The following is a 288,358-nucleotide window of genomic DNA, read 5'->3' on the forward strand; positions in this document are numbered from 1 at the left end:
GTAAGACCGGGGTTGCCTGTAGCTGCTACAAGAAGCAAGTGAAGGAAAGCATTGGTGTGTTCAGTGATCTAGATACAAGAAAGCACGCTACATTACACTGCCCTCCTTCAAAATCTTCTGCTTTTTCCTGCCGTCTGAGGCCTTCTGTCACATTAACCAAACTGAGCTGAAAAACTCTGGCATGAATGTAAAACTTTGACATTTCCTGACAGGAAATGATTGTTGGTTTGATCGGATTTAGGAGAGAAACTGGCGTCATTTAGTTTATCTATACATAACATTTCGTAGACCCACATTGTAAAATTGCAGCTTTCTGAAAAAATACAAGTCAATATGTTAATGGTTTGTTGTAGCTGTACTTTTGTAGCATTCTTGCAGGGCAGGGTCTCCTTTTGCAACATTCATTTGCAAATATTTTGATGGCACCCTCAGCACAAGGTATTTATTCAACACGACACATGTATTATTCCTTTTGTATAAGTGGCGAGCAATTGTGCAAAAAAGCTTGACGACTGAAGCGTTCATGTCCAAATAGATCAGTAGGTATTAGAAGGAAAACATTTAAACCTAATAGGATTTCTTCACATGCACAACAGCCGACTTGATGCATTTTTCTGTGTAAAAATAAAGGTCAACTGCGCTCATGCGGGGGTTTGAGAGCTTTATTTAAAAGAGAAAAGTCACATGGGTGTCGTCCAAGTAGATGACAGAGTTCCATGAACACAAACCCACTTGAATGGCGACACAGAAGAGCAATGTGGGTTTTTTGGTAGCTTGGCAGACCGCCACTTTGATAGAAAATGTGTGTCCTACAACATTATTAGAGCCCTCCAGACAGGAAATAACACCCCTATAGTCACCTGTATATGCCCACATTTCTCATTTCTCATTTAATCTAGTTTTCTGCAGGTAAATCTATAATTAGTCTCTATAAAATGTATTTTTTGATTGTCTGGGATGGACTAATTTGATTTACAAATGTCCCCATTGGCTACACATACGACTACTGTACTCATCCAGGAGTCATTTTATTATCCGAAACTTTTGCACACCATATATATTGTATTGTGTGGTGAAGTCACACAGAGTAATATCAGCTTACACCTCATCTTAGAGCCCGTCATCCCAGAAACTGGAAGCCTGGCAGTAGTCTCTTAATCTGCCAACAAAGCTTCACTCAGACTCAACAGCTTGGTGTAGAGTTCCCCTAATGTGTATGATGAAGAGTATGGAAAATGAAAAACACAAGGAGAGATTAATGCAGGACTAGTTTGATAATCTTGATAATGGGATCTGTCGATGCGTTGTTGTACAGTACATTAAAATGTATTGCTGAAAGTGTCTAATAGAGGATCTTTACATAGTTAATAAGGATTTAGAGCAGTGGATTACCTCGGCTCATTCAGAAGAATATGTGTGTGAGGTCAAATGAACTTGACAGTCTTTACCACTTATGCAGATGAATGCTTTTCATGCATCATGTGACCTTTTTTGAATCGATTTTCTCCCATCTGAGCAGGTTTCTCAGGTGAGCTCTCCTCACACTGCACTGTATTTGCGTAGGATGTTGAACATGTGTTTGAAGATGAGCTGCTATCCAAGTACTGATAGAGCTGGATGAACGACCACGAGCACGTCTGGGCTCGGTGGGGACCACAGGCTCATTATTTGAGAAGAGTATTGATCAGACGGTGTTTGGTTTCTCAGTGGCTCTTGAGCTTTGAGTGCCACGTTTCCATGGCGACGGAACAGACTGACCGTGAAAAGCCGGCCTTGGCTGTGATGAGCGTTGCTGAAGAGACTTGCAGATGCTTGCTCACACACACACACACACACACACACACACACACACAAATGTCATCATGGACTCTATCTGCAAGCTATTTGCATGACAGAGATGAATTTAATGCAATCAGCAAGAGATTATGCATGAATATTGGTCATCATTTAGTCCAGTGATGATCTCTGGGTCACTGTCTGACTTTGACTGTCTGTCCCTTACATGCTGGAAGTGTCCCAAGTTAGCCTCGGGCTCAGCAGGTGTAAGGTAAAACACTGGACACTATTTATAGGGTGTGGGACAAAACACCCATTTCACAATATATTCACTCTAGTCACTGTACAATAAGTACACAAAAATAAAGTAGTTACTGAGGAACTAATAAAAACTAATGACTTAGGCGCATATACTTAGAGTAGTTACTGAGGAATCAATGAAGAACTAATGAGGAACTACTGAGTAAGGCGCATACATTTAGAGTAGTTACTGAGGAAATCAGGCACAACGTTACTGAGTTACTGAGGAACTAATGAAGAACTGATGACTAAGGCACATGCATTTAGATTAGTTGCTGAGAAACTGAGTAGAGTAGTTACTGAGGAAATAAGTCACACATTTAGAGTAGTTACTGAGGAACTAATGAAGAATTGATGAGTAAGGCACATAAATTAAGAGTAGTTACTGAGAAACTGAGTAGAGTGGTTACTTAGGAAATAATACACAGCGTTAAAGTAGTTACTGAGGAGCTAATGAAGAACTAATTACTAAATTTAGAGTAGTTACAGAGGAACTGAGTGTAGTAGTTAGAGAGGAACTAAGGCACAAAGTTAGAGTAGTTACTGTGTAACTAATGAATAATTTATGACTAAGGCACATACATTTAGAGTAGTTACCAGGGAACTGAGTGGAGTAGTTACTGAGGAACTAAGGCACAGAGCTAGAGTAGTTACTGGGGAACTAATGAAGAATTGATGACTAAGGCACATGCATTTAGAGTACTTACTGAAGAACTGATGACTAAGACAAGTGCATTTAGAGTAGTTACTAAGGTACTAAGTAGACTTGTTACTGAGGAACTAGGGCACATACATTTAGAATAGTTACCAGGGAACTGAGTGGAGTAGTTACTGAGGAACTAAGGCACAGAGCTAGAGTAGTTACTGGGGAACTAATGAACAATTGATGACTAAGGCACATGCATTTAGAGTACTTACTGAAGAACTGATGACTAAGACAAGTGCATTTAGAGTAGTTACTAAGGTACTAAGTAGACTTGTTACTGAGGAACTAGGGCACATACATTTAGAATAGTTACAGAGGAACTAACGAGTAGAGTAGTTCCTCATTAGTTCCTTAGTCACTAAGGAACTAACGAGGAACTTATGAGTAGTGGTTAAGGTCTCATTACTGTAATTTTGTGTACCTTTATTGTGAAGTGTTAGCATATATTTTATCATTATTTATTCATCATTCATCATTTATTCATTATTTTATTGTTATCGTTCACAGTAAGGTATTATATTATATTTTAATGTCTGAATCATCCTAACCGCCTCCACGTGCGGTCAGACACCCCAAGAATCCTTCTACTTACTATTTGTAAGGATAACCAGCGTCAACACAGCCCTGTCCAGAGCAGCCTGTCCTATCTCATCCAAATGAGCCACTGCTCACCACACTCCCCTTCTACTGCTGCAGCAGTCAGACATATTGTGCAGGGCCTTAATGGTGTGCAGTTGAGTAAATTGTGTGGCATCACCCGTCAGGCCAAAATGTGAACTGCTTGCTGGAAGAGACATTTTTGACCATAAAAATTGTGTGGTTGTGTAATTTCACGCTGTTCAGGTAGGAGCCTATCCCAGCTCACTGTCTGAAATGCAGACTAAGCGCTGGATTGGTCGCTAGCCAATCACAGGGTAAACATTATAGCATTATTCTTATTTTATCTCAAATCGAATTATTTTAGTCTTAATCATGTCCCAACTGTGTTCTTCTGATCTAAGCTCACAAACTAAAAAGTACTTCATCCATGCACAGTCTTTGTTTTGTAGGTACGTAGTCGTGCCGATATGCTGCTATAAATAACTTGGCTGCAAGGTTGCCTTAGCAACCAACAAACTGATGCCAGGGGTGGGAACGCTCAGATCCTTTAGAAAAGCAGATTCAGAGAAGGGATGATGAAAAGAAGAAAAAATGTAAGGATATAAGAGGAAAAAAAGGTGGGGGGGATGGGACTAGTCAGAAACAGCAATCCTTAAATACCAAATTGCGATCACATGATGTAGTGTTGTCACCTCATTTGTTATTGTTGCTAGGAGCACTGACTTAGTCAAGTCCTCCTCGGCCTTTACTCTGAATTTAGAATAATTACATCTATAAGGCTCACATGTTTTCACATCTTTGTAGCCGTCTCCCTTGAGTCTTGAAATACGAGCGTTAGAAGGCCGTCTTCCATGAACAACATCCTTTCAGAGGCAAGAGGCAAAAATATCAATACATTTTTTCATTCATTTGCGTACCACCTCTCAATAGACTGACGCAGAAAGACGCAGGGTTCTGACCTCTAGCCTCCATCTGTCTTCCACTATCAGCCTCACACAACTGCCATCCTCCTTGACACGTAGCATAGCCTACCCCGTGTGCACAGACACTCAGGCTGACATAAAGCTTAACACAATCACAGGGGAGGAAGGGGATTAGGTCACTGTCGGGATGCAAAGGCTGCAGGAGGGCAGGAGTGATGTGGTGGATTGATGTTTAAATGATTGGGAGACATCAGAGAGGACGGGTTAAAGGCAGGGTTGGATTACGGAGCGGCTGAAGGGGGGGCAAATGTATAGAGGGATGATGGGAACTTGAAGACTTGGTGTGTTGAGGGAGGAGGTGGGCTTAAGGGAGCACTGCGATGGGGGTGCAGGAGAGGATTAGTTAGACCAGACAAAAGCCTGCTACCATATATTTCTTCTGCTCCAACCTTTGTTTCTCAGAGCACTTTTGTTTTTCTAATGTAGGAATCTCCACCCAAACAATCATAGGGACATATAAATACCAACACTGACAATTATCCTAACATTGGTGTTGATGTTTTGGTTAGAGTCAGACCTTCTGGAACAGCCTAATGACACTGACCAAAGACACTAACTAGTTCCACTCCGGGTACTGCACAGTATATGGATAATCTATCAGGCTGTAATACCCCAAATGAGTTCACATTTCAGATGATATCAGAAGTAAATTACTGTATTTTCTGGACTATAAGTCACTCCTGAGTGACACAAGGCCAAAAATGCATCATTAGGTAGAAAAAAACATACATAAGTCGCACTGGACTATAAGTCGCATTTTTTGTGTTCATTTATTTTACTGCTACTTGGCCGAAACAGACATTACGTCATCTTGGAAGGCAAGATGACGGGTGCATTTGTGTTCGTCGTTCTCAGTTGTCTTTGTAAGCTAACGTCTACTGTTTAAATATTGAATTGTTAAGGAGTAGGAGATATTGGTGTGAAAGTACAGAGGGCCCTCTTGTGGCTGTCTGTGAAATTATATATATTTTCATTTATAAGTCGCTTTTGAGTATAAGTCGCAGGAACAGCCAACCTATGAAAAAAAGTGCGACTTATAGTCCGGAAAATACGGTATGCTTCTTCACTAGGAGAAAAGATGTTGTTTGAGGATGCATTCAGGTTTCAGCTCAAGCAGGGTTGAATTGCTTACTCGGTATGATTGACCCGAGGCAAATTGGTTTTAATCCGCAGCAAAACCACTTCTCATGAGCAGCTGATTTGGTTTGGAATCCGAGTTCAGTTTCTGTGTTCATTTTCCTGCATTAAGGGCGAAGGGTTGATGAAATATTGATTAAACTGTAGCAAAGGGTGCTAGCGTCTCGTTGTCCATAATGGCGGATACACATTAAATGTCTTTTAGGACTACAAAAATGTGCATCATGCTCCAAAATACTGATTTCTAGCATGTTGTTTAACCTTGTGAGGACGTATATGCATATCGGAAACTATTTCATAAAAAGTCAAATTCATATGCATGCCTGCCAGTGCCGTCCCGGGATATTGTATGCATGGGACATACACAAAAAGGTGAGTGTGTCAGCCTATTTGTGTGATTAAATCAGCAATGTGAGGTGGAGGAGGCGACATTCATCTCCATTAGGGCTAAATGCTTATGGAGGCAACGTGACTCAACACACACACACACACACACACACAGCAGAGTTGCTCAAGGCAGTCCGGCGTCAAACGGAGAATGATGCAAACAGAAGTTTTGTGAGCTTATTTTTGCATGTGGAAACTACTGCAATTTAGACGAGTATTGCAGTATGAAAAAAGATGCTGCCCTCTGTGATAAATCATGTATATTCACATGTGTAGGAATTAATAATACAAAATGACAAGCCTGTGTTCGCTTCTCTTCCGCTTCTCCCTCTACAAGCTTCCTCTCTCACTCTCTGATTTTGTCTTCTCCCCGCCCCTTGCAGTCTTTTTACAGGTCAGTGAACACAGCACGGGGAATTGTAAATTCAAATCTAATGCACTCTCATCCTGAAATTTCTTGTAAGATCCTCAATGCCAGCACAGTAGAATAAAATTGTAATAAATCATTGATTGTATTCACAAAAGGCCAATATTTTTATGAGTTGATGACCGCAGCAAAGGTCAAAATGTCTCATCAGCCCAACGTTTACATCATTTATATCGGGAAATGGTGTGAACGTGACACGTACTGTATGTCTTTGTGTTCACTCATGCAACTTCATGCTGCTAATGAGAGCCCTGTTGCAATTAAACGAGACAAATGCCAGGGTGGCATCACGTATCATAAATACAAGAAAAAGACATTGTGCTCTACAAATGTTTGTTTTTTGTCTTATTCGTCTTTTATGACCCTGTTAGGTCTGGGAGCAGCACACCCAGGATGAGTTTTATTATTTGGGAGAAAGGGAACGGTCATTTGCCCCACCCCCAACCCGATTCTGATTTTTTCCCGCAAGTGTCGCCAGTCACATATTATTTGACTTTAACCCATTACCTCTATGTGTAGTATTATTAGTAGTAATAAGGAAAAAGAAGTGGTTTTCTGGCAAAATACTGAATAACATTTTCATTGTGGGCTGCGCAAGTGGTTAGTGCGCAGGCCTCACAGCTAGGAGACCCGAGTTCAATTCCACCCTCGGTCATCTCTGTGTGGAGTTTGCATGTTCTCCCCGTGCATGCGTGGGTTTTCTCCGGGGACAAAAACATTCATTCATTCATTTTCTACCGCTTATCCTCATGAGGGTTGCAAGGGGTGCTGGAGCCTATCCCAGTTGTCTTCGTGCAAGAGGCGGGGTACACCCTGGACTGGTCACCAGCCAATCATAGGGCACATATAGACAAACAACCATTCACACTCACATTCATACCTATGGACAATTTGGAGTGGCCAATTAACCTAGCATGTTTTTGGAATGTGGGAGGAAACCGGAGTACCCGGAGAAAACCCACGCACGGGGAGAACATGCAAACGCCACACAGAGATGGCCAAGGGTGGGATTGAACTCGGGTCTTCTAGCTGTGAGGTCTGCGCGCTAACCACTCCATCGCTGTGCAGCCTGCGACAAAAACATGCTAGGTTAATTGGCGACTCCAAATTGTCCATAGGTATGAATGTGAGTGTGAATGGTTGTTTGTCTATGTATATGTGCCCTGTGATTGGCTGGCTACCAGTTCAGGGTGTTCCGCGCTTCTTGCCCCAAGACAGCTGGGATAGGCTCCAGCACCCCCTGTTACCCTCGTGAGGATAAGCGGTAGAAAATGAATGAATGAACATTGTCATTGTTTCCATTGCATGGCCTTATGGTTATTGTACATGCACACAGTATTCAAACACAGTAAGCAATAATCTGGAGGTATTAATTGGAGGTATGGAGCTTTTGTGTGATCGACGATGACTGTGAGCTTACCACACCTCCAGATAAATATGACATCAAACCATCTACTCAGTGCGCCATCTTTTCATGCAGTCTTAGTCATGCATGAAGATGACCTCACCGACTACTGGCAGCCTCTCTGTGTTGGCATTGCCACCTCACTTTCCCTTTTGTGTCCTGATGGCGACTGTCACGCAAAGTGTGTGATGTGTTGATAAAAATCAACCTGAAGCATAACTTGTGTTTGTTGGTCTAACGGAGTCTCTTGAAGTGGAGACGAACAACAAAACAAAATAATACACTAATTAATCTCTCAGCCAAGGCTTTGCTGTTTTCCACTTTTTCCCTGGTGAAAAGCTTCTTTTTAGCCTTAATTGAACAGAAAAACCGCTTAATGAACTGTACTTCAAATTCTGGTCAGCCCTGGAACACAAGATGGTGCTTAGATTATATACCACCAGTCAAGCGACTTGGACCTGAGTCAGACTCGAGTCACAATCTGATTACTTTGGACTCCACTTGACAATATCATCAAAGACTTGCAACCGGACTTGGACTTTGACATCAGTGACCTGAGACTGACTTTGACTTTAGTCTGATGACCTCTAGATTTTCTGTAAAATGTGTTTCTATTCATTCATTCATTTTCTACAGCTTATCCTCACGAGGGTCGCGGGGGTGCTGGAGCCTATCCCAGCTGTCTTCGGGCGAGAGGCAGGGTACACCCCAGACTAGTTGACAGCCAATCACAGGGCACATATAGACAAACAACCATTCACACTCACATTCATACCTATGGACAATTTGGAGTGGCCAATTAACCTAGCGTGTTTTTGGAATGTGGGAGGAAACCGGAGTACCCGGAGAAAACCCACGCATGCAAACTCCACACAAAGATGGCCGAGGGTGGGATTGAACTCAGGTCTGCTAGCTGTGAGGTCTGCACGCTAACCACTCGTCGGCCATGCAGCCCCTGTTTCCATTCAAACTTACATAATCATTATTATCCATTCCCCTTCAATTTGCACCATTGAATGGATCTATTAACGTCCAATCACGTTTAAGGACAAATAAATGCGTGGATTTACCTATTACTAGATAGCTAGAGCTACGTAACTCACTGTGAATACTTGTTTGTCTATATGTGCCCTGTGATTGGCTAGTGACCAGTCCAGGGTGTTCCCCGCCTCTCGCCCCAAGACAGCTGGGATAGGCTCCAGCACTCGCGCGACCCTCATGAGGATAAGTGGCAGAAAATGAATGAATGTTGTTGACCTTTTCATTATGCTTTTTATTTACTGCTGGGCCTTATAGTCTGGGAAATAATAAACTCAGCACTTGTGGAGTCTCAAGCACAACCGTTACTTTCACAGATGATACCAGCAGATAAACACTGACAACCAAAAGGGACTTTATACTTGACTTGTGGTTCACACAAACATGCACACAAAACATCCCAAGGGAATGGTGTATTTAAGTGTGGATCAGACCACTCACAATGCTATTTTATTAAAAAATAAATAAATAAAAAAACATAACAATGACCCGTATGTGCTTAAAGCTCACACAACCCCAACTCATGTGTGTGCTTGTTTGCTTTGTCTTCACGTCAATGTGTGTGTGTGTGTGTGTGTGTGTGTAGGCATGCAGTGGTGTGCTGCTCTCCATTTTAATGGCAATTCCGACAGAGCCTTTCCCGTCTCCTCGTCACCATGGCAACCAAGCGGGTAAGCGGCCACGTTTGTCCCGGGGGCCCTGGCCTTCTTTTGCGTGCTACAGCTGCACACACACACACACACACACTTAAACACATTCCAGGACACACATATTTACCCCACCAGACATGCAGAAACCCCAATAATGAATTTATTAAAGACGACATTGGCATTTATACACACACACAGCTTCATACTGTATGCACTCACGGCCCCTCCAACCTTCGTGCACAGAGCTTTGCCCAATCCTCCCCCCTCCTCCTCCAAAGCAGGGATTTCTGAGTCAGTCGATTTAAGGGTCTTCCCAGCGAATAGGAATCCCCCTACTCAGATTTATTCACCCATCCATGTCTGCTTAATTAAGCTCGTCTTTGTTTCTAACCCAGCTTGTAGGTCAATGAGTAAGGATTAAATATTAAAATGTGTCTTTTTGATATGGCATTGTACCTGGACAGTCCGCAGGACCAATCAGCATCTACTATGATTCCATCATCACCTCATCTCACCTCAAACACCAAAAACAGGAGCGTTATCCTAGCCCGGCAGGGGTGCCAAGTTGTTTCATGTTTTATTTGTTTTAATGACCTGCACTGACAAGACGGATGTCATCATTATATTTCTTGGATGTGGGTGAATTTTTTATCACCACGTATTTGCTGAGCTGAAATGGCTTGCTCAGCTGCACTGCTTCTCGGATGTTTGAATCCGTTGGGATAAAGGAAGTCACGGGAAAGCATGTGTTTAATAATTGAATGTGCCACCCTCTGTGTCAGAAAACATATACAGTACATAATAATGATACCAAAAAGCAATTATTATGTAAAGTTCCACACGCAGCTTTGCTTTACTACATTATCACAATGTATGATGAATAGAAATAATGGAAATATTGCCCTCATTAGGTGGTTATTCAAATTATTTCCCATGTGCAATGCTGAAATGATAGCGACATATTACTATCATTTTGTTTACAAATGCATGGGAGCCCGGACTGCACCTTTATAACCTAGAGCGATCAAACATTATAATATTTGTTCACATTGACAAGCTACAGTAGAATGCGCGCTATATCATGTTTTGCTGTTTCATGGATTGACTATGGCATATTATTAGTGAAAAATATTGAAATACACGTTATACTGTATGTAGTATTGTGGTCAGTAGGCATCAGTAATGTTATGAGACATTACTTTTCACACTGCATCGACCAACATGCCATGGCTGAGAGAGTGAAAAAAAGACTCTCCTCTTATTCTGTGTGGAAGTGGTCAATTTTTGGCTTCACTGTATTTTGTCCCCACTCTGTTTCCAACACTTTCTTAAGTTTTGAATAAGTAAGTTGAGGAAGCTAACTGGGTAGGTCAGTACCTTACTATATGCTAGCAGAGGCCGTCTGGGATGTCCCTGCAGGCATCCCGTAGCCTGTGCAATATAATGTAAACAAAGAATAATGGAAGTGTAAAAGTGACAATGTTATGTCTGCAAGGCACTAATAATGTTAAAATTCGTATTTAAAAATATTCAATTTATTAATATTGAATCCGACTTCACAGTGGGGTCAGGAAACAATCCACCATGACAACGAGGGACGCCTGTACAGCATAGACATAGCATTTTCAATGTCTAGTCTTTTTATGACAATAAACAATTTCATGAATCTATTAAAATTTACTACTTTACATGAATACATATTCCAAATTGAATTTCACTTCATTTAAATATCCGTAGCTAGGTTTTGGTAAGGATGCTGCTCGGTGGTGTCTGCAACTCAGACAGACAGCACACTCTAGTGGTTACACTCTGAAAGTACACCAGCATGCTGATTTTTAATGGAAAAGGTTCAGTATTGGTTATGTATGTAGGTAATATATCATTTAGATAATATAATATGTGAGCCTGAATCATGCATCACGAATGCAGTTGTTGTTTTTGTGTGTGTGTGTGTATTGGATCGCATTACATTGTGCAGTTTTACCATACCTGAAGTTGGGACTATACAAGCCAAGGTATTTTCCGCTATGTTATAAAAGTCCACAAGAGAGCAGTGTGCTGCATTTTTCAACAGTGTCATCAGCTACATTGTTCTTATTGTTCAACTGTCCAGATTGTATGAAACTATAACAATATGACCTTGATGAGCCTTGATCTAAGGCTCTAAGATCACAATGATTTGAATATGTCTTCAAATTAATGCATTCATGTGAGCAGTGGCATCCTTAGGCCAATTAGGGGGACTTCACCCCCCCCCTAAAATGTTCTTTAGCCCCCCCTTAAATAATTTGATATTTTTTATTAATTAAATTATTTTTTTTATTATATTTATTTTTTAACAAATAAAATCTCTGACAAATTTCATATAATAGAGCAAAAGCAGGTGAATAAGCAAGCCAATAAGCAGGCTAATACTAGCCTGCTACTACTACTACTAGTAGTAGTAATAATAAGAAGAATCAGAAGAAGAATAATGATGATGATAATAATAATAATAGGCTAATAAATAATAAGAAGAATCAGAAGAAGAATAATGATGATAATAATAATAGGCTAATTAATAATATAATAATGATTATTATATCATTGATCACTGTCCACTGGACAGAATGGTTGCAGAGCTTGAGCAGCGGTTTTGCAGTGTAGATTGTGTGTACTTGTGTACATTTAATGGTGGCCTAAAACAATTGAGTGTCTCTACTAAATCTGTCCAAAAGTGGGAAAGTTATATCCCGGTTCTTGTTCGTTATTTGATATATCCTGTGCATCTCCAGGGGCTAAGCCCCCCTGTCCTCAGAACCTAGTGACGCTCCTGCACGTGAGAGCAGAAAGTGTTCATGGGTCCATGTAAAGCCACTAATTGAAGTCTTCTATGCCGGAGACCTATTATGCTCATTTTTCGACCCTTTGTATTCACTTGTGGACTCCTATAGAGCAGCTACACACAATAACCCATACAGAAAACATTTTAGATTTTGCAGAATCTGCACTTATTCCAGCTGTATATCCTTATATTTGTCCTTCCCGCCCAAACGGTCCATTTTAATTTATTCCACCCGCCCCAGTCCGCTGTGATTGGTCACACGCCCAAAGTGCTATGAACCCCACTGTCTAATATAGTGTAGGAGTTGATAATAAATGAATAAAGTCTTCGGCGAGCTAACTGAAAAGTGTTTAGGAGCTACTGGCTGGAGACCCCTGACTTACCGTGGTAATGTAGCACACTCCATGTGTTGCAGATACGTACATTATGATTTATGTAGACAAACGGGATGAATAAATGCAAACAGGAATTGGGAGGGATTGTAGTCGTATATCCTCCACCTTGGTATGGACTCTTGCTGTGAAAATGTTTTACACTAAGATGGAAGCTCCAAGTGTGGTGCAGGATCCATGCAGAGGCTGTAAATCCTCAGCAGATAATGTGTGCCTATTCTTTTAAGTGGCTACATCTGGAAGAGCTTGCCACATTCTTGCGGCTTTAAATGTTTCCTGTTCTTCATGCAGCTGGTATCCCTTTTGGATTGGATGTATGTATTATTTGTCAATAAACACTCCATATGTCATGTGTATGTTTAGGTTGTGGTACAGAGGGTGCAGGATTTGCAGCAATGGAGGAGTGTTTTGTGCACATGCAAATACAAGTGACCCTGCTACCTCTCTTATGCACACACACACACACACATCCAGTGTGCTCCCTCCATCCCTTCCAAGGCAGGGTGATGCAGGAGCTGCGGCAGCATCTCTGACACAGAGCGTGACGAACACACACACACCGAAAAGGCAGGAGGAAGGAAGGAGGAGGGGGCAGGAGGAGGAAAGGACGAAGAGAGACAACTCTGTCAAAAAAAGGAAGGCGGCGGACGGGAGGAGAAGGAGAGGAGGGTGAGAGGGTGGAAATGGAGACGAGAAGAAGAGCAGAGGGTGTTGCAGCCATGATGTCGGACACACCTTTGCAGAGGAACGGCACGGCAACAGTACGGTGAGTAGACTTTTCATCCCGTATTTCTATGCCTCCTTTTCCCGCCATGTCTCCTCTCCTTGCATGTACCACTCCATCCCTCTCCCTTCCATCTGACAGGGGTTGTCATGGGAACAGGAGCCCCGTCATGGTGGGGCTGCTGCTCAGTCATGACTGGAGAGGAGAGGAGACACGCGGGACACAGAGTACACTCCTCCCTCGCCTTGCCTCATGCACAATCCCTCTGCAGAGCACTGTGCATCTAGCAAAAGGGCGAGAACATTAATGTCATCATCTGAATTAACATGATATGTCATTCGCTCCTGTGTTCTTATCTCCACCCACAACTTCATAGAACATACAGTGGAGAGTGTGTGCATGTGAGTGAGCATGTGTCATGTTACACGTTCAGCATTCAGGCTGCAGGCCCGGTCCAGCCATATTGTATCAGCAAAGTCAATTCTGCTGCAGACCTCGTCATGTAATGTGTATTTGCATGTTTTGTGCATATTTACATTTTCCTCTGCTGTACTATTACTATTAGTTGGCGAGTTTATACAAAAATACTCCCACAAAACTTTGGCAAAGGCGGTTGAGCTGAGGTTTTGGAAGGGGTAATCTAGTCCCTAGTGAGAGGGGGTCCCTAGTGAGATAATTCATTTCCCAGTAAATTATATATGATATACTTTTGGTGCTGATCCAATATGGGATTGTGCAGCCTTGATGGAGCTGAGCGATTTTCTAATACAACCTGACAGCGGAGGTGTGTTGTCTATAACAGGGGTTCCAAAACTTTACCAACTCAGGGGCCACTTGAAAATCAAAAAAATGTCCGCCGCCCACCTTTGTCCTATAAACACTACATAGACGAAATGTTGCGTTCTCAGAGCACTTAAATTATTATTATCATGATTATTATTATAAAGATTCAGGATTGAAATGAAAGTAGGGGGATAAAGGAAGCCCAAACTTTTAATCGAATTAATTCTCATACTTTTCATAACTGCATTCAAGACTGGCATGATGACCAGAGAGCTACGTTCCAATCATAAACTGTATAAGGTTCCTAAAGTATTGTGACAGGTCAATAACACTCAATAGGTTATTACTTAGTTATTACTTACTTATATAAATATTTTTTTAAAATCATGCACTAAACATTATACAATAAAATAATGAAAAAAATATTTGCAAAAATGAATCATATTTTGAATGACCTCTAATGGCCCACCTGCAGTACTATCACGGCCCACCAGGGGGCCGCGACCCACACTTTGGGAATCACTGATCTATAATATCAAAAGACAAAAGAGAAGGAGTGAACACAATAGTTGGACTTCAGAATCAAATAAATAAAAATATCTGGTGATGCCTGTCAAGTCTGATGTCTAACCCCTCAAGACACCAAAACCATGTCAGCAGTTCTCGCAAATCCACGCAGCCCTTTAGCTGCTACGTCAGTGTTCATCTAGCCAGCTTTGCAACCTAAATGTATGCTAAAATATGAGCATTTTATCTGAATTTTTCAGTTTCAAAAAGCAGGATTACCTTGTTGAAATGTCACGACGATCTGATTTCAAAAGGTGACACTGGTGCATTGTGGGTTGTTTGTAGCATCCACGCTTTTAAACTAACCCGGCTAGCAGTTTAAGTTAATGCAGTTTCAGAAAGTTACGCCCCAGATATGTTTTTACGACAACCCAAGCAACCAGGTGTAAAATATGTTCAAGTTGGCAAGTGGTTCAAAATATTTGAACCAGTATTTTCCTAAAACATACACTTTCTTCAGCTGAGGCCAAAATGAGATATCCCGAAGGGGAGCAGCCGCAGTGATGCTGTAGTAAGATAAGGAGAGTGGGAGATGCTGTGGAGTGTTCACAGCTTTGTGGGTGGATTCTAGCATGCTATTACTGGGTGCATCCATCCACATGACTGCAAGAACCAGAGTCCAGCACCACAGCAACCTTCTAATGACGTGCTTTGATTGTACTGTGCAGGTTTCTAGTTCATTATGCGTCAATGTGCTGAGTATGCCGGGATATCAAACAATATCGGAAAACCCCCAGCAGACGTGCAGATTAGTGGCATGCTGCATGATTAGGTGGTTTGACTGACTAAATCTGTTGTTGAAAAGCAGCTTGAGGGAAATTTGGAGAGATTTTCTGTCTGCATGTCAACCATGCTTACCAGTCAGGGAAGATGTTACAATACGTAGTGTGTGAAGCGGAAAAATCTGTTATTATAGAACAGAATTCAACAATCCCTCGTTTATTGCGGTTAATTGGCTCCAACCCCAACTGTGATTTAAGTGAATTTCCACAGAGTATCAAGCATTTTCATAATTAGAGCATAGAAAAGTTGTTTTTAAACATTATAGGAGCCTTCTAGACATGACGTAACATTCCTATAGTCACCTTTACACCCATATCACGCCATATAGTCGACATTAGAGATGTAATCAGACTTGTGTTCCTGCTGCTGTAGATATGTTCCGGTGCTGAATGGGGGGCGAACAGGAAGTGACATCATGGTTTTAGAGTTGAGTTTTGAGCTTGTGCTTAAGTGTAGGTTATGACCGCAACATGTATTTGGGGTTATTATCCCTGTTGTGACATAATTCAAACCTGCAATAAAAGCTGTTGTTTTTACTGTCATGGGGGGGTTTATATGTACAGATGACATTTTGTTTTACTTTTTTTTCCAGTTAACAGTGTCAGAATGAAGACACTGAATCTGTAATTGCGCCAAATGGGCTACTTGGCACCTCACAGATGGCAGCCTCAGCTGACAGTGGCAGAAATCCCAAGATGTTTTACACCGACTGGTCTCTTCATTAGGTACCCAAGCACCACCAAATGAGATTTATTGCAAGGGACCGGATATAATATCCTTACAAAGATGATTCTACTCACTTTTGGTTGTCAGGTATTAGTTATTATTCATTATTCCTGAAACTAATGTTTTTGGTCAACAAAAATTAGTGGAAAACTACCGTAATTTTTTTGTGTATAAGCTGCTACTTTTTTCTGAGACTTTGAACCCTGCAGTTTAGACAACGGTGTGGCTAATTTATGGTAATATTCTAATGTTGTGACATCTCCTTTACTCCATGACGACCGCTAATGGTCACAAGTACTAATCACAAGCAGTACACTTTGATGAGACAGTAGTGCGTCTGTTGTGTCTTATTTATGTCTACAATATCTTATTTTCTATTACTATGTCTGCTATATTGTGTAATACGAGTTTAAAAGTGACTCTAGGGTTATTTCATGTATAGAGAGCTCTAAAAATGCAAAAACTTGATATGGAAGATCATACCTTTTTTTTTTTTGCTTTAACAGCGAAAATATTCAATTTATTTTTTATCTTATTTACTCTCGCTGATTAATATTATTATCGTGACAAGTCAACCAGCATAAGTATACATGAATTCAATGACACCTGATAATTACCTCTTACAAGATGGTTCCATTTTACAGGCCTGTGTGTGGGGGGGGCACGGAGATCACAAACAGATTCTTTTAGCCCTGACCTACACAATTGCTAGCAGTTAGCTTGCATGCATTGTCAGCCGAAAATGACACAAAAAAAACAAACTAAACGCTTCCAGATTTGTTTCAACGTTCTGATTGTCATCCATTATAGTGTTCAAGCAGAGAAGAAGACATGCAGGCGGTGTCACATGTAAACAAGCAGACCTCCCTGATGAATGAAATATGCATGTGAGTCAAGCTTAGGCAGTCCCATTAGCAGAAAGAGTAGCTTCTTGAAGTTAAGCAATTCTCTCACGCACATGCAAACTTTTCTAATTTACTTTCTTGGTTGATATTTACTATTTCCTCTCGTCTCTGCACACTCTGTGTATGTTGTTATTTTCTTCTGTGTGTGTGTTATCCTGTTTCTGGTTCCACATCTGGAGGCCATTACTTCTGGGTCGGGATTTAGGGTGGGCGGAGCTGGGCTGACTCTGCAGTGAGGTCATTGTGTCGTCGTGGCGATGCAGAGGAACAATGATGCTGTTGTCTCCGGAGGTGGGCAACTAATGTAACTGACGCCAGAACGGAGGGCGTGCGAGGGGGAAGGGATGGTAGCAGCATTTTAGGAGGTGAAGACGAAGTGGGATTGACCGTATCGCAACATGTGCTGTGAGGAATTAACACTGAAAATGGCTGCGATAAGTAGACGAAGCATGTGGATAATGACAGCATGCGCTGTCCAACTTGGAGTTATGGTGTGATTGGTGTTAATCCAGGTCTCTGAGACAAGCCAGACCCAAGTATTTCACTGGTGCTGGCTCTAAAGGCCGACAGCTGCACAACTCAGTCTGGTATTGAGGCGCTATGAGTCTGAAGTGCATGTCTCAGTGCAGACACATCATCACATTGTCATAATTGGAATGCTGAACATGTTCTAGAGACTTTCTCTCTCAAATAGCATGTAGCAGAATCATTGAAATAGAGGCTTTCTTATCTTTTAAGCACAAAAAAGGCCAGGTTGTGTGGTCGGGGTGCACCAATCTGATAACGGCAACAACGAAAAAAAAACATTAAAAATCTTCAATACAAGCAGTCCATTCGTATGGAGTCCACATGTGCTAGCAAAGTACCAAGGAGAGCGATGTCGGCCTTGTGGCAGCATTTTTTGTTACAGTTGGAGAAAAACTTGTAATGCACAAGTTTCCTGTGGTGGCACAGAACTGGAGAAGTATAATATAAACAACATCAAACATCATGAAGACCACGTAGGCAAAGAAACAAACCTCTGCCTCCCTCAAACCCCTCAAACAACCAATGCTCTTCAAAACCTATTCAAATTGCAAACAGTTCCCATGATGCTTACTTAGAATGCAGATTCAGGAAGTAGTGAATTGGAGTAGAAAAGTGGACAATAATATCATGTTTTGACGTCTGATGCAGGGATTTTGTTTGAATCTGACAAACCTTAAGGACGTTTGATCAAGTTTATCTAATTACTAGTTGGACTGCTTGGACCGTGGCAGCTGTTTTAAAAAAGCATATCATGTTTCACACATCGGAGGTAGCGCAGTGTAGCTGGAATTGCAAGGTTTATAGTATGCCATAGTAGCCATCAGTATAAATAGCACATGTTACAATGTGGACATCTGTGACTTATAGACAATTGCGGTCTATTTTTTTCCTCTTTAAATTGTGTGGGTGCGTCTTAAATTCAGGTATGCGCAATAGTCCGGAATTTATGGTAAATAGTGTGGGATTTGCGATCATCGAGTATGCAACTTTTTCCGGTCAATTAATCCAATCCTTAAAAAGCGGAACACAAATTAATTGAGGTGTACCAAATTCCATGCTAATATGCATAAAGGTTCATAATAAGCTAATGCTAATTCCATGCTCCATAATTGACGTTTTTGTGTAAACATAGTGACTGATACAACCGTGTATCACGGTGGACCACTTTACCACAACATCCAGTGCCTGCACAATACACATGGAATTGGAAAATTGGAAAAAAAAGTTGGAAATTTAGGCGCTGGTTGTCTTTACAGTTGAATAAATATAAATATAAGTTACTGGCTACTGTGAGGCAGTACAGTTTTCGATGCCCAAGCGTTTCAAATTCAAATGATCTCATATGGTTAATGCAGTCCATTCTAGTGTATCATTTTTGCTTTATTAGAGCCCAACAGCAGCCCGGTCGCAAACTCTCCAGCCGCAGTTTTACTTTGGTTCCCTCACAGAGTTACTCAGCGGTTGTTATGTCTGAGTGTGTTTGCATGAAGGTGCGTGTGTATGTGTGTGTTTGACATGCTTCTGTATTCCCCAGAGAGTTTACCGGCGCTGCTGTTATTTCTCCTTATAAGGACGTTTTCCTGTGGAAAGAGGGAGGGAAAATAGGACCAGTGAGTATGTTGGGGGTACGAACAAGGGTAGGAAAAGAAAGTGAGGGGTGGAAAGGGTTGGGAGGAGACGCAGGTAGGCATCAAGGAGGAAAGGACTGTATCGTTTTGGGGAGAGGTGAGACATAAAGTATTTTGATCTACTGTTTAAGCAGATCTGTGATCTTTCCACCAACCTCATCAGGCTAGATGTCAGAAGATTTAAGAATGAGGTTTTGTTTCTCAGCCTCCATGACATCACTTTCACGCTAATATGAGCCTTTCTGGCACATTTATTGACTGAGCTACATAAAATAGAAATTGGCGGCCCAGCTTTGGATGGGGCACATAAAAATGATGTCACCCATATGACTACTACTGATGAGGGTGTGGGATAAGGAAATGGTTGTGCTTGTTGTTACGAGTACAAGGGCACTGTTGAAATTGAGATGATTCATGCTAGTACCAGCATTGATTTAGTTGGCTGCTCATTAACTGATGGCCTTGATCTATCATTGAATTACGGTAGAACATCAAAAGTTGAAAGGAGCTGGTCATTGCTCAACCTCTGATTTTTTTTTTTTATAATTACACATGTTTGGAAATGTTAATTTATACCGACTGACTTGAACCAGGCTGCACGGTGTTTAGCGCGGTGGTTAGCGCGCAGGCCTCATAGCTAGGAGACCCGAGTTCAATTCCACCCTCGGCCATCTCTGTGTGGAGTTTGCATGTTCTCCCCATGCATTCCACAGGTCCATAGGTATGAATGTGAGTGTGAATGGTTGTTTGTCTATATGTGCCCTGTTATTGGGTGTACCCCGCCTCTCACCTAAAGACAGCTGGGATAGGCTCCAGCACCCCCGCAACCCTCGTGAGGATAAGCGGTAGAAAATGAATGAGCGAATGAATGACTTGAACCAAGGAGTGACCTTTTCCACTGACAGTTGCATGAAGGCAACCGGTTGATCAATGGATTCAGTCATGTGGAATGAGATCGGGATCTTGGTGAACTTACCAGTTACTTGACTGTTTTTATGTTAATTTAGCATATTCATCCTCCCAGGTATGGTCTTTATGCTGTTGTGTAGCTGAATGATTGTTAATGTGTTACGTTAACATACCGGACATGTCTTCAGCCTGTTGTTCTGATTTTTTCTGGTTCTGGGTCTTGAATTTAGTGAAATTAATTTCTAAATAAATGTGACTTTTAGTCCACTGCAACTTGCATTTTTTTCCTGTGGGACTTTTTGAATGGGTTGCCCAAAAAAGCCAAAGAAAAAGAAAAAAAAAACATAAAGCCAGAATGAGTCATTCGATGCATTTTCACACGCCAAATTATAGGACGTGGATGTTCCACTCTAATCACTTAGAGTCATTCCAATGGGGATTTGGGAAGCCATTTTCACTTCAGTCTCTCTCTGTGTTGAATGCAACTTGTATTCGTACCACATACGGAAAGTTTAGCGTTGACTTTTTCCAGTCGTGGGAGCCAAGAGCGATGCCAGGAGATGGCAACCAGATTAATGAGGTTGTATTTGGTTTCCTCTCCGACAAGAACCACATGTCTAAACCACTCAGCTTTAAAGATACTATGGACTCTCAAAATCGGATCTACTGATGCGACAATATAGGTTCAGAGACATCCAGTGGAACTTTTTCCCACTTTGTGTTTACCCTCCCTCCCGTCTCAATCCCTGCTTGACGCTGTCACTTCCCTCCCTCTCTCAGCTGCTCCTCCCAGCTGTTTAATCACACATGGCGCTTGCCTAAAAAAGAGAGAGGGAGGGAAGCAAGGGGCGAATGGGAGGAGAGAGGGCAATCCAAAAGAGAGAGTGTCTGATAGAGACGGAGAGTGGGAGACACATGGCCAGTGAATGAGAGATCTTTGCTAGCTGCGTGGATTACTCCTGAGGAAGGACCTCACTGGGATACCTTCCCCACTCTCCTCAGCTCCCCAAACTCCACATCCAGACCTCTGGCATTCAGAACCCCAGCTCTCCCGAAGTCTCACCTCTCGTTCTCCTTTCACCCTCCCCATCTCCCCTCTCCCCTGCTTTCCCCTCTCAGGATGTCGTGTGAGGAGGCTCAGCTCCACAAAGAGAGGCTGCAGGCCTTGGCGGTAAGTCAAAGTGTCTTCAAATGGTCTCCTCTTTTTTTTTTTTTTTTTTTGTGTCGCTTCGGACGTCTGTCCATTTGGCCTTGAGTGATTCAGAGCTAATGGACAAGACAGACTGATGAGGGCTTTCATCGTGTCTCACCCTTCATCTACCTGTGCGTTTATTCATGACACCATTGATGGAGCACCTTTGAGGTCCTACAGTCTTCATCTCATTAGACCTTTATGGCATTCATGTTTCTTTTGCTTCATTTTGATGCAATTATCCATTCTAAAAAGCAGCAGGGGGAAAAGTATGTGCTTGACGGTTAGGTTTCTGTCAAAAGTTAGACTTACAGGTTCGGGGTATTGAGGTTAGGATTACGTTTGGGGTTAAGGTGAAGCTGTTTTTTTCACTCTGTGAAAAAACGTCATCATAAAACACTCGCTGGCATTAAAAACATGTAAACACACTCATACAACCTGAGTTGCACACACACAGCTACACTAGTATGCTCTGCTAAACTAAGCTAGTAGGGCTAGCTTAGTTGGGTCTTTCAGGTCACCGTCTCATCATTACTTAAGAAGGGGGTGGGTGGTGTGGTCCGCTGAGAAAATACCCAACACAAACGTTCCTTCTCCTCACAATGACAGCGTTTCATTCACTTCATGGCAATTTCTGTTTTTATTGGCTAATTCCGTCTGTGATTCTGTTCATTGGGCCCTCCATGTTTTCACAAATGCTTCTGACTTTCTCACACAGCATTGCATTGATGTTTTACATGGAAGGGAAGCATCATTTCATTTCAATTTGCCTTGCGTCCATCAGTCAGACTTGCTTCAGAAAATGTATACCTTTTTAGTGTCAACATAGATTGTAGGCACCTGGTTTATTACATCATCTTGGCCATGCAGACAGTCTTTGCTTATTTTTAAAATAAAGTGATTGATGGGGGTGTGGTCTGAATGTTCAGTCCCTAGCTTTATAAAGCTTGTTTTCATTGCTTGTTGTGAGGCAGACTTTTAATAGTATACAATAGAACACGGAGACTGTAGGATTTTTTAAATGAAAGTGAATGAAAGGGATTTTGGGGTTCAATGAAATAGTGAACCTGAGCTGGATTCTTACATCTTTTCTTACTCGACCAATTGGGTGTGGGGGGGGCTGCTTTTTTACTTTTAAGTGTGTGTTTTCCACGTTATGTTTGAGTCATCTGGGGATGGCTGATAGGACGTCGGACCAACAGTCAGTCTCGGGGTTCCGTGCCTGTGACTAAATTTGGCGCCAGCAATAACCACAGCATACCACACACACTCAAGAGTCACAGGAACACACACACACACACACATCCCCATAGCTCCCAAGTAAAGGGGAACAGCAGCGGCAGCGGCGGTGGCGGCAGCAGATGGAGAAACTATTTTGGCCACAGCCGTACCAGGCCTCGTTTATGTACACCAGCAAGGCACTTTACGAAACCAAGTGGAAAGTTCCCACTGGTGAAAAAGACGTGGACAAACCCTTTATAGTTTAGGGTGATGTGCGGGGCCAAGAAAAACGTACAATTTCTGCAACGTGCGCAGTTGTTGTAAACTTTCCCCTACAAAGATTATGCCGTGTAGTCATCATCGAAATATCCTATATGAGGTTCAACTCCAGGAGACAAAACCTTCATTCTGATGTAGGATCCTGGTAAATCATTTGAGCTTCTCAGCCTCGTCTCTCAAAGACAAAAACAGCACTAATGGCTCTCGAGCAAACCCACCAGAGGGTTACGATTACTCCGCTGACAACTCTCTGAGGTAGCTAAGTACTCTGTAAGCCTTAAAGTGTGCTAAGCATCGCACGTCCAATATAAATACAGGAGAGGCCAGATAAGAATGACTGAAAGATAATACTAACAAACTACAAGCGTGCACACCGACTGATAATAATAGAATAAATGGTTCAATATTGTGTGCATTGAAATCTCATTATTGTCCTTTCTAATAAAAATAATATGCTTAACTTCGGCCTGCGTGGGTTTTCTCCGGGTACTCTGGTTTCCTCCCACATTCCAAAAACATGCTAGGTTAATTGGCCACTCCAAATTGTCCATAGGTATGAATGTGAGTGTGAATGGTTGTTTGTCTATATGTGCCCTGTGACCAGTCCAGGGTGTTTCGCCCGAAGACAGCTGGGATAGGCTCCAGCACCCCCGCGACCCTTGTGAGGATAATCGGTAAAAATGAATGAATGACTGAATGAACTTCTGCCTGACTAAGCATCAGTCCAACCTCCCAGGGAGCTATACAATGTCTACGCTCAGCAGCTGACAAGCAAGTGATTACATCAATAATTCATACTCACAGATTTCATTTTCATTCATATGAGTGTCCGTTTTCACTGCCTCTTCAGCCAACAGGAAGTCTTGAGACCAATCACCTCTGTAGCTGACATTCTTGATTGGTCCTTGGTATAAAACGTTTGTATTCCATGTCGTATTCCTATCATTTTAATTGAAAGCCTATTTGTCAGCTAGCAAGAATAATAAAGAATAAAGCACCAAACTAATGGCCCCAAGAGATTTTACTATTTCACATTGATGACATAATACCCATCACTACGATATCATTGCTGTGACTTGAAAGTACCATAAGTAGGCCATCACAACAAATGCTTGTTCACACTCTAGGATATTACTAGAACACTAAATAGAGTTGTTAATACAGAGAACTGGCTTCCTCAGCTGTAGGCTGAACCTCACAGTTTGAATTTGAGAATTTCCAGAAGGACTGTAAATGACTCAAACATTGTCAGGGCTACGTTGAGGGCATTAATCATTCATTGCAACAGAGGATGCACTGTGTTATGTTTGTTCATCTGTCTGATAGTGATTACAGCCTATCAGATGCCAGCGATGCTGGTTTCTGTGGTTACTAATTGGTCAGATTAAGTTGATGTCATGCTTTTAGATTCAGGCCTGTAATCGGCATGTTCCGAACATGTTATTATAGTAGTTGGGGGAGTATAGTCAGGGTTTCCTAAAAGACTGATTACATGTGTGGATGAGTGTGTGTTTGTATGTGCATGCGTATATGTGTGGTTGAAGATCGGCCAATGAATGGCGAGCGCTACGGCTTTCTAAATAGCCACGGGACAAGGAGCAGCATGGAGGACTAAACTGCAAAAACACACTCCGACCCTGGTCACTGCAGTGACACATTGAGGACACATTTACACAGATGACCTCAGCACTTTGGACTTTTAGCTTCCCTAAAACACACGTCACAATCATCTTTCCAGTTCACAGTGTACATGGTTTTGGGGGGGGGCGGAAGAGAGGGGTTGACATCCGGAGGCATCAACCACCAGACAGGAACCTTGACGGATCAAAGTTTTAGATAAAGTAGCGAACTTCTGTAGGACTCATATTTGCAGACCTGTAAAAATAATGAAGCCTTAACTACTAAAGCACCCGGCTTCAACCACAGATTGCTCCCAGTCTGACTAAGTTGTGATTGTAACGGATGGTGGACGTTTTCTGGATCCACTTAGTGGGGTCTTACAGCGGGAAGTGAGTGGGACAGGGTGAGAGGAGTGGGGGAGGGGGGCGCAATAGCTAGACATTGGCATGTGTTGAGATTTGTGGCTGCTGTGGCGTAATGGACTGCTTCAAAAGCAGTAAATAGAGTTGGGGGGGCTGGGCTGTCGATGGTCTACCTACTAATGGACAGTAGTTCCTGATCATAAATGTTCTTCCCATATATCATATTTTACTATACTGTGTATTAGAAAAGGACAGGAAAGGGACACAATTGCGGGATCTAACACATTTTGTTTACATTTTGTAGTGGCGTAGAACTGCGCTATGGATACGTCGTTTGGCTATATGTGCTCTGTGATTGATTGGTAACCAGTCCAGGGTGTACCCCGCCTCTTGGCCGTAGTCATCTGGGATAGACTCCAGCTGAGTGTGCCCAAACATAGCAGTCAAACCTTGGTTTTCTACGTCCCAGTTTGTACTGTACTGTATTGTTCTGTGAAATAGAGAGCCAAAACAACGCAAAAAAATGCAGCAGCAGATGCTTGCCAACGACTAAGCATGGATTTGGGCTCATTTGGTCAATGTCTGTCGGAGGACTTTGCCGAAATACGGGCCCAGGTCAGTAGGTTTGCGTTTGGTGTGTTTTGGTCACAGCAGAACAAGCATGGTAATGAGATGTTTGGTTTATGGGCAGTTTATGAATGTGTCTATGGGGGAGTGCATGCTTGGGGCAAATCACTGGATAGGCGTGGCCGTTTTTTAGGCAGTGGGGGGTCTGGGGGCACGACAGGCATTACGTGCCATCTAAAATTAGCAGCAGCTGCTTTGGGCCTAGTGAATGGTCATGTCTGTGAATGTGATTGGGTAGCACCGACATGACACGTGCAGGAGAGGATGGAATGTTGATCAAAATGAGCCTGATTGCTTTGAAGGTGTTTTGATGGTATTTGAGTATACGGACAGAAAGAAGGGATCCTGCCTTGTTTTTTTTTTACAATATGCCATGTGTTGTTCGAAGGTCTGACATCAGGAAATCAAATCTTGTTGATAAGTGATACATTGTGAACATGCATATGAAAGTGTTGCAAATTTCCACCTGAAACCAAAGTTAAGGTCCATTCTGTTAAAGCACTTATCATTACAATACACCATTGATCTTACTGTTGTGTTATCTAGTGTTTGGTAGCGGTGTCAGATTGTGACCTATACAGCATTTTCCAGGAAAAGAAAGAAGTATGTATGTGTGTGTTTACAGAGATATACAGGGTCAGGCAAAATGATCGGACACATTTGTAAGTTAAATAAAAGGCAAATAGAGTAAAGAAAATTCATTATGTTTTAAAAATTAAATCAGTTTTGGCGAGGTGGGAGGCCGGTCGGTTGATTTTCGTTTCAATGCAGATCCAGTAGAAGCCGGTAAGCCATAACAAGATGGTGATTCCAACTGGTACAGGATCATGTCTACCAACATTGAAGTGCAAACAGAACGCTGGTTGTGTTGCAGTTACAGATTGGTTTGTTTTGATCAACGTTTCCACAATGAAAGCGCGATGCTCACCAATCCAATTCATGGCAGAAATGTTATTTAACCTACAAATGTGTCAGATCATTCTGCCTGACCCTATACATGCTCCTGTCCTCCCCACCATAGACTTGATGAGTGTAGACGACACCTGCTGCTATCGGATGACCATGGAATGCAAGGCATTTCAGTCGTGTGCTAGGTTTGCATTTACTGACGCCGCTTGCAAAAAAGTTACCAGGTTCATCTTTGTACAGGTTAGGTTACTCAACAAAGTTGCATGTAAATTTCCCCACTGAGGGACGAATAAATGTATATTTCATCTACTCTAATCATAAGAGGTTATTATACTGCGCAGGTATTTGCTATGTAGGTCCATCCTGGGCTATGCACTTTCGGAGTACAATTCGCTGAATGGGAAGATGATCTTCATCAGGGAGATGTTTCTTTTGGGTGGTTTGGAATGTGCAGAATGTGAAGCATCTGGCTTGTACCTCTCATCTCTTCACAAGGGAAGCATCAGCAGAACTTTATATCACATTTCCCAAGCTCATCGTGACCATGAGGGAATGTTACATGGACACGTTTCACTGACAGTCCAATTCATATGTATGTTCAACTTTGGTTTACTTGCGATTTGTTCACATTTGGAACCACAATTTCCCAAAAGGAAAATTGTAATAATCAACTCCGTGGTCAAAATGTCCAATCTTAAAGACATTAGGTAACATTTAGGCAACACGTTAATAGGGATATTTTAAAAATACGTACTTTTCTATGCATTTAGGCCTCTTGTCCACATACTAGTTGTACATTATACATGCAGCAAAAATATAAATACCATCAGATTTTCAGTGGTGCGATCCACCTCTGAGGTGTTAGAGCTTCCTCTGTATAACAAATCATTAGATCAAGTAAATCATGATTTAGTCTAAGCACCTTACTTTGCTCCTCTTAAAGGTTTATTGATTGTTGTCTGTTGCTGTCTCATTAATGTATGAATGAGACAGTGAATATACTTCCATGCCAGCATGCACTATTGTAATTATATGAATTATATGAATGAGTGTGTGAATGAAACGTTGTAATAGCTCTTAGGGGGTAGCCGATTGACTACTTTGCATTAGCATCCTCTGAAAGATGGAAATTAAGTTATGTTAATATACAGTAGAAAAAAAATCATTTGATTCATGAAGTGTGTCAACAGTAGCAGAGTAAAAAAAAAAGAAAAAGTGATGATCTGTGTATGAGAGCCATATAGCTGCGAGCCAGCCAAGTTTGGCCCGTGAGTCAGAGTGTGGGAAGCCATTAATGTGTCTTCAAGAATGTCAACATATTTTCCTGAGGAGGAGGAGGAGGATGATGTGCTCTCTGGAGGAAACTACTGTGAATTTTATTTGAATCTGATATCCTCAGCATGAGGGGTCATGATTGCATTTGTTAGAGCATCCACCGTGTAAAAAAATGAAGTGTAATCCAGATGTTCCGATGAACAGAGTAGCTGACGGCAAGGCTGAACATCTGTACATTAAGAAATGTTTGACTCCAGAGATCTCCATAAAAGCATGAGAAGCCACCTGAGCAAACAGTTTGGTCTGATGTTAAGTCTGGATGAGTCTCCCAACTGAATGTTTTGACATACAGTAGAAATGCTGCTGCTATTTCTGCTACTGCTCTAACCACTAAACAGATTTTCCCCCCTTTGAGGTGTGTGTGTGTGTGTGTGTGTGTGTTTTATTTGGTGCGAGGTGAAGATTATATTGCATTGTACAGCAGCCAATGAAGAAGCAGTGTCAACTTTTCCGACAAGACAACTTTCCTGTGCTCCCCAAATCGCTCTGTTGCACACACTTCCATTCCATTACATCAGTGGTGTCCAAAGTGTGGCCCGGGGGCCATTTTCGGCCCCACATCTGTTTTTTTTTTAATGACCCAAGAAAAAAAGGAAAAGTTACATTATGCGAATAAAGTCAAAACGTCATGGGAAGGAAGTCATAAAAGAAATGGGGGGGGGGGGGGGGGGCAAAGTTCGGAATGATTCCACTCTCGGCCAACTCTGTGTGGAGTTGCATGTTCTCCCCGTACATGGGTGGGTTTTCTCCGGGTACTCCGGTTTCCTCCCACATTCCAAAAAATCCTTGGTTAATTGGCGACTCCAAATTGTCCATAGGTATGAATGTGAGTGTGAATGGTTGTTTGTCTATATGTGCCCTGTGATTGGTTGGCCACCAGTCCAGGGTGTACGGCGCCTCTTGCCCGAAGACAGCTGGGATAGGCTCCAGCACCCCCGCGACCCTCATGAGGAAAAAGCGGTAGAAAATGAATGAATGAATGAATGAGTTTTGCAACAGTCCTTGTCACGGCTGATACTGTTGGTAAAAGGGTGAAAGGGGACAAACATATATGTCAGTGGAATAACAAAACGTTCAATTTAAGGAGAAAATGAAAGGTTGGGAATAGCAGACTCAGCAGTGAATGTTTTTTTTGTGTGTGTCTTTTCTGGTCTCATCGCCAGGACTCTCGGTTGGGTTTTTATACTTGTACAGTGATCTTACTGCCTCACTGCATCAGTTGTCTGTTTATTGTCATTATGATACTTTCTCCCATTCGGTTCCAGTTATTTGGAAGACGAGTCAACATTTATGCACATTTTAAGGGTTTCCCCCGCTTCCAGTGTTATTTAAAGTAAGCCGGAAGTGTGCGAGTGTGAGAGAGACATCCACAGTATCCCATGCCCTTCTGCCCCACGCGGGGCAATGCTGTGTTGTTTACATTCCCATGCACGTCAAAGTAAAACCAAGGACATGGAACTTCACGTTGCCTTTGTTGAGTCCGTTACCCAACAAATCCCTCACCCTCATCCACGTCCCGGTTCAAGGTCGACCCCTATTGAGAGAGCTAAAGTGGCTCATTCCTCTTAAGATACTCATGAATCCTCATCCCCTGCCCTCCTTGGCAAGTGCTCACCTAATACTTCACTTCCGTCTTCACTTCATAGTTCTGTGTTGTTATTGTTGGGATACAAAGTGGGAAGTCGGAAATGTACCGATGGCAGTGGTTCTCAATTATTCAGGGGACAGTATTTTTAGTATTATTTGGGGGTATTTGCATCGTCAGAAAATGTTTTTTTATGTGTCGTCTGTTGGAAGTGCAATGTACAGTGGAACCTTGGTTAGCATCATTAGTCTGTTCCAGAAGGTCTGACTGAAACCGAAACTGACAAACTTTCTTTGTCTCCGTGGTGGGTTATTTTGTAGCCATGATCAAAAGTAAAGACTTGTGGCGTTGGGATAGAGCACAGTCAACCACGGGAGCTCGCTTCCGGCTCCTGTTTCCAACGTTGTTAGCAAGCTAATTGGCTGCTAACTGATGAATTCGACTCATGCGGTATGTTAATAACACAAAACCCGTGCCATATTGTAAGCTAACCAGAAAATGTACATAAACCGAGGCAAAATTTTGGCACACCGTTTTTAAACCAAAAAACATGCCTTATTTCACGTCAGAGAGCATCGTAACAATTGTAAGATGAAGTGTAACATGTTACGGCGCTGCATCATTTATTCTGCTGTATTTGCCAGCCGTGTTTTTCTTTTACACTTGACTCGTACATATTTATTATCACTCATGTTCCTCTTTTGTTTCATGCAGGAGAAGCGAAAACGTCAAACTGAAATCGAAGACAAGAGAGGCCAGCTGGATGAGTTGGTTTTACAGCTGCAGCATGTCAAGGTTAGTTTTTGTACACGCGTTACGTGATGCTTTCAAGGCCATTAAATCATCCATAAACACATACAAATAAGGGAGCAGAGAACAGACAACAGTATGATAGTGGAACATAAACACGTGACAGGTTATTAGTGTTAAAAGTAAAGTGAAGAGGAGTTATTTATATTGAGTTCTTGAACCCTTTAAGAGGTCACTTGATCTTAGGGACACCAAATGGGAATACCCCCTTAACACGTTTAATACTTAATAATGCTGTGTTGGGACACCATCGTATCAATATTATGCAGATATGTGCCAAACTCTATTATGATTTTGGAGAAACATGCTGCTGAGATGTAGAATGTGTGGGAAAGTGGCACTGGGTCTTGTTTGGGCTATAAATACCCAGCCGGCTTTACTATCCCAAATAAAAATACATTCCTTTCTCTAATGAAAGACCTTTAAACATTTGGCATGAAGAAGTATTGTATTAAATGGGTTTGATTCGTGACTACTGTTGTTTTCCAGCATTAAACACCCACTTAATGGAAACACTGACACAGAATTGGTAATTAAAGCCATGCGTACCTTATGTTGGAGGCCATTAAAGTGTCATGCTCGGTGCAATAGAGCCCTTCAGGCTGAAACACATGTACTTGGTAATTTGGTCGGGCATTGGACGAAAAGTTAAGCACTATATTAAGTTCATAACTGGACTATTTTCCAGCAACATGAGCTCTGTGCAAAAGGGGCACGTTCCAAAACATTGCCACACACATGACTGCGATCCGTCATGATTGACTACAACTCATGTAAAGGTTCTATTCGACCATTTGGATGGCGATGACTGCCGTATATGCATGATTGAACACTCTCTTGAACACAACACCCCCCCTAGAGTCAGAACACTGCTCTGTTTAGTTTTCACACGTACGGCACCAGCAGACCTGATGTAATCAGCATCTGCTCACATAGCCCTATTAAATGGCCATTACCTCTGAAGGCCACGCAGCCAAGCAGCATGAAGCAGGCTTTGTAGTCTGCTCTCTAGGGGGCCTGGTGCCCTGACAGAGGAAATGGGACACTAGAACCCAGTGATGTGATAAGGACAGCTGGCCTGTATGGTCATGGACTCTGACCATTGACTCACTGGTCTGCAAGCAAGTAAACATCATAGCGAATTTCTTAGTCAAATATACCCTGCAGATGCAGATGTATATTAGTGCGATAACTTGAAGCTTAAGGAAAGGCGATTGGGGCCTTAAACTGTCTGGCTGCTTGGAATGGCTGGAGGTCAGGGCTCAACAGGAAGTGGGAAGTTTGTCAAACAGCACGAGAGAGTGTAAAGGGCAAAGTCAATCACAGAGGAAACAATTTGTTGCTTAAAAACACTACTTGGGCTGCACGGTGGACGAGTGGTTAGCGCGCAGACCTCACAGCTAGGAGACCCGAGTTCAATCCCACCCTCGGCCATATCTGTGTGGAGTTTGCATGTTCTCCCCGTGCATGCGTGGGTTTTCTCCAGGTACTCCAGTTTCCTCCCACACACTCCCACTGGAATAGGCTCCAGCACCCTCATGAGGATAAGTGGTAGAAAATGAATGAGTGAATGAAAAACATTACTTTACAACCTTCATTCTAGGGCTCAATTAGACTTGAGATTGCGAATGTCACAGGCACACATGCCAAGGGCCGCAGAGTGAGAGTCGAGAGCCTTAACCATCGAGCTAAAAGCTCAAACTCAACATCCAGTACAACAGTCAGTTTTTACCAAAGTATATACGCAGAGTCTTACTGGCTTGTACAGACACAAACCCGTAAAACTACTTGGCATTTGTTGTGTAATTCAAACATCAAAAGCGACTATCACACACAGCAGATGTGGTGTATGTGCGGTCTGCGTGGTTATCTGGAAGGAAAGCAACCACACACAAACAAACAAATAGCCCAGCTGTCACATTCTGACTGCAGGTGGTGAAATATCTTGGAATCATTTATACAGAGCTCCTTGTGTGGTGTGTTCTGCCCGCATGTGTACCGTTTGTACTGTATGTGTTCTGTGAGCGTGGACATTCACAGACAAGCAACTGACTGTGTGACAATAAACAGCCAGAGTTGAAGCAAAGTGATAACAACACAGAGACCTGGACACTCCAGTTAAAACTGGCAGCTTTTGTTGTCCTGCTTTAAAGTAGTACAGTGTTGTTCAGTAGTTTTAAATAAGTCTTAGAGGTCCTGGAGTAGGCATAAACCTGCCTCTGATTCGGGAATTTAAAGACCTTTAATGATAATAAGCCATTGTTCACATTGCGATAAATGTATTTGCCCCATGCTATTATGACTTACCTCTGTAATGTCAAAAAGCCACCTTGGTTTTTATGGATTGCAGCTCCTGTGTCTGCTTGAAGAGAATCTCCACATTTAGCAACATCATCACCTGAGATATCTGTGTTTGCAGTCCAAAGCCATGCGGGAGCGATGGCTCCTCCAGGGAATGGGAGCGCAAGAAGAGGAGGCACGGAGGAAGCAGTTGGAGCTGGATGAAGAGCACGGGAAGAAGATGGAAGACATGATTCAGAGGTATTGCTGTCTCTTCTTGTGGGTTGTAGCACATTTCTTGGTTCACTTGGATTAAGCAGAGATTGATAATAATAACATATCTTGGGCGGCAGTGGCTCACAAAGTAGAGCGGGTCGTCCGGAAACCAGAAGATTGGCGGTTCGATCCTTGCTCTTGACACCCACTCACTGTCGTTGTGTACTTGGGCAAGACACTTCACCAACCTTGCCTCCAGTGCTGGCCACACTGGTGTATGAATGCGAATTAATGTTTGGTGGTGGTTGGAGAGGCTGTCGGTGCGAATTGGCAGCCATGTTTCCGTCAGACTACCACAAGGCACCTGTGACTACAGATGTAGAATACCACCAGTGTACACGTGGTGAGCGAATAATGGGTTCACTCACTTGAATCCATTATTATTATATATTATTACCATATTTTTGGTAAGCCAAGTCTTAGTTAGGTGTGTGTCACAGAGCCTCTCCCTCTAGTCTTACGTCCTGTCTTTAAGTTCTGCGAGCCAAGGTCACATGTGCCCACCCTATGACTCACAAAAAATATGAGAACATTGTGATTGGTCTTCCTATTACAGCTATGCAAACTGTTCAACAATGGGTCTGCGTGTACACTTTCATGACATCCATCTTACATCAGTCTGTTATTTGAAGTATCACACCACGCTCTTAAAATAGAAAGCTAATTTTGTATTACCACGTGTGGCACAGTACAAACGCAGTTGTTAAAAACCCAAGTACAAACGCACACATATACTGTAAAGAAAATAGCCTCTGGGTATTTGGGTTCTTAAAACCCAAGCCACACAAGCTGAAGGAAAGAGACCACTGGAGGGAGAGTTGCCAAAACAGATGATGCAAGACAGGCAAGTGAAAGTGGGAGGTCGTTGGCAATGCAGCCAGAGACGATGTGATTCCGTGTGCACTTCCTGCTTTTGTGTCTTCGGGAGGAGCTTCCTGATTCCTGTCAAGCATCCCCAGATGAAGTTGGTGCATGAGATCACTGGTGAACTCACCGCTGACAGAGTGAAAATGGAAACTGATGGGATTAGCTTCGTATAGCAAGCTCATTCAAAATCAAATACAAAATTCCAAACACCAATTCTTACCAATAAACCCTGCAATGAGACAAAGCATTGCATTGCGATATTTAATCGTTCAGGTGCTTGAGGGATGGATGTCATAACAAACTCAGCGCTCATTTCCACACCAGTCAATGTCTTCATGAAGGAGCTTCTGTTAGCCAACAGCTACCAAGCTTATCATCGGTGCTGAAATAACAGAAAGGTCACTCGTGGACACAGACGCCAGGATAGCGTCGGCGCTAAAAGGTAAACAGAGCAGCTGTGAATGGTCAAAGCACTGTGGAGGTACTGTAGATTGTCGCTTCATCCACCTGAATAGACTTGTTGTTACGCTTTCTTCAAGAGGAGATGTTGACGTTTGTGGTTTGTTTGACTTTCATTAGGAAAAATCACAAGGATAACAGTAATTGTGCTACGCCCACGTGTGTTTTAGAATGCCTTCAACGCTGATTTATGAGGCGTCACAGGACGACTGGAGACAGAGTAGTCAAAACATACAGCACATGAAAATGCACAGGTTTATGACCCCCGCGTGATACGCTGTTACAGTACGGAAAACCAGACGGCAACTAATCCTAGCAAATGCAAAAGTTCAATTGATAGAATAATAGAACTTATCAAACAATACATATTGAGAGAAACATTGAACTTAATCTTGAACTTAATATTTGATTGCATTAAATTTACTGTAATTTTAGTTGAATAAACTATTTTTGCATTTTAACTGTCCTTCTTGTGCTGCACAGCGAGCGAGTGGATAGCGCGCAGGCCTCACAGCTAGGAAACCCGAGTTCAATTCCACCCTCAGCCATCTCTGTGTGGAGTTTGCATGTTCTCCCCGTGCATGCGTGGGTTTTCTCCGGGTACTCCGGTTTCCTCCCACATTCCAAAAACATGCTAGGTTAATTGGCGACTCCAAATTGGTATGAATGTGAGTGTGAATGGTTGTTTGTCTATATGTGCCCTGTGATTGGCTGGTGACCAGTCCAGGGTGTACGCCCCCTCTCGCCCGAAGACAGCTGGGATAGGTTCTAGCACCCCCGCGACCCTTGTGAGGATAAGCAGTAGAAAATGAATGAATGAACTTTGCTTCCAGATCCACTGTTAATAGATCCCTTATTTATCACAGTAGAAAATTGCCAGATTCTGCTGGAGCAGCGTTTTTCAAAGTCTGACACAGTGAGCCTCCTCTGATAGAATATAATACAACCCATGCCTCTTGAGTGTATTGCTAACCCCAGCTTTTGATTTTTCTCAAGCTGCATCGCATCCCTTGAGAAGACTCTTGTTTCTCACGGGACGCCCGCCGCAAACTTTGAAAACTCCTGTGGTAGAGATTTTCTGACGCTAATGAAGCTTTTTGTGTTGGCATCTACACTTTCCCAAAATACCCAATGGCGTCAGCAAGCAGAGTCTTTCCACTACAGATAGCGGTGTGGTGAAGTGAGCTTGCAAGAGCAGGGATAAGGTATGACCATGTGCGCCTCCTTCCCCCTCATAAACATCTCCAAATTAGGCTTCGCTGCTCTTCTGACGACTGCACAGAAGCCCAAGCCTTCTCTCCCATCTGCCTTTTACAAGTTTTAAAGTCACAGCGCGTGCCCCGCTGGACACTTTAATGACAGAAATTGAGTGAGAAGAAGCTCTTTTATGGCCGTTTGTGTCTTTTCACAGCCTGGTGAGCACATAGGCAAGCGGTAAGAAGGGGGTATAAAGCATGTCTGTGCCGCTGTGCCGTTGAGCTTTCCACCAATGTAGACAAGAAAGATGAAATGAAGCCAGAAAATAACAAAAAAAACATTCAGATTTTCCATAGAATTCTGCAAAGCGATTGGAAACTGCATTATGACAAATAAAACACCATGGAGGCACGACGACATCTCTCAACGAACGAAGTCCTTCATCAAAAAATGACATAAAAAACAGCAACACCGTGTTCTTTGTCGTATTCCACTAAAAGCTCCATTCATTTTAAAAGCGAACAGATTGAAAAATATCCAAAAAGTAATTTTGCAAGACGTTCTGGTCATAAACCAACTTTAAGACACGCACACCAGCCTTCAAGACGGGGGAAAGAAAGAGGGGGCATTGTGTAAGGATACAGAGGACATCGCCTGCGAGGACAAACATTGAGTGAGAGAGTGTGGCAGTGGGAGTTTTACAAATATCCCTATCATTACACGAACAAGCTAAGTAAACAAGAAAGAGCAATACAGCGGTAAAAGGCCCTTTCACAATGTGGCGCTGACCTGCATGTACCCGTACTACTTTTGGACCGCTGCTTTTTCACCTTGCATTGGCACATTTAGCCATCATTATAGAGCAGCGTGAGTAGTTTCTATTTTTATCAGATACTGTATTGTACAGTATACTTGGCATAGTGTATTGCGGCTATAATTGCTTGACATTTTCATCCTACGGTTTGTTTTTTTGTCACGTGGGATCTTTGAGGGAATTGCATTTTGTGATTGGGTGGTAATATGAACAAGTTTACTTTTTTTTTTTTTTTGTTTATGTTGTCATGCATTCCTACTCTTTAACCGACATGGACATCCTGTCAGTTATTTAGCAGAATAAAGCATCGCACCTTTAAGCTCTATCCAAAGTATGCTAAAGAAGACAAATGGAGCCTCTGGGACAGTCTGCCAGAAGCAAACTATACTTTGAAATAGCCTTTTCCAAGTTGCATATACGCTTTGAAAATCATCTTTTGCCTCACAGCGTGACGCACTGGAGTTTAGATGGTTTCTCTGTATGGTTACCTCTTCTAAGAACTTAACATTTGGGGAACCGAGGTCGTTAAAACTTTGCTCCGTGGACAGTTGAGAACTCTAGGTTTATGATGTGGTAGGGGCCCACTGCTTCAAAGTTTAAATGTTGGAAAAAAACAGCATTTTGTGTTCTCCGGTTGCATTTGGCCAATTATACTGCGACGGCTTTATTTTTTTTAATGCAGACTTTGAACGAAACGCAATAGCAGTGAAAGCAAATGGCAGCTGCTAACTTTGGCCCGAGAAGTGCTCGAGGGTCCAATCGCTGAAATGTGACCTCCACTCACGGGCAGCACTCATTGCCATTACAATGACTGTAATGGGCAGATTAATTCGTTGCTGGGTTGCAACCATGTGACCCACAGGCAGACTGCATCACTTCGGGCAAACATACAGCATAATATGGCCACATACAAACACGGTACCTTTTCCCTAATGGGTTTTGAGTTTTTCCTTGCCCTGATGGGGTTCAGATCAGGGATGTTGTCTATTGTCTATCATCTACTGTGTCTACTGTTGCCTGCTTGTTAAGCCCTTTGAGGCTCTTTTGTGATTAAGGGCTATACAAATAAACTTGACTTGACTACCTTTGCACAATACTTGGCATATTAATGGGAATAATGGTGCATGCTGTTGAAATTATTTTCTGAAATTGTGTGTGTGTGTGCATGGTGTGTTGCATAATGAATGCAGCAGATGAAAACAGTACTTCTAACATCTGTCTATCTGCGTTCATACACCAAGTCATTCTTGTATGTGTCCTTCATTGTTGCGCTAAGCAGTTTTTCCGTCTGGGTGGAACATATACAGTAATTGATTTGTAAAAACAAAAACAAACAAAAAAATGATGGGTTCAAGTACTGCCAGTGTGGCACATCCTACAAATATAATTTAACAAGAAAACAACAACCACATAACAACAAACATGGAGAAGTCAGAAGTAATTTCACAAGAAAAAGTCAAAATATGAAGAGACAAAAGTCACATTTTTACTGACACACAGTATTGCTTTACCTCAAGCCTCTGTATCTCCAACACATGTGGGTATGCGCACACAGGCTGTCAAACCCGCAGGCACACACTCACACCGGCCTCCACCGCACATAAAATCAGATATGCACTCTTCCTCGTCCTGTATGATGCGGAAAGACGGGCGTATCCATGGCAACTGGCCTGCGGTTGACTAACAGGGCGGGGTGGCAACGTCACATTTCTCTTTTTGGATTATATTCTAAGGAGGTGGCCATGAGAAATGAGGATGGCAAAAGCTATTTCTTTGCTTTCACTCCAGTGCTTAATATGGTCACTAGGGGGCGCCAGGCACAAATACTATGTTGACTATGGCTGACTAGTCTTACACCTTTTAATTCTGCCAGTATTGATGTTAAAACACATCAACAGTAATAATACCTTGTATGATGACTGCTATAATTAGATTCATGATAAGTACAGTATTATAACTGTATTAGTATACCCCTTTATTTTGGATAATTAGCCTGTTTCATTGAATAGATTGCCTGATAACATTGAAACCAGCTTGTTTGGAGTCATTTTATGCGTGTGGTAATTTGGTCCATTAGATTTTTCATGTGACCCTCAATGGAAAAAGTTCAGCCCCCCCGATCTATTCCACCAAATCTGTGTTTATCCTGCCTCATCACAAACAACAATATGCGATGGACTCTAAAAATGCTTCATAAAAAAATGTCCCCTGGATAGACAGTCAGCCAAATACAACAATGAATTCTGCTTATGGTGCTGAAACCAAGAGTGACCTTTGTTTATTCTGGAAAAGTGTGGGAAGAGCAACTGTTTATGGCCGTGTAATGAAGCTCAAAGCCGTCTTTTCTTCACACATAATTACGGCACGCGCATTCCTCGCATCCCTGAGGAGTAGACTGAAGTGTTGCAAGTGCTGGCAGGCTGTGAGGAAGCCGCCATGGTCCTCCTCCCTGACAGCTTCCTCGTATTGTTGTTGCATCCACCTCGTAATGTGTGTGCGTGTCCTTGTGCATCTCAGAATGAAGTGTGTGGGATCACATCTTAAGCCAAATATGTATTTTTTTTTAAGTTTACGGAGTTTAGCGTAACACTCATATTCCAAAAAATGATTTATTGATATGTTGAATTTTGTGGTGGCAGTCGAAAAATAACCACCAAAAGCACAACACATTATGCAATTAATGTTTGCTTATTCATTCATTTTCTACCACACAGAGATGGCCGAGGGTGGAATTGAACTCAGGTCTCCTTTTTTTTTTTTTTTGAACTCGGGTCTCCTAGCTGTGAGGCCTGCGTGTTAACCACTCGTCGACCGTGCAGGTGGTGGCAGCTAATGCTTGCTTATTCATTCATATTCTACCGCTTTTTCCACACGAGGGTTGCAGCGGGTGCTGGAGCCTATGCTAGCTGCGAGGTACACCCTGGACTGGTGGCCAGCCAATCACAGAGCACATATAGACAAACAACCATTCACACTCACATTCATACCTATGGACAATTTGTAGTGGCCAATTAACCTAGCATGTTTTTGGAATGTGGGAGGAAACCGGAGTACCCGGAGAAAACCCACGCATGCATGGGGAGAACATGCAAACTCCACACAGAGATGGCCGAGGGTGGAATCGAACTTGGGTCTCCTAGCTGTGTGGCTTGCGCGCTAACCACTCGACCACCGTGCAGCCCTAATGCTTGCTTAGGTTTTGTTAAATCGTATGAGTTCCTGGTTGTTGAACTGCATGTGAAATTGCTCCCGCACATCCAGACAAGCGCTTAAGTGATTACTTATACTTTGAAATGCGGCAAATAGGATTAAGACTCCAGAATGTTTGGGATGGATGGTGTAATTCTTCTGCCATCATCTGGGATTAATGAACTCATTCAGAATTAAACTGCTTTAAACCTTCACAACATGATTCTGCTGTGTTGCAGATATTGTGCAGTGTTGTAACTGCAGCCGACATCTGTATCCACATCAGTCAGTGCAGCATATTCCTGAATGAGGGCAACAACTGGATTGTTGGGGTTGTCATTTCAGCTCTCATCAGACTAGGATTCATCAGTTCATGACTAGACTAGGTGGGACTGAATATAGTACAACTCTAGTCTGAGAACTCGATGCAAGATCCAGTGTATTTATCTTCTAAAGGAGGAGGCATGTACAGACGGGAATGGTTTCGCTCTTTTGTGTTGTCAAATGAAGGTCATTGGTACGTTTTGGGTGGTATCACTTACATTATGATTCCATTCCGATGTAATGACGGACCCACCTGAAATGATAATGCCTTGTTAATTTGTTAGATGCTAAATGAATCCTTTAGTAAGGCATTCTAGAGACAAAGATGGCTTCTCCAAATTAACATAGATGGCTTACCTCACTCCTTTTTCAAAAAATTTGTCAAAAGAGATTGTTGGGTATGGGGCGTCCTGTCTAGGGTGTACTATGTCTCAAAGTGTGGGCATCAATCAGTGCGTTTAAATGTAGATAACTGGGTTGACATCCTTTTGTGTCATGTTCATCTGCCACATTGCTGTTATTTCATAAGAATTCAGTCCGGTTTGTTGTCCAGATGTCCATACTGTCCATTATAACGGCCTGTGTCGTTGAACGCCACATCCCAAAATGGAAGCTTCCTTATAAAAGATGGCAATGAGCTCAGATCCAAGCCACCACTGCTGACAAGACTGTAATTGACTTGACTTCACTGTCACACAAACCATATGTTTCCAATGCCGACTTCTCAACAACTGCAGGATTTGGGTCAACAATCAATCAAAAAAATTTTTTTTTTGTGTGTGTTTATGTTTGCAGGCTGGAATCAGAAATCGGCACACTTGAGAGTGAAGAGTCTCTGATTTCTGCTAAAGAACAAATTCTACGAGAACGCTTGAAGGAGACGGAGCGCTCGATAGAAGACCTCCAGAAGGTACGATTCATTCATTGGACTGAAACTGGGGAACTTTGTCCTGTAATAAGATTATTCTTGTCTCTGTTTTCCCCTAGAGTTTGATGTCCCGTGATGGAGGTACGGTCAATGTCACACTTGCATTATATCACATATAGGGATGTCCCATAATTATCGGCCTGATATCAGCATAGGGGCAGCACGGCGGACGAGTGGTTAGCGCACAGACCTCACAGCTAGGAGACCCGAGTTCAATCCCACCCTCGGCCATCTCTGTGTGGAGTTTGCATGTTCTCCCCGTGCATGCGTGGGTTTTCCCCGGGTACTCCGGTTTCCTCCCACATTCCAAAAACATGCTAGGTTAATTGGCCACTCCAAATTGTCCATAGGTATGAATGTGAGTGTGAATGGTTGTTTGTCTATATGTGTCCTGTGATTGGCTGGCCACCAGTCCAGGGTGTACCCCTCCTCATGGCTGAAGACAGCTGGGATAGGCTCCAGCACACCCCGCGACCCTTGTGAGGATAAGTGGTAGAAAATTAATGAATGAATATCAGCATAAAAATATGGTTGATGAACATGTGTGTTCATTCCACCATAGGAGATATGTTATGTTGCACATATCGATATCGGAAATTGAGAGTTAGACAATATTGCCTTATCGATTTTCAGCAAAAAAAGCCAATATCGGACATCCCTAATTATATTCATCCTTTGTTGTCTTTATTGTTTTCAAATGTGTGTGCATGCGTCGCCTGTACATGTCTACTTGTGTGTGTTTGTTTGGATAATAATCTCGCTGAGACAGGGCCGATTCGGGCCAGAGAGCGCCCATGAACCCTCAAACACACACACTGATTGCCACGGACAGAGCACACAGACACTAAAACACACACACACACACACACACACACTGACACACCATGCTCAGCAAGACTATTGATGCTCGCACTCGCACAAGGCCATGACTCTGCAGCCTGCAGTCGCTGGCTTTATCCCCCCGCTATTCTCTAAAAAGCCCTGTAAGCCCCTGCCGCTTTGTTCTTCACACCAAACACACACACCAGTAAAAACACACACACACACACACAAAGCAGCGACTCACACACACACACACACACACACATGCTTCTGCTGCATAAGCACTTGAACCTCTGGTGCTACAGTTGCCGTGGACACAGAAGTGAGACAAGGACAGTGAGACAGTGAGGTGTGTGTCTGTGTGTGTGGAAGGGATACGCATCACTGATGTGTGTTTATTTGTGTACCCAGCGTGCATGCGTGCGTGCGTGCATGTGGATCACTCTCGGCCTCTTAACATCACACTAACTATCTCTCCGACCACCCCGCCCCTTTGTGCTCTTAGAGGCCACCGCCTGCACGTCCGCTCCTCTCTCGGACTGCGCGGACCTCCATCCCGACCACCTCACCCCGGCCTCGTTGCCCCGGACCAGTCCACCTGCGCCTGGAGAGAAGGCCGCTCCGAGACCCGGTAAGGTTGGAGAGGACGGCAAGGAAGGCGAAGGGGGAAGAGGGGGTGGAGTGAGGGAGGAGGAGAGGGCACAAAGGGTTTTGGGACACGGCCAAGTTGGATTTACACACACGCGCGCACACACACACACACACACACACACAGCACAAAGACATACGTAGATACGACTTGGGCATCCATGCTTATTAAAATCAATTAAAGCGTGATGATGAAACATGCTTGATTTTTTGTTAGTAACATTCAACTATTTATTTTACTAGGACTAAAAAAGGATGAGTTTTTGGTGCATGTCTTTCTAAATGAGTAGCATTTATTTTGAATAATTTATATTGTATCATTTAGTGCTGATTCTATTTTTTTAGATGTAATTATATAATTTTATTCTATTGTTTATATTATATATATGAATTGTATTAGATTTTCATTATATTTGTATTTACTGCTGTCTATTATTTACCGTTAAATTGTGGTAAAATGTTATTTTTATATTATTTTTTATTTTATTTTTTTAACATACCACTCTTACTTTTTGGGAACTATACTAATACATATATATTTTTTAATAATTGTTAAATAAAAGTGCAATGGACAACAATCTGGGTACAAATAACGTATTTTAATCAATATATTAACCGGTGAGTGGTAGTGGTAGTGGTAGTGGAAGGATTAAGGAAGGGGCTTTTCTGTTCCCGGTGCATGTATAAAGTCATGCTTGGATGAGTTTGGTGTGGAAGAACTTGATAGACGTCAACTTCATTCGTATAGTACTTTTTCCCCCCACTTTTTGTTCTAGCATGTTTTTCAAAAACTACTGACTATTGCGTGCTGAACAGGACTAAAATAAGTAAGTAGTACAAGATAAAATATGGAAAACGTGCATAAAAATAACAATGAAAATGCCCAGGGATTGAAATAATACTAAAAGTAATACTTTTTATTTGCATATGCTGTGGCCTGCAGGCTACCAGCATGAAACCCTGGTGATTTTTATCAGTGTACTATGCCCCCATCTTCACGCTTCACACCCTCCACCTTCTCCACTCCCCCTCACTCTTCCTTCACACCCCCACCCCCTTCTGCCTCCACCCCTCCTTCCCCCTTCTAACAGCAATGTTTGCCATGGAGATCAACGTGCAGCATGACCCTCAGACTGGCGAGCAGCGCATCCTGTCGGCGAACCGCGTCAGCCCCTCGGAGGCGGGGACGCGCGGCATCAAAGTCTACGACGACGGCAGGAAAGTCGTCTACGAAGTCACCTCCTCCGGGGGCGTGTCCACCACTTCCATGGAGAATGGCTGGAGCTCCTCGCAGGTCGACCAGCTCATCCAAAGAGCAGCCAGACCAGTTCGAGGGGGTGATGACAGGAAGGGTCAGGTGTTGGTGACCCCCGCCGCCCCGCAGGCCTACGTGTCGCCGGCCGATGTGAACGATCTGTCCCCGCCATCCTGCGCCCCGCCTTCCATCCCGTCAAGCCCGCCTGCACAGGTCACACTCCAGAGGGAGACTCGGCTCGGCATGATGCCCCCATCCTCCGCCCCCATCATGACACAGCCCGGCCCGTCTGCTCATCCGGAACCAGAGCTCGGGTCCTTTCCCCAATCCGGCGCCGAGCACCCAGTCACCATGGTGTTCCTCGGCTATCAGGACCTGGAAGACACAAGCGAGAGCAGGCGGCTGCTGGGCTTCGACGGCACCGTGAAGGCTGAGGTGGTCCTCATCGATGAAGACGACGAGAAGTCCCTGAGGGAGAAGACGGTCACCGACCTGTCCGTTATCGACGGCACGGCGGCCGACCTGGTGTCGGGCCGGCCGGTCACGTCCGAGGCCGCCAGCACGGAACTCTCATCCGACGGCCGCGAGCCTGACAGCGCCGCCTCACCCCCTCCCAACCCCGACGCCAACAAAGCCCCGCCTCCTGGCCTCACCCCTGCTACAGGTACAGACAAGAGGAAACGCTGCAAGTGCTGCATAGTCATGTGACTGAACCTTCTGCTTCCTTTTTTATTATTATTATTATTACCCACGACACCCCTCTTTCCCCTCTGTCTCTGGATGGTTACTAACCGAAGCCCCGCCTTCCTTCTCCTCCTGGGGACTCTGAGCGGCTGCCGCACTCACGCACATGCACGGGGTCGTCTTTTGACTTTTTACGCCTTCACTCAGCCATGTTTTTATGCCAACATGGCATCGCTCTGTCCTCTTGACACACACCTTCGGTAACTCACCTGTTGCTATATCATTTATTATTATCATCAGTACACTTTACTACACACATCACACTGAATTAGCAAATCTGTTTTTTATATTTCTAGTCACATATTTCTTCCTTGCCTGTCAATTCTTAGCCCACTAGCTTATGTCACACACACACACACACACACACACATGCACGCAACCTCCAAATAAAAGGCATGTGTCTTAGCAGGATGGAGGGCGGGTGGAGGGTCCTTGTTGCCTTGATTTCTTCATGTGCCTCTGTATTCTTCCACAATCACAGTCCTCACAAAACAATGGAACAATTAGTCTTCTATTCCACTTTTCATTTCATTTAGCTCGCTGTTATCACAGCATTCCTTTCATAGAATCTCCCGAGATGCCTCTCTCCATGGGAAAGAAAGCAAGGTTGTTGTTTTGTCCCTTCATTGAGTGAGTCCACTGGTGAAGTCATTTCCTCCCATTCAATCACTTCCTTACTCAGCAGCCAATGAGAAGCTGTGAAACACTTGCAGGAACGATGCAGCCATTTGCTTTCTTAGCGTGTCCAAGAACTAATGAGCACATTTGCAGCGAGGAAACACCGCCAGTGAAAACACGGGATACTGCCGATAGCATGCACTAGTGATGGGCAATGCCCCATTTTTTACTAAACACATGAGAAATACTGTGCATTTAAAAATGTATACACATATTAGTCATAAAAAATTAAAATATTTATGTCTACACAATGTAATCTAAATATGAAATTGACAAAGATTTCCTCTTCAAAAAATCAGGGTAATATTTTTGACAAATATTGTTATAGTACTATTCGACTCTTGTATTAAATGTATAATTTTTTTGGTCATTTTTTCTAATTATTTGACAAATAATAAATTATGTATAATAAAACAATCTAATATTAGAAATATTAAATGTATATATTTTAACATGACAAATAATAAATAGTAAATAATAATAAATAAATAAATACATCTTTAATAATAAATATTAACTACAAATATACAACAAAAATGTTGGTTATTTTTTATAATTATTTAACAAAAAATAAATTCTGTATAATTAAAAAAATATAATATTAAAAATAATAAATACATATATTTAAAAATAACATGACAAATAATAAATGAATAATAATACACAATTACATCTTTATTAATAAATATCAACTATAAATATACAACAAAATTGATTCGCCCATCACTAGCATGCATACAAAATATTAATATTGATATTTCTAATGTTCATTCGTGTCCGTCAGTGCAGCAGAGGAGCACCACAACACTGCCACCTCGTTTATAATGGTGCTACCGTAATAATCAAGGCCTGGGTGACGTCTTTTCTATAAATATATTGTAATATCATATACAGTCCACTGTACAGGTCATTTCCTTGGCTGGAGGTCAGTCCCTCACTGCTTAGTGCTCATGAATGCCTCAGAGGCAACAGATAATTGATATTTATGAGCGTCAGAGCAATAATATTACATTCTTGGTGTCTGTATGCCGTATTCCCTCAAATAGTGGACCACATGAAATATCTGAAATCATGGTCAAAAGTGATCGTTTCTGTTTCGGGGCATTTTATCTTGGACCAATCAGCTTATTTAAAGTATGCTGTTATTATTATTATTAATTAGAGTGCGAGACTAGTGTCCAAAAAAATGATAGGAACAGGTTCTTAAATGAGGTTTTCCAAAATAAAGGCCTGAACATTCTTAAAAATGGCACTTAATCCTTAAATCCACTACTCAAAAAAACGCAGATGCTATATTGTTTATGGAAACTTACTCACGATGGAAATGGTTTATACTGCATGTGTAAAAATAAATCATAAGAAAAATTCTTAAAACATTGGAATGACTTTAAAAACAATATTGATATACAGCCATCCCTCATTTATTGCGGTTAATTGGTTCGAGACCCGACCGTGATAAGTGAATTTCTGCCAAGTAGGATTCAGTATGAATAAAGTGAATATTTCTGAAGTTAGAGCATAGAAAAGCTGTTTATGACTTTATGTGGGTCATTATTCACATGAAATAACACCCAATAGTCACTTTTACACTTCTCGTATTCTTTGTTTACATTACATCGCGCAGGCTACGGTATCACTGCAGGGACGTAACAGACGACCACAGCTAGCACAGCAAGCTAACAAGTTAGCCTATGTATTCTAAACCTAAGAAAGCATTTTAAACGCAGTGGGGAAGGACAAAGAAGCCAAAATATTACCACTTCCACAAGGAATGAGAGGAGAACCTTTTTTTTTTCTCCACTCGATCTCAGCCATGGCATGTGGGCACGGCTCTGCAGGCTCAGTAGCCAGTCTCCGTGCATTGGGATAGGTAATGTCTTTTGGGGGTGGGGTATGCAATATAGCGAGAGAGCGATATTCAAACCGCGACATAGCAAGGGACGACTCTATATTTATCAATTAAGTGCCATTATTTGTGGAATAAATTCTTTACAGCCAATCGATGCTGCGCAGTTGAGTAAAAGACCTGAGGAATACGGTATTTCAGGCACGTTAAGGCTCAAAATGAATTAAATCCATGATATTGTAGCTTTCAGTGGTGCTTGTGTGCTTCAAATCTGTACTCTGTTCATGTTTGGAACAAATATTATGAGTGGAAAATGCTTTCTACATAAGACGACAACAAATATATACACATGCCAATCATTCATTTCCTTCTGGAAATGGTCCCATTAGTTCTGAATTGTAGTTTCTGCCTTAAAAGTAGACTTTATTTCGCGGGATTCCTGTGTAGATAAAGAATGTAAATACTGTATGCGCCATAGCCTAGTCAGCGATTCATTTATTTTTCCACATCTATAGATAAAGGAAACTATTCTAGACATGTTTACATGTGCAATGATGCCATATGAGAAGAGCTTTCTATATTTTCATGCGACGTCACCACCTCCCACTGCTAATTCCTTCTGCAGATGTGTCATGTTGACTCCTGAAGGCATGCGAGGAAACGGGACCTTTACTAACCGTTAGCAACAGATTTGCATGGTTGCCCATTAACTGCATGCTAAGCTGATTTTGCTTTGCTCCCCCCCCACACACACACACACCAACCAAAGTTTTTTACGTCCACGTTGTGACAATCATTATTATTATCATCAAGATAATTTTGATAATTCTGCTAAATCAACTGTATAAGTCGATGTGGTGACTTTTCTTCAATGTCACAGAGACAGTTGGGCACCAACAATAAGTTACGCGGTCATCACATTCAAACATATTCTGGGCCAAATTAGATAGCCTAAACCCCACTGCCACATAGTGAAGTACACATTTACCTCTCAAGGGGGCGCCCTTTCTTCCCGTCTGCCTGCCCATGTGGTTGTATGGACTTGCAACACACACAAAAAAAGGATCCCTTTTCTACTGTTCACATGATTCCTTTCTCTCTTATTGTTCCAACAACTCACTCCAGTCTCACTCTATCACATCTCTGATGTTTGTATACTCCCTCTACTCTATCTTTACTCAAATAAAGCTGACTTTTCTCCACTTCAGCTCCTTGCTGTGTCTTTCTGGCTGTCTCTACTTTAACATTCACCATCTCTTTGGCTGCTGACCCCAAAGATCACCAATACTCCTCCCTGCCCCCCTATCTCTTTTTGTATCTCTTTTTCTATCGTAATAATAACACACCACCACTAACAAACACCAATGAAGCTCATTTTGAGAGAGATCTCATTTTATGTGTTGTGGTTGCAAAAGGTGTTCCTATCTTGACACCTCTCAGTATGATACAAACCGCAATCATCAATGTAGTGTAATGTTAAATCATACTTCTCTGCAGCTGTCAAACAAAACGACGCTCTATTGTTGTTGCAAGAGCAGAATTGCAGACAAGGCCGCAATGTGGGTGGGGGAAGTTGGGACAATGCAAAGGGCCTTGATTCACAGAGGCCTCAAAAATAGGTAATTATTCAAAAGTGAAAAGGGGGTGGTCCCCGTGGCTCAGAATTCCTGGCTGCGCCCTTGAAAAAAACAATAATAATAAAATTAATAATTAAAAAAATAGAATTAAAACAATTTAAATTTAAAACTTAAATTAATTAAAAAACTAACAGATTTAAAATAATAATAAAAAAATAGAATTAAAACAATTTAAATTTAAAACTTAAATTAATTTAAAAACTAACAGATTTAAAATAATAAAGAAATTTTAAAAAATATTTAATTATTAAAAATTAATGGCCAGAGACTGTGCACACCCATGTTTTCCAACATAACTAAAAATGGATCAAATATATCAGTGTCCTTTCATCAAATATAATACAATGTCAGAAAAGATACAAATAGGAACTAATTTGCATAAATACAACTTTTGACAAAGTTGTAGGGTTTTTTTGTAGTAGAGAATATAATAACTCTCCAAACTGAATGTCAACAAGTATATATTTATGACACATTCTCTGAACATGCCGAGATCTCCATGGTTGCATAGTGATGATAAAATAAATTGTGAATAATGTTTAGTCTTTTCCTGATTGGTGAGTTAATCCTGTATATTGAGGGGAGAAAACCTTAGCAAAATAAGCACACCATTTCTGCTTCACAGATGATATTCACCAAATACAGGAACATCGGAAATCCGATAACAATCATTACCTTTTGTGTCCACCGTCATCACGCGGATTAATTAGCGTGGGAAGTGCCTTGAACGCTTGAACGTTTTGCTTCAAATACACACCAGCTGCAAAGACATGGAGTCCAATGACTCAATGTGAAAAAATCGTTATCTAAAAACGATATAGTGTCCAATCATCACAACTGTTATCACTGACATGAATGTTTTGTCAGTGTAAGATTTTATTTGGCGCTATTTTTCATGAACTCAGCTTTACATTTTGACTCCCTTGTCATTTAGCCTAGGGGGTGGGGGGCTGTTATTTGTTTTTTTTTCAAGCAGCCACACTCTTAAAGCCCGTCTCACACTTTGAAAGCTGTGTTCTATATGATCAGTAGGTAAGTAGGTAAGTAGGAAAGTCTACTGGGGTGAGAGGCACGGTTGGCTTGTCTATAGTTTGTTCGATATAATATTTATGCTTTCAGCTTGTTACGCGAGTACATTTTCAGTCTAATAGTGTCTCATAATACTGTAGCTTCTTGACCCACACTCACATAGCACAATCAGAGTTGCGCAACGCTTGCATATTACTTACAGAGGGACAAATAGACACAATATTTTTGCCTGGTTGCACTAAACCAATAATTGTGGTTTATTTATTTAATGACAGGCCATGGGGTTGCCACGACAACGACAAATGGACATCAGGCCGCAATGCCGAGCAGACATCCTCACACTGCCATGGTGAGTGTTTGTGTTTATGAAACACATTTCGAGTTCACCTTGTGTAACTCATGAAGCACAGCCCTCACAGAACGCATCTGCTTTATCTCAGAATATGATTTCATCATGTAAGTATTGGCTTTGTGTGAATAACACATTTTAAGTAAACAAAGCTGTAAGACCCTCGGGTTGTGGAGTAATGGCACTCTTTGCTTGTTCTTTGGCTTTTGCCTCTCAACAATATGGGACAAAAAGAAGTGTCAGACTTACACATGTGACAGTTAATCTTGGGGATATACAGTATTTACTGTACATTGAAGTTGAACTGATTTTTTATTTTGGGGAAAATGTTGACTTTGTGGATTATTTCCAAGGGTGCTGATGATTTCCTTTGTGCAAGGTCGCAGCTATCTTTATTTAATTCCATTTAATTACAGCAGAGTGGAAGTGACAGCACAGGCAAACAGGCTAATGAAAGCCTCACACGTTATTCAAGTATATTTATTGCTGAATTGTTGGCCTGGCTTATAAGTCAGCGCAAAGGCTTCGGAGCTCGTTGTTCAACTGAATAAATGAATGAAGGTCCCAACCCCAACAGAGGGGAACCCGATCCGTGCCGGTCGGCCCCCATTGTGGCGCTCTGATTGTCTCTAGAAGGGCTCAGAACACCCTGCACACTCCCGCCAACAGGACAGCCCTGCATTATTCAGCGCGCGTGCCTCCAGAGGGGAGGGAGGGAGAGCCAGGAGAAGGAAGAGCGGGAGAGGAACAGCCCGGCTGGTCAAAACTGGCGCGTACGCTGTGCGAGCGCGTGCCACTCTCTGTGACCGCTGGCCGCTTCTCGCAACATCCCGACGGAGCTGTAAAAGATTAGACTTTTTACAGCGTTATCGGACACACAGCAGCCACGGAGGTATAAGAAGTAAGGGCTAGTTTCGGTAAGCTTGCGTCTATGTGCTTGACTTGCGGTCATTGTTTGTCTTTTACACGTTCCATGTATCCTCATAGGAGTGAATGATAACAAAGCCGGCGGCGGCGAGACGACACTGAAAGTGCCGTTGCCGTATATTTGAGTAGTTACGGTAATGCATCAGTAACAAAAATGAACCTGCTGATTGGCTTTAAAGTATGAAGGACGCTGGATTCTGCTGGAAGAGGAGGTCAGTGGGATAGAATGAGCCCTCACTGCAGTCCTCCTCTTTGTGCTCCTCATCTGCATCACTTTAACATACATTGGGAATGACCTTAACCCAGTTTTCATCCCCGCAGACTAGACACTGTCCATGTGTCTGTTGGTAATAACAAAAAGAATGTTGCCACTAGCAGTTTGTCATGATTTGTGTGTGCATATGTCGGAAATGGCAATAATAACTGTTTGCTTAGAGGAGATGTCAAATGGGCCACAGGGCACAATATTAGGAACAGCTGCATAATCCAATGAGATGTAGACAATGTTTGTAGTAAAACTATTGCAGGTGTAGTTATCAATGGTGTGTCTACTGTTCTAACTATACTGCTTGGCCTCTTTTGGGCTTTTTATAGAAGGTATCAGGTATTATAGAACCCTTGTTGGTCAGAAGCACCAAAATACTTAGAATAATAATAATAATAAACAGAATAAAGGGCAATAAATGAAGTAGGTACACAATAACAACCCATTTGATGCTGTGTAACTTATAGTTCATTTATAGATTTTTTAGATTTTAGATTTTTTTTTTATAGATACTACACTGTTAACCACATGGGTGTCCTTTTTTGGGACAATTTTTTCCAGTGAGGACCACATAGTGAATGTGGAGAGGCTAACTAGTTAGCTCGGTAGCATGCTATGTCTGATCCCGGGCTCACACTGGATCTGTCGCATCTTGATAGGCGGATTCCACTGAGAACGTTGTGACCAATTCAACTTGTCCGGAGGGATTCCAAGTTGTTAAGGTTAACCGTCAAGGGGACAAAAACAGCACCTTGAAGTACACCACCCAGTGACAGGCTTTTTGTACCCCTAAAGGCACAATGATGTCATGTTTTGAGTTTTGTTTAAAGTACATTTTCCTTCCCCACCCATCTTTACACCGCCAAGAACAAGAGCAGGAACAGGAATAAGAATGTTATCAATCCTGTCTTCTTCCTTCCAAACCTTTCCCTTTTCCCAGAAAGCCCAACACTGACATAATCACATCTTATACAACAGACGTGTGGCTCATAGGGCTGAAGGTCGGGAGGTGAAATGGGGTTCTGAAGGGGAGCGGATGAGAGGGGCGGACGTGTTAACAATAACAGAAAAAGCTCCAAGGAGAGATAAAGGGTGGTCCAGGTGTGAGATGGGCGTAGTCGCAGTGAGAGGGTGGAGGGTTTGTGTCGTGGAGGATGCAAGAAGGAAGTCTGTTCAGCCTCACACAGCTCCAAGTGTTGTTGACATTAACAGCCCGCTGGCCTTTCAATGGCCCATCTGTTGATGTGCCTCCACTGGCCGCCTTCCAGGAAGGAATTGCATTCACAGTTTTAATGGCATTGATGTTGTGTGATTGATACAGTTGGTGTTGGGCTTTGGACTCTGGCTGTTTGCAAAAATAACATGCAGACTGTAAGTGAAGAACATGAATAGGAAAGACAACTTGTGGCCTATTAAGTGTTAGTCACCAGGAAACATGTGAGAGCACTTCAGGCAGAACAGTCCAGACGTTATATCCTGGGTGTTTTTCCCATCTGAAGAAGCTGGTATTTTAAGTAGTTCTTAAAAGAGTCATTGTCACTTTGTGGCTATTTTTGTCTTGATGTATGATGGAATTGGATGTACCGATACTTCTTTTTTTTTTCCAAGTACAGGATGCTGACAAGGCATGAAAACATATGATTATAAATGAAATCTTTCACAAAGTTAAGGTATTTGCCTATCACTAGCCACATATACATAGACCCAAATATTCCAATTGCATTCGGTTTATTTGCTCAAACTGAAAGAATTGAACTTTTGTATACACCTCATTCCGAAAGAAAAGTGCCAATCTGAATGAATATATAATCGGATTCACGGAGGTGAAATATTCCTTTCCCCAATCCCAATCTTGTACCCGCTCAAACGGAAAGTTGTCAGGGTGTGTTCTTCTTCGTTGTGTTTTTCTTCATCTGTTGTTTATTGGCTGTTGGCAAGCAGCTTTCGTGTGCATTACCGCCATTTGTGGAACAGAATCTAAACACTTCTATACTTTATTCTAGAAAGAAAAAGAAAATATATATCTATATAAAACATGTCCCGAGTTTAATTATAAAATATTAGCAAGATTGAATTTGATCTTTTAAATTTATCCTGGGTGCGTTCTTTCAGCGCATGCTCAGATATGACGTAACACGCAGCTCCAGACGTTCTTTGGTTTTAAAAATGGAGGCGAGCAATCGGCAATGGACTGCTGCGGAAAGTTTGTTTTTGATCCAAACTAAATTTCAAGACTGGACGAACAAAAAACTGGCAATACGGAATTATTCCAACAGAGTGAAAGAAAAACCCGGGGAAGTCGGTATCATGTGATGTTGATGTTTACATTTTACTGGGCATGCCCCATTGACTATTCTGTTTGATTATACAGAATGGCACATTCAACATCTTATAATAATTCAACATCTTATAAGTGCAAGATTATTTTCATATTAAATATGCTTTCGATACTCTGGCACGGCCACATGCACTTGACTGACTCGTAACTTGGTTGAGCTCCAAACTGTGGTGACTTCTGGTGAAACTCCTCCATTTTTATTAAAGCAATAGCATCAGGTTTGGATGAGCATACAGTACTAAACGTTAGTCATAAAGTCAAATGTTGGGTCACAACCTCTGGAGAAAATGTGGCTGCACTTTAAATGTCTCGGAATCATCATGCAGTGATGTAATTTAGTTTTGGGTTAGGTGAGGTCAAGTCCCAAGTCTGGATAGGATCTTTAGCTCCACCCAACCCATAATCATTACACAGCTCAACAACAACAATGAAAATTAAGCATGTACAAGGTCAATTGTTTTGCATTCCATTCCAGAATGGTATTTTGTTCAGTGTTGTTGGTATTTCTGGTCTATTGAGGCAAAGAACAAGAGGGATGCAGGAAATGAAACAATGCAAGCCAACCACGTGACGACAACCGTGACACAACCTCGGCCAAGCGCTATTGTGCACAGCATCCAATTGCTATTGGTGCGCTGTGCCACGCAAGTCATTGGTTTTACACAAAGCAAAGTGCAAACGCCGACATCCATGATGAAAAAGCCAGAGAAATTACAGTGAGACAGTACATCATTGAAATGCAGAAGAAATGTGAAGGTTGAACGCAAAACAGGAACAGGCATAGGTTAAATAGAGGTTAGGATTTAGGCTTGAACTCGGGTTCAAAGGCTTAAGTATCGCAGTTTTGTCAAAGAAATCGGAACATTTCTTTGGTAACCAAAGCCATGCATATTTAGTGCGATATCCTTAATGTAATATGAGGGCTGTTGCTGAAAAACGCTTACTTTCTTGCTGAGTTTTCTCTCAAAACCTGCCTTTTCGCAAGACTTTTGACAGATGGATGGACAATTCTATTTAAATAACGGAGGAATACAGTAAATCTCTAGCTCAGACATGTTGGCTCATCAACTGTTTTCTTCCTGTGTGGAGTCTTCTAGCTTATGAGCTAGTTTCCTGAAATAGACAGGTGATTAGCACAATGCTGCCCTCGACGTGCACCACAGCAGAGTGGCTTAATGCAGTAAGATAGCCCCGGGAAGAGTTTGAGCCTGCCATGTTGTCCACAGGGCTTTGAGAAGCCGTCAAACAGTATGGATTCATTGGGACTGCAGAACACTTTGTGGATGGATGATAAGGTCAGACTCTAGTATCAAATCCTTCATACAAGTTTGGTTTTTATAATATATGATATTAAAATGACTTCATGTGTTGGCATGTTGCATAGGTGTTGAGTGGTTACGTCTTGACCCACTAGCTGTGTCTGCCAGCTAGCATTTATACAATACATGCAACAAGTCCGTCTTTGCAGCTTTTCGACTCATAAGAAGAGGCATTGGATGGACATTGGCTGCTGAAAGAGCTAACTGATGCTATAAAAGAAGACTATCGACACATGCTATGCAAAAGTCTTTTATCGCCCTCAGGAAACACGGAAAAAAACCTCTCCAACAAATGACAAAGGCAGGAGAGCCTGGACAATGTTTTGCTTGGATGTAAACAAGCTGCTCCGGGAGTTGTAGCCTAGGATACAAACCCGATATTGGAACAAACTGACCAGCCAACCTGAGGTCAATGCAATGCAAGAAGTAGTCCCCTAGTTGATAAAAAACGAAAACATATACATACAGTAGAGCCATCCTTTCTGCAGGGGTTGCACTCTGGGACCATACAAATGGCGAAAAAATTATAATTTCTGACAGGATTTTATTTACAATTTGTAAATTTTCCAGGAGATTCCTCATTTAACACTAGATTCCATTTTTATTGGCCAATTCCTCAATGCCATTAACCCAGAAACCATAGATCATGGAAACTCCAAACGATCGTATTACTTTTTGCTAAGAGTACCCTGCAGTGTATTTTGCAAGGTGCATTAAGCTGTCTAAACATAGCTGCCATCCTGTTGTCACTAATCTAATCTTGCAGCACTCGGGCCTCAAGTACTTCATTTAAGTCTAGGCTGATGTCAAGCAGCTAATTAGAGCTTAATGATTGGTTACCAGTACCATGCACAGTTGTGGCTGGGCTCAGAAGGGCTGATGATGTTTACTTTGCTAATTCAATGTGATGGGAAGGAGAAGACTCAAGAATCAACATATTGTCATACAGTGACATAACTGTAATGTAGTTGAATTGCCATCATTGGCTATGGGATACCAAAGAAAATTAGCAAATATGGTGGTGTTTTGTTTTTCGAATGTGCCACAAACAACCACTAGCCACACTTTTGGTACCCCTGGTCTAGGGCCTAATTGATTACTTCATTCATCAAAACAAGCTTCATATTAATCGACTAAGAAAATAATTGTCAGTTTCAGCGCTAAATAAGGGTATGAAATACCAAATGAAAATGGAATAATCCAACTATAAAATGTTCCGTTGTAGGTTCCAAAATCCTTTATTATGGTATGGCAAGTCAATGTGCAAGCAATGGCTGGTTTGGGTTTTCAACTGGGGGTTATGTTGATGACTTTTAACTATAACTACCGATGTTTTACAGTCACATGAATCAATGCACAGCATACCATTGCCAAATAAGGAACTTTAGAACAGCTTATTTCCCTGTCGCCCCTGCATCATAATTAATACGCAGAGTACACAGTGTCACCGAGTCAGCAGCCCGGGAAAAAGCACGGCTTGTTATTACTTTCCCGGTATAAATGATCATTCTTCACATAGATCTGGGCTGCAGCTGCAAAAAGCTAAACAGGCAATACTTCTACTCGGCTCAAGACATCGTTAATAATAGATGTGTGTTCAGAGTTATCCTAGACTGTGCTTTGTCCCAGTTATCCCAGCACCGGTGTTCAGTGGTGGTAGTTCAGGCATACGTTCCATCGTTGTCCAGTGCTGACGTACACAACTGCTACTGCAGGCTTCTCTGCTCCAAAAGAGCACTCCATGGCTGAGAGTGTTTCAAGTGTGGCATTAGCATTCAGCCTGGAGAATCTTACTTCAAGCCTGCACGTCGGACCCTTTGTTGTTGTTTCACCGAGGGGTCTTATTGGGCAGGGGGGTGGGGAGGTCTTGTGTTGAAAGAGACACAAACAGCGAGCCATGGGTTCAGACATGCGGTGCATTCCTCTTGTCACACAATTTGAAAATCCAAAGAGCAACTTAACTTACTTGCAGTCTGGTCTAGTGGCCTGACGCAGCGGCGAACTGAAATGACCGTCATTGTTATTCTTTCAGAGCGCTGCAATATGCATGGAGCTCTGACAAGATGTATAATACAATGTGGGGCGGGTTGAGCATGACCTGTGAACCAGGAAGTGCGGGAATCGGTGTGTGTGCTGTGCTCTGGTGGTGGATTTGTGTGAAAAATAAAGTTGACTGGAAGCAGCCGTTCGCCGTGTTCTTTTTTGGTATTGAAATCCTTAAGCAAAGATTGATTTAAGCTGCTCGACATTGTTCTATACTATAGAACAGGGGTGCTCATTAAGTCGATCGCGAGCTACCGGTCGATCGCGGAGGTGGTACTAGTCGATCGCTGGTCGATCACGGCGTGACATTAAAAAAATATCATCCCAGCATCAATGCCGTCACTTGATTGATATACAGGGCAGCCATTCAGATGACAACTGAATGTTGCCCTTCGGGCGACCAATCAAATCAAACAACGTCTCTAAGTGCAGCAGAACTTACGATGTCAGCCTATCATCCATCCCCGTTACTTGATTGACATACAGGACAACCAGTCAGATGACAACTGAATTTTGACCTTTAGGTCACCGCTCATGCGTAAACAACGATGCAAAGTGCTAAGCTAGTCGGCGAATTGCGAGATTTTAAGCCCTCGCTAAAGTTTATGGTTACTAAAATGAGTGAAGGAGCTGGACCAAGTAAAAAGGCAAAAACTGGACCAAGTAAAAAGGCAAAAAACATATCACTTCCATACGGATATGGAATATTATACGGATATTGTGATACGGATATTATCCATGACTGATAAACATTTGGAAGTGTGCTTGAGGCTGGCTATCAGCAGCTACTGTCCGGACTATGCATCCCTGGCTGGTTCAATTCAGTGCAAGTCATCAAAGTAAACTCAGGTAATTACAAAACATTTTAATAGTTAATTATGTGTGTTTTGCAATATTGGCTCATTTGGTTATGTAAGGTACATCAACATACATTGTACGTACAAATAATCCTCAATACATTTGAAAATAAATAGATGTTTTGCATTTTTGTAGTGGGTAGATCATTTTGACTCGGTCATTTTAAAAGTAGCTCGCATGCTGAAAAAGTGTGAGCACCCCTGCTATAGAACAATGTCGAGTGCATTATTGCCCACTTTTAATGCAGTTCGGCGCAGGATCGGATACATCGACAGTCCGGTTATATCGATATTTTTTCCGACTCCCGACAATATCGATATAACGAGACTTTACTGTATTCTAGGGACCTGGTACACTTTGAACACTCTTCTTTAATCAATCAGAGTCAATCAAGTCCACAATTTCACTTCTGGTTCCTTATACTATGCAGTTCATTGGCATAAATCTCATCATTACGACTTCCCAAAGACATTTGTGTGGTTTATTTTGGAGTTTCCTGATGAAGGTTTGAGCCGTACCGCACATTGTTTGTGTGTGTTGTGGTGTCGTACAGGTGGCCTTTTGTTTTTGGTGCATTTCCTGTATTGCAGGGAGGCACTTCCGTGGATAGTGCAGGTTTCCTGTTGTGATGAGATGATAGGCTTTTATCTAAAAAGTTCAACCTAAACATTGGATTGAATGTGTTGTTTTTGTAATATAGCAAAAATGATTCCCTTTTGTATAAGGCGGTCTTCTATTCAAAAGTATGCGGGTTATGATTTTATTGTTTGGAAATCTAGGAATAATTTCACTTTTCATGAGTACTATTTCATTCAAGTTCTACTTCACGTGTAATGAGACCGGAACAAGATTACATTTCGTATTTAAATAATTACAGTAAAACAATAATTTCAATGCGATATGAGTCTAACGTTCTGGAGCGTTTTAATGATGTTCATAGAGGCGCAGCGAAGGTCATTTTCCAACAGACTCCTCCAGTTCCGTTCCCACAGTGAATGCTACAGGTCTTCATTTGATCCATACGTCATACGTCAATTCATAATAAAATATAGCAGAATCATACAAAAACTGAGGTTTTACTATTCTTAAATTCACCTCTGGATTAGTCTACCCCCTTCCCAACCAACCCCCCCCCCTCCCACATGCAGCCGCTACAATGTCAAGCGTGTCAATTGGTGCTTTTCTGATCAATCATGACCGACTTCCATGACATAAGACTGCTATGGGCGCTGCTCTGTATCGACCCGACAGCAGTGACCCGCACATATGACTGTAGCGCTGCATGTGCTCTTGTCGTCTTCTGAAAGCCACTGATACTGGCATGATGACCGTTAGTGGCATGTTTAACGATCCACCGAGGGATTGAACAATAATTAGGTTACTGTCCCATTTTCTGGCTGGTGTATTTTTAGCTTGGCCACTCAGAGAAAGGTGCCTTTCCAAGGGGTTGCAGTGTACATTGTTTTTCTACATGGGTTCTTGGTAGCAAAAGTGGTCAGAATATATCATAAGCATTAAATTGATGTATGTAAATAATGATTTAACCAGTCTGGCACATTGGAACTGCTTACATACATACATACATACATTTTTGGGGCAGTATTAGTATCCTGGAATGTTTACCTCCTGCATGGATATGGCGTGTTTGAGGTAGGACTTTAGCTGTGTGAATATCCATACCTTTTGTGTACACATTTTTGTATACTGCACGCATTCCATTCACTGCTCTCCAGGTGTTTCGACAGTTTCAGTTTCCAGTTCAGTCTCTGCATGTAGTGTGATATGCGCCTCCAAAATAATCATCAAGCTTCCTGTCTTCCTTTATATATAGCAGACAATTGCATGTATAGTAGCAGGAAAATTCAATTCAGCAATGTTATATCGCTAATTGGTGCTGTACATTGGAGGAAAGTGTTTCCATGTCGATGTGATGCCTCTGAGCAGCAGAGAAAGTGAACCGTGACTCCGCTCATCTCTGGTTTCAACTCAGTGTGATCTAATTACCAAACACACGCAACACAAACACACGTGTGTATAGCTGATAGTCGGACACGACACCCCTTTATACACCGCTGCAATCTATTTGTATTGGTTGGTAGTGGGGGGTGAGGGTGGGGTGGTTAGATGGCAACAATTTGAGTGAAGAAAACATGAAAAGCCAAAGGTCGTCCCTCGCTACATAGGAGTTCGAACATTACTCCCTCACTCTATTACTCTTTCAAAAATGTATTCATTAATAAATAGTCGCATTTCCGTGGTTTACTGTGGCCTATTGTTAGTCAAAAAACTAACATGAGACAAAAACGAGAAAATAAAACAACAAAAAAAGGTTCTCCTCCCTTTCCGGGTGGAAGTGGTATGTTTTTGGCTTCTTACCTTGTCTTTCTTTCCCACTCCGTTTCCCACAACCCTTTAAGATTAGAATAAATAGTTTGGAGGCTAACTGTTGACCTCGGTAGCATGCTACGCTTAAAGCAGCCGCTGTCTCTTGTGTCCCTGCAGTGATATACCACAGCCTGCAATGTGTGCAATGTGATGTAAACAAAGAATAGGAGTGTAAAGGTGACTATAGGGGTGTTATTATCTACAGGGCTCTAATAATTGTAAAAAGTGTATTTAGAAAATCTTTGAGATGAATGGAAACTAGTCCATTGATTAATGGAGCCCACAGCAGCACGCTCTGGTCGTTGAGAAGAGCATATAACGTGCTTTCCGAGTTTGAAGAAGCCATTTGTCACAACTCACTTTGACAAAAAGTGAGTTGCACGGGTTTCTATACACGCTGTATAAACTTGTCATGTTGTGGCAACACTGATCCTTCCTGCTACATCTTCTTATTCTCCGGCAGTCCAGGTGCGTATGAGGGGTGTGAGGAAGCCCAGTTATGATGCCACCTACTGTTGGGAGTGGTAAAGACAAGCTACGTTCACTGACAGTACCGTTGTAATGTGTTTATGAGTAACAACCACAAATGTAAACCACAAAGAAACACTGTATACCATTTTCAAGCCTCAAGCCCTCTCACACTGGATTGAAGCTTAAATGGAAGTTTGGGAGCTTTATGGGGGTATTTCAATAGATTTTTAATAAAACATCGAGCATCCATCCAAATCTCATATGAGGCTAAGTCAACAGCCCGACAGTGACGGTGACAGAAGAAAATACCATTAGCCTCTTATCATCTCCTCCACCTTTCTTCACTCATCATTTGTTCATCAGCGGGAAAGTGGGAGGGGCTTGATTTTAAACAGGAAGGGAGGAGTGGGCTGCAGCAGGGCGGATGGATGTTTGACGTGCCTGCACAGAAGGGATCTTTGTGCGTGAGGGCATCTGGAGAAGTGAGCGTGCGTGTACACACACACACACACACACACACACATGCTTGTGCGCCATGACATCACAGCGTAGCAAGCGGCCAGCAGGAATGCTGCTGAGAGAGGAGAGGCTTTGTGGAGGAGAGGGAAAGAGACTGGAGGGGAGGAAAAGGAGGAGGAGATGAAGAAGAGGAAAAGGCTTGGCCAGGGAAAAAGTCCGGCACTCCCACAATCTGGAGCAGGAATGAAGCCAGCCAGGCTGGAGTGAGCAGAGCTGAGGAGAAGCATAAACCTGTAGAATACAAACTTTAGAACAGGAAGTTGATGGATAAAGAGATGACCATGAGATAGACATCCATACGTCTGCTATTGAGGCGGGTGAGTTTCAGAACTTTTCTTAGTATCTCACCATACTGATATTAATAGTGAATACAATTTTGTTTAACATTCAGTTGATTGTGTTAGAAAACAGGAAGTGACATCACAGCTTGTCCAACCGCCTTGAGACAATGTTTAGTCACATCCTGAAATACTTCATCCATGTTTGGATTTGACGGTCGAGTGGATAGCGCGCAGACCTCACAGCTAGGAGACCAGGGTTCAATTCCACCCTCAGCCATCTCTGTGTGGAGTTTGCATGTTCTCCCCGTGCATGCGTGCATTTTCTCCGGGTACTCCGGTTTCCTCCCACATTCCAAAAACATGCTAGGTTAATTGCCGACTCCAAATTGTCCATAGGTATGAATGTGAGTGTGAATGGTTATTTGTCTATATGTGCCCTGTGATTGGCTGGCCACCAGTCCAGGGTGTACCCCGCCTCTCGCCCAAAGACAGCTGGGATAGGCTCCAGCAATGAAATGAATGAACATTTCATTTAATTGCTGGAAAAACATGACTACACTTTCAATTCAATAGCGTGAACCTGTACCTTTTACAATACACCTCCATTCAGGTCTGTCTTATTCTGTCTTATACGTTGTACCCCTGATATCCCTTAACACCCAGGTTGTCTCAGTAGTAATGGATAATGTAAAAAAAAAACATGAAGGTTAATGTGCGTGTGTGGATGTCTGTGATTGCGTCTTGAATGCGTCACAGTCGGAGAATAAGTATTTCCAGATGATGACAGCCGTGTAGTGAGCCAGCATTTAGACATGAACAGCTGACTCACACATGCCTACATTTGTTTATCGGGCTGTGATTCCTTTCCTACTATATTTTTGTCCTCCGGTTTTGCGCCGTTCTTCAAAGTACTGTATCCTCCTCTGTATTTTTAAAAAGATAGATCTTCGATGAAGCGTGGCTGTCTCATGACTATGTGTCTGTTGGATGAATAACACATTTAGATGTTTAACCGGAAAGCACTTTGTGAGTCATGCTCTGTAAAAGATGGTAGTACTTACTCACAAAAGTGTGGTCAAAAACATAATTCTCAGGATAACGCTAAGTAGAAATGCTAAAAAAAAAAAAGCAGAACTATTAATCTATGATTAATAGATGATTGAATTAACTATTTTGGTATATGAGTGATGGGTTTTTGCTGTTCATTCATTCATTCATTCATTCATTTTCTACCGCTTATCCTCAAGAGGGTCGCAGGGGTGCTGGAGCCTATCCCAGCTGTCTTGGGGTGAGAGGCGGGGGTACACCCTGGACTGGTGGCCAGCCAATCACAGGGCACATATAGACAAACAACCATTCACACTCACATTCATACCTATGGACAATTTGGAGTCGCCAATTAACCTAGCATGTTTTTGAGTAAAACCCACGAGAACATGCAGCTGTGCAGACGGTTTTTTATGTAAAAATGCTAATATTTTCTTTAATCTCTGTAGTCATCCATGAAAGAAAACAAGCAAATCAAGATATTCACACACATCAGCTTTGACTTTGAAAAGCCATGATGGACATTGTTGTCTCTTTTCTGATATGTTGCAGACCAAACCACTAACTGTTTGTGTTTGGTTCATATTGATTTGTTAATTGATTTTGTTAAAAATCCCATTTTTTATGTGATCGTTCACATTACCAAAAAATACAGCTTTATGGAAGTAAAGATTGGTGCATTTATGGGGAGTTATATTCGAGTTATATTCGATTTACATGCTCCTACGTGCTGGCTACATGCAAAATTGATGAAACTCAAACCTCCAGACAACATGCAAAGCCCCTAGGAGGAAAATTGGGATGCAAATTATATTCTGTGTGAACGCAGCAAAAGCTTGCATGCAGACAGGTTGCAAGGGCAAGGCAGAGGAGGAGTTTGTGACCCTTACGAGTATCTCTAGTATGCACGAGTTGCACGCCACACTCACAACCTAAAAGCTACCAATTTGGAGAGCAACGCGCATGTGGGTATCACAAATCACTTTGTCCGTAAGTACGACACACTTGTAACCTGTCTGACTACTGACTACTTCTACTGACTGTCAGGCAATGAATTTCCCCAAAATTGTAGAGACCGTCAGGATTAACTCCTGCTTTTGTGGCACATGATAGTTTGCACCTTTTAACTTTTGCAGGTAATGGACAGTGTCCTTCATCACGTTCATTATAGCGTCCAAGCTTTGATGTAGCTATGTGTGGAATGTCAGCTCAAACAGAGATACACACCTACTATACAATGACACACACGCAACATCAACATGCACCACATCCACAATGTTTGTGCAAAAGTTACATTGCATATGGGACATTCTTGTCGTCTTGTCCTCGGGCCGTAACAGGATATCCTCTCTCCTCTGTTCAATCCTGTTTGATGGATATTCACTCCTCCTACACATACACACATTCCTGCGCTTTACAACTGGTCAGCCACAGCAAGATAGAAGACTTTGTGTGTGTGTGTGTGTGTGTGTGTGTGTATAAAAGTCACATGCACTAATAACATCAATGGTGTGGAATCATTTGACTTGTTGATGTGGGGGTGAGAAAAAAAACAACAGCACAGATAAGATAATGAAGGGTACGTTTTTAGGTTGCGGCCATGCTTGGCAATTGTACACTTCTCAATGCATTTGATTATTTAAAAAGTTTTCACCTTTACAGCAGCGACAGTCAGTGTACCCCATTGGGTGTGGTGGCTACACCTCGGTTCAGGACCAGACCTTGGGTCAGGACATAGGGACATTTGTTCCTTTTACACGCCATCAAATTCCATGTTTACATTGCCATAGAACAATATCCTGTATGCCTTGCCTTGAACGACCAGTCAAAATGCTCAAAAATGGCCAGTACTAAAAGGTGCTGTCTTTTGCAAAATCTCATAGAATTGAATGAGTTAAAATAGTTTCCAGTATGAAATGTCATGTGACTCTGCAAAATGGGTCACCAAGATGCCCTTGAGATGTTTTTTTTTTTTGTCCTCAATAGAAGAAACAAGTGAGGGTGAGCATCCCAGAAAATGTGGCTGAATAGTATGATCGAGAAAAAGGCTTTTTGTGGAGAGGCAGTTTGGATAATCCACCATGTGACTACACTGCCCACTGTTTCCTTAATAGTCCCAGGGAGGAAGGAAGGCTGAGAGGGAGCCCGGCAGGAAAGCAGGGGGACCAAAAGGGAAAGAAGGGGTGTAACACTGTACTAAATATGTGGTTTTGAGGCGACACCACGTTTGCACGTTATGACTTTTTTTTTTTCGAAACAACAAAATCACCAATATTTCTCAATCTTGTTTAATGAAGCCCTGTGGAATTAGTTTTTAATTACCCTGTACCTTCTAGTAGTAAAAAAGGGTTTTTTTTTGTTGAAAATTTATTATATTATTATTTATTTATTCTGGTTTATTTTGCTTTTGATTATGTTCTTCAATACTATTTCTATTGTTCAGGGGTTAAGCTTACAAAATCAGCAGGGGATCAAATACTGTATTTTCCAGACTACAAGTTGCACTTTTTTCATAGTTTGGCTGGTCCTGCAATGGACGTGTGAAAATATGTAGAGAATATCACGTAACGTGCTGTCTTTAAGCTAAAGTAGACTGGTCTTTGTTTTGTGGCGACATCTAGGTTATACGGTATCCGCCTGGATTGAGAAATGTTTGGAGCGCAGTGTTGTTTAATTAGAGCACTAATTATGTCCGGCTTCGAAATTGTAGCCAGTGACTAACTGACTCTTTGTAGGTATGAACATTGTGAACATTGTGAATTTAATGTTGTCATACATACAAACATTTATTACAGTTACTAATAGTACTAATCAAAAGCCATTTGATTAGTAAATGTCCCATCGTAACAATATAGATAATTGGGAGGCTGCTCAAAACGAAACAAATATGTCTGAATGATAGAATGAACATCGTGCTATACAGCTTTTAGTGCAAGGGAAAGTAAAACTGAATTGCAACCCATGAGTGACCCAATTCACTGAGGTGATGCTCATTAAAGCCGTGAACACGTTCAACAGCTGAGCGTACACGTGGAAGTAAAGCCATCCGAAGAGCGTAAATGTACGAGGCAGTAAAACAAGAAAACCAACAAAGGATTTTGTTTGTGGCCTGTGGTGAATGACAAGGGTCTACCACCATGGGGCTTCTGTTAGGTCTGGAATGTGTTGGGTGGATGGGTCACAAAACCAGAGGGGTACTGGATTTACGGCTGCTTGTTTTTAAGGACAAAACCTCACTCATGAATCATGGGACCTTTTATTTCAACGGTGCTGAAGTCAATTGGCTATACTTTTAATTGCTAAACTACTATCAGTATGTGACGCATTCATACCCAGAGTTCAGTGTGCATTCATGTTAATCATAAGCCAGCGATTCTAAGAAGTCATTGCCAAATATGTGATTTTCAGCTTCATTGTGAGGACAGAACTGGAGTTGGCTCCACTTAGTGGACAGACTGAGCAAAGACATACTCCACACATTTACCATATGCTATCACTGCAATGCAGACCCAGTATGAATGTTTAGCTCATGCATCCTTTTTTCCATTCACAGAAATCCTGGCAGGCACCCGAGGATGTCAGTGGCACAATACCAAAGGAGAGAGCCTTGAAGAGTGTCAGTTTCCAGGAATCGGTCAGCATCATAACCGACAGACCGCTCATCATGGAAGTGGAGACCCAGCAGATCCAGCATGGCTGCCTGAGCAGATCCAGCGACCAAGGCCACAATGACAGTGAGGTGGAACAGGTACTGCATGTTGAATCTTACACAGTATGAACAATGTGTACTTGTGTTTGCAGCTGTTGAAATCAGGGGTGTAACACAATGGCATGCGTTCGATAAGTGCTTCTGTATTAAAGCCACGGTTTGGTTCAATTAATGTACAGTGCCAAAATGCCAAACAAAACTGCTTAGCTTTTGTGTTTTTTTTTTTATTTGGCAACCAAAAAAATATTTATAATCTAGTTATCCCTTGCTGTGGTGCATTTTTTCCCCAAAAATTTTTAGTCAAGTTTTTAAAAATTATTAGTCAAAAAATGTTGAAAGACGCCATTAACGTTATACTGATATATACCTTAGATTACATTACCGTCACACTGCATGGAGTCATGATAAAGCCCCCAAAAAACTCTTCCCACTCTGTGTGGAAGTGGTACACTTTTGGCTTCTCAGGTGGTCCTTCCCAACTCTGTTTCAAACACTTCAAGGTTAGAATAAATAAAATGGAGGCTAACTACTGAGCTGGGACGTTTGTAAAAGGCTCATTCACAAAAAACATCTTCCCAATATCAATTATTCAGTCATATTTACCAGCTGTTGAAAAGTTCCAAACTGCAAGTTTACGTTGTAATATGCTCTCTAAAACTTAGTGGAAGTAGCATACAAACAGTTTGACTGGTGCTTGACCATTTATTTTAACTTGCGTATCTAGATGTATCCATATTTTATGTGTATCATTTGTCAGAAACCTCCCGTGGTATTTTACATCTAATCTTTTATCGTCAGATGAAAAGAAGCCACATAATCGCTTCCATTAGCCTTCTATATTCTCTATGAAACATTCAGTTCAGAGCAGAACACAAAGGTATTTGCAACGTACATGGTGGATACTGACGTTGAACTTCAGAATAAGAGCCTTCTGGGTTTGTAGGGGTCACTCAACTGGAACAATCTGCTGATTGTCCTTCCCCATCTCTATAAAGTCATTTTGGAGATCCCCCCACAGCATCTCATTTAAGACTAGATCGTATGTGTCTTGGGCTAACGAGTCATCAGAAGACGTGTCGCTGGTTTCGGCAGAAAATGAAGAATCACTTGTGTCTGATGAAGGCGAATCACTGGTGGACAACGTATCGCTGCTGTCCCCCAAAAAGGTCCGATATGCCTGAAAAGGATTGTTCAGTTGCAGCATAGTTCCGTCTCCCATTTCTCCAAAAACGCTGGTCCGCAAACGTTTTTCCCAATAGCCGTGTTCCGGTTCCTGTTTGGTCTCTTTCGGCTTACTGTCGGTTTGGACCTCATTGGTTAAATATTCCACCTGGTCCCAAAGAATCTTGTTTTCATTCCCCTCTGATTTCAGCTTGGCAGAAAGCGCTTCCAATTTTTGTCCTTGACAGCTTATTTGCTCCTTTGCCATCTTGAGCTGAACCTTCAGGTCCTTTACTTGACTCTCCAGAGATGCTTTGTCTCCATCGCAGAAAACGCTGAGGAGCCTCTGCTTGGCCGAGTGATAGCCGCCAGAGGCTAGTTCCCTCACTCGTGACAACATTTTTTTTTGATCTTGCAGAAGAGAAGCACTCACATGAGAATGTGGGAAGTAAATTTAGATTTTATGCTCTCTACTGATGCTGCAGAGTCAGCCATTACTACAAAAGCGCTCAACTGCTTACAGAGCTGTGATGTCATCTTACAAAGGACATTCCAAACCTTTGTCAGGTCAGGCCTTCTTAGTCCTAGCACCACCATCACACCCTCAAACTTGATTGAGACGAACATAGTGTGTGTATTTCTGTCAGTCACACCTGCACTAAACCTGAACCTCAAGGATTGATTACCGTGGGTATTGTGCTAAAAGAATGTTAGGGCTGAAACTGAGACATTCATATTCTTACCCTAAAAGGGCGGATTATCACTCGACTGGAGCCATCTGGTTATTATCTTGCCGTACGTCTGTGAGTTCTTTTTGTAGTTCCCTCCACCAGCATTTCTCATGGGAAATCGGATCAGGCTTTTCCTCAAAAATCGAATCACTTGACTCCACTGAGAACTTGCATATTACTTGGAACCGACTGCTCTGACGCAGCATACTGTCCTCCATTTTGTCCTCCTCTCCTTTCAGGATGCTCTGATGGTTTTTCATGAAGCTCTTATTTCCTGTTTCCTCTTGGTGTTGAAGCGGTTTGGCCTCATTCTGTGTTGTTTTGCTTCCAAATTTAAACTCATTGGTCAAAAATTCCACCTGGTCCCAGAGAATCTTGTTGTCATTGCCTTCTGACTTCAGCTTGGCAGAGAGATCCGCCAATTTTTGTCCTTGACAGTTGATCTCGTCCCTTGCCAGTTGAAGCTGACTGTTCAGGTCCTTTACCTGATTCTTCAGAGCCCTTTTCTCATCCTCAAAGAAAACATTGGCAAGCTTCTGCTTTGTCTGATTATACGCGCTAAAGGCTGATTCCTTCACTCGTGACAACATCTTTCATTTATCTCACTGTAGGCTTTTGAAATTAATATTGCAACCACAATTACTGCAACCGGAAGACTGCGATGAGGTCATAGCTTAAAGTCTTTTAATTTCACAACCTTTGTGAAGTCACAACTTCATCAGTCTGTAGTTTTAGCACCATCACCATGACAATCACTTGCAATGCATTACAGTACACTGTGCAAATATAGCATGGAAAGAACTAGAACGGCTATCTATACGGTTGACTCTACGGCTGGTGTGACAAAAACTAGTCAGATGTTTACTGTTTTACTGGTTGAACCTTAAAAAAAGATTTTCATACAGAAAGGTGTAACAAAATGAAACTTCTATCTATGTGTTCTGTCCATAGGAGATTCGGTACCTGGACCAGGTGCTCGATGCAGCCTCAGAAACACCCACAAATGGAAACTCATACCCCACACCAGTTAGCATAGATGGAAAACATTCCTCTGTGAATGTGTCCCATTCGTCCCCTGGATATCACCAGTCCATCACTGTGGAGGGGCAAAGACAAACCACGTTCGTACATCAGGACGACTCTGGTGTAAAAACCAACGGCCATGGGCCGAGGGAGGACTCCAGCCACAGGAGCGCAAAGTTTGAGCTGAGAGCTTTTCAGGAAGATAAACGGCCAGCAAAACTCTTTTCTCCAGGAGAGGAGCAGCATGTCAGAGTGACAAGGAGACGGAATTCCGAGGAGGTAATCATTTGTCAAGTAATCAGCTCTCACAGTTTAAACACGTAACACACAAACTTGTCAAATTTGTCAATAATCAGTGCGGATCTTTAGCTCATGCTAACCTGTATTTGTTGCATGGTGGAAGCTCGGTATACCATGGAGCTAGACCACTGATTGTGTGGCTTTCATGGTCATTGTTGCATCACAGGTCCAGGAGTTGGAGCGTGAGCGTCAGGAGCTGATTAGAGATCAGGCCGTGAAGAAAAACCCGGGCATTGCTCAGCGTTGGTGGAACCCTCCGCAAGAGGTAGATCATTATTATCAGACTCATTGATCCGACCTCTGATTGAGTTGTCCGTTCTTCCAAGGTTCCTTTGGAACAACAGCTGGATGCAGAACAGCTTGAATCTCTGAAAAAATACCAGGAGAGAAAACAACAGAGGCAGAATCAAACATATGCATACACGCAGGTAAGAAGATACGCATGGGCAGTAGGCACATTTGTAGGTTTATGAATTTTATTAGATTATATTATTTGATGGTGACTTCTCTCTGACTTTCAGTATTCTTTCTTTTTGTTCTCTTTTTGTTCTCTATCCCCATTGACAGCCTCAGGTGACTGGACCGCCCACGTTGGTGACTTTTGACCCGGAGCTAATCAGGAAGGAAGACGTTGTGGACAAAAAGATTGACTTCTCATCTGCCAGGAGGCAATTCCTGCAAGGGGACGTGACCAAGAATTCCATAGCTCCTCACATATACTCCGCCAGACCCTTCTCAAAGTCCGTAGCCAGGACCAACAATGGCAGCAACAACATTGTTACAGAAACCGGAGAGTGTCATGTGACCTGGTATGATGAAGGAGTTCCAGGAGAATTTACGAGTGTTCGAGCTGTCATGACAAATTTAAGCGATGAAGAAGAAGGGAAGAGCCACTTCCATACAGGCTTTCACCCAGAGGAGTCCGACTCGGGACTGGAAGAGTTATCAGTCCGCTCTCAGGATACAACAGTGTTTAGCTTGGATAGTGTTTCAGATAGTGGAGCCTCACTCCCCCCGACTCCATTGCCGCTTACGCCGGTGTCACCACCTACCCCCCAGCCCACTACTCCAGTCAACGGGCGAGCCACGAGCAGTGGAGCTGAGGATGAGCTGGAATATCAGGCGGGAGTACTTGTCCAGAATGTCATCCAAAATGCCCTTTCGACCAATGGAGGTGACTGGCAGTTGTCGCTCTCAAATTTGGATTCTTCACAAATGAGCAGCCCTGTGTCTTCATCATCTGCTTCAACAAGTAGCCCAGTGCCAGTCTCCTCCTCCCCTCTGTCGTTTGGTGAATCTGATCGTGTCCAGTCACCTGTGTCCTCCAGCTCTTCCAGCGCTGCTACATTTAACCCATCCCCGCAGCCAGACCGGCCACTAGACGCACAGGTTGCTTGCCAAGAGAAGCCGATAGAAACACAAGATGCTCTGCAGCAGCGACACTCACCTAATCCAACTCAGCCTTCGCAACCATCTCCAACATCTCAACCCATCTCTCCACCACGGAGACCCAAAGAGGGAGGACCGAGGATCACAATCCAGTCTTCTTATACCAGAGCTCTTGCTTCGTCAGCCCCGGTTTCTGCTCCAGCTCCATACTCTGTCACAACTGCTTCTGTCCCCAGGCCACCCCCAGTCTGCCGCCCCCCTTCCCCTCCAAGCCCAGAAAAATCCGAGTTCAGCTACTTCAGTAAATATTCCGAAGCGGCTGAACTTCGTAGCACGGCAGCAGCAGCAAAAGGCCCCGAGGTGGAGGTGGCAAGCGGGCCCTTCCGCCTGCGCTCCAAGAAGCAACGCACGTTGTCCATGATCGAGGAGGAGATCCGAGCGGCTCAGCAGCGAGAGGAAGAACTGAAGAAACAGAGAGAGGCTCAACCGGCTGTTATCCCTCGTGCCGGGAACGCTACCAGCAGCAGTCAAGTTCCTGCGAGAACGGGGATGCGGAAAACCACCATCAACCCGGCAGACAAGCTGAAGAGCAACAGCCTGCCAAGTCGACTCACGCTGACAGCAAGGACAGCACCAGGTTCGTTAGCATGACATCTGGTACAAGGGAAATGAACACCTGCCAGCCTGGGCTAATTTTATGTAGCTGGTGCCACAAAGTAGTATTAGTACTACTAAAGTCTATGAGCGTTATAATCATGTATAGCCTATCATAGCCACACAACTCCACATTCTGCGGACCCCGGTATGACTCTGGGCAGAACGTGGGGCCGGCTGAACCAAGCGGGTTACATAACAACCGCTTGTGTTCAAACATTCATTCATTCATTCATTTTCTACCGCTTATCCTCACAAGGGTCGCGGGGGTGCTGGAGCCTATCCCAGCTGGTGGCCAGCCAATCACAGGGCACATATAGACAAACAACCATTCACACTCACATTCATACCTATGGACATTTTGCAGTCGCCAATTAAACTAGCATGTTCTAACAATGAAACCCATACCGTATTTTGTCATATTCTTGTGGCGCAGGAAAGATCGAGAAGGTTCGACCTGCTCCGCCTGTCTCACCATCGCCTTCAGAAGGAGCCTTGTCTGACGCCGGCAGCGAGGACTCTGGAGGATCACGGCCCAAAAACTTCATGCAGACACTCATGGAAGACTATGAAACACATAAGGTGAAGAGGAGGGAAAAAATGGAGGACAACAGTGTAAGTATTCATCGCACTTATTTATATACAATATTTATATGCAAAGTGGACAGTTATGTTTACAGTGTGATTATTGTAGTTATGGTTGGTCCTAGAAATGTATTAATAATGAACAACATAAGGTAGGAATAGGAAAGAAGCCAAAATATATGCTTGCTGGTCTGTGTTGGGTTTTACTGGAATTTGCCATTTCACTGACTTCACTTTCATTTCCAGTTAGTATGAGCGAATAATTTAGCAAACAAATGGAAAAATACCAGCCTCAAAACAGGAAATGAAAGTAAAAGTCACAGACACTGCGGATTTCACTCTCATAAATGTGCCGACCTGTTCCTTTGTCTGGATGGATACTGCATATAAGGTTGTTGTTGATCATGTTTGATCATGCTGACATCACATGTCTTGACTATATGTACTGTTGCTTCTCTCCTGCTGGTCGCTCAGTATGCCCGTTTGTTGCTGGCTAATGAGGTAACCACTGAGGTACCTGACGCCCCCTCCTCCGAACCTGCTCACTTTTGTTTGCCACCGTTAATGGCAGACCTGGGTCAGACTGAAATGAATGCATTCTAATGTTCATTTGGATCGTTCCCAATAGAATTGACACCTTACAAATGAGTGCAGCAGCGATGTGTTGTAGGGTTACTGTATTTAAAATGTGTTTTGTATTTTTAAAGACAGAGTTTTGCCATTTATTTTGATCGATTTTGCTTGGAGTGAATCCTAAGAGAAACCGATGTCTGGTCCCAGGTCTGTGTGTGATCTATCCAACTGTGGTGTTCACGCTGCATGTGCTTGTCCATGGATTTGGTATGACCTTTGAACTTACCCCAACCCATCATGCACAAAAGAATATGTTGCTTCCCCTGTTGATGTTGAATGCAACTGTAATCTTTAAACGCACCAATCACAAAATAGGAGAAAAACATCTTTTCTGATAATGTACATATACTTCAGAATCTGCAATTTGATGTTGTACAATATGATTCCTACAGTTTTTGGTGCACGTGTGTGTCCTGGCATGTGTGTGTTAACTAAGGGAAGGTGATTGGAGGAAACAAGAGACAGGTCAAACACAGCTCTCTCAAATGAATAAATTATCGCTGTTGAATACGGACTTCTATTAGTAAAAACATGCATATTTAAACTTGTACTTACACTTGGCCTAAATCTATCATTTTCAAGCATAACATAGCTAAATCACTCATAACTAAAACAAAAATATGAATACAAGGTAGAAGAGGCATTCTAATTGTGAATGCAGTACTGTATTCTACCTTGGCCACTAAGTGTCAGTACTTGCTCGCTGAGACAGGAACTAAGATTCCCTAGGGAAGACATTTACTGTGACACTGCTCCATATTAAATTCATTAATACTGAATCCTACTTAGTGGACATTCACTGGAACCGATAAACCACCAGAAATGAACGAGTGTATAGTGATAATGAGAATAAAGCCATAGTATTATGAGAACAAATGTGCGGAATTCATGATTTTAAAGTTTGCAGGGGGAAAAAAGCAAACAGTGTGATATCAAAATGACCATGCATGCCTAAACACAACAGTCTTGAGATCAGCAGGTCACTGTCACTGTGTCCCTAATAGCCCTTCATAGTTTGTATTTATACATATATATGCTGTTAAACCAGTGATTTGTACGTATTTTATCTTTAAATTTGACAGGTGTTGGAGGCCACTCGCGTCACCAGGAGGAAAAGCGACATGGCCCTGAAATGGGAAGCCGGTATCTATGCCAATGAGGATGGAGAAGAGGAGGAAGAAGAGGAGGAGGAGGAAGAGGAGGAAGAAGAGGAGTAAAAATAGAATGGCGATGAGGACAGGCAGAGAGGAAGTAGTATTTATTCTACAGATCACATGACCCCCTCTGGTCTGACCAGCGGCGCTCAGCAAGGACGATGTGTGATTTTGAACTTGGATTCTGAAGGTATAAATGGCATGCAGTGAGTATGTGAGGCAAACGGAAGGTTGATGCAAGGCACAGCTGAAGGAACTGCAAAGTATTCTTAGGATGTTTTAGAAGCTTGGATTGTATTTTTCATTTGAGGAGTCACCACCAATCATCCTGGAAATGAGTCTGGCTTGTTACTGAGGCCTCATGCGTTCATCATTGCACAAACTACAGGTGGGTTGGTGTCTCATTCCCTAGGTCCCTCCTGGTTTTGCCTCGTTGCCTTAGACTCTTGGATGCATGATGGTTATTTCATTTTCTAGCCTGCATCTGTAAACGCAGAGACAAGTAGAAAGGTTGGTCAGTGATCACAATTACTGGTGTGTCGTGTTTGTGCAGGGAGCGATATACAGTATATATATTATAAAATCACCCGTCTTTTGTAAGCAGTTGTATTATACGGAGGTAGGACTGTATTTAACATGTATTCCAGTCTATCTAACATTTTGTGACTATCGTGTGATGACAAAAAAAAACTTTTAAAAAGTTGGAAGAGAACCAGTTTGCCTATTTAAGACAAAACGACCGCATTTTCCGGACCTTGAGTCGCATCAGTCAAAAAATATGTCATGAAGAGGATAAATCCAACATCAAGCAGAGACATTTAATTTGAAAAATCAATAGCACACGGAACAACAGGCTGAATAGGTGTCCGCTATGTTAAGCGAGTTACTGGAAAGCAGGTTCGCCAAGCTCCCGATCTCTGAACCCACTGATCCTGCAGCACTCTCTTGTGGCTGTTGACAGTAATGTTCCTGCTTGCAGTCAGTATAAAATATGTAAAAAATGTTTAATTATATTTAAGTTGCAGGACTAGTCAAACTATGGGGGGGGGGGGGGGGCTGCAACACATCGTCTGGAAAATAAGGTATCAGTTTTATTCATTTTTTTTCACTGGATGTGGAAGTGTAGGACCAGATTGGCGAAAGTAGGAAACAAAGAGCACAAGGAATGAGTCTGAATTAAGCGTGTTTATATTTTAGTGTGGCTCCAGATTCTAAACCACTTTAACTGAAAAGTAGCAGGATTATTCTACTCTTCGGTCTGCCCCACCCCCGCCCCAGCGTGAGAATGTCAGGAGGATGATGAAACTGTAACCAAAGGTCACCGTTTCCATCTTACCCGTGTATCTTGTCCAAGTGTCCTTCAGCTTGGCACTGACCTGCCTGCTCCAAGGTCACGCTCGACTAAACCCTCAGTGACATACAATGCAAACACAACCCGAGGTAACAACACGTTTTGTCCAAAAATAACCAGAAGTGAAAGTCAAGGAAGTTGTGTGAAGTCCCAGTGATTGTTTTTTTTCTACACATTTAATAATATATAAAATGGCTAGTATTTAAATCACAAGTGTCCCTTTTGTTGTGAGATGTTGATGTCATTTGACGCAGGTACAGTGATGACACGAAGCCAGTGTGAAAGGACCAGGAAAATACTGGGAAATGTGTTTTAATGACTGCGCTGATGTGGGATATTCTACTTTTCTATATTAAAACACTCCACAGGATGACTCATTGGCATTGGATGGGAGTTTCAGTGACTTCATTTCCGACGCCCAATGAGCAACTACATCTGCCCTTGTTGCCTCTCGGGCGTCCACATGTCCGATGACACAAACTGACGATATGATTAACACGATGGTGGTTTGAATTCCTGATGCAGAGATGATTTATTTATCATTTGATCATTCTGTGTGTGTAATGATGATGATGATGATGCAATCTTATGACACAAATAATGTATAACCTCTGTCCTTATGTTAACCACTTGTATGTTCATATTGTGCTCCATAGCACTTGTACGGCTCACATTTATTGGCTTATTATACATATTATGAATATTTTCTCATTAAATACAAAAAACCTGGACATAAATTGAGTGGTTTATTTGTGTAACAAATTCTTAACAGGTTTTTAAAATGACAGACACATTTTTCAACTATACTTAGCTGGTTAACGTATATATTATATATCTCTTTGCGAGTTAAAAACAATGCTCTTGCATGCTTTCATGCTCAGTTTTGATTGGAACTGTCAAAAAACTGCAATGAATCATACTGAGGCGTCTTTCTAATGCCACCATTCACCTGGATATACAGTACTGTGTGAATAGGAGATCCATATTTTTAGAGAATATGTATATATAGTTTTGAAATCATGCTTTCAATATCAGTAAAATACTAATTGGTCATGCACTAAATATTATTTAGAGACTTTTCGGGGCAGATGAATACTGTTTTATACATTGTTTAGGTCAATACAGTATTTTGGTTATCCTTATTTTGCTGCACGTGCGTGGCAGCAATGTGTATAGAATTGTTTTATTATCCATAATTTTTGTCATACCCATCAGTGTATGTGCCTGCACAGGGCTTTCATTGTGTATGTATTTATTGTTGTTAAATGACTATTGTTCATAGTTTATTAGTCATCATTGTATCTGAGATGTATGTATTTATTAGATTACCGTAATACTTCTACGACGACTTCGATGAAAACAACAAACAACTGGACACATTTGAGCTGAAAGTAGTTGGAGAAGTACCATACTTGGATGCGGAAGTGAAACCTTCCCACCTAAGCTCTTGAACTTCCCTGACTGCGTAATTTATTCAGTTTGTGTCTCTATAGTTTTGGTTTTGTCTATTAAATGAAACATGGTGACGCCGAATTGTTGCCAAAGCGTTTTGGCGGTTTTCCGCCACGTTGAGCCGCTCGTCGTGCTCGAGCAGCTGGGCACCTCTTTGTTCAACACCGCCCTGCTGATGGTGGTCAAGGACAGGTGTGCCAACACTACCGACCCCGCCACGGGCACCCCTGCCTCCCGAGAGGAGAACCAACAGAGAGCCATGGCGGACTTTTACATGGCATACAACCTCATCGTCCAGCTGATGCCGATAGTGTCCGCTCTACTCCTTGCCAGGGCAGGCGACCGCGGCTGGAGAAGAGCCCCAATCGTGGTGCCCTTATGTGGGTATCTGCTGTCCAGCGTCTCCCTCCTATTGGTGGTTATTCTCCGCCTCCCCATTCAGGTGATGTTTGGGGCGGCGGTTGTCTTCGGTGTGTCCGGGGGATTCTGTGCTTACTGGCCCGGCGTGATGACATTGGCGTCGCTCTCCTCAACCACTGAAACTCGCTCACAGGTCAGAGAAACGCATGACACAATTCTCTACTGATACAGCAGATGGCGCTGTGGTATTGTATTTGTATATGTACATGTTGCGCCTCCTCCGTCCAAACACACATAGGCAGGACTGTCACGTTCATGGCTTCGCTGAGTGTTGGAAATCACAAAACTCTAAACACTACAAATAACTGGATGTGGTCCAGGTCGCTATATTATCCTTGAACATGTTAAAGGATCTGCTCCGATGTCATAATATCTTTGTGGTTACTGTTTGTCTAATTCTCATATTTAGTGTTTTTATTGCAGTATTTTATGTGTTTTGTACACAAAGCTGCTTTTACAGGCAATGTACTGTAAGTCCAGGTGTAGCCCATAACAGCATCACAGCAGCATGGGTGTTACTGTTTATAAAATGCAGGTCATGATGAGAGTAGAGCTGATGTATGGAGCTGCAGGCCTGCTCGGCAGTGTGCTGTCCGGTCACGTGTTCTTGCTCTACAGCTCCAGAGTGGGACACGGAACTGTCCTGCTCTCCGTTTGCACAATTCTCCACCTTCTGAGCCTCGTGCATGCCACATTTCTGCTGCAGGTCAGTGGACATTTGTATTTGGATGTGACATTGCTATTATTGACGTTTCCCTAACTTTGCAAAGGTACAGCAAGTGGCCAACCAACCTGATGAGAGCAGCCAGCTCCTCCCTCACTCCTCCAGTCGTGTTCCCGAGGAGACGTCTTTGACTAAGAACAAGGTGAACATGGTTCTGCTGTTTGCAGCTGCTGTCATATACGCGTCCTCGGTGGGTGGAGCCGTTGAGATCCTGGGCATCTTTGTCATAAAAGAGCCGCTCCATTGGAACGCCGCACAGGTGACACTTCCGGCCTCTTTTGTGATGAAAGATTCATTTCCAACAAGCAGTGTTGTTCAGATCAGGTTTAGGACAAATTGAACTCTACGCCTTCAGGTTGGTTATGGGAATGCAGCAGGCTTTGTGATCTTCCTAACCAGTTACCTGGGTGCCGTTATTTTCCGTCGTTGCATGAGTGATGCGGCGCTCATTCTCATCGGCATGCTCTCATTTGCCTGCGGAATTTATTTCACAAGCTTCGTCACCGTGACCTACATGTTCTACATCGGTAAGACGTGGTTCTTATTATTCTGCGCAATTGGTTTTTTTTTTTTTAAATGACTTTTTAATGACTTTCCCCACAGCCCGCTCACTCAGCCTCTTTGGGCTCATCCCAATGCCCACCATCAGGTCACTGCTCTCACAACAGTTTCCAGCATCCTCATGGGGTGAGTTGCATGTTCTCATATGCATGAGCGCCCCCTTGTGTTGTCTCCACCTTCTTCCCATCAGGCATCACTCTCACCACCCTGCAGCTGGCTCTGAGGCTTGCTGCCCTGGCGTACATCCCCGCCTTTACTAAACTCTACCAGAGGACATTGGACTGGTTCCCGGGCTTCATCTTTATGCTCTCCAGCATACTGGCAGTTCTGGCAATGATACCCATCAGGTATCTTTTTAACATTCATTCATTTTCTGACAGGGTGCTGAAGGTTATCCCAGCTGTCTTCGGGCGAGAGGCGGGGTACACCCTGGACATCAGCCAGCAAATCACAGGGCACATATAGACAAACAACCATTCACACTCACATTCATACCTATGGACAATTTGGAGTGGCCAATTAACCTAGCATGTTTTTGGAATGTGGGAGGAAACCGGAGTACCCGGAGAAAACATGAGAGAACATGCAAACTCCACCCAGAGATGGCCGAGGGTGGGATTGAACTCGAGTCTCCTAGCTGTGAGGTCTGCATGCTAGCCACTCGAGCACCGTGCAGCCCCTTTTTAACATCTATACTGTAAATCCTATTCTTGGTAGGGATTGCATGGATGGATGTTCTTCCAAAGGTCCAGAAAAGGCCTTTTCTGGATCGTCATAAAAATGCTTGAAAATTCACATCTGTATTCATTTCTGTGTTGAAATGTTAAAATTGACAAACCTATTGATAAACCTACTATCTTATCTTACTATACTATCTTGCATATTATCCTCCTTGCAGTGCTGTGGGATGCAGGTTGTCTCAGCAGGGACCTTCCGAGGAGACTGAAAAGTGTCAAGTGGAAAAGGAGAACTGAATCTCACTTGCTCATAAGATAAAGCCACTACAGGAAAAGGGGAGCTGAGGAAACGAGGTGTGTGTTTAAACAAGCACTTGATGTAAACAATGCAAACAACATGCGGAGACGTAGTACTAGAGATGAGCGAGTACGCCACTATCTGTATATGTTCACCCATCTAAATTATCTGTATTCTATTTGTATTCAGAATGAGTGGGTGTGGTTTAATCCGAAATGGGTGGAGCTTAAAGCTGTATATTATTTTCATTCTGAAATTGATTTGGATTGATCAGAAGTTGCTATATGTATTGTTTATCACTCAGTTACATATAAGTGATCCTTGAGACTTTTTATTTATTATTTATATATATTATAATTCATATATAAGCTGTGTGAAGTTGGTGATTCATGCAAACATGGCAGTAAACATAACATATATAATGTGTCAGCATATGTAGCATATTCATTCATTCATTTTCTACCGCTTATCCTCCCGCCTCTCGCCCGAAAACAGCTGGGTTATAGCATTTTTTTTTAAAGATGAGCAGATGACTATCAAATCAATTTTATTATTGGTCCAATATATCCCAAAAATAATTTGAGGTAAAGATAATTGCATCAAAACAACATCAATATACAAGCTTTATATATGTTCAAGTGTACAATATGTAAAAACTGGCAAACAAAAGAACTGAAGGTATTAATACTTCTTTCAATAAGTTAGATTGATCATCTTGTGATTGTTATGACGGGACATTTGGGCTTAGTTTTTTTGCTCTTTACATTCTTATATGAATTAGCTGTCATCTTGTCCCATTTGTGGATTCATGAAAAAAAAAAAAACAAGAGTTGTCACAATGCAAAGTTGCCATGTCTTAAAGGGGGAGGAGTCATAAAAAGGGGGCGGGTTTGTATAGTGCAGTGAATCAGCAGGCATTTGTGTGGAGCTTCACTAGGGCTCAGTACAAGCACAAAACATTGTTTTGTAAATTTACTAGCTTATTATTGTTATTGCAAATGTCTCATCCCATCTTAAACATTTTGACAAACTGACCTGACTTGTAAACAAAACCTTTGAGATAAATTAAACAGAACATAAACACAAAAAGTAAACAAAACTGTTTATCAGCTCTTTTGTAAAAAAATAAAATAAAATAAAATAATACTTGCTGCGTTTATTTAACTAGATTTGTCAACATCCGTGTACCTCTGCTGTATGATCTTAAGTTTTATTATTTCTTAGAATAAAAGCCATCTGGCAGGGGCAAGGCTCATTATCCCTGAGCTGTACCTTTAAATCCAATTACTGCAATACTTAAAAACATTTAGCATCAGCACAAGTGCTACTGTAAAAAAAAAGTTATTGTTGGTAAAATGTGAATTATCTAAATATATATTATTTTTCTAGTTTGTGTATGTTCTTTCAGTTGTTGTTAGAACTGAACAGATAAATATTTGTAATCATATGCACTTAATTTAAAAGTTTTTTCACCGCTTCAAACTCCACAACAGAAAGAAAGAAATCCCACAGATGCATTGGCAAGAGACAATTGCTAATCCCTCCTTTGCCACTAGGCGTCACTATTGCACCCCAACCACTGTTTTACATTTAAACTGATTGTACCTATCGGGTTCCTTTCCCTGGAGCCACAGCAGACGTGACAAACTCGACGAGATTTTCTAATTAGCAAGAGTGATTTAGTCTCAAACCAATTGAAGGCCGAGATCGATCGCTCCCCTGATGGAGCTCAGCCTTCAACTCAAAACACCCTAGTCGTGGGTCTGGGGGGGCGGGGGGGTCGTCGTCATTGCTAAAAGCTGCTCGCTGTCCCGTGTTAACTGAAGGATGGGGAGCAAATGGGAATCAGACGGTGGGGTTGTTACACAAAACTGCCGCGGAATCTCCAAGGGCGCGTTGTGAAACACAGAGGCAGGTTTCAGGTGTCTGCAAATGGATTTCTGAAGTAATCAAACATAACTGGAAGTAAAAAAAAACACGTTTGAACCTTTGGATAACAATCTTTAAGAATGGTAAGTGTAGACATTTGGGGGGGAAATTGAGGTTGTAAACATAAGTACCCTTTGTGTCAAACTTAAAGTAGGAACAAGACTGAAAGAAACACCACTTCCTTAGCTTGTGGTTAAACAAGGAGCATTGGCAACTGTTAGCAGGTGACGTGAAGTAGAAAAAGGGAAAAAGCAACAACATAAAAAAGAATGTCTGTACATAGCATGTCACTGCTTGCCCAGTGGTCACTGTCATTGCCTCCAATCTTGATAATGTCATCTCGGGAGACAACAGCGAGACAAAAATCCTGCAGTGTCCCCGGTCCTTGGCCCTTCTTGGCGTGACAAAGAATGTGAGACGATATCGAACGGGCCAGCGTGATACGATGCTTCAGTCCGTCTCACTGGTTTGGTCGTCAGTCTGTTTGTCCTGCAGGATCGTTATGAGCGACTCCCATGCTGCTTGGCACTTCAGAGGAAATAACCACGTGGAGTTAGAGCGTCCAACCTTTTCTAATGTCAGCATGAAACATACATACTTTCTTTGGAATGTAAGAAAAGTCATTTACTCAGAGAACAAGTCAGCAACTCATTGGGGTATAGTTTGATCCACGATGTAGTGGCAGCTAGGCATAATATAGCGTGGTTTCTGGTGCTCAGTCAAGCGTTTAAACCAGACATTACTCACCAGTGACGGGGGCAGGCTCTTTTCTGTGTTACGTTGCTCTAAATGTACGATGAGGTTGGTCCTATTAAACTTTCTATGCACACTATGCACACAGCCTTTTCTGGACTTTTAACAGACAATAGGGCCACATGAAAGACGTCACTCCTACTCTTTTTTTTTTCCTGGACAGCATACTTCCTGCAGTGGATATTGTCTCACCAGTGTATTGCAATGGCAGCTTTAAATGGCTTTACACTCTTACTACCCACAATAGTAGACAAAATAAGAGTAACTAAGCAATTTAAAATGTACATAAAACCCCTGCTCTTACAGTGTCACGGTAAATGTGTACCCCTAATGGACCCTAAAGTGGCGAGAGAACAGGAAGTGATGTTGTGTGAGTTGAGTGAGGTTGAGTTGTGTAACCTGTGTTATTATTAGGATTATTATAAATAGTCACTGCTGCACGGCAGACGAGTGGTTAGCACGCAGACCTCACAGCGAGGAGACCCGAGTTCAATCTCACCCTCAGCCATCTCTGTGTGGAGTGTGCATGTTCTCCCCGTGCATGTGTGGGTTTTCTCCGGGTACTCCGGTTTCCTCCCACATTCCAAAAACATGCTAGGTTAATTGGCCACTCCAAATTGTCCATAGGTATGAATGTGAGTGTGAATGGTTGTTTGTCTATATGTGCCCTGTGATTGGCTGGCCACCAGTCCAGGGTGTACCCCGCCTCTTGCCCGAAAAAGCTGGGATAGGCTCCAGCACCCCTGTGACCCTCGTGAGGACAAGCGATAGAAAATGAACGTCTGGTGCTAGAACAATTACTGACAGCTAATGGAATACTCCATTCACAATTAGAAAGCTTCTTCTGCCTTGTATTTTAGTCCAGTTCATTTATCAATGTTTATGCTTAAATGATTAATTTAGGCCAAGAACAAGTAAAACTGTTGAAAGCCGGTCCTACATGTAAAAACAACTGCATTGCAGCGTACCTTCTCATAGTAGTTGATGTTCTTATCAGCGATGCCGCTCAGAAGCTGCTTGAAATCTTGTCGCTTGTTGCTCTGCCAGCGCTCCCAGTCCGCCTTCAAGTCGGCATTAAAACACTCCATTTTGTCTTGGCACCGCTCCACCTCAGCCGGCATCTATAGTGGGATACAGAAGGACTAGTGCTTCAGGGGTCCTGAGGGAGCTACATGCTAAATGCTAGGGTAGGGCAGGTAAACACTGAGATTAATCCAGATTCATTTGAACTGACACAACAAAATAGATGCTTACCGGCATTCTGTCTTCTGGTTTGCGCTGTATGGCCGCTTCTAGTCGTCCCTCGTACTCCGCCTGACTCTGGTCACGTTTCTTCAAAACATTCTGAAAATCCGGTTGACACATTCAAGTCTAGACGAGAGTGGAATGTTCGCCCATTCAAATCAATCTCTCTCACCTTCATGGATTCGATGTAGAGGACGTACTCTCTTAGCACAGGCAGGAAGTCCTGGCTCATGCTCTCACTAAGGTCGTCCATCGCCCCGCAGGACGTCGTCAGGGAGCTCGCCGCGCCCTCCAGCGGGCGCTGCAGCTCCTCTTCCGAAGCCGCCCAGCTGGAGTACACGGTGCTGTACTCGCGTAGCTCGGCTAGATACTCTAGTGGACGTGAGAGGAGGACAGACCAAAAGTATTTGTTGACTGCAGATGATCTAAATATCATGAGTAGGCAACAATGAGCATTGAACAGTACGTATATGCAGGAGGATGAGGCCCACAGAAAACAAAGCCAAGCAAACAGCTGACAGGACTGAAGGGGTAAAAAGGCTGTGCTTGTCTTTCTGTTGCTTCCTGTTTCACAACATCAAATGTGTGAAAAGCAGCTTCCTAACTTCAGCTGCAGACTACACAACTAATCTTGCTGGGCTCGTCAAGGGAAAAAAACAAGATACCTCACTACTCACTTTCTGTTGCGTTTAGTTTAATAAGATGTCTTTTTATCCTCTGGAACCGCTGAGGTCAAATGCAAACTGTTGACCTAGCATACAAGTGTAAAAATAAGTATGCATTTCACAGAGAGTGACTGCCTGGATGGCACTAACTTTCGAACGTGCTGCTCCCACAGTCTTCCGACTCTGAGTAGGATCACATGCATGTGACTGTAATGTTCGGTGAGACACACAAACACCAGACTTGATAGCCAAAACAACAGGCTTTTGTTTCAGGTTCTAAGTTGACAAATATCTTCAGTGAAGGTGTTTATTTTCCCCTTTCATTCAACATTTATATGTATTTATATCTATTTTTTATTGTTTTCTACATGTAAAACTATCATTGAATTAGACATATTTCTGTAATGTATTAATTGGATCAACATTATGCTTTGGTTAGAGTTAGTACTATAGTAACTAAAACTCAACTATTGTCCCCAAAGGTTACTTCCTGTCACACACGAGCACCGTAACATCAACACAATAATTGGGGTGTTATTTCATGTCCGGAGGGTTCTAATAATGTGAAAAAACACATTTAGTAAAGAGATTTTCAATGCTCGAACCATGAAAATATTGGATTCATAAATAAGGAATCCTACTTTGTGGACATTGACTAATCACGGTCAGGTCTGGAACAAATTAGCCTAACAACATCATGACTGCAAATTCTTCATTGCCTTTCGAAATTTGCTTTTGTGTGTGTGTGTGTGCCTGAACGCACATGCTTCCAGCCAGCCGTGAGTGACCAATTATGAAATTTTACGCCAATTTGAATGCAATTTATCTCATAATTGTAAAAATAAGTCTGTTAATTATGTTCTCTTATCCCAAAATTGGCAACATATGCTAGTAACGTGAGACTTGCGGCTGGAAAATGGCTTCAGACGTCCCGACTCGGTCGGTTACCTGACTGCTCCTTGAGGATCCTCTGAGCAATGCGGTCGATGGTGCCAAGTTTCTGGCTGAAGGTGTCCAGGTACTCTCCCATGGCGCAGAAGTCGGGCGGTCGCGCCCGCAGCTTGTAGCCTCCGGCCACGTGCTTCACCGACTCGCCCACTTTGGTGAGCAGCGCCAGACCTTGACGCTTGTTTAGGTCCTGGCGACACATCGCAGGTTGAGAATTGCATAGAATCAAGAAACGTACGGCAGGGGGTGCATGTGTCATATGTAATCACATTGTCAAATTGAATATGGTTTAATCCACTGCTTTCAATAATGTCTCTGGGTGAGAGAATCCATTCATTTTATTGCTTTTTGTAGTTTATCACGCATCATAGTTCCCTGATCCATGAGAGGCGTCCCAACTGGGGCAATGTAATGTGACCAAGAGCCAAATGACCTAAATTACATGTGAGCATTTGACAAGGAAATGGACGATTTGATTGATGACCACTTTATAGCCTTCAGAGAGGTCATTTGTCTACTTGTGCTGGGAAAGTCTAGCAAATTTATTCAGGATTTGCTACTTCTTTTTTTTTTTTTAGTGCATCAGCAGTCGACTTGATTTATTGTTGCAGCTGACGTCTGCAAAACAGTTTTTGTTGCATTAAAATGGATTGCAGTGAACTCCAGCTGTCTCACCTTGGCAGACAAGAAAGCGTTAAGATGTGGGTTGAAGGAGAGGACCGGGTGGTCGGCGACCCGCTTGAGGAACTTGTCCAGTGCTTTCATGCGCGTTTCCACAAACTCTTCCGAAAAACGATCCACAACGCCCTTCATCACAAACTTCTCCGGCAAAGGCTGAAAGAGGAGAGGGACAAGGTGAACGGCGGTTTTGCATTTTGAAAGGAGGGCAGCGTGGATGTGGTCACCTACGGGGATGAGGTGGGTGGGCTGGCTGTCCTCCAGCTTGATCCTCAGCCAGTCAAAGTCTTGATAGCGGCGGCGCACGCAATAATCGGGCAGGTCAAACTCGATCCGTGTCGTCTGGAGGGAAGACACACGAGCCCGTTAACATTAGTCATGTCATTTTTTCTCTGGTTAGATAACTTTTTTTCTCTGCGGAGTTTTCCATTGATACTGTTTTTTGGGAAAGAGAGTGGTATGGGGTAAAGATCACATAAATATTTTTTTCAGTATTAACAGGGGTGTGTTCACTTTCCATATCAACTGCTACTCAAAATGTAGTGCTGACAGACCACTGTTAAAAAAAAAAAAAAAAAACTCACACAGGCTGTCCTAATTAACACTGTGCCTTCATATTTGACCGTGATATTTGTATAAGGCCTTTCACCCTAAGCACCCTAGTGCACACAGCAACGGTCGCCATGACGCCATCAGGGTGGCTGCTGGCAGCTTCTCTGACTCAGCTTCCTTCATCAAGGCGTAGAAGCGGCTCGCGCGGTGAGAGGCTGAGAAGCGGGGCGTAAAAAGTGAAGCACCATTGTTATGATATCACAACTATTAACTAAACACTTTTAAGCGTGTATCTTCATCGACGGTGAAGGGCTGGTCGTCTAGCGCCATTGTTCCCTCATGAAACCATAGAGCGCTTTAGCCCTCGGGTCGTCTCTGGCAAAAGTTTTGCATTTTTCCAAGTGCTGCGGCGATAGAGACAAGCACCGGGCCACATGTGCAGTAACAGTGCTGACGTTTCATGTGGCTGATCAGGTTTGATCATTTGGTGCAAGTAGCATGTGAAATGTGAAACTCCTCAAATTGATGGTGCACCCCCATTTCTCTTGTTTCTTATGCGGAAAATTCATGATTTAACACAGACGATTCTCAGGCTTAAAAGCCATGAACAGACCTTGGTGGACACTCTATAGGTGATGTAGGTCTCCATGGTGGACACGTGCTTCTTTGGGTCATCCACCGTGACAAACAGGTCACGGGTTTCGGTGGCGGTGTAGTAGTCCCGTGGGTCGGACTCGAGGTCGTCATCCAGCTGCAGCCTGTTGAAGAGCGAGGACGCAGAGGCGGGACTCGGCGTGTCCACCGGCGTGCCATTGGACAGCCCTGCCTCCTGAGAGCACAGATATTTTATATATTTTTTAGAAAGCCTCAAGAAGAGGAAGGGCAAAAACAAAGAGGCGATAGACAAATGCTGATTCAGTTGTTTGTCGCCGTGAATGAGTCTCTTGTTGGGGTCACGGCTGTGTGCTCGCACCATGCATCATGTGACACAACATCTGCATAGTCGCCCTAACTGAATGATGGCTGAAGCCGAACATTGCACTGTACACCACAATAACACCATCCCATTATAGCCAAAGAGAACACTATGTTATTGCAGTTTTTCCCCATAGACTCAAAAAATAATTAACTCCACATTTGCTTTGTCTTGGTCTTTTTGCGTCTTGTGGTGCTACTACTTAAAAGGAAGACAAAAAACATAACATCAGTGAAATTGAACACTGCATGACTTTTTCACAATATATGTACAACATGGCTATAGTAGATAATAATAAAATAAATAATAAAAGAAAAGAATGTGAGGTGTGTTTAGTCTTTACATCACGTTTGTCACATGTCGTCATAAAGTTTACAATGAAACCACAAATTAGATGTTATTCTGGCAATAGTTCCAACTAACTTCATTTTTGCACAGTTGCTAAAAAGTAAAATGCATTACATCTTCCACTTCCGCAAACGTGTTTTATTGTTTAGGTGTTTTTGTTTCACCCCAACATGGTCACTTTCACTCCTGAGCGATTTCAATATACAGTCTCCCAACAGTAAGTGTCCCCACTTGAACACGCCACGGCAGTCACAGTCTCACGGCTTCACTCTTTCCCTCCTCTCAGGTTCTGAGTGTGTGTTTTTTTTTTTACACTGCGGTGCAAAACCTTAAGCTTGTAATCACAGCCCACATAATTGCATTGCCTTGCATCATTGCATCACAACCAGGCCACTCACTCACTCCACAGAAGTCATGCTCAGGCACAAAATAACACTCTGGGAAAATCCAGAATTGAGTTTGTTTCTTTAAAAGAGCTGATAGTGTCTTTGTAGAGCTGTCATACTGGCATAAAATTAACATCTTTGTTGCACATTTGCTTGTCGTAAGTGTTACTCCGATGGGTAGATATGGCAAACAGGGTGTCCCTATCACAGAAAGGGTTTTCCCATGAGGGCCACATTCCGTAAATGCAGGGTCCACCTCGATATTCTGCAAATGTGTGTTCCGAAAACACACTATAACTAAGCAGTTATAGTTGACTCCATACAAAATACAAGATAGTACAATTTCCTCATTATCCAAATTGTATATAAATATAATTTTTTTTTTGGTGTGTGTGTGTGGCCCTTATCATTGTTCATAACCCCACATTCCCCAGCACCCTGTTATGTGCACACATTCCACTGCACATACTATGTAATACACACAAACGTTTATCTCCTGGACTTCTCTTGTATGCACTGCACTTTAACCATTCAATGTAATGCACGCAGACTGCACAAGTGTTTACTATTTGTGGCAAAAAATATTCACCCCCTCGGACATTTGTGCCTTTTATTGCTTTTATAAATTACATCGTGGTTAATTTAGGTTTTTTTGACAATATTTTATCAATATCAATATTTATCAACAGCTCCTTTTATGTCCAATCACATATCACGTGTCACGTATGTCATTAAAAATGTATACTTTAAAGTAAACAACCGCATAAGTATTCACCCCCATTGGGTTGTTATTCAGTAGATGCCATTCCTCCTTGCAAAACAGCTCAAACTCTTGTAAGGCTGCATCAGGATCGGCCACAAACAGCTCTTTTCAATCCCAGCCACAATCTATTGATTGGCATCTTGTGGCCATCAACTGTCCTAAACTTTTCAAGTTACCCTTGGGAGTGTCCTGTTGTCGTCATGCAGCAATTGTAACAGCAATAAGAATGAACCAAATCAAATCAGTACCATTTATTGCAGCTGTAAATCATCAAGCCGCCTGTACTGCTCATTTATTGTGTAATTTTCTAATACATTCTGTATTTAATGGGTTGTTATTTTTTAGACAAATATGCCACAGGCCAACAAAAACCAAGCTATAGGCTCCAAACGATCCCTGGGATGGACTTTGGACACCACTTCATGATTACTGGGATACAATATTGAATAAAACAAAATACTTTTTTGTTAAAAGTGCCTCAAGCGTGCATGATGGCGACAAACTGCTGGGTTTGTAAGTGTTTGTAAGTATAACTTTATATTAATGTTAATTTCAATTGTGTAAGCTATAGCTTAAGTTACTATGTTGTTTTCATCATAAAAGGTTTTCCTCTCGCTACAGACAATTCAATGTGAATCATATTTGACGCAGTGATGTCTGTTTATCATAATTGGTAAGTTGTAAAGCTTTCCCTCCATAGCTTTGATCAACAACAGGTTAGTAAACATGACTGAATTAAAGCACAACTGCTGCTTCAACTGTCCGTTTTCGAACCGCCGAAGAGGGTTTGGTACAACCGGGGTCGAGCCTACCTTGTCGCCCCCAGCGGTGACGCTGACATCTGGCCCCGGGGAGAGCGGCTCCTCGGCGGCGGACAGCGGGTGGAGAATCTCTGCGATGTGCTTCTGCCCCGAGCTGGCCAGGCCTCGCGGAGCGCCGACACTCATCGTGCGGCAGGCGCTGGGGCTTGGCTGGAAGTGGAGGCTAACGGCTGTCCAGTTTACTGTGAGAATTTATCACGTATTTCTTTTTTTCTCGGCTTCTCTGTCTTCTAGTGAAGCCTTGAGCCGCTATTTGGTCCCAATAGTGAGCTGAACCCTACGGCGCAGCTGCGGAGGTTAAACGTAAAAAGTCCGGAAGTAAACACTGTCTGTGACACCGAGACGCGGAAAATGTGTATTTTGGGTAACGTAAAATCATTTTAATCTAAAATCGCGATTAGAATATTGCAATTTTACAATATATGTGTGGTAAATATATACATATGTTTTCGTGCGCCAGCATGAATAGAAATTTTAACCTTTTTCTCATTTTAGTCAGGCATCAGCACGGACACCTTATGGGGGGGCGCCCTGAGAAATCACTAGTCTGGTGTTCTCAACCACAGTGCGCGGGCAAGCGGGAATGACGGGTGGACAGACAGAAGCAGGCAAATAAACCAACGACATACGTTTATTCACTCAATTCGTTCAGTGTTTTGTCGGCGATATGACTGCCAATCCTCCAGGACCGGGTAAGGCTACTCCTTTTGCCTGCATGGCCATCAGTTGTGTCTTTTCAGTCGTAGTTCTTTGTCAGTAGCAACCCCAACTATTAGGCGTAGGGTTATTATCTTGGCGTCTGTGCTCTTTGGACTGATGGACTCACTACAAACATCCCAGCTGACACAAAAAATCGGTTTATATTGTGGAGATCGTGCCAAATCCATTTAAATCAATTCTGTCCTTTGACAGACTAAAATCTATACACTTTTCGTAAATTATTGTCAGCGCTGACGTCATCATTGCACATGGGTTTTCGTGTATGGTACGTCATAGGACTATTGTGATGTCTGTAAGTAGCACTGTATTTATTTATGACATTAGATTGTTTGTTTCAAGATGACCTGGTGGGCTTTGAAGAAGACACAGCATTGAACTGCTTTCCTGATGACAACTTTTGAGTTTCCTCTCAGATAAACACATTGGAGAAATAATTTAGGACTTGAGTAGTACTAGATACATTTTGTTAAGATAACATTTGGTACCATTGTTTTATCAAATATCTGCAGAAGAATAGGTCAGCCTCCAAGGACGTTGAAGAGGGGTAGAGGTAGCCTTGAAGATGCCCCAAGGTCAGGACGTCTTGCCACTACCTAATGGTGATGGTTCACATACGTGTAACAGTTAATGGGATAGCTAACGCTGTGGGCATCACAAACAAACAGAACATTCTGCACAACAAATTTGTCACATTGAAGGGATTTAGTTTTTTGTTGGAAAGCACACCAGCCTGGTCATGACACAGGCCGTCCAGCAGCAGATTCAGATGTTTTTCTTGAGTGTGGGCTTCCCCAGTTGGAACCAGAAGCCACATAGCAGTCCGTGTGGTGGAAACACCCGCCGTCTTCCCCATCAAGGAAGGGTTGCATGTAAAGTAATTCTCTGCTCTCTGGCTCCACACAGTCTTCCAGAATAAGGCCCGAGTGCAAATCCTGGCTGAGTTGGAGAAAGAGAGGAGACGGTTAATGCAGAGTCAGTCCACGGCCACTCCAGGAGCCAGGTACAGGGGTATTAGCCACAAAAATAGCCATAAAAATCACAACCATGGAAGCAGGGAAGAACAGGGTTAGTTGTCACACCTTTGACTCTTGTGTGCGGAGCGCATCATCAAAACAATCGTCTTCAGTACGTGTGATGTACATGTGACAACCAAAGGTAGGTAGGTAGCATTTCTGGCCAGTTTCAAGGCTAACAACTGTGTTGAACTAGTTTGCAAGCTAATAGCAACTAGCTTTCCCTTCACCATTTTAACATTTTTTAAAGTTTTACTCGAGTAAAAAGACAACATGGGGCTGCATGACGGGCGAGTGGTTAGCACGCAGACCTCACAGCTTGGAGACCCGAGTTCAATTCCACCCTCGGCCATCTCTGTGTGGAGTTTGCATGTTCTCCCCGGGCATGCATAGGTTTTCTCCGGGTACTCCGGTTTCCTCCCGCATTCCAAAAACATGCTAGGTTAATTGACCCTTAGGTTAAGCGACCCTTGTGAGGATAAGCAGTAGAAAATGAATGAATGAATGGAAAGACACATAGGTGAGCAATGATCCCAAGCCCGTAAATGTTCCTACCACAATTTGAGAGACAGCGCCCGATGATGAGACACAAGTGTGACAAGTAAGCCAATTCTATGTTCAAAAGTCCTTACGGCAGGAAGTAAAAATGATGGTTTGTTTTGTGAGGATGTGAATCGTGGTAGTAAAAGGTATTTGAAGTGGTCGATAACGGTACACCTCATCTCTCTCTGCTCCCATTCATCTTGTAGCATCCCCTTATCTCGGCCCAATATGAAAGACTTCCGGGACAATGCAGAGCAGCAGCACATTGTTGCCCAGCAGAAAGCAGCCTTACAGGTGAGGCACATTATTTTGTGAAGCTCTTTGCCGAAAAAGTGTTCTTTGATTACCCGAGGCACAGATGCTGAAACTATTTTGTACTGTCCCCCCCCCCCCCCCCCCAGCATGCACACGCACATTCATCAGGCTTCTTCATCACTCAGGACTCGTCATTCGGTAACCTCATCCTCCCTGTGATTCCACGCCTGGACCCCGAGTCGTGACCCTTTGCCAACACCCAGGTTTCATATTTAGGCTCTGTGAAATGTGGACTCTTATGATGTGAAGGCGTAAATCTCAGGCTTTTCCCTGACATGTTGGATACACTGTAGAAGACTGTATACCATGTATGCAGTCATATGAATGCATCATGATGACCATATATCGGACTCATTATTCCATACATATTTTTTGTAATGCTGTTTATATAATAAAATTGTAATAAAAAATTCCTGATGAGCAAGAAGCTTATCTGTAAATCTTAAAACATTCAGTGCGGATTGGAGCTGTGATGGACACTTTCACTGGAAGTACACTTGCCTACAAATCTCATGAGAACACATCCACTACTGATGATAATTGCATTAGGGATGATAATAGTGCTTTATTTCTGCCTATCTATATATTTTTTGTTGCACCGACTGCACATTTTTTTTTACTCTTTGCTTATTGTTGATCAGGAAGTCATACAAACAAGCCTGACTCCAGCTTTACTGTCCTGCAGTCAAATATCATATCATTGAAGGTTGCACTGCACGGAGTGGCCACCAGATGTCAGCAGTGCACTCTGTTGAAGTGGTCCTCAGACATGTTTGTTGGGCTGCTTTCTTTCTTTTAAAATACATTTTATGGTCAAAGCTAATATTTCAGAAGGGTCGCAGTCACAAATGGCGGTCAGCGTTAGTCGAAACTCAGTGCCATAGGCAATTCTCTTCTGTTTCACAGTGGGACCCTTTGCAATTATTCTGGCTGTTAAAATATGCATGTCCGCTCCAGCCTCTCATTTTTTTTTTACAGTTTTAATCTTGCCTTCTGTAACGATCTGTAACGATCACGCAGAGTACACATGACCGGAAGCTACGGAATTCAATATGATTGCAGTTTTTACTTGCACTGCTAAAATGCTTCCATAACTGAAATATATTTGGCTCTTTACGTCTGACCTTTATCTTCCATCCAACCATATTATATAAAACGACAACAAAGCATGAAGTAGCATTTTGCATTGACAAAGTTGACATTCGTTTACACTGGCAAAAATGGAAAACTAGTTGGTGCGCTGTTAAACGTCACTGCTTTGTATGACCACTAGATGGCAGCATTGCTCCCCACACTCACTTTCCCTCTATTTTCGCTTTCTCTCTCGTCTCGGTCTGTCTCTTTCTTTCTGTGGCAGGATACCACCTTCCGTTGGGCTGCAGGTTCTGGACAATCCAGCTGGAGTATGAGAGCATCTCAGCGCACCTGGACCGGAGGAACGGGGGCGAGGAGCCTGACACAGGTGAGCAACGCACACCGGCTTTCTTGGGGAGTTCTCCATAGAGGAAAGGGTTAGAGTGAGGAAGGAAACCATTTAAGTTTGAATGTGATGCATTGACAAATAGAACCCAATAGAAACGTCTTCTTTAAGCGGTACTCTGGCCCTGAAGGGGTTCTACGGGGTTAAGTGTGCATTAGGTCGACTCATTCACTTGTTGTGTTGCTGTGTTGGTTAAAGAAGTTTCACTGAATACTGTACAGTCATTTTATATACATGTATGCTCAGAATGTTTAGTCAAGTAAAGCTTTGAGGGCATTATTAGTAAAATTCACTTTTTCCCCAACCTAATTTTCCAAAAATCACAGATTTAATTTGTTTTGGTTGTTTCTCATAATAATACAACTTTTATTATTATGTTGCGATTTTATTGTCGTAAAATTGCAAAACAAAAATGTTCTTGTTAGAATTGAACTTGTTTGTTTTGTGTTAATTTTTTTAATTTAAAACTATTTAAACTCTCTTCTTGGAAATGAGTTCTCCAAATATTCTCACTTTTTTCCTCATAATATTTTAACTTTATTCCCATGTTATCATAACTTTTTCTGCCATCTAATTTTTCAACTTGTTTTTTGTTTTTCTCATAATGTTACATTAAGTTTTTTCTTTAATATTTGATCTTCTTGCTGCTAAAATGATGTCATCTTTCCTCACAATGTTATTCTCCAGACATTTTCTCCTTAGATTCCAAATTTGTTCTCAATATTTTTTACTTTATTCTTTTAATATTACTGCAGATTTGTTGTTTTCTCGTTAAATTACATTTTTAGAATGTGCTGTGGGGCACAAATGGCTGCGGGGCCGCACGTTGGACAACCCTGTTCTACTTGTACGGCACAGGTGCTTATAAAAGAGCTGGGAGGTGTGTTCTATATTTGACATGCAGTTAGTAGACTGCTCTTAATTCCATTGGTGCACACATGAAGGCCTCTTCTTCTTCTTCTTCTTCTTGTCTTAAATTGAACTTGCATTCATAAAGGTGTTCCATCATGCCGGGCTTGATCTTGAGCTGAACTTCTGCTGGTTCATGTGTGTCGTAGACGTGTTTGGATGGCTAACAAAGAGACACCAATAGAGTCCCCTGATGTCGTTTGTTTGTTTTGTCAAACCACGTATGGTGTCATCTGTCACCTGCTAGCTGACATTTCATCGCTCTCAGTAGTGTGTCACTTTGTCGTTTCCAACCACACAAGGTACTGGTACTTTTGGTGATGAGGAAAATAGCAATGGAGCTGCTAAGTGTTTGAAAGTTCATGCAAGGTCCCATGAAGGCACAGATGGAGTCATAAGAAGCCAGAAGCACTCTGTAGTTTGGCGTTGAAATAATGTTCTCTCGGCAGAGCAGTACACCCCCTGGATGCCCTTTTAGGATGAGAGAAAACTCATTTCAGCCGCTTGTACCCACGATCTCATCCTTTTGGTCACTACCCAAAACTCATGACCGTCGGTGAGGGTAGGAACGGAGGGCTTTGCCTTTGGATTCAGCTCCCTCTTCACCTCAACGGACCGTTGCAGAGAGGATGCCGAACCAATTAGTTTGTTCACAAGTGTTTTGAAAGTTATGGTGTCTTTGCAAGATTTGGCAAATATTTGTCTTTTTATTTTTTATTTTTTTTACCCATCAAAATGACATTCTCCTTGGGGGCTCCTGATGTGTTTGTGTTTCATGTGATAACCAGTACTGTACCGATGTCTGCCCTGTTCACCTTCAAGGTGTGTCGATGTGTTTTAGATATTTGAGCAAACTAACAGCGCCTCATGCATGCCATCACTCCAGGCTAGTGTAAACTGGGAAGTTTACTTTGGAACTAATTGGAAACATGGCATTAATTGAATCGCATGCAAGCTAGAAATATGGAAGCGTGAAGAAAAATCAACTAATAATTCTTTATACCAGGTTGATAAGATATTAGTGTGACAATGCAATCGACTAATCACATCACATATGGAGGCTTTAACTATGTTTAGACTTGATAGTAATGCAACTACTCGTTGTATCACTGATAATGATAATAACAATACAAGCAGATCTGCCAGCATACACACATTTTTTTGTCCTGCATGCATTTTGACCCTTAAATACCTCAAATATTTTGACAATAAAGCCACTTTTTAAAATGTAGCCGCGCTTACTAACTAATGACACTTTGTTGATATAAAGAAGCTATAGTTTAACATCAAAATGAACATTAACGGCTACACGGCGGCTGAGTGGTTAGCACTCAGGCCTCACAGCTAGGAGACCCATCTTTCGTCAGAGAAAAACTGTTTGGTTCTACCTTTTTCTGTTCTTTAGTAATCAGCAGTAGAACATGTGGTAATAATAATAATAATCTCTTTTATTGTGCAGTTGCATCATCAGCTTTTTTTGCTTCTCACATAAAAAAAAACATGAATATATAAATGTATAAATAAGGGGCTGCACGGCACACGAATGGAGTGGAGTTTGCATGTTCTCCCCGTGCATGCGTGGGTTTTCTCCGGGTACTCCGGTTTCCTCCCACATTCCAAAAACATGCTAGGTTAATCGGCGACTCCAAATAGTCCATAGGTATGAATGTGAGTGTGAATGGTTGTTTGTCTATATGTGCCCTGTGATTGGCTGGCCACCAGTCCAGGGTGTACCCCGCCTCTGGGATAGGCTCCAGCACCATCCACGACCCTCGTGGGAGTAAGTGGTGGAAAATGAATGAATGAATGACCATCAACAAAGAAAAAAAAGCAAAATAATGAAGTTATTGTTGAATGAATGCCTCTATGACCTTGTCAATCCAGGTGTACCAGTTTCCTGGCGTCGGCCTGTAATTTCATTTAAGACACATTTTTCCAGTGTGGAGAAATGTTACTTTTGGCCGCTTATTTTATAGCAACCCATCAGTCCAAAGTAAAAATGTACAATGGCAGGATATACTGTATGTTCTATTTCCTGCAGTTGTGCATGTACTTTATGGTGGTGTGTGTGTGTGTGTGTGTGTGTGTGTGTGTGTGAGAGAGAGAGAGAGAGAGAGAGAGAGAGAGAGAGAGCATCATTATATTCCAGTCATTCCTATCCCACACACTGAGCTGGTCACTGTATTGTGTGACTAGCTCAACACGCTCAATTACCCCCTCACTCGTCATTACCTTCAGCCACTGAGTGAGTGCGGTGGAGCTCCAACCGTGCATGCATTTCCATGCCCGCGTGCTGTTGGAAGCGTGGAAAAGTCATTCCCCCTCCACAATAAGTAGCCGTGGCCTGTTGAATATGCAGTCCAATTTGATTGAAGGAATTTATTCATTCAATTTTCCGGTTGTACGGCAAGTTATTGTTATTCTTGACAAACGCTATTCATTTACTTTTAGTCTATGTTTACACAGCTACATTTCAGTATTATTTTTTACGATGTGTCGCCAGCCACAGTTTGGACACCTGTGGTGTAGGACCTAACCGATGAGTCGATTAATCAAAACAACAAGCTTCAGATTAACTGACTAAGAAAATAATTGTTAGCTACAGCAGCCCTATTTTTGATTTTTGAGTTGTATTGGCTTGTGTACCTAATATATTGACCACTGATGTTTTTTTTCCACCTGTGGCCCACCTGTCTAAAAGCAGAGCACGGTCAACGCGATCAGACAGGAGAGGAACATAACAGTAATTAATGGATCACATTTTGACTGCTTTAATTTTAGCAGATGCCAAGATTAGCTTGAGAGATTTATAGCCCAGGGAACATTCACTGAATTGCGCTTTCGAAAATCCCATCCCTCCGGAGAACACAATCCGTTGTACAGCCTCAGTGGGGGAGGGCACGGGCGGAAATCACTAATATGCCTCTTTATGTCAGCTGCCAAATATGGTCCTTAAGCTGGCTAAAGTGTCTCCAAATGTTGCATGCTTTTTCAGCTGCTTGTTACACAGGCATCGACTGTCCCGTTCGCACATCATATGCGTGATGCTTATGTGGGCTCAAATACACACATCACCACCTCCACCCCGCGGCTTGTGTGCTGTGTTTTGGATTTCAAATCTATTTCCCAGCCAGCTGTAGACCTTTTGTGTAAGATAATGAATTTATTGGAATGTAAAATCTGTCCTGGCTTATATGGGCCAGTTGTCCACAGAGGATTGAGTTCAAAGCCACCGCTACCATTTGCATACTGACCCAACCCTCTTTTTTTAATACAGAGTCCCCAAAGGGACATGGGGGGGTGAAAAAGTTTTGAATTTCAAAATTTCACAGAAAGCTAAAATATAAATAACAATATTTGAGCCCTCCAGGAATGAAATAGCACCCCTTTCGTCACCTTTACCCTCATATTACCCAATATAGAAGACATAAGGTATTTAAGACAGAAATAAGACTTGTGCTTGTGTGTGTTGCTGTAAAGATGCTAGGGGGAGCTGAGTTGGGTGCGGACAGGAAGTGATGTAGGGGGTTCAAAATTGAGTTTTAGGGATTATTATGCCTGGTAATAATAATAATAAAAGTAATTCAAACCTGCAACAAACGTTCCGGTGATCAAGTCTGGTGCTTGTGTGTCTCATCAAACATTAACTTAACATTACTGACTTAGTGACCAGTGTAGAATAATACATATATATATAACATCTTTGAATATGTCTTCTGAATGCCTTATATTTGTATTATAGTTCATCTAACAATACCTATGCAGTAAATGCTGAATATAGGCATGTTTTTGACGTATTTGTAATAATAAGCCAAATTGTAAGGTGGCGAGGAGTTACTGTACTCTTAAAAAAGGAGGGTGCCATTTCAAACACTAAGTAGTGAACGCAACACGGACATTATTCCCAACACTGATCGGGGTAATATCGGCGACACACTTTAGTGTTTCAATGAATTTCAATGATTATGTCATTCAATGGTCACGTCTCATGTGCTGCACATGGCCACTCATCAAGTCCTTCCTAATCGCTTTACTTCCTGGAAACAGCAAGTGTCGAGCAGCAGAAAGAAAGTACACCTAAATTCTACATTTTCATATCTCGACCACTACTGCTGTAGTAGTTTCTTTTTTTTTTTTTAACTGAGTTCACTAAACTCACACACTTTGTTTATCCATTTTTAGGCTACAGTATCACACAACTAAAACCACCACTTCCGTTTGCTTTATTTCTGAGAGTCAGCCTCCTGAACAAATATTCAAGATGACAGAGGGATAGAATGTTGAGCATGACACCACACGGTCTCCTCGGCAACCACATCAGAATATCCTCCACATCCAGAAGGACAAATGTGTTTGTACAAACACACACACACACACACACACACAGGTCAGATCGCACACGTCTCAGAGCTGTGAGGAGATTGATGTATATTACAAATTGTGTCCCTATAAGATATATTGTCTTGGCTTTATTCCACCCGGAGGTTTACAGCGTTTAATGGGATTTGATGTTATGTTGATATTTATGTTGTGACCTCAGAACAGACATTCCGTAATCTACTAAACTCTTGAGACTGATGCTATGAAGATGCTGTAAGTTCTGCGATAGATTCCATCCGTTTTCGTGAAACCATATGCCAAGCTCCACCAAGAGGGCCTCAGAAAAGCTTGGAGGGGGCGCCATCATGATTTCCTTCAATGGAACAATGGAGCTTGAGGTTGTGCAGGGGTGTCAAAACGGCAGCTCTTAATGTGGAGATGTTGGGGGATGACTGTCCCTCATCTGTTTGGTAATGGTGGGGTTTTTCGTGTTCCCCTGAGCTACGTCCAATTGAGAACATTTGGAGATGGATGACGAGGGAAGTTTACAAAAATGGCCATCAGTTCCAGACCGTGGCTGCCAGTTATTCACGTATTGCTGTTATTAAATAACATAACTTTCTCAGTGGTAGAGGAGTAGCGGTTACTGGCACACAAGCCTAGAGCGCCCTCCCATGGCTGTCACCGGCTGTGGAAGTTTGAATCATCTGATGAACAGCCTATATATTGCTTACTCATATTCTTTTTACATTTTGAAGCCCTACTTAGAGCCTCATTCAGATCCAAACGTGTACATTTTCAACCGGCATTAAAATTTGGATGGAGTATTACCGTCCAGGAGAGTAAAAATGCAGCTTCCCACCACTGGAGACATCAACGGATGACTTTAGCAAGTTCCAATGAAAAGAAGACAGACACAAACGTGTAGTATTTCAAACTCTTTCATGCTGATGATTCAATTTAATGCTATTTTTAAACAATTGTAGGATTTCTTTGAAGTGTTTTTCTCCTTTGAGGTCTCTTTTTTTATTTTTTATTTTTTTTGGCTTCGGTCACCATTGCAGTGCTTCTTCATCTGGTCTGTCCTGGTCCGACCGCAGGGTTTCTGCATGTAAATACCTCTTTACATCCTAGTGTGTTATTGTGTATGATTTAATATGATAGTTAACTTGAAGAAATATGTTGGTAAAGCTCAATATATTCATTTAAAAAAGTGTATGTGTGTATCAAGGGTGTGTTGTTAGCATGCAAACTAATACTTGTATATTCCTTCAGAAAGCGGTGGACTTCAAGAGAAACAAAAATGGGTCATGTTGTTGACTGGCAACAAGTCATTGTGTCAAGTATGTATTTAAATAAGCTTATAAAACTGTGAGTGGATTTGATTTAGTCTCTGACTGCAAATCAAACCAACAGCGTTAACATTTGAATGGGCGCCTGGCCACCATGAACGGGAAAAATTGAGGGCCCCCGAGGTCAAAAAGTGTATTGTACCCCAGCAGATACGGGATAATGTACATAATGTACATACATTAACTCTTGGCGCCGCTCTGGTGGCAGCCTGCTACAGCAGCTCTCGCTCTTCGTTGAGTTCTTTTCTTCTTTATTCTGTCTTTTTCATTCTTTTTCTAGGTTATTCTTAAAGGAACGGCTTCGTAAATGCTCAGTTCAACTGTCCACCATAGTGATAGTGTTGAGCTGGCATTTCTCATAATTTTTCGACGATGTTTTCGACCGCACGCCGAAACTCTATTGTTTACAGTAGGGACCAGCTGTTGGCGCTCCGCAACACAGCGGCGCTGCCCCCCGGGGAACCCCTCGAGGTTCCCCGGGAGGTAAAGAGGAGAAGACGGGGAAGCCGTGCCGGAGCCCAATGCCGCGACAAGAGGAGGAGATACAGACCAGTTCTCCCGTCCATCATCATGGGGAACGTAAGATCTCTCCCCAATAAGATGGACGAACTAGCGGCGCTGACCCGGCATCAGAGGCAGTTCCGGGAGTGTAGCGTCATGTTGTTTACGGAAACGTGGCTGGATACACGGACCCCAGACACGATCGCTACACTACACGGATTCACACTACTGCGGGCGGACAGGACAAAGGAGAGCGGTAAGAGGAAAGGAGGCGGGCTAGCAGTGTTTGTGAATGATAGATGGTGTAACTCTGGGCACATCACTATTAAAGAGCAACTCTGCTGCAAAGACATTGAACTGTTAGCCGTTAGCATGAGACCGTACTATCTGCCGCGGGAATTCTCGCACGTTATCGCGATAGCGGCGTACATTCCCCCCTCTGCTAACGCCGACGCGGCCTGTGACGTCATCCACTCTGCCGTGGGCCGGCTACAGACACAACATCCGCAGGCTCTCCTTCTTCTCTCAGGTGATTTCAACCACGCTTCTCCATCCTCCACCCTGCCCACCTTCACCCAGTATGTCACCTGCTGCACCAGAGACAATAAAACACTGGACTTGTGTTATGCCAACACCAAGGAGGCATACAATTCAACAGCACTTCCTCCCCTGGGAAGATCAGACCACAACCTGGTACATCTCCAGCCTGTGTACAAACCTCTGGTACGCAGGCTGCCAGCTGTGTCCCGCACAGTGAAGAGATGGTCTGATGAAGCCGACAAGGCTCTGAAGGATTGTTTCAACACAACAGTGTGGGAGGAACTCTGCCATCCTCATGGGGACGATATAGACAGTCTCACTGACTGCGTCACAGACTACATAAACTTCTGTGTGGAAAACACTGTACCCACCAGGACTGTACGGTGTTTCTCCAACAACAAACCGTGGATTAATCCGGACATAAAGGCTCTCCTAAAGGAGAAGAAGAAGAAGAAGAGGGTCTTTAAGTCAGGAAATAGGGAAGAGCTGAAGGCTGTGCAGAAGGAGCTGAGGAGGAAAATCAGGGAGGGGAAGGACTGCTACAGGAAAAAGATGGAGGAACAGCTGCAGCAGAACAACGTCAGAGGAGTCTGGAGAGGCCTGAAAACCATCTCTGGCCACAAGGGGCCCGACTCCCAGGCTGCTGGGGACCAGGTAAAGGCTAACGATCTGAATCTATTTTTCAACAGGTTTGATCAACCATCTGCCCATCCCCCGGCCCAGCACCTCCTGCCGAAACTTCTGCCGAAACTCCCCCCATCGACACCTCGAGTGGACAGCCCTACCCCCACCTCCCCCTCCTGCACACAGCCATCCCCCACCACTTCTCACCTAATCAGCTCAACCTCCTCACTAACCTCCCCCCGCACACAGCCCCCCTGCTCCAACCTGACCCTCACAACATCCCAGGTGAGAAACCAGCTCCGGAAGACCAAGGCGAGGAAGGCGGCGGGACCAGACGGCATCAGCTCCAGGCTCCTGAAGTCCTGCGCGGACGAGCTGTGCGGGATTGTTGAGCACATCTTCAACCTGAGCCTGAAGCTGGGGAGGGTGCCACAGCTGTGGAAGACATCCTGCGTGGTTCCTGTCCCCAAGACGCCGCACCCCAAGGACCTCAGCAGCTACAGGCCGGTGGCACTTACATCACACCTGATGAAGACCCTGGAGCGGCTGATCCTTGACCATCTCCGCCCCCTGGTGGGTCCTTCGATGGACCCGCTCCAGTTCGCCTATCAACCTGGCACTGGGGTGGACGACGCTGTCATCTTCCTCCAGCACAGAGCGCTCTCTCACCTGGAGAAACCTGGGAGCACGGTGAGAATCATGTTCTTTGATTTTTCCAGTGCGTTCAACACCATCCAGCCAGCACTTCTGAGGGACAAGCTGGAGAACACAGGGGTGGACCTGCACCTCACATCGTGGATACTGGATTACCTCACCAACCGTCCACAGTATGTGAGGACACGGGACTGTGTGTCCGACACAGTTGTCTGCAGTACGGGGGCTCCGCAGGGAACGGTCCTGGCTCCGTTCCTTTTCACCCTCTACACAGCAGACTTCTCCTACAACACACCAACCTGCCACCTGCAGAAGTTCTCTGACGACTCTGCAATTGTTGGCCTCATCACAGATGGGGACGACTTGGAGTACAGAGGACTGACACAGGACTTTGTGGACTGGTGCCAGCGGAACTGCCTCCAGATCAACACGGGGAAAACCAGAGAGCTGGTGGTGGATTTCCGCAGGCGCATCCACTCTCCTCCAACACCAGTGAACATTCAGGGAATGGACATTGAGATGGTGACATCTTACAAGTACCTGGGTGTTCATCTCAACAATAGACTGGACTGGACTCATCACACGGAAGCACTTTACAGGAAGGGCATGAGCAGACTCTATCTGCTCAGGAGACTGAGGTCTTTTGGAGTGCAAGGGGCACTCCTCAAGACGTTCTATGACTCTGTTGTGGCTTCAGCCATTTTCCAGGGAGTGGTCTGCTGGGGCAGCAGCATTTCGGCTGCGGATAGGAAGAGACTGGATAAGATCATCAGGAAGGCCAGCTCTGCACTGGGTTGCCCTCTTGACCCAGTGGAGGTGGTGGGAGAGAGGAGGATGTTGGCTAAGCTATCATCCATGTTGGAGAACGACTCCCACCCCCTGCAGGACACTTTGACAGCACTTGAGAGCTCCTTCAGCGATAGACTGCTTCACCCCAAGTGTGTGAAGGAGCGATATCGCAGGTCTTTTCTTCCTGCAGCTGTCAGGTTGTACAACCAGCACTGCTCCCAATAGACTTCTACACTGCTATGTACATCTGTGTAATACTTTGCTTTTTACATTCAGTATAGTTACTCCAGACCCCATTCACTGTGCAATATCTGATCAACCTCCATGTGCAATATTAAGGGCTCTAAATGCAATATACTAAGTTCTATGTGAAGTGTTTCCATAATGCCTCATATTAACTCCCTAACAAGATCTCAGTGTATAGACTGGTCATATATCTCATCTCGTCTCATATTATCTACATACTGTATTGTATATAACTCTGGGAAAAACTGTTGATTTTTGTTAATACTTGGGTCGTTTATATTGTTTATTTTTCTATATTGTGTATTTTGTACTGCTTAACTGACTCTGTACTCTTGCTGCTGTGCAATACAAATTTCCCCACTGAGGGACGAATAAAGGCATATCTTAATCTTAATATCTTAATCTTAATAACACGGGCATGTCATGTGACCACAATGTGTGGAGCAAGAATTCTTCGACTGCTCTTGCTGCACAGATGGCATGAAAAAGACATTAAATGGAAGCCACAAGCCTCTTCTCTCTGGCAATGTAAACATGTTCCAAAAATAGGTCACCCACTGTAAAACCTTCAATGCTGTCCTGAACAGCACAGTTTTTATTTATATTTTTACATTTTGATCATTGAGAATTGGGTGTTTATTTATCACTGGCCTTGCAGGAGGTATGCACACAAGGCTCTTACTGATGTACGACTGCTCTGTTGTAAGTCACTTTAACGATCAAAGGTGACGTTTAGATGTTGGAGACTACAGTCTTTTTTTAAAAAAAACAAACAAGTACTTTACTGAACCTGCACCTGCATAACGACCTGATGTGACCTGTAATTGTAATTTGTAGGGTCAACGGGGGTGCGATTTTCTTCCGAATAAGGCAAAGGCTGTGTTGTAGTATTTGTAGGCCAAATGAGGACATGGACAAAAAAAAGCCCCCGTCTTTCTCACCTCATTTTTTTTTCATGTCCGTTGCACATAAAATGTGTGAGCTGTGAAAACATGTCTCCCACTTTGGATGAGATTGTCATCAAGCTGTCGGGGTGGGGATTGGGGGGGGCAAATCTCTCATTTGGGATATTTTGTAGAGCTGTTCGATATTGGCTTTCAATATTGTCCAGCACTTCATTATCGATGCCGATACAGATTTTTGTAATGCTTCTTTTCCTGTGATGCCTCACTAGCAAAGAACCGTACAATAGGCTGAGCGGCCTGCTGCTCTGAGGTGGCATTCCAATGACCGTCTCAAAACAACACATATACACCACATATACACATAATACAAAAATCTTTTTTTTTTTTTTACCTTTTTATTGTTAATTCGATTCCCAGAAAGGCCTCAAGGCCTTACGGTGTAAAACGTCATCCAGCGGCAGGGAGGAGGATAAATAAATGCTGTTCCATCTGCAGGAAGTAGGGATTGACAGGATCGCCGTCTGTCACTTGTAGAGGACTGTGTTGACACTTGAGTGCGATAACACCTCACTGTGGTCATAAAAATACACAGATGAAGTCGTAATAGGTGCTTAAAGCTGATAAGCCCCCCTGTTGATACTCGACAAAAGACTGACTCAGAGCATGGCGTGAATATACTGCGGAAAAACGTATCAAGGAACAGAGATTGTGATGTGATGATCATATGATGTGAGTGCGTACGAAGCACGTGGACAGGTCATGTTTCTGTACTTCCTCATTCCCTCTTGGAGGTGTCACCTGCAGTATTTGGTCAACACGAGACAGGGAACGCCGCCACATAACTCATCTGTTTGTGCAGTAGACTGAAACTGAAATGTTTTGTCCCATTTAGGCATGCTGGAATTGCACCTGCAGGGATGAGTGAAGGTCACACCTCCAAAATCATTCTATTATGTGACATTTGTGATGTCAAACAGCCATGATGTGGAGACTAAAGTGTCATGTTTTGACAGGGCAGCAGCATGGGGTGAAGAGGACTCTCCTCGGCTGACCTGAAGGCAGATGACCAGTGATGGCCACAGCATCACCTCGACTGTAAGTGCTTCACTCGGCTGTGCTCCATCAAAACTAAACCAAAACTTACATTGGATGTTTTATTTATTTTGTCGGTAGTTCGGTGGACAATGTGAAAAACACAGAACAGGAAGAAGAGCGTCAGGAGTTCCTGAGATCGCTGGAGAGCATCCTTCTCATCATCGTGCTGTCCATCATCATCATCATGACGGTGTTTGGAAACCTGCTGGTCATGGTGGCGCTCTGCAAGGATCGACATCTACGGTCGGTCTTTTTGACGAGAGCATCATTCAAACGAATGAATGGACAATTGAAATTGAATTGGCTTTTATTGAAATACTATTCAAAGACTTTCCCTTTTTGTGTGTTTCTAATCCCAGGAAGAAAAAGACCAACTATTTCATTGTGTCGCTGGCTTTTGCCGACTTGTTAGTGGCGCTGGTGGTGATGCCCTTCGCCGCCATCGAGCTGACCACCGGTGTGTGGCAGTACGGTGAGATCTTCTGTCTGGTGCGAACGTCGCTGGATGTCCTGTTGACCACAGCATCCATTCTGCATCTCTGCTGCATTGCACTGGATAGGTGTGTATATGTGTGTATGTGTGTGTGTGTGTGTGTTGTGTGTGTGTGTCTAGGCTAAAATGTGGTGTGCCTTCCAGGTACTACGCTATCTGCTGCCAGCCTCTTGTGTACAGACACAAGATGACCCCGCTGAGAGTGGCGGCGATGCTCGGTGGCTGCTGGCTCATCCCGACATTCATTTCCTTCTTACCCATCATGCAAAGTTGGAACGCCATTGGCATTGAAGATATTGTAAGTCCACACTCACTTGGAATGCTCCACTGAGGACAAGATAATGAACTTACACATACACACATACAGTGAAGAAAATAAGTATTTGAACACCCTGCTATTTTGCTATTTCTCCCACTTAGAAATCATGGAGGGGTCTGAAATTTTCATCGTAGGTGCATGTCCACTGTGAGAGAGATAAACTAAAAAGAAAAATCCAGAAATCACAATGCATGATTTTTTAACAATTTATTTGTGTGATACAGCTGCAAATAAGTATTTGAACACCTGTGTATCATCTAGAATTCTGACCCTGAAAGACCTGTTAGTCTGCCCATTAGAAGTCCACCTGCACTCCATGTATCATCCTGAATCAGATGCACCTGTTTGAGGTCGTTAGCTGCATAAAGACACCTGTCCACCCCATACAATCAGTAAGACTTTAACTTGTAACATGGCGAAGACCAAAGAGCTGTCCAAAGACACCAGAGACAAAATTGTACACCTCCACAAGGCTGGAAAGGGCTACGGAGCAATTACCAAGCAGCTTGGTGAAAAAAGGTCCACTGTTGGAGCTATCATTAGAAAATGGAAGAAGCTAAACATAACGGTCAATCTCAATCGGAGTGGAGCCCCATGCAAGATATCACCTCGTGGGGTCTCAATGATTCTAAGAAAGGTGAGGAATCAGCCCAGAACTACACGACAGGACTTGGTCAATGACCTGAAAAGAGCTGGGACCACCGTTTCCAAGGTTACTGTAGGTAATACACTAAGACGTCATGATGTGAAATCATGCATGGCACGAAAGGTTCCCCTGCTTAAACCAGCACATGTCAAGGCCCGTCTTAAGTTTGCATATGACCATTTGGATGATACAGAGGAGTCATGGGAGAAAGTTTTATGGTCAGATGAGACCAAAATAGAACTTTTTGGTCATAATTCCAATAAGCGTGTTTGGAGGAAGAAGAATGAAGAGTACAATCCGAAGAACACCATCCCTACTGTGAAGCATGGGGGTGGTAGCATCATGCTTTGGGGGTGTTTTTCTGCACATGGGACAGGACGAGTGCACTGCATTAAAGAGAGGATGACTGGGGCCGTGTATTGTGAGATTTTGGGGAACAACCTCCTTCCCTCTGTCAGAGCATTGAAGATGGGTCGTGGCTGGGTCTTCCAACACGACAACGACCCGAAGCACACAGCCAGGAAAACCAAGGAGTGGCTCCGTAAGAAGCATATCAAGGTTCTAGCATGGCCCAGCCAGTCTCCAGACCTGAACCCAATCGAAAATCTTTGGAGGGAGCTCAAACTCCGTGTTTCTCAGCGACAGCCCAGAAACCTGACTGATCTAGAGAAGATCTGTGTGGAGGAGTGGGCCAAGATCCCTCCTGCAGTGTGTGCAAACCTGGTGAAAAACTACAGGAAACGTTTGACCTCTGTAATAGCAAACAAAGGCTACTGTACCAAATATTAACATTCATTTTCTCAGGTGTTCAAATACTTATTAGCAGCTGTATCACACAAATAAATTGTTAAAAAAATCATGCATTGTGATTTCTGGATTTTTCTTTTTAGTTTATCTCTCTCACAGTGGACATGCACCTACGATGAAAATTTCAGACCCCTCCATGATTTCTAAGTGGGAGAAATAGCAAAATAGCAGGGTGTTCAAATACTTATTTTCTTCACTGTATATGGGTCGCATGGTAGCCTAATGGTTAGCATTTTGGCCACAACACTATTTGGGTTGGTGGATGGATATACACAGATACTGTATGTATGTATATATGTATGTATATATCCTTATAAACATGTCTTTATTTTTTATTTCATATATTTAAATTGTTTTATCATTTATTTAAATTTTATCTTTTTTAAACCTGTAAATTAAACCTGTAAATTATTATTAAGTATTATTAGTATTAGTAGTATTTTTAATTAATTAGTATTTAATATTGATGTATTTTATTTTTATATATTTATATATTTATTTAAAAAAAATTACATTTGTTTTATTTTTAAATCAATTATTTATGTATTTTATTTAATGGTATTTAATTATTTGTTTTTTGTTGTTTTTTTTTTGCATGGCCTTTGTCATTGATAACTGACTCAGTACTTGCTAGTCCAGAGTTTTGCACAGGTCTAAATGTAATGATCCTGAACCGCCCATCCATTCTCAGTGGACATGGGGGGCGGACTACATCCGAGTTGTGATGTTTCATCTGCAGGTTTATATTATATTTTAAAGAAAGTTGACTTTGTTACAAAGTAAACCCACGGGCTTCCCCACTGCGTTTTGGAGAGGTTCATATGTGGTGTAGACCAGTCACTGTTAAAAGTCCTATCTTTTTGATAACGCTGTATTTGTTTACATGCGTGTCTTCTTCTACGGCTGCTTCACTGGGATGGATACTCCTTACCGTTGCCCCCCTGCAGAGTGTTGGAAGTATTGCATGAGTTATCATTATTTAGGTGATGTTTTGGTGACCAAATGAAAAGCTTTAGCAGGCCATCCTGAAGAGTCAGTTTATCCTCCCTTTAAAGAGGAAGATGTTCTTCCAGCGAGGGCAAACACAACCAAAAGCTCTCCGGCCTCCTAATATGTATGTTTCTAATAACATTCCCAATCCCTCCAACAATGACACGCTAATGCAGTGATCGCAAAACAATTTCATCCTCAGCGGAGGCTCGCTGTCCGCAAGCGACGGCGGCACTCGGGCAGACATTTTCTGCTAGTGTGCCTGCGTTTTGTGGCCAGGTTATTTCGGAGCTACCTTGAAATGAGCTGCAGAAATCCCAGGGGGCATGACAGAGATGGACTTATTCATTCAGCCTGATTTAATGAAATACACATCTCTTTGCGCTCTCCCTAAGCTAGACTGCTTGCCAACAACGTACAAGATGTGTCAGAAAACGTGAATGTAGAATTAGGTCACATCTACTGTATCGCGTATTGAAGTGGATTCATTTGTTTGCTGTTCAAATCACATGGGGAAACAATCATTTCAGTTGGGGTGCATGCTTGGGTAACCTCATATTATTCTACTGTTAATGGTATAGATGCAAGTTTGCAGTATATGGCAGGATTTGATGTTATGTAAGAAAGGGGGGGTGTCACGAGATTTTTTAATGATTTTTACACATATTTATCATATTCTAATAATTCTTAGTAATATAAACATAGTAGGGCGGCACGGTGGTCTAGGGGTTAGCGCGCAGACCTCACAGCTAGGAGACCAGGGTTCAATCCCCCCTATGCATGTTCTCCCCGTGCATGCGTGGGTTTTCTCCGGGTACTCCGGTTTCCTCCCACATTCCAAAAACATGCTAGGTTAATTGGCGACTCCAAATTGTCCATAGGTATGAATGTGGGTGTGAATGGTTGTTTGTCTACATGTGCCCTGTGATTGGCTGGCCACCAGTCCAGGGTGTACCCCGCCTTACGCCCGAAGACAGCTGGGATAGGCTCCAGCACCCCCCGCGACCCTTGTGAGGAAAAGCGGTAGAAAATGAATGAATGAATGAATAAACATAGTAAGTATAATGAATTAAATGATAAAAATAATGGTTATTATTATGATTTCATTATCATCACTTATCGATGCATGTTATTTTCACCTTTCTTCCAGATAGAGGAGCGGCGAGCCTTGGCAAGAGACTCCAACGACACAAGCTGCGTGTTTCTGGTCAACCGTCCGTACGCTCTCATCTGCTCTACGGTGGCCTTCTACGTGCCGTTGGCCCTCATGGTCCTGGCCTACCAACGTATCTACGTCACCGCCATGAGCCACGTGCGGCAAATTGAGACGCTGCAACGCGCCGGCTCCGCCCCAGTGACCGGGACGGCCCCCGCCATCACTGTGAGGTCATCGACATGCTCGGACCCGGCGGATCACTACCATCTCAGGACAGCGGGGAGCACCTCTTTCCCTGAGCCGGCTCCCATAACGAACAGTCGCATGCGCATTGAGACAAAAGCGGCAAAGACCCTGGCGGTCATAATGGGGTGTTTCTGCCTGTGCTGGGCGCCCTTCTTCATCACCAACGTGGTGGACCCCTTCATTCACTACTCAGTTCCCTGGCAGCTATGGACGACATGGCTCTGGCTCGGGTACATCAACTCAGGCCTGAACCCCTTCCTGTATGCCTTCTTGAACCGGGCATTTCGGAGGGCATTTCTAATGATCCTTTGCTGTGGGGACGAGCGCTTTGTACGGCAGGCCAGCTACTCCTATGGACCCGCCCACAGAGTGTGCTCACCAACATCTGTCAACGGGACCTCTATGGCACTAAGGTAGGAACACCCGTTTATGTCTTATCAATACTGTGCAGCCATTTTTGCTTCAGGGACAAGTCAGTTTCCCGAGTCAGTTTTCTGGCAAGAGAAACTGTCCTGAAAAGGCCATGAAAAAATGCCAAGGAATGTTATGATAAAAGGAGTGGGTGTGCGTGTAGGACAGGGATTGTGTCTATAGACTTAGTGTCTCAAGATAAAAGACCCAACACCAGACACAAACCTTTGTTGTCTTCTAGACTTTGCTCTTATTGCTCATTGTTTACAATCTCCTTACGGCCCAAAGACAATCACATGTTCGGCAAGATGACGTCACACTGGATGCATGAGTGGGTAACTGGTGGCAATACTGTAGATTTAGATTCAAGGTCATGATTCAATCCAGTCATTTTTATGGACACGCACTTTTTAGTGCGCATAAAAAACGCCTCACTGAGTGATCCAGCCACCGGCCCCTCCATCTGGTCCATCGACAGCATCTCTCACATACGCTCGACTCACTGCAGTTCTATGATGTCTTGGTGGCTTGTCTTTATTGGCCCGAGGCACACTGGAGAGATAAAATAACCCCCACCCCCCAAAAAATAGCAGAAATGGAAAAGGGAGCAAAAATACATAAATGTAACAATAAAAAACTCAAATATCGGTAATAACTAATAACAACGCATAACTATTTTAGCCTTAGTAAAGGCAAGGAAATAAGACAAACTAACAAACGGATGTTTTTTCTCTAATGGTAAAAAAATTACTTAGAAGGTCATAAATGGGTTTTCTGACTGGGTGGAAATTTGGGTCTTGAGCCAATAAACAAGGGATGACTGTTTTCAACATTTTTGAATCAACTTTTAATTCAAAAACTGTATTTATTTCATAATTGCCTGCCAGCAATTTGCCATTTTTTTAACGATTCTTTTAAACAAATAATTCAAGCTGCTTACACAAACACTACGCACTTTGATGTTTTGTGTGTTGTACACTTAAGGAACCGAGGTACACGCTGATCCATAACAAAGGCACAGTCCAAAGCTAAAAATACCAAGTCAGTGACTCGCTAAACAAAATGTCTTCTGTTTACATCACGATTGTATTGAAATAAACATTGTACCATTTTAGTCAGTGCACAGCTAAGTTTGTAAAGGACGCAGCAGTAACATGACGTCTGTCGCTAACTCTGGGGCCAGTATAACGTCATAATAATCATGAGAATAATGGATTATATTTTATAGCGCTTTTTCAAGGCATCCAAGGCACTTTACAATGAAGTCAACCCATAATTCATTCATTCCTCAGTCACACACTGGTGGTGGTAAACTATATCTGTAGTCACATCTGTCCTGGGGTAGTCTGACGGAAACATGGCTGCCAATTTACACCAACGGCCTGTCTGACTGAAACCAAACATTAATACACATTCATACACCAGTGGGGGCAGAACTGGAGGCACGGTGCGTAAAATGCCTTGCCCAGTGACACAACGACAGCAACTGGATGGAGGAAGCAAAGCTCAAACCGCTAACCTTGTTCTGAACTATGATTTCAGCTACTTATTGTCTCTTTACACCAATCGGACAACAACCGGAGTGAGTGGGAGTGTTGGTTGTCGACGTGTGCCCCGAGCTTGGCTGGCGACCAGTCCTCTTACCCAAAGTCAGCTGGTATAGGATCATTCTAATGAATGAACATTTAGGCTAGCCTGCATGAGCACCGGCAACGCAAAAGTGTGGGCCTTACGGGGGAAAAAGCACTACAGTGCGTTGCCACCCCCTTAAGGAATATCAATAGATGACAGCCTGTTGCATTCATATGAGAAGGCCCTTGAAGTCGTGACCCAGTAGTTGAAAATCACTGGCCCAGATGACGCCATTCATCATAATAATGACCATGAGCACTGCTTCTTGTTGCAGCATGGTTTACATGGACGTTAATGGCGATGACTCCATTGACAGCTGTGTTTGCGTTCCCTCCTTCAAGTGGACAGGCGACGACCCGCTCATGTCTGGGTTGTTTAACTTTTCGCACAAGCGCTCGTCCGACGCGACGAAACCAAGACAAAGCCGTGCATGTTCGCACATTCCTCAAGAATGGATACACGCACAGCAGATGTATGAGCTTGGCTATTTGAATGAAGCATTGCAACAAATATGGAGATGCAGCATCTAGGAATGATGGCTTGTGTGTTTTGTGTTGCATCGTACCTTCCTGATGTGTGTCCCTTCACACATCCACTCATATTTATTATGATTAACACGTTCTGTAGTGTTTATCTCTTCTCCAGTGTCCCCACAGGTGCTAGAAATGTTTGAAGATGCTTCAATTTAGTGTTGCACTCTGTAGGGGATTTTTTTTTCATAAATGCTTGAATTGTGGGTAAATTGCCTCATTGGGTTGAATTTTAATAATTTTTTTTAATGAGACAATCATCTTTACAACAAACAGGCTTACTTTACATATTTTCAGCATAAAAAGCGTCAGCCATCCTTAAACAGTGCTTCAGAAATGACAACATTCACATTCAGTAGCTATCTTGTGAGATGGCTAATGAATTGATCAGGTTGATTGATTTTTAGGGATGTCATCGGTTACTATATTGACAAAAATTAAATACAGTAATCCCAGCACCACCCATTTTTCCAGCTTCAGTCCATCACATATTTTAAATTATATTAATTAATAAACTGTACTGGTTTGAATGCCGTCTATTATTAGTAGCATGTTCAACTACAGGAACCATAATAGTGACCCCTTTTCCCAAAACATTCCTCCAGGCTCATGGTTCCAAATTCCATAGGGAAACTTTGATCCTTGGAATCTGTATGAATGCAGAGCTTATATTTCGGATCCTACAGGCCTCAGGGCAGGACACACTACATTAGTTTGTTATTAGACATCACATACTGGAGGTCTTGTGTTGTGCCCACGATGACAATGTCGTGTAGCTCATCTAAAGCAGGTTAAAGTTCAGTTTTTCTAGCCTGTTTTTGGGCATGAAAAGGACAAAAATTTGGATCGTTTAACATGAAAAGTGTCCGAAAAGTGGGAATAGCATAATATGTCCCCTTTAAGGCTAAATCAAAGGCAAAAAAAGTAGTCAGCGGTGCGGCTGCATCTTATCTAGGTCACTGGTATGTGTGAGTGACGGGTAGAAAAGCTCTGATTGACTGGAGATCAAGTCAGTTGATACTGTATTAGTATTTTTTTCATTTGCTCAATGGTGCTTAGGATATAATGTTAAAATGAAGCACACTTGTTCAATTGGTGCAATGCGAGGTTAATGATGAATACATCAAATGGGGAAAAGGTAAGGCGCCGTCTGCTCGTCGGCCTTTACGTTCTTTCAATGTAGCACATTTGCTTCATAAATAGTAGTAACCCAGTTAAATCTACCCTCAGGCACTGTGTAATATCTCGGTGATTTTTATCAGCTTTTTGCCATGAGAACCTAAACGAGAAGCACAAGCAATAAAGAGGAATGGAAAAGACACATATACTGTATATTAAAAAAAGGTAGATCCAAGTAGCATACCGTTTAAGCATGTAAGCCAAAAGGCTATTATGCAACCCGGTTCCCGTTCCCGTGTGTGTCACATTTCTGCTCGGAAGTACGTATAACAACTACAACTCAGCATGTCAAAGTCTTCCTGTGACAGTAAATCTGGTTCAGTAGTCTCCATCCTGAATTTACCTTATTTCCTCCAAATGACATCATCATCCACCGGCATGGATCATGTCTGCGGCAGTTTTTAGTGGTCATTCGAACTATAACTACATTTATAGGTCACAAAACTGGTATGGAAAACTGCATATGAAATGGACTAAACATGAATATCACAGTCTCAGCAGCAAGGTAGTATCTGTGTTTTTTACAGGTCTTATTATTTCATGTATGACATGTCACCTTTATTATAGACCTGCCGGCACAGGATAACTTTTCAGTGAAGATTTGCGGCTAAATTGAGTTTGCACACTTGTTTGATCGTTATAGTACCAGATCACGGTGAACTTGAGACAGCGTGATGGAGAAGCAATTGACTTGCTCCAAAGGAACTATGTTATGTGGAGCGCAGACACACAGGCCGCTGTAGTGTAAACGCTGCAGCCAGTGATTTATTATGAGACACGTTGGATTTATTGTTGTTTGATTTTAAACCAAAATCCTCCATCTGATCCACTGTAAATACTGTAAGTACTTTCTCTCTTTCACTGGGGCTTGCTTAGATTTCATCCTCCTTTTTTCCCGACTTTGTGTTCAATTATTTTGAAAATCTTGCTGTTATAATTAGTTCGAGACCAAACATTTTGATAATTTTTAGGCTGGATTCTTTTGTTTGTGTGCACATTGAATTAAAAAAAACATGACTTATCATGACGGCCTACCAGCGCACCGACTTTTTCCACTGAGGTCCGCATACAGAAAAATTGAAGGATATTAACATTTTTGAGACTTGTGGCGTAATCGTGTTAGTTACTCACATTGTGGACAGAGAAGACAGATGAGGGAAGCCATCTACGTTAACTCATTCGATCCCAACCAGCCATCTCGGCAATGGCCATTTTTGATGATTTTGACAGATTTATATTGTGATATTATACACAATAGAATATTGTGTTCTCTGGCTATATAAACCAGATACGTACCAAAAGAAAGATTAGACTCCCATTTTCATCTGAAAAAAACTGTTTGGTTCTTCCTTTTTCTGTTCTTTAGTAATCAGCAGTAGAACATGTGGTCATTTTTATGGCCTAAAATTCCCCAAACATAATCTCTTCTATTGTGCAGTTGCATCATCGGCTTATTTTTGCCTCTCACGCAAAAAAACATAAAAGATGTATACATAAGTCTTTGGTAGCAAACAGTGATGGGAATAACGGTGTTTAAAGTAACATTACTAACGCCTTTACTTTTTTCAGTAACGGGTAATCTAACTAATGACTTTTACTGTCAGCATAATGCTGCTACCATTTTAAAGCTAAATTTACAGTTCATATTTTCACAGAAAACCGATTTAACTTTTTTTCCAATACACGCCGTCACTGCACGTTACTGAAGCCGCCTAAAAATATATCACCGACTTCATAACTAAGTGTTGCAGAGTGACAAGGGAGGGGGTGAGATAACCACATAAGCAATTAAGGTTTGGCTAAGGTTTAGTAAGATTGCGTTTTCAGCCAATCCGAGAACTTGGGTGGGCGGGTGTTTAGAGCACGTCCGAACAGCGTTTGCCAAATGGAAGTACAGATACTACTTTAACCTCGTTGATGTCAAAGGTAAAATGTACATTATGTCTGCGAAAAAAAACTTTGTCCACGTCTTGTGTGAGCAACTCAAACCCACAATAAATGCAAACCTCTGTAATGGTTCCCGTCTTTGCTGTGGGGGGGCGCAATGATTACTTATACTGGTAACTAGTTACTTTTGTAGCGAAGTAACTCTCTTAGTAACTCAGTTACTTTTTTTTGAGAAGTAACTATAACTAATTACTTTTTTAAAGTAATGTGTCCAACACTGGTAGCAAATGAGTTAAGGTTAAGAAGCCATATAGACAAACAACCATTCACACTCACATTCATACCTATGGACAATTTGGAGTGGCCAATTAACCTAGCATGTTTTTGGAATGTGGGAGGAAACCGGAGTACCAGGAGAAAACCCACGCATGCACGGTTAGAACATGCAAACTCCACACAGAGATGACCGAAGGTGGAATTGAACCCTGCGCTCTAACCACTCGTACGCCGTGCAGCCTGCTATTAAATATTTCTAGAAGCAAAACATTTTCTTGTGAATAAAATGGAGCTGAGCGGTCTCAATATGCTCAGAGTTAACCCCGATGTCTCTCCGGGGTCTGATGATGAATTGGATCCAAGCTGCAGCCCCCGTGAATGCAGCCCCCAGGACTTTTGCCTCAGCTGACCGATGACCTGAGAGATAGGCGGCTGAAAACAACACGGCGCGCTAAAATAAATCCTAACTTCATTTCAGCCTGTTGAAGCACACTCGCTGTTGCATCAGATCTCTTGCCAGGCTTCTGACTGCGGGGCCTCAGAGGGTTTGTGCTATCGCCGTTTCCCATCACTCCGTGAGCGGCTGGAATTACCAGCGCTGGTAACGCTGCTCATCTTTTGCCGCTAATCTCATTAAGAACACAAGCAGGATGAGCAGAAAAATGTGTGGCAGCTTTACATACACTTTTGTGTTTGTATACTTGGATCTTGTTAGGTTTTTGTTTTTTTGCAGTACGCCAGTTGGTTTTCATTATTATTTATCAAAAGTGGAGTACTGGCCAATACTGGTGTATTAGTAAGAATGTCGACATTAAGCATCTCTAGTTTAGACGAGCATTAGTGTAGCTGGTCTAGCATTGCTGGTACAGTTAGTCAAGAGTTGATGATTTGGTTGATTTGAGTTGGTGATGCAAAGCCCCGATGGATTCAGAATCAGAATCAGAATCAGAAAAGGTTTATTGCCATGTATGATCAAACACATACTAGGAATTTTATTTTGGTGTAGTAGGTGCATACACATCTATTAAAAAAGAATGAGAATACAAAATATGAAAATACAAAATATACAGAATAACAGTATAAATATATGTACACAGTCTGTTTTTGTTTGTTATTCCGGAAGTGCAATCTGATATTTTTTCCTAAGAGTCCAAACTGAGCGTTAATGTAACGTATACAATGAAAGTGTCAAAGTGGCAGGATGAGGGAGAGGTGGGGTGTGAAGAGTGTGTGGCGTGTACACAGATAATTGCACTTGCGTCGTACTTGTGGGGTCCCAAAATGGTGGCACAATCATTCATGCTGCTTGAGGACAAGCTGGGCATAACGTCAATGACAAATCTCCATGAATATCACATTTAACGGGATTGGGCTTCACTGGCGTTTCTATGCGGTATTTAGTGGTGATCTTGTTGTAGCTGCAGGTAAATTGTAGACGTTCTATCTAATAAAGTAATAGTCCCAGGTCTGAGGCAGCCTGCTCATTGTGCAGCACATGTATTCAATTTGGGGATGAGGTCTGGATAGTTTGATCTGTGGTGTTTTTTTCGGTTGTTTTGTATGAGCACAGAGCAATGACAATGCTTCAATCGGCTATCCCTGTATGCCAATCATTAACTTGGCTTCCAGTTGTTGTTGTTTGATAAGCGATAAAGTCTCCTTATGGTGTGTTTTAGTGCCTTTTAAAATGCACGGCCAATTGTGTGCATATAAAAGGAACAAACGGAAAGCGTATTGAAATGAACTTGCTTGGACCGGTTTGCGAGAAAAAGTACTTCTCGGTTTTTGTACACTGTGTCTTGTTTCTCAACCAGCAACACAGACAACCAAAACGTGGAGAAACGGTTCTTCCACTGCGAGCTTTGTTAGCACGAACAATCCTCCATTCACTGTGATGCAGTCTCTTGGAGCGGTGTTCTTATAAACTCAGCCTTTGCGATGACTTTAACAGCAGAAACACTCAGGTTCTGCTAGCATATTTTGCTGCTCCACATTTATACCTCCGAGTCATGAGAAACCTGTAGCTCATGCTTCATATTCATATTCTTATGTGCAATAAGATTCATTCATCCAAGTGCAATACTACATTATGTTTATCAAAATTCCACATTTGGTCACTGTAATTCTACATCTTGTTACTGTATAGGTTATTATTATTATTATTATTATATGCAATTCTACATTTTGTTTTTGATGTACATATATTTACACTTATTTTGAACAGCACCTGTCACTTTTATATTTATATTGTTATTCCTTGTTTTATTTTTATCCTTTTCCTTAATCTTATTTTTACCTTCTACAAAATGCACCGTGGAGTTGCACTCAAATTTCGTTGTATGCAATACAATGACAATAAAGGCGATTCTGATTCTGATATAGTCAAGCTTCGAAAGATAACGTTCTGGTCCGTTTTCCATTCACAAAGTCCGCCATGATGAGTCAAAAAGAACGGGCTTGTTGTTGATGGTAGTAGCGTGTGTTACTATATGTTTTGTTTTTGTATGTGACGGTGTATGAGTGGTTAGTGCGCAGACCTCACAGCTAGGAGACCCGAGTTAAATTTCTCTGCCATCTCTGTGTGGAGTTTGCGTGGGTTTTCTCCGGGTACACATTCCAAAAACATGCTAGGTTAATTGTCGACTCCAAATTGTCCATCGATGTGAGTGTGAATGGTTGTTTGTCTTATTGTGCCCTGTGATTGGCTCGCGACCAGTCCAGGGTGTACCCCGCCTCTCGCCCGAAGACAGCTGTGATTGGCTCCCTGGGACCCTCCTGAGGATAAGCGATAGAAAATGAATGAATGAATGTTATCAAGAATGTGTTACAGCATGCATATAAAACATTGTTGGTTCAATTCCCATTCCCTGCCACAAGGCAAGAGAAAAGGCTATTGATGGTGGATGATGGGCACAATTCCTTATAAATAAATAAGACCTACAGGCAAGCTTCCTGTTGAATTTGATTTGCCTGTTCCTGGGATTTGAGTTGAAGCGATACGCTGATCTAAACATGCAGAAATCTAAGTGCAATGGACTACAGTTGATGCAATTAGACTCCAGCAGAGGCCAAACAGGGTCACCTCTCATCCCAATGTGATTAGCAGGTGTCACACGTCCTTTATTAACCCGCCTCCGTAGCAACACACATCGTGACCCACATGTCTCAGGTCAGCTTTCACGTGGAAGAATAGATCCAGCTGTTGTTGCACTTGTCAAGGCTACTGATGCTGGTATTTATCATTTTCCTACTCTTGAAAATGACGGCAAATGATAGCATTTACGTGGCAAAATATGAAAAGTTCTTTGTCCGTCATCTTTTTCGAGTGTCGTATTTGGATGCAGGTCTCAGCAATTATTTTCAAGTGTGCCACTACATGTAATACTGTAGTATTCTCTCTGGGAAATAGTCCACTTTCATTGTATTGTATCACAGTTTCCTACTGCTGCTGTATATTAGTAAAAATGTCAGAGATTAAATGAGTTAAAACAATTTGAATATATTTTTAAATACTGTATTTGCAGCATGATCAGGTATGGTCTTGTGAGGTTTGAACCTAACACACTAGAAAGATTTCCCTTTTATTGCACAATACATTGAAATACATGAAAATAACCAATCATTTCTCAGATTTCAATGAAAAACACAAAGCGCCTGTGAATTGCTTGTGCAGTTGTCACATTTGAAAAGGGCTGACAGATTCCTCATTGAGATTTGTGCTTGAAAAGAAGTAAGCCTGACACATAGGGGACATTGTGTCCCAGAAACCCAGAATGAGACCCAAGTGTTGATGGACTTTTCAACAGTATCATTTGGTGAGAATCAGCACGTGGTTATTGTTTTAAGGTGACCTGAGGAGGTTTACTGTGCAGCACCCGCGTCTTAACAATGTTGACAGCCAGTCATCCGTAATGTTCAAACATGTTGATTTTTACGGTTATACACATATTTTCATTGCACGCTCTTTCTCTTGCTCCCTCAAAGTTGCACTGTCGTGACAAAAACAAAGCTTGCAACCTTTGAAAGAAGTACTAAATGTTTAGATATGGACCTAGACAAAACCTGCTTATATAACTCTTTTCCCCTTTTTGCAGTTTTTGCTATCATGCTATCAGTATTTTGACCTCGCCTTGAATTCCAGTATAGCATAGAAATCTACATATTCACTGCTAATAAAATATTTTGGAGATGGATTTGTGAATATGCATTTGAACATTGGACATTTTCACAATCAGTGGTTGTCGCTTCTTCTGCTTAATACCCATGGTCCAGTTCTAATCTTGGTGACCTACTTTTTGTCAAACAGTGCCCTAGAACAGTGGTTCTCAACTGGTTGGGCTGCGGGACCCACCATCGCCCCTTAGTGACAAGTGCTGACCCATATTGCGGGAATTTGTCAACTCAAAACACTGCGCTGAGACGCTGTCTCTTCTCCAGCGGTTATCTGCAGCTGTGTGTTGGACGGACGACACATGTCGCTGGGTCATTGGGTCATAACATTATTTTTGTTCAGGAAAAATCCCCAGGAAACGACCACTTTTGTGGGTCTTGACCCACCAGCTGAGAACCACCGCCCTAAAACATATGTTTGCTAAAATGCAATATTTTAACACACAAAAACTAGTCGATGCTATGGGACATTAGACACGTTTACATGAGGAGTTTTTCTCTTTCCGAATGACCTTTCCAAAAACAATGGTATACATGGAAAGGAATATTCCAATCTCTTGTCTACATGCGCCGCTATAATCAAACAGAATAGTCAATGGGGCATGCCCAGTAAAATGTAAACATCAACATCACGTGATACCGACTTCCCCGAGTTGGAATAACTCTGTATTAGTTTTCAGTTTTTTGTTTGTCCAGTCTTGAAATTTAGTTTGGATCAAAAACAAACTTTGCTCAGCAGTCCAGTGCCGATTGCTCGCCTCCATTTTTAAAACTGAAGAAAGTCTGGAGCTGCGTGTTACGTCATATCTGAGCATGCACTGAAAGAACGCACCCAGGATAAATTTAAACAGGAAAAGATCAAATTAAATCTTGCTAATATTTTATAATTAAACTCGGGACATGTTTTATATATATATAGATTTTTTTTTCTTTTTTAATAAAACTGGACTTGTGAATGGCGTATAGAAGTGTTTAGAGTCTGTTTCACAGATGGTGGTAATGCACACGAAAGCTGCTTGCCAACCGCCAATAAACAACAGAAGAAGAAAAACACACCGAAGAAGAACAACTTTGAGCGGGTACAAGATACCTCAATCGGATTGGGGAAAGGAATATTCCACCTTAGTGAATCAGATTATATACTCATTCGGATTGGCACTTTTCATTCGGAATGAGGTGTATACAAAGGTTACATTCTTTCAGTTTGATCAAATCAACCGAATGCAATTGGAATATTTGGGTCCATGTATACGCGGCTATTGCCACATTTCCATATTATCATGTTAAACTTCAAACTTATTGAGACATAACGTTTGATACTGTATATAAATCCATCTATCCATTTTTTTTGCACCACTGTGGTGGTGTCCACCAGGCACATATAAACAACCAACCATTCACACTCGCTTTCACACCGATGGACAATTTGTGCTTGATGTGTAAAGTATTGGAAAACAGCTCTAGGCCAATAGTTTTATTATACGTGTTGTAAGTTACACAGATAGTACTCTAAGAATCTGTTTGCAGATGCTTATTATTTATGGGGAGAACCTTTACTCCTACCTGGCCTGTCCAAGATATAATATTTCATGGCCTGGAATCTTTTTCTAACTGCTGTTGGAGATGCTCGGTGCAAGACTTCAGTTCAGTGAACAGGAAAAGGATTAACTCCACAAGTAGAAATATCAAGACCGCAGAACAGGGAATTGAACTTGTTGTGGTCAGTGTTGCCAGGTCCGGCTATTATAAGTGACTTTGAGCTTTTTTTTCTAAAGTCGCTTGCAAATTTCCTGAGGTTGAGGTTTTTGGAGCTTTTGATGATGTAGTTGTTTATTTGGGCTGGCTTTTCCGTCTGTGTTGAATCGCCTCAATTACCCCCCAGCTCCCCTCAATGGAGCCCAACACGAGTGTTAGCAGTTTGGGAGTTTATCCTTTTCCACACCCCCGTTTCCTGGTCATCGCGCCCGCCCATTTGTCTCTGCACATCCCCAAACACACTCAGGCACATGGCGCCGGTGCTGTTCCTCTCAAAGACCCGTTCAAAAGACCAATAGTTAGTATGCTTATTGTGTACTTTTTAGAAGTCAACCGGTGGTAACTCGTTTTGTATCAAGGAATTACAGGCAGCGGTTTTAAGGTAAGATTTGGATCAGGATAACTCGAACTTTCACATAACAATTATTTTTCAAATACTGAATGTAAATATTATAATTTCATTCGGCTGGTGTTTTCATTGTCCCAAAACTAAAAAAAAATTAACAAATTGAGTAAAAAAAAAAAAAGTCCCTTACCCTGCCTGTCATCAATTATTTTTATTTTTTTATATTTAATGTTATATATTTCTTGTCATATACATAATGCAATAATAAATGTATATATTTTTTTCAGCACGTAGTTGGTTGCCTTTTGGGCTTGTTTTCAGAGAGCTGGTTGCCAGATCTGGCAACGCTGGTTTGTGGTGTAGGAAAGCTGTACACTCATCTCCGTCCTGGCTGCTCAGCACAATAAAAAATGGAATTAAAATGTGGTCCACAATAATAATAAAAGAAATCATGTATACCAGCGACATGCAGTGTGGTTCATGGCTGATGAGGTGAGTCCTTTGGGGGGGGGTTCCAGGAATTTCTGAAAGGAAACAGTAGAGTAACAGCCTGGAATTGCGCTTCTTTGATAGATAGGATTGAACCTGCAACCTCCCTGATGGCGTTCCTGTGAGAAAACCCACCTTATCTTGCATCGCCATCAGTTCGGCAGCTTTCTCACTTCGGCAGCTCCTCTGGCAAAGAGATAAGAGTGAAATTTGATTATTTAATGTTCTTGAAGGATATTAGAACCAAATGAAAGGAACACAAATGTCTCCTGTATCTTGTGTCTTATCTATCTCTCTTGGGGTTGCATGCTTTCAGTCGAGTGCCTTCAGCAGTTGAAGTGTATCCAAAATAAATGATGTCCTAATGTTCTTCCACTGTGAAGACAAGTTTCTGTTTCCCCGGCTCTGTGGATCTAAGTACAAAAAGCTGGAAATAGCAGGTGTTTTGGTTCATGCACAAATAAAGAGAAGTGGAAAAAGAACCGGTCTTCCACAAAACTACGAGCCGCTACAAGACCTTTAAATGACCTGAAACAAGAGAAGCTGTTTTGACAACATGGGCAAAAGTAGCCAACACACACAAATGGCTAAATGAGAAGGAAAAATCCTAAGGGTATCTTTTAGCTGGAGATGGCACAGGAAAGTGCAAAAAAAATGGAAATAATTTTTTATAGGGCTGTAAAATTATGAAAAATTTAAATCAAATTAATCAGTTTTCAAATTAATGAATCATGATTAATCCCCACTGGCCACAATGCTTGATATATGCCCCTTTTTACTGCATTTTATGATCAGAAAGATGAATGACGGGACACGATGAAATATATTTGTATTTATTAACAGCTCCAAATGAACCGAAAATTTAAATCCAGCTAAAAGATACCACACACGTCTGAAAATTAGATATTGCTGATATTGTCCTACTTTCGATTTCCGATACCGATATCAACCTGCTATATCGCCCGTGGTGGAATGAACACGTGTTTTTTTTAATACCAGTTTTCATGATCAGGAAAAAATCTGATACAATATCAACCAATATTGCATTTTTATGCTGATATCGGGCCAATAATTAATAATCTCGCCTCTTTTAATAGTAGCGCGACATTTGAATCACACTTTAACCATGTTATTATGAGCCATGAAGGGTTGCGTTCAAAGACACCACATAACGAAAGTGGAATTCACATGTTTTGAGTGTCTGTGTATTTTCTGGGACAATAAGGTACACAAGTAGCTTTGCTTTTTGATTTCTTTACTGTGACACGGTCACTTAAACCCGCATTACATTTATATACAGCATTTAATGGAGCACATCTTTGATATTTCTGCTACTCAAAACATCTGCCTAGGCTTTAAAGGCACAAGATTTAAGCATGACATCTTAGTGTGTAGCCAAGAATCATACCATATATGTACAGGATACTCACAACAGTGACCTGGATTTCAACTCGGGGGGGAATTAATTTATACTGATAAGAAGTCTTGACAACTGTTTTTTTTTTTTGCTTCCTCTAAGTGGTGTCATAGATGGATTAATTATTACATGCTTTTAGCTAGCCATGAGACGTTCATAAAAATGAGACCTTCTTTTTGAAATGTCTGTGTTGCTAGGCAGAATTAGTGGGGCAGAAACCTTTGTTGCCTGTCGGCCAATGGAACGTACAGTCTGCCCACTCACTATCATTATAGGGATTCTGGATTGTTTGATAATAAAATGGTGCAGTCGTCCATTGTAATATCAAAACGAGGGATGTCCCATAATTGGTGCCGATAATTCTTGGCCTGATATCAGCATAATGTGATTGTGACTTTAAATTCTCGACCAAAACGCTAGGGTGCAGTGTTTTTTTGAGAATGAACAACCCCAACTTTTGACTAGCTATTTAGCTTCCTGTGTAGTCGTAATGAACAATTGCGAATGAAGCGACATTCCGATCGTTGATATTAAATATAAATAAATAAAACTTGTAAATATCTATTTAAAGCAATTTGTTTGTATATTTTATTAATAATAAGGGTCGGTAAGAGTTTGTTGTTACCTTTGGACTTTTCGGCGATTCACATTTAACTCCAAACTAGGCACACAAACCTAATATCCATGCTAATATTTCAGTCCCTGCTTTAATCCGTCCATGTTTTTTCTCAAATTATGTGATGCCTGTCCAGCATTTTAGCACCGCTGCAGTACAGTCACAGCTATGGTTATTTATGAGCTGTGTTCTTGTCAAATTAGCTCATAAATGAATAAGAAATAGGCCACCTACTGTCATGCGATCAGTAGAACCTGGTTTTGACTCATCAAGAGGTTGGATCAAACAGAAATAAGTTGTTTTATATATATACTGTAGCTTTTAAATCACACTGTACAAGTATTCTTCATGACACTTGTTGGAACTTATGGTCTGACCTGCAGACCATACGTTCCTTATTTATGTCTAATAATGATGACAAGTTCCCTCAACTTCAGACGCTAAATCCTCCAAAGATTGTTTACTACTGCTGGAGGTCTCCACTTCAGGAGAGGAGGACAGAGACTGAGCTTTTTGTTTGGACAGTAAACACTCTCCTTGGACAGAAAACACAGGAGCCCAAGTTGAAGAACTCTGGATGGCCCCGCCCACACAATGTGGGACAGGGCATGCTGTCACAAAAAATGAATTGGCTTCACATGTGGACTGAAAGAAAGGTGTAAGAAATCAGTGGTGTTCTACTAATACAGCGATATGTAATATAGTCACCATAAATGGTTGTTTGTCTCGAGGTGTATGTGCCCTGTGATTGACGGCCAACTATAGAAAATGGATGAATGAACAACAATAATTACTTTTAGGCTATGACTTTTATGTTGGTTCAGCATCATGACTGAGCTGCAAGCTTTTTGAAACATATTTTATACAATAAGCACATATAATGCGATAGATTGGTCTACCTTTGCAGAGCGTTTTGCAGCCTACTATGAGAAGACTATTGACATTGGACTATAAGACATTATTAACAAATAACATATTTGTCCAAATGATTTTATGTCTCTTGCAGATTGTCCTTCCTGCCGAATCGGAGCTACTGTGACAACGGAAGAACGATATTGGCCAACGAGCAGGAATCCCAGGACTTTCTAGAACCACTATGAGGAAAGACTAGCTATGATGCCAAGTGTCCTCAACTGGCCTGCCTGCTTTAATTAAGCGTGGTGATTAGTTTTTTTTGAATATACATATATTTAACAAAAACATCGTCACTGGTGATCATTCTAAGACAGGGGTCCTCCAAGTGATTGTTTATGCAGTACTGCCTTCGCACCGCAGGGGGCAACAGCGAGGCGTACACGACGCGTCAAAATGAGGCAGCAGTAGAAGAAAGCGGGCGGGCTTTAAACAAATATGGCGCTAGCAACTCTTTAAAAAAGAAATAGAAGAGTAGGTTTTCTGTTATAAAAAAGAAATAGAAGAGTAGGTTTTCTGTTACTGGAAATCTCACTTTTAACAGCGACTGGGCTACAGAACATGCAGTGAGGAAGCCGATGTTTTTACTTTGTATAGAAGTATACCCCGTTTTGAATGCGCTTTCAGAGGAAACATGGCAACTTTGACGCTGTCCATCCGTAATTATTTGAAATAATTGAAGACACTGGACTTTAGTGGCTTGTTGCAGTACAGGTAATATCAATCAGTCAATAATATAAATACACACATGTATACATGTCTCGGTTTAAATATTGTATTTATTTTTTAACGATACCATCTGGCCCTCACAGTGTCTGCTGAGAAAAACATTGGCCCTTGGACAAATGTAATCGATGACCCCTGTTCTAAGATCTCCTCAAGTGTGGATCAAAGGATTCAAAGAAAGTACAGGTGCTTTATTGTTTTTCTATCTTCTTTGAAAATAACCCCAAGTCCAATTTTAACTCAAGTTCCGCCATTGACTCTCTTTAAATGGCCACACAGATGCAACAAGTCTTTTTTTAGATTGACTTTTAAAGCACACGATATTCCAAATGCCCTTATAAAAATTGTTGCACTTTATGTATTAGTTTCAAGATGTGTGCTTGTTTATGGGTAAGGTATTTATAGGAAGATGATAAGATCATGTTTGTCCTTTTTGTGCTTTCAAATCAATGTGCCCCAGGCGGGACAAAAGCCAAGCAAAGACAGGAAGTGTCCCACATGCTAAATAGACCGTTTCACACACACAACAATTTAAATAGTTTGGATTCCGGAATCTTGGAATGCACACTTATGGAAGCCCATTTTCTGCCACTGAAAGAAAAAGAATTCAAACAGCAAGGCATAATTATTATGAGGGGGGAAAAGTTGAAATTATGAGAATTCAAAAGTCATAATGATGAGATGAAAGGTTTAAGTGATGAAAATTAAAGTCATAATTATGAGATAAAAACTTGGAATTTAGATTTCTAAATGTCATGATGATGAGATTAAGTCTAAGTTATGAGCTAAAAAGTTAACATTTTGACTTTTTATCTCTTAAATTTGCCTTTTCTATCATTATGACACCCTTGGAATATGTTTTTTTTCTTTGAGAAGCTGAAACTTGTTTCCGCAGACACTTGATATCTTGGATCTTCCACACTGGAGGCCAGAATTCAATTTGATGTAATTGGATTGCAAAGTGAATAACACACATCCATTTCTATGGAAATGCAATTAAAATGGGGGGGGGGGGGTCGTTTTCGGGATATTTATCCATCTACATGAGTAGATACATTAAAATCCCCGATCTTCCCAGCATTATTTGTCTTCACAGATGCAGTAAGGAACAGTTAGTGACAAAATGTGTAATAAATGGACTCTACGTTCCTGCAAATCATTAGTGCTTATTTATATTTGAAGTGTCTTGCAAGGTGGCAGATTCCCTCGAACACACTGGCCACAACATTAGGTACACCTGCCTATTCTGAGAGCCAAAGAGTTGTTTGTATTTAACATTATGAAATGACTACAACATATTTAACGTAAGTGGATGTGTGTATTAATGTGGTAGTTGTTTGCACTGCAAGCTATTCAGTTCCCTTCTGGTGGTTGTTGTAAAGACGGATTTGATCCACTTTTTATACTCATGCAGGTGTACCTAATGCACTTGTACAGTGGAAGTCAGCCAAAGTTTAACGTTGTTCTTATTCAATGCATTTTGCCCGTGGGGAAATCATGTAAAGCGAATGAAAAAGTGAAGATGTGATGTTTGTTTGTTTTTTAACTCGTAGAGATGTTAACCATTGTATAAGAAAACAAATTAAAACACCAATACAGTAAAGCTTCACCATTTGAACATGTCCTTTCCCATGTCCGTTTTTTCCATTACAGGTTCTATATGTCTGTTTCATATTGATTTGGTCAGTGCAGGGCCTAATCGGTTACTCGATTAATCAAAACGAAAAGCTTCTGATTAATTGACGAAGGAGCTAATCGAATTTTATCATCGTACTTTGACATCGCTGGTACCCTTGTTTGTTGACACCACAGGGCTCGACAATAATGATGTACCGATGGCCTGGGGCAAGTTAAAACAAAATTCGGGCAGGTAAATCCAATCAGTGATATTCCCGTCGGGCAAGTACACTTTGGCATGCCATACTGCCAAGAGTTTTTTAAAAGCGGTTCTTGTTGGGTGTTGGTAAAACACGGACTGCGTAATTCCGGACCGTGGTCCGTAGTCCACAGTCCGTGTTTTACCCACACCCATTCTTGTTCGCGATCAACCAATCAGCGATCGTTTGACTACGAAAGCATCTATCATGGCATCCCTGCCCACATGGTCTAATTCTTCAACAACGTCTGAAGGAAAACAGCAAAAAGTGATGAACCAGTGCCTCCTAAACAAGTATTTTATTAGCGGCAGCAAATCAAATGATGGCACAGGTGAGTGAATCACATTGCTGTGACAATTTGAAGTGGTCACAATGAAACACCACCGATTAGATCCAATCCCAAGTGCTGATTTTGCACAAGCTACAAAATCTAGCGGTTCTGGATTAAAAACACTTTACTAGTACACAAATGTCTATTCAATAATGTTTCATTGTGGTGCACAACTTATAAAAGGCAAAGTGCCTAGAAGTCTCTTGACAATCCAGATTTCCATGCAACGTCATGATTTATGTAGGAAAACAACCACAAGAAATGATCATCATTTCATCTTTATTTGAGATTCTCATGTGATGCCACAAAAATTACATATCATCATTATGGCAGTCTTTTCATTTTACACGGGGCAAGTATTTCTCACCTTAAGGATTCCCCATGGGCAAGTCATCTTTGTTTTTAATGTCGAGCCCTGCACCACCAAACACAGAGAAATCCAAACACACTTGTGGAGTTCGTGATTTACATGGATATACTTAAGTAATTTATCATGTTTTGTTTTTTTTTATATAGTATAATTCTTATACTTTTTTTGGTAAAATGTTGGGAAAATATGTATATTTTACATATTTTTTACATATAGTTGACATTACAGCTTTTTGTTATTAGTACCAATATTTCAGCCTTTTTTTGTTTGATATTGTGTTTTTTCGCTCTTGTTTTACCCATTTTTGCATGGCCGTCCATGTAATAATTGACTGCAAATGGTCCCCAGGCCAGACTTGGGATACCTCTGGTTTAGATGATCCCCAAGGTGAAGTATCCTAAAAGTAATGAGTACTTGAACTCTACGTTTTGAGGCATATTTCTACTGAAAATGTTTTGTTGACATCACCATTGAATTTGAATTTTATTCATCAACCTTCCTGAGTGCATGCATGAATAATGTGTCAAAAAGAGAAGAAGCCAAGCTTTTGTTGTCCATTGTGCTCTTTTTTGCAATGTCTATTGCAGGGTACGAGGATTATTGTTGCAAATTGCCTTTTTACTCCCACAGGCCTGCTCCCTCAGTCACCATACATTCTCTTAGTGTTCTTTTCGAAGCCAGACGAAGCTGTTTTAGCGAGAATCGATCAATTGAGTTCCATTTTCTAAACATTTGAGGAAAGTAGAAGACTCCCCAAGTCTTTGTGTCACTGCTCCTCTCATTAAAAACAGCACTGGCACAAATGAAAGCACATTAAAACAACATGAGCATGTCTTCCGAGGAGGGACTCATTATTCTGTGCGGGCTTGAGACATTTTTAACAAGCCTTTGTCGGCTTGCACACAAAGGCGTCATCAGGCGGCCTATTCAGCGACAGTAAACACTCTCATCAACAAAGCAGTGATTGGCACTGAAGCCGGCCATTAACCAATCACAGGAGGGATGTTTTATTGTGTGAAGCCTCTTCACATCCTCTTACTGCTGCATTGTGTCACAAAAAGATCATTTTCCAGCATCACTTGTGTTTCAAAAAGTGCATTCACATGTTGACACACTTTTTTTTTTTTTTTTTTAATCTTGATTGTGGGACTGGTTTTTGAGGAATGAGTCATCGCCTGTTGCTCATAAGCAGATTTTCCCAAAAAGAGGTGGAAAGCAATTTGCTGTAGAGTTTATAATGTTATTTGAACAAAGTCCAGGGATTTGGGGACTTTTCTGCTTCCATGTGGAGGTCAGGCCTACTATCAAAGCGGTAAAACTGAAGGCCTTGCAGGCAAGCGACTGTAAATAGATCTTAAAATGATTTGTTTGGAATAAAACTAAAATACGAGCAAGCATGAAAGAAGAAGAGTGCATGAAAAGGTCTGTCTAATAAGTCCTACAACGCTTGAACATGATTATATTTGCTTATCTTTGCATTCCAAGCATTGTGGACACCGCAAATGTAAGCACGTGTTCTTTTTTCACCACTAGATGTCACTGTAAGTCACCGAAGAGCCTCCAGAGGTTGACCTTGTCTGCCTGGAAAAATGTCATAATGAGACTGTCATGTCATTTATCCATGTACTATATCTGACTGAGGGGTGCATCCTGGAGATGGGCGATACTGCACACCAGTGCTGTCAAATTCTTACAAATTTGAATCAAATGAATCCGCTTTCAAATTAATTAAACACCGTTAACAACTATTTTACTGTTTGCGTTCAATGACAACAAGTAATGTAAGTTGAGTTCACGTGTTTTGGTGTTGATCAGTGGCGTCATTACTCCATTTTAGGCGGACTGGAGCCACTCTAAAATGCCCCCCCTAAATAATTGTATATTTTTTATGATTTTTAAACATTTTTTAATAGATTTTTTTGTTACAAAAAAAATCTCTGACAAATTTTATATAATAGGGCAAAGGCAGGCTAATAATCAAGCCAATTAAGCAGGCTAATATAGCCTACTACTACTATTAGTAGTAGTAGTAGTAATAATCAGAAGAATAATGATGATAGTAATAATAGGCTAATTAATAATACAATAATAATTATTATATCATTGATCACTGTCCACTGGACAGAATGGTTGCAGAGCTTGAGCAGCGGTTTTGCAGTGTAGATTGTGTGTACTTGTGTAAATTTAATGGTGGCCTAAAACAATTGATTATCTCTGTCCTCCTGTCCTCAGAACCTAGTGAGGCCCCTGGTGTTGATGAATTTCCGAGTGTACTTAAATGCATCAAACTGTACTCCCTCTGTAAGGGCTATGTTTGTGAGTGAATGGCATATCCACTTATTGTCTTTCTTATTTGTTTTTTTCGACCATATGCACCTCCGTTGATGTATTCAGATCAGAATAAAGTTATAAAAGGGCATCAGTGTTATTCTGTGGGGACTCTACATGTCTTCATAACAGAGGTGGAGAGCCAGGATGGTTACCGCAGTTAATGCGCTATTTTTTGACAATCTTAACAGAAATACAACAATATGTCGAAAAATCACCAATATTTGTGTGAAAATAAACAGAAGAGAGGACTGAAAAATATGGATTTAATCATGCTAGCACCAACAATGCCCTGGCATCAGTATTTGGATTGATCCCTCCACCTGTAATGCTTAGCACAGTGTAGAAATGATTGTCACCGTGTTCTTGTTATTTCCTAGTCATGTGTGTTCCACTCTGTCAGCAGAATACCTTTTTAACCTTCCACTGTAGTCATCAAATGATGATTAAAGCGAGCTGCTCCCCTCACACACACACACACACACACGATGACAGCGGTTTTGTCAGGGTTAATAATGAAACATGATTGCACTTTACTCTCCACTGCAGCTGTTAATAAATAGAAGATGGTTTTGTAGTAGTAGAGCAGCTTAACATAGAAGATGAATGTTTTTTTTTTTAGTTAATGTAATGTTAACAAAAGGCATTTCTACCATTCTCTTCTGCTGGTACAGTTTGTTTTGAACCGCTGGTGTGCAAAAAACAAGCAGAGCACTTGGGAGAAATGTAAAGAAATGTGTGTAAGACGCAAGGTGGCACAGAACTGTGGAAATTTGATTTGCAGCACTACTACACAGGGAAACTCCCACAAGAGAACATTAGCTATAACAGAAAAGATGACCGGTCCCTGTCAATGGGGAATACAAACAGGTTTAAATGCTTATTTCAGCACACCCAACTTCGCTATATTATGCCTAAAACTATACCCCAGATGCCAGGTGTCGATTGGCCATCAGGAGTACTGGGAGTTTTCCCAATGGGCCAACCAAAAATTGGGCAATGGACAGCCGTTGGTTTACTTTTTATTTATTTATTGCTGCACGTTACTCTTCCATAATATTTAATGGAAATTGATACGAGCCAGGCACTAGGACCAACTGCTGAGGCAAAGGCCCAGTTGAAGCCTGTTTCCCTTTGGACCACCGACAAGCTCATCAATTGACTCTTTTTGTGGTACATTGTTAACTGGTGCATCGTTTGTGTTCCTAGCAAAGGCCATTCCATAATTACCTCCGCCAAACCAAGTGCTAAAAATGCAAGCGCAGAGGTTATGTTTTTGCTGCCGTCTATCTGTTTGTCTGTGTTTAAAATAACTCAAAATTGATTTGAATTAAATTTTCAGGAATTGGCGGAAATGGGATATGGAAGAGCAGATACAATTTTGAGGGTGATCCAGATTTTTTTCAAGGATTCTCCAACATTGCGAGATCGGACCATTTTTGGCATTTGTCTACATAACGCCACAAAAAACGCACTTGTTCAAGACATTTAGCCTTTCTGGTACATAGCGCTATCATGCTAGGTGTTAGCATGTTAGCATTGCTAGCATGGTAAAAATAGCATACTAGCATTTTGTTTTAGCAAATTTTATGGGCAGACACATATAAACACCAGTATCATCCTGGGTGTTAACATGCTAACATTAACATGTTAGCATTGCTAGCATGCTAAAAATAGCATACTAGCATTTTGTTTTTGCAAATTTTATGGGCAGACACAAACACCAGTATCATGCTAGGTGTTAACATGCTAACATTAAGATGTTAGCATTGTTGCCATTCTTTAAGTCATTCCACCCCTTCCATTGTATGTTTTCATTGTCAAGGAATTTAAATATGTAGATAAGATAAACGTAGGACTAATATCACAATATGGTGGGAACTATGCCACTTGGCAGAAGTCTGTGCTCACTATGTGCTTTTCTAGTCTTACTATAGATAATTTATATATCGAAACGCAAAGTGTTGCGTAGGCATGCAGATTTTAAAACATTTTCCCCCTGAGGTTGTACATAAATTGCACACAAAAGAAATTCCATATTGACAAACAAAACAAACACACTAGCATGTTAAGCAGGTTTCACCATGGCAACCATCACCGGCTGCACTCTCCCTCCTCCTCTCCTCTCCCCCCGCCCCCTCTTGCTAAGCTCCAGACAAGCGTATGGGAACAAGGCGGGGGGGCTGACAGTTCCCGTCCTGCTTTGCGGTCGGAAGCAGGAAGAAGAAGAATCCAGTGAGAAGCAGACTGAATGAGGATAAAAGATGCTAGCACGGCGGAAGGAGCGATGGCCTCCAAATGCCATCCAAGCTGCACCTGCTCTCAGGGTGAGTCCTCCGCCACCCCCGCCCTTTCTTGTGACATCCTAGCATCCTAAAGGCTGGTGGAACTTGTACACATGCATGCTTGCATGCAGATGCATTTAAAGGGCCAGTGCACTAATCCTCTATCAGGTTGTCACTGATGCACAGTGACGGGTTAACAAAGGTGACAAGATGATTCCAGCATCTTGTGGTTGTTTGTCATGTCCTATAGTCATTGACAGTCATGTCTAAGTCGAGCTCTTCCACTGAAATGTTGCTTATCTCTTCATCTATTTGTTTGTTGACGTTGTCACACTCATGTCGGCTGCAACCTTTCCTGCCGCTGACCAACAACCACAAGATGATGGGCTCTTCTTGTCACTTTCATGAGGAAGGAAATCGATTATTATTAGATTATTGTTAGGTGTACCTAAAGTTATGACTGCAGAGTATACTGTGCTGTACTGTCCTGAGTGACGTGAAGAGGGAATAACAGGAATGTCTTTGCTCCATCAACACAAAGACACCATTCATTCTGACATATAATGTATTCAGGAACGCACAAGAAGACTTTTCTTTTTTTTCTTTCATCGTTATTGTCCTCTTTTGCGCAAATGCAATGTGGTACGCATTGTGGTACGGTAGAGCCTCTAAAAAGGGAACACCTCTGAGGTTGTCTTATTCAAAATGTCACAAAGCTAAGTAAGAAAGTTACAAATAACACAGAAAAAGTCCTCACAAGCGTCACAGGGGTATGCTGGAACCTATACCAGCTGACTTTGCGCGAGACACGGAAGATTAACATTAAAATATTTAGGAAGAAAGAAAAATATACTATATTTTAAGTCGTAATAATGAAACAAACAAACCAAAAAAATGAGGTTAGGTTGAAGTTATCATATTATAGGAATAAAGTCATAATATTAAAAAAAAAAGTGATTGCATTTGTTTGTGGTCTCCACTGATCAATCACCTCAAAGGTCAAACATATCTAAACCTGCGTGTAATCAACGCTGTGTGCAGACATGCTTGACAGGCTGCCAGATAAACGCCTCAGTTGGGTGAAAAATTCACCGAGGTTAACCACAGGTACAAGCGTAATACAAACGATAACAAGCCCCTCCCAGTAGGAAATCTTTGTTCAAATGACTCTTCTTATCTTGCGATCACCGCACTCACTTACTTGGTGCTACTCAGTAAACAGAGCAGACTTGAACGCCTCACATCACATTTTGCAGGTGAGTACAAGCAAACTTTGTTGGTTTTGTTTAGCACAGGCTAAGAACTGGGCTATGTTTTATGCAGGGCTTATTAATGCATGTTACAGTCAGGTACCATGGCAAAAAAAAAAATCAATGATGGAGACTTCAAATCATGGAAATATTTGGTTCTATTTTTGCTCCATGACTGGGTATAATCTGTAATGATTCAATCTACTGTAGCGTGATATTTAGGCTTTAAGCCAGGAGTGTCTAAATGGCTACGGACTGAAAAATGATAGGATGCAAGGGCCACTTTGGTATTTTGTAGAGGTTATACACATTTCAAGACAAAACTGTATCTCAGCTTTGTGGTATACAGTCGGTGAAAATCCGATTATTAGTATGAATAGTTGCTGTTTGTGTTTTAGTTTCAAAATATTTACATTTATTTATACTTTTTTCATAATTAATACAAATTTCTTCTCATAATATTTTGCCTTTATAACTTTTTTGAAACTTTATTATTTTGTTTATCATGTTATGACTTCAATGATCCCCGCGACCCTCGTGAGGAAAAAGCGGTAGAAAATGAATGAATGAATGTTATGACTTCATTTTTTTTCCTGTAATATTTCAAATTTATTCATCTAAAATGGCATTATTTTCATAACATTATTCTCGGAAAATTGCGACTTTTTCGAGTTAGTTTTTTATTTCTCTTTATTTTTACTTCTTGTAAAATTACTGCTGATTTTTCTATTTTTATGTTATAAATTGTGTTTTTTTTATTTTCATTTTTAAATGATATTTTTTTTCAAACGTGCACACAAAAAAAAATATCCACAAAGAGAACAGGCATACTGTGTCAGCACTACTTTACTGCCTTTAAACCACATGATGAAAAGCTGTAAAGATTGATTAAAGAAAGAGCCATGGCCCATTGTTTCTGTGTTTGACACGGTGATAAATCCTACTTTTGCTTACAAAAGATCATCAGGGTGTCCTCTCTCATGTTCAGCTATTTTGCTTTGCCAACGACAAGGAAAGCCTCAGTTGAGCAGGAAATGTTAATGTTTTAGTGTGTAACCTTTTTTTGTATTTACATCACAAAGCTACGCTACATCGTCTCATAATTTGTGTACTACGGCTTTTAGTCCTACCACTTCAATATATCTCCAGGGGAGCACACTATTGCTTTCATTTTGTGGTCCAGTTGCCTTCTTTTACTACCAACTTTTTCAAAGCTTCTGGAACAAGTAACAATGCAAATAAGACAACAATCTGCATTGCGTAACAGTCACGTTTACAATATCATCATGATTTGTGTAAAAAGTGTAAAAGCCAATCCTACATTGCTACATATAATTGGACTATTTGTATAGTACTTAATTGGACTGAGCTTCATTTTTCAAAGAACCTAAGCAAAGATGTGGCAATCCGTCCCATTTGTGCCAAGAGCTTACATGAAAGAGAACAATTATCGCCAAAACTAGGGTCAGTAAAGTCAGTAAGATATGATGTGACATGACAATATATCCATAAATTATATTCCAATCTCAGCTAACAGAAACAACCTTTCTACTCCGTGACACATTTGGTAGCAACAAGATTGATGAGTCCATGCTTTATATTTATTATACATACTTTTACAATCCTTTTGAAGTGTCACAGGCTAATGTGGGGAGGGGGGGACATTTGAGACATAATTCAGATCACACAACTGAAATGGAACTTACTTGTACTTTGGTGTTTGCCAACAGCAAACTATAGAGCATTACACACTCCCAAGGTATCTCTCATACTTATGTCATAAATTGACATATGCAAAGTCGATTCTACAGTCTGTTGGGGCCTTGGGCCCCTTTGCTTAGCATCGCTGCTGTAAACGTTCAACGTTTGTCAGCCACATGAATATTCTGTTCAATGGTTGCTTCTAATTATTCATTCATTTTCTACCGCTTATCCTCACGAGGGTCGCGGGGGTGCTGGAGCCTATCCCAGCTGTCTTCGGGTGAGAGGCGAGGTACACCCTGGACTGGTGGCCAGCCAATCACAGGGCACATATAGACAAACAACCATTCACACTCACATTCATACCTATGGACAATTTGGAGTCGCCAATTAACCTAGCATGTTTTTGGAATGTGGGAGGAAACCGGAGTACCCGGAGAAAACCCACGCATGCACGGGGACAACATGCAAACTCTACACAGAGATGGGATTGAACTCGTGTCTCCTAGCTGTGAGGCCTGTGTGCTAACCACTTATCCGCCGAGCAGCCCTGCTTCTAGTTAGAGCTTCAAAATGCAAAAAGAAGAAATGGGAGTGAGACAAAAAATGTTTTTTTTGTAAACATTCATTCATTCATTTTCACCGCTTATCCTCACAAGGGTCGCAGGGGTGCTGGAGCCTATCCCAGCTGTCTTGGGGCGAGAGGCGGGGTACACCCTGGACTGGTCACCTGCCAATCACAGGGCACATATAGACAAACAACCATTCACACTCACATTCATACCTATGGACAATTTGGAATCACCAATTAACCTAGCATGTTTTTGGAATGTGGGAGGGAACCGGAGTTTTTTAGTGAACAAGTAATTGCAGTAGTGTACATGTACAGTATCTATTGCTTTCACATTTGATGATCAGATGACTACCTCATCTTCAATAATTCCGTCCTCCTCTCCATCAGCTGCATCCTCTTCCCATCTGACACCATGGAGGAGGTCATCAAGCTCAAAGAAAGCCTGCCAGCTCATCCACCAGCTGTGCTGGAGCGGCGGGTCCGCCATCAACAACCTACAGTTTCAATACTCAAGTCCAAGCTGAAGCAGGGCGTGAGCTGCTCTGTGCCCAGAGTAAGCTCCACCTTGACCGGCTTCTTCCCTGTGGTGCACTGGCTGCCCAAGTACAAATTCAAAGAGTACGTTTGGGGCGATGTCATGTCCGGTTTGATTGTGGGTATCATCTTGGTTCCGCAAGCCATCGCCTACTGCCTGCTGGCTGGAGTGGAGCCCATCTATGGCTTATACACTTCTTTTTACGCCAACATCATCTACTTCCTGATGGGAACATCCAGACATGTTTCTGTTGGCATCTTTAGCCTGATGAGCCTCATGGTTGGACAGGTAAGCATTCACATCCCAACCAGCTGTCTTCTGTTGACATTCTTGACTGACTGCTTGTCTGCAGGTGGTTGACAAAGAGGTGTTCCTTGCTGGATTTGACCTCAATGAAGAGTCCTCCGGTCCTCAAGTCTTCAATGGTTCATTCGGGATCAACCTCACTAGCAGTCATGCTCATAGTGTGGAGATAATGGGTGTGCAGTGTGGGAAGGAGTGTTATGCTATTAGCATTGCTGCTGCCCTCACCTTTCTGGCTGGTATCTACCAGGTAAATAAATCCAGTAGTATCACAATATTTGGCCTTCAATAATAAAAAAATATATATTATAAATAATTATTAGAATAATTGTGAAGAAACAACCTTTCCCAGAATACAGGGGTGTACTGTAGATCCCCCTAGTAACAATTTTAGATGCTCTTTGCAAAATAAGTGTAGCAAGACATGCTGGGAAGTCGGAAGCACTCCCAGCCTGCTTTGCAGCACCTTCCTTGTAATTGTAATTGGTTGCTGAAAGTACATATTTGGTAATGGTAATGGTTTAATTTCATTTGACCATGCATCAGATTACAATTGAATGCATCCCATAATCAGTTCCCAGTTCCACATGTCCAAAAGGAGTAGGAAGAGGCAAAACTTACTAAATCCTACCCCTCCATCTGGTACTTTTACAATCACTAACTGTTACATTTGTTCACTTCCTGCTTTCCTAACATCATTTAAGTTTTTTTTTTGTTTTTTTTTTATTATTATTTTGTATTTTAATTTTTTTTTTTGTCCCGTACCGTAGTAGGAGGTGATATGAGCATCCAATGCCATAATGGGTACCATAGTGCGTGTCAATATAGTGATATATATAGCACATCATGACTGGTTCAAGACTCTTCATCCTTGTATTTAGCAAACATCAACTGATTGTATTGTTTCTTGAATTGGCTCATCGTTGTGCATTGTTTGAGGTCCTGACTCAATCCAGTCCATAGTTTGATTCCACATACTGATACATATTCAAGTCAACTGTACTATGCAGTCAAATGTATGTGTGTAAACTTATTGATGTAACTTACCCCCTCCACAGGTCATGATGGCCATCTTTCGGCTGGGCTTCGTCTCTGTCTACCTTTCGGCTCCCATGCTGGATGGTTTTGCCACAGGAGCCTCTTTCACCATCCTGACCGTGCAAGCCAAATACCTCCTGGGTCTGAAGATTCCTCGTCATCAGGGCTACGGGACAGTTCTTGTAACCTGGTTCAACATCTTCGCCAACATTCACAAGACCAACCTGTGCGACCTTATCACCAGTGCCATCTGTATCGCCATATTAGGTAAACATGGACCTCTAATGAGGTAATGCCTTTTGGGATGAAACACTTTAGTCAATTGGAGTTCTGTAGTGGCAGGGAAAGAGATCCAGGAGCGCTACAAAGATCGCCTAAAGATCCCGCTGCCGACTGAGCTGGTTGTGGTCGCCGGAGCCACGCTGGCCAGTCACTTTGGGAATCTCAACCAGCATTATGGCACCAGTGTTTCGGGACACATCCCCACTGGTTTCATCCCTCCTCAGGTGCCCAGCTTTGGTCTGATGTCAAGGGTGGCCCTGGATGCCATTCCTCTAGCTGTCATCAGGTAATTTGGAAAACATTTCATCTGATTGTTGCTTTGTGTTGACACACGTCTCAGCAAACACTGTAGCAGCTGGCTTACTGTCTAAAATTAAAATGGGATGTCATGCTGAAATCAAATTTATGATGAAATTATGGTAAATGTAATCCTCTTTGGCAGTATCGTCTTTGCCCTTTTGGGGGGGTATGGATTGGTTGACAAACAGAAAACATCCAAAAATGTAAATATATTGACAATACTAAAGAAAGGATAACAATTTTAAACCTCTTTTAGTGCACGCCAATATTTGCCCAAGGTTGACTTTCAAGAACTTCATTAATTCATTCATTCATTTTCTACTGCTTATCCTCACAAGGGTCGCGGGTGTTGCTGGAGCCTATCCCAGCTGTCTTTAGGCGAGAGGCGGGGTACACCCTGGACTGGTCGCCAGCCAATCACAGGGCACATATAGACAAACAACCATTCACACTCACATTCATACCTATGGACAATTTGGAGTCGCTAATTAACCTAGCATGTTTTTGGAATGTGGGAGGAAACCGGAGTACCTGGAAAAAACCCACGCATGTATGGGGAGAACATGCAAACTCCACACAGAAATGGCTGAGGGTGGAATTGAACTCTGGTCTCCTAGCTGTGAGGTCTGCGCGCTAACCACTCATCCTCCGTGCAGCCCTCCAAGAACTTCATTTTTTGTTAAAAATAAATTAAAATGTCATCTTATCGTCCAGCTTTGCCTTCACTGTGTCGCTGTCCGAGATGTTTGCGAAGAAAAATGGCTACACAGTTCGTCCCAACCAGGAGATGCTGGCCATCGGCTGCTGTAACATCATCCCGTCATTCTTCCATTGCTTCACCACGAGTGCAGCTTTGGCAAAAACAATGGTGAAGGACTCAACAGGCTGTCAGACACAGGTGATGTTAAAATTTCTTGATGTTCAACTTCTGATTTGTTGCTTCCTTCAGAAAGTCAATTTGGACGCTCTTCCATCAGGTCTCCAGTCTGATCAGCGCCTTGGTTGTTCTGCTGGTCTTGCTGTTCTTCGCGCCTTTCTTCTATGCTCTCCAGAAGTGCGTCCTCGCCTGTATCATCATTGTCAGCCTTCGCGGCGCACTCAGGAAGTTCAAGGACGTCCCCTCTAAGTGGCGTGCGAGCAAGAACGACGCCGTGGTTTGGTTGGTTACCATGTCAGCCACGGCTCTGATCAGCATTGAGCTTGGCCTCCTGGTCGGAATCACCTTTTCTATGATGTGTATCATCTATAAGACCCAAAGGCCTAAGGTAAGTTGTCATCATAAAACTACCTATTTTTGGAGCGAAAAAGCAAAAAAAAGCCATGTTAAAGGAAAGTATACAGGGCCATGAATGTTGAGTTGCAAATAGTCGAGGATCCACTGTAAACATGGTACACAACATCGGTTAGCCATTGGAGTGTTCCCTTCAAAGAGATTGCTTTTGAACCACTTTTGAACCGCTTTCATAACTTTTTAGGTTTGGAAATAAACAGTTACATTTGATTCCAAGGCCAAAATGGACTACCACTGTACCGTCTGTCTGATAGTTCATTAGCTCTTACACAGTACCCTGATTAACCCCAGCTCATCCAATGTCAAACATCAGGTCTCTCTCCTGGGTCGGGCCAGTGATTCTGATCTTTATGAGGATGTGGAAGAGTACCAAAACCTCGTCCCACCATCCCACGTGAAGGTCTTCCGCTTCCAGGCTCCCCTCTACTATGCCAACAAAGAAAGCTTCCTGAAAGCGCTCTATAAAGCTGTCGGCGTGACGCCCTTCTTGGAGAAAACCAGGAGGAGAAAAGCAGAGAAGAAGGCCAAAATGATGTCCATGACGCAGGCGAACGGGGACACCAACAACGGAGAGGTAGTTGTAGGACTCGTTGAGAGAGAACTTGACTTCCACACCATCATTTTGGACTGCTCGGCCATCCCTTTCATAGACTCCACCGGCATGGCCGCCTTTAAAGGACTGCTCAAGGAGTTTGAGGAGATTGGCGTAAGAGTGGTCCTCGCCAGTTGTAACACCTCCCTCATCGATACGCTGAAGAAGGGACAGTTTTTTGGGAAGGATGGCAAAGACGTGAGCAACATGCTGTTTCACACCGTCCACCATGCGGTCCTACAAACAAACAAGCAGCCAACAAACACAATATGTGACACAGCAGACAGAAACTCCAACGGAGACAACAATGTTGTGTAGAAGGAAGACATCTAAAAGTATGGTGGCTTGTTCGGGACACAAATGGCAAAAGGTCCATTTGACAGCTTTGATGTAAGTTTTTGTCCTGAAGAGAACAAACCAAAGGCCCAACAAGGTTGGTACTCAGTAGAGCACAGACCTCCTCCAAGGCAATGGTGCAGCAATGGTCAAGTATTTGTGGCAGTAGGACTCCCTATTGCATACATATTCTATAACTACTACCTTTTTAGCAAAGAATTAGCATCTTTGTTGCATCAAGTAACTGTCAGTCCAGTCACATACAGTCGTCCCTCATTGGGGTTTGAATTATGGCTTATTATTAGTCAAAAAATATTGAAAGACAAATCATATGTAGCTTTCTGTTCTCTCGGCATCAGTAATGTTACATTGATGAGATTTATTTATATTACATGACCTTAACTTGCAGCCTTGGATTCTTGCAGTCTGAGATGACACAGTGGAAAAACAATTCTACTCGCATTCTGTGTGGAAGTGTTTTTTTTTTTACTTCTTTCTTTGTCCATATTCAGTTTAAAACCTATTCTTAAGTTTAGTTTAGTTGAACTAAATTGGAGGCTAACTTGTTAGCTCCGTAGTTTATTGTTGTTAAAGCAGCAGCCGTCTCTTGTGTCACTTCAGAGATCTCAGTGTTGCGCAAAGGGGTATAAACAAAGCTATCAGTATTGTCGGGAGTGTGCGTCAATGTATGGCAAATTAATATTAGACTGGCTGTTATGTATATCAATCAAGAATGAGTGAGAGGCTAGCTTTATTTTATTTTGATGCCATGCAATGGACCCACATTACTTTCAAGATACAAGAAGAAGGCTAATGACAATGCTAACTGTGAGTTAAAATGTCTCCAAGTATAAGGTGACTATAGGGGTGTTATTTAATGTTGGCAGGGCTCTAGTAATGTTAATTAGAAGGTCTTAAACAGTTTTTCTATGCTCTAGCTACAAAAATACTACATGTATTAATATTGAATCCCACTTTGAGGAAATATATCTGTCAAGGGGCAGGAACCAATCAAATTAAATAATCGAGGGACGGCTGTACACACAGAAAGTATCTCTTTGACAAAGCAAACAACTACAAATTAATTATTTCAATGATCACATTGAATCAGCGAATGCCAAACATGGCCTAGTATTTGAACAAGTTGAGTCGATGCCAAAGAGGTCAATTTCGGTCTCATCTGACCACGCCACATCCTCCGAAGCCTCGACTGAGTTGTGTCATTGTCAAACCTCAGACAGTGACGTACAACTGTCTTCCCAAGCAGGGTGATCTCGACCTGAGTTGTCATAGTAATGTTCTTCCTGCTGACTGCGCTCCCAACTCCCTTGACATCATTTACCTTATAATTCTGGGCTGGTCCCTCACCTTTCTCACATTGTTCTTTACCACTTGAGATGAACTTTTGCATGGTCTTGACCATAAAAATGATTTAATTTTTGAAACGTCACACAATCAGCAGGGGATGAAACACTGTTTGCGGTCCAATACATTACAGACATCATCATCTACAAATAATGCTTTATGTTTATAAGTTCTTTCATCATTGGTTGCATTTTCCACATTTCTTAAAATCATTAGCCGATGATGCAGATGTTTGCTCAGTGTGTCAATAATAGCACTAATCCAGGTGGCCGGAGTTCACACTTTGTTATTTAACAGACGCCAATTATTACCTAGGGCCTAAAAATCATTTCTTAAAATGTTCAACTCATGATTGTGTTGCAGGAGAAAACACGCACTGAGAGTTCTGCCTCAAAATCTCTATTTTGTGCTAACTAATGGGACTAATATTGCATGTTTTCTCATATAAATAATGTTTTCAAAAGTTTTCACTGAGAGCAAGACGGTTTATTTTGTTATTTAGTATTTTTCCTAATCAAACTGATGTGTTGGAATAATACTCGGTTTGTCCGATTGTGCAATCTAGACTGAACATGATTAAGGAATGTAATTACTTTAATGATATGTTAATGTAAATAATTCACATTTTATATGTTTCTGTATTTTCCTTAGCAAATGGTTTTTTATGCATTTGTACAAGTTTAAATGTGTGATATCTTTTAGTCGTTCATTTTTGGAATAATGTTAACTTTCACGTACAAGCACATGCTCAATACTTGAAATAAACTCCTTTTTTAGACATACAGTTGTGGGAATGTGTTAAAAGAGATGAATGAATATCTGTAAATGTTACTTACTGCTCTCTTTGGGCTTCATGTCGAGTGAGTTTACTAACATTAGCTTCAAGCTAGGCAAAGTTTGTTGTGGAAGGTTTGTGATTTTATGGACTTTCTTTAATTGCACGTGCAGGTCTTGGAGTGTTCGGGTTCAAGTGACGTGTCGGAAGACAGTGTGGTTGTCATGTGACCATTGTGACCAAAATGGTCATGTGACCATTCTAGGACTAGCATAGTAGCTCCCCCCCCCCCCCCACACACACACACACACAAAAAATAGCATTCTATTAGGCACAGTCATCAGTCGTCCCACACTACAACCCCTCCATCGGATACGGCCCACTATTAGTTTTTAAATAATGCATAATTTTACTGATTCTTGGCCTAAATCAAGCATTTCAATAATAAAAATGGCGACATGAGCTAACTAAATGAACTAAAATACAACTATGAAGCTACGAGGTAGACTAAGCCTTGTAATGAATGAAGAAGTGAATGTAGTATTCTACATTAGCCACAAGGTGTCAGTGTTCGGTGAGACAAGGATAACCGCAAATGCATTTGTTGCAGGTTCAAATTATCTCAGAACAGGCGCAATACGAACACGAACTACTGCTGGTGCCATAACCAATTACAAGCTAAAACTCAGCCCTGACCCTCCGACGTCACTTCCTGTCTTCTACATGTCTGTCTGCCCACCTTTAAGGTCCCATCGGAACACATTTTGTGACACGCACAAACGAGCAACAGTTTTATTAACCTCTTAAATGGCTTATTTGCTGTTATTATGGAACTACGCTGTCCGGAAAAAACAAGGAATTCCTCACATGTGAGTCTTATCTTATTTATGTCTAATGTGTTTTCTCGGATTAATTGGAAAATAAGTGTTCACGTGTTCCTGACAACAGTATTTTTTTAACATGCCAAGTGAATCATGGTGTTAAAACGTTGACCATTTTCCAAAAAGATGAGTTATTAATTTTCACAGAGTGCTGAGGTGTCACATTCTTTCGCTTCGATGATGCATTTCTCCATAATGCTATTTTTCACCTTAATGACTTGTAGCGTCTTGTTAAACATCACTCTGAGTGTCAGACTGTAGTAGAATTGCTTGTTAATTATTTAGTGCAAAGTTATGAATGCAACAATCAGAACACAAACATGCCTTACTCTGTCCTGCACATAGAAAAATAGCTCATTTTACTTTGAGCATTACGACGCTGCCCTCTAGCGTTCAAACATAAGTGCAAGATATATAACTACAAGTGGCACAACTTTAATAAGACCTTTAAGATATTTTGCAACATTCTTTATTAATTCAAAATAGCTTCAATGGCATTTCCCTGTACAAAATATTTGGGAAAAACACACAAGATGAGTTCAAAAAGGCAACATTAAATCACTGTGCTTTCAGCCTAGTTGTCATGCATTGGATATTTTTAACACAATTGTAGTGGCATTGGTGGTGGAAAAAAAAATCAAGGTCGTGCATATTTTTTGTGTTCTAGTTCAGCATAAGGCAAATGAAGTAAAACAAAGATTGAGGGAAAATATGAACAATAAAAGCCCTTCAGGCAACCTGCATCACTTCACACTGGGCTTATTCAAGCATTACACATATGATTGTGTGAAGTACAAAGCTGTTGTCCTGTACAGGAGGAGTGCCAACTAACATGCAACCATCCAAACACAAATGTACAAAAATAGATATCTATACCATGCAAAAAGATATTTTTATATGAAACCATTTCAAGTTGTCAGTATGTTGTTTTAGTTGACCAATTTCATTAAATGTTCGTTCTATGCATTTATAGTGATTTTCTATACGTACAACCAACAAAGGACATATCATTGATAGAGAAGAGAATATAATCGCTTAATTTTATGAGGGAATACATATGATAATGATTGATAATTGTTTTTGGAATACAGTTCTGCCTTAAATGCAATTATTCCAGCAATGCAGTTGATTGTGTAATACTCTCTCGACGTTGAGTCCATTCTTCATGGTCATTCATTCATTCATTTTCTATACTGTCCCAGCTCGTGAAGAATCCCAGCTGTCTTCGGGTGGTACACACAAAAAAAAATCACAAATCAAGTCGTATTAAGAAATAAAGTGACAGTAATTTCCCCCCCAACACATGCACCTCATGCTTCTGAACACTTGAGGCAGCGGTGTGCTCCGCGCCGTTCACAATGTCACTTTGTTCAAATAGGCTCAGTCCGCAGATATTTTTTCAATAGTCTGTGCAAAAAATGATATGTCCTTCTCAAGCGGCCATGAGATAATTACCAGCAAAAACAAAAAAACTCTTATTCTATACATAAATAAAATTCTTCATGCATTGATTTACTGTTCTGTATACTGGCAATTGCCGATAGTGACACATAAAGGCTCAAGGTGAACCCGCCTGTTAGTAAGTATTCACCAAATGTTTAGGCTTCCAGTACAAACCCAGGGATATCTGTTGTACAAGTGCATTGATACGTTGTTTGTTCCTTGTCATTTTGTCCGTGTCGGGCAAGGCTGGCTGTGCCTGAACTGCATGATTTCAACTGCGGTTTGATGCCACCAGTAGAACATAACAACCACCAGGACGTGCCACACCTGGTGACTGGCACCAAGGTAGTTCATCTGGCCTAGGATACGTAAGGAGAAGAACAAAATTTATTTATTGCACACGTATGCCCAACTGCTGAAATAGATGCTACTATCAGGTTTTGTCAGGTTGAAGTCTTATGCAGTGATTTTTTTTCGTGTCAAAAATATTGAAAGACAAGTTACAGTATTTGCTGTATTCTGGTCACTAGGCGCAAATAATGTTACATTCATGAGACATCACCTTATAGTAGATTACATTACCTTAACATACATGGAGTCAGCCATGGCATGTTCAACATGAGAGTAAAAAAAAAAAGTTCTCTTCCCATTCCATGTGGAAGTGGTACGTTTTTGGCTTCTTAGTTTGTGCTTCTTCCCCCATGTTTTCTACACCCTTACTACAAAAATATTCTATTATTAATATTGGTTATATTTATTAATATTGTGGTCCAATGTGGAACCAATCCAATTGATCGCGATAAACAAAGGACGGCTGCATGTTGTATTTTTGCTAAGCATAGACTGACGTGAACTAATCATGTTCTCTTGTTTCGTGCATCAGCTGTTGACTAGCGGATGCTCGGTGCCAGAAAATGTGAGACGCAACACAGACTCACCAGGGAAGTAGCGCTCAGGGATTTTAGTAACGTAGAATATGAAGGCAGATCCAGCAAGCAGGTACATGACAATCATTCGAGGCAGGAACCGCTGTACACATAACAAAATGCAAAGTTTGAGTATTTTTACATTACGGATCTGTCTTAGTTTCCTTATTTGTGTGTGTGTGTTTGACTAGCCAAACATTTGTACTAAGAGAAATGTCTTGTGTATCTAGAATGTATGCAACGTGAAGATCTGGTCATCATTTGCTGACCTGAACAACATAACAGGTAAATCCCCCGTTGAGCCACACCCAGTGGGTCGCCGGAACCACACTGATACCAGCCATGCAGCAGAAGATGGCCACCCTGATCCACCGCCAATCATCGCTAAGGTAGCGGGGGTGAACCTGGGTGCAGAAGACAGCCAGGATCAGGGACAGCACCGTCATGAGGTAGACCTGCCGCCAAAACTAGCAAAAAAGAAGAAAATAATGTATTAGATATGAGTAAATATTAGAGTTCTGGGATAGCTCCAGGAGGTTTTAGCAAAAACTTACAGCGTTGCAGTAGAAGGCGTAAAAGATGCCAGGCACATAACATCCCAAGATGCCAACAGAAATGCCTGCGTAGTCCAAAGCCAACCAGCGACGACTCGTCTTCTCTGAGCGGTGGCATGAGAACAGATGATAACCCACGGAACACAACATGCACACCTGGGAGGATGAACACAATGCTTACAGGCAGACGGTAATGTTGCCATCCCAGAGGTGTACCTAATGTTGTGGCTAGTGACTGTACAGCCAAGCTGGTCGTTCTACTGTACAATCCACCGACAAAAGCACTCCTACTGAAGCTATTTACAAACAATACAATACAAACAAGTTACACACCTGGGTGGGAGGAGTGAACTGAATGAACCTGTTTTAGGAAACAGGCGCTACATGAATGTCTGTTTGGCCAAATGATCGTTTCAGAGTACAGTATTAATTACATGTTGTGGTGGAAATCATGACAATTATATTTGAATTTTAATTAAGTGACCCATCCATACAAATCAGTGTGTATTGTTATCTTGATAACATCTTTATCACGCAACATCAACTCAAAGTATGCTTATGTATTACCTGGAAGCAAAATAGTCCAATGGTATAAATGACATAATCCTCTTTGTTAGCTCCAGAGGCTGGCAGCACCGACGTGACGTCGTTGACGCCAAGGGAGAAGAAGAGAATGAAGCCCAGCAGGTGACTCCAGATATTCACCGTCTCATTTGACATAATAAAAATACTGGAAAAAGGTGAGGGAATAACACATAGTTCAGGTTTAATCGCATTGCCTTATGAAATGATTTCCAAAATATTTCCAGCTGAACTCCCACCTTCTCAGGCAGAGTTTGGAAGGCAGGTGGGCCCTGTAGCCATCTGTGATGTAGGGGTTCTCCTTCAGGAACAGGGGGATTTGTTCGTAGGTGTACAGTCTTATCCTCTGCTGTGCGAGCACCGGCCAGTGCTGATAGCTGCCCAGCTCGATGTAGTGAGCTGTCCTCAGCAGCTTCTGGGGCACCTTCAGCAGCATCTTCATGTGTGCTTCCCTACTATCAGGCAAGTCAGGGAGAAAGGGGAAAGAAACCTGATGGAAAATACAAATATTTAGTCATATTGTGCTGATTGGAGTGGTGGCTCATTAAGGTAGCAAAACATGATATATAATATAATATTATTATAATGCTTTTTAATACTTGGGAATACAATTGTGGTGCATTTAGATCCAATAATAGTGATTTACATAAATATTTAAATATACAACAGGCCCTAATGATGTATTGGGGGTATTAAGAAGACAAATATTAGACGCAACGATGTCATGTCAACATAGCAAGTGATGGGGAGATGCACCATCATTAGCAGCTAAGCTCGCCTATCGACCGATTTTTCCTTCAAATGTTTTTTTTTTTAAATACTACTCACAACAGATACCACCATGACAGTTTAAGAGTAAAAATGTGACTAACACATGTCGTATCAAGCCAGTTTTACGATAAAGACGTATGGCTGGCTGGGCATGTTTACATATCAAGCTAGCTCCATGCTAACACTGACAGGCATCATTCAGGGCAGCTAAAATGATGTGAAAACAACTGACCGTTAGTCCCAATGCCAAAGTCCTTGTTCGGCTGACTCAGCCATGGCCCTGTGGCTGTACAGCTCTGGTTATTCTAACAAGATATTACATGTTTGTTCAATAATACGCGTACAGCATGCGTCAGCAACTAATACAAAGCTGGTTTTCTTTTTATTCACAGTAAACAATGGCGCCGAGCTTTACTGCCACCTTGTGGCCAGAATGAGTCATTTCACATGCACTGGTAACAGCAAACGGTAAGTAACAGTTAAATCAAAGATAAAAGACAAAAATAGGTTTAAATGAGTAATTTTTGACAAAATAGAATTGAGTTCGTTTACATAGTCTTAAGTTTATATGACAAGGAACCAGTTTATATGGACCTCACAGGCATCACCACTACAAGGCAGTGAAACCATGTGATTTCTCTCAGCCAATCAGCAAAGCTAATTATGATAATGATAAATCTGATTCTACATTAATATTATTTTACTTGGTACAAAAATGATGTTAAGTACAATAATTGTGTGTGTATACAAATCTATAATAATTAATATTCATTATTAATATTAATTAATGATATTTCATTAACCTAGATGAGGTTGAGTGTAATGGGTACAATAAAGAAAGCATGCAACTAGTTAGGTTAGGTTTGTTAGGTTTGTTGGCTGCACACAATGTTCAGCCCCTTCACTGTGTGCATTGAGGTGATTATGCATACCAACCGGGGCCTTGGGTGAATACGTTGCATGTACAATTAGTTGGAGGAAAACCCAGATAGAAGAGAAAATATGGGGGGAACATGAGGCGGTTACACCCATAAACAAAACAGGCATTAATAACAGACGTCTCCAAGGGGCTTCAGTGTTCTGACCAAATGACATTGGTATGTATTATTTGACATGTCATGACCTCATTGAATAAGAACTGTGTCTCATAGTGGTGACATGTAAAGAACATCATTTAGAAAAATAATGTTGATTTATTATAGAGACCGGGGTCACTTTTGTCAGTTTAAGATGTTTACCAGAATTGATCACAGCAAATCTAGTCAGCTCATCTCTGGAGACCAATAATTTGATTTATATGTTGTGACTCAATAAAACAAAATAGTCTTAAATACTTTTGGTCTTTTGTTAAAATGATCAGCTTTGCTTTCCATCTGCGATTCATTTTGCAAGGAGTTTATGCAACCGTCCTGCAGACATTGCAGTGCCTTCAATATGAATTGTAATGGGACATCATCATAAACAGATGGTACAGTTGCCATCCAATTGAAGTGACTTGAATATTTTTGAATCCCAATGTACATAAATGTGTATATAAATGCATGGTAATTGTAGTAGTTATATTAAGCAGGCTCGACAGTCGTGCTGTCATGCCTGGCATATTTTTCGTCCCAGTCAGTCACTGTTTATTCTGTTGATACAGTCAGCTGTCACGTTTTACAAGAGGCAGGAAATGGAATGGTGTTCATTTCAAAATAAAAGCAAAGGAACGTATGTCCAAAGTTAAAGTAAAAATGTTAAAATTGTTCAAATGTTTCAAATGATACGCACAAATACCTCAATAATTCACTATTATAAGTCACAGCATTTAACACTTCCACAGTATTATAACAATTACAGCATAATTGCGCATTTTCTTTCTACCGACAAGGGTTTTCAATTTTAAATAATGTTTAATGTAATTATCTAAAACAAAACCATTTAAACAATCAAATTGGAGTTTTAAAATATAAACAGTTATTATATTATTTTGTTATTATATATATTATACAAATGTATTATATTGATATTATCTGAAAAGATATTACAGCTCTTGTATTGGCTAGGTTGTACAAATTCACCTAATTTCGTGTGTGCTTGTGGATAGAAGCCCCGAAAATGAAATTAATTCTAACACACCGTAATAGCACGGCTTTTATTTTGAAATTCAGTGAGGGTGGTTCTTTTCGGGCGTGACCGCAGGAGTCAATGAATGCAGGAGATGCGAGGCACTTTAAACGCACCACGAGGGAACATGAAGCCTACAATGAAGATGAAGACTTCTTAACAAGGAAACTTCTTACCGTGGTTCGGCCAGAAGAACACCCGTGTCGGATTATGGCTAGTTCGTGGTTCTGCTGCACAGTCCTTGTGATGACAAGTGCAGTCATCAACTCCACGTTGACGGACACTGACGAGTCGTGCAATGGTGCATTCGATGTTTATTTTGTCTTGGACAGGTGAGGATATGTGTAGATAGGAGCTGCGTAAGGACATTTAAAGTTCATCGTGCTCAGGCTGCTCGGTGCCCATGTATGGTTGTGTTTTGGTTCCCAAGTTCCCTCTGCTGCTCTGCAACTTTGCAGCTGCATAAAGTTAGCTTGACAAACTTTAAGTTGGAGGGAGCAGAACATGTGTCGGTATTAGACAATACACAATAATGATGGTAAATACTATTTTGATTGGCTACACTCATGAAAATGTCTATTTTTGGCACACGGCTCACTCCGCCCCCCTCTCCCCGCCATCCTGCTACCTTTACGTTGACGTCTCTGAGTTTCAGGTCAACATTTGCAATAAAAGTGACTTGTAATTACAGTATTAAATTAGATTCCTTCTCTTTTCAGGGTTGGCCAAGGCCACCACCGACCATAACTTGCCTTTGCCACTGTCTCACAGTAACCACGGTGCCTTAAATGACCGCCAAAGAAAGTGCGAAATTTCAGTCATGGATGAAAAAATATCAGGGAAGACATAAACATGTAAAAAAAAATGTGGTTGAAGCATGCTCTACATTTTACCTGTATTATGACATACATGTTATTTTTTAAATTGTTTTATTATGACATTTCTTAATTAGAACTTGAAATAAACTAGAATTTTATTTTCTTTTTAATGCAAAATCATTTTTGATTGACACTATCTGTGGGCAGTTTGTGTTGTGTTTGTAGTCTACAATTGTGAACGACACTGCATCGCACTGAAAGCACTATAGGACAAGCACAATAATAAATGTATTGCTAAATAAATGCCTCAAAACTCTGGTCAACCTAATGTTGTGGTTGTAGTCTAGCATGCCAGGGTGGTGACAGACACTGGATTGTTTTTCTGCTGCTATTTTTGTGCTTGGAATAAGTGATTTTCTTGTTTGTGTCGTCATTGTGTTTGCAGGTCAGGCAGTGTGTCGGGACACTGGCATGAGATCTACGGATTCGTGGAGCAGCTCACCAACAGGTTCGTCAGGTAGGTGAGGTCAAGGTGACTTTTCTTTTCTGGCATTCTTAGCCCAGATGATGTACACACAATACTTGTACTTCACTCCATTCATAACAAAAGTACTTTAATGGTCTTTAAAGTACAGGACAACACAAAAGTAGGGCACGTCTATTTTGGACGGAAGACACAACACCAGGCCACCAACAGTTCCAAACCCCATCTGGTTAATGGTGGTGTCTGTGTGTGATATCTTTGGGTTTAATAGCAGGTTACTAAATATAGGCACAGGAAGTGGTGCTGGAAAGACATGAGTGGATTGTTATGTTATTTTCTCCCACATTTGTCATCCATTTGGATGTACATACTTTATATGAATGAAGTACTGTATCGAATGAATGAAAATACTGCACGTTCTGCACATCTGCTTGGGCCAGGGAGGTTCTTGCACACTGAAATCCTCCACCATGCACCTCTGCCTCGTGCGCAGTCTAAGTGCTGACGAGACGGGAGCAGAGAAACGCTCTGTTGTGAGTTGTTGCGTTGTTCTTGTACATGATGACTCCGTATGTTGTGTGTTTCAGTCCCAGGATGAGGGTGTCCTACATTGTCTTTTCAGCCCAATCCGTTGTCATCCTGCCCCTAACTGGAGACAGGTATTTCCTCCTTCTCTTCTTCCGTAATGGAAAACATCGCATCACATAGAAACTGGTCTCTTATCAGCTCCGTGTACATTTAACCCACGTTGTTGTCCACATTGTCTTATCTGGTTTCACAGGTCCAAGATTGATGAAGGCTTGAATAAACTGAGCCAAATCAACCCTGCTGGTGAAACGTATATGCATGAAGGCTTGAGGGCGGTAGGTAACAATTCAATTTTAGGTGAAAACAGCTCATTGAATTAAAAAAAATAGGCCCATAGGGCAGCAAGACCACAAAGTCGGGGATGGGTTTGTTTGTTTTTTTCATGTAGCAGATAGATAAAGGCAGAGGTAGACAATCACGCTTTCACTCATCAGGTGTCGGAGCAGATGAAAACACAGATGACGCCATCTCGCAGCATCATCATCCTTCTGACTGATGGCAAGCTGGAGGTTTATCCCTTTGAGCTGAGTGTGCAGGAGGTGACACACACACACACACACGTTGCATTATTGGATTGAGTAAGGAAATCAAACAATGCACAACGATGAGCCAATTCAAGAAACAATACAAGCAGTTGATGTTTGCTAAATACAAGGATGAAGAGTCTTGAACCAGTCATGATGTGCTATATATATCACTATATTGACACGCACTATGGTACACATTATGGCATTGGATGCTCATATCACCTCCTACTTTGGTACGCGGCAAAAAATATGAAAATGTAAATATAAATAAATTAATTAATAAATACATTTATATTAGAAAGGCAGGAAGTGAACAAATGTAACAGTTAGTGATTGTAAAAGTACCAGATGGAGGGGGTAGGATTTAATAAGCTTTGCTTCTTCCTACTCCTTTTGGACATGTGGAACTGTGAACTGATTATGGGATGCATTCAATTGTAATCTGATGCATGTTCAAATGAAATTAAACCATTACCATTATTATGAAGAAAGAATGAAGTACAAATCGTTAGGAAGTGATGGCGCTCCTTCGGATGACATTTCTAGTCGAACGTCGGTATCTTTCCGTTTGAATGGGTTGAATTTGGGCGTGTTATGCGCCAATTGTTTTACATTTTTATTCAGTTTATACAGTTTTTATTATACATTTTATTTATCCCCTGCTTTGGGAAGCAACACCGGCACCGTTGTATTGTTCATTTCTTTGTAATTCCCTGATGAACTCCAATGTTTGTGTTGCTTCCAGGCCGACCAAGCCAGAGGTTTTGGTGCCAGGGTGTACTGTGTCGGGGTCATGGACTTTGACCACAAACAGGTACGAGCTGGAGACTCTGTCACAGTGGGGGGGAGGGGGTTAGTTCTTTAGTTCTTTGTGTGTTGTAGGCCGAGTTCCCGCTAAGAGGTGAATAACAAGAAGAGTCCAAGGCGTTTAAAGTTTGTTGTCTCCATCTTACTGAGCTTCTACAAAAACATTTAGTTAGGCAGCGTGTTTGACTCATCTTTTCCTGGGAGATGCTTTGAGTTCTTCCTGTGCATGTGTGTGATGCAGCCAACGAATACAAGGATGAAAACATACAAGATGCCCTCTAGCTGTTTTCATGCTAAATCCAGCCAAAGTGTGTTTTACCGCTGACGGTGCTCGTTGTAGCACATCGGCAGGAAACGTGTGAGTGTTGCCATGAATGAGCCTCTAAGGATTTCTTACTTGTCAAAGCAAGCATTGTTGATTTTGAATCGAAACCTAACGCAAAACAACCATGCTAGGCCAAAGTCACTTAAGTGCAGGCATTGCATCGACTGAAATCTTAATCATGAAATATTACGTTTCTCATTTAGATTTGATTCACTTCCTGTGTGCAAAGAAGGAGGGCGTTAAGGACATTGTTAAGGCATGTTTATAAGTATAATGAGGAACTTGACGATAATACAACTGGGGATGTCCAATATTGTCTTGCCGAAAACCAATATGCCGATATTGTCCAACTCTCAACTTCCTATCCCGATATCAACCATACCGATACCGATATGTGTAACATGACATGTCTGCTGTGGTGGAATGATCACATGTGTTGATCGGGGAAAAATCCGATAACAACATAATTTGTCGCTACTTGGCCCTTGGTGAAAACGTTTCGAACTGCCCCGGCGTAGGCCGAGTGATGTTCACCACTGCTGACCCAAAGTGCACAGAGGAAGTCATTAGTGTGCTCTAATTCAATCATGCCAGACCAACTTCCTGTGCTGCTGTCATTAAAGCAGATGAAAGCCTGACAGTATTTCCCTCCTTAAATGCTGGCCGAGGTTAAACAGCAGCCGCTGAGTTAACTCTGGGATGTAAACAAGCACACATGCAACTTAGGTCACCGTTGTTGTTATTTGTGCTCCAGCTTGCTGAAATAGCGGATGGCGCGGAGCAAGTCTTCCCAGTGCTGTCGGGCTTCCATGCTCTCAAAGATGTCGTCAGCTCTGTGAGCCCTCACCCCAAACAGTACCGCACATTCATGTGCGAGAACGCATCTCACCATCACGTCTATTTTGATCCTCTTTGACCGCACGCAGATCCTCAAGCAGTCCTGCTCAGAAATCTTCACAATAGAACCATCAAGCGTTTGTGTAAATGGTTAGTAGTGACACAGAATTTGTACAATGTTTGCATACGGTGATGTCACAACGTAGTATTTGGCTTTGTCTGCAGAGTCTTTCAGTGTGGTGCTGAGAGGCAGCGGCTTCAGCGGATCCAAAAGGACAGACAACGTTCTTTGCGTTCTCACAGTCAGCCACAACACATACAGTGAGTGCAAGCGGTCACCATTCATTCATTCATTAAGAATCAATTGTACAAACATTCGTAGACCAGTGTCGGCAGCACTGAGGCAAGGTGGCACGACGGTGACTGGGTGGAGGGAGCAAGGATCGAACCCCCAACCTTCCAATTTCCAGACAACCTACTCTACGCTTCACTGTTGGTTCTTATTTTTATTGCTTGTCAATTTACTGACACCCGACAATGCAAACACACGTCTCGTCAGGTTTGCTGTACCGCTTGGTGTAAACATTACTTGCAGCTGTTGAGGTTGCAGCCTCGTCTAACATAATTCGAAGCTATCATCCTCCATGATATTATTATGTGCACAGGGGGAGTTAGCAGTGATAAACAGTAGCTGCTTTAGTCGGAGGACAAGGGAGTCATTATGAGAGCAAAGGGAGGGAATGGATGGCGAATGGAAGGATTCGGTTCACAAAGGTTCATGCTGCCATCTGATTGGATCATATTTCTCTTTTTGCTGTTTGTTTGTATTGTTCAATCATTGAAACATATAACAAACAAATAAAAGTGACTGATATTGTGTATATCCTTTAAAGGGAACTAAAACTTGGAAATGTTTAAATTGCTGCCAATGCAAGTGACTACCAAGATACTTGGGTTTTGATACAGTCAAGCATGGTAGTGGTAGTGTCACGGTCCAGGGTGGCATGAGTGCTGCCGGCATTGGGGAGCTGCGGTTCATTAAGAGAAACTGAGATTCCAACATAACACAACAGCAAGGGAGCGGACACGTGACTGACTTTTCTTTGCTTCTTCCAAGGCCAGAAGGCAACAGTAGTTGCAGATGGTCATCTGCTGTGTCCAGCTCCTTTGCTGCATGAGGTTGGACAGTAAGTCACACACACAAACACACACACACACACACACACACGTTTGCAGAAGAATCCCAGGTTGTCTTATAAACCAAACCAATAATGAGTCAATTAGACAAAAAAAAGATGCCTTCCTTGAGTGTTAGTTGGCTCAACAGTTTTTTCATGACATCACCTCGTCTGAATTTATGACGCCAGCTTGGTTTAGCACCAATATGTATTTATTTGAGGAACACCCACACAGCTACACCCACAGCTGAAATAATCTCAGCTGCTTTAACCTCAACAACCAATGGAAATGACTTCAACGTTTTTGCACTGAACACATTACAGGAAACCAACATCCAAGTATTGTAGGCTGTGAATTAATTGAATTAATTGTTGTGTCCAATAGAATTGGTAATAATTCAGAATTTAAGGACTTGGCTTGGGAGGTGTGTCCCTCTGATTTACCCCCCCCTCCTGGACTGCAGGTCCACTTGGCTCCAGTCCAACACGAGTTGTGAAGGAAACCGCTTTTATACATACTGAACCAGCGAAAAGTCAAAACCTTTTCTGATGTTTTGCAGGTCACTTGAGGTGCTGGTTAGCTTGAACGACGGCCAGTCTTATATTTCAGCTCCCATTACCATCTATGCCACAACCTGTGTGAGTATTCAGCAAAGGAACATTCCTACACTAGATAACGTTTTTTTGCGGATGTTACTATAAAAATATTGCTAAAAAATAAAATAACTGACTTAATAAAAATGTGGACTTTGTGCTACTAAAATAATGGTTTTTTTTTACATAATATTGAGTTTATTCTTGTAAAATTGTGGCTTTTTTTTTCTCTTAATGATGCCTTGGTTAACGTCGGTTAATCCATTCCAGAAGGTCCGACTCAAACCAAAACAAACTTAAACTAAAGCAAATGTAATGTCAATCCGATTCATTTGTTCCAGACGCCCAAAAATCTTAACACTTAACACATTTTATAGATAATCATTGAATAAATAAATGAATAAAATAATTGCAAAAATTATTACAAATGTAAAATGAATAGGCAGGTCAACATTTGACATCACAAAAAATCCACACAAGCAATTATGCTGCAAACCATAGTTTGCAAAATTGTAAAAAAAAGCCAAATACCAACGTTCTAGAACCAATAAACACAAGCCTTGTCTTTTAATATAGAATTTTTTTTTTCCGCAACCTCATTTTCCAAAAAATTACGACTTTAGTCATTGTTTGTTTTTCAGAATATTACAACTTTAAAACCTGTCTTTTTTTCTTTAATATTTCAACTTTACTCTACCAAAATGATTATATTATATTTGGACACCCCTGCGAAACGCCCAGAAAAATGAGTTTAATTCTTAGATTGGATTCGGCTCCAGAACTCTATTTGTTTGTCACAGTCAGACGGGAGTTGGGTGTTGTGGTTGCTGTTGGCTCTTCTGATTTTGCTGCTTCTGGGTTTCCTTTGGTGGTTCTGGCCTCTGTGCTGCACCGTGGTGAGTCCAAAGTAGGACACATGAACCTGAAACTCAATACTCATCATTTCAATACTCATAGTCAGGTGTTGTTTGTCCACGTGACAGGTGATCAGAGACCCTCCACCCACTCGTGCGCCTCCTCCCCCTCCAGTAATTGTGAGTAGACCACAGAAAATAATGGATTATCTTGCAAAACACTGAACTGCATTGCTGTATATATTATGTTTTTTTTAAAGCATTTTAACACAATATAAATGTATAAAAATATCAAAGTGGCCTCCTGTGCCTACTTTGTTAATATTACAAAATCAGATGAGTTAAACAACATCATAATAACGAATTGTTGCAAATGATAATCACTAATGAGGTAATTGTTTGAAGGGATTTTTATCTCAAATTATGAAATGATGATAATGTATACGTAGTGTATGTAAATGAAATTAAATAGGGCAACATTGCCATCTCCTGGCTATACCAGTAATGCAACTACCGTAAATCAAACAGCGCAACATTGACATCAAGTGGCTTTCGCTGGTACTGCAACCACAGTAACTTCTTAATGTCTTTAACGACTTTCCGAACGTCTGCAACGTAATAATGAAAGTAGTAGCAGTATACATGTTTAAATTGGAGCTGTGGGGGCTAATTAAAGGGGTAATGGAGGCTAAAGTGTGGTAAAAATGTTTTCATTCATCGTTAAGGGGGAAGAGGAAGATTTCTCCCCCAAACACAAGTGGCCCACAGTGGATGCATCATATTATGGCGGGAGAGGTCCTGGCGGAATCAAACGCATGGAGGTGAGATAGGATGGATTCTAAGTAATAATATTCAAAATATCTACAGTATAGCAGTGCGCTTCCCTTTGATCATGTCAGCGTGTGGTACAAGTGTGCCTGCACGTGTTGTAGGTCCGCTGGGGGCAGAAGGGGTCCACAGAGGAAGGCTCCAGGTTGGAGAAAGCCAAAAACGCCGTTGTCACCATGCCGGATGACGTGGAGGAGCCCGTCATACCTCGACCACCGCCAAGACCTGCTCCACTTTATAACCCTCTCCCGCAGCACAGATGGTACACTCCCATCAAGGTAAAGATGTGGGCCATGAAATATGCTTTCACCTGCTGGATGTGGAATCATGTGACCTTTGTGTGACCTTCAGGGGCGTTTTGATGCATTGTCGGCGTTGTTGAGAAGACAGTACAACAGAGTAGCGATCATGAGGCCGACGCCACATGACAAGGCAAGACACATTCATGACATTTCTATGAAATCATTAACAGGGCTCTCGTTCAAATACTTGGAAATGACAACAATATTTTTTTCTACTTTAAATATTCACATTTGAACCTATGTCCGGTGTGACGCGTCTTACAATGCAAGGGATTCATATGGCAAAAAATTAGTATTTTTTTGGACACATGGCTGGCCTTTCACTTTCCAAAAACCACAAAGACAAACAAAATCTTAACAAAACCACAATTAGCCACTTTTGGGTAGGCTAGCTTTAGATTAGCGAGGGCTAGGGTTACACACATACAACTAGACACATAGAATTACACGTAGATCCACACACAAGGAGTCACACATACATAGAACGAGACACAAAGATTCACACATGGACCCAGGCACATGAACTCTACACACACACAAATGCACAAACAGGCCCACACATACAGTTCTATGTGTAATTCTATATTTGTGGATCTATATGTGATTCTATGTGTCTAGGTCTACGTGTAATTCTGTTTTGTTGACATATATGTAATTGTTATGTGTCTAATTGGATGTGTGATTCGATGCCTGTGGATCTATGTGTAATCTGTGTGTGTGTGTGAGAGAGAGATCTTTGTGTCTAGTTCTATATATGATTCCATATTTGTGTATCTATGTATAATTCTATGTGTCGAGTTCTATGTGTGATTCTATGTATCTAGTTCTATATTTGAAACACACACACACACACACCGCTATTTTATGCAGTTTCCCGTTTTAATTTTTTACCAGTGCATTAGAAGCAAGTTGATAAAAACTGAAAAAAACGACATACCCCTTACGTTTTTTGTCAAAAATGAGCGCCCTCAAACATTGGCATTTTATGCCTTTTTGGGTGCTTCTTGGGCCCCTGTTGTGTGTGTGTGTGTGTGTGTGTGTGTGGTTTCCCCTGTTTTTTTTTTTGACCAGAAAGGTGCATTAGAAGTTGAAAAAAAGCTGAAAAAAAAACACATACTGTTGAGTGTGTGGGGGGTTCCGTATATGTATAGTTCTATGTGTAATAGTATGTATCTTATTTGATGTGTGTTTGTTGATCTCTGTGAAATCATGTGTGTCTAATTCAATTTGTGATTCTACATGTCTGTGTGATTCTATGTTTGTTGATCTATATCAATGTCTATCAATTCTAGACACATACAGTTACACAGATCAACAAACGTAGAATCACACATCGAATTAGGCATACAATTATACATAAATCAACAAACATAGAATTACACAGATCAAAACTTGTGTTTTTTGTATTTGCAGGGCCGCTGCATTAACTTCACCAGAGTTCACTGAGACTGAAACACAAGAAATGTATCTGGACTTCACACCATCGTCCTGTTTTGTGATTAAATGTAAATAATAGTTATTAAATATCTTTTTATGTATCCTGGTGTTTTCACTTGGCTAAAAGCAAAAAAGATGGAATTTGTGATTCTTATTGTTTATTTGGGAGAAAAAAATAGATATATTTCTATATTCAGTAAAAGTACCCAGAGACACCAAATACACAGGAAAGACTAAACATAAACACTTTACAAAACATTTCCAAGAGAAAATGAGTTTTTTTTCTATACACAAAGAAACTTCACAGTCATCAGGAAAGGAGATGACTTGTTTCCCATTTAGTGTTAAAGCTGTTCTCCATTCACATCCAAACACTCACCAGCATGGCGATACAACATACGTGAAAACATTCATTGTTATACATTTGATACAAAACACAATGGAATACTGTAGGAAGATGCCTAAAAGCACACATAAAACCTCCTTGATGAAGGGAGGAAGTGCATTGTTCAGCTTGCATGACGTCACGCCATTGTTTCACCAAAACATGGTCAAAGTGCGCTAAGGAATATTTTGAGCCGTGCTCGTGTACATACTCACATTTTTAACTGATGCCATTAAAAATGAAGCGCTCAACAAGACGACGAGGCAGACCGTCCACTACCTGCAAGCAGTTTGTCTCCATGGTGTAGGAGTAGCCCACTGTCACCGCGTGTGTGTATTTACATCGTGTGGAGTGGAAGGGATTGTCCTCATCACCGATTCTCTCGATGCAGCAGAGATGATCTTTAAAAAGAAGAAAACACAACTTTAACCGTGGTCGTCGTGTGTTTTTGTTCCAGCGGTGTGTAAAAAAAAACAAAACCAACCGAAGAGATCGCCGGCTGTCCTTCTCCATGTTGTTCTCTGGTCCTTCGCTCTCGTAAGACGCCAGATGGAGCTCTGGAGAAATACACAAACATGCACAGACATGATGTTTAGTACATGATATTAATGTGATGATCCATATATTTTACATAAGGTGATTTTAGGATATGATGTATAGTATGACGATTTTTAACATATGCTGTAAAGTACCATGGTGAATTGATTCCAGACTCAACCGTTTTATGTCAAATTATGATATGTCGAATTCCTTGTTTGTTGTTTTTAACATTATTAGAGCCCTCTAGACTATAAGGGTGACTATAGGGGTGCTATCTCATATAGCACCCCTATAGTCACCCTTATGCACGTATTAGCAAATATAGTAGACATAAACAGCCCATGTTCGGGATGAGTGTGGCTGGTGCAAGGCAAGTTAAACCTGCAATAAAAGCCTGTTTTGTTTTTCCAAACATTACATTAACAGTACTGACACCTAGTGACCGATGTACAATACTACATATCATTCATAAGTATCTTTGCATAAGTATGCTTTTCCATGTCACAAAGATGAGATGCTTTTGAAATATATATATAACATCTTGACAGAATCTCAAAGCGACCCTTGCATCCTTTCATTTCCCACTAAGAGGTTGTGGCTGGAAACGGTTTGGACGGCCCTAATGTATCGTGTTCACTTTAATTCTTCATCCTAAAAAGATAAAGTTGGACATGCCTCGCAGGTTGCGTGGAGGATGAGGATGTGCTAATAGCTTTTCCTCCTAAAGTAAGAAAAAAGCCTACTAAGGCAGGCTGGCTTACCATCTTCAGTGAAGACTGGCGTGGTGACGAGGTACTGAAGAATTCTGCGATCTCTATCAAATGGACAGATCACCTGACGCCAAACCAGGAACTCGCTCACCTGCTTGGCCAAATCCCACAGTTTCTGGAAAGACCAATAAAAAACAATGAGTGGGAGTGAAATTTCAACAACAGGTACTAGTATATACTGTACACAAGCAATTGTACAAGACATGTGTTCATCCACAAGGGGGCAGTGTCACATTGTCATTATGGCTTTACTATAGGCGGGGTGTCTGTGGTTTTGTATATCCTGATTTTTCTCTTAATATGTTGACTTTATTATTGTAAAATGGTGGCCGGTTTTGTCCATTTTTGCTGATGCATTTTCTTGTTAAATTGTTCTATTTATAGAATATGCCACATGCCAATAAAAAGACCGAGTCGGAGGCCACCGGTGGCCCCCTGGCCGCACTTTGTACACCCCTGCTTTAGTGTCACGGTGTCCCAACCTCAAAGTTGATGTGTCCATTGGGCAGCCTGCTGGCACAGCCTTCGTTCAGGAAGTAGATGTCTTTAATGAGGAGACTGAAGAAAGGAATGACAATCTTCTCCTCGACGCTGTGTGCCGTCTCGGACCTCTGAGTGGCGCCGCGGAGCGCCGTGCGATAGTTGCTGAAGTTGCTGGACGGGTCCATCTGATGCTGGACGGAGATGGTCGCAGGTGGTCGGAAAGGCAAGCATCAGGAACTGATTGTGTACTGTGTGGTCCGTGATGACGTTTACTGCATCATACGTGTGGGTTTTCTCACCTCTAGGATTTCAAACTTGTCCGTGTTGACTTTATTCCAAGTCTTTTTCAGCCTGGCAACAGGACTCATGTTCATCCCGGCTGAAAGACACAAAGAGTTTGTCTCCGTTTATATACAACTGCAAGTATAAATCACACAAAGGGTGCTCGGTGTGGTAGGTGCCACTGACAGGCCACCAGTAGAAATCACACAAAGATACACTAGAGGGAAAGGCAGCCTGGTGGTGATAAGCCTTTGGCACGCAGGCGGCCATAGCAACAAAGTGACAGTTGTAAACTTGGAGAAAATGGTGGCAGTGAAAATCCAACCCCGTGGCAGCCTTTTTCTTCGTTTCTGTTGAAATGAGAAATCTGCACGGGGTGGAATTGCATGCTTTGTGAAAGGTTCATGAGATGACAGAGGGTAGGAATGGGATGTAGCCACAATGACTATATTTCATATGTTCTTTCGACAATAAGGTGGAACCTCTATTTCTGCACGGCCGGGTTTGGTTTTCAATGAACTGTGCGCCTAACAGACGACTTGGAGGAAACGAGTGACCAAACAAAGCATCCACACGTTGGTGACTCAGTCTGTGTGAGGAACTAAGTGGGAACTATCGACAAATTAGGCCGAGGGAATCTTTGAATCCTTATTATGTGTTTGTGTGGGTGCTTTATTTGTTCACTGAATGCACACAAAACAATGGACAACTCGTATCCGTCTCCTTTCTTCCTACTAATCAGCAGTGTGTGCCATGCACTGATGAGGCATTCATGAGTACTACACATGGTACTACACATGGTACTACACGTGGTAGAGGAAGCTGCCACCTTTAATGATGTGATGTAATAATCAACTGTGGGCTATCATGACATCTGGTGGCTAATGTTGCCGTTCCGTGGCAAATGGTGGGGAAAAAGGCAGTGGAGTGTACCCCCCCCCCCCCAGCCCCAACTCACTGATGATGGCCATGAGGGAGTTGAAATTGCCAATGTTGAAACACTCCTGCGCGACATCGATGAAGAACTCGATGATCCGCGCTCTGTGTTTCTTCTTCATCGGCTGCAATGCGAGAAGGTGAGCGTCACAAAATGTTTGTGCACACGAACAGCCTGAGGCGGTGTACAAAGACAAAGTACCATGCAGATTTCCGTGGCCACGAGGAAACTCAGCCTGTTGAACCAGCTCACGTAAGCCTCAAGGTTGCTGGTCTTTCGCTTTCGGAAGAAACCCTGAAAAGAAGTTGAAGAGAGGAAACGGGATGGTTCAAGTCTGGAGATGAACATTGTTGCACTAGCAATGGAAGACAACCACAACACGTGTCCTTCAACTGCACATGGACCATAAAAGTGGGCCCTTTTTTGTGATGATGATAAAAAGATAAAAAGTGTGCCTATTTGTCACTTCCTGCTGGACAGAATCTTCGGTCTTTACTCCCACACGAACTCTCCTACACAATGAAATCAGTGACGCATCAGCTGTTATTTCTATCTCATTTGCATTTGCGTCACCTGGCCTAGGGAGACTTTGTTTGCCAAAGACACTTACTGCATGTAGAAATGCATATACTAATAATAAAGTGCTGTAAAATTATATGATGATGTAATGCTTACACAGCAGTGGCGGCACACTTCATATACTGTATATACACATTTATAGAAAATGGGTCTTATGTAAGTGGTAAGGGTTACGGCGGAGTACTGACTGCAAGCCACTCTTCAGCTGACTGGCAGCACAACCGCACGGCAGGGAGGAAGAGCGAGTGTTTCACACACACACACACACACACACACGCACACGCACGCTCGGTGTGTTTGATGCGTTTTCAAAAGCGACATCAAATGTAAAAAAAAAAAAAAAGTTGAGGGAAAAACTCACACACGTCAGCCAAGCGGACGCTTCATGTGGGTTTCGAAAGCAAATTAACTTTGCAAATTAGACGCACGGCCAAAGTCAAAAATAGAAATGAAAAATATTGAAGTGCTTGCCTTATTTGATGTTGTTAATTACAAAGCCAACAAAGCACATACGGCACATTGTTGACTGAAGTCAAGTGGGGTTGTCACTGCCCGCCCTACCCAATGTGGCGCCTGAAGTGAGATTTTATATGGAGCCCCCCCACTCCAGACCCGACCACTATATATAATAAATGGAATATTTTCACAATTACAGCATAGAAAACCTGTTGATGACTTAATACGGTTTTAACATTAGAGCCCTGTAGACATAAAATAACACCCCTATAGTCACTTTTACACTCCTGTTATTGTGTTTTCTATGCTGTAAGTGTGAAAATATTCCATTTATAAATAGGGAATCCTAATTGACTTAGCACAGTCAGGCCTGGAACCAATTCACGGCGATAAACAAGGGATGACTCTGGTTGTTGTAATGTTGCTTTAAATCCAGACACACAGAGACATAATACATGACAACTGTCACTGCACACCGACCTTATGGTTCTCCAGAGGGTCCTTCATGGCAAATGTCTGGATGAACTCCTCAGGCCCAATAAAACTCAGCCTGTCCTGTGAGTGGAACACAGGATGAAGAGCGGAGGAGGAAAAAAACAAAAAAACAAATCAACAACCGTAATAACATAAGCGAGATGGTGATGATGAAAAATCTTTATGAGGAGGGTGTGTTTAAACTTTAATGAAAGGCTAAGCAAGTCTGCACACACACATACACACAGTCACACAGGCTTTAAAAAAAATGCCACAGAAACGACTCAATGCATTTAACGTTTACGGAAAATGTAGATAAACATAATGCTCTGCTTTATGGCTCACTAGGAAGCCAAATAAAATAAAAGCTTTCGTTTCGTATCAAAGTTGTCTTTGTACACTGCTCTAACCACATATTTACTGTATTTACGTAGATTAAAACGAGGTTCTGTTAATATGAAACTGCCTATAAAGTTAATAAGATACTATAAAACCCAAAATATACATACAGAGAACAAATACGCGCTTACCAGTTCAATGTGCGTGAGCTGCTGGGCGAGGACGAAGGGGTCATCACATAAGCTCAGTATGTCGTTTCTTTGGGCTGATTCCCTTTTGCTCTTCAGCGAGGCGGGACGCTCGGTGGCCACAGAGTTCAACGCAGCTATTGCCTCTTCGTATTGGCCCAGAGCCGACAGGCGTTTGATAAGGCGCTGGGTCATCTGCTGCATGGCTCGCCATGAGTACTGGGGGCAAAGATGCAATAGAAATATTCAAATAAAACAGAAAGCATCATCAGTTAAACTGTGTGTAGTGTAGTGGTTTAAAATTAGTGTTTCAAAAACAAATGTTTTTGTGTTAACTTTTTTGGGTGTCTGGAACGGATTAATTTGATTTACATTATTTTCTGTGAGAAAACTTACCTTGGTTAGAGTCTGTATTGGATTGAGTCCAATGGATTAAAGACGCTGACCAAGGGATCACTGTATTTGCTGTCCTTGTGCTTGCTAAACATCGGACTGTGTTTCACACAAAAGATGCGGCACTAACCTCGTCCCCTCTGGCCACATGGTGCGTCATGTCCTTGAGACAACGCATCATTCGCTCATCCCGGAAGTCATACGGGAAGGTCTCAGTCCACTCGGTCAGCAGCTGCACCAGCTTTGGCGCCACTTCACGGAAACGTATCTGAACAAACATCATACTGTATGTCAACATAATAACACCTCCTCATAGGTGTGTCCTATCTACATTGTTCTACTGTGTCCCTTTAAGCATTTAACTAAACCAACTTCACAAGCTGTACCACAGAGCCTAATATTTCTCATATATAACATCCCCACTGATATTAAGAAGAGTCTTTTATTCTTTGCTTATGAAATTGTAAATATCTCCTGCCAAAAATGTGTATGCAAGTGTGGGAAAGAGTGAAGCCAACTGTGTGTGTGTGTGTGTGTGTGTTGCCGCTATTCATCATCCTGTGGGGACATAAATCTGTTTACATGGTAACCAAAAAAAAAAGTATGTGTGAACATTGTTTGTGTGTGTGTGACTGTGTATTATCCACCTACCTTATCCAGCAGGGCGTCTCCAGAGCGCTGCTGCTCCACACACAGGTGACAAACTCGTGTCATGAGCTCATAAGGGTGCAGGAAAAGGCGTGAACTCAGCAGGAAAGTAAACACATACGACCTCTGATGAAGGACACAGAACAGGATGGTGAGGACCAGTGAGGTTGGCAAGTGCATTTAGAGACAATAAAAAAGTGTGCATGTAACTCACATCAGGGTAGTAATCCACTGTGGGAACCAAATGTTGGATCAGGGCCTCGAGAGATGCTGAAACCAAACTGTTGTCATGGTAACACATTTCCCCGTAGCTGGCAGTGATGCCACGTCCATAAAGCTGACTTTTTGCAGCGGGGTTGCTACGACAGGACTGCTCGCTGCCGCTGCTGTTGCTGGTTTGCCGGTGCACTCGTGCGGGACAGGAAGTGCTGTGCTGGCGCGGGCTGTGAGGCCTCACGCTGGAGTACAGGTTGTCCAAAGCGGAACCCCTGCTGTTGTAATGATGCTCCTTCATGCTGGAGGAGTCCACAGGTACGCCGCAATACGTGTGATGAGCGTGCGGTATGTCATACGGGTTCTCTGATGCAGAGTAAGCGCCCTGGTAGACGTTGCTTTCCTTTGGGGGTCTTGCACAGGTGGCATGGTGATATGGGCTGTGAGGCTGCGGGTAGTTGTTGTTGTTGCTGTACAGGCCGCAGGAGCTAAACTTTCCGGCATATGGGGGGGTTGTGGGAGGCATGATCACCTGGGGAGAAAAGAGAATAAATAAAAAACTTTTAGCTTCTGTCCATTCAAGTCAAAAAAAGAGTGAATCCCCCGCCAGTCATAATTCATCAAAGTGCTGAGAAATCACACTTTGTTGGCAAAATGCTCCTATTGGCTAAACAAAAACGACTCTTTGTGTTCGCTTATCCTGTTCTTGTGCAACAGGTTGCCTATACCGTGCTTGGAATGTGGTCAATCTTTAAGCAGCACTCGCAGGTTGTGCAAATAACGTGCAACCTGATCACTCCAAGTAGAGACTCAGAAGTGTTAGCGTAATTACGCTAAGTCGCATAATTGTAGCCCTCCTCGGTGCATTCCTTAAGGCTTTGAACTTGGTGAAGACATCCCCCCCAGTGGAAATTCACTCAACCTTTAAACATGTTTTTATCCTAGGTTGACAATTGTGCTGCAATTGCACTTTTGTCAGTTGTTTTGTTCAAACTTAAATCAGAAAAGTGGACAAACAAAACAAGCAGACGGGACAGATGCAAGCTCTAGGGACAGCAGTGGGTTTTATTGTCTTAATGGTGAAGATAATTGGATCTGAGCAAGGTAAGCTGATCCCAGATCACCACCCAGGCATGCTTTAACTCTGGAGCCATCTTCATCCTGTTTCAAGACCATATGCCAGTGGAAATCGAGCTTGGCTCGCACACACATACCTCAAGCACTGATGTGCATATGCACCGCAGGAATCCAGCAGGCTTTTGTTCGTCCATCATGGGCCCGAGAGAGGAGTGTCTGCTTTAGCCAACATCATGCACACACACTCATAGACACACTCGGCGCCATGCCAGTGCCAGCCAGTGCAGCGGCAGTTTGTCTACAGAACTCTACGATCTCTCTTCCTCCTAACTCGGTTAAAAGATTACTGTGGCTTCAACTTGCTCGACTTACAATATGTCATCTATGCCTGAGAGTGGTGGTCCACTCCACATAAGAATCCAATACACAAGGGTTGACGGTCTTTGTCGGAGAAGAAAAAAAACAAACATCTAAAGCATTTGGCTGAATTCCTGAAAAGTTGACCCCTGTGAAAGTTACTACTTCCATACTGCAGTTTGAACTCTTCCTCTAAATTGTAGGTTAGACAACTTAATGACGACATTGGGAGTATAATTTCAAGTTTGCATTCTCCTGGAGTCTAAACCCTGAAAGACTACAGCCTCAGAAATGTAGTTTGATGTGGGAATAAAAGTACAATAAATGGCTAAACTAAAAACCACAACTCTTGTATGTGCATTTAAACGTTTCAAGTACATTTACCCTGTAATCTGGATGCATTTTTTTTCATGTCACTGAAGACAATAACGCCTCTATAGGTTAAAGTGTAGTCAGTAATTGAACGTAAAAAAAAAAGAGCTGCAGGCTAATGTCAACTCTTAATGGATTTAAACAAGCCGGTTGTGTGTGAAGTGCTTCAAAGAAACACAATAACACAACACAGTCTTGTGGTTTCAGCACGTGGCTGTTTTGGGGTAATGATGGCTGGGGGTATGTTTACACAACAACATGGTAAATATGTCAATGTTTTTTTTTTATGCCTATTAGGAGTTATGTGGCAAAATGGAGTGCATGTGTTGGCTAAAACCTAGAGAGGTTAACCTGTTGATGTTGTCTCAATTACTGTGCAGTCAAAAGAACAGCTCCTTAACGTCTACTATACAGTGGGAAGTTAGCGACAGCCACACACACGAGGTATATTTTTCGACTCAATACAACACTGACATTGAAATAGGAGCTCAGAACATTCAGAGGAAGATTCTTTCAACCCTTTAACCAGCCACCACTGCAGTGAGTTTGAAAACCTCTGGCATGCTACCTTGTCCAAATCACATTATGAGATTTTTTTAAAAAGGTGCAGGCGGCTATGTAGGGGGTTGGAGGCTGGAGGATGAAGAGGGGTGGTCTATGACAATGGCGGTATTATCTGTCCTGTCATGGCGTTAACAATCGCACAAAGACCCGCGGGAAGAGATCAGAGCAGATCACACACACACATAGCAGCTTTCACACACTCGCTACTGTCAGGCTGTGTGACGCCAAGCCTCTTGTAGGCTTACATCAGTCTGGCAATAAATGTGCAAATATATCCTGTATTATTCTCACATATATCATCTGCAGTGACCTGGTGAACGGTCACAGCCACGCTTCTATTTGCAAAAGGGCCACAAACAAACGAGCGTGAGTGTTGGCTGCAATGAAAAATGGGCCTATCGAAACTCATTAACTGATCTAAGCAAATATGGCAAGCACACGCTGTGAGGAGCAAGGGTCAGGCTACAATAAAGTGACTTTATGACATTAAGTATAAGCAGCTGGCTGGGCCATGGGACTATAAATTGCACTTTTTGGAAGCCAGTTATCCTCAGAGAACATTTACCACATATGACCCAGTAACTGGCCTGTGATGCAAAATTGTTGCATAAGAGAAGGCAATACTCTTTTGTGCATTTACTCCTGTTTTAGGCATTCCATTTCTCTTTTCAACACTGTTTGCTTATTAGATAACAAGTTTGCGCATGGGTGGGGCTTCTCACATTTTTAATATTGTAATGTGATGTGGGACAGGACAGGGTGAGGTAATGCAAGGTAATGTTGAAACTACTCAGAAAAGAATGCATCAATGTATTACTGACAGAAGGAGGTGGATATCCATGAACAACTGTAGATTAGTTGAGTTGAGATGAGGTCTATTCATATTCTATTATATTCTAAGTCGGTCCCAATGAACAGTAGTTATGCTTAGTCTGTATAAAAGTACAATTTAGAGAAAGGTTGCGTATGACTTATCAAAACAACAGTGTCCTTTATATCTCACAGTACGGCCAAGTGTAATGAAACACTATCTTCGTTCTACTTTGTACCACATGTCCTGTACTTTGGCACGAATAAGCTGCAGCAGGTATGTAAGAGGAGGCTTGTTTTTCTCATGGCAAAAAAAAAACTTTATGGTCAGCCGTATTAGTGACAATAAACGAGGTTAAAGTCCAAGCGTATCGCAAAATACATGTTTTTTTTTCACAGCGACAAACCTTTTCAAAACACATTGCGGAGATGCACACCCCATATATCAACCTTGCATGCCAAAGAAAAACTAAGCAATGAAGGGAGAAGAGCTTTGACTTAGCTAGTGCCAAATAGGTACACTTGACTTATGGGCAGTTTGTGTGATTGACTTCCTTATTGTGGCTGGAAGTGTACAGTGGTGTTTTGACGCACCCCATCAAAAAAATAAACACTTTTCAGTAGTCCCCTTTTATCTCTATGTACAATAGGTGACTATAGGGGTGTTATTTCATGACCCCAGGGCTCTAATAATGGCAAGACATGGATTTATTGTCTATGCTTTAAATACAAAAAAGTCAATTTATTAATATTGCATGCTACTTCACTTCACATCATGGTCAGGTCTGGAACCAATTAACCACGATATATGAGCGACGACTGTATAGTCCGAGTACATGCCTCTCACACCCCCTGACACCTCATAGTCACCCCCACTATTTGAGAAGCATTTCCATAAAGTGGCTGATATTGAAAATTAAAGCAAGTTTCTGCAGCAGATCACCAGCGTCACTCCTCATATCGATATCGCTTTCTCTTGCTTTTTCTCAGCTTGACACAACCATCCAACTTACACTAGCTGGACACACACGCACACACACATGCAACCCCCCAGTGATCTGGTAGGCTAGTACAGTATTAACCTAGAGTCAGGAGGGATAAAGACACATTATCGCGTCTCCTATGAGGATATAACAAACCTAAGCTTTGCACATGGGCTTTTCCCCTGTCACTCTCACGTTATGTTGTCCTAAAATATGACAAACATCAACATGCTAAAAAACATGGATGCTAAAAACGAGTGAGGGTGTGTCACTTTAAAAGGTGAAAGCAGTGGATTATTTTTAGACCAGGTGGAGCACTGAGGGCTGCCTTAACGTAAATTATTTAAGTGTTTAAGGGTATAATTTTAGGATTTTCATGCAGTCTGTCAGGTAGGCCGAAATAAGGAGATGTTGGAAGCCTTTCAAGTGTTTTTTTGGACTGCTTGGCCTGGAGTACAAACATTTTTTTTGGTATTCTCCCCATTTCTTTTCCCTGCAGGCACACACAATCTGTTATTCCCTCTCTCTCTCCCACACACACACACACACACAGGGCACCATGCCTGGTCCACATTATGGTCTTGTGAGTGAGTCAGAACACTGTAAAGTCAAGGGCTGACTGTGAGAAAAAGCCATGCTGTGCAACCACAGTCCCATCACAGGTGCTGGAGAGCCATGTTTGTTTGTGTGTGCATCACAAGCCTGAGACTATTCACTGTGGTAAACAAACAACAACTAATGGGACAATTATATAAAACAGAGGGGGGGATGTTCACCACAAGCATACAAAGTTAGATCATAACACTTTCAATTACGGATTTATGATTCAGTTGCATTTTTAGCAGCAAACGTAGAATGTACCCGGAGTTAAAAACAAACTTACTCAAGTACGGCAATTAGAAAACAACCTACCTTGATGTGATGCAGCTCACGTCAGCCGTAAAAAACAAAACTAGCCAAACTACGTTCGTATGTTCCACCTGTTATCACACACACATATAGCCACACGGCCAAACTTAATAAATACAAAGCGAGTATTTTTAGCGGTTTATCCGTGCGTCTCTTCTCTTGATATTTGAGTAGGTTTCAAGCAGCGGCGACTTGTAGTGAGTCTCTCTCGTTGCAAGGGCTATTCAAATGACTTTCAGAGAGCCGGGAAACCTGACCAATCATTGTTAGGAGGCGGGCCTCACGTGGGACTAAGTGGACCAATCGCAAGAGGGTGTAGAAAATCGAAATCAAGGCAAGTACTGATTGGCTGCCGAGCCGTCAGTCCAGTTTTTTTCAACCCCCAATAGGCCGGAGGCAGGCAGCAATGTTTGTGTTGGAGCTGGAGAGAAGGTGCAAGCTTTCCTTTAAGGTGTTTTTTTTACACGTCTTCAAGTTAAACTATTTGACACACTTACAGCTCTAAAGATATAGAGACATTTACAGAACTGTAAAAAAAAAACAAAAAACTTTCTTTACAGTAATGGTCCTATTGCATTAGTCTTTTTGCCTGTCAAATGAGGACTTTAAATCATGTCCATTCATGTAATAAAGATAAGTGGGGAAATAAACTGATGAATGATAGACGCAACCGGTGGCATCAGCTGTCCAGGGGAACGGCGCCAACTCACTCTGACCGGGGGGCTTGCTTGGGAGACGCAAAGAAGTAACGTCCGTCATGCCAACCACAGTGCAGTGTGAGTCCTGGAGTAAAATGGCAGTGTTAGTGTGTTGCTTGTTAAGCAGTTTAAAAATAGCTTGTTAAATTCACTGACATATTGCTCCCACCAAGTGGTTGGAAGCTGTATTTGAAGTGATAACAGTAGTATCTGTAGTGTCTTCAATTGATAACGCATGACAGCGGCCCAAGTGTGGGTTTCCATTCCATGCACGAGCTAAGTAGCCATGTGTAAACGATCAGGATCATTCCTCGCAGGTTCTTCAGGATTTTATAAAATTGAAACAAACACAAAATAATCCAAAAGTCAAACCCACGGCACGCTTGCTCACTCGCTACTACATTCATGTGTGTAACATAGACCATTTAATTAACACTCAACAAAAGGAATATGTAGAGGAATTGCTGTGTTACTTACTAGAGCATCACTTCACTTGTCCTTTTTGTTGCATAAACACCAAATTATATAAACACTGGTTGAGTTTGGTATGGCCTGGCTCTAAAGTTGTGGGATGCATTCATGTTTTTGATCGTTGACGCCTCTTCCACTGTGACACATGGTTGTTCAGGCAAGAATAGATGATCTCTGACTCTATCAGGCTGCAGGGGTTTCTCATTACAATCACCCAACACCTACGCACCACACACTCCAGTGCTTGTTTTCCGGTGTGTGGATTTGAAATGCATTGAAGCTGAAGTACCTCCATGCATGGACACACACACAAGAGCATGTGTACACCCTCTTCCGGTGATACTTCACCTTGAGGGCTCTGACTTGATGACTATCTTTGACGCCGTTTAGAAACATATCATGTCAGGATGTTGTATGAAATGAAGGATTTTGATATCAGTGAAGGCAGCCCTGATGATAATGATGGTGAGCATCTAAATTTTAGCTTGAAACATTATCAAAGTGGCCCCCATGTCCTCCTGTTTCTTTGCTGTAGGGGTCGACAATACTGCAAATTCTGGTGTACAGTCGTCCCTCGCTATATTGCGTTTCCGAATATTGCTCCCTCACTATATCGTGGTTGACTAAGGTCTATTAGTAGTCAAAAATATTAGTATTCTGGTGATTAGGCATCAGTGATGTTATGAGATGTGATGTGATCAACTGAAAAAAGTTATCCTCTCATTCCGTGTGGAAGCGGTAAGTTTGCAGCAATCTGTTGCCTGCACAATGTGATATAAACAAAGAATAATAGGAGTGTAAAAGTGACTTTGGGGGCGCTAACAATATACTCTAAATAATATACTCTATACTATGAAAATATGTTGTTAGTAATATTAGATCCTACTAATGTCTGACCTCATAACATGGCTGACGACCCCAATAAGCAAGTATTTCTTGGCTTTCAGAAAGTTAGTATTCACTCACGAAATAAACTTTGTTGGCAGTCCTGATCTTTTTGAAAGTACAGTGTTTTAAGTCACTTTAAACAGACAGGATATCATGGTATGTCGACACGCCCATTCTCATGTAGAGCGTCCTGCAGAACTTCCTGTAAATAGTTAAATGACAATACTCAGCATGACAAATAAATACAGATACATATCGTTACAGTCTTTTATAGTGCATCTCTGTGGGTGTCACCATTGTTGTGTTGAGGTTTCCGAGTTCCAGTTTCTTTCGCTTTTCCAAGTCTGGGGTTAACAAGTCCCTTACCTGATATAAACGTCAATTATATTTGTAAGTGGTTAAATCATTATAATAATCTTAGAAGAATACGACTAAATGTAGTCCCTTTGTCATGCCTTGCTTGTTTATTTCCATAGTCATTAGAAAACCCACAAATATCATATGCATCCACCCATTTTCAAGAGCCTTTTATTTATTTTTTTTGGTCGAGGGGTTCTTGTTTTGTATTTCTGGTAATCATTGACCAAACAAATGATGTCAGCTGCCTGCCACCAGTGTGTTGTGAGTGTGGGTGGGATTACAATGACAACTGGGTGAGATCATTACGATGGGGGGGGGGGGGGGCTAAGGTGGGGTGGGGGGCCCCACAATGCTGGGGGGGTTGTGGGGTGGGGGTGGGGGGCAATGTGGTTTTGGTGTGGCATTCTTTTCTCGTGAAGAATGCTTTCACGCGACTCTCCAGCCGCACTTTCATGTTTATTTCCATGGCCGACCTGCAGCGGGTGACAAGGGACTGGATAGTCCGGGATCAGAGGCATGTCGGGATGAAGGAGAAGGGGTGGGGGTCGTCATGTTGAGGCGGGGGGGAGAGGAGGGAGAGGAAGACGGGTGACTCACTGGCTTCCAGTAAGAGCTCTGGTTCAGCTACTGGAAGCCCCCTCTCCCAGTCTGCATGGGGACAATACACGGCCAATCATCTGTGTTTTTCAATTTGCACAATAGAAAAAGCAGAAAGGTTGTAAAGATATGAAGCCATCAATCATGGAGGCAGCAGCTGTCAGCGGTCTTTCTTTAACTAATGGACCTAAATGTATTTGCAAACAAGCCTCCGTGAAACCAGTGTCACAAGGTTTTAGTATTTTTGCAGAAAGATAGATTTTAACAGAACCATGAATCATCCGTGCACACTCATCACTCCTCTCTTCCACAGAAATAGCTTCAAACGCATGCATGATAGCCACCATTCACGCATTTGTCTACTCGATCTGTTCCTTATTTGAAATGGCCTATCACTTCCAGTGACCCACAAATTGCATTTCCATCGCAACTCTGACACAACACCGCCACCATCTTCCGGTTTTGTTATGTCTTGTTTTTAAATTTCACGAATTCCATTCAAACTGTGCTTTTCACCTTCTTTATCAAAATGCTGGCACTTGAAACACAATTTAATTCAAGAAATAATTAATGGCAAAACAGGAAGGTGGTGTCCGTGCGGTGTCTGTCTCGCTGCCTCACTGTGTCTTTGGGAACAGTCACATCAACAATCACGTCTTCATTGAAGTTAAAAGTAACCTTAAATGTTCATTTATTCCTTTCATTCATCATTTGTATTTGTGTGTATTTGGGACTGTTTTACTGTCATTGTAAAACTATTAAAAATATGTTTTGTATTAACAATTTGGCTTTCTGGAACAGATTAACTGGATTTGCATAATTCTTATTGGAAATTTAGATTCGGTTAGCGTCTGTTTTGGTTAGAGTCCGACCTTCTGGAAGAAATTCATGATGCTAACCAAGTCGTGGACATGCTAACCAAGTTTCCACTGTATTTTCTCCAAGCTGCGTTGTAATACATAATCTACATAATCTGAACTGCTTACTTGTTCCTGTAACACTTCAGATCATACATCATTGTGTTTTCACTTGGCTGCATGTTTTGAGGCCTGATTGTAAGAAAGTTGTGTGTTGCCACGCAATGTGTAACCACCACCCAATATCAGCCGGCATGGGTCCCAGCTCACCTGTGTCGGTAATTACCATAAAATGTTGATTGCCCATTTGTTTGTTTCCACTTTCTGCATAATGACAAATCACCTCCACTCACCTCCCCCACTGTTTTTACTCCTCCGCCTCGTTCTGTGGGAATCTGCTCAAGTTTGCTATTGATGGATGGAGGGCAGACAGAAGGCCCATTTCCTGCATGTGCCCTTAACTTCCATGTCACACACACAGATATCCTCAGAGGGAGGGGGGGCACTTTCACATGCATGACCTACACTGGCACATAGAACACCTAACATCCTCTATGGAAAGAAAACCTCAGAGTTCCTATTTCCTTAAATGCTACATAAACATTCCAGGACGAGACAAAAATTGCACAGCATTTTGGATGCATTTAAGCAGTCAGCGTTTAATGCAGGATGAACTGCGGCGCAAAACCGATGTTAGAAAACATCCAAACCAAAAAGGTCTTGTATTATTTTTCAGTACAATACACACTGATTATTTTATCTTCGACTTTTTTGTTTTAATTTCTCATGACTTCCTGTCCAATTGTGGTGAGCAACGCATGAAAGAGAGCCGTGGATTGTATAAAAAGTGCAGACATGGTCAGCAGGCATCACCCATTGGTTTTGTAGAATAATGTTGAGGTTTGCCTTGGCCATATTGTTGTTGCTATTTTGCCAGAAGGCATGCAAAGCAAAATACTTTTCTTTGTTTGTGGGGTTGGTTGTTTGTCTGCCAGAAATGTTTCTATTTCTCAAAATCCCCAAATCAGCACAAAAACACTCAGTACCATGGGTCACAGCAGAAAAGTGTAATATTTCTGCATATTTTTGGTCATATCGGAATATCCCAATGTTTTTGTGAGTAGACTGCAGTCTGTCAGTGTAACGTCTGCATGTTTTTCAAGTCAAATACAAACACTGGTGCTGTCATACACATACATAACACAGCGTGTCTTAAGACCCTGCTGTGCTGTTTCTCACTAAAGTGCTTACGTCAGCCGAGGTCAGAGGTGGGATGCGAGCTAGCCAAACACTTACTAAAAACAAAAGTTGGATTCCATGTGGGAGTGAACGCAGTCTGCAAGTGTTTTGATTTAGTTCTGTAATTTTGCCGGGGCTCGGGTGGTTTTACTGTAAACCACTCCTACACGATGTGCAGATGTGCTACCACATTAAGATGAAGTGGGGGGAGTGAGGGGGAGCTGGGGGAGTACATGCACATAGCAATATGCGCACGAGTGTTTGCGAGTTGCGGAGTTTGTATTTTAAGACGTTCTGTCCAGTCCTCACTTTTTCATCAAGCATCATCCTTAAAGTGTCCATTGAGTCTGAAGTTTGAGGGTTAGAATCCGGTTGGGGTAAAAGTCCTGGGTTTGGCCCATTGCTGCAGTGGTTAAGGTTTGGGTAAAGCGCCAAGGAATGCGGTACCAAAATTTATGTTTCCCACAGAAATAATGAGAGCAGAGTGGAATGGAGAATCATTGTCAGCAAACTGCAAACATTTTCATAAATATTTGCAACATGACAAAAAAAAAAAAAAAAAAGATGCCTGGGGTTTCACCTAAGGCGCCATTTTGATACTTTGGTTTTGTGAAAAGGCTAAAAAGTAAAATGTAATGTGTTAGCTTTGTGTTTAGGTGACCAAACATATTATCATTAACACCCATTATTGCACTTTTTGGGTTGTTTTCCTTAACTTTGCTTTTGAGTTTTTTGTTTGTTTAGTTTAAATAATAGAACAAACCAATAAAACATAAACTGTGGGCCACAACTGGCCCCAGGCCATAGTTTGGACACCCCTGTCCTATATTGTACACATACATATTTTTTCTATTATGATTATTAGAGCAACCAAATGTGCCTTTTTGAGGGCTTTAATTTAGTCACAGACTCATATTGTAGGGGTCGTCGGCGTGACCAACCCAAAAAACCCACTCGGTAGTCCGCCAACCGAGTGTAATAAAATATTATCACCCACCCAGCAGTGTGTCCAATTGACATGAAATCCAGTACGGGCTCACAGAAATCATCAAAGAACCTAAAGTATACGTTTTGTTTTCCCACTCCATCCATCCCTGTCACCTTCATTGTGGTATTGTAATAAACAGCAGCTGCACTTACATTCTTACCATTCCTTCACGTACTGAAGACAATATATTTTGCAGTGACATCATGCAAATATTCAAGTGAAGAATTCAAAGGGATCCATATGCATCCTGTACATTCTATTCATGCTATTCACATTCAGTACTGGGCAAAACAAAGCTGTTTTCACCCAGCTGTGTATTGTTTCTGCACACGTATTATTGCACAGCTGAAGAATTTGAATGGCAAACTCCCTTAAAAGCGTTTATACTGGCCTTAAGTTGCAGGTGCACAATCAAACAAACCCCTGGGATGGAAATGGAGGGGAGGGGTTTGAATGTGACACAAACAGGAAACAAGCTTTGTGTTCCCTCCTGCTCAGTGGCGATTCCAATCTTAGCACGCTAAGCCCTTTTCAACACAATGTCACTTGCCAAGAGCTTGCATAACACACAGCAGCGAGAGATGTTCACTTCCCGACGTTATTGCTCCTTTTATCTATAAACCTCCCGTGGTTTCATATAAGGAAGACGAATAATAGCTGCTTTTCCTGCATAGAAATATTGAAAGTAAATCCAAACAGGCAAAATAAATGTCAGCTAATGTAAATGGCGTGGTAACTGAATATCAAAACAATCCCATAAGTCCCCTGTGTAGGAAATCCTATGTACGGTATGATATTATTATTACTCTCCCTTAATTGTGAAGTATTACACCACTTCCATGGTTGTGTGGTGGTGAAGTAGGGTGAAGTGAAGTATGACTTTAATACTCCAATGGCCTTTAACAAGAAACTAATGCCAACACAAGCAATACTTCCATCTTTATGTACTTTTCATTTGCACTAAACAAACTGCATTACAACAAAAAGCATTACTGTAATTGTGTTTGAATTATTCCAACACTGGTCCAAATGTTTCTATTCTGTGTGTTGGATGTCCCACACAGTGTGGGAACATGTCGGAACCGTGTTCAGGAAAGACATTACAAGCAGCAGGAGTGTTGCGGCAGAGGGAGACAGGTCGAGCCAAGGGTGGGTGGGTGTGGGGGGTCTTTCAGGGAAAAGAGGAAACCAAAAGAGAACACCCTCAACTTTTTCATTCTCAAAACAAAACCCCTCCCTCTGTCCCTTAACCCCACCACCCGCACACCTCCTCCCCAAACAAGTGCAAAGTGTCCCGCTACAACAATAAGTGCACTGCAGCGTAGCACAACAACAAATAGTGCGTCACTAACGAGTCACGGCACACATTCCTGCCCGTCTGCGACTGCATGTGATCCGCTCTGTCCCGCCACTTTGTCCACGACTTCAAATGTCATTTGGGAGATTTAATTTTTGGGGGTGGGAGTGAGAGAGACCAAACAGTTTTTGCAGATGTTTTCTCTTGTCTTCTGTAACTGATACTCAAAGAATTCAGACACAATTTGTGGTTTAAGGCTTCAAGCGGTGAACAAATATTTGACGGTTAAGTATCATGAAATATTGCAGCCTTCTTTTCCTTTTCACGGGAAATACATTTCCCCCGATTCTGTCCAGATAGAGACATTTCTCAGCTTATCCACGCTTTGTTTGGAAAGTGTTTGGTTGCACGGAAGATGACCTCGGTGCATTTGTCATGTAACAACGCTGATTGGGACTGGAATCTGGGCCACTCGCCCATCGTCTTGAAACGCTGCGGCCAAGCGCGAGGGAAGAGTTCACTTGCCTTTAGAGAGAAATGCCACTTCCAATTGTCTCGCGGCAGTGAGTCATCCCTGGAGGAGGAGGAGGAGGAGAGAGACATCGGAGAGGAGAGAGAAGGGTGCCGAATAGGCTCTGATACACGGTGCAGTTTTCATCAGGTAATTCAGGGCGGAAGCAAACTTGTTAACGGCTGCAACAACCCCAGGCAGTCCATACAACAACATACAGAGCAGGACTAGGGGACCACATTTGGTTCAACAATTTGGCAGAGGGGAAGAAAACGGAACAAAATACAACAAAATAATACAACAAGTGCCCACAAGGCATGCTGGGTAGAAATTTACACATCTGGGTAAAAATCGAGGGGGAGAAAAAAAAAGGTTCTCCTTTCTCTCCATGTGGAAGTGGTAGGTTTTGGCTTCTTTGTCTTTCTTCCCCACTCCATTTGAAACATGGCAAGACATGGCAAGTAGCTAGCCAAGTAGCTTAATATGCAAGCGGCAGCCGTTTTTGTCCCTACAGTGATCCCGTAGCCTGCACAATGTGATGAAAACAAAGAATAGTAGTGTAAAAGTGTATAATATTGATATATCAAAATAGAGTAAAAGTGACTTTAAGGTGTTATTTAATGCTCACATTTAGAAAGTCACAGGTTTTCTATACTCCAACTACAAAAATATTCCATTCATTAACGTTGAACCCTATATCCTATTGTCATATGTCCATGCATACATAATGTTGCACTGTCCTTCGTAACCAGAACGTCATGAAAACATCTCATCCATTCATGTGTTTAAGTAATCCGAGGAAGACACATCTAAAGAAGAAGTAGCACACGTGACGCCAACAACACTTCCTGTAAATTAGAGCAGAACCCTAAAAAAAGGCCTGGAGAATTTGAATGGCAACAATGGCTGATTCATATCAGCTCTCTCGATGACTCAAATACATCTGACCCCTTGAGCCCGCTTATGTGTTTTTTGCGACCTATGACTCCTAATTAGTTCAATGTTACAATTGGCTCTTTCATATAGCCCCTGTGAGTGGATTTCTAGGGTGACAGTGTGTTTTAGAAGACTAAACAAAAGCTGAACTACTTAGGCTGGTTTAGTTAGTATGATGGATGAAAATGTATCTTGTTTTTTTAAATCTAGTAATATCGTATCATGTGTGTCATTTTAGATCAACTCATCTAGTGACTGGTTATTTAGTATGATGATAACCTGGTTGTAAATATGGATCGAGCAATAAAAGAACACTCAATTTTGGCTATTTTCCAAAGGGAGTCTCCTTTTAATGTGTTTTCCAGACACCCGCATGTCGTTTTAAATTTTGTCAAAGCAAATTTGCCCGAAGCGGTCTTGTCCCTGGAATACAAAAGGACCACCCGGTCTATAAAAATAGCTTTTAGGGAGTGAATTGTACGCTGGGAAATTGTATCAGCGTAGATAATCCAGTTAGATGCTGCATGGGAAAAGATCAGAGGAGGAACCCAGCAAAGGAGTCCACACATTAGCTGTGGGTGCAGAACGTGATTTTTCATGCATTTCCTGTTTTTAAATGTACAAACAAGTGAGTTTTGTGTCTGCAGGTCCTGACCTGATTTGTCAATGAAATGAAACCAGACAGGAAAGAAACATTGTCCAGTGTAAGCAAAACGGTGATCCCGTGCTTGACTTTTTTGTTGTTGTTGTTGCTGTTGTCAGTTTGAGCTCTTGCTTTGGCTGCATACAAACACCATACCTGTCAACCACCCTGTTTGCCACAGGAAACCCCCGTATTTTGCCCTTCTACCGTATTAAACCACCCTTGTTGATTCAATTTCTTGTTTATTTTAATGCCGCATATAACCAAAGTTTGGACAACTATTGTGATAACAACAAAATAGAGTTTTTGGCAGTACAATGTCTTGGTTCAGGGGTGTCCACCATGCACCGCAGCAATATCCAATACCCATCTAAAAGCGCTCACTTGTGATGGAAAAACACAAAAAGAAGCAACAAAAGAAAGTTCATTTGTATTTCGAAACTTTTTTGTTCACTTTTTGTCTCCCGCAGCAGCCACAAAAATTGCACATGTCATGGGCAATTATGCAAATTAGGTGGTAAAGTCATAAAGAGCCCCCCCCCCCCCCCCCCAAACCGCAACCCTTCACCATAAATCGATTGCAGCCCTGTGGGAAACACTGGTGACGGAATCCACACTTCAGCAATCAGTGACAGGACAATGGTGCAGGGTTTCGCTTAATTTCCGAAAAATACGCCTTATTTTCAAATGCAAATATTGACAAGTAATGTGACAAACGCAGTGGCTAAAGTTTCAGTTGAACCATCTTAACCAGCAGTGGGGTCAGATGGTCTGCTGGTGGCTCGGGTCAGCAGCTGTTGCCAAACTGTGTTTAAGACCTGACCTGTCATTGATGGATGGTGGGAGGTGTGAAAGAAAGGACAGCAAAACAAACCTGAATGTGGGACACGGCAAGCGGTGTGTTGTGGTAATATCTAAAGCAGGGGTGCTCATTAAGTCGATCGCGATCTACCGGTCGATCGCGGAGGTGGTACTGGTCGATCACTGGTCGATCGCGGCGTGACATTAAAAAAATATCATCCCAGCATCAATGCCGTCACTTGATTGATATACAGGGCAGCCATTCAGATGACAACTGAATGTTGCCCTTCGGGCGACCAATCAAATCAAACAACGTCTCTAAGTGCAGCAGAACTTACGATGTCAGCCTATCATCCATCCCCATTACTTGATTGACATACAGGACAACCAATCAGATGACAACTGAATTTTGACCTTTAGGTCACCGCTCATGCGTAAACAGCGATGCAAAGTGCTAAGCTAGTCGGCGAATTGCGAGATTTTAAGCCCTCGCTAAAGTTTATGGTCACTAAAATGAGTGAAGGAGCTGGACCAAGTAAAAAGGCAAAAACTGGACCAAGTAAAAAGGCAAAAACATATCACTTCCATACGGATATGGAATATTATACGGATATTATGATACGGATATTATCCATGACTGATAAACATTTGGAAGTGTGCTTGAGGCTGGCTATCAGCAGCTACTGTCCGGACTATGCATCCCTGGCTGGTTCAATTCAGTGCAAGTCATCAAAGTAAACTCAGGTAATTACAAAAAATGTTAATAGTTAATTATGTGTGTTTTGCAATATTGGCTCATTTGGTTATGTAAGGTACATCAACATACATTGTACGTACAAATAATCCTCAATACATTTGAAAATAAATAGATGTTTTGCATTTTTGTAGTGGGTAGATCATTTTGACTCGGTCATTTTAAAAGTAGCTCGCATGCTGAAAAAGTGTGAGCACCTCTGATCTAAAGGAATTCTGAATCAGACAGCCAGAACAAGGAATCACAAGTCCAGTGTGGAAGACCCCCTGGCTTGTGTTTAGGCCCGCTTTCATTTATCAGTTTTTTTTTTTCAATAAGCTGATTTAAAAAGAAAACAAAAAACTCGAATGATTTTGTCCTTCTCACTAGAATCCTAATACTGTATTTTCTGGACTACAAGTCGCTCCGGAGTATAAGTCACACAAGGCAAAAATGCATAATTAGGTAGAAAAAAACATACACTGGACTATAAGTCGCATTATGTCATCTTGGAAGTTCTAACAAAATAATAAAAGAATAATGAACAGGCTGAATAGGTGTAAGATATGCTAACACAATGGTTATTTAGCTACACAAAAAATAAACATGAACAGAAAAGGTGTCCAGTGTTTATGTAACATAAACAGATTTTTCATTTATAAGTCGCTCTGGAGTATAAGTCGCAGGAACAGCCAACCTATGAAAAAAGTGTGACTTATAGTCCGGAAAATACAGTATTTGATCCAGACAGACACACTCTGTATTGTATAGAAAGCTGCGGAGTTGCCAAACAGCTGAAATGCCATGGCATAGAAAATAGTGTGACATAGAAAGTAAATGAATGAATGACAGCTGTCTGATTATGGGGACAATTACTGCTGATTTAACTGTTGTTGTTGTGGTTTTTTTTCAGTTCTTGTTAAATGATATTTTTAGAATGTGCCACAGGCCAATTAAAAAACAGCTGCTAGGTATGTTAAGCCCCCTTTGGACACCCCTGATCCAGGTCCACTTCTGTTTCTCACACATATTTTTATTTAGAAGGATATATAACATTTAAACAAAAAGGAATGAAGAGTTAACTTCACTCACGAGCAGCAGAATCCAAAAAAGTGATCCAGACAGCCACTCTTCTGTGTTCAGAATGCTGAACAATAAGAAGAAAGTGAACATGGACGTCTAGTCTTGTTTCTCAACGGCCCTTCTATTCAGCTCTTTAAAAACAATTGGAGGACAATCTTTAACGGACACCCAAACCACAAAAGTGAGGCACACGTGTATTTATAAGCTCAGCATGGAGACTAGAAGGCTCCATGGCCATGGTCTAGGCCAGGGGTGGGCAAACTTTTTGACTCGCGGGCCGCATTGATATGACAAAATTTACGGGGGGGGGGGGGGGCAGACTATATATTTTAGACGTAACAGTCCACCTGGTATTATTGTATCTGTAAAATTGTCATGCAATCTGCTATTATTATTTATTATTTATATTTAAATATTTAAAAAATAATAAAATATTATAATAATTACAATAAAATTAAAATAATAATTATTTTATTATTATTATGTAAAATATGCAAATATAGCAATAATATTATATATTATTAATATAATAATTAGCATTAATATAATAATTATAATAATCATAATAGTTCTAATAATTATTATAATAATCTAATAATAATAATAATAATAATAATCATTATAATAATAATAATAATAATGATTATTATTATTATGTGCTTGTGTCCCTTTTTTCAGGAGCACTTTGTAAACAACAGACCATGTCAAATAACGAAATTGATAAAACCATCAAAAGGTTGGCTCAGGCCATGATGCCAGCTTGTATGTTGAGTTTAAATGAAATACTTTGGAAAGATTGGGCGGGCCGTATTCAAACACTTGGCGGGCCGGATGTGGCCCCCGGGCCGTAGTTTGCCCACCCCTGGTCTAGGCCCTCTTCGGTTTCTCTATTGACTTATTTTCAACACAATCAAAATAACAGAAGGCAACCACTCAGTTTTAAAAGTGCAAACGTGTGGTATGATTTCAATACAACTGGAATCAAACCTAGTATATGATCCAGACTCTATGCTGGGTTTCATAGACCCCTTGACCTTTTCTATACTTTTCATTCAGGAGAACAAAAGCCAACACCAGTACTTTCCTCCCCTGCATGTTTTCGCCCCCTCACTGGGAATATTGACAAAATTCCAAAACATATTTTTACCATTTTAATAAAATTGTAATTTTAATTGTAATTAAAGTACGGATGTTATGTTAGGCAACCAGCAGTTCCAGTTTATCCAACAGTAGATAAAATGTTTTCCCAATCAAATATGAGTCACACTTAAAGGTTGTTGGTATTAGTTACAAATGAAAGTAATGTATTGTGGACCAGGAAGTGTCACGTTCAAAACCCATTGGAGACCTGTCTTCTATGACAAAGTTGCCCTTGAGCACGGAGCCATGCTCAATGAAAAATGCACAACCAGTGAGTCAGCAACGCATAGGGTGCTTCGTTTGGGCCCGTGTCGTTCCTATCAAGGGGACGATGGACCAAACGGACTAAACTCTGAAAACTGAGGAAAAACTTTGGAGGAAAACCGAGGTTTGACTGTTTAAGAAAAACACCACCAAGTATTTTTTCATGTACTTTTCATACACAAAGTAAATTCCCTGTTCAGGAAGTAACAAACTGTAAAATAAACTCTCACGCAAACCCAAATACACACAATCAGGAAGACATTCCACACAAAGACTAGGAGGTTTTTCCTCAAGCAAAAGGTAGCAGCTGGTCCTGGCATCACATTGCCGTCGAGAAATATATCAAATATCTGCAAAGTTCCCCCGTAACATTTAAATATGAAACTCCGTGCACGCAGATAGACTCAGACGAGAACATGCACACAATAAATCAGGGAACTGCCTCCATTCTAACCTCCATTTAGTCTTTTTTTTCCCTCCATCTGAAATGCAGGTCTTTTCTTTCTCTCTCTCTCTCTGTTCTTATGCAACCAGGTCATAAATAGAAAATGCTTGTGTCACTCAATTACTGTATTTATACTGGAAATGGACAACATACTCAAGCCAAGGTTTACACAAGAGCCCACGCATGCTTTTTATCCATTTTCCATTTACTTTTCTCTCCTGAGTGACTCATTCATCTCTGCAGCACAGGTGGGCTCTTTTTAAAAAAAAAAAAGTTTATTTAGCCGCTCAGCTGAAACAACGTGCAGGGTTTTGGATAAATGGGCTAACACGTAGCATTCAAAGGTTTTGGACACTTTCAAATGTAACCTCGTCACCGCCAAACAGACCAATGACCATGCTGTCATGTAAGTGACACAATGCACACAACTATGGTGCGTTCAAGGACCGTCAAAGTGTGATGAGTCGCTTCTCACAATGTAACAAAACGACATAAACAATTTCTGCACATCCTGTTTATTACTAGTCTACAAAGGGTGAATAGTTTTACTTTATTTTAGTTTTATTGGGGTGGTTAACTTCTCTTTAGAATTGGGCGAGTTATTATTGGTCGAATGTGACTGTACACGATGTCTGTACAGTTAGTAAAGGTTTTACGATTACGACCTAGCCTCAGTTTTCCTATCATTATTTTTCCGACAGAGATTTCCGTACTCTGTATCGGTTATTGCACAATATTATGCTCAAATAATTTGAAGGCTTACCTACTGTTACACTTATTGTAACAGGCATACTTGACATTCAAAGCAGGAGACGAGCCCCTCTAAAGGTCAAATCCTCAAACGACCCTTGCTCAAAGGTGAGGCAGGAAGAATGGGAAGCGGTAGGAAGAAAGGAAGTCGTGCATTTTTAGGAGATTGTTGGTGTTCCTTGCATGTCCACTTTGTATTTCAAGCACTTTTAACAAGCAGCTTCGTCTTTGCAGCTGTGCATTGTCTTCTTGTTGCTTTAGCTGCTGCATTAAAATAGACGCTGACGTCTTATCCGCCCGGTGTCATCCTCAGCCGGGTGCTTCCTGCAATCACTGCCTGCTGTGATTGTGTATTTTAAACAATGTATTGCATGCAACACCGCATTTAACCAATCGAAAAGGCTCACAAAAAAGGAAAATAGGAAATATAGGAAAATCTTTTGTATTTGAAATCATAATATTCATTCATTCCTTCATTTTTTTTCATTTCATTCAAGAGGGTCGCAGGGGTGCTGGAGCCTATCCCAGCTGCCTTCGGACGAGAGGGAGGGTACACCCTGGACTAGTGGCCAGCCAATCACAGAGCACATATAGACAAACAACCATTCACACTCACATTCATACCTATGGACAATTTGGAGTCACCAATTAACCTAGCATGTTTTTGGAATGCGGGAGGAAACCGGAGTACCCGGAGAAAACCCACGCATGCACGGGGAGAACATGCAAACTCCACACAGAGATGGCGAGAGGGTGGGATTGCACTCGGGTCTCCTAGCTGTGAGGTCTGCAAGCTAACCACTCGTCTGCCGTGCAGCCAAATCATGACATTATTCCTGTAAAATTAGGGCTTTTTCTCATTAAAGTACAACTTTTTCTCTTAATATTTGAAGTTGTTTTGACTTATTCCCATCACATTTTGACTTTTTTTAAAAACAGGTTTCTTATTGATATTTTTAGAATGTGCTGCGTGTGGACAACCCTGCCTTAATGAGACCAACATTTCCCCCAAACAAATCAAAATTGAAAATACAACACATCTGTTTGGTGTCATCGCACCTCATGAAAATCCTGACTTTATAGGCTGTGGCTACTTTCAGCACCTTTTAATGATTTTTCATTTGTATTTTTACTGCTAGAAAAGGAAAATCATTTTCCTTCCGCTTCAGAATTCCCCTCACAAAAGTGCTGAGAAAGTCTTAATGAGAAAGGGAGAAGCCATTGTTTTAGCCTGTCTTTGAATGCGTTCACAGCACTTTAAGGACAAGACGTTAATCCTCTCAGAGTGGGAGCCGGCCTCATTAAAACACGCCAGCGCCCTCGTCATGAGAGGAGCCCGCACCAGCTGAACTGTGACCCATTTTGGGTGTGACCTCTCCGTTTAAGAAAGCAAGGCTGCAAGCACAGTCTATTATTCAACATCATGGGAACTCAAGCTGGATGGGGGGGGGGGGGGGGGGGGGGGGGGGGCGTGAGCCGAGCGGAATGTGGAGAAGAAAAGTGTCCTTTCAAAGCTTTTAATGGGACAGACGGCTTCAAGCTGAAACCTTGCAGTGTACGGCGTTGTAGGTCAGGTGTTTCAAGGGATTCAAGGATGATGTTAACTTCCCTTTATCGGCTGCTATCGCTGAAAATGTTACTTTTAATTCAGTTGGAGGCTGTTTAGAGGGAAAACGTGGCTGCAAACACTATACGTAAGCTGACATGATAAACAGTTGATGTTTTGCAGACTCATCACAACGCAATCTTAACTGAGTTCACCGATAGATGGAAAGTAAATATTTGTCTCTTAATGCTATCATTCTCTTCACTCCAAAATGGAATGCATGACTTGCCTGCAACCAGCAGAGGCGCTGTTGATAAGGTCTCAATAGTCTACTATTTACAGTTGGCAATAGGGACCCTAACCCTAACACAAAGTGCGGCCGGAGGCCAAAATGTTAAAATTAATAACCAATGAATGTTTTTTTAATACATGTAAAAAATATATTTTTCACTTTAAAACACATAAAAATAAGGCGGCACGGCGGTCTAGTGGTTAGCGCGCAGACCTCACAGCTAGGAGACCAGGGTTCAATTCCACCCTTGGGCATCTCTGTGTGGAGTTTGCATGTTCTCCCCGTGCATGCGTGGGTTTTCTCCGGGTACTCCGGTTTCCTCCCACATTCCAAAAACATGCTAGGTTAATTGGCCACTCCAAATTGTCCATAGGTATGAATGTGAGTGGGAATGGTTGTTTGTCTATATGTGCCCTGTGATTGGCTGGCGACCAGTCCAGGGTGTACCCCGCCTCTCGCCCGAAGACAGCTGGGATAGGCCCCAGCACCCCCCGCGACCCTCGTGAGGAAAAAGCGGTAGAAAATGAATGAATGAATGAATGAATGAATGAACACATAAAAATAGTGGCCATCAATATCCTTTGATTTTCAGTATGAGGCCCTTGGTGGACAAACCTGACCCCTAACCGAAACTCCCCTACTCCACTATTTAGCATTTTTAGCTAAATGCTAAATTGAAATGCATTCATTCTATAAGAATAATGTAAAGTGTACACTATCCATAAACTAATGAGCTACATCGATCCAGATCCAGAGCGAGAAATTCTCCCAAATGATACAAAATACATAAATAAATTAATACTTACATTCCCCCAAATGTTTTCAAATGACCACTTCTAGTGGTGAGGATGAGGTAAGCAAAATATTAGAAACAATTTCTGGGAGTACATCAGTGAGCATCCCGCATGTTTTTCAGTGAACGTCACAAATTTTGCGTCGGTATGCATGCGTTCTCCAGTTAGCGTACAATATGGCGTGTGTTTGTCGTGTTGTTAATAATACAACCTTGTTAGCATTCTATTAGCTAGCTAAACAAAATGGCAACCAGAACTGTAAGTTGCTAAGTTAACATTATATCATTAATCACCGTCTTCATTATAATAACATTAAATCTATAGTTTAACATGATAAAATAATTAGAAGTGCGTATAACTGATGTATATAAAAGTAACCTTAGATGTTCATTTATCCCTTTCATTAATAATGAATGAATGTATATATATGTTTTTTTTATTGCTTTCTGCATGTAAAACAATAAAATATTTTAAAATTTTTAGCTTTCTGGAATTGATTAAGTGGTGTTACATAATTTCTTGTGCAAATATTTGATTTGACTATTATCAAATGAATATGTACCTCTCTGCAGACATCTTTTTTGACAGTCGTACCTAATGTTGTGGCCGGTGGGTGTATTGCATTACAGAGCTCTGCAACACTTTTTTTCTGGGTTTATTTATATTCACAGTTCTTTGGCAGTGTGGTGAGGCTGGTTGGAGACTCTCCCAGTTACCAGTGGGAGGGAGGGACTGGTCCATAGCAGGGCAATAGCAGATTCTCCCCCGGATGTTAGTATTAGTCAGAATCCGGGATAAGTATTGAAGGGATTTAATGCTAATCAAAAGGTAAAGTCTGTAGGTTATAACCGAAAAATGTCAATAATGGACATTTTCTCACTACAAGAGAAACAGTAGCATTAAAAAATAACGTTTTAATTAAGCGACTGCGGTCTCTATTTAACACGACTGGAGTGTCCATGAACAAAAACAACTTACAGGCGCTTCTTGGCTCTCTAGTTGGGAAGACACTGCCCTCTTGTGGTCGCACGTGGCGCTGCAGCTGAGCTGAAGCGGAAGAAGGCGGTCTGTGGGAGGAGTCTCGGCCTTCCTGGGTCACGCCTACAAGCACAGGTACATTTTTCAAACGCATCTAATCCAAGAGGCTGTGACTAACATGCAGAGGCACTAATGAAGTTACAGCATGATTGGTGTTCCAATCAAAAAGCAGATGTTGCATTTATTTGAACAAAAAGCGGGATTTTAAGCACCTAAACAACAATGTGGACTTTATTGGCTGAGCTGCTGCTTCTCCTGCTGATTTGCAGAAGACAAGTTCATGCTGGTAAGTCAGTTTGGAGAAGAAGAAAGTTTGAAGGAGTGTGTTGTGGGGCTAAGCATGCATTTTGGCATTTGTGTGTGTGTTTTTTAAGGCATGCATAAATCTTTTAATGCATAATCGTTCATTATTTTTGTTGTTATATGTGCCCCAAAAATAAATATCTTTTCCTTTATGGTGGAAAAAATGACAAATAAATGAAACCTCACCATTAAATATCAGATGCCATTGTGATGAGAACTATATGCATTGTAAAACTGCTTCTATTCTTAACTTTGTGTACCACAGGATGGACATGGATGCATTGGAAGGTGTGTGTTACTGCAGGCAGATTACTAATACAGTAATCCAGCGGTATCATAGAAGGAGATTAGCTCTAGATGGACAGACAGGAGCTTTATAGGCTTGGTCTGCTGACTAAGTGTTTGTGAAGGAGTGCTTCTGCTGATGTCCAATGATGCTGCAATAGAAACTGAATGTAATTCAAATAAATTAAAACCAATAATAATGGTAAAAAATGTAAAAATGAAAAAATATCCATTACTTAATAAAAAAAATGTAATAATATATAAGTTGAAATTGACATGCGATATTATATACATCTTTTAGCATGATGCAGTACAGGTGTACGCCAGCATTATTATCTTTGTAACGCCGGCCTTAATGCCATCAAGATGGTAAAGTGTTCACCTCGTCCCTCTCCGCTTCAAAGCCATTCATGAGTAAAATTAAAGACCCCGTTTGTTAAATGTCCAACACGCGTCAGTGAGGTCTAATTAGTAGCAGAAAATATTTGGTTGACCCGCTTTGGAGTGCATTAGCTGCCATTAATTGAATTTGGATAGCAGGTGTAAAGTGCAGAGCACACATGGCATTGACAGGTCGGTCAATACAGGAATGGGCCAGCACTCGGCTGAAGGCATTAGCACCCTGATTGTACTAAAATAACCAATGCCTGCCTGTTCACATGAGACTGATCATACATTTAGTCTGTAAGAAAGATGAAAATATGTCATGTTCATATGGGATTTGTAACACCCAGTGCAATTTTAGGCTTCAAAACATGACCGTGTGCCCTTCTGTTCACTATTACAGTGTCATTCTATGGCGATAGCTCCATCCAGCTGCACACAGGAGAGGCATCCTTCCAAACATCGCTCCGTGTGCAGTTTAGAACTTCTAGCCAACAAGGCCTGTTATTTTTGGCAGTGGGGCCCAGAGACTTCCTGCTCTTGGAGCTGACCTCCGGGTTCCTACAGGTGGGTTACGATGATCTGCGTATGATTCATTTACTGTCCCGAAGCAAGTTGCACTCAGTTTGGTGTCAGATTGCGTGCACAGAGCTGAGAAAAAAGTTCTCTGACGACATTTCTGAACAGGTTTCGTCATGAGGGGGAAACCAAGAATATCAATAGCTTCAGGAGACTTTAGTAGGAAATAATAATCTGCTTTATTACACAACAGTGTAAAAACAGCAAATAGAAAACTCTTACTCTACCAGTTGTAATTACAACACTTTATTATTTGTATGAACTTTGCTCTCAGTCAGTGGTGCTTCACCTTAAAGGAAGTGGAAATATATTTTCCAAAACAGAACCTGCAATGAGCTTCACAGCTTGTCTGTGGTCAAACAGTATCGATCTCTAGTCAAAATAAAAAAAGAAAAGTCTTCATTTCTCATCAGTTCTTTTTGCTCCCAATTCCATAGGTCTGTGTGGACCTCGGCTCAGGTGAGCAGTCCCTGCGCTCAGAAAGGGACACCAACCTCAGTGACCTGGCATGGCACTTCGTAGAGGTCACCCTCAAGCATCATCATGTCTCCATGACTGTGGACCAAAACTCTCACACCACAATCCGTATACCAGGACCTGATCTGGAGCTCAGTATAGATGCCCTTTTTGTTGGTGGAGCATCAGGACTTAACCATCCGCACCTTGTCAACATCTCTACCGGGTTTAGAGGTTGCTTAGATGAAGCGATTTACAATGAACTCAACCTGCTGTCCAGCCTCAAGTCTACTTCTGTCTACGGCAGCAACCGTGAGGTGTCTTTGGGGTGTAATGAGCTGTTTTCAGCAACAGAAGATGAATCGGTCCATTTCTTCAGCTATGAAGCATTCATCTCTCTTCCACCGTGGGAGATGCAACACAAAGGGGTGTTTGAGTGTAAACTGCACCCCTCCGGGAAAGATTATGATGGTATAGTCCTGTACAGCGCTGGTATCCAAGGTCATGTTGTGCTAGAGATGAGCGGTGGTCACCTGGTGGCAACCATTGGAACTGCGAAGGGGAGTAAGATTGAGTTGCGTTCCCGTACACACCTCGACAGCAACCTAACATGGTATCCCGTCCAGTTACATCTACTGCCCTACACTGTCCAGCTGAAGGTAGGTGAAGAGGTGCTACAGGCCAGTCTAGGGTTGCAGAACATCCAGCTCAAAGGACCGCTCTTTCTGGGGGGGTTGAATGAACCAGAATGGGAAGAAGAAAAGCAACCAGAATTGATGTCTTTCAAAACCCGGGGGAAACTCGTTGACAGTGGAGGCTCCTTCAGAGGTTGCCTCAGAGAAATAAAAGTAAATGCTCAAAGAACTGGACTCCCTCAGGCTGTTGTCTCCAAGGACATCACCCTGGGCTGCAAGACAGCCCCGCCTTCCGAGGCGATGTCCCCCACCAGCTCTGCATTTATTCCTGAGTTTGACATTAGCAATGACTCCAACGTCCTGATGTTGAGAAGGCTTGAGGTAGAAGAAGGAAGTCGGGCACCATTGGAGCCCAAACACATTAAGGTACTAAGGAATTAAGGTATTAAGGAACTCTCCAGGCTTTGTCTTCAAATGATTATCACTAGAAATGCCAATCTCTCTGATCTTCCAGGTGAATGTTGATCTCCCAAAGTTGGGCTTGCATCCATCTGAGTTCATGTTCCGCATTGAGGAGCGGCCAGTCCATGGCCACCTGCATCTCGACCCCAGCCCTGGTCCTAAAGCGGAGTTGATCCCAACTGCAGCAGAGGAGGCAGACTTGGCTTTTAGCATGCTTGACCTCTGGCAGGGTCGGGTGACATATGTTCACAGCGGCTCAGAGAGTCAGCATGACTATTTGATGTTTTCCATCTACTCCAGCTACACGAAAGAACTTCCTGCATTACTTACGGAGCACCGGTTGTACCGCTTTGATATCAGCATCAGTCCCGTTAATGACGCGCCTGTGCTCAGCCTGCCACAGGGAAATGTTTTTACTCTACTCCAAAACTCCAAACGACAGGTAGGTTCTTACGGACTTTTTACAAAACCACTTGCTAATTCAGTATGAGAGAATGAAGACTACTATACATCCATGATGTCCCCAGTTGACAACAGATGTGTTGAGAGCATCAGATCCCGATAGCAGTCATGCTGACTTGGTATTCAGCTCCATGGGAAACCTGGTCAATGACGCTGGACACCTCGAACACAGGGATCAGCCCGGCAGGTGGGCGCGATTTCCTGTGTGGCGTTTATATTCTGCCCCTTTCTCCAAAGTCATCTGGGATAGGCTACGTCTCGCTAATGAAGTTCTGATGCAGTCCTGAGTCCCAATCCACGTTGACACTAAGTTTGCAATACAAAAGTACAGATTAAATGACGTGACTGCATCCTATCTCCAGGCCCATCAAAGTTTTCTCTCTGCATGATCTGGAGGAAGGGAAGATCAGCTTTGTCCACACTGGGGTTTCCACCACGAGACTGGCGCTCAGAGTGAGCGATGGGCAAATGGTAAACCTTGCCTTCACAAAGTCATCCTCGAAGCAGTCACATATGCTTTGCAAATGGTTTTCTTTGACTTTTTCAGGTCAGCAACCCGGTCATTTTGAGGATTCTGGCAGTGGAGCTTGAACACAAACTCGTGAACAACTCCGGGCTGGAGGTGAACCAGGGTGGAGCGTCAGTCATCACCACCAATCATCTTGCAGTACAAACTAATGTGGTAGATCAACCAGTGGATATTCGCTATGATGTCACAGAGCTGCCGCAGTACGGTGAACTCCAACGTCTACACTCAAGTGGTGAATGGAAACCCACATCTTTCTTTTCTCAAAGACTTCTTGAAAAAGAACGGATCAGATACCTGAGCACTTGTCGTGTCAGCCCAAGTCAGAATGTCACTGACCAGTTCAAATGCAAAGTCAGTGTTGGCTCTCTTGCAACAGAGACAGAACTTGTTTTTCCCATTGTGGTACGATGGATCCATTATAAGGTCACAAGGAGCAAGATGGAGGTCAACGGTGTTTTGAAAGTAGTTGTCACTCCGGAAAACCTCCGTGTCATCAGTAAGAGTGTCAAACTCAACGACAGCGACATCTACTTCAGACTCCTAACAGAACCCAAAAAGGGTCAACTTTTCCTCATTGACAAAGTTCTAAAAATAAACTCAACCTTCAGCCAGAAGAATATCACAGATGGCTTGGTGACGTATGAGCTGTTCACCAGACTGCCCGTTGACACAAGAGACATTTGCAGCTTCCAGGCCTTTTCCACGCACGCTAGCTCAACGAGTCACGATTTCAGAATAAACATCAGAAGCGAGTCGACCGACTTCACCGTCTTAAACAAAGGACTTTCAGTTGTGGAAGGAGGGACAAAAATCATCACGAAAAGCATCCTATTCACCCACATAGCGAGCAACTGCGAGATTCACTACAGCATCACAATGCAACCACAGCATGGTCAGATACGGAGAATCAACCTCTCAAACTCGACCTCCATCAACGACAACATTGTCATCTTCACCAATCAGGATATCATTGAGGAAAGGGTGATGTATGTCCATGATGACAGCGAGACAAAGCAAGATTCTTTTACCTTTCAAATTCTGGTTTATAAACCAACCAAACCCAGCGGCAGGAAGGAAGACCGAAACCCACTCGAACACACCTTGAACATTTCCATCCAACTCATCAACGATGAGCGACCAGTCAGAGTTGTTGACAAAGTATTCCATGTGGCCAGAGACGGGCGAAGGTTGGTGACCTTGAATGATCTTTGCTACAGAGACGACGACTCAGACTTTGAGGACGACTGGTTGGTCTACACTCGAAGAGGGATTCCGATGGGGGAGCTGGTCCTGGCCAGTGCGCCCGATCACAAACTGTACGAGTTCACACAGCGAGATCTCAAACAGGTAGAGTCTTCACTCTATATTCAGGGTGATAATATTCACAGCATACACAGAACCAACAGATATATTTATGCTAGAGGGCTTTTTTTGGTTTGCCATGTCTATGAAAAGGTACCTTGACTTAACGAGGGATTTGATTATTATTCTTAATTCCTCATCTGTCTTAATGTTTCTTTGTTTTCCCCTCAGAAAAAGGTGCTGTTTGTACACAGTGGAGTCAGTTTTGGACGTTTTGTGCTTTTCGTATCAGATGGGAAACATTATGTTTCTACCTTGATGGAGGTAATGGCTTTTTAATTCTTTTTACGGATGTACTGTATAATTCAAAGCAAGTTTCTCCAAACCATTTCAGCTCAAGACTCAAACAAGATTAAAAAAAAGCAATTGTAAACTGATGTTGAACAAATGACTGAAGAACTGAAAAATCCCAAGGTTTGTAGGACGCTATGATTTCCGAGTTAAAAGAACCACGGAATTGGCCCATAAAAATGGAATCAACTGTTAAACGCAGAATCTTGCAGATATGTGAATGAAATGCTGTCATTGTGAGAAGACATATTTATGTGGGTATTTACTGGCACAAAAGTACACATGTAATACCGGTAAAATACGAGTAAAAGGTAAAAAAATTTCAGTTTGACCAAATGAGAATGTCTTTCTGTTGCAGGTTAAGGCACAGGATCCTTACATTGAAGTGACAAACAACACAGGCCTCATGGTCCAGCAAGGTGGGATAACAACTCTAACCTCTTATAACCTCAGCGTCCTCAGCAACCTGGACATTCGGGATCCACAGCAACTTACATATGAGGTCTTCCTTCCGCCGAAACATGGTGTCCTCTTCATGAACGATGGTGAATCTGCAGCAGAGGCAGGCGCTGTTTCGTTATTCACCCAGGAAGATCTGGTAGCAGAGCGCCTGAGCTATCACCACAACGGCAGTCACGAATTGTCAGATGGGTTTAATGTCACAGCGAGAGCAAGGGAGAAAAGCGGAAAGGGGCAGTCAGATGATTGGAGGAGGGAGGTGTATTTAGACATTGGCTTTCAAATAAAAATTTACCTTGAGAGTCATCAGAGGCCACCAAGAGTCATCAATAATCGTCCAGTGGTCGTGATGGAAGGGCACAATATCTCCTTAAACAAGAACCACTTAGAGGTAACAGCTGAGCTCGCTAAGACTTTCCAATAAACTTCACTTTGTCACCACTCTGCTTCCATTACCTCCAGGTGGTCCATACAGACAGCAAGCCCTCAGAGATAGTCTTCACCATCCAAAGCCCACCAGATCTGGGCTTGATCGAGATATTTTCCTCGGAGAAAAAGCAGCGAACAAAGAATGGAGGACAGCAGCATCTCATCCAGGTGCACAAAACCTGACTCATGGAAGCTACACTCACATGTTACTAGCTCATTCATTTACTTCAATGTGTTGCTAGATAGCCACCCAATGTGCAATGTTTTTTGGGTGGAGGTCAAGGGCAGGCGCCTGGGCTACCTGGTCTTCGGCATCCAAATCAGGCTTTTGGGGCTTTTGGGCCCCGAGGCAAACCTAGGTTACGCTGGAGGGATTATGTTTACATAATCCCCGCCCCGCTTTTTTAACTGTGTATTAACCAATGAATGAATGTTGTATTTTGGTGTGTCTTTTATTCTGTTTACTTGCTCTATTCAACTTCATTCTTTTGTAAAGTGTCTTTGAGTATCTTGAAAAGCGCTATACAAATAAAATGTATTATTATTATTATAACATAAGAGCTGGCCTGAGAAAGCATTGGTATCCTCTCGGGGGAGTTGGAGGTGGCGGCTGGGGACTGGGAACTCTGGGCTTTCCTACTGAGATTGCTGCCCCCGCAACCAGGACCCAGATAAGTGGAGGAAAATGGATGAATGGATGGATGCATGGATGGATGGATGGATGGGTGGATGGACGGATGGACGGAACCACCCATTAACACGAGTCGCTGATAATGTAGTGGATCACTCATCTGGCTTCAGTGCAGTCAGCGTGGTTTTAGTTGGCACTGATCGATGACAGAAGTGTGAATTGTTGTCCATCTCTGTCTGTGCTTAGTGAAACTTTTGCATGAAATTATTTGGTTCAGCACTAGCTTGTCAATCCTGAACAGGATAAGCAGCATAGAAAATCAGCGGATTAAAAATCTTCCATCGGATAACAGGCTTGCAGAGAAGCTCTCGTCAATAAACATGTTCTTGTGTTATTTAGCATTCACAGAAGCTCAGATGGAAGCCAACAACCTCATTCACTCAGGAGGACATCAACAACGGTGTGGTCATCTACTACCAGCAGACATCAGGAAGAACCAATGATTCCGCTCTGTTGGAGGCCACTAATGGGGTCACCAAGGTTGGACCCATTAAACTGGAGATTGATATTATTCCCACGCTGCTGCCTCTACAAGTAAGGCTCGAACCAAATAAATCAAATCATCTTGATGAAGTACCTGCAAATTGTTCATTCATACTGGCTTTCATTCTGTAGGTTTCTGACTTGACCTTGGACGAGGGGTCATCCCTGCCGCTGACGCCTGACACAATCAAAGTTAATAGTCATCACTTCTTCGGGATGAATTTCCTGTATCAGATTGTTGTTCCACCACGACACGGTCACTTGGAGCACAGTCGGATCCCAGGGATTCCCATCGCGGCTTTCACACACACCGAGGTCCTCAACTATTGTTTCATCTTCATCTTCAACAAGTCCACTGTAACAAATGTTCACTTTCCAGGTGGAGCGTGAATACATTTCCTATATCCATGACGGAAGTGACACAGTCAGAGACAACTTCACCATCATTGCTAATCAGACAGAGAACCAGAAGTACAGTCTGCCGTGTACTGTGCACATCAATGTCACGCCTGTTAATGATGAGACTCCCGTTGTTACAACCAACAAGGGTCTGAAGGTAAGGAGAATAACGTCCAAGGGACATTTTTATTTGGTATTAAATGTTTTGACAGTCAAACAACCTGCTCAAAAACCTAAAAATAAAAGTACAACAAACAGCTCATGTTGCAAGGCTTCACCGTACTCCTCAAAAATCACAAATGATCTTATTACCATTTTATGTCACAGATGAAAAAAAATATCGTTTTATCTGTCGCTCACAGATTTGGGTGGGTTCGATGACAGAAATCACAGTGGACGATCTCAGTGCTGAGGATTCCGACACTCCACCTGACAGGCTCGAGTTCATCGTCACACCGCCCAGTAACGGCTACCTGGCTTTGAAGAGTGCCCCCTCCAGACCCATCCTGAACTTCACGCAGAGTCACATTGAAAGAGGCCAGCTGCTGTTTGCACACAACGGTGAAACACAGAACTTTCTTGAGTGAATGGAATCATAAAATTTTCTTAATGTTGCCGTACTTTGTTGTGTTAGGTGCTGTGTCTGGTGGATTCCACTTTCAGGTGAATGACGGCGTGAACTATGCCCCTCGGCAGATCTTCAGCACGACAGCTCATTCTTTGGTTCTTACAATACAGAGAAACCATCCATTGGAGGTGTACCCAGGTATACAGCCCACTAATTTACATTAGAACCACCACACAGAAGACTTACCCGTTAGAATTTTTCCCTTCCTTGTCTCTGTTGCTGAAGTTCTCTGCACTGTGTACTGTATTTTAAAGGGTCTGTGACAACAATAACAGAGCAGGAGCTTCAGGTGGTAACCAACGACCCCTCTGACATGGCAAGAAATGACACTGTGGTGTTTACAGTCACCGTTCCTCCAAAATATGGCCGCTTGGTCCGTCATATGCCAGACAACTCTACTCAGGATATCTCTACGTTCACACAGGGCATGGTAGTCGCAACTCATGTGTTTTTTTTTTTTTTTAGCAATCTCTAATCAAAGATAAATTGATGTTTCTGCCGTAGGTGAACTTGGGGGTTGTCTCGTACGATCAGAACAAGACTGAGTCAGTGGGATGGTTGGCTGCAGACACGTTTTCTTTCACCGTGTCGTCTCCTCCCGCCTTCCTCCCACCAAACACCTTCACCATCTTGATCTCCTACCAGGCGAACAAACATCATCACGATCATCAACACGATAGCAGACTTCTCAACAATGCAGGTTTGTGTTGAGTCTGCTTCTATACCTCAAGGTAGAATCTATAGTACATTATAGAACTATTTTTGTTGATCTGACTCCCAGGCGCTGTGCTGGCAGAAGGCGGAAGGGTTACAATTGACCGATCTAAACTTGATGCCTCCAATCTCCTCGGGAAAGTACCCAAACCCTTTCAGAAAGACCATCATGTTGTTTACCGTGTGACTGATCTGCCGCGCCACGGCGTTTTGGCTATCCAAGGCCGCAACCTCAGCAGGTGTTTCCTTTCTTTGAGTGTCTTACTTGGCTTGAGCTAAACACCCCCAGATGCTGATTACTTATGTTTTTTTTCCTAAAGGGACCAACCAGATTTTTCACAGATTACATTGAACAAGTTTGGCATTACTTACATCCACGATGACTCTGAGACCACAAGTGACAGCTTCACTTTCCGGGCTTGGGTGGCTCCTTTGGATGCCTTCTCCTCGTCATCGCCGTTCTATTCAGCTTCCTCCTCTCTTTCCTCATTTGACTTGGTGCCTCATCGCCACGTCAAGGAAAGCCTGGCTGTCATAGAGACATTTAACATTACGGTCACCCCGGTCAACGACCATCCGCCACTGATTAGGAGTAGATCCCCGAGTATGAAGGTTGTTGTTGGAGAGAAAGTAGTTCTTGGACCAGACAATCTGCAGGTGGGCATACTGGTATACTGATATTGGTATGAATATAAAGACTTTTTAAAGAAATTATAAATATTTGGGTCAAATGTGCTGTCTTTGCTGATAACCTGTGTTCATCTACAAGAACAGGTTGAAGATCATGACACCCCTCCAGAGGAGCTGCACTACCTTGTAATCAGTAAGCCCAACAACGGCTACCTGACGCTGGGTGAAAGGCCAGAACCAGTGACGTCTTTCACACAATATGACGTCAACCACGGCCGGCTGCATTTTATACAGCAGGTGCAGAGTCCGTCTCCATGGAAACTTACCGTCTGTTGTTGTCATGATAATATTGTGTCTCCTGTCCTTACTGTGTCCGCTCCACCAGGGCGAACCCTCAACGGGAGTTTTCTACTTTAATGTAACGGATGGTTATCATCGGCCGCTCTACAAACTGTTCAGTTTGGAGGTGATTAAACCCTCGGTGTCCATAGTGAACAACACCGGCCTGTCATTGGTTCAAGGCAGAACTGCTGTAATCCTGACAACCAACCAGCTCGCAGCTCAAACAAACAGTCAAAGTCAGGCCAACATCACCTACACAGTCACTACCCACCCTCGTCATGGACGCATTGCCATAAACGACCAAGAAGTCATGGCCTTCTGCCATGAGGATCTCCAATATGGCCGTGTTGTCTATCACATGACTGATCTCAGTGAATCAGAGGACAGCTTTCAAATCTCAGTCTCGGCCTCGGCACCGGGTGTCGAGTATGGAAACGTGACCTCACAGACAGTGAGGGTAGTAGTGCGACCTCTCATCTATCTGCGGGAACCAGTGAGAGTCCCCAGCGGCATCGCAGTGAAACTTGGGAAAGCCATGATGGACGCCTCCGAGCTGGCGAGAATCAGCAGAGCCGACCCGCTCTTTGAGGTTCTGTCTCCACCAAAACATGGCAAACTAGTCAAGGTATGTCATTTTCTTAGTTTTAGTAAATACAAAGTAGATCTACACCAATATATATTGGCCAAAATAACCCATACGTCAATCCATCAAAATCTAATTTTCCATATTCTTATGTGGACCTTACAGATTTGGAATCAAGGTTCATCTATCCACAAACTTTCTCCTTTAGTTGAATTCAAAAATTTCACCTCAGTAAACACAACTACATAAAATGAACCACTAGAGGTCAGTGTAGAGTCATTTCATTTGTAGTGAATTCACTGTAATTGCTCTGCTAGCATGGTGGTCGAGTGGTTATCGTGCAGACCTCACAGCTAGGAGACCCTAGTTCAATTCCACCCTTGGGTCATCTCTGTGTGGATCCCGTGGGTTTTCTCCGGGTACTCCGGTTTCCTCCCACATTCCAAAAACATAGCTAGGTTAATTAGCCACTCCAAATTGTCCATAGGTATGAATGTGAGTGTGAATGGTTGTTTGTCTATATGTGCCCTGTGATTGGCTGGCGATCAGACCAGGGTGTACCCCGCCTCTCACCCAAAGACAGCTGGCGACCCTCGTGAGGATAAGCGGAAGAAATGAATGAATGCTCTGCTAGTGCCTTGCTGGCATAGATAGGTAACAAGATCAGTGAAAGTAAGACCAAGTGAAATTGGATATTACTGCAACACACCACAATGTGCTGTGGTACCGTGGTTGAGAATCACTGTCATATACTGCATGTGCATACTGTATTTACAGCACACTGAAATGTGAACAAAGCCAGCAGAATTGTACTGTACTGTATGTGGCAGCTATGCAGTACACGGCTCAATACTACAGCATATACATACCAGTGCACCGTACTACCATCTTCCTTCTTGCATGTATTCAGATGACCTACGATCCCATCCGAGCATCAGAGGTCCTGAAGTCCTTCACATTTCGTGACGTGGTACAAGGCCGCGTAGCCATCGAGGAGACTCTGAGTAACAGTGACAATCAACTCCAAAGTAACGATTCGGAGCTCACGACAGCCCAAGGCCACGCCCCCGCTACACCTCTCAACGATTCTTTTGTCTTTATGCTGAAGGCTGGGAATGTCCAACCAGCAAAAGGTGAGCTTCACTTTACCATCTTACCTCACCATCAGATGCGTCACAGCCCCACTGGTGTGAATAAAGCAGACGTAGCCAGCAGCGAACACAAGACCACCACCCGCCTGCCGACACGCAGCAAGACCACCGCTGGAGCAGTGAAAGGAGGGGGGCGAAAGGGAGCCGCAACATCCGGCAGGGTAGAATTGGGGTTGCACCCTCACATTCTAACACTGAGGACCCACAATAAGACACATCATAAAGTGAGGCCTCATACCCGCATAGCAAACCACACACGCGGTGGGAATCATGGCGGTCGGTCAGGAGGCGCCCCAAAGCCTCACCCTCCATCCGAGCCAGAACCTGGCCAAACTCCGCCTCCTGACGCCCATCCGGTTCATGTGGAGGTCCTCCCTCGGCCTGCCTCGGACCCTCTGCTCATAATCCTGCCTCTGCTGGCATGTCTGCTCCTCATCGTGATCCTGGTGGTGTTGATCCTGGTGTTCCGACACCGCAAGGAGAAGCAGGCCAGGATGCGTCTCTTGCAGGAGCTTGGTGCCGTGCAGTTACCCGCTGAGGGCAGTCCATACTTGGGCCTGCCAGAGAGAAGCGTGGCCATGCCCTCTGTGGTGGTCACACCGCTTGGCGCCGCCAGCTGTCCCGCCTCTCCCAGGGCACCGGAAGGCCCCAGGAGGCGGAGTCTGGCTCCTGGAATGACCTTCTGGGGGCCATTTGAAGCGGAGCCTACAAGTAGCGATGACAATATTCAAGGTTGTGAAAGAGTTATTGGTAGAAATTCATTACCCGCCATCTCCATAGAATTTATGTCCTCTCGCAGATCTAAGTCTCCCACGCTGAAAGACAACCAGTATTGGGTTTGATTCCTCAACCTCCAATACAAACTGTGCCTTATACCGATGTATTTACTGGCACATATACTATGAAGAACTTCAATTTAACCCTAATAATTTAATAATGTAACCACATTATAAGAAACTCAACAGTTTTAATATCATTGTATTGAAGCTCAATTTTTCTCCATTTTCTGGGGCCCCATGGAGGCCAGGGCACCCTTAGCCCAGCTGGCGATGGGTAAATAAATACAATTATTACAGTGTCAATCAAAGGGGGGATGAATATTTTTCTAAAGGCAGAATTTGCACTGGATCTCATTTGAATGAAAGTCCACAGAGTGTATCTCTAAATGAGAAATGTGGTAATACACAGTACATGGGAGCAATTATTTTATTTTGTTTGTTATTTCAAGCAGAACTTTTTCAATGTCCATTCTTGTATTTATTATTGTACGTATTCAATTTAACTGCTTCCATTTCGTAGAATTGCTCTTTGTAACAAATATGTGAAATACATGTATTTGCTGTACATTGGCTGTTGCTTAGTAGTGTTAATATGACGAGTTGACAATGGCCATTTTACACTGAGTTCTTTCAGTGTTTTTTTCATTTGGTATGATAGCATAAGGTTGCAAGTGGCTCTACTAGTAGTTCAATCTGTTTTAAGACTTTCTTCAAGTGTCTCCCTTACCATGCACTGGAAAATAATGCATTTTGTCAATAAAAGCCACAAAAATTGAACGCGCACATGCTTGACATGATACAAATAAAAATGGTGTGGTTTTGTTGAGCCTGCCCTCAGCAGGACTTGTCAGACTCAAGGAACAATTTTGATGACTTTGACTTGACAATATCATCAAAGACTTGCTGCTCACCTTCCTTGGACTTCTGACATGAATGACTCGGGACTGGACTTAGTTTGGAGAAAAGTTTCTTTAACTTTCTGTATTGTGGTAATGAAATCAAAATAGAAATTGATGGCAAGAACAAGTCAACAAACTGATTTTCGACCCTCACCCAATCCAGTTAAACTGAATATTTTGGAATAGACTTTTATTGTGGCCAGCCTAAGGCACACCTGTGCAATAATCATGCTGTCTAATAAGCATCTTGACATGCCGGTGTTGCCTTTATATTTTTAGTTGAGTGTAAATAAATATTGTCAGCTTGTCAAGAGTATTTGAATTCAGCGGAGCATGACGGAAAATAATTGCAAACAACTATTCTGAGGTGTTTGTCTCCCGGCATTTCCAGGTTAGTAAAACAGGAAGTGGTTTTACCGCAGGGCTGTTAAGTTTATTTCCAACAAATAATAAAAAGGGAGTGTCTATTTGACCAGCTTCTACAGGCTGCTGTTTGCTTATGGAAATGACGAAGATGTTGATTATGAGCAGACGACTGATGAAGAGTGGGTCATTGTTGAAGACGGGAAAATGAAAAGGAAGCAAAAAGAAGGAAGAGGCAGGGCTAAATAATGAAGTGCCCCGAGCCTTTGTCATCTGACCTACTGTGGATGCTGGTGTCAGGTGTCAGCCCCTGGACACTTTGGAGGATTAGAACACAGTGACACAAATTCGTATGATTTATATCATAAAGAGACAAAGAAAGACCCAGATAAAAATAATGATAGTTATTAAGCTGTGTGTTATGTATTATAGCTAGAGACGAGCTAAGACTGTACCACAATTGAATATGTCCTTTATCCATTTATTGATGGAAATACTGCCCTGTTGTGACACACTGAAATGTCTGAACACTTAATGTGTGCATTATGAATAAAAAAAATTTGCCCTTAAAACAAAACACGGTTAATTCCTAGCAATGTGAAAACACAATATTTAACATGAACTAAGAACCATCAGCAATAATATAGTTATTAAGAACATACAGAATGTTTCATTGGAAAGTTCCAAAGAAAGGCACCGGGGGTGTCTAAAGTGCGGCCTGGGGCCATATTCTCCACATTGTATTATTTCCATATTTAAGAAGATATTTTATGAAATACACTAAAAACCAGTCCCTCATTTATAGCGGTTAACTGGTTCCAGACCCAACGACGGTAAATTAATTTCCACTATATGATTCTATATTAATAAATTGATTATGTTCACAGTTAGAGCATAGAAAACCTGTTTATTACTTTCTAAATAACTCTTTTTGACATAGTTAGAGCCCTGTAGACACAAAATAACACCCCTATAGTCACCTTTACACTCCTATTAGTCAGCCGGTAAAAAGTTTAGACACCCCCGGCTCACACCAAATGGATTAAAGTGTCTTTGTATCTTTGTTAAAACGGTTCTTACCCTGTTCTTACCATGACCTACGACGTTGTAGAACTGCTTCTTCATGCAAGCAGTCAGTCGGTCCACAATGAGATACACAGAATAAGGCAATAGTGAGTTCTGTTTGACCACTTTCGTCGACTCAAATCTTCAGCAGAGCAAACGTTGAAGTGGGAACAACAGTCAAAAACACTTATGGACGTGGCACTTGTGGTATTTTTGTTTGTGTGTCCGTCCATATGATAGGAAGCCACTTCCTGGTTCATGGAGGATGATTTAAGAATATAGGATGACAATTTTCAATTGTGGGTCGGGGGGGGGGGGGGGGTTCAGTCATGACCAAAATCCCCCATTGTTTCCCCATCCATTTGTTATTTGCAGGCTACTTCCTGGTTCATGTCGGTAAAGATAGCAGGAACTGTTCCGCACAAAAGTGAAAATACAACCACGGAACATGTTATGTTGTTTATGTTGTATTTCATTTTGTCCATCTTCCTGGTTCATAGGAAAGGGTGATGTCTTGAGAAATAGATGGATCAGACCATTTTCATTCTGTGGCTTGTCAATGTGTATCCGGATTTGCACAAAATTGTAGTAGTTTCCTCAGCACAAAGAATTTAGTTTTTGTAGTCTTTGCGTAATCCTACAAAGAAACCTCTTGCCTGCTTTTTGGTTTCGATGGCTGTACGTATCTGAGTTGTAGTATGCGCGCAGAGCATCAAAACATCCTTGTCACAGTCTAATGTCCTGACATGTCCACGCCTTACTTAGTCGTGTTTTTTTCCGTTATAATCCATGATGTCCCTAGACGTGGTGAACGATATGTGCTCCATTACTGCAGGATGAGTTCATCCGTCACCCCATCTGCTCTTCACTCTATTCCAAATTATTTTTTTAATGATTTCCACCCCTCTGATCCTACTGCTCGCTGTCATACCTCTGGAGCGCCTCCTCCAGCTTGGCGGTGATTTTCTGAAAAAATCCGATCTGCTGTCGGAGGTGGTGCTGCATCTGCGCCCGGAAATCTCTTACACGCGTACGGTGGAAGTGCTGGATCTCGGCCAGTGTGGCGCACGAGATGATGTTGCAGCGGTCCTGGAGCTCGCCTTCCTGCGTGGGGCAGTCCTTCACCTTGGTCAGCGCACCTTGAAGATGAAAGACATTGGTGTTATTTTTATCCTGGGGGGAAACATCTTTCTTTGATTTGGACAGGACATTGGTGCAATGTGGACGGGTGTGAGGGAATCCAAAGCATGTGTTTGGGAGAGACATAAAGACCCATTTAATGAAAAACTAATACCAGTATTAATAATAAAAGGGGAAACACATGAATTATTGATTGCATGTATCTTTTCCATATTTGTTGAACGTTCCTGTAGAGTTTGGTATCAATTTGGATTTGCATAAAGACTTACATCATAGCAATCATTTTTTTCTACACATAATTAATTTTCATTGACCAATAATTTATGTCAAACAATAAATAATAATAATACCTTTTATTTGTATAGCGCTTTTCTATATTCAAAGACGCTTTACAGTAGAGGAAAAAATAAATGAAAATAGAGTTGAGTAAAAATGTAAATACAATATCCAATTCATGTCAATTAAAAAATTAGGTTTAATGAATTTGCATGGGCTAAAATCTACAAGTGTTAAAAATTTAGATAAATAATAAAGAAAAAAATAAAAGTTTTCCTCTAGATAGTGGTGCATGCTCCCTCAGTGGGCGCGGCAAAAAGGGTCAGGGAGTACTGTTTTTTTCTTTCTTCTTAAATTTTATTTTTGTAATATTATGACATTATTTCCATAATATTTTTCCTCCAACTGAATTTTCCAAAATTACTTTATTTTGATTTGCTTGTTTCTCATAATATTACAACTTTTCCTTGAAAAATCTTAACTATGCTACTAAAATAACACAAGTTTCCCTCATATTTTATTGAACTCTCCTTGGCAGATCCTAAAAATAATTGTCTCAGGCAAACATGCACAGTACCCAACAGCGATACATCAATTGACGGCAGAGAGAGGCTTCTACAAGTCATCTATTTCTGCTTTCTTACGAAACATTTTGTGCTTCTGAGTAGCACTGCAAAGTCAGCAACTACAAGAAATGACAGATGGTTTAGTCACGATCAAAGATAAGATGAAATGTTGGCATTGCCTGTATTTTTCATGCTGAGTCATACAGTAAAAACATTACAACATACATACAGTATGTGTGGCTGACCTAAATGTAGCTCTACAGTATCATCCCACAGGTCCAAAGGCTAACGTCTGATTTGAATGAGCTCAGATTCCTGGGCCTCTTGTCCTATGTTGCCCTGGGACTGCAGGAATGCAAAATAGAGCAGCGTCTGGATTAGTTGTCCCCTCCTCCGCTCTTTCCTCCTTCCTGCTGGTACTTGAGTTCGTCGCAAAGAGATAGAGACGTTTCCCACCAACCAGCAGTACAAAGAACGCAGTTCAGATTACAGGCTGCTAATCGTCTTGGCAGCCAGAGGTGCAAAGTCCAAGTTTATTTCATTAACTTGTGAAGACATGGTTTGTGTGTGCAAGTGTGTGTGTGTGTGTGTGTGTCTGTGTGTGCGAGAGAGAGAGAGAGAGAGAGAGAGCATGAGAAAAAATATAACCCACTTGTTTCTCCCCCAAAAGTTAGCAACAGCAGAGCTATAAGCAAGCTTGTGATTTCTTCAAGTTAGCACGTATCGTAGTTCCTCTTCTTTTTTCCATTCATGGTGTCTGCCCAAAATGTCCTTATTCTCCCCTCAAAAGTTGAGTCACTCGACATTCTGAGGCATGACTCAACATCGGGTAAGGAAGGAAGTCTGGTGTTCAGCTCATTTGTTTGAAGAAACTCATGCTTTCATAGCTAACGTCCATTTAGCTAGCTGGACAAACATTTGGCTAGTTGTTCCTTTCTGTAATGAAGATACGTGAGGGCTAGGCGATACAAATAGATATATTTGAATGGATTTTGGTTTGTTGTCAAACTCAACTTTAGTCGACTTTGGTGAGGATTCAGCTCATTTCTGCTTCACGGCGACTTGCTAAGCTAACTTCAGGGCTGGAAGCAGGTTACTCTAATATGGTTCTGTCCAAAGTGCGGCCTGGGAACCATTTGCAGCCCACAGTTGCTTTTTTAACTGGCGCCACAGCACATTCTAAAAATATATATTTTGTTAAAACATCAAAAAATTTATTTAAAAAACTCATATCTCACGGAGCATGAATGGAAGCTAGCGGGGTTAGCTTAGCTTATCTTAGCAGAATTTGTTGAGGATTTTGCAGCAAAGTGCGCGGAGGCTGACATCCAGTTGGAAAAATTAGCAAAGCTACATTTGTTTCTGAAATGCTGAGCAAAATTGGCAGATGATGTTTTGTTTTGAAAGAAGGCCACAGTTGTGAGCTGCATTTGAAGGATCCATTGAATTTGGACAGACTTTACTTACTGTTACCGCATCATCAACTTTCTGGACCCATACAAAACAACTAATGAGCTTCTTCTCCCTTTGGTGGTTAACTACTTTGTCATGGGGATTAACAACACCCACAATTGATGACAATTAAAATTTACAAGTGCAAGTATTTGTTTGACTCCAAATTGTCCATGGGTATTAATGTGAGTGTGAATGGTTGTTTGCACCCCCCGCTACTCTCGTGAGGATAAGTGGTAGAAAATGAATGAATGAATAAATGAATGAAAGTATTTGTTTGCTTTTCCCAGATCAGTATTACACTAGCTAATGAGCTAGGTGCAATAATCGTATCATTATCTGCTTAATGAGGTCTGTGCACCACTAAGTAATCTTGTCCATCAACATTGACTGGATGGAAGCCTTAGCTTGGATAATTGTTCACTATTTTTGCGACAGACCAGTAGAGAATAACAGGAATAACAGAGCCCACATTCCTGGACTTAAATGAGGTCAACATCTGTGTTGCTGTGTAACACAAGTTGTTGCTTCACCCGCCAAATATTTTTGGGACGATGTATACTAAAGCGTCACTCAGAAAGTAGGTGAAGAGCTGTCAGTCCCAAAGACTACCGGTATTCTGGCTGCAATTGTATCTAGCAAGCAAAAGCTCAGTGGACTATAGGAACAGTGCCTCCAGGTTTGGCAAACGTCAGGACTTTGCGTGCCAGGAGAGGCTCCCTCCTCCCATACTGCAGGGAACCAGCAGGCAAACTCCCCTGTTTGTTGTGTTTGTAATGTGTTTTTCTAGTGACTCACTTCAGTCTCTCCCAGCACCGTATATAAGAAACTTTTTCTGAACATGGGTATCAGTTTTCTTCCCAAACTGACTATGCATTTCCATAAGTGGAAACAGATGTTGGTTGGGGTCGCAGGGTTTGTGTGTGTTCTCTGCCTGTAAATCGTTTCATAGACAAATAATGAAAGCTACAAGCCAAATGGTGTTTTACAATACCATCCAATCCTCTTTGTTTAAAAGTTAAATCACATTATTACAGACTCCCAGGTTGAACAAAGACACTCCGTCTGTACCAATATTTCATTTAAAGCTAACAAGTTGTCACAACAAGGTCATTTAAAAGACAAAACATTCAAATCTTGCTGGTATTAGCACTGACTCCTTGGGTCAAAATACCGCAGACTTGACTGCAAAGCCACAAACTGTGGCACTTTTAGATAACACTTTGACCTCCGCGTGAAGAACAGCAGTTATTTAGTTCAGTTCTGCATCTGGAAAGCATGTTGGTGTTTTTTGGGGGGTTCACCAAAAGTTCATAAGACAGCAAGAGCAATTTCAAAGACTTTGAATTATTGTTTTTGGCTGAATTATGCTCCAACGTCATGCCACCGGCTCCAAACACTGGCGGCGCTTGACGTGCTTCTTCAAAAAAAATTCTACCACTACTGCTTAATTCCACTAAAAACATGGCATTTAACTGTATTGTAACCTAAGGCACACTTGTGCATCTTGATATGCCACACCTCCAAGGTGGATAAATTATGAATTATGAGTGCTGAGTAACAGATTTGTGTAGAATCTTTGAGTGATCTCGGTCTTCGGTGTACATAGAAAAAGTCTTATTTGAAAAACTGAAACAAAAAGTGTGCTAACTGAGCTAAACGTGACCTTGGTGGAAACATAACGTACAAGTATTATTCAGGCATTAAACATGCATTTCCTGACCTTTCTGCACATGGATGATATCTGGAAAGTTGGCCAGGTGTCCTCTGTAGAGATCCAGCAGATCAGAAATGGGATCCAGATCCTGACGTGGTTGATCTGCAAAATATTCTCCTATGGCCTCATAGGTGTCGCCAGTATAAGCAATGGCCTTGTTAAGACCCGCCGAGTAGACCTGCTGGTCCATCTCGAACGATTGCGAGAGGAGTCTGAAGGACTGTCCAACTTTCTGGTACTCCTTCTTGAATCCTGACATCTGCTTGCGTGCAAAGTCATTGATGGTGGTGTTGACGACCACGATGTTCTCGTCCATCTTTTTAGTGAAGGTCTTGAAGCCTTCGATCTTGCTCTCCACTTCCTGAAGGTCAAGCGGGACAGCAGGCGTGCTGATGGGAGGATAGACATTCTGTGAGAAGGCGGCATATTCTCTTCATCTTGCAACAGGAGCCTTGCAGCTTTATTTGGCAAATACTTCAAATATTACATCATCTTTAGTCCACAAACATTATCTTGCTCACATCAGCCTCGCCCTGTGACAAAAGCCTCGATTAAGCACATTGACTCAAGGAAAACATACAATTACTTTGCTAAAAGGACAGTAACCACTGGAACTTATCTAAATGTATGAAGTACTGGAACACACCACAACTATTGGATGAGTAATACCTTTTAAAATGCACCTGGAACATCTGCAGCATTAACAAGATGTTCATACCTGATTGTGAGGAAGAAATTAGCCCCAACTAGCTCATCCCGCTCTGCCTTCCTCTTGCCCTGTTTCCAGGCCTTCTCATCCACCCCACATGTGAGGAAATGCTGGAAGACGTCACAGCGGGCCAGCACAGGGTGGCTGGTCATGTGGTTCATCCACCAGATGAGGCCTTTCCTTCGCTTGGAGATGAAGTCCTCCTCAAAGCGGCCAGTGGCCTGTTTTTCCGGCAGATGTGGAACCGAGATGACGGGAAAGCGCTCCACCAGCCGAGCGTAGAGCCAGTCGAAGTGTTTGTATCTGCGAGGAGTGAGGAAATCGGAAATCAGACACATCAACAGTACTAACAGACAGCTTATGCAGTCATTACTGAACTGATGTCGTCCTTAACAGCTAATATGTTCATTCAAATCTGGAATTTTAATTGTTCAAAACTGAGGCACTCTGCGCGTTATTGCCTCTCGATCATACACTAAATCGTAAATGCCTTGTGTGTATTTACACAAAATTATATAATTGAATTATTGATCTAATTGTACATAAAAAGAAAAAACATTCAGGATTTTACTATCTTTTACTGTCTTTTTCTGCTATCATTCATACAGGAATGTCCTTGGAAAAATACCTACCCATCATTACAAAAAATAATTGGTTAATATCTAGAAGGCTGTAATCATTTTGACATGGTAAAATAGGACATATTTGACTTTGTGTGGGTAGGTGATGCACTGACCAAGGAAGAAGAAAGTCCATTTTGGTGAGGATGCGCACAAAGGTGAGAATATTTTCAGTTCAAGTCAAATCATGGCACCACACAGTTGTTTGGTTTCATCAGTGTGCAACCTGCCCCATCCAGCCTGGCTTGAAGCATGGTCCGCAGAATGGGAGTCCAGAACGCTAGCCATCAAGCAAAAAGCCTGTGCCGTCACCTTGATGTCCAGCACGACTCCTAAGGTATGAAGTTTACCAACATACGTAAATCCTATGGTAGCCTAACTCTCAAACAGATGGACACGGTCCACATTAGTTTTTTCACTATAGCAGGGATGTCCAAAGCACTGCCCGGCATAAGTCCAAAAGAACTTGACAGTTGAGAACCGTGTCAGGTTCTTTGGGACTTATGCCAGACTGCACTTGAAAAGGCCGAGAAGATGGTAGAGGACGCTTTATCAACTCAACTTCAGTAGATTTCCTGGAGTTTTATTTTATGCATCAGCTATTTACAGGAGCACAGATTAGGTTGATAACCTTTGAATCAAAGAGGAATAGAGTCAAACTACTACTCATTACTCCAAAGTTGTAATTTAAGACCAATGACAGTTGCTACATACCAGTAGTCTCTCCAGTCTTGTTGAATAGTCGGTCCTTTGTCTTGTCTACTAGAGTTCCCAATTATTTACTTTGTACATCCACCGACTTTGTGTCATAGTTATGTCACGTGGGTATTAAACAAGTCATCATAATTGCCATCATAATTTGTATCAGGTTTAAAAGACACACTCTTTTTGCATCATAATTGTCAGAGGAATTATCATTATCTTTGATGAATACACATAGTCACGTAATGCTTATTCGTCACAATATATTCCATTCATTCACTTTTTTACTGGCTTTTTTTTTTAAATCAACAAAATGTAAAAATCGTCAGTCAGGTCAAAATATGAAAAGAAAAAACTTCAGAAAAGTCTTCATCTTATGAGAATATTGTTAAGTTTCAAATAATGAAAGAAGTTTGGAATGGCTCAAAACACTCGGTTTCAAAAGGTGTGCAAAAACTGCCCCTTTGTGACATCACAAAGAGGCGGACTTCCTATATATGGTTCATTGTTAGGAAGCACTTTGGGCACGTGACCAAGTGGGTGGAGGCAGGGCCATTAGCATACACACAGACTGCAGAAGAGTGTAACGTTGTAGAAATTAAATTCGTAGTTTGCAATACATGGTCATATTTTTTTGTTGAACATTTCTGACAAGTACAGTTTAAAATCTTGTCCTGCGTATCGTCTCGTCTCATGACGCCCCTAATATCTACATGTGTTGGTTTACAGAATATCAAGGTGGCTCTTGCATCCTTTCTCTGTGGCCTTTCGTGGAAAAGGTTTGGACACCCCTGCACGATAGAAAACAGTTCAGCCTTGGCGGAGGTCTGTACTCGACCAAATAATATTGTAGTTATTGTGTACTTCTGTCCATCAAGTTAATTCAGCATTGCTAAAACAACACATTCAATGGTGGCCTTTTGCACAGTACGGTAACCCCCTTGAGGTAGTACTAACAGGGCCATGAGACGGCAGGGATAAGAGAACAGCAGTGTGTTGGTTTAGGGACGAAAGACAATGAAACAATGAGAAAAGTTAGAGGAAGCACAGGATTCCTGAGGGCAAAAGGCCAACCTTGGCTCTGCTTTGGCCATTTGTTGGAAACAGCAGTGGGAGCAGGCCACAAGCCACACGACCATTTACTTAAAGGCTGAGAGGAACCACTTTGGCCTCAAGGAAAAGGACTTTCCTACCTGCGGTTGACTTGAACATTGGTGTGCGTCGGGGTCAAGCCGTAGGACATGTAGCTCTTCATGCCTTTGAACTTAGTCTGCTTGGTGGGGTCGTCAATGGTGCATGTGAAAGGGTACGGGTCCTCCTGCCACTCAGGTCCATGCTTTCCCATGACGACACAGATCCTGTCCCCATCTTTGACAAAAGCAGCCGCCTCCCCAAGCAGGAAGGCCTCTCCTCCAGACTTGACAAATGTGGAGAACCTGTTAAGGTTCCTTCCCACTGTAGCCGAGCTTTTGGCCTGTGGTTGCTGCGAGCTGCCCCGCCGGCCCGGCAGGGAGGTGGTCACAGGGTACAAGGAAGGGGGCGAGGTACCCATACCCCTCGGGACATCAGTTGCTGGGGAACTATCATCCCAGTCGTCGTCCCAGTCGTCATCACTCCCCTGGCTGGTGTGGAAGCTGCCCCCGCCGCTGCCAACACTCACTGCTTCAGGTCCTTTCTGAGAAGAGGTGGCATGGGTGGGGGTCACTACTTTAGAAGAGAAACCGTTGTTGTTGTTGGAGGTGATGCGGTCCCTAATGATCTCCACATATGAAGCTGGGAAGAGGCCAACATCTCCCCTGCTGTTCTCCCCTTCCAACCAGCCCTCCAGCTCCTCCTCGCTGTACAGGGTCACCAGCTCGTTCTCACTTATGGAGATCTCCCCTTGGTTCTCCGAGTGGAAGTCGTACAACACCCTGGCCTTCAGCGCCATTCTCAAGATCTCTGTTGGCTTTGCTCAAGAACCTGCTTTCATTCCTCACATAAACAGTCTGAGGAAACTCGAGCTAGCAGTGCCGATCTAAACTTTTCCACACTTTTGTCAAAAACCGAATGTGCGTAATCCGTGCGTGGAGAAAAAAAAGGCAGAGCAGAAACGCTATCAGATATCCGACAACCAACTCCTCTCCTCTCTCTCAGTCCCTGCCTCAAATATCATTTGTTTCCTCCGAGGCGGACAAAAACATGACGTCAGATGGACTTTTTAAAACAAGTTGCCAGACCTGCGATGAGTCGATGTTGGTGTTTTTAATCGGATCATAAAAAGGGCAGAGGTCCTTTTTTTCCTCCTCTTTCCGAGATGCTTGAAAGTTAAAGATACCAGCCTGAACACGTAGTAGGACCGGGGGGGGGGGGGGGGGGGCGGAGCCTGCTGCAAGTTTGGTCAAGCCACACAATTCACACGCAGGAGAAAGATACACACTCAGCTGTGTACATTCTATTCCGTGCAGTCTTATGTAATGTATACGTTGTGCATGTGTTACAGCTAGTATGCAACAGCAGTGAGCATGTTACATTCAACAGTCGAGTATGCACTGCAGCAGCAAACAGCCGTGTGTCAATTCTTGTCTTGGTTTATTCATGCTCTGAAAGGTTTTACCCATGCAGTGTACAACGAGGACACCTTGTGGCAGCGCATAGAATTACAAGTGTATTCCTCCAGAATATACTATCGCTAAATAATCATATTGTTATTCACACATAACATGATATGTTGACGGATGATATCATTATCAATTATAATACAACGACGTTTATAAATGTTAATTTAATGAAAATGTCTTAGGGTGTCATATTGCAAATGTAATGTCAAGCTTCCGCCGCTAGAGGCCAGTGTGACATATTCGCTGAAAGTTTTTTGCTCATCCAATTGCAACATTAGTATAGACTAAAGATTAACATTACTACCAATTAATTAAAAAAACTGAAATCAATCATTTAGTTTAAAGTTTAAAATAGTATGATGAAAACTGAAATTGAAAAATTATTACAGTCAGCTGTAGACATGAGCACTTTTCCTCCTTCATACTTGAATCATATGAGAACAGGTTGCACCCTGAGCTCACAGCCAAGGTATTTTACAACCTCATTACCTGTCTGCACCACACCTGCGTGACGTCACAAGCTCTTGGGATTTCAAAGCAGCCAGAAAATGAAAAGAAATGCTAAATGAAGATTTTCATCCTTTTTGTTGTACTGAGATTCATCAAGGACAACGTTTGAGCTGTCCTGTTGGTGCAACATCAGATGGATGCTGGTTGGCTTTGATGGGCATGAGCAAACCAGGAGGAGAATACAGTACACAGTACCTGTACTGTAGTATAGTATAGTGCCTATATTATGGGACAAATACTAGAGCAGTGCCTCTCAATTATTTCCTGTCATTAATTTTAGATTAATCATAAAAAAACTCAATATCCCTAAGTTCATGTGAATAGTCTATACTATATAAACTGTATTTAGTCATTTAGTACATTTCAGGACAAAGACTAATCGCAAAAACAACCAAGATATCAGCAACATATCAATACAATTTGATTTTTAACATGTTCCTGCTTGACAAAGACCCGCTCCTCCCCTTGTTTGGCTTGCTCTGACTTGCCATATAGAAACTACAAACATGGCCGTGTATGTTTTGCGTGTCACATATCACATGTTGTGAATTTAGCTTTGTTAGGTCATATTAAAAGAAATATGAATGTTGTGTGCCACCGCAAGAGGAAGGAAGATTGCGGAAGTAGTTGTGACAGTTCACGGTCAGATACAGGCAAAATGCCAAATTTACCGAGGGCACTTGAATGCACCAGTTCACTGTACTTTCAGTTACCTCAATGGAAACAGTGGGGGTAAACACGTCAAACAACATGTCTTGAAATAAGGACTTGTACACGATGCAAGTGGTAAAAACTGGACTTGGTTTGGTGAAGTTTAGCTTCGCTAGTTCGGGCTAATAGCATAGGGTCAAATCCAGACTGGCTGAATCACCTGGACGGGAGAGAGTTCACTGTTGTTCCGCCGCCTCCACCGCTGCTGCTGCTGCTGCTGCTGCATTATGTCAAAGCTACCCGGCTACGCAGGTGTGTCTCTCCTCGGAGACAAGTCGCTGGACTTTTACCGGGACCCGGTGAGCTTCTGTCAGGATAAGATGGACAAACACGGCAGCAGAGTGTTTCAGAGCCGTCTATTCAACAGACCCACCACCTTCGTGTGCTCGGCTCAAGGCATGAGAGAGCTTCTGTATGGTATGTGACCACAATACACCTGCCTACTTGTGCAACTCTACACTATTTCATATATATATCATATATCATATCATATCATATCATATATATATATATATATATATATATATATATATATATATATATATATATATATATATATATATATATATATATATATATATATATATATATATATATATATATATATATATATATATATATATATATATATATATATATATATATATATATATATATATATATATATATATATATATATATATATATATTATACATTACGTATTACAGCTTCATAATGACTAAAACTGTGCTCAAGGTTTAGTGGTGACTGATTATCTACGGTGAACCTGTGCTCACCACAATGAAATGACGCGTCATGTCTTTATCTTTTCACATAAAAGTGCATTAATATCATAATCTACTTTTTAATGGCGCCTAATGCACCCATAGATTAGTGTGATCCGTCATGGGAGAGACTCGTGATGGTGCTCCGGGGAGGCGGGCAGAGGTTATTCTATCTCCAAATCCCTTCTATTCACTTCAACAACAACAAAAAAAAAAAAACGTGCAACTTGTATAATCCATATTTAGTGGATATACTGAGTATAAAAGTATAAAAAGGTGCCACAACCTAATATAGCAAAAGCATGCTACAGTTACGCGTACATAAAATGCATTTATGACATATATGTTTGGACTACTTATTTATCATGTATTAAAAGGCTAAAAAAATACAACTGAGTATTGGGATTACACTGAAAAAAAAGTTGAAGACTGGAATAAAGTTGTAAATTTGTGAGAAAAAAGTTGTGAATTTATAAGAAAAACATTGTAATATTATTAGAATAAAGATGTGAATTTACGATAAAAAAGTTGTACATTTATGACAGAATAAACTTGTAAATTTACAAGAAAAAAGTCTGAATATCGCAAGAAAAAGTCGTAAAGTAAGTTGCCCTTCTTACTTCCGCCTTCTTTACCCTCCGCCCTCTACATGCCCAAGGCCAAAGGTCACATATGTCCCCTCTTTTCACAGCTGTCTCAGGCAATGCCTATAGCATAAAGTTACACATTTTTTTCTCATACATTTTTGACTTTATTCTCGTAATATTACATGTTTTTTTTTGCGTAAATAAGACTTAATGACAATGTATTAAAAATAATCAGAGATTTTGACAGTCGTAAATTTACAAGAGAAAAAAGTCATATATTTACAAGAAAAAAACATTACAATATTGTGAGAATAAAGTTGTGAATTTACGAGAAAAAAGTTGTAAATTAACGAGAATAAACTCGCAAATTTACAAGAAAAAAGTGAGAATATTACAAGAATAAAGTTGTAAAGTAAGTTGAGCACAAAGAGATTAGTATGTCTAGCCCAGGGGTCGGCAACCTTTACTATGAAAAGAGCCATTTCACCCACTTGCCCACTAAAGAAAAATAGCCTGGAGCCGCAAAACGTTGTATGTTTAAAACAACATTGGAGGGGAAAAAAAAGACGAGTTGGAGTACTCTTGCTAGTACTGGAGATAAACTTTTGTTTTTAAATGAGCTCTAATTTATTTTTTAGAATCGTCAAATAACTCATTAATAATAATTAATAACTCAAATAACTCAAAGTATTACTCATTTCCCTTCATGTTAACCTGTCAGAGAGAACTGGATAGCATCCTGTCTGCTCATTCAGTCACCAGTCAGAACTCAGTCAGGATGCATTCATGGTCTCACACAAAGTTGGATTTTTGTAAACTCATAAACTCATTTTCACCACACGGGTGCTAAAAAATATTCAAGCATTGCAAAGGGAGCCGCAACAAAGAGGCTGGAGAGCCACATGCGGCTCTGGAGCCGCGGGTTGCTGACCCCTGGTCTAGCCCTTCTCACTTCCGCCTTGATCAATCACAGCGTAGTGGGCGTGCCTGGAGGCGGGCCATGGGTGGGATAAATTAAAGCAGACCATTTTGGGGGGAAGCACAAATCCAAAGAAATACAGCTGGAATAGGTGCAGATTCTGCAAAATCTAAAAGGTTTTCTGTGCGGGTTATTGTGTGTAGCTGCTCTATAGGAGTCCACAACTCAATACAAAGGGTTGAAAAATGAGCATAATAGGTCCCCTTTAAGGTTATGATGATAATGACAGTAATCTGTGTTTGATGATAGTATTTTGTATCCTTATTAGATTGTGTAGATATACTGTATCTGGTGAGTGCATGTTTATTTTATTGCTCAGCTCATTGAAAGGTCACAACGACTCAGGTCATGTCAAGTCTTCAAACTTTGGTCATGGTTAATTCCAATGGAGTGATCATCCTTTTTGTTTTATTTTCCAGAGAAGTCCAATGTGTTTCTGAAGGATCCGACTGATTTAATGACGAAAATGTACGGTGACACCCTTGTTACCACCAACGGTAAATATATCTGCGTGCAAGCAAACACACACACACACACACACCAATATCACATAATGGATCTCTTGAGATGCCCGCCATTCCCTTGGGAACTGTGTTTACTTTCATCATGTATTTTTGATAAACGTCATGTCATTTCAACAAATCTTTGCACATCTTTCAGGTGAGGAGGCGTGTCTTCTCCGTCTCTCTCTCACCAGCCTTTTTGCAGGACGTTGTTTAGAATCGGCAACAGATTACATCACCAGGTAGGTAAAGTCATGTGACACCTCCAGTACAGTACATCCTGCCTCAGGAAAAACATCAGGGACAGACTGGAATTGCCAAAACGTACATGTATTGGTTAAAAAAAAATGGCCGTAGGGACGTTTGTGATGAAACTAGACTTTTGTTATCCGTGTATGTCAAAAGTTGATTGTGAAAGAAGTGGGTTCCAGTGTTGACAAATGAGGACAGTAACACAACCAATGGAAATATGTGAAAGCGTCTGACACACACAGTCTCACTTTTCTTTCTTCTCCAGTGTATGTGAACGCAGTCTCAAGGATCTCAGGTAATCTCAGAATAAATTCTTTTACAAGCGATAATGCACATATTTGTACTGAGCACACACAGTACATTGGTCAGATATTAACATAATGTATATTTGGATTGTAGCACGCTTTTGCTATGGGGTTTACCGGCTCATTACTCTGCTGTCCCCACAGCCTTATTTTGTGAATAAAGTCAAAATATCATGAGAATAAAGTCATATGATTACAAGAAGAAAGTTTACCTAGATTTTTTAAGACGAAAGATAAAACATTTGGTCAATTTTGTATGGATTTGTCCTACTCGGCATGCAATTTGACTCTTGAATACACTAGTATTGTATGAACTAATTGTGTTTTGTGTTAACTAATAAAATGCATGTGCCGCTGGTGTGTTTGTATGCAGCGGGCAGCCACAGTGTGTGTACACGGTGTTTAAGCAGCTGGGGACAGAGCTGGTTTTAGGACTTTTCTTGAACGTGCGTCCGAATGAGCAGCCAGAACTTTTCCAGAAAATCACAAAGCTCTGCACTCAGCACTGGCACGGTAGGAGCAATGTAAAAACTACTGTAAAAATAATGAGTATACAGTATTTTAGGGATGGGTATGATTAGTAAATTGGTATGTATCAATCATAACAATGCTGCACAAGCTGATGCAAACTGTTTTTTTTCATACCATATTCTCAGCACTACTGTTCTGTGAGAAATATTGTTTACCTCCTGCTGATTTATTTTGAAAGTTTTTTTAAATCCTTTTCATGTTTCATGTTGGTGTTGATACAAAAACCCACAAAATATACATACTGTGTGTTGGCAGGTCTGATCTCTGCTCCAGTCAATCTGAAGGTTCCTCTGTGGTCATCGGGTTTTTCCATGGCCTTGGAAGCCAGAGAGCAGCTGATGGACATCATCAAGGACAAACTGGAGAATGACACAGAAGGGTAAGACAAAGACAAGTCACTCACGAAAGCTTCAACAGCACTGTTGCTCTCGCCTCGCCATCTGCAGTTTCGTGGGCTCCCTGAAGTCACTGCCGCTGCCCAGCTCCAGCTGTGCTGCCCAGCATCTCCTGCTGTTCATCTCGGCCCTCATCCCCAAAGCTCTGGCATCGCTACTCACCACGTTCACAGTGGTTCTCAGTGGGAAAGATCAGGTACACAGATCATGTGAAGCAGGGCTGTACACGCCACATCCTGAAAAATGAAAGGATACATGGGCCACTCTGATATTTTGTAGATGTAGATATAATTAATCCATCCATCCGTTTTCTATGCCGCTTATCCTCACTAGGGTGGCGGGTATGATGGAGCAGCTGAGAGGCGAGAGGCGGGGTACACCCTGGACTAGTCGCCAGTCAATGGCAGGGCACATATAACCATTCACACTGATATCATTAATATTAATAATATTACAACTTTAAAAAAACATATTTTCTTTTGAATTTTAACTTCATGCTACTAAAATTACTGTGTTTGTCATTTTAAAATGCAGCTTTTTCTGTTTAATATTATCACATTATTCTTGTAAAATTACTGCTGATCTTTGTTTTAAATTTTTGCTGTTTTATTGCTATTGTCTTTTTTTGTTAAATTATATATTTTTAATTTATTTTAGAATGTGCCGCAGTTTGATAAAAACCCAACTGCGGGCTACAATTGGCCCCCGGGCCGCACTTTGGATATCCCTGCATAGTCTTTAAATACTGTATGTCAGCTCCTGTAAAATATGTTTCGAACTCAGGGTTTCTACCAAGCGGTGGTATGATTTAGTTTGGTGAAGGGTAGCAAGATTTGGTCCCTAAAGGGTAGTGCACTGTTGTCCTTTTACTGTATTAAGTTGCACTTCTTTGCAGAATTCTTTGTGTTTTGATGCTATGATGTCACATTATTTCAAGGCTCTAGAAACACAAGCCCTATCTATGCATAGATAACCTTTCTTTGTTGCCTTTTCCAAATATCAAATAAAACACAGGTGTCAAACTGAAGGCCCGGGGGCCAGATCTGGCCAACCACATCATTTTATGCCCTAAAACCTGGCTCTTTTTTTTTTAGGAGGAAACTCGTCAGCGAGCATTGAAGGATGCTGATTATCTGCAAGACGTACTGCTGGAGGTTCAGAGACTCTGGCCTCCATTCATTGGTGGACGCAGGATAGCCGAGAAGGTAAAACTCGCCCACCTGGAGGTTTTTGTGGCACGAGGATTAAGTGGCATCTGTATGCCGGTTCCTGTCATGTCCATAAAGACAGAAGTTACGTGGGTGGAATGTTTATCTAGGTCACACACAACTAATATTTGCATGTCAAGTTGCTGAAAAATAGGTCAGATAAAGCTAATATGGCAAAGTCTGTGTTGGTTTTCTTTAGGGAAACTGTGTGAAGTGTAGAATTCTTCGTATATTGTCAGAATTGGACACTAATTCCCAAATTGTATAATGGTGCAGTTTTCATTTTTATTTGCAACAGCAGATCAATTAATTGAAACAAATGCTGTAAGACTAATATATGTACATGCTTGTGTAATGTTTGCTGCATGTCTGCTGTTACATACAAGTTTCATTGCAAACTGTGTGTCCGTATGTTGGACAAAATCCACTAGATGGCGACATACTGCAGTAAATGCAGTACCAACTACACTGTGCAAGAGCAACACAAAAGCTAACAGTGCTTTATGTTAAAACATATTCATTTATCATTCAGCAACGGGGGGATTTGTTCTTGTTGCCTCAGCCAAACATTGGTACCTCATTTTTATTAATTTGTTCCAAAAGGGTAGATAAGAACTGAAACGTACAAAAACCCAGGCAATTGTTCCCATAGAAAATAAGGTAAATCCATTTAATCCTTTCCGGACATACACAATTATGAACAAAAAAATACATTTTCATCGAGAATAATTGTAGTTTATATGCAGAAAACAATGTGAAATAATTATAATGGCTCAATGATAAGTTTTAGCTTTATAGACTCTTAGACTCCAAGACCCTTGTTGGTGAGGATGGCGGGAGCAGAGGAGGAGGAGTGGGTCGGGGGGGTACACCATCTTAGTGCTTTGTGATGTCATGAATTCAATAGCATTTCTCACCTTCTTTATCAAAGTGCTGCCGCGCAACCTCCTTTGGCCCCATGGCGGGTTATTTAGCAGTCACACACACGAAAAAAATATATATACAGTCAGTCCTCAGCATGTCTGGGCACTCCATTCTACAAAAATAATAGAAGGCAAAGGCACTTGACAGTTACATGTGATATTGTTCACAAACTGAGACCATGTATGAAAACCAAGGCGATTATAAGAAAACGGCCTTTGAAAATGAAGGTTTGACTGTACAGAAGCACAAAAATGTAGGTACCGTGACTCCCTTTTATCTGTGGACTTTAAACTTATATTATTTTGTCATTTTGTAAAGATCATGCAATATTGTTTTTGTAAGACTTGATTAGTGTTTCCTCCTGAATTTTGTTAGAATTCCATTCCAATTGTACAACCTCAGCAACACAGACTGGAGAGGTTCTGCTCTATGTGACGATCCCGTAGATGGTTAAAACCTTTTTACGGCGGTTTGACATTAGCACTCTGCTCACGTAATCCAGTCTTTGAAAAGTTTACATTTGAGTTTGAGTCACGCAGCATCACCAACTGCACATGCACCAGCTACATCTTTTGATCTTGGCAACCTCATCAAGCGCGTTTATGCAACAGTCCAATCAGAGGAATTGATCCAACTGTGTGATTGATCGGCTACGTTTCCTACCCCCGGATGGAAGTCAGTGGGGTTGTTGGGGGGGTGGGTTGATGTGCACCGGTGACGCTGTGAAGCCGAGTGGAAAGTCATTTGTCACTTCCAGGAAATGCTTCAGTACACTTTGATTGCTGGTGACCTTTGTGGAACCGAAAAATCATGACGTGAGGGTTTTGGACAGGAGACGCAGTGGTACTCATTACGTTTTGGGGAAGTATAACAAACCAGTCACACCGGACCATAGTTTGTACTGAAGAGTACCTAGGGGTTAAAACATACAGTTGTATATTCCAATCACAAATTTCGGATGATTTGTTTTAAATTTTGCCCAGTTTGCCCATTTGCTGTGTGCTGTATCAGCCCACAGAATCAAGTTCCCAAGCAAAGCACCCTCCGCATTCCTGGCTCACTCTGCGGCTCTTAAATAACCCGCCAGGGGGCCAAAGAAAGTTTTGATTGCCAGCACTTTTGAAACACTATGGAATTTAAGAAAGAACTCATCACAAACTCCAAAGATACCATGTCCTCCCCTCCTCCATAAAAGGTAAATGTGATGTTAATATTCAGTTGAGCAAATTGTACTCATTCTTGGCCTAAGAATGGCTAAATGATGCAACAACATGAGCTAAAGTACAAACACTTAAATACAGGGCAGAAGAAACATTCTAATGGTGAATGTAGTATTCTACACTGGTGAGCACCACAACAGACATTTTTTGCAGGTTTAAATTACACAAAAGGCAAAATAATAATAACATGATCATCATAATACTCTTGGGGCCATAACCCACGACGAGCAACACACTCAACCCTGAGCCAACGTCACTTCCTGTCTTAAATGTCTAATTTACTCTGATTATGTGTAGCTAATGACAATTTATGAGCATAACCAGAATGTCCATTCCCCTCCCAGTATCTCATGGAGGTGTCAAACTCATAAATAGGGAAAGGCAGAAGGAGGTAAAAATGATGAGTTTGAGTCGTGTGTGGGTGCTGGTGGCTGAGAGAGAGATAATTAGTATACACTGTCACATGGAAAAGTGGACGCACCGTCACATGTGCAACTTGAAGGTGTGTGTGAAGAGAGAATGTACTTCACAAGGGCAGTCGTGTCACAGCAAGAACAAGGAGAAAGAAAGAGATTTGTGGCAGATTTTCCACTCCAGCAGAGAGAGGCCGAGGGAGAAAGGAGAAAGGAGCTAAGAAGAAAAAGGAACAGTGATTATGTTGGGTGGCAGTCCATTAGTGGAGCTCCTAATGGATGCAGTGAAAAGGTGAATTGGGAGGGCAAAAAACTCGGGTGAGTGGACTTTTTGCCTCAAGGTGACTCCTTTCACCAGAGCCCTCAAGAAAAGATTGTTAAAAATGTAAATTAATGATTAAAAAGTTTCCCAATGTGCCGCATTGCTAAAAAAAAACTTACCCTGATCAAATAAATATCTATTTCTTTTGCAATATAAAGTTAGTTGCCGAAACAAACAAACAAAAGTTTTATTGATACATGTATACACATTTTATTTTTCACTGTGTAGAAAATGACTGTCACTAACCTTGTTTGTGTGCAGGACACCACCCTTGCAGGTTTTCATGTCCCAAAGGGTTATGGTGCGGTCTATATCAGCTATTCCGTCCACAGGGACCCAGAGGTGTTTGAGCAGCCCGACAGCTTCCTGCCAGAGAGATGGAGCGGAAGGTTAGTATCACCGTTCTGCCTAACAGAGCATGTTAGGGTTTAAAGTCGGGGGTGTCCAAACTTTTTCCAACAAGGGCCACGTAGTGAAAGATGAAAGGATGCAAGGGCTACTTTGATATTTACTTATATATTATATACTTTTATTTCTATTTAATTTTTATTATGGAGGAAAATGACAGATTTTCCCATTTTTGCTGTTTTCTTTTTTGTAGTTTTCTTGTTAAATTATATTTTGAATGTGCCATCTATTAAAAAAATAAAATAAAAGTGGCTGCAGGCCACAGTTTGGACACCTCCGGTTTAAGTATTTCATAAAACAACTGAAAGCACTGGTAGTTTGCAGTTAGAATGGACAAGATAAAAAAGTGAAGGAATAAAACCATTGAAAGGGTTTTCAGCTCACACACATCACTAAAACCGGTGGAGGCAGATTGCCACCAGTCAGGTGAATTAACTTGTCCTTGTCTTACTGCTGTGAGTAACTGGTGTGTAAACACACAGGTCCCGGCTGTTGTATCAAGGTCATTCAATGATAAGCAAGTCTCAGACTGACTGCAAGCAATCTTTTCAAAGAAATGATGACTGAAGCACATCTAGCCATTCATGCTACATTGCTACCATGGGAACCAATACAGATAGATTAGCATCGCCTGAGAACACCGATCTGACCCAGTCACCCTCCGTGCAGTCACATAGACTTAAAATGAGATTGAGATGCTGAGCAAAAGGAGACGCACACAAAGACAAGAGAGCATCCATATGAACCTGCACTGCTTTTGTCTCCATCCTCGGTGCTTCCTTCCATTCATTCACTGCCACCATTCACCTGTTTATTTTCATTCATACGCATCCATTCAGTCACAGCAAAGGGCCAAAAGCTATGAATGTGTCTATGCTGGAACCTGCTGCCATGGTAGCGGGTCACCTGATGCTGTGACTACCAATAGGGATGCCCCAGTGTGTGTGTGTGTGTGTGTGTGTGTGTGTGTGTGTGTGTGTGTGTGTGTGTGTGTGTGTGTGTGTGTGAGTGTGATCAAAGGGTGGGGGAGAAGCCGTTTTCTCATTTTCTCTCCCAGAATGCCTTGTGGAATGGGATGGGATACAGAAAAATGACTCAGAGCAGATCCTATCTCGTTGTTTTTTGTTTTTTTTTTTCGTTTTTGTGTGTGAGGCTCAGAATGAAAATAGGGTTAATTCCTCTAAAATGTTAGTTTGTGTTTTCCCATTATCATTTAACAAATCACCATTTAACAATCCCATCCTAATAGGATATTTTCAAGGTTAAGATGCTGTTCTTCCCAACAATTTAGCTTGTCATCATAATGAGTTATTAATGGGAACCACAATGCTCATTTTGTATGATATTTTACGAAAAGCTTCTAGCACGGAAAAATATGTTTTAAAAAAAGACTATGAATGAAAAGATGGGTGGCTGCTGCCATGGTAACTGGACACATCATGCCTGATTTTACCAATGGGGAATTCCCCATGTATTGTGTGTGTGTGTGTGTGTGTGTGTGTGTGTATATGGGTGTGAGTCCTACCCCAAAACATATTCTGTTATATTTTCGTCATTACCTTGTCAGCTCCTGAGACACCCAGACCTAAAGTGGATGATGGTTGTGTGTGTTGAAAGATTTATGTCTGGTGACGCTATTGGTCACGTCATACCCTTTAAAGGCCACCAAAAAGCAAGAATGAATCCAACATAACACAGCTACACTCAAACGCCACTTCATTGCACCCGCACAAACAATTCTACCTCTTCAAATAGAATGATGCTTGACACCAGCACAGAGCGCTATTCATATTCATTCAGTATATATTATATTGATATGAACCCCTTTACAGTCAGGGTGTTTTTATATTTCGACAATCGACAGCGATATAAACGATTTGCATATTTGCCAGGCTAATTCATTTCCACCCTGACTGAAAGTTCAGTCTGCGTATTTATCCTTCCATCCCTCCATTGTTCTTCCGGTCTATTTCGCTCTCCTCATCCCACTGTGCTCTGTCTCTGCTTGTCCATCTGTCAGTCGTCCTGGGGGACTGTTTGCCTGTCTGCCCTGATAGTTGCCTGGCTGCTTTTCTTCTTGCCACCTGCCAGTTTGCTTGAATGACTGCAGTCCTCTTACATAACAAGCCCGCCAACTATAACTACAGTATAACCCAAATGTGTTTAGTAAGATGGATGTGCATTTGTGTGTGTGTGTCAGTGTACGTATCATCAGCCTATGTATGTGTGCTTTTCAAGTGTGAAGCAAATAGGAGAGCCGGAGCTTTATCGTCTTATCAGGCGGACGCCCACACGCACTGTGGACGTGGATACACGAGTCGGAAATACTGCCTTACGCAGATAAGAAAGCAAGCTACCACAGCTTGTAATCTTCTATGATCTTAGAACAGGAAGTCCCTTCAGCACAAGTAGTGACATGACTCAATTTCATTCACAGAGGATATTAAAAGAACATCTCCGTTACATTGTCTCTGTCTCGTTTCTATTACAATGGAACCTGTTTGAGTCGGTTCCTCTTATGTTACCAACATGTCTGTGTCGAGAAGGTCCGCCGTGTTATTGTCCCATTAGGGGTCGCCACAGTGGTTCACAATTTTCCATCTTTATCTGTCAGTCCGAGCACCTGCTGCATGCCCACAAACCTTTCCCTTCTTCTCCTCCCTGACAGATGCATCTCCAGCTTCATTCTACCACTATAATCACAATCTGTCCGTGTCACATGACCAAACCATCTCAGTCTGACCTTGTCTCCCAGATTTCTAACTTGGGCTGTTCCTCTGATCCGTTTCAAATCCCGGCTATACCAGTCACTCCCAATGAAAATGTGAGCATCTGTAGCTCTATCACCTCCATCTCTGCTTCCTGTCTGTTGGTCAGAGCGGCCGTCTCCAGACCATATGTCACTATCATCCTGTAAATCTTTCTCTTCACATTTGCTGTTTTGTCACAAAGGATTCCTGATACTCTTCTCACATCATTTCCCTCCACCCTGCGTTGCACTCGATTCTTCACCACTTTTCCACACTCTCTGTTGACCCAAAGTACTTAACTCCTACACTTTCCTCACCTCTATTCTTTGCATCCTCACAGTTCCAGCTGACACCCTTTCATCTATTCCATCTTGCTACGACTGACCTTCACTCCTTCTCGGCTCCTTGCTTCAACAGACAATCCTGTGCTGTTGTTGACCCACACCCAATACAAGACGGTCATTGTTACTCGGCTTAAATGTCAAATTAGTGTACAGTGTGTTCCCTACTTACAGTGTTCAGCTGATCATCCTTACATTTTTCCAAACAATTTTCTTATCCTGGGGACTATTAGCAGTGACATGGCTCACATAGCAGACCAACTCAATAACCCATGTGTTGTCCTGACCTGACCCTGTACATCAGAAATGGAAAACACGCATATTTAACAAAAGTCAAGAGAATTCTACCAGATTCTGATACTTCCATCTACAGTGGAAATACGTATTTGGTTTTCATTTGACCTTTTGGAACGGATTAATGATGAAACCCAAGGTTCCACTGAATGTTATCCGTGCTAAGCCGACTGTGCTTGCAAGCTGCTTGTAGCCATAACATTTCAATCTACATTCTGCAGCATCTGCGTATTGTATGTACAGTATAGAGGTGGATCACTGACATCAACTGAATTGGTCACGCCTTTGCAGCTACCACCGACTACCAGGTCTGACTACCTGTTCTTATTAAGTCTCACCCTAGCACGCCTTTTTGGACCTTGCGTTTTCCCACTGGGGCACTGCCATGCTTAGTACTTTTGTTCATATGGCGTAGAGGTCAGTATAATCTTTATTTATGCCTTACAATAGAACACACGTCTGAGTCACTTCCTCCCCTTACAGCATGTTTGATATCGTATGCTGGATTTCTTGAAAATACTTCCTCTCTCACCAGAATTGCACTGTCTGCTACACGTCCTGCTGCTTTACGATGGGGCTGCTGGTGCATTAAACTATTATAGAGGGATGCAGCAGACTGGCTCTGCTTCTCTCTCAGATACACACAGGACCCACTAATGCTTCCTGTTTTCCTTTAATCAGAGCTCAGGTTTCAGGATACATTAGCGGTGCTGGGGGTTGGGGTTGGGGCCCTCTGGCCTGCATCAGTACGTTGTTTACAAACCTGCTGTAAAAGCTTCTGTTTATTTGAAATGTATTTTTGACTTGTCTTGCCTTTTTGACGTCAGAAGTTAGCTGGATGTATTTAACTTGACATGAGATTTTAGGCAATTAGTTTGCCTAGAGGAAAATATTATTAAGCCAAGTGACAGCCCTCGTAAGGCAACATAACTACAAAAGAGTCAGTTTAGTTCAAATAGGTTTATGATTTTATTCATTCAATCTACCCTAAAATGTATTCATACAAGGATAGTTAATGCCTATGATGATCATGTTGAGAATAACATCTTTGTTCTGCACAATGCAATGAATCCGATTCTGACGTGGGCGCTCTTCAGTCTAGAACACAACTGAATTCTTGATTGTCCTTTCACTCGTTATGCGCATTTTTTACATTCTTGTGTAACCATTTCACTGTGCCTTTTCATAGGAATGCAGACCACAAGCACCTCATCTGTTCCTTTGGCGGAGGATCTAGGAACTGCATCGGCATTAAACTTACGGACTTCTTTCTTAAGGTGAGCAAGAACCAGAAATACACTAAAGTTTGCCCTTTTTTCAAACTTAACCTAGCATGTAGGCCACACAGTTTGAATGTGTTTGAATCACTGCTTGGGCATCTCTGTTTGCATGTTCTCCCCGTGCATGTGTGGGTTTTCTCCGGGTACTCCGGTTTCCTCCCACATTGCAAATATAAGCATGCTAAGTTAACTGGCGATTGTAAGTTGTCCATAGGTATGAATGTGAGTGTGAATGGTTGTTTGTCTATATGTGCCCTGTGATTGGCTGGCCACCAGTCCAGGGTGTACCCCGCCTCTCACCCGAAGACAGCTGGGATAAGCGGCATAGAAGATAGATGGATGGATGTTCTTTTGTTGGCCATAGAAAGTTGTATTTAAAAAAAATATATATTTAGAAATGTTTAAATATGATATTGTCAATAGAGAAGGTTCTGCATCGGTGCCAGTGGTTGCAATGCCATTCATTGGGATGCAGCAGCACCACTGAAAAAGACAATCATTGCAAAGTTGAAACTAACCATTTCAAATGATTACCCAGACAAATGTATGTGGAGGAAAAACTACAAGTTTGGGCACGTATTTGAAGTCAATGTTCAACTCGGACTAGACACTGGAGGTTTGGGGTTGTACTGTTGAAAGACAGAAAAGAAATGGTGCTATTCAGAGTACATATTACAATCTACCATGGTACTGGCATTGTGAAATATGTACTTGTAAGGCTTAACAAGGTACTCGTCAAAGACAATCTCTTGAAACACTATGACTATGAAACAGATTGAGTCCTGACATATACACACACACACAACATGAGAAGGCGTGACCAGTGTGAAAAGTAGACCGCAGGGATCTAGGTCATGGATGTGACTCATCGCCTTCCCTCGCCATCCTTCTCCTTCCCTCCCTCCCTCATCATCCATCCTCCATTCCCTCATTTCTTTCGTCCCTTCGTCTTCCCCCGGAGTGTTCATCCTTCCCCTCCCCCTCAATCGGGATAATCTTGGTTCATAAATCAGAGGGAGGCGGGCCAACTGTGTATAGTCTGGACATAGTGCTATGCTGGCGGCAGGCCGTGGAGTTCATGTGGGGAATGGAAACATATTTGAAAGGTTCTTGTCTTGTGGACCATAGACCGTAGGTGGAGACACTTACTTGGAGATGTGATGGATGGTCCATCTGCACCACGAATATTATCCCGCTGTGAAAAAAGTATACTCATGTAACATGTTTAGTGTTTTTTTTTTTTATGCAGGAGGCGTGCACGTACCTTTTAGAGCACTACAACTGGTGTCTGGAGCCGCCATCTCAAAACCTGGACTACAAATGGCTGCCTGTGTCTCGGCCTGCCATCCCCCCGACTGTCTCCTTCACGAGACAGCACACAGCCGGAGATGAGAGGAACGACAGTGCAAAACCATCTGGGCACTAAGGACTAAAATATACGTGAGCGAGCAAACCCAAACATCTTCCCCTGCTGCTCTTAGTACACTAAAGCATCATGGGAAAAAGTGCTTTTCATCTCTGAAGGATGTACACTGAAAAAAATACATTGTTTGATACTTACACACCTTGCACAGCAACACACTTTCCATTCTGCAGGAGTGTAAACACACACACACACGTAGGGGTAAGCCCTCAGATTCCATCAGTGACTGCAAACCTGGCCGCCCCTCCCATGCCCCCCCCCTCACTCTTCACCACCTAGCAACCAGCGCTGCTTAGCAACAGTTCGTCATACCGACACTGACTTGCTTCTTTTTAGTATGCACACACACACACACACACACACACACAAACTTGGTTATTTTTGAAGGGGTTCACTTGGCAGTGTGACGCGTGTCTTGTGAATCACAGGTAAAAAATGCCACAAGGTGTTTCAGAGTGAAATAACCTTGGGGGGGGAGGGGGGGCCCAAGGGATCATGCATGGATACATGCATACATGGATCATCCACCAAACAAGAACAATTCCTAATAAATGGTTGAATACGACACTTGGCTAACATCACTTTCATAGACATATATAAACATTTACATGTCTTTTTATCCACCAGTTTAACTTTAAAAGAAAATGAATTTAACTTTAAAAGAAAATGTATTATTCTGTCATTGGGACACAAGAGAGTTAGCATCACAGAGGTCTGCATCCGCGCATGTAAACGCTGTGGAACACATACACAATAAACAATAATAGTAATAACGCCAAGCAGAGAGTTCTGACTTTTTTGGGCAACAGTTTTATGATGAAGACATCTTAAAATCTTCTGTACCTCTATAGAAGCGGGTCACCACAAAATATGGGTCCCAGACACATAAACTGACCAGAAACGGAAAAAAAATACACATTAACAGCACTAATAAATAGAATCAACAGTGTATTGTTTTTATTATGTCAGTCTTAGTTTGTACCTACAGACGAGGTTGATTTGAGAATGTAGGATGTAGGATGCTGCAGACATGAACAATTCACACACACACACACACACACACACACACACACATACACAGAGTGGCAAAGCAACACATGCTTGCATACGTACACGACATTGCATGTGGCTTAAAAGGAGGTTGTTGTGAAGAGCAGGATGACTCACTGGCCTCTGTGCACTTCATCCACCAGCAACATCTCCCACGAGCAACCATTGACGACATGACGTGTGCCGCTATCTTCAGCCTTGGCTTCCCAGGGCTTCTTACAAATCATATACTTTCATTCTCAAGATCCCAATTTTCGGATGAAATGCTAATTGTTGTAACCTTTCCTTTCCTTATCAATAGCAATCTGACTGGGTAAAACATACCTTAATTACTTTAACTAATTTAATTAGTCAAGATAAAAAAATATTGATAAAAAGTAACTCATACATTTTAATCCTTTGTTAATCGTGGTTCATTAGCGCATAGACAACCTGTTTACAACCGTCTAAATACATTTTTTTAACATTATTAGAGCCCTGTAGACATGAAATAAACAACCCTATAGTCAACTTTATATTTGTATTGTCCAATTTAGCAGACATAACATATAGTGACAAATAGGGTATATTAGGGTATATCAATCTGTCCCGATGCAAGGGGAGTTGAATCAATGAAGTGACTTTGAGGGTTCAGAGTTGGGTTTTACAAAAATAGTAAAAAAAATACTAATAATAGGCATTATTTATTCATTTATTTTGTAAAAAACGTGAGTGAAAGCGCAAAATTGGAACCATGAGGTGGTGAAGGATTACTGTAATAACAAAAAACATGTCTAGCAATAAAAAAAAATGTGGCTTTGACAGAAAAAAGTATCCATATTTAATGTTAAATCACTAAGTCATCCGATACATTTGTGTGCGTTTGTGAAACATCTGTTCCTTGTTCCTGTCCTTGTGACCCGCATACAACGGGTAAACTCTTTCCAATGCAACGTAAGCGAATGTAAAGAATGCGGCGGACAGAGGTGGTTTAGGTCATGTGTGGCTTACGTGTGCATGAATGACAGCAACACAGTGCAACACATTGAGAAGCAAGTGCGAGCTCAAGTGTCCATTGTGTGTTGACAATACTTCATTCACATTCCACACTGCTGTGGTACTGCAAATTAAAACACAAGGGACTTACTGGATTGTTTTTAAAAGTGTTATATCGCAAATTTGCCATAATTGCAGCATTTTTGTGCATTAACAACAGGATTAAATGAGAGAAATGTAATGGACTTATTATTTAAAGGGTCTATTTTTGTCTCAGCTAAGGGACTTTTTCTCTGCTATTTGGAAACACACACACACACACACACCCCAATTGAGACCTGCGCTGATATATATCCAGTAAACACGACACAGGCGGAGGAACAAACTCAAATCCCGTTCTCAACAGGAGGTAGGACAGTGGATCCAGATGGCACAACAAAGCCTGAGCTCTATTTTAATGAGCAAAGCCAATTATCACATGAGCGGCCATTCCCGATGGACTGCTGGCCTTTAACACAACAGGAAGTTAGCGCAGGAGCTACAACACACACACACACACGCACACAACACACTCTAGTGTATCATGAGGAGTAAAGGGAGCATATTTATACCTTATTTCTGAATCAGTGCTATAAAGGCATCGTTTAAAGGTCATGTGGAAGAGAAATACAACGGCTAGTTCAAGCTAACTTTAGCATTAGCGTCCAGGGATGACCTCACTAAATGACTGGTTTTCTTCTCAAAAAAGGGACCTTTAAAGAGGTAAGTCTTAATATTGGATAGAAACATATGTGCAACCCATATATAAATAAAATAAACATTGAGAGATGTAGTCGAAATACCCTTGAAACATTTGTAGTGGCTACGTTTCTTCCCTGATTGGCTGGGAGAAATCACACGCTTAGACAAATAGTACTGGCGGCCATTTTGACTTAGCTTTCAGTTACTAATAATCAAACGTTTATGTTTTTTTCTAAATTTAAATATGTCAGTTCTAAAAATGATGTGCGTACGGTATTTTTGCTGTGAAGGTTCAATAGTAAGGTTGCTTTAAGTCAGTGGTGTCCAAAGTGCCGCCTGGCTAGCCATTTGTTGCCCTTAGCGTCTTTTTTATTGGCCCGTGGCACAATGTAAAAATAAAAAAAATTAAACCAAAAAAAACCCCCACAGAAATGGAGAAAAATAGATATATATGTATTTATGTAAATACAAAAAGCTTCAATGTTGACACTAATAACCACACACAGATATATTTTTACCGCACAATTACAAAGACAATTCCAACATTTTCATGGAAACACTGCAACAGACCTCTAAACTCACCTCAGTACTTTCTTTCTAGTGTGTGTGTGTGTGTGTGTGTGTGTGTGTGTGTGTGTGTGCGCGCGCGCTCAGACAGGCAGGAAGGAAACATCGTTAGTCACTGAGGTGCCATCAAGTTGTGTTTAATTGTCTCATTTATCTTCCTGTGCTGCACAAGTGCACACTGCGCACGCCGCCACTGCTCTATACTGTACTTAGATCATGACATTCATTCCCACTGTCAAACTGGCCTCTCACCGCCATTCATTCACACACTAAAGATAGATTTCATCATGTGCCGCCAGACTACAAATGTACGCCTAATGTAACAAGATCCAATAGCGCAAAAAGTGTTTTTATAAACATAATAAAAAACTGGTGTACCGTGAAATGTTTCCCACCAGTGTCTTTTATCACATTTATCATAAAGGTTAAAAATATAGTGGCAGTATCTGTCTTCCTCTGTTCTTATAAACAATCAGAGTTCCTCTTCCTCTTCTCCATCGACTGTCAGTTTGTCATTTGACTAAACAGCTTCTGACCTCTTTTCCACTGCCAGGCTAATGCTGCTGCCTAGTGTGACGTCTGCTCGGAAGGAGGAAGATGGAGAGGGCGGGGCCAAGAATGGCTCATGGAGATATGTGGTAATTTGGCACTTTACTTCAAATTTGTTGTGGGATAGAAGTCAACTACAGATTACTTGGAAGTGCGATATACAGTATGTACAGTATATAGTATTTCTATTTCTAAGTATTTATTCTAGTGGTGTGTCGGTCATGAACGAATAGGTCAAAAGAACTAGTTCTTTTTTGTGAACGGAATGAACAAGGTCACCGCCCCTAAAATACCCGTTCAGTTGCAAATGCTTTTTTTGGATTGGCTGGAGAGTCAGTTCACTGTTCCTTTTGCAGCTCGGTCTTATCCTATCGTCGCACCTCCCTCTGTGGGTGGGGGGGGGGGGGGTTAGCTGACTTAAAGACCGAGAGATTGACCGACACAACGAACGTGAACATGAGTGAACGGACTGACTCGACACAGCTGACCTGGTCTAAGCACAGGGGGAGATCACAGGCTAACGACCAATTGACCAAAATGAACGGATCTTTTTACTGAATCAAACTGCAATGAACGGTTTTGCCCACCACTAATTTATTCTTGTAAATTGTAAAAAACTGTTGATTTTTAAGTTTTTGCTGTTTTGTCAGATTTCTTGTCACTTTTCTGCGCCGTTTATCTTTTGTTTGTTTATGTTCAAAATAACTTGAAAAGTTCCGAATGGATTCGGATGAAAATTTCAGGAATTGTTGGAAATGATAAGAAATATATGAAAGAAGAACTGATTTTGAATTTTGGGGGTGATCCGGATCACTGTTTGTATCTAGGAATTTTTTAAGGATTCTTTACCATTGCGATATAGGACCATTTTCGGCATTTGTGCACATAACTCACAATATGGAAGGAACTTTGGCATTTGGCAGAGGTCTGCACTCTTTTGTACAGTTTCTTTAATATAATAACTTCACATTTTTGACTTCTTTTCTGTAGCAGTGGCAAGTAGACCGTTAAATGTTACTTTCTGACATGAGGGTCGAGGTTGCGGACCTCTCATTGTATCATGGCTGATATGACGTGATGTCCTGCTCTTTTAAAGCTCTGTGCTTTATCCAGATGGACTTTGCTACGGACTCCATCATCTGTTTACCCTAAGGCAAGCCAACCTGTGCTCTTGCCTTTAAAGAACAACTACTTTATGATATTTTACACCCTGATGCACGTTTGAACAATTAAAGACATGAGCTGTTAAAGACAGGGTGTTAATGTGCAGTGTTCAGCGTGGGCCCTGAATTTCTAGGTCTGAAAGTGATTAAAAATAAAAAATCATCCATATTAGATGTGTCCTACTAACCAGTACTTGGTGAGTATGTGCTGGACCTCCTTTTTCACAAGGATTTCCATGAATTATTTGTGTAGCCTGTCATATAATTGCAACCGCCATCCAAAAAAAAAAACAAAAAGGGGTGGCATATTTTATTTTTGTTATTAATTCGTTCCCAAAGGTCAGATGAAAATGGAAATGTACATAAAAAATAGCAAATTTTTCCCATAAGAACTCCCATATTTTGCCATTTTCCCCCCATCACCCACTCCCGTTTAAATCGTTTCCTGTGTCGGCAAATAGGAACCGCCATGTGTAACAATATCTCAGCTCTTCTAACGGCACAACGGTTATACTCACGCTTAGCTCTTCCGGTTTCGGTCTAAGGTGCCAGGCCTTCTGGGTAATGTATGTAAACATTTACCAACACAGTACCGCAGGTGACAACGGTTATTTTCCAATGCAAACGCTGCCAGGTATGTGTCTTCATGATACAATTCGGAAGCGTTGTGATGCGGCAGATTGCGATGAGACTTCATGGCTTGTGTGTCATTGTGCGCCTCCAGCCATCGTACAGAGGGGGCGAGGAAGGAGGCAAATGTTTCACTTGAGTGTTGTGTAACTCTTCTCTTGTTGGTTGTCAAGCAATTGGGCAATTGACTCATGGCTACACACTCATAGCGACACACACACACACACACACACACTACACACAGAGGAAATCCAATCACTTAAATGTGACGGTGTCACATTAACAAGGACACTTCACTTCCTCTCGTTCCTCCCCCATCCATCTCCTGTCCTTACACTCCCCACCCTCCAACCACAGCTTCTTCCCATCCCTCCCCCTTGCACACTTCATCAGTGGTCGTTGAATCATTGTGGGCTTTTTGTCTGAAGAATTAGAAGAGACAGAAGAGAAAGGTCAGCTTGAGTTCAACCTGTTTGTTGTTTTGTATGCAAGTGTATGCACATTAGCTAGTGCTGTCTTCCCCGGGCCAAATTCGCTCTGATTGTTGTCTTGGTGACAGTTTCTGGCAGTGTGTGTCAACAAATGTGAGAGCTGATTTTTTGGTTTAACTCAGGGGTGTCCAACGTGCAGCCACGGGACCATTTGCGGTCCACATCCATTTTTTATTGGCCCATTCAAAAATATAATTTAACAGCAAAAGCAATTTTAAAAGAAAAAGAACAAAATCAAAATATTCTGAAAAAAAGGTTGTAAGCTAACAAGAAAAAGGCATAATTTTGTGAGAATTATGAGAATTATTAGCCTTGAATTTATGTCTTCTAAACCTATGAAATGCAAACCTATGTACCACTTCCACACTTTTATTTTTACTCGACCATGGCTACTTGTAGTGTTAAGGTAATGTCTCAATGTTTTGTGTCCTTACTGCCATCTAGTGACTTGAATTTCAAATTTCATTCATTTTCTACCACTTATCCTCACGAGGGTTGTGAGGGGTGCTGGAGCCTATCCCAGCTGTCTTCGGGCGAGGGGGGGGGGTGCACCCTGGACTGGTGGCTAGTCAATCACAGGGCACATATAGACAAACAACCATTCACACTCACATTCATACCTATGGACAATTTGGAGTCACCAATTAACCTAGCATGTTTTTGGAATGTGGGAGGAAACCGGAGTACCCGGAGAAAACCCACGCATGCACGGGGAGAACATGCAAACTCCACACAGAGATGGCCGAGGGTGGAATTAAACTCGGGTATCCCAGCTGTGTATTTTAATATGTTTTGACTAATAATAGACCATTGTCTATAGCAAAACAGACAGCATTCATTTATTCATTGATTTCTGAAAAACTGCGATCTAGCGAGGGTGCTTGTACTGTGGCTAAGATCCGTATTGCCAACTACTGTGCAATCAATACAAGGTGAACTTCAAAGTCTGCTGGGTAGCGACCGCATCCTCTATGACAACTGATGGTTCCTTCACCTCTCACCTTGGCTGTGGTCCAAGTGAGAGCAAAGTGCCAGCGTCGACAGTGTGCAGACAGGAGTTGTGACAGTGGAAGCTTTCCACACAATCAGTAGCTAATCTCCTGTTCTCATTAACTCAAAAGTGTGGCACAGTGAGCACACCCTCACAGAAATAATACACTTGTGTCTACTCCTAAAAAAATATATGTATATATTTGATGCAACAAATGTAGTTTTGTGTTTCACCCTATACTCTGTTTACTCTCTCACTGTACTGAACTACACAGCAGGAAGTCAAAATATATTTTTATTTATTTTTCCTAAGCTGCTGCACCTCTCCCTGTAGGCCCACACTACACTCTGACTACATGTAGACATGTAACACTTAAACCCGACAATATCAATAAATGTAATATTTTCCCATCAAGTGCGTAGATAACCTGTGTAGGACTTAGAGCCCTGTAGACATGACACAACACCCCATAGTCAAATTTACACTCCTATTAGTCTTTTTTTAGAGCACATTGCTCAAGTGACACACTGACTAGTTGACAGCCAGTCACAAGGCAGTAGTAAATACATCTTTCTGTTAAATCTAGTCATCGTTGATCTGCAAGCGAGGAAGCAGGAAACCCATAAGACAAAGTTCACACTACCTTGAGAGGGTCAACAGGCAGCAAGGTCACTTTGTGTGTGCGTGTGTGCGTAGTCAACTTAGACCAGACAAGAAGGGTGGTATCAGCGCAATGACCTTGCATGTGTGTTTGTCAAGCTGCTTCATGGCTAAGCTGTTGTCGGGTGCATTACTCATTAACCCACCACAGTCTCCGCAAGAGACAGACACAACATAGACCCTAAAAAGGAGGCGCACATGATGTCGTCATCGTGAAGCCCGCCGGTAGCTTTGCAGTGCCGTCGTGTGTTTTCATTGACATTATCAAGCGTGACACTTTAGCGGCCATCACTAATGTGCTTTATTGCTGTTCTTATTCCACCATGCAGAGCAGATGACAAGTCATCCCCCTCATCACAGTGAAAATATGGATCTGTCCTCACTCCATGCCCGGTGTTCATTTCCGCTACTCAATGGGCCTTTTCACCCTCACACTCCTTTCCTCTCTCTCTCTCTCTCTCTCACACACACACACACACACACACACACACACAAGCACGTCATGCAGTTAACAAATACAGATGCAGTACATGATCGTTGAAAATGTAGCGTAGTCACTCAGGGTTTAATCACTGCATTATGGGATTAGAGAGTAGCACAGATTCCGTGTATGTTTGCATGTGTGACAGGCTATAGGCTATGTGGTAGAGAAAGAGAACATCCAGGTTCAGTCAAAGTGACCTCTCCCTTTCCCGTTCCTAACACACCATCAACCGCGATACATCCTCTGCATAATTCATCATAGAATCCAGCATATCATATCATCATTGTAAAAATGAATGACAATTATGACCGTCTAAGTGGAATTATGAGACCTATTTGCTCGTATTGTCTAGAAATTCAGGGTTTTTTTTAAAGTACTTGTCATAACTTACACTGTTTCCTCCGCGACACCCCCCCTCCCCGATGTGTCAGGCCATCTCTGGTGTCTATTTTTAGAGCAGCTCAGGGTGAGCCCCGACTTTTCGGCGCTCGCCACCAGCAAGCTACTCACTTGTGAAATGCGAGGCTGTTGTCTGTCTAACAATTTGGAAGGCTTACGTAACAATTACATAACATTAGTGGGGCCCATTCACGTTTCTTCGAGGCAGTTTGGTTTAATGAAACCATGGGGAGCATGAATGAGGTGCTTAAGCTGATATTTTGACCCTCTCGCTGAGCTAAATGAGGCGATAGAAATATTCGACGCAGTTGTATGACCACAAAAATAAACATACTGTTGAACTGACAGTAATACATTTCTGACAGCGCCAATAAAATTTATTTATCATGTATCATGTTTGATTTAGCATGATTTTTTTGTTATGACTGTTTTGAATTAGAAAATAAAAGGTCTCCTCCCATTATGTGCGGAAGTGGTAAGTTTTTGGCTTTTTAAGTTTTGAAGAAATACATTTGAGGCTAACTGTTTAGCTTGTTGGGGCGGCACGGTGGTCTGGTAGTTAGTGCGCAGACCTCACAGCTAGGAGACCAGGGTTCAATTCCCACCCTCAGCCATCTCTGTGTGGAGTTTGCATGTTCTCCCCGTGCATGCGTGGGTTTTCTCCGGGTACTCCGGTTTCCTCCCACATTCCAAAAACATGCTAGGTTAATTGGCCATTCATAGGTATGAATGTGAGTGTGAATGGTTGTTTGTTTATATGTGCCCTGTGATTGACTGGCGACCAGTCCAGGGTGTACCCCGCCTCCCGCCTCTCGCCTGAAGACAGCTGGGATAGGCTCCAGCACCCCCCGCGACCCTCGTGAGGAAAAGCTGTAGAAAATGAATGAATGAATGAATGTTTAGCTTGTTATCTGTCTGGAATGGAATGAATAATAGGTGCATAAAGGATACTATAGGGGTGTTATTTCATGTCTACAAGGATCTAATAATGTTAAAAAACCATATTTATACACAGCTTTTCTATGCTCTATAACAATATTCAATGTATGTACTGATAATGTTTTTCGTCAAGTGTCGAGATATCGCACTTTGTTTGGTGGTCCGTGAATGCAACATCATTGATTGTTCATTGATCGTTTTATATTTGAAATGTGTTTAATAAGTATGTGAGGCATGTATCGATGTTTAGGATGGTGCATTGAGCATTTTGGTTGTTAACGTCTATCGCTAGTGAACAATGGCAATTGAAGAGAGAGGCAAATGTTGACCGGAAATCGGAGAACGTCACTGTCAATTAAGCAAGAGGGTTTGGAGGGGAAGGATTGATTTTCCCGGGCATGTCAATTACTCGCATGTTTTCATCATTCACTGGGCGGCGTGGAACGTAGTTCTCGTGAAAAGCGGGCATCTACTGCCTAGGATGTTATTGTAGTTGTAGTGCATAGCCAGAGAGAAAGAAGTGAAAGAGCTATTTACCAACACTGACGTGTGGCTATATGACAGCCCCCCCCCCCCCTTTAGTCGCTGTATTGATGGATGACGGCATGCATGCGAGCCAACGACGCGAGGGGATGAATGGATGGACGGGGAGGGCTGAGGGAGGGGTGACATCAGCACACAGTCTCCCTCCCCCTGACCAATCACCTCTCATCTGGCTACCCATTGTCCCCGCCCCCCATCACCTCACCCTTGTTGCTACGGCAGCTGCAGCATCCCGCCATTGTTTGGGGTCGGTAGTAATGCGGTGCGTTCGTGTGGGTGTGTTAATGGAGGCTACGATCCAGCGCACGTGATCACCACTTACTATGCCACCCCCCCCCCCCCCCTTTACTCAGCCAGTCTTTTCCACAAGCATAACCAACATATCCAGTTAATGCACCATACAAGGTCAATCAAAATCCCATCAGGATGCACAAACAGGATTTCAGGGAGTTTATGAGCAATCACAGTGACACGCACTTGCAATTTCTCAGTGCTTTAAAAGTGACTTATGTCTCCCTGACGTCAGCGTCTCTCATCATCTCCGAGGGTCAATGAAAGCAGCACAGCTCAGCCACGCAGCATCATGAAAATGTTTAATCTTTTAAAAGAACGCTGCATTACCCCTCCAAAAGAGCTCCACTAAGGACTTGCGAGGCTCTGACAGTCAGCTTCTTTCAGAGTGAATATGAGTGTCTGATAAGCTGCTTAATTATACACAACTATATATGCAGTCTTCGTTATTCATCTGTCCCAAAGAATCCGTATCGTATGAAAACCAAATACATTTTGTTGAATGGGACACCACCTTTGTGTTTTGCTATGACTTCTTTCTTGAATTGATAGTGCTTCTCCCCATCCTCATGAAATTACTGGCACTTGCAACCCTCCATAGTGGCTTATTTAGCAGCTTTACGCAATAAAATAAGCAGACTCTATTGACCAGGTGACTGTAAAACGTTCTTTGGAAAGCTGAACAAATCCAATGGATTGTAGTCCATATTCCAACTGTATTCCACTACAAATCACATACAATATTATTAGCCTCACTATATCATATCTTGTTTAACTTGGCTGCTCATTTACTGTTTCCAACAAGGGTCATAGTATATTGTCTTTAAGAATACATATGAAGAACATGTATACAAGCCGGTTGTGTACAAACAAACCAAGAACTGTAAGCCTTTTCTCTCTCATCTGCTGCACTCTTTGGTCTGATCACCATGGAAATGAGATCAACATGCAAATGCCTGAGCACGCTCACTAAGGCTGGCTGATAGAAGATGCAAATTGCTTTTCCGCTTGTAGGATTACACACACACACACACACACACACACACACACACACACAGAGAGAGAGGCAGGTGCAGACGTATGTACATGCACGTGTACGTGTGCACACATACGTAAGCACTCCCACCTGCAAAATGAAGTGGAAGTGAACCAGTCGATGCAATGCTGGAAAGTCTCACTTTAGTACAATTTTAACTTTTTTTTAAGCATTTCACAATGGGCTAATTCCCACTTTAGTCATTATCTGTTATATTTTTCTGAACATTTGATGCTTAGAATACTATGATTATGTATTATGACTCAGGTAATTGTATTGTCTGCACTGCCTGATGAGGTTCCATATAAGATTTGATAATAATGACCAGGTTTGATTGACACTGTCAGAGAGTTATTCATTTCAAAATAGAATGATAATAGCAGTGGAGCTGTTCCTAATAGTTTCAAGACCACTGCAATTTACAATAAACATGTTCTTATTGATATAGAATAAAAAGACATTATATTCTTCCCTAACTGGCTCGTTATACCAAACCGCTCATGGAGTGAGAGCTTTTCTTCCCTACACACACGTATCAAGAAAAACAAACTGATGACTCCAAAGTGAATAGAGTTATTGGAGTCGTAATAAGGGAGTAGCTCCCCGACTGTGTCAATCAAAACCACCAGCGTTTGTTTGAAAAGGAGAAGCGTGTTGTTGACAGGACGGGTGTCAAAGTCCACGGTGCAATCCCATCTCCCATCTCCCATCTCCTTCTCCATCCACTGTGCTTCATTGATGTGTTGCGTTTTTATGAATGGACAGCAGGGGAGGACGGCGCGCGAGACTGCTCGGCCTGTGATTGGAGAAACCGGATGACGTCACCTCCGCCGTGACGCCATGCTCCTCATTCATAAAAAAGGAAAAGAGGAGAAACAATCGTGGAGAGAAGCGGCGAGCGAGAGAAAGGGGGAGGTCGCGGTAACAATGAGCTCCACGGGAGACGAGATGCTCGCATAGAGGAGCGGCGCAGCGGCGTTGGGGGGGCGGGTAACCACGCGGGATCCGTCCGCGCGCGCACACACACACACACACACACACACACACACACACGGGAGGCGAGAAGCCACAGCGAGTCAAGTCCGCAGAAGAACCCCCAGCACGAGCGACGCGCCATGGAGGAGCTCTGCGAGATGGACTGCACGGTGCTCAAGCGGCTCCTGAAGGAGGACGGCGCCCGGTGCCTGCTGCTCGACTGCCGCTCCTTCCTCGCCTTCAGCGCGGGACACATCCGAGGGGCCGTCAACGCCCGATGTAACACCATCGTCCGCCGCAGGGCCAAGGGCTCCGTGCTCAGCCTGGATCAGGTCCTAGCCGGGGACGATGAGGTGCGGGCCCGCCTTCGCTCCGGGATGTACTCGGCCGTGGTGCTGTACGACGAGAGGACGCCCGACACGGACACGGTAAAGGAGGACAGCACGGTGAGCCTGGTGCTCCACGCACTGTGCAGGGACTCCGCCACCACGCTCATCTACTTTCTCAAAGGTGAGGACAAGACTATTGCCTTTCCGTGAAATATTGCAGTACTCTACTTCGTACTACAGTGTTATACTAAACTGAGACACATTACAAGAACCTTTCCAAAACATGTTTCTCCAATTGTCATTTTGGCTTCCTCTGTCACACCACAGCTGAGTCTGCCCTTTTTAAACAACAATATTCCACGCAGTAATGTTTAATAAATTCATCTCTACAATGAGGAAGGAAAATCATTTTGGAATGTTGCTGCATCCCCCATTTGTAGTATTTGTGTTAGATTAGAGGTCATTCTTGTAAATAGTGATTAAGAAAGCATACTTAAAATAATAAAAATGACAGTCACTCCAACAGTACACATATTTAACATACATACAGTGTTTCATTGAATGACGTTCATATTTATGTATTTGATTTGGCTGAATGTATTACCAATACCCACTCCATACAATTCCATACAACCTCGACACACTAAGATATTTTATTTGATAACATACACATACCTTTCTGCATTTTTGTCATATTTAACACCCCACACATACAGTATGCTGCTTGTCAGGCTGATTGTTAGCGTTTAAGATGTTGGGGTTTGTCTTTTTTGGAATAATCCACGTACGTAAACACACACACAGGCATCATTCACACACGGACCAATGGCTAGGAGCTGAGTGCATGAGGTAATGCCGTTGCGTTGATGCTACACGAAGCCAGAGGGACTTCCATGCAGGGTGATCACACACACATATACTGTACATACATATTATCACTTCTACCGGATGCTTTGAAATATGAATTTGATTTAACCCTCCCATATGCGACTTTCCCACTGTGGAGCCTTCGGTGTACTGTACTGCATGTATACAGTATTACAGTATATGTGTGTGTCTTCTAAAGGCAATGTTTTACAGTTAATCTGATTGGATTTGCCTGCAGGGTGTCGTGGTCAGTTTCCAGAAGTATAGCGGATAAAAAACAAGCAAAGGGATGATGAAATAGTTTCTAATCCACTGCAGTCAGTCAGAATCATTGAGACAAGACCGCATGACGGGAGAAAGTCGCCGTAGACGCGCCATCAACGCTATGTCTTGTTTCCAGGTGGCTACGACAAGTTTTTCACAGAGTACCCCGAGTTTTGTTTGAAGACCAAATCCCTGCCCTCCCTCACGAGCCAGTCCAGCGTGGAATCGTCATGCTCGTCCTGTGGAACGCCGCACCACGACCAGGTAAAAGGCCTAAAGTTGTTACTGTTACTACAGTTGCAAGAGTTAACTTGATCAAACGCAGATTAATCGGTTATCCAATTAATGGACAACTATTGAGGTATTCGATGAATCGTTTTTTGATTTAAAAACGTAAATATCTTACCTAAATACCGTAGTCATCCATGAAAGGCAAAACAACATAATCACACATATTAGCTTGAGAAAAGAGAAAACGCTGACATGTTGATACGCTAAATAATATATTGCTTTGTTTACAGTATAACACTGGTATATACTGGCTGGCGACCAGTCCGGGTGTCCCATGCCTCTTGCCCAAAGTCAGCAGTCACAATAAGCTTTTTTTAATTGCAGTTCCAGCTGATGGATCTGCTGTAGGTCACTGCCCCACTGAGCCCGATGCAAGTGGATCTGCATCCTTTTTCCATAACTAAGTTAATCGTCCTGCTTTCCAAATGCCAACCGTCAACCACATAGAAGCTTTTTGTGTTTTTAATGAGGATGAAAAACTCTATTTGCACACGTGATTAACGTCTACCAGTACTTGAGCAAACTATCTAGTTGGGTTCCTCAAGTGGCAGTTGAATTAAGTTCAAACGCAGCAGCAGCTGTTGGCTATTTGCCTTGCTCAAGGGCATCTCAACGGTTGTTTGCGTTTCCGCAGTCGTTCCCAGTGAATTTGGGAATGTAAACCATGCAGACACAGACCTCGGAGCTGTAGCGACGCGTCATAAAACGTCTTCTAAATTTACTTGTTGCTGTTGTTGCGCTGAGGTATCAGTCTTATGACAGCACGGCCACACTCCGCCACTTATTCTCCCCGCTTCCGTCGCTTCCCGTGACCCTGGAGGATCTTGTTTAGTTGGTCTGCGCCGATTTCACGCAACTCTCCAAGTCACATGCGGCTCCGCTTCATTTCCTCCGGAACACAAGCGGAACAAGTTGAGACAATCGGGCCTCTGTGCGTTTTTGAAGAAAAGAGATAGTCATTGGCCACGCTGTCAGGTGGACTTCTGCGAACACTTCCTGTCGACGAGATGAGCTAGTTTAGCCCCCCCCCCAACCCCCCATCCTCCTCCTGCTCACATTACATCTCTTAGCGGTATTGATCACTTCCTGACTCTGGCAGGACGAGGTCGTCAGCAGTGACAAAAACGAACACAACCCTCGTCGATAGGAACCACTGATCCACTGAACAGGAAAAACCTCTTCCGCTTTGAAACTGTAAACATTGTGCTGAATTTTGTAGTGAAATATTACACTTGAATACCAGTCAAATGATGACCTTTATATTGTATTATTTATTTAAAGTTTGATTTTTATTTCTGACGTTTTACTAATTGAGATAAGTGACGTGGTTCTGCCTACAATTTGGGATTTGTGTTATCATCGACACTCTTTTTTATTGTATGTAAACACCCACTCAAGGTACCACATCTAGATAAAAATTACAAGAATGAAATATTAGTTGTAGAAAAGACCAACATGAAAGTTACTACTCTGCGTTTTAATGCAGTCAGCTAATAATTATGATGGTGGTTATATGGTATATGGTGTCCCACACTGCAACAGGCTCCGTATTTCCACGCTGTGGAATTATTTCCATGTTTCGCCTTTGGATTGTAACTATGCAATTTGCAAAGATGTACTACCTCTAATCTAATATGGTTCTGCGTTGGTGCATGACTTGCTGAATGAGCCCAGTCGTCGTTTACGATCTTCTATATATGTTTTTTCATATTATTAGAGCCCTCTAGACCAGGGGTGTCAAACTCATTTCGCATCGTGGGCCACATACGGCCTAGGGAGATGTCAAGTGGGCCGGACCATTAAAATTATACCATACTCTGCTATAAATAACCAAAATATCATGTCTTTCCTTTGTTTTGGTGTAAAGAAGCACAAGAACATTAGGGAAATATTGAAATTTAATGAACTATCCTTTTACAAAACATTTCATGAAACACCTCATATTTCCTTAGACAAATGTGCAATTTACTTTTATCATTCACAAATATGCATTGCAACTGATCCCACTGATTGTACAAAGGCACAAAACTTTAATTGGTACTGAAAAATATAGTAATGCACTTTAAGATTAAATGAGACTTTTAAAGAAAGGGATTTTTAAACCACTTACACATACGCATATAAAATCTAAATGTAATCCCTGCGTACACCTTACAAACTAAGGAGAGTGATTTTAAATGTGTAATGAAGAAAGTGTTCGCCTGTCCTGTAAATCTGTAAACTTCATACATGAAACATACATACACATCAGAATCAGAATCAGAAAAGGTTTATTGCCATGTATGATCAAATACATACTAGGAATTTGTTTTGGTGTAGTAGGTGCATACACATCTATTAAAAAAGAATGAGAATACAAAATATGAAATACAAAATATGAAAATACAAAATATACAGAATAACAGTATAAATATATGTACACAGTCTGTTTTTGTTTGTTATTCCGGAAGTGCATACAATATATACTGACAATTTATGGAGTTGTATGAACAGTAGAATTCCATCACACAACTTTTGTTTTGAAGCTGCTGACTAACATTAAAGTGCACATTTTTGAAATCACCACAGTAAGGATTCATCTTCACAGAGCTGTATTCTTTCAATGCAAACAGTATCTAAGGCAGCATTTTAAAGGTGTTAGTCTAGTCTGGACTTGTATTTGTTCCTGAAACTTGGCATCTTTTGGCCTGTACAAGTGCATCAACACCAGGTGTCATGTCCTGACTAGCTGTCACTTTCAGAATGTCATTTAAGTGCTTGTTTGTGAGCCTTGAACGCATTTTTGTTTTATTGATATTCATCACTGAGAAAATTTGTTCACAAAGGTAGGTTGTCCCAAACATGCACAAAATCTTAGCAGCTAGGGCTGTTAATTTGGGGTACCCTGGTAGTAGATACTGATAAAATCTGTCCAGACCTACAGAGGCTTCGATGCTAATGCTATTTCGCTAGCAATTAGGTAGCTGGCTTTTACCGCTGCTTCACTGACTTCTCGGCTCTTGATGAAAGTTGACTGCTGTTTCCTCAGACCCGCCAGCAATTCGTTAATCTTATCTCTTCTCAGTTGTCCTTGCAAGCCGTCATATTTTTCGCTATGATGAGTCTCGTAGTGGCGTCGAATATTATATTCCTTCAATACCGAAACTTGTTGCAAACACACCAAGCACAAAGGTTTTCCGTGCATGTCTGTAAATAAATAGGACGTGGTCCATTTTTCTTTGAAAATTCTACACTCCTTATCTACTTTTCTCCGTTTGGATAACGACATTTTGGCTAATGAGGGTGTAGCGGAGAGGTAGAGACCAAGGTATTAACAACGTAACAAGCAGCAGATGGCGCATTGATACCGTCTGCTGTTTTCAGTCTGTCTCAGTGAGTGCGCCCCTTAGCGGATAATCCATGAATTGCAGCGAATTAAAAATATTAATTCCATGTCTTTTATGCATTTTTTCCACTTTCAAATTATCCTGCGGGCCTGATCGAACCTCCTTGGGGGCCACAATGTGCACCACAATGAAACATTATTGAATAGACACATTTGTGTACTAGTAAAGTGTTTTGAATCCAGAAAAAAATGCTCAATGGTCAAACAATAATTTGTGAAGCAAAGGGGAGAAAAATCCACAGAGAAATGGAAGCGCTAGATTTTGTAGCTTGTGCAAAATCAGCACTTGGTATTGGATCTAATCGGTGGCGTTTCATTGTGACCACCTCAAATTGTCACAGCAATGTGATTCACTCACCTGTGCCATCATTTGATTTGCTGCCGCTAATAAAATACTTGTTTAGGAGGCACTGGTTCATCACTTTTTGCTGTTTTCCTTCAGAAGTTGTTGAACAATTAGACTATGTTGGCAGGGACGCCATGATAGATGTTTTCCTACTCAAACCATCGCTGATTGGTTGATCGCCAAGAAGAACGGGTGTGGGTAAAACGCGGACCGTGGACTACCGACCGCGGTCTAGATAAACGATTTTGATAGGTCCATTTCAAGATTTGCAAGGATTGGTTTGCAAATCACCACTGGAATTACACAGTCCGTGTTTTACCAACACCCAACAAGAACCACTTTTAAAAAAAGTCTTGGCAGTATGGCATGCCAAAGTGCACTTGCCCGACGGGAATATCACTGATTGGATTTACTTGCCCCAATTTGGTTTTAACTTGCCCCGGGCCATCGGTACATCGTTATTGTCGAGCCCTGCTTGTATTTAATATTTTAGCTTGACAACCATGAAACCATGACACGAGATGTGACCTGACATTAGTCTGAAGGAAGAGCTGTTGAATGCATCGTATCGGAAATGCAGGGCAAAATGGGTAAATCAGTAAAAAGCCAATATCAAGCATCTTTGCTAATTATAGAATAGAAGGTATATTCACTGATGAGCCTTTTAACGATCCAGGTAATATGGTTACTGCTTTTGCTTTGCCAGTCAGCTTTACTGCAATAGCAGACATATCCTTCGTGAGTGGAACCGGCTGGGCCCATCCATATAATTAAGACATTTTCTTCAAATGCCGCATTGAAAACATGCTGACATTTTTCCACTATGTGTGACCATCAATCTCATGTACCCGGTGACCCTTACACTAGTCGTAACCACTGGGACTAATGTGATTAGACAAATATTTAAGTGGAGTCACTCTTTCACTCCAGTCATCTGCACACACAGAAGTCATTGTGTTCATCGTGGAGGATGTTTTCCTCTCGCTAGTGTGTTTGTTGGGGTTAAAGGTACAATATGGGTTATTGGACCTTGGAATAACAGCTTTCAAATCACTGGGATGCCGTGCAGTGAGGAGAATAGACGTCATAGCCTACGTGAATGCTGTGTTAAGCTTTTTTCCTTCCGACTGAGTAAAGAAATTCAATTTTTTTTTAAAAAAAGTACTCACAGTTCCGTCTTCTCCAGGGTGGACCAGTTGAGATCCTCCCGTTCCTCTACTTGGGCAGTGCCCTCCATGCCTCCAAAAAGGAATTCCTGGATGCCATCGGAATCTCTGCGCTGCTCAACGTGTCATCGGACTGTCCCAACCACTTTGAGGGTGCCTACCAGTACAAGTGTATCCCTGTGGAGGACAACCACAAAGAAGACATCAGCTGCTGGTTTCTGGAGGCCATCGAGTTCATTGGTGAGTAAGTGTGCGTCTGCTTCAGTTATAGGTGGGGATGTCCGATAGTTATCGGACCGATATCAGCATAAAAATGCGATATCGGTTGATCAGATTTATTTAAAAAAATACTGTATACAACATGTGTTCATTCCACTACAGGAGATTTGTCATGATACACATATCGGTATCGGAAATTGACAGTTGGTTTTCGGCAAAAAAGCCAATATTTGACATTGCTAGCTATAGGTCATTTTACGTCCAACATGCCACCCTTTGTTCCGCTCCAGTTAATGTCCAATATTAAGTACCACATATACAGATAGTACTGATTTGTTACTAAGCAGTTTTTCATCTTGGTTAATTGGTTCCAGAATTTCTGCAAAATAGTGTGTGGTAGATGAACTCTGTGGCTGATCTGTAACTGTGTGGTAGATGAAGTCTGGCGCTGATCTGTAACTATGGTAGATGAAGTCTGGCGCTGATCTGTAACTATGGTAGATGAAGTCTGGGGTTGATCTGGAACTGTGTGGTAGATGAAGTCTGGGGTTGATCTGTAACTATGGTAGATGAAGTCTGGGGTTGATCTGGAACTGTGTGGTAGATGAAGTCTGGGGTTGATCTGTAACTATGGTAGATGAAGTCTGGGGTTGATCTGGAACTGTGTGGTAGATGAAGTCTGGGGTTGATCTGTAACTATGGTAGATGAAGTCTGGGGTTGATCTGTAACTGTGTTGTATATGACGTTTGGGATTGATCTGTAACTGCACGGTAGATGAAGTCTGGGGGTAGAAAAGCACAAACAGTCCTCCGTCACATACACCTACACACATACACACATACACCAAAGGGACAACAAAGCGCCAAAACCAAATACCAAATAAACCAGAGCGGCATTAGCAATAAAAATATCCTTGCAGTGATTGGTGCAAAAAGAGCTTTGCATATGTATAACGTGTGTGTGTGTTTGTGTGTGTGTGTGTGTGTGTGTGTGTGTGTGTGTGTGTGTGTGTAGGTGCTGGTATGTCATAGCTAGCTGCTGTGGGAGCAGATAGTGACTCATCCACTGTTACCGCGTGAACAGACGCCATGGCGGCGTTCCCTGGAATCACAGTTAGCACAAACAATCCCCATCTTCCGTAAGATTGGCCTGAGACGTGTTTGATTTAAAAAAAAAATGCAATTCATTAGCAGGGAAGAGCAAATGAAGCCGGCTCATTATTCAATTTGGGGCTTTTAATATCCTGCAGTAAGGATATGAGATGTGACTCTCCAGGCTGGCCACGCCAACTGATGCTGTCAGGGGAAATGGAATTTTCTGTAAACATTTTAATCAGGCTATTATCTAAATCGCTTTATTGGCTGTAAGCGAGTAGGAGCGAGCGTGTAAACGCAGCGAAAAGACAGAAATGGCGCAAGGGAGGAAGTGTGAAAGAGGCAGCCGGATGACTCAAATATCTACACTCGTGTGTGTGTGTGTGTGTGTGTGTGTGTTGGTTGCTTAAATATGATTTACCAGTTTGTCTGCTATAAATACTACAGTCTTTTAATCTAGTGATGACAAAGTGTTACAGTTTTTATCCCAACGTGGAAGACAATGCTCACTAATAGGAACAGCAGCTAACAAGCTAAAGTGTGTCTACTTAGTACCTTCTGTTCAGCACATAAAACTTGATCACTATTTTCTTTTTAGCCATTCAGAAAAAAACACGGTGTGCTTGAACGCCTCCTCAGTGCAGGGGCACAGTCTTAGAGGAAGACAGGAGACAGATACAGAGTTGCTCATCGTGCTGTGTTCCATCAACAAATAAACTAGCCTCACAAGCACACACACATACACACACGCACGCACGCACACACACACACACACATGCACACACACACACACACACACGCACACACACACACAAACAATCACACACAATAGAGACGATTAAATGATTTGCTGGCTCGGACTCTGTCCATAATTGGGGTGTCACGAGACAAAACGATACATGAGATTGGGATGAGACTTTTAGTGCTTAACCTCATTAGGTCCTCAGTAACTACTCTAAATGTAAGTCCCTTAGTTGTTATTTTATCAGTAACTACTCTAAATGTATGTGCCTTAGTTATTAGTTCCTCAGTAACTACTTTAATTGTATGTGTCGTAGTTATTAGTTCTTCATTAGTTCCTCAGTAACTACTCTAAATGTATGTGCCTTAGTTATTAGTTCCTCAGTAACTACTCTAAATGTATGTGCCTTAGTTATTAGTTCCTCAGTAACTACTCTAAATGTATGTGCCTTAGTTATTAGTTCCTCAGTAACTACTCTAAATGTATGTGCCTTAGTTATTAGTTCCTCAGTAACTACTCTAAATGTATGTGCCTTAGTTATTAGTTCCTCCGTAACTACTCTAAATGTATGTGCCTTAGTTATTAGTTCCTCAGTAACTACTCTAAATGTGCCTTAGTTATTAGTTCCTCAGTAACTACCCATTAGTTCCTCAGTAACTACTCTAAATGTATGCACCTTAGCTATTAGATCCTCAGTAACAACTCTAAATGTAAGTCCCTTAGTTATTAGTCCATCAGTATCTACTCGGAACTAGTTCCTCAGTAACAACTCTAAATGTATGTGCCTTTGTTATTAGTTCTTCATTAGTTCCTCAGTAACAACTCGAATTGTGTGTGCCTTACTCATTTGTTGTTCTATAGGCAATCACTTTACTTATTGCAAAGTGGGACGATAACCACTCTTGTGTTAGTGTAAAAACATCATCTGACCTTTCACCTCTCTCTCTGGCCAGACTCTGTGCGGGACTCCAGCGGAAGGGTTCTGGTCCACTGTCAAGCGGGAATCTCTCGCTCTGCCACCATCTGCCTGGCCTATCTGATGAAGAGGAAGCGCGTACGCCTGGACGAGGCCTTCGAGTTCGTGCGGCGGCGCCGCAGCATCATCTCGCCCAACTTCAGCTTCATGGGCCAGCTGCTGCAGTTCGAGTCTCAGCTCCTGGCCACCTCGTGTGCAGCAGAGGCCGCCGCCACGGCCAGCCCCTTGCTGGGCCCCAAGTCGTCCGCGGGCACCGCGTCGGCAACGGGGACGCCCACCTCGCCCTTCATCTTCAACTTCCCCGTGTCGGTGGTGAACCCCGCCTACCTGCACCACAACCCCATCACCACGTCACCTGGCTGCTGATGGCCGGCCAATGGCGGCCAATGGCGGCGCTGCCCTGAAAGCGAGCACAGACACAAGGGACAGTGGACGGGGTATGTTCATGCTTCCAGGGAGGGGGTCAGAGGTCATTGGTGGGGCCTGATCCCTCAGAAACCAGCTCCTTCTTCTAACTGACCAAAAATAGACTTAAAGGAGTTTGTGTGTGTGTGTGTGTGTGTGTGTTGGACCTGAGGCGACACAACAACACACTCATGACTAACAAGTGAATAAGCTCAGTTGCCTGTTGCCATGGAGACCGCAGGTCTTTAAGGAGAGGAGATGGACGCAGGAAGGAAGCAGGAATTTTAAGCACCCTCTCCTTCCTCCTTTGGCGCTCCTCCTGCTGCCACACAAAGGACACGGATGGTGTGTGTGCGTGGGGGGCGGGGGGGGGGGGGGGGTAGAAAGCAGGGGCCTCCTCAGTGACAGGTGCCGGGCCGACCGGAGTTTCCTGTCTGTCCTCTTCTTCCCTCTCTCACACACACACACACACACACACACACACAAACAGACCTTCCTCTCATCTCCTTTTATGTTCCTCCGCTTCATCTCATCTGTGCTTCTCATCTTCACCGCCTCCTCCTCTCAGATCTTCATCTTCCACTCTTCCCTGACAAGGCAACACAAATAAATGAGTAAAATAAGGAGGGGAAAAGGCCAGGAAAGCCCTTCCTTCCTTCCTTCCTTTCCACAGCCACACTTACGCACTCACGCTTAGGTGCACAAGTATTGGGACGCCTTTGTCATCATCAGCGTAGTTTACAGATTAAACAACCAGTATAGCTATGATTTTTAAACTTCAGTCATTTTGGAAAAGTGTGATTTTTAAAGTCAAAATATAATGTTAATAATGTCATATTACAATTAAAATATATGGAAAATAAAAAAACACAAAGAGAAAGAGCAAACCATTGAAAAATTTGGAAACAATGTTAACTAACAATTAACAGTGTTAACACTTTGGACACCCCCGACTTATCGTCCTTAGAGCTGCGGGTGCCTTCATCAATCTACGGTCCACTGCTATCAACCCAGTGTTACAAATACTTCATCGTTCATCTTTTCCTCAACACAACAGAGAAAAACAACCACATTCTTGCCAAACTCGGCCTATCTGGTGAACCATAAAGCCACTAAATATACTTCACTCTAATATATTTCACTTTTGGAAGAAACTTTTTATCCAGTGAATGCATTCATATTACGTTTCCATTAGGAAGGTCTGCCTACACACCTACACACACACACACACACACACACACGAGTCCCTGCAATACTGAACTTGAATAAGACGAGACTAGAAGTGATCTTTTACCATACCAAGTGACCATATGCATCCTGACACGCTCACAAAGTACACGTTCCTCTTAAACAAAGATTGTTCACACCTATTTCTGTAGCACTTTCAAGTGATGCAATACTGTACTTCTCATTTAAGCATTCATGTTCTCATCATAGTGACTTTTTTAAGAGTGTAACAATACTGAAAGAGTGATAGACAGCGAGATCCAATCAGTCAACAACAAAAAAGAAAATATTGCAATACTTTGTGTGTGTTTTCTCTTTCTACAGTCTTTGTCTTCTCGATGCTGTTTAACCATCACGGCAATATCAAACCTTCATGTAAACGTGTGTGTATATATACATAGAAGAAATAACTTTCCTTCAATTTTATTGTGTGGAATGAATGATATGTGCATTTATTTATTACGGAAGAACCACTGTTGAATAAACTATGTTCTTATTTAAATGGTGTGTTTTCTTTGCAACACAATACAATATTAGGATTAATTTTTTTACATAAAACATTTGTATTATGGAAATTAGTATCATAACGCACTAATCTCCCATTTAAATGTAATGTATTTTTTCCCTTAACATTTGCATAAATTAAAAAAAAAAAGCTTAAATGCTTATCATGACTTCCGCTTCTCGTTGGCTTTTGTTAAAAATAATTGTAATTGCCGGTTTACAGCGCCGCCCTGTGGCCACAAACGGTACACTTTTAAACGCAGCTTATTTCCGGTGTGTTGCTTCTGCTAAAAATCACCATATAAGTACTGCTTTAAACCTACCGTCAGCTGTCCATTGATATTTAGGATTGACATCTGTATTAGTCTATTCTACGGTAGTGTTGGCCACAAACCATACTAACAATAATAAAACATAGTATTCATGTAAAAATACTGCACTTCTGCTAGTGGTGGGCGCCCTCTACCGGAAGACCTGTGAACTACACGCATAGAGCACACAGAAAGGCATCAATCATGTGGTATACTTATGACACATCGGTATGCAATATCGATTAAATATAAGAGCTGTGGCCCTTGATATTTTAACACATAACGGAGATAGGCAGCAATAATGTTTTCCGAATTTCAACTTACTCGTGTTGTCAGTGCGCCCTCTGGTGGATGTCCTTTGAATTACAACCATGTCAAGACAAATTGGCTATACCGTACGGTACAGACTTCTAATACAAAACAAACGAGACAGAATTGATTTCTTTATTAACATCTTTTCTTACAAGAATGTATGTGGCTAGTAGTGAAGTACAACCAGTTGCCCAACAGAAAAATGTCATTTAAACGTCACTTTTCCCGGGTAAACGTACGTTCAAATGGCTGTATTACTCGTCACAACAGGAAGGTGTTAACTTCAGCTCCGAAACGTAGAAAGGAGCTACCTGACTTGAGCCGAGAAGAAACCTTTCTTTGTTGCTTCCAACAAACTTTATTCCAACGTGTCAACAGAGGCCCTCCACATGCCGTCTGGGCCCTCTCGACTCCGGCTCGTGACTGCCCAGGGTTCAAAGGTCATCCAAGTCCCCGCTACGTAGCTGTCCAAGGCAATGCCTGTAACAAAGGCTAACTGGCACATCCACGCATTCCAGCTCATACGTGACGCAAATAATATAAAACAATGTTTCATATTTTAAAAGTGTTCCACGGGACAAACGAAGAGTTGCGAATTAACGTGAGTGTTCGTAACTCTCCAGTATGAGCATTTATTTGCTGCTCTCTGGTGGAAAACAAAAAAGACACTTTCTTCACATATTGTGACATTCAGACGCCTTTAACATTGTACACTCATAAATATTATTCTTGAAAAGTCAACATCTGAAGAAAACATTTTGAATATTTAGGGTCCATTTAAAAAATGTACAAGTTGTCATTAGGATATTTGCCCTCAATGTGAATGCCAATTATTTAACTATTGTATTATTTTCTGATTTACTCCAAAACATTGTACTACTAGCATACTTGAGTAGGTTTTAAATAGATTTTTTTTCATTTATAGAATACTTATTTTGCATGCTGATCGCCATGGGGAAATACCTGCGTCATAGTAAAGTCACTTGGAGGCCATTTTAGGTTCACTGGAAGAAATTCAGTTAAAAACAGACATTTGTAAACCTCAGGCACATTTAAAAGAAGCTGCCTATTTTGTATACATTTTGTGAAATCGGGACTAAGAAGAACTTAAGTGTTTCGTTAGCTGGCAAACTGCTACAATGCTAGCCAACTCTTTATCAGCTTGATTCAAATGATGAAGAGCAATTTTCTAGAACGTTTAAGAGTAGAATAAATCCTAATTTTCTCCCAGTAGGTTCTTTATGTGGTCCAACATGATATAGTTCAAGTTCGATGAATGTTAAAACGCACATTTACTACTTGAACTTGCTCCGTGGCGACGAATGGCAATGGCTTGTCTGTTGTCATTACTCGGCTGCGCCACCAGGGGGCTCCACTGCTCCACGTGGAGAGGAAATGTGCTAAGAGGAAGGAGTTTAATGTAAACAACAACACGTGGTTCCAAGTGGGGAACAATCAGACACAGTAAATGTGATGTAACAACACTTTAGACCCCATGTGGACATGTTTTGGGTTTCTCTCAAAAGTATTTAACTGTTATGGCTGAGAATAAACCTCCAAAATAGTTTTTTTGAAGGTCAGTTCTTCTTTAGGTGACAGGTTCAGACCAGCAGCAATGCAGTGTGGTCCTCGTGTTTATTCTTCACATGGTGGCCCGCTGTCCCTTCTGGGGTTCACTTTGTCTTGTAACAAAAACACGCTCTTTGCTCAGTAACAGCCACTGAGCACTTTTTCAGACAACAGCGCATCATCTCGCCGTGCCTGCTTGATCGAGCCGCTGTGACCTCTTCCGCTTTTTAAGTTCGCACTTACGTGGGCTCAGAGGTGTCAAAAAAAAACAAAAAAAAACGCTGCCAGCTCAGAGGGCTTTCTCGTGAGAACAGCTGAAATTCTCGACCTTCAGATCCAGCTGGGGTGAGCGTGTTAGGACTTTTGCTCTGCAGTGGTGGCGGGCGTGGCCACGCTCTCTGGTTTGACAATCTGGTATGTGATCAAGTATTCTGGGTAAGCCTGTCAACAACAACAAACAAACTCAGGCTTTAGCGAAACCATGACAACAACCCCAAATACAGCTGAAATGATCATTGTGGACACAGCAGCACGAGACCAAGCGTGCATGTACAGACCTGCTCCCCTCTGTAGATGACGTACTCCGCATAGGCCAGTCCATTGACACTAGGCCGCCCAATGACTGAGTGATGCCCGGGAGGCGCATGGGCCATCTTCATGGCACTAAACTGCAGAAAGGACTTCCCCAGTGTCACTCTGCAGAACAGCATCTGCCTGAAATGCAACGCACGAGTCAGCACAAGCGAGGGGGGGGGGGACAAGGTCCCGTCTTGGAGGAAGTCAAGCCACTTTAACCGACTTCACCTGTGACACACGTAGCAAGATCTGTCTTTGTGGGTGGGACACCCCGTGCCCCCGCCTATCCCGTAAACGTACTGGTTGCTTTTAGAGGAGTTCTCTGCAAAATAGATGCCGGCACCAAACATGCCGCCGATGTAAGCGTGGCGCTCGTCGAAACCTTTATGGATGATGGCGTTGATGAAGGGAGAACCTGGCGGGACAAGGAAGTGTTATAAGGTGAGTGATAATAACTTATACAGTATATTAGAGTTACGCTCGGTTTATGAGATCGTTTCATGTCTTTATTCAACACATCACGCACTCGCACACTTTTGGAAGTCATCATTTCATGTAGCCTGCATAAAGTGGTGAGTTGAATTGTTTTAGTTCCTCAGTCCCTGAGTCAAATGCGAGGTCAGGGGTCGGCAACTTTTACAATCAAAAGAGCCAGTTTACCACTCGCTCACTAAAGAAAAATAGACTGGAGCCACAAAACATGATTTAAAAACAATCTATGTAAATATAAATCTATGTAGATAAAAATATCTTATAAACTTTCGAAAGTTTGAATTTTTTAATTTATTTGAACAAGTTTTAACAGCCGAATCCAATAAATAGAAGTGAAGTGTTCATTTGTGATGGATGCCAACTCATAGGGTAATGATAGTATCATCTTGGTTAAACCTCGGAAGAAATGTGAAGCAAATTGCGAGTCTCCAAAGATTTTGATTGACTGCCAGATTTGGAGGTATCAAAGTAGTTCAGAGGAGAAAAAGCAAAAAAATCATGACAAATATGCTTATTTTCCCCATTCGGGTGTTAAAAAAAAACTTGAGCATTGCAAAGGGAGCCACAACAAAGAGGCTTAAGAGCCTCATGCGGCTCTGGAGCCGTGGGTTGCTGACCCCTGTGCTAGTTCTTTTTGTTTGTTAAACTGTCTGTCATGATTCCACACGCCTCTCAGTGGATGACATGCTGAATCTGAGCCAAAAGTCTGCAAGTGACAAAAAACGACTTGAACCTGAAACACAAAGATCTGAAACTGTAACAAAAACAACAATCAGCTCATCAAATTGAACGTTCATTTCAACATTTCCGGTAGTAATCAGTGCTACCTTTCAGCGCCCCTCATAACTTGAGTCCAATACTAAACCTGTACTGGTGACCAGTGTGGCACTGCATGGTGTCACATGACATATTTACCATGAAAAAGCATGCGCTCGTTGTGGTGGTTGTGATTTTCATCAGCTATCTCCTTCTGTCTGTGCGCGTACCGCTCTCGTAACTTCTTGTTCACCACCTTCTGAATCTGTACACAAAGAAAAAAAAAAAAAAACTCGCTCATTTTCGGGATTCCGACTTGAACGTTGACAACTAAACAGATGCCTCACCTTGATGATGTTGTACTGACTGAAGACTCCGCCTGCGTTGCCGCCATCACGGTGCTCTCTGATGGTGCTCTGGAGCTGAGGACACAAAGGCGATGAGTAAGAAAGTTTTTACATATCAAAAAGATGTACAGGACAAAAACATCTTTTGTCTTTGCCTCAGCCTTGTGTGTTCCGTTAGAAAGCGATGGCATTCAATTTGCATATCTAATTAATAACAACACTGTATGTTCAAAACCGGCTATAACAAGCAGCTCTGACTGACATTTGGTAGTCTAGCAACAGCAGCTCCTTCTATTATGTTCTATTCCAATTCTTAAGATGAATATGAGAAAGGCTGTACGGCTGCACGGCGACCGAGTGGTTACCACGCAGGCCTCACAGTTAGGAGATCCGAGTTCAATCCCCCCCTCGGCCATCTCTGTGTGGAGTTTCCATGTTCTCCCCGTGCATGCGTGGGTTTTCTCCGGGTACTCCGGTTTCCTCCCACATTCCAAAAACATGCTAGGTTAATTGGCCACTCCAAATTGTCCATAGGTATGAATGTGAGTGTGAATGGTTGTTTGTCTATATGTGCCCTGTGATTGGCTGGCCACCAGTCCAGGGTGTACCCCGCCTCTCGCCCGAAGACAGCTGGGATAGGCTCCAGCACCCCCGCGACCCTTGTGAGGATAAGACCCCCCCCATCCCCCACCCCCCCAGCCCTTCAATCCCGTAACACCGTGCGTCTGATTTGCAAAGTAACACACGTAGTAATGGAGAATGAAGTAGCTCGCTTATTTAAAGCCTATGTTTAAAAAAAATCAGTCTGAATTCCAAGAAAAAAATCTTGAATACTTTAGCCAAATCCTGTATAAGATTGAAATACATCACTGGAGACATATTACATTTGAAATGACTTTGGTTCCAGATGACTGTTCTCATCAGTGTTGGAGCCTTTCACTGTGATATCTGCTGTCTCCTTCAATTCAATTGCTGTGGTTCCTCCGGCAGTAACGGTAATAAGACATGTCATCAACTTTACTGAAAATATGATCATATGGTTGAATATACACATTACACACGTGCAAAGTGATTGTCGGAAGTGTTTGAGGTTCACATGCGTGTGTGTGTGTGCCTACTTCCTCCTCCACCGACTGGAACTCCTTGTCATCCGGGGCCAGGTCGATGAGTACGGTGCCCTGGCTGGAGCAGTGGAACGTCAGGTACGGGTTGGCACCTACAAACACAACATTTACATTATTAGATTTCAGACGCACGCCGCACAGGCAAATGCGCGTTTCTGCGTGTTGACTGACCTTGCTGACCTCCTAGCAGCCGCTCGATGCCCTTGATGAGTTTGTGTCTGTGCCCGTAGGCGTTGATGCCAATCTCTTTGAGCTCCTCATGACCCATATCTGCCAGCACGTCCAGCGAGATCTGCTCGGAAACAGCAAAGAACGCTTGTCATGTTTCTTAAAATAGCATTGTTTTTCGTAATGGCGGTAGACGACCATAATGCATTCCAATGATGCTTATAAAAGAACAAATCGACGGTAATTTCTCTCAAAAGTAGCACAAATTATAATTGTTTTAAAATCATTCATCATGACAAAACACTAATAGAAGCAACATTTGGCACATTAAAAACATAAAAAAACACTTAATTTCCATAATTACACTGCCTCGTCTGCCCTTGAATTTGCATTTAGTTAGCTAATTTTTATGCTTGAAAAATGATTAGTTTACGCCAAGAATATGCAGAATTCGCGTAAATATGTATTTGATAACAGGTTGTGATCAACCACAAAACAGCGATCATTAATTAATGGACTAATTATTCAAAAACACGGTAGAGTGAAGACGTGATGTTGGAAGTGCCAAGTAGCCACCAGCTAGGGATGACAGTAAATCTTTATTGTGGCCACTGTGCTATGAATAAATGTTCAAAATACCAGCAATTCTGCTTCAAGTATTTCTTTCCAACTGTGGAGAAAGTCATTTTATCTCTCCAGCTTCATAAATGACAGTGTTTCTAATCCCCAGCTTATAGTTCCTTTCACAGTTTTAGTCCCTTTTCTTTCAAAGCGGAGGTCGCATCAAAGCTAACAGAGGCGGGTCGCCGCTGCCTATTCCACATTGCCAGCAACACCTGAGGCTCGCCTCTCCCAGAAGCAATTGCTGCGAACCAAACAGTATTTTATACATCATATCAGATGCTGGTGCAATGTGATGATCTGATAGAGGGAAGTCGAGTCGCTATGGGAATATGCACGCAAGGCATGGGTGATCTTTGTGGAGAAGCTCACTCTTGCTGAGAAAAGGCAGCAATAAAAGTCAAATGCTGCAAATGTCAGTGGGAAATATAGTGACCATCAAATACCGTCAAATACTGAAATTGTATGTATTTCTTTCATTTCCAACACCAGCAGGTAATGTCACAGCCACAAGTTCTGAAGCAAGCAGTGGATAATAATTGGCATACTGCAGACACAATGGGTCTGACAAATATTCATGAGCGCTAGTTTAACACGGCGTGCAGAAAAGGTTAATGAATGCACGGCGGTCATCGAGCAACGGATCAAAGCGATAGCCGTGAAGTTTGCAAGTTTGTTGATGGAGGGAAGTGTAAAAAAGGGTGTGTGAACTCTCCTTTTTAAATGGTAACCTTAATCTGCTCTCGTCTGGGCTGCCGTCTTTTCTGTTTGGAGAGATGAGTGCGTTGGGGGATATGGCAGGGAAAAAACAGGAGGAGGTTGTGCGTGCATTGGCAGAGTGTCAGACGCTGGTCTGATCTCGCTGACAGTCCTGACGCAGCCGTAAGACACTGTCTCACAAAATTAACCTGGAAGCAAATAATGAAGCGGCGGCAACCTTCTGAGTGGAATTGAGGGGGAAATTTTAATCACATTCCCTGGATGAACCGATAAAGAAGAAGGCAACGTAGGCAACGAAGGCGCAAATCACTCATTTGAATTGACAGATGTGGCCTGTTCGATAGAACGCAGCTGGACTGGAGTCTAATGCAGCTTGTTGTTGAAGGGGAGAAAATACACAAGCGAGGCCCACATAGTGAAAAGTCAATAGGACGTAATATTCATTCATTCATTTTCTACCGCTTATCCTCACGAGGGTCACGGGCGTGCTGGAGCCTATCCCAGCTGTCTTCGGTACACCCGGGACTGATTTTACTGACCATTCAGATTTTTTTAAACGTAGGCTTTAAATAAGCGAGCTACTTATTCTCCATTACTACGTGTGTTTCATTCATTCATTCATTTTCTACCGCTTTTCCTCACGAGGGTCACGGGGGTGCTGGAGCCTATCCCAGCTGTCTTCGGGCGTAAGGCGGGGTACACCCTAGACTGGTCGCCAGCCAATCACAGGGCACATATAGACAAACAACCATTCACACTCACATTCATACCTATGGACAATTTGGAGTCGCCAATTAACCTAGCATGTTTTTGAAATGTGGGAGGAAACCGGAGTACCCGGAGAAAACTCACGCATGCACGGGGAGAACATGCAAACGCCACACAGAGATGGCAGAGGGTGGCATTGAACTCGGGTCGTACAGCCACTACATTGATATATACCGTATAAGTTGTTCCGGAGTATAAGTCGCACAAGGCCCAAAATGCATAATTAGGTAGAAAAAACCCCATAAATAAGTCGCACTGGAGTATAAGTCGCATTTTTTGCGGGTAATTTATTTTATAAACTACTTGACCAAAACAGACATTACGTCCTCTTGGAAGGCAAGTTCTAACAATAAAAGAATAGAGAACAGGCTGAATAGGTGTAAGATATGCTAACACAATGCTTATTCAGCTACACAAAAAATAAACATGAACAGAAAAGGTGTCCAGTGTTTATGTAACATAAACAGTTTTTTCATTTATAAGTCGCTTTGGAGTATAAGTTGCAGGAACAGCCAACCTATGAAAAAAAGTGTGACTTATAGTGCGGAAAATACGGTATATAAGAAAAAACTGCATCTGAGCTTTATCATACAGGTGAAAAAGCCGTAATATTTTGACTTTATTCTCGTACAACTACAGCTGTTTTCCATTTATCCTGTTTTTTTTTCTCCAACTATTTCAAGTTTCTTCAAGTTTCTTCTCATATTTATGACTTTACAGTACATGTTGACTTTACTCTAGTGCAGACATTAAATAACAACCCTGTAGTCACCTTTACACTCCTATTATTCCTATTCTCTGTTTACAACACATCGCTAATACGCAAGCACACAATGATGGCCACGGCTTTAAGCATAGCATTATCGCAAGCTAACTAGGTAGCTTCCAATGTATTTATTCTAAACTAAAGAAAATGTCTCAAACGGAGTGGGAAAGAAAAAGTAAGAAGCTAAAAGCCTACCACTTCCACACAGAATGGAGGAAACTTTTTTTCACATTGGACATACTGTCACGATCGTCAAGTTAGCCTATGTGACAGTTTAGTTATTTTCCGCTTCTATGCCTGCTTTTTCCTTTTCACTCGCACCTGTGGCTATCTGCATACTGGGGTCGCGTCACAATGCCAAAGCTGAGACGTAACACATACCATGCCATTATACAACTACGGTATGGTATAATTGTTCTATATTGAAGTGGTTTTTTGATAACATTTTTGAGTGGATGACACAGATTAATCGGATATACATAGTTAGCTAAGGGGAAAATTGTTTTAGATTTTGTGCAATTGTAGTAGTGGGTGGTATTGTTTACAGTAACGTGAAGTGGAGCACAATGGTTCAGAGTAAAATGAGTGCAAGTGATGTAAATGCTTCCAGATGAGTGGTTGTTCATGCTGTAGTGAGATGCTGCATACTTTTTCTTTCCACACACAGACGACGCTCGCCTCCATCTCACCACTCGGAATATCAATGAAGACTTGTTTCCCTTCAGGGGAATTAGGAGAAACACTCAGGCTGCATATTGCCTCCACTCTTGACTTCAGTGCTTGGACTTCATCCAGCTGTCACTTTCAATTTCTCTTTCTGCTTCTGTCTGCTTGCTTCTTCCTCCTGCCATCTCCCTGTTTGTCTCATCTTCAACATGCTGCTTTCCCACTCCCTCCCGTGGCCACCTTTTCACACATGCTTCATCTTCTCAGAGAAGTACCTGTTCCCTCTGGAAGATGTCTCGGAGGTGATCCAGTCCCAGACTCTTTAAGAACTGGTTGATGGTCATGTCAAGTAGTGCTGGAGAAAAGAGGGAGAAGCAGATGTTTACAGGGATGTTTTCAACCTGTGCGCACGTTTTATTGTTAATTTTTGACGTGTACTTACTATCTCCTTCCTTCCTGTCCGAGCTAGATGCTCCATCTGCCGTTCCTGTGGCACCACCCACCGTGATGTCGCTGAGGGGCGTGCTCAGGTTGTCGATGCTGCTGGCCGCTGACAAGCAGGACGACGGTGATGGTGAGGGAGAGATGACCACGCCCCCTGTGGCGCCGGCTGTCACCACGCTGGCACTCACCTGGAGGCGAAAAAAGAAATGAATTTAGGATAAGATAAGGTATGCCTTTATTAGTCCCACAAGGGGAAATTACAGATTTACAGCAGCAAAAGCAGAGTACAAAAAGCACACAAGAGTAGAGAAAATCAAAGGACATCACTATTTACAGCTGTGGACGTGTTGATCAAGTCACAGGATTATTGCAAGGTTATCGCATGGTTTACTGCACGGCTGTAGTCCAGTTTATAGAGTCTGACTTGCGATATCGCTCCTTCACATACTTTGTCCGCATCATCCTATATCACTAATGGAGCTCCTCAGTGCAGTGAGGGTGTGTTCAGCTTCTTCAACTCATAGTTGCCCTCTTTCTTGATGTTTACATCGGAACTCCAGGCAGCACCTCTTTCATGACATTCAAACATCATTTCATTTCGCCACACACCATTTTCAGTGCAAACATGCGGCAAAAACCAATGTCTTATATTTCTACAACTGTTGCAGCCGACAGCAGGTTCTTATTTACCTCTGTTGTACCTCCATTATTATCTCAAGGGAGTATTTTTCCTTGTCTCTGTCACAAATGCTTGCTCATGTGGGGTCCGATATGTTCTCTTTAAAGCACAGCGAGCCTGAATTGTGTATTGTTTATAAAATGTATATACCATATTTTCCGGACTATAAGGCGCACTTTTCTCATAGGTTGGCTGTTACGACTGCGACTTATATTCCAGAGTGACTTATAAATGAAAAAACTGTTTATGTTACATAAACACTGAACACATTTTCTGTGCATGTTTATTTTTTGTGTAGCTGAATAACCATTGTGTTATCTCATTCAGCCTGTTCTCTATTCTTTTATTGTTATTACTTGCCTTCCAAGAGGACATAATGTCTGTTTTGGTCAAGTAGTTTATAAAAGAAATTACCCGCAAAAAATTGCGACTTGCGTATGTTTTTTTTCTACCTAATTATGCATTTTTGGCCTTGTGCGACTTATACTTCGGAGCAACTTATAGTCCAGAAAATACGGTATGAATAGAACTGACCTGACTATTTTTTACAACAAAACTTTGTGCCTAAGACAAAAAATAACAACAAGGTGTATGATGTTATTGCCTCAGCAAAAAAACAAATTCAAAAATTGGCGCACTTGTAAAAAACATTCCCGGTGGAACCTCAGTTTTTGACCAAAATAGGTCTCGGTTGTCATACACACAGTCATCGTACGGCCAAACAGAAATAAATAATAATGATAGAAACCGAGGTTCCATTTTAGTTGTGTTGATAGGGAAACTGACTGCACCTTTGATTTGAACTACAGGAGCCATACTGTACCAAATCTAAAAATAAATATCTAGTATTGTTCCATCTTTGGCACTCACCACAGTGGCCTGTGGTTTCAGACAACTGGGCAGGGCGTCTGGTGGCATGGCGTCTATCAGCAACGCTCTGATGTCATCAGCCTGCAACAAAGAAATTCACGTCATTGATGCAGAACTCCGCCCCCCCACCACCAAAACACGCTTGTCTGGTTAATTGTAGGCTCTAAAATGTGAATGTGAGTGTGAATGGTTGTTTGTGTTCTGCTCCAACTGTTCATTATCTCTTCTTCCTATGCCTTCAATAGCTGTATGGAAATGCAAACAGTTTGGAAACTCTTGATTTATGTCTTCAGTCACTTGATTTTGTGTACTATATTGGGTAATATCAATGTGTAGGTGACTATAGGGGTGTTAGTTCCTGTCTAGAGGGCTCTAACAATGTTAAAAGTCATGTGTAGAAGATTGTATTCCATTTATAAATACGGGTTTGGAACCAATGAATTGGTGTAATATGACTTGATTATTTTGAATTTTCAAGAAAGAGTTTCGTACTGTTGCCAAGTCCAGCGGCGTCTGCCCCTCCTGGTTCTTCATGGTGGGATCGGCTCCGTGGGCCAACAGGAGAGCGCAGAGCTGAGTGCGCCCCTTCTGCGCCGCCTCGTGCAGGGGAGTAAACGCCCATTTGTCTGTGGCGTTGACGCACGTGTTGTACTTGATGAGCAGGGCGGCTATGTCAACATGCTGGACCATGACAGTGGACACAGAATTACAGAAGGTGTAGAAGTACAGGAAATAAAACCCAAAAGAAAGCAGACAGAAAGAATCAAATCAAAACTAAAGTTGCACTGCGGAACCATGTGAATTATGACCCTCATCCAGAGCCTCCTTTTCCTGACTGGCCTTCCTTTCTTTTATTATTCTTGTTCTTATTGTCTATTGTTACACTGGCCTTGCTTATCTTGGCGACAACTACACAATGCAAGCCTCCCACTGAGAAGCAGGGAGACGCTAAATGGAGTGTTTGTGTGTCTCCTCTGGACCACAGAGCTCTCCAACTGCTCATCCAACATGTGTTTCATGACTCTTTCAGGAGCCCAGTGCTATTCAGGCACTCCATAAAAAAGAGAGACAATTTATTTTCCATCCCACATCCCTGGCTCTGTCCCTTTTGATTCATGGCATCCGTCTTTGCACACACATAAAGACATTTGTCGTTGTATATGTCTTACCCCGTATGAAGCGGCGTTGTGCAAAGGTATCAGGCCCCCTTTGTCTTGCGCGTTCACGTCGGCTCCGTGTTCTAACAGGTACTCGGCTACCTCCAGGTTGTTGTAGCCGGCTAGAGGGCGCCAAGGGAGAAAGAGAGCGATTGTTAAATAGTGGGAAAGTGAGTTGAGATGGAAAGAATAGAGCAGGGGTCTCCAACTTCGGCCACTATGGGAGCTACTTTGACAAAAAGAAAGGAGAGGTGAGCGATTTGGGTTTTATTCATATGGCTGGGAACATTTCAATCAGGGGTGACCAAACTTTTGCCAGTGAGGGCCATGTGCTGAAAAATGAAAGGGCAACGGCGTATATTTATATATATTTTGTCAAGCAACACATGTACATATGCTAACTGCTTATATATATTAATAAAACAATGCATCTCAGCTTTGTTATATAGGTAAAAAGGCCTATTATTAGTGTGAACTTACATCTTATTGATCTCTCTTTGTTTCCTGATAATATTCTTGTTACAATGACTTAATTCTTGCAAAATTATAGCAGTTTTTTCTTTCCGCTCTTTTGTTTTTTCCACAATTGTTTCAATTTTTTCTTGCATATTTTCGTACCTTACTTCTTTAAAAATTACATTGTACATTTTTGCTGCTGTTGTTTATTTTTGTTAGTTTCCTATTAAAATTAGAATAGAATAGTTAGATTCTATTAGTTAATTTCTATTCTTAGAATATGCTGTGGGTTAATTTAAAAAAAAGAAATGGCCCCCGGGGCCACACTTTGGACAGCCCTGATTTATAAAAATGCCCCTCACAAGCTACCTGTTGCAGACCCCTGGAACCTGGATATATCAGCATGTCAAACACAATATGAATACATATAATAATAATATATGCATAATAATATGCAACATTTGTATGACAAGCTATGCACTGTTTCATTATTATTTTTGGTTGGATGTAAAACATTCAGTAAGTTTTTATTCCACATTTTTCAGCCCTGAGGCTTGTCTGCAGGCTTCTTTTCCCCTTGACACTAAGTTTATGGAAGAGTACACATTACATTATTCATATAGAATCGATGGGTGCCGCACATTTAGCATTTCCATCTGGAGTCTTTAAAGCGCACTTCATGTTCACCACTTGACATTCACATCCATACTTGGTACACATGAAAGATGTGATACAATACCTAGTATCACCATATACAATAAAATGACAGCATATTGCAAATACACTCATTTTTAACACGTTTCTGATAATATTGAATGGAAGTTTCATTGTTATCAGTTAGCAAATTATATTGATTATTTTGACAGCAGATTTCACTGATTGCCTCATGACTACTGATATTCATATTAAATCACAGAAAAACCCTTGTGACAGCGCATAGAATCCATGACCCCTCTACGTATAATTCATTAGCATTCAATAATCTTGATCCTTCACAATGGTTGCGACTGTAGAGTGGCTCAGATCTCCTCTCTGAGCTTTTTATGATGTTCATTTTCACTTCCATTTTCACTTAATGTTGTGCACAAAGTAATTTACACTGATCCCTCGCCAACACCCGGAAATTCACTCATCACTGTCCGGACCCAAATAACCACGATAAAAGAGGGGTTACTGTAATAAACAAGGTTATACTTACTACTATTCTTTCGCTGCTGTAACTAGTTGTTGAGCGAGTAACGTGTAGAGCCCATTCTTAACCACCAAACGTCATAGTAAATGTAGTAAACTCAGCACCAAGCGTATCATGTTGTATATTATGCCTCCAGCTGAGCATGTTTTTCTGGCAGACGCTGCTGATATTATCAGCACAGCAAGCATGAAATGTGGATTTATGAGTGTTTGTGCCTCTGAGGTATCGTAGAGTGGAGGCTCTGAAGTAGACTTGGAAGTTTACAGATCCTGATTATGTGTGTGTGTGTCTTTGAGGGTGTGATCATTTCTGCCAAGTCCCAAGGACACTATAGTTTCTACATCCAGTACACCTGCAGAATCTAAGGAGATCCAGTAGTTTATACATCCGGTACACCTGCTGAATCTAGGGAGATCCAGTAGTTTCTACATCCAGTAGACCTGCAGAATCTAAGGAGATCCTGTAGTTTCTACATCAGGTACACCTGCGGAATCTAGGGAGATCCAGTAGTTTCTACATCCAGTAGACCTGCAGAATCTAAGGAGATCCTGTAGTTTCTACATCAGGTACACCTGCGGAATCTAGGGAGATCTAGTAATTTCTACATCAGGTACACCTGCGGAATCTAGGGAGATCCAGTAGTTTATACATCCGGGACACCTGCAGAATCTAAGGAGATCCAGTAGTTTATACATCCAGTACACCTGCAGAATCTAAGGAGATCCAGTAGCTTCTACATCAAGTACACCTGCAGAATCTAAGGAGATCCGATCCAGTAGTTTATACATCCGGTACACCTGCAGAATCTAACGAGAACCAGTAGTTTATACATCCAATACACCTGCAGAATCTAAGGAGATCCAGTAGCTTATACATCCAGTACACCTGCAGAATCTGAGGAGATCCAGCTACGACTGACACTGATTGTCCAAGTGTACCTACAATCTAAATCTCTGACCTTTTTTTATATATATAAAATAGAATAGTAACTAATCAAAGCATCCGTTACCTGCCAGGTGCAAAGGGGTGGAGTTTCGGCCCTGCGTGTCTCGACAGTTGATGTTGTCGGGGCTGCATAGCTTCTGCACTCTGGCCAGGCAGCCCTTCTTGGCCGCATCCAACAACGCCGCATCTCCTCTCAGCAGGTCCTGGATGTCTGTGTCCCCGTCCTTCACCAGGTCCAGGGGCGTGCTCCCGTCTCTGTTCTTCTTGGTGGGGTCTGCGCCATGCTGTAGACAGGATACAAATACTGTATCAGTAACAAATGACTTTGGAAACATTGCAATGTTGTCAAAAAGACGACAGGTTGTAAAGCAGTCATAAAGAAGCCGCAGGAGCAGACTTTCCCTCAGTCAACAGTCTCCTCGGTGATGCTTTTAAAGTGTCAATTTGAGATCAGCTCATTAAAAGCCAATGTTGTGGGCCCACTCCCTCGAGGATCCTTAGCTGGCTTAAAAATGCCTGTGGATGTATAACCTTCTCATTTCAGTCTGTGTTATGTGTTCATGTATTTTCCAAGAGCAGACTAGTAACGTAAAGAGAAAGCAGCGGCTTTATTCTGAGCACAACCGCTACATAAATAGGGACATAAGAAAAATGACAACAAACAGAGAAGACAAAAGAAAACCTACAGCTGAACTCTGGGCGATAGAACATCCAGAGCCAAGCAGATTAGCAAACAGCTCTGGTAGTACAAATGCTGTGTTTGTACTCTGCTGTGTCCGCATGAATGTCCAAGAATCACAATCGCTTAAATCCTTTCAAATGCTTTAACACATTTCAATTCTCACCTCTCGCCTTCTTTATCTCCATATAGGTAGAATTTTAGATACATCCCATTCGGTTGCGTGGATGCACCTACTGTTATGGATGGTGTTACTATATTAGTTAAAGTCACAACTCAAGGACGTGCAAACAATTGGAAAGCACAACAAATCTTGAGGCACACATTTCCCACTGTGATTGTGTGTTTGCCCATGCGTGTGCCCCCCCGCACGTGTGAATTCGGTTCTAATAATAATTTATGCGTCTCCGTATGGCAACATTGCAGTGGTGACGTAAGCGTGTCTGGAGGTGATTATGAAAGCAACAACAAAAACACAACTGGGAAGACAAACTGCAACACTTGCTGGTATTGCTCATGCAGACCGAGGTGACGGCCAAGTATTACATAACACCTTGCCCCGACTTGGATCAGAGAGCAGAAGCATAACACACTACCATTAACATTCCGAGGCTTTATCTTTAAAGCCATCAAGAATGGTGTTAATAGCGACACTAACTCAGTCTGGAAGGACTTCAGCAGAGAGATCTTACTTTTAGCAGCAGTTTGCAGATCTCGTATTTGCCCTTTGCTGCAGCCTCATGAAGCGGCGTGAACTTCCACAGGTCGGCCACATTGACCGAGGCGCCGTGTCTGACCAGCAGCTCAGCCACCTCGTAGTGACCGTACGAGCAGGCGTTATGGAGAGGAACTAGACCCCTGCAAAGGGACAACAATACACTCTGAAGATGCATTCATTTACAACACGGGCTATCCAAAGTGCGGCACGGGGGCTATTTGCGGCACATGGTTGCTTTTTTTTGTTGGACAAAAAAAAAATTAAACAAGAAAACAGCAAAAAATTTCATTTTATTTTACAAGAATAAAATCAAAATTTTAAAAAAGTTCTAATATTATGAGAACGAAAATAATATTAGGTGGGAAGGGAATAAAGTCAACATGTAAAAAAAAAAAACCCACACAAATCAATCAATCAAGAAAGTTGAAATATTGACAATATATCTAGCAAAAGTTCATACTAATAATAGGTGTTTTCACCAATGCCACAAAGCTGAGAAACTATCAGTGGCCCTTGCATCCTTGCATCCTCTCGTTCTTCAGCATGAGGCCCTCGTTGGAAAACGTTTGGACACCCCTGATTTACAACAATGAGCTCATATGCGGCAACTGTTACAGTAATTTGTATTTTTATGACTTTGTGTGGAACGAACCCTTTGTCCTTGGCGTGCACATCAGCCCCGTGATGCAGCAGGTACTCCACCACCGACACTCTGTTGTAGCCAGCAGCAAAGTGAAGAGGGGTGGAGTGTCGTCCCTCCAGATCTCTGCAGTTCACATTCTGAGCTGTGCACAGGGACTGCACAGAGAGAGAAGGAAAGGAAGAATAGATTTATAGCAGAACTCTTTGGATTGAGGATTTTTTTGAAATTTAGTAGAGGGTCTTTTCATGTATAAGGCAGGCCTCCCCCCGTGGAGATGCCAGAAGACTTCAGGGTAGGCACAGCGGTTTGAGAAAAATAAAGACAAACATACAGGAGATTTTTTTCGTTCATAGAAAGAGTCAACTGAGCAGAAACACCACAAAATATGCTCCAGAAAATCAGTTATTCAAGGAGTATCCCATGCTCTAATTCCATCATTTACTATAATAACGAAAAATACTTCATTCTCATAATAATGACTTTATTCCCTATGACTTTACACAGTCCCTTTTCGTACGTGTCTCTGATGTAAGCAAGGTCTTTTGACGATGGTGTCATCACCCTATTAATCACCTGATATAATTCATTTCAATATTATGAAGACAGACACCCCAAAAGCCAGGATCACTTTGAAGTGACAAATCTACCATCAAAGTAAGAAACAAAAGGAAAAGGAACACAGAATAGAGAATAACATTATTCCTCTGTCAAACAACCAAGATTAGTTCATAAAATCTAACATTCTGATACAGCGGCATGTTTTATTAGCTAATTTTGAAGCGTAAATTGAAAGACTGCGTCAGAAACTTTGTTCCCTGCTGTTGATATCATATATAAAATATCATCCAGACAATTTCTCTTTTACTGCTATTTCCAACCCAATGAATTAGCCTGACAAGGAGACATGACAACTGTCTCCTTGCATTCGTTAGATCCAATTCTATCTGAAAAGAAATAAAAACATCTTGTGTCTTACCAATCATATCTTACCTCATAATTTCAACTTTTTATCTCATATTTTTTACCTTTTATCTCATAATTATGAGATAAAGAGATTGGCATATTTTTTTTCCCTTTCAGTGGCGGTAACTGGGTACCTTAATGAAAAAGGTTGCAAGAAATCCAGAAAAGAACTGCCACATGTTCTATCTTTGAGCAGAATTACAAGTTAAAGGGGACCACTCTTTGGATTTAGTTGTGGTCTCCTATAGAGCAGCTACACACAATAACCTGCACAGAAAACTTTTTAGACTTTGCAGAATCTGCACCTATTCCAGCTGTATTTCCTTTCATTTGTGCTTCCCGCCAAAACGGCCTGTTTTATTTTATTCCACCCACGACCCGTCTTCGGGCACGCCCGAATCACGCTGTGATTGTTCACACGGCCAAAGTGAGTCCTAACTATGAACCATATAAGGAAGTCTGCCCCTCTGTGACATCACAAAGGGCAGTTTTACCACACCTTTTGAAACCGAGCGTTTTGAGCCATCCCAAACGTCTTTCAGGGCTCACTTCCAAATGTGCAAACCTCATTATTTGAAACTTTGGCATCATTTAACACAACATTCTAACTACATTTATAGGTTAGAAAAGTAGAAAAAGCAGAATAGTTCCCCTTTAAGTTTTTTTTTGGCTGAAACAACAAATAATATAACATCCATGAAAAAAATACAATACCTTGACGGTGTCCAGATCTCCAGCTTTAGCAGCTTCCAGAAGTCTGTAGTCCACATCTGAGTTTCTTACTGGGACGTTCTCTGTAGGGAAAACCAGAAGATAATGAGGAAAAATATATGGATACACTTAAAAATAAAATGCCATTGCTGCTTTCCCACTAGACGAAGGGTAGTAAGAAAACAGACCGAGCAGCAAAATGGGGACTGTGGACTATACTGAAGCTTCCAGAGGTAATGCACGGCAACAAGCTACTGTGAGCATGTTAATTTATCATTGTCTCGTTTTTTTATCATCCAATGCTACCAATGACAGAGTTATGAATTTGCTAAACCAACAAGGAAAGCCACAGGGTATCACTCTGCCCTCATTGTCACTATGAAAAACTCCCTCCTGCTTATCTTCTATCGCCAGCAGTGCGGCAACACAGGCACAGCAAATACACACCTCCAGAAACACCCCAGACCCTACCAGTGAGTATCTGCTGAACAGCCTCATTTCCCATCTGAGCAGCAGTGAAGCCCTGCAGCGACACCAGCGAGGCGTCTGCCCCGTATCCTAGCAACAGCCTGCAGGTCTGCAGATGCCCTGCTAGCGCCGCTCGGTGTAAGGCCGTCTGACCCAGGGTGTCCAACGCGTTCACCTGCAAACCGCTTGGAATTAAAACTATGCTATATATTGGTATGCACATATGTTATATGAGAGAACAGCAAGTTGTGCATGCTCAACATGCTCACCTGTAAAGCTTATACAGGTTAGAATTTTTTTATGCGTGATATATATATTTTTAACTCTTTAGAAGGTGGCAGGAAAGAGAACAGGACTAACAAAATACACAACTCATTCATTCATTTTCTACCGCTTATTGCGGGGGGTGCTGGAGCCTATCCCAGCTGTCTTTGAGCGAGAGGCGGGGCACACCCCGGACCGGTCACCAGCCAATCACAGGGCACATATAGACAAACAACCATTCACACTCACATTCATACCTATGGACAATTTGGAGTGGCCAATTAACCTAGCATGTTTTTGGAATGTGGGAGGAAAACCGGAGTACCTGGAGAAAAAACATGCAAACTCCACACAGAGATGGCCGAGGGTGGAATTGAACCCCGGTCTCCTAGCTGTGAGGTCTGTGCGCTAACCACTCGACCGCCATGCAGCCAAAATACAAATAAAAATGTACCTTGGCTCCATGTTTCTGCAGCACCTCCATGATGTCGTTATGAGCTCGCTCGGCAGCCACATGCAGAGGTGTCATGAAACTACAAAAAGGGGGGAAAAGAGAATATAGTTCAATGTGAACCTTTGTCCACCGTGTCTTAGCATTTACTGTTTTTAGTTTGTGCTCTAATGGTTGGAACCTTCAGAGGTACTTGATGCAGTTTTTGCTAAGAAACACTATCAGGTCAAATCAGGTGTAGTACTTACTCTTTATTCTTCTCATTGACGTTGGCTCCTTTTCGTAACAACAGCTCTGTCACCTGTTTCCTCTTGGGGTGTGGAGATGCAACTGCACAGTGCTAAATACACACACACAATGTATCTATGTATGTACATCCCTGCAGCGGCATCAAAAATCATTGCGAAAATTGCCGCGTGTCTTACCAGTGCTGTCTCGTGTGTGTGAGGGTGTTTGAAGTTGATGATCTCCAGCGCCAGGCTCCTCTTCGCCTTGGCCATGTCAGCTTCCCGAGCAGCTTGCAGCAGTGAATGGCCCTTAAACTCATCTTCACACACACACACACAAGAAGAAAATGTCAACATGTCAGCTGAATTGAAAAAAGAACAACTGCCATGGTTTTCTTGCAACTCAGAGCAACTTTTGACTTCATTTGACTGGTTTCTTGCAAGGCAGACTCACACAAGTGAGCATCTGCAAACGTTCAGACAAAAACACAACATTTTATTTTTCGGATTGAAATGACCCTGCAGGGTAACCAATATTTCACAAACTTCAAAGTTCTGTGTGAGAGCCAACGAGAGAAGAAACATGTTGTCATAACCAGTGGGGTCCAAAACATTGCAAACAACACACTATTAGGCACCAGAACCAAGTACTCCAACCTATACCAAATACAGTTATGAACATGTTCAACTACACAACCAATTAAAGAATATAAAAAAAGTTTGACAAATTCTTGTGAGTAAACATCAGCGACAGACTCAAAACCTTCTGCCTCTGTTTCATACACTGTCTCATGTAACAAAACAGTCCTTTTGCCTTGTACTGTATCATTTTGCGGAATTAAACAAAGCACCACTCCACACTAATGAATTCCAGAAAGAACTCATCGCCAAGTACGGAGATATACGGGAAGTCAGAATCAACGACTGGTGCCAGCCATCCTAGTGAAGAAAGAACTGCTTAAACTTTGTCCAATAGGGGCCACATAGTAAAATATGAAATAATAATAATAATAATAATAATAAACATTAACATTAAACCAACATTAACATATAACAAATCTTTATCATCATTATTAACGCCCAGCATCCCTACGTTCCCCACCATTATTACTAATAAAAACAACAATGGCCTACACCTGCATTGCATCTGACAAGCCCAACAAGCTCCCCAGAGCGCCACGCTATTGCCATCATTCATCAAATACTTGAAAATCATACCGGCATTTATGACGCTGTTTGCATATAAATAAATAAATAAATAGAAATGAAGCGTTTTGATTACATGAGAGTCTTTCCTTGAGCTCAGGGGTGGGCGCCATGTCCACGGAGCTCTTGCTGTGGCAGTTGAGCAGGGTGGGGTCAGCTCCATGGCTCAGCAGCAGGGAGCACACCTCCACACGGTTCTTGGACGCCGCCTCGTGGAGTGGGGTGAACTGCCACAGGTCCATGGCGTTTACACAGGCTCCATGCTGCAGGGAAATATAGTAAGTGCACGTATTGTCAGGATGTTGCTACACGGTCGAAAAGCTGCTTTCACGTGTGCGTCATATCACCTTTAGTAGCAGCTCAGTGACTTCATAGTGTCCATAGGAGCAGGCGTTATGTAGCGGCACCAGACCACTGCAACAGTCAAGACGCAGGACTGCTACAACATGGGTCCCCCTTCCCTCCTATGAGCTCACCACTCATAGCAGAAGGGGATCCATGTTGGCTATTTGCCTATTCTTTAAGATTTTGTCTAAGCATTCATTTACTGCTTTGTCGGAATAGTATACTTATACATACCCCTTGTCCTTGGCATGAACGTCTGCTCCATGTTGTAGTAACAGCTGAACTATCCTCACCCTGTTGTATCCCGCCGCCAGGTGAAGCGGAGTGGACTAGAGAGACACAAAAAGAGGGCAACGTGAGCGCGACGAGGAAGATAGAGCTGTTGGGATGTTAGCTCGCATCAGTGCGGCGCCGCACAGCGGTTCATGGTCCTGACTTCATCACAGTCACTCAGTCAGGTGTGCTTACACGCACATTCCTGGCGTGAAAACTGCAGTCAGAAAGTTATTGTTCCATTCCTGAACCAGACGACAGTGATAAAGAATATATTTCCTCCATAAAACGGATGTAAAGCTGCAGTAATAAATGTTTTAAGAGGGGACCTGGATAAGATGCTTCAGCTCGCTGTGCAGTGTCTCAGTAAAAGGAAGTCAAAGTTGGAGGACGACTGGAAATATTGGGTGGGAAAATAGTCCCAGGATTCATATGAACTAAATAGTCATTACCAGGGGTGCCCAAACTGGTTTCAGCGAGGCCACATACAGACCAGCTTTCATTTTAGACGTTTTTTTATTTTAGTTTTTTTACCTTTTCCAAACATTTCAACATTCGGCTTTAATAATCTTTATACATTTTCTTTCCCATAATATTTGGACTATTTACTTTATTGTGTTCCGTTTGTTTTTCATATCACGTCTCAAAATAGCAACTTATATCCGTCAATATTTCAACTCTATGCTACTAAAATGACATTATTTTTCCTCAAAATATTACCAGTTTAGTCTAGTAAAATTGCAACGAGAATACAACTTTTCTATTAATATTTAAAATTTATTCTTAGAAATTACAGCTGTTTTCAACTTTCTTCTTGTACATTTTTTCCCATACTTATGACTTTATTCCCTTTATATTTTGACTTTATTCTCGTTACAGTATAACTTTTTCCGCAATATTTTCCCCAAAATCACAACTTTATTTGTTTTTTTGTTTTTCATAATATTATGACTTTATATAACGTCTTTTTGCCTTAATATTTCAACTCCCTACTAAAATATTATTTTTCCTCATAATATTACATAATTTTCTCGTTTGATTACAATTTTTTTCCCCTAACAGTTTGATTTATTCTTGTGAAATTGCATCAGATTTTTCATTTTTTTTATGTTGTTGTTCATTTTTCTTTTTTTCATTAAATTCTACTTTTAGAATATGCGCGGGCCAGTAGAAAATAGCCACGAGCCACAAATGGCTCCCATGCCGCACTTTGGATCCACGGCCCCAAAATAGATCTTCCCTAACTTACATTGCATATTGCAGTATTTGTCTTATTTTGCACAAAACAGTGAAATATGAAATGCATCCAGTGGCACCGCAGTAAATAACGCACGTAATGCGTTTATGACGACATCAGTTTGAGGGAAGAGCTGCTGCCAATATTGATATTGGAAATGAAGTGCTGGACAATATCGGTTTATCGTCTAACGGTAAGTAGTGATGTCTGCAGGCAGCGAGGTAGTGCTCAGCCAAGGCCCTTTATGTATGAGATGTATGAGAAGACAGCAGCATTTGGAAGGAGCAGGACGTGTTAGTCATCGTCCTCATTGTAAATGCAGCATCATTGCTTGTGTGCGTGTGTGTGTGTGTGTGTGTGTGTGTGTGTGTGATCCTGCCCGTGCCCTTGTTGGTTCACTCAGCATGTACAAACGCGTGTAAAGATTTAATCAGGTCCTGAGAACATCTTTAAGCGTCAGCTACCAGCAACACATGCGCTGTTGCATCACGGCAATGTCAAGCTGAGGAGTTAAAGGTTGTCAATCTACTTATTCTATCAGAATAACCTTGTATGATACACACTGTATGAAAAAAAAAGAAATTCAACAGCCTTGCACCATTCTATATCATGCATTAATTTCATTTTAACGATTGCACCAGGCTGCTTTCATGCTCAGAGAAGAGGAAGAAAAAACATACGTCATGAACTGCAAAGCAACACTGTGACCCTTTTGTGTTTCTTTTATATAAGCACAATATTTCTGCTGCCACAACAATGTAGCTGGCAAGGTTAAGGTCAGCTCAAGCTGTTAACACAATTCCTAGGCATGATGACACCACATAACATGCTCTTATCCTGCATTAAAACATGCACTGAAGACCAGGAGAGATTTTCTCCAGAGATTTAGAGGGGAAAAAATGCATCTCAGTAAATACAAAAATGTTAACATGTATGGATGATTGATGGTGTAACGAAGAAACAGGTCTAAATGTAAATGTTTAAACATGACTTCTGAACAGATATTTGATCATCTATCTTGAGATGACATTTGCCGTTGGCGGCGACATTTCATGCACGCTGTGTGGCCGAGGGCAAGTCTATGATGAATGAAGTGAGCCTTAAGGGTATATATAATGCAAAGCGAGTTGGCTAGGGTGGACACATTTAAAATACACACGTCAGACTCCAAGGGAACAAAGGCAATAACATAAGACATCCTACTTTGTTGTTTCTAATCATCTAAAAGCCTTTCTGTAAGCAGTCGGGCTTGGAGTGGGGGATGCGAATCCATTGAGGGAAATAAACAGCAGGAGAAAGATGTGGAGAATAAGATCCAACCAAGTTGAAAATGCTCATTTCTGCATTTTTGCGCTGAACAATTATCTTTTTTGGTATCCCCCCCCACAGAAACAAGATGCTTCCAGGGAGAAACATTTATCCACATAAGCATCCGAGCTAAAGCAAAAATGTCATTCAACTATGACGGTGTTAATTCCCACTTTGTTGTGCCACTGCGTTTTTCTGCCTCACAATTTGCTCTCTTAATGCACCTTGTCAAGTTGTTCCCATGACAACAATGACTGCTAACTGTCAGCAGTTGCCATAACGACGTAACACGGCCCCTGAACAATCATTGTCACCGTTTTGCTGCGTATGTACACCAATAGTTTGATGACGGTAACATAGCAAATGCACCATTTGATTTAAAAGGCGATAAGTCATGTGACTTTGTTCTTCTTTAGACAACAGGCAAAATGTATAAACACGGATGGTAGAAAAATGGCATCGATAGGCTTAGGCTGTCGTCAACTGACTCCACTTTTACTGACTATTGTTCATTCTCACGGTAACAAGAGATAAAGTGTGTCCCTCGTCAACCGGCGGACTTTCATCTGGTCACTCATGAAAAATATACTCGCTATGTGTCATATTTTGTCGCAAAATGCGACCATTTAGTCGCAGTCTGAAGTCCTGCACCACGGTATGTCATCTTATGACAAACTACCAACTACAACTGCTTCACTTCCTCCTTCAATTACAACATGCCCGAGGCTTTCATACGCAAGAGATGCCCAATTTGTCATTGACAACAGTTTATTAAGGGAGGTCTGTTCTCTCTTTGTCATCTGCCATCTGATAGATGTTTGTAGTGTCTTGTAGGGAGTGGAATCTCTGAGCTTCAGAATACATTCACAAAAATAAGTACTTTGGCTACTGTTCGTATGTGCTGACCCATCAAAGGTTCGGTGGGAGACCATCAGATAAGAATAGATGTGTTGAAAAAATGAATATTAATTAGACGTTGTTGGCTGTGACATCCCTTGTCTTTTACTTCAAACCTACCTGCCACTGCTATTTACCAAAGCCTTTTCCATGAGATGAATGACACTCAGAGAGATTTTCACCATCACAAGGTGATGATAAAAACACAGTCAGTTGGCACTCCCAAGAAAATAAGCTCTCATAATAAACATTTAAACACGTCGTCAATCACTGGATTTTTCTCTCCTTTTGACTCTCTGGCTGCCAAATTCACTCATTTTCTGCCGTCGCAATGCATACCGGTAAAAATACAGATCCCCAATTCCCAATAGAGAGAAATACCCATTTCATTTCAAAGATGGGATGTGTTCTCTGAATGATAAATAGAGTATAAGAGGCTGAGAGTCAGTGTGGGGTGTTTAAGTGGGACATTTGTCTTATGCAGCCAGAATGGACAGGTACTGTATGTTTCCAGAGGAAGCAATCAGTGTGTGTGTTTGTGTGTGTGTGTGTGTGTGTGTGTGTGTGTGTGTTGGGTTGAGGCAGCCTGATAACGCTCTCTACTCAGCAGTGTTAATAATATCCCCTGTGATGGGGCCTCAATCACCTGAGTGTATAAACGAAGGCAATAGGTTTTCCAGAAATGGAAGATATATTATTACATAAAAGGAAAATAAATAATGAGGTTTTCCACTGGAGCGTCATGATGCATCCCAAGTTCATTAATGCTCCTGATTTCTTTGTCATCACAATTATGGTACGGTTTGTAGTCAGAAGTCAAGAGTCCAAAGAGGACAAAGGATGCAAAACCCATATATCTGACTTTTCAACCTGATCTGTTCCAAAAGGTGCATTTAAATTTAATACAAAAGATGTAATTGACGTGCTCAGACATAAATTGTGATTGTAATCTTTTTCTTTGCCCAGCTTAATCTAACAACAAAACTTTACGGAAATGTCAACAGGATTTTGGCTCCAAGTGATAATTTCTTGTTTAAATGTTTGAGGTACTGATGTGACACTGCCCCAAGAATAAATTCACATTGCCCAACTTTACTGATATACTAATCTATGTACAGATCTATGTGTCTACAATATGTCATAAAATGCGAGCATGCATGTACAGTACATGTACAATGTAGGACTGAGAATGACAAGTGTTAGCTTTCTTGAGTATCTTATAGACACTAAGGAGGATTTTCGGCAAAATTAATGTTCGCAGTCGAATGTAATCCCCATCAAGCAATTAATTTTACACCTAAGACCATAACAGGGATGAAATTGCACTGGCGTGAAAATGTATTCCATCTAAATGGCTGCGGAGGAATTTGAAGAGCGATGCAAATGATGTCGGAGAGGTCACTTTATAACAAGCTTGGGCTTTTTTCCTCATGCTGGATATTCTTCATGTCATCTATTTAAGCACCGTGTTCAGCTTCCCTTAGTGCACTCTTTGTTTGTGAGTTGCATTTTGGATGAGATTTAATTCCCCTGACCCGCCCCCACTTCCCAGAAGACAGTGGTCATATGTGATCTCAAAACAATTATTGGTAAGGCAGTGATATAATACAAGCAGGCTGCATACGAGCATATTTAAGAGCTCTAAAGTACCTATAATTATAGCAGAAACCCCCACAGGGTTGCCGTAGCATTAATATGATATTTACCAAGAATTGCACAACCCCCAAAGCTCCTTATTGTGCTCCGAGTTGTCCTATAGCAACAAGATCAACCAGATCAGACTGAAGGTGCATTCACATGCATACCCCTTAGTCAGTTTTCATAAAACCCTTGTTTGAGTTCCTCCTTTGTACAGTTTGGTATGTCAGATTTGAACAACACAATGATACGTGGGTGTGAGACTATCCCACTGGCAAACAGATGTTTTTAAAATGTCATTCACATTCTCAGGAAATTGCATCGATCACAACCGGACCATTCAATTTGTCTTTCATGCTCAAAAACTAGGTGCAGGACCTAAATATGTATCTTCTAAGGGAAGAGGCCTGTCCCATCTAAGAATGGTTTCACTGTTTTGGTTTGCAGAACAACAGTTGTTAAGATACAAAGTAGGAAGACCTCTGCCAGCCAACAACAATGGTTGGGGTGGAGTCAACCTTGTTAGGTCATGGACACACCTGAAAACCACAAGGTCTCTGGCCAGGTTTATTTCTTCTGAAGTTTACATTCTGACTCTCTCAAACTCAGGTCTGTGTTTGTTTCCATTTAATTTAACAAAATCATCGAATGCTACAGTATCATTGTGCCACAATGCATTATGAAACTCTTAGATGACAGCTTCATCAACCAAACATCCTTCATACACTTATTTGCATTTACAGTGCAAGTAGTCTCCTGAGAGACTGACAAAAATTGCCATAGCCAACTATTTTTCAAGTTGTCAAGGCGGGGTATTGGGTAAAGTTTTCAACTAGCAATAATCGCGCCTCGGATAAACCTCATAGGCTACGATACTGCCACTGCGCAAAGCTGACATTGGACCATTACAAACAAGATAGCCTTGACCTGGCCTAAACACCTAAGTTATGGTCTTTCCATGAAGGCTTCTGAACTTTATATCTTTCAATTCTGACTCTCAATGTCCCAATGTCACGTGTCTGTGTGTGGTTTTCATTATATTTAATACAATTATCCAAAGCCCTGATTGCGACACATATTATTAAGAGATTCGTACATATTATGAGTGTTTATGGTAGACCATAACTTATTTCTGAAATCTGTGATTTCAGTTCCGAAGCTCTCAATACCCCAGTGTCATGTGTCTGTATCTTCATTGAATTTAACAAAATTCTCCAATGCTACAGTACCATTATGCCACAAAGCATTCTCAGTTTCTTAGATGACAGCTTAATCTACAAAACATCCTTCATATGCTTTTTTACATTTACAGTGTAAGTAGTCTCCTTAGAGACTGACAAAAATTGCCATAGCCAACTATTTTTCAAGTTGTCAAGGCGGGGTATTGGGTAAAGTTTTCAACTAGCAATAATCGCGCCTCGGATAAACCTCATAGACTACGATACTGCCACTGCGCAAAGCTGACATTGGATCATTACAAACAAGATAGCCTTGAATTGGCCTAAATGCCTAAGTTACGGTCTTCAGTAAAGACTTGCTCCCGAACAATTCTGACTCTCAATGTCCCAATGTCACATGTCTGTGTATGGTTTTCATTAAATTTAATAAAATTATCCAAAGCCCTGATTGTGGCACAAATCAGTATGAAATTCACAGGTGAAGTGTTTATGGTGGACCAAAACTAATTTTTGAACTTTACGTGATTTCAGTACGGAAGCTCTCAATATCCCAGTGTCACGTGTCTTCATTGAATTTAACAAAAATTCTTGAATGCTACAGTACCATTATGCCACAAATAATCCTCAGTTTCTTAGACGACAGCTTCATCAACCAAACATCATTCACATGCTTTTTTTGCATTCACAGTGTAAGTAGTCTCCTTAGAGACTGACAAAAATTGCCATAGCCAACTATTTTTCAAGTTATCAAAGCGGGGTATTGGGTAAAGTTTTCAACTAGCAATAATCGTGCCTCGGATAAACCTCATAGGCTACGATACTGCCACTGCGCAAAGCTGACATTGGACCATTACAAACAAGATAGCCTTGACCTGGCCTAAATGCCTAAGTTACGGTCTTCAGTAAAGACTTGCTTCCGAACTTTATATCTTTCAATTCAGACTCTCAATGTCCCAATGCCACGTGTCTGTGTATGGTTTTCATTAAATTTAATAAAATAATCCAAAGCCCTGATTGTGTCTCAAATCAGTATGAGATTCATAGGTGAAGTGTTTATGGTGGACCAAAACTTATTTCTGAACTTTACATGATTTCAGTTCTGAAGCTCTCAATATCCCAATGTCACGTCTCTGTGTCTTCATTGAATTTAACAAAATTCTTGAATGCTACAGTACCATTATGCCACAAAGAATTCTCAGCTTCTTAGACGACAGCTTCATCAACCAAACATCCTTCATATCCTTTTTTTGCATTGACAGTGTAAGTAGCCTCCTGAGAGACTGCCAAAAATTGCCATAGCCAACTATCTTTCAAGCTGTCAAGGCAGGGTATTGGGTAAAGTTTTCAACTAGCAATAATCACGCCTCGGATAAACCTCATAGGCTACGATACTGCCACTGCGCAAAGCTGACATTGGACCATTACAAACAAGATAGCCTTAACCTGGCCTAAATGCCTAAGTTATGGTCTTCAGTAAAGACTTGCTCCCGGACAATTCTGACTCTCAATGTCCCAATGTCACGTGTCTGTGTATGGTTTTCATTAAATTTAATAAAATTATCAAAAGCCCTGATTGCGACACAAATCAGTATGAGATTCATAGGTGAAGTGTTTATGGTGGACCAAAACGAATTTCTGAACTTTACGTGATTTCAATTCGGAAGCTCTCAATATCCCAATGTCATGTGTCTTGTGTCTTCATTGAATTTAACAAAATTCTCAAATACAACAGTGTCATTATACCACAATGCATTATCAGATTCTTAGATGACAGCTTTGTCACCCAAACATCCTTCATACACTTATTTGCATTTACAGTGTAAGTAGCCTCCTTAGAGACTGCCAAAAATTGCCATAGCCAACTATTTTTCAAGTTGTCAAGGCGGGGTATTGGGTAAAGTTTTCAACTAGCAATAATCACGCCTCGGATAAACCTCATAGGCTACGATACTGCCACTGCGCAAAGCTGACATTGGACCAGTACAAACAAGATAGCCTTGACCTGGCCTAAACGCCTAAGTTACGGTCTTCCACAAAGACTTGCTTCTAAACTGTATATCTTTCAATTCTGACTCTCAATGTCCCAATGTCATGTGTCTGTATATGGTTTTCATTAAATTTAATACAATTATCCAAAGCACTGTTTGCGACACAAATCATGATGACATTCATAGGTGGAGTGTTTGTCGTGGACCATAAATTATTTCGGAACTTTACCTGATTTCAGTTCTGACAATGTCCCATATCTGTGTTTCCATTTAATTTTAAAATAATTCTCAAATGCTACAGTATCACTATTCCTCAATGTATTCTCACTTTCTTAGGCGACAGCTTCATCTCCAAAACATCCTTCATACATTTATTTGCATTTACAGTGTAAGTAGTCTCCATAGAGACTGACAAAAATTGCCATAGCCAACTATTTTTCAAGTTGTCAAGGCGGGGTATTGGGTAAAGTTTTCAACTAGCAATAATCACGCCTCGGATAAACCTCATAGGCTACGATACTGCCACTGCGCAAAGCTGACATTGGACCATTACAAACAAGATAGCCTTGACCTGGCCTAAACGCCTAAGTTACAGTCTTCCGTAAAGACTTGCTTCCGAACTTTATAGCTTTCAATTCTGACTCTCAATGTCCCAATGTGTGTGTATATGGCTTTCATTAAATTTTAAACAATTATCCAAAGCACTGTTTGCAACACAAATCATTATGAAATTCATAGGTGAAGTTTTTATGGTGGACCATAACTTATTTCTGAACTTTACATGATTTCAGTTCTGACACTCTCAATGTCACGTGTCTGTGTTTTTATTTAATTTTAACAAAATTCTCCAATGCTACAGTATCATTATGCAACAATGTATTCTCAGTTTCTTAGATAACAGCTTTGAAACCAAACTACCGCTATATGCTTTCTTGCATTTACAGTGTAAGTAGTCTCCTTAGAGACTGCCAAAAATTGCCATAGCCAACTATTTTTCAAGTTGTCAAGGCGGGGTATTGGGTAAAGTTTTCAACTAGCAATAATCACGCCTCGGATAAACCTCATAGGCTACGATACTGCCACTGCGCAAAGCTGACATCGGACCATTACAAACAAGATAGCCTTGAATTGGCCTAAATGCCTAAGTTACGGTCTTCAGTAAAGACTTGCTCCCCAACAATTCTGACTCTCAATGTCCCAATGTCACAGGTGAAGTGTTTATGGTGGACCAAAACTAATTTCTGAACTTTACGTGATTTCAGTACGGAAGCTCTCAATATCCCAGTGTCACGTGTCTTCATTGAATTTAACAAAAATTCTTCAATGCTACAGTACCATTATGCCACAAATAATCCTCAGTTTCTTAGACGACAGCTTCATCAACCAAACATCATTCACATGCTTTTTTTGCATTCACAGTGTAAGTAGTCTCCTTAGAGACTGCCAAAAATTGCCATAGCCAACTATTTTTCAAGTTGTCAAGGCGGGGTATTGGGTAAAGTTTTCAACTAGCAATAATCGCGCCTCGGATAAACCTCATAGGCTACGAAACTGCCACTGCGCAAAGCTGACATTGGACCATTACAAACAAGATAGCCTTGACCTGGCCTAAATGCCTAAGTTACGGTCTTCAGTAAAGACTTGCTTCCGAACTTTATATCTTTCAATTCAGACTCTCAATGTCCCAATGCCACGTGTCTGTGTATGGTTTTCATTAAATTTAATAAAATAATCCAAAGCCCTGATTGTGTCTCAAATCAGTATGAGATTCATAGGTGAAGTGTTTATGGTGGACCAAAACTTATTTCTGAACTTTACATGATTTCAGTTCTGAAGCTCTCAATATCCCAATGTCACGTCTCTGTGTCTTCATTGAATTTAACAAAATTCTTGAATGCTACAGTACCATTATGCCACAAAGAATTCTCAGCTTCTTAGACGACAGCTTCATCAACCAAACATCCTTCATATCCTTTTTTTGCATTGACAGTGTAAGTAGCCTCCTGAGAGACTGCCAAAAATTGCCACAGCCAACTATTTTTCAAGCTGTCAAGGCAGGGTATTGGGTAAAGTTTTCAACTAGCAATAATCACGCCTCGGATAAACCTCATAGGCTACGATACTGCCACTGCGCAAAGCTGACATTGGACCATTACAAACAAGATAGCCTTAACCTGGCCTAAATGCCTAAGTTATGGTCTTCAGTAAAGACTTGCTCCCGAACAATTCTGACTCTCAATGTCCCAATGTCACGTGTCTGTGTATGGTTTTCATTAAATTTAATAAAATTATCAAAAGCCCTGATTGCGACACAAATCAGTATGAGATTCATAGGTGAAGTGTTTA

General features: G+C 41.9%; 14 protein-coding genes, 1 long non-coding RNA gene and 9 other non-coding genes across 46 annotated transcripts in view; 10 read left to right on the forward strand and 14 right to left on the reverse strand.

Moving 5' to 3' along the window:
- The first annotated feature begins 12,939 nt into the window (after positions 1-12,939).
- LOC131117366 (A-kinase anchor protein 2) lies at positions 12,940-74,576 on the forward strand. Of its 6 annotated transcripts, none has more exons than XM_058064546.1 (17): positions 12,940-13,391; positions 21,298-21,349; positions 30,023-30,103; positions 32,538-32,659; positions 40,320-40,434; positions 40,512-40,533; positions 41,780-41,905; positions 43,014-43,841; positions 49,387-49,460; positions 65,467-65,661; positions 68,466-68,816; positions 69,004-69,102; positions 69,164-69,265; positions 69,405-70,863; positions 71,317-71,495; positions 71,940-71,978; positions 73,181-74,576. In XM_058064546.1, the coding sequence occupies exons 1-17, from the start codon at positions 13,309-13,311 to the stop codon at positions 73,313-73,315; spliced, it is 4,062 nt and encodes a 1,353-aa protein (XP_057920529.1). In that variant the 5' UTR covers positions 12,940-13,308; the 3' UTR covers positions 73,316-74,576. The 6 variants fall into 6 exon arrangements, with proteins under 6 accessions (XP_057920529.1, XP_057920531.1, XP_057920534.1 ...); XM_058064548.1 differs by having other exon boundaries at positions 71,940-71,966; XM_058064550.1 differs by lacking the exon at positions 12,940-13,391 and adding an exon at positions 19,294-19,366.
- Positions 74,577-75,928: 1,352 nt separating this feature from the next.
- On the forward strand, positions 75,929-79,581 carry LOC131117448 (thymic stromal cotransporter homolog). 2 transcript variants are annotated; one of them, XM_058064554.1, is made up of 7 exons: positions 75,929-76,608; positions 77,011-77,181; positions 77,246-77,458; positions 77,555-77,726; positions 77,803-77,886; positions 77,951-78,107; positions 78,659-79,581. In XM_058064554.1, exons 1-7 carry the CDS (start codon positions 76,123-76,125, stop codon positions 78,732-78,734), a joined length of 1,359 nt encoding a protein of 452 aa, XP_057920537.1. In that variant the 5' UTR covers positions 75,929-76,122; the 3' UTR covers positions 78,735-79,581. The 2 variants fall into 2 exon arrangements, with proteins under 2 accessions (XP_057920537.1, XP_057920538.1); XM_058064555.1 differs by having other exon boundaries at positions 77,252-77,458.
- snx30 (sorting nexin family member 30) lies at positions 79,266-89,122 on the reverse strand. The gene is made up of 9 exons (XM_058064557.1): positions 88,791-89,122; positions 86,119-86,334; positions 85,185-85,295; positions 84,951-85,109; positions 84,276-84,465; positions 82,835-83,034; positions 82,672-82,761; positions 82,386-82,538; positions 79,266-81,192 (listed from the first exon to the last, which is right to left on the reverse strand). Exons 1-9 carry the CDS (start codon positions 88,923-88,925, stop codon positions 81,115-81,117), a joined length of 1,332 nt encoding a protein of 443 aa, XP_057920540.1. The 5' UTR covers positions 88,926-89,122; the 3' UTR covers positions 79,266-81,114.
- inip (ints3 and nabp interacting protein) lies at positions 88,747-92,137 on the forward strand. 3 transcript variants are annotated; one of them, XM_058064561.1, is made up of 4 exons: positions 88,747-89,491; positions 90,423-90,519; positions 91,282-91,369; positions 91,516-92,137. In XM_058064561.1, exons 1-4 carry the CDS (start codon positions 89,467-89,469, stop codon positions 91,573-91,575), a joined length of 270 nt encoding a protein of 89 aa, XP_057920544.1. In that variant the 5' UTR covers positions 88,747-89,466; the 3' UTR covers positions 91,576-92,137. The 3 variants fall into 3 exon arrangements, with proteins under 3 accessions (XP_057920544.1, XP_057920545.1, XP_057920543.1); XM_058064562.1 differs by having other exon boundaries at positions 88,755-88,983; positions 91,477-92,122; XM_058064560.1 differs by having other exon boundaries at positions 88,758-89,491; positions 91,477-92,109.
- Positions 92,138-92,720: 583 nt separating this feature from the next.
- si:dkey-247m21.3 (5-hydroxytryptamine receptor 4) lies at positions 92,721-127,426 on the forward strand. Of its 10 annotated transcripts, none has more exons than XR_009120253.1 (8): positions 92,721-92,852; positions 104,724-104,805; positions 104,884-105,048; positions 105,165-105,365; positions 105,443-105,596; positions 109,211-109,875; positions 125,177-125,796; positions 125,895-127,426. XR_009120253.1 is itself a non-coding variant. In XM_058057325.1 (8 exons), exons 3-8 carry the CDS (start codon positions 104,783-104,785, stop codon positions 125,268-125,270), a joined length of 1,302 nt encoding a protein of 433 aa, XP_057913308.1. In that variant the 5' UTR covers positions 97,555-99,210; positions 99,375-99,442; positions 104,724-104,782; the 3' UTR covers positions 125,271-127,426. The 10 variants fall into 10 exon arrangements, 8 of the variants coding, with proteins under 8 accessions (XP_057913298.1, XP_057913366.1, XP_057913339.1 ...); XR_009120250.1 differs by having other exon boundaries at positions 125,177-125,560; positions 125,594-127,426; XM_058057325.1 differs by lacking the exon at positions 92,721-92,852 and adding exons at positions 97,555-99,210; positions 99,375-99,442 and having other exon boundaries at positions 125,177-127,426.
- Positions 127,427-132,641: 5,215 nt separating this feature from the next.
- Positions 132,642-143,262, forward strand: slc26a1 (solute carrier family 26 member 1). The gene is made up of 8 exons (XM_058064912.1): positions 132,642-133,041; positions 136,912-137,347; positions 137,412-137,612; positions 138,421-138,667; positions 138,737-138,968; positions 139,697-139,880; positions 139,960-140,247; positions 140,587-143,262. Exons 1-8 carry the CDS (start codon positions 133,013-133,015, stop codon positions 141,181-141,183), a joined length of 2,214 nt encoding a protein of 737 aa, XP_057920895.1. The 5' UTR covers positions 132,642-133,012; the 3' UTR covers positions 141,184-143,262.
- A 1,398-nt stretch (positions 143,263-144,660) lies between these two features.
- On the reverse strand, positions 144,661-148,958 carry LOC131109825 (progestin and adipoQ receptor family member 3-like). Its single transcript, XM_058062204.1, has 7 exons — positions 148,731-148,958; positions 147,967-148,217; positions 147,713-147,875; positions 147,146-147,301; positions 146,861-147,058; positions 146,604-146,694; positions 144,661-146,024 (listed from the first exon to the last, which is right to left on the reverse strand). Exons 2-7 carry the CDS (start codon positions 148,167-148,169, stop codon positions 145,888-145,890), a joined length of 948 nt encoding a protein of 315 aa, XP_057918187.1. The 5' UTR covers positions 148,170-148,217; positions 148,731-148,958; the 3' UTR covers positions 144,661-145,887.
- Positions 148,751-160,346, forward strand: LOC131109803 (anthrax toxin receptor 2-like). 4 transcript variants are annotated; one of them, XM_058062174.1, is made up of 17 exons: positions 148,751-148,966; positions 151,868-151,939; positions 152,494-152,565; positions 152,688-152,769; positions 152,929-153,033; positions 153,767-153,835; positions 154,908-154,988; positions 155,080-155,140; positions 155,216-155,311; positions 156,108-156,177; positions 156,729-156,807; positions 157,563-157,658; positions 157,746-157,796; positions 158,342-158,437; positions 158,549-158,722; positions 158,796-158,876; positions 160,160-160,346. In XM_058062174.1, the coding sequence occupies exons 1-17, from the start codon at positions 148,773-148,775 to the stop codon at positions 160,190-160,192; spliced, it is 1,512 nt and encodes a 503-aa protein (XP_057918157.1). In that variant the 5' UTR covers positions 148,751-148,772; the 3' UTR covers positions 160,193-160,346. The 4 variants fall into 4 exon arrangements, with proteins under 4 accessions (XP_057918157.1, XP_057918148.1, XP_057918167.1 ...); XM_058062165.1 differs by lacking the exon at positions 148,751-148,966 and adding an exon at positions 150,682-150,936 and having other exon boundaries at positions 160,160-160,339; XM_058062184.1 differs by lacking the exons at positions 148,751-148,966; positions 157,563-157,658 and adding an exon at positions 150,682-150,936 and having other exon boundaries at positions 160,160-160,338.
- Positions 159,853-172,176, reverse strand: LOC131109795 (ras-GEF domain-containing family member 1B-B-like). The gene is made up of 13 exons (XM_058062153.1): positions 171,946-172,176; positions 166,872-167,402; positions 166,661-166,783; positions 166,140-166,277; positions 165,620-165,835; positions 165,096-165,170; positions 163,782-163,874; positions 163,602-163,704; positions 162,661-162,740; positions 162,361-162,552; positions 161,870-161,993; positions 161,053-161,125; positions 159,853-160,969 (listed from the first exon to the last, which is right to left on the reverse strand). Exons 2-13 carry the CDS (start codon positions 167,394-167,396, stop codon positions 160,939-160,941), a joined length of 1,773 nt encoding a protein of 590 aa, XP_057918136.1. The 5' UTR covers positions 167,397-167,402; positions 171,946-172,176; the 3' UTR covers positions 159,853-160,938.
- Positions 172,177-190,412: 18,236 nt separating this feature from the next.
- LOC131105479 (chondroitin sulfate proteoglycan 4-like) lies at positions 190,413-204,587 on the forward strand. Of its 2 annotated transcripts, XM_058053637.1 has the most exons (22): positions 190,413-190,599; positions 191,689-191,852; positions 192,302-193,381; positions 193,470-193,859; positions 193,945-194,066; positions 194,242-194,350; positions 194,427-195,755; positions 195,942-196,034; positions 196,420-196,911; positions 196,983-197,117; positions 197,980-198,174; positions 198,256-198,438; positions 198,503-198,679; positions 198,885-199,083; positions 199,157-199,288; positions 199,405-199,580; positions 199,655-199,850; positions 199,932-200,103; positions 200,185-200,521; positions 200,639-200,791; positions 200,880-201,461; positions 202,330-204,587. In XM_058053637.1, the coding sequence occupies exons 1-22, from the start codon at positions 190,536-190,538 to the stop codon at positions 203,410-203,412; spliced, it is 7,563 nt and encodes a 2,520-aa protein (XP_057909620.1). In that variant the 5' UTR covers positions 190,413-190,535; the 3' UTR covers positions 203,413-204,587. The 2 variants fall into 2 exon arrangements, with proteins under 2 accessions (XP_057909620.1, XP_057909627.1); XM_058053644.1 differs by lacking the exon at positions 191,689-191,852 and having other exon boundaries at positions 190,473-190,599.
- Positions 203,598-215,198, reverse strand: LOC131105493 (sorting nexin-18-like). Its single transcript, XM_058053657.1, has 4 exons — positions 214,052-215,198; positions 211,546-211,839; positions 210,834-211,216; positions 203,598-206,815 (listed from the first exon to the last, which is right to left on the reverse strand). The coding sequence occupies exons 1-4, from the start codon at positions 214,786-214,788 to the stop codon at positions 206,589-206,591; spliced, it is 1,641 nt and encodes a 546-aa protein (XP_057909640.1). The 5' UTR covers positions 214,789-215,198; the 3' UTR covers positions 203,598-206,588.
- On the forward strand, positions 208,356-215,172 carry LOC131105518 (uncharacterized). Its single transcript, XR_009119954.1, has 4 exons — positions 208,356-208,487; positions 211,615-212,314; positions 212,396-212,493; positions 213,588-215,172. It is a non-coding gene; the product is annotated as an uncharacterized LOC131105518 (long non-coding RNA).
- A 1,028-nt stretch (positions 215,199-216,226) lies between the features above and the next one.
- Positions 216,227-232,144, forward strand: LOC131105504 (putative cytochrome P450 120). The gene is made up of 11 exons (XM_058053667.1): positions 216,227-217,096; positions 219,430-219,507; positions 219,671-219,755; positions 220,031-220,060; positions 220,444-220,583; positions 220,857-220,980; positions 221,048-221,192; positions 222,091-222,201; positions 225,345-225,472; positions 230,066-230,153; positions 231,406-232,144. Exons 1-11 carry the CDS (start codon positions 216,907-216,909, stop codon positions 231,580-231,582), a joined length of 1,296 nt encoding a protein of 431 aa, XP_057909650.1. The 5' UTR covers positions 216,227-216,906; the 3' UTR covers positions 231,583-232,144.
- Positions 232,145-233,988: 1,844 nt separating this feature from the next.
- Positions 233,989-254,505, forward strand: dusp4 (dual specificity phosphatase 4). The gene is made up of 6 exons (XM_058053678.1): positions 233,989-234,366; positions 235,466-235,550; positions 243,854-244,573; positions 245,660-245,787; positions 250,732-250,951; positions 253,721-254,505. Exons 3-6 carry the CDS (start codon positions 244,204-244,206, stop codon positions 254,107-254,109), a joined length of 1,107 nt encoding a protein of 368 aa, XP_057909661.1. The 5' UTR covers positions 233,989-234,366; positions 235,466-235,550; positions 243,854-244,203; the 3' UTR covers positions 254,110-254,505.
- A 1,923-nt stretch (positions 254,506-256,428) lies between these two features.
- The window catches only part of tnksa (tankyrase, TRF1-interacting ankyrin-related ADP-ribose polymerase a), a 69,693-nt gene continuing 37,763 nt past the window's right edge, over positions 256,429-288,358 (reverse strand). For both annotated transcript variants that reach the window (XM_058051319.1, XM_058051324.1), the window contains 23 exons: positions 277,728-277,822; positions 277,496-277,562; positions 277,225-277,411; positions 276,141-276,262; positions 275,964-276,055; positions 275,719-275,797; positions 275,004-275,175; positions 274,536-274,615; positions 272,868-273,013; positions 272,190-272,355; positions 270,883-271,102; positions 268,238-268,347; positions 267,561-267,749; positions 267,069-267,149; positions 265,518-265,707; positions 265,351-265,430; positions 261,538-261,658; positions 261,361-261,458; positions 260,243-260,317; positions 260,055-260,160; positions 258,876-259,062; positions 258,629-258,785; positions 256,429-258,512 (listed from right to left, as the gene is read on the reverse strand). In XM_058051319.1, coding sequence (XP_057907302.1) covers positions 258,426-258,512; positions 258,629-258,785; positions 258,876-259,062; positions 260,055-260,160; positions 260,243-260,317; positions 261,361-261,458; positions 261,538-261,658; positions 265,351-265,430; positions 265,518-265,707; positions 267,069-267,149; positions 267,561-267,749; positions 268,238-268,347; positions 270,883-271,102; positions 272,190-272,355; positions 272,868-273,013; positions 274,536-274,615; positions 275,004-275,175; positions 275,719-275,797; positions 275,964-276,055; positions 276,141-276,262; positions 277,225-277,411; positions 277,496-277,562; positions 277,728-277,822 — 2,907 coding nt within the window. In that variant the 3' untranslated portion in view covers positions 256,429-258,425. The remainder of the gene's footprint in view (positions 258,513-258,628; positions 258,786-258,875; positions 259,063-260,054; positions 260,161-260,242; positions 260,318-261,360; positions 261,459-261,537; positions 261,659-265,350; positions 265,431-265,517; positions 265,708-267,068; positions 267,150-267,560; positions 267,750-268,237; positions 268,348-270,882; positions 271,103-272,189; positions 272,356-272,867; positions 273,014-274,535; positions 274,616-275,003; positions 275,176-275,718; positions 275,798-275,963; positions 276,056-276,140; positions 276,263-277,224; positions 277,412-277,495; positions 277,563-277,727; positions 277,823-288,358) is intronic.
- On the reverse strand, positions 283,599-283,739 carry LOC131124158 (U4 spliceosomal RNA). Its single transcript, XR_009128817.1, has one exon. It is a non-coding gene; the product is annotated as a U4 spliceosomal RNA (small nuclear RNA).
- Positions 284,168-284,308, reverse strand: LOC131124163 (U4 spliceosomal RNA). The gene has a single exon (XR_009128822.1). It is a non-coding gene; the product is annotated as a U4 spliceosomal RNA (small nuclear RNA).
- LOC131124167 (U4 spliceosomal RNA) lies at positions 284,722-284,862 on the reverse strand. Its single transcript, XR_009128826.1, has one exon. It is a non-coding gene; the product is annotated as a U4 spliceosomal RNA (small nuclear RNA).
- On the reverse strand, positions 285,293-285,433 carry LOC131124170 (U4 spliceosomal RNA). Its single transcript, XR_009128829.1, has one exon. It is a non-coding gene; the product is annotated as a U4 spliceosomal RNA (small nuclear RNA).
- Positions 285,852-285,992, reverse strand: LOC131124160 (U4 spliceosomal RNA). The gene has a single exon (XR_009128819.1). It is a non-coding gene; the product is annotated as a U4 spliceosomal RNA (small nuclear RNA).
- On the reverse strand, positions 286,409-286,549 carry LOC131124166 (U4 spliceosomal RNA). Its single transcript, XR_009128825.1, has one exon. It is a non-coding gene; the product is annotated as a U4 spliceosomal RNA (small nuclear RNA).
- LOC131124159 (U4 spliceosomal RNA) lies at positions 286,966-287,106 on the reverse strand. Its single transcript, XR_009128818.1, has one exon. It is a non-coding gene; the product is annotated as a U4 spliceosomal RNA (small nuclear RNA).
- Positions 287,441-287,581, reverse strand: LOC131124164 (U4 spliceosomal RNA). Its single transcript, XR_009128823.1, has one exon. It is a non-coding gene; the product is annotated as a U4 spliceosomal RNA (small nuclear RNA).
- Positions 288,012-288,152, reverse strand: LOC131124171 (U4 spliceosomal RNA). Its single transcript, XR_009128830.1, has one exon. It is a non-coding gene; the product is annotated as a U4 spliceosomal RNA (small nuclear RNA).

This window comes from Doryrhamphus excisus, chromosome 2, assembly GCF_030265055.1.
Source record: "Doryrhamphus excisus isolate RoL2022-K1 chromosome 2, RoL_Dexc_1.0, whole genome shotgun sequence".
NCBI classification, from domain to species: domain Eukaryota; kingdom Metazoa; phylum Chordata; class Actinopteri; order Syngnathiformes; family Syngnathidae; genus Doryrhamphus; species Doryrhamphus excisus.

Coding starts and splice junctions, on each gene's coding strand:
- LOC131109825 (XM_058062204.1), bottom strand. CDS start 148,169: ATGAAGATGCTGCTGAAGGTGCCCCAGAAGCTGCTGAGGACAGCTCAC. Junction 147,059..147,145: donor ACGCCTTCTACTGCAACGCT/GTAAGTTTTTGC, acceptor CTTTTTTGCTAG/TTTTGGCGGCAGGTCTACCT. Junction 146,695..146,860: donor TTACCTGTTATGTTGTTCAG/GTCAGCAAATGA, acceptor TTATGTGTACAG/CGGTTCCTGCCTCGAATGAT.
- LOC131105493 (XM_058053657.1), bottom strand. CDS start 214,788: ATGGCGCTGAAGGCCAGGGTGTTGTACGACTTCCACTCGGAGAACCAA. Junction 211,840..214,051: donor AATGTTCAAGTCAACCGCAG/GTAGGAAAGTCC, acceptor CACTCCTCGCAG/ATACAAACACTTCGACTGGC. Junction 211,217..211,545: donor AATTTCTTCCTCACAATCAG/GTATGAACATCT, acceptor TCCTCCCATCAG/CACGCCTGCTGTCCCGCTTG.
- LOC131109803 (XM_058062165.1), top strand. CDS start 150,686: ATGAATGCAGGAGATGCGAGGCACTTTAAACGCACCACGAGGGAACAT. Junction 152,566..152,687: donor CTGCCCCTAACTGGAGACAG/GTATTTCCTCCT, acceptor CTGGTTTCACAG/GTCCAAGATTGATGAAGGCT. Junction 152,770..152,928: donor TGCATGAAGGCTTGAGGGCG/GTAGGTAACAAT, acceptor TTCACTCATCAG/GTGTCGGAGCAGATGAAAAC.
- dusp4 (XM_058053678.1), top strand. CDS start 244,204: ATGGAGGAGCTCTGCGAGATGGACTGCACGGTGCTCAAGCGGCTCCTG. Junction 245,788..250,731: donor GAACGCCGCACCACGACCAG/GTAAAAGGCCTA, acceptor CGTCTTCTCCAG/GGTGGACCAGTTGAGATCCT. Junction 250,952..253,720: donor GGAGGCCATCGAGTTCATTG/GTGAGTAAGTGT, acceptor CTCTCTGGCCAG/ACTCTGTGCGGGACTCCAGC.
- inip (XM_058064560.1), top strand. CDS start 89,467: ATGACTGCCAATCCTCCAGGACCGG. Junction 90,520..91,281: donor ACGGCCACTCCAGGAGCCAG/GTACAGGGGTAT, acceptor TTCATCTTGTAG/CATCCCCTTATCTCGGCCCA. Junction 91,370..91,476: donor AGCAGAAAGCAGCCTTACAG/GTGAGGCACATT, acceptor CCCCCCCCCCAG/CATGCACACGCACATTCATC.
- LOC131109795 (XM_058062153.1), bottom strand. CDS start 167,396: ATGCCTCCCACAACCCCCCCATATGCCGGAAAGTTTAGCTCCTGCGGC. Junction 166,278..166,660: donor GAGACGCCCTGCTGGATAAG/GTAGGTGGATAA, acceptor ATGTTTGTTCAG/ATACGTTTCCGTGAAGTGGC. Junction 163,705..163,781: donor TGGCCACGGAAATCTGCATG/GTACTTTGTCTT, acceptor CTCGCATTGCAG/CCGATGAAGAAGAAACACAG.
- LOC131105479 (XM_058053637.1), top strand. CDS start 190,536: ATGTGGACTTTATTGGCTGAGCTGCTGCTTCTCCTGCTGATTTGCAGA. Junction 196,912..196,982: donor TAAACAAGAACCACTTAGAG/GTAACAGCTGAG, acceptor CATTACCTCCAG/GTGGTCCATACAGACAGCAA. Junction 200,104..200,184: donor CAAGGCCGCAACCTCAGCAG/GTGTTTCCTTTC, acceptor TTTTTCCTAAAG/GGACCAACCAGATTTTTCAC.
- LOC131117366 (XM_058064546.1), top strand. CDS start 13,309: ATGGAGACGAGAAGAAGAGCAGAGGGTGTTGCAGCCATGATGTCGGAC. Junction 49,461..65,466: donor GACATCCTCACACTGCCATG/GTGAGTGTTTGT, acceptor TTCCATTCACAG/AAATCCTGGCAGGCACCCGA. Junction 70,864..71,316: donor GACAGCAAGGACAGCACCAG/GTTCGTTAGCAT, acceptor CTTGTGGCGCAG/GAAAGATCGAGAAGGTTCGA.
- LOC131117448 (XM_058064554.1), top strand. CDS start 76,123: ATGGTGACGCCGAATTGTTGCCAAAGCGTTTTGGCGGTTTTCCGCCAC. Junction 77,887..77,950: donor GTTTCCAGCATCCTCATGGG/GTGAGTTGCATG, acceptor TCTTCCCATCAG/GCATCACTCTCACCACCCTG. Junction 78,108..78,658: donor CTGGCAATGATACCCATCAG/GTATCTTTTTAA, acceptor TCCTCCTTGCAG/TGCTGTGGGATGCAGGTTGT.
- snx30 (XM_058064557.1), bottom strand. CDS start 88,925: ATGAGTGTCGGCGCTCCGCGAGGCCTGGCCAGCTCGGGGCAGAAGCAC. Junction 83,035..84,275: donor GATCCTCAAGGAGCAGTCAG/GTAACCGACCGA, acceptor CACGTCCACTAG/AGTATCTAGCCGAGCTACGC. Junction 81,193..82,385: donor ACATCAACTACTATGAGAAG/GTACGCTGCAAT, acceptor TTTCCTCTGAAG/TGCCAAGCAGCATGGGAGTC.
- LOC131105504 (XM_058053667.1), top strand. CDS start 216,907: ATGTCAAAGCTACCCGGCTACGCAGGTGTGTCTCTCCTCGGAGACAAG. Junction 220,061..220,443: donor CGCAGTCTCAAGGATCTCAG/GTAATCTCAGAA, acceptor GTTTGTATGCAG/CGGGCAGCCACAGTGTGTGT. Junction 220,981..221,047: donor CTGGAGAATGACACAGAAGG/GTAAGACAAAGA, acceptor CGCCATCTGCAG/TTTCGTGGGCTCCCTGAAGT.
- si:dkey-247m21.3 (XM_058057315.1), top strand. CDS start 104,783: ATGGCCACAGCATCACCTCGACT. Junction 105,366..105,442: donor TGCTGCATTGCACTGGATAG/GTGTGTATATGT, acceptor TGTGCCTTCCAG/GTACTACGCTATCTGCTGCC. Junction 109,876..125,176: donor GGGACCTCTATGGCACTAAG/GTAGGAACACCC, acceptor TGTCTCTTGCAG/ATTGTCCTTCCTGCCGAATC.
- slc26a1 (XM_058064912.1), top strand. CDS start 133,013: ATGCCATCCAAGCTGCACCTGCTCTCAGG. Junction 138,668..138,736: donor CATCTGTATCGCCATATTAG/GTAAACATGGAC, acceptor GGAGTTCTGTAG/TGGCAGGGAAAGAGATCCAG. Junction 140,248..140,586: donor ATAAGACCCAAAGGCCTAAG/GTAAGTTGTCAT, acceptor GTCAAACATCAG/GTCTCTCTCCTGGGTCGGGC.